General features: G+C 46.1%; 1 protein-coding gene and 1 non-coding gene across 2 annotated transcripts; one reads left to right on the forward strand and one right to left on the reverse strand.

The window, feature by feature from the left end:
* Positions 1–7,547: 7,547 nt before the first annotated feature.
* Positions 7,548–241,021, forward strand: Dnah8 (dynein axonemal heavy chain 8). Its single transcript, XM_028885049.2, has 92 exons — positions 7,548–8,028; positions 8,384–8,518; positions 13,338–13,422; positions 14,613–14,764; positions 18,193–18,382; positions 19,261–19,424; positions 22,702–22,878; positions 26,151–26,264; positions 26,461–26,568; positions 28,902–29,003; positions 33,294–33,440; positions 35,660–35,857; positions 39,448–39,524; positions 42,437–42,536; positions 44,091–44,210; positions 45,621–45,756; positions 47,874–48,061; positions 54,476–54,556; positions 54,998–55,114; positions 55,872–55,991; positions 57,978–58,113; positions 62,036–62,148; positions 62,597–62,703; positions 65,571–65,643; positions 66,785–66,980; positions 68,896–69,092; positions 70,500–70,626; positions 72,511–72,746; positions 74,599–74,703; positions 76,034–76,147; positions 76,969–77,031; positions 79,347–79,447; positions 81,246–81,383; positions 82,412–82,652; positions 84,519–84,718; positions 86,150–86,303; positions 88,703–88,866; positions 90,398–90,500; positions 92,024–92,128; positions 93,434–93,595; positions 96,132–96,356; positions 100,919–101,091; positions 102,141–102,319; positions 104,357–104,544; positions 105,857–105,943; positions 106,035–106,142; positions 106,638–106,772; positions 108,460–108,621; positions 110,320–110,566; positions 110,707–110,948; positions 111,467–111,607; positions 112,162–112,399; positions 114,862–115,004; positions 115,473–115,607; positions 116,394–116,516; positions 118,313–118,526; positions 119,697–119,806; positions 121,469–121,632; positions 122,731–122,923; positions 124,032–124,154; positions 126,534–126,664; positions 128,876–129,029; positions 131,194–131,358; positions 132,867–133,093; positions 134,887–135,005; positions 136,121–136,224; positions 137,419–137,595; positions 140,527–140,694; positions 142,858–143,073; positions 145,868–146,005; positions 147,674–147,801; positions 148,685–148,856; positions 150,676–150,831; positions 153,327–153,482; positions 157,014–157,196; positions 160,796–160,901; positions 163,358–163,610; positions 164,303–164,493; positions 167,493–167,614; positions 170,929–171,047; positions 172,297–172,499; positions 175,656–175,729; positions 177,869–178,021; positions 178,982–179,137; positions 190,948–191,064; positions 193,763–193,864; positions 201,715–201,875; positions 215,242–215,398; positions 217,961–218,113; positions 219,175–219,364; positions 237,386–237,507; positions 240,601–241,021. Exons 1-92 carry the CDS (start codon positions 7,579–7,581, stop codon positions 240,886–240,888), a joined length of 14,187 nt encoding a protein of 4,728 aa, XP_028740882.1. The 5' UTR covers positions 7,548–7,578; the 3' UTR covers positions 240,889–241,021.
* Trnaa-agc lies at positions 9,254–9,327 on the reverse strand. The gene has a single exon. It is a non-coding gene; the product is annotated as a tRNA-Ala (tRNA).
* Positions 241,022–261,716: the final 20,695 nt, after the last annotated feature.

Here is a 261,716-nt window from a genome sequence, read left to right on the forward strand (position 1 = left end):
CCTCTGTGCTCAGTTTCTCTCCTCGGACGGCATGGGTGAGTTATCTGGTAGGCACGCCCGCCCTTGCCTTGCAGCACCCCGACAGCAGCGAGGCACCCCGCGGGGAGCCGCCGCATCTTGCGTGAGCCAGCGCGAGGGGCTTTCACCTAACCTCCCCTGTGGCTCTCAACGGCTGAGCCTGGGCGGCAGCGGAGGCTGAGGGCAGCTCTACCAGAGCAGCCGCGCTGGGGACCTGCTTTGGAGGTCTAAGGTTCGAGATTGCCAAGCCACCCGTTTGCAGGAAGGCGAGTGAGTGGTAGACGCCAAGCTTGGGGCGGGTGTAGCAGCTGCCACCAAGGAGGGGTGGGGCTCCAGCCCACTCCCAGTGGAATCGCTGCTACCTGTCAATCCCTGTCATCGATGGGCATCTGACTCCACGTCCTGGCCTGTTCCTTTTTTAAAAATGGAAGTTAGGGGTCAGAAGTGAAGCACCCGGCAGTAATCGCTTAGAATGCATGGTTGGGCGGAGAAGGCGGAGCAGACAGAGCAAAGAAGCAAGGAGGGATTGGGAAGGAGAAAGAAGAGAAGCAAGAAAAGACGGGAGGGAGGGAGGGAGGGAGGGAGGGAGGGAGGGAGGGACAGACTCCGAGGACAAAAACCAAAGGCTGGCATGATGGCTCAGTAGTTAAAGAATCCCTGAAGCCGGGCGGTGATGGCGCATACCTTTAATCCCAGCACTCGGGAGGAAGAGCCAGGCGGATCTCTGTGAGTTTGAGGCCAGCCTGGTCTACAGGGCGAGATCCAGGACAGGCACCAAAACTACACAGAGAAAGCCTGTCTCAGGAGAAAAAAAAAGTACTTGCTGCTTTTGCTTAGGACCCGAGTTCTGTTCCCAGCATATGGAGATGGTTCAGGACACTCTTCTGGCTTCTACAGGCATTCACACTTAAAAAGCAAAACAACAACAACAACAATGAAAAAGTCTCTCCTTCCAGGCTTGTTTTCTATTCCTGAACTTAATCACCATTCTCCCGCAGCCCTAATTTCTCATTACAGAATTCACCAGGGTTGCTGAGCTAACTTTGGCTTTTCTGGCTTCCCTGCATGTATCCGCCATAGGATTCGCCTTCTGTATAAAATACACCCCTCTTTCATCCTCACCCCCACGCCCAGCCCTACGTCTCATCTTCACTGGAAAATATTTTCACCCAGAAGTTTCTCTGCTTGCCAGCCTCTCTCAGCTTGCCTGCCTTTTTCCCCCCTTCTTTCCTTCCTTCCTTCCTTCCTTCCTTCCTTCCTTCCTTCCTTCCTTCCTTCCTTCCTTCCTCCCTCCCTCCCTCCCCTCCCTCCCTCCCTCCCTCCCTCCTTCCCTCCTTCCCTTCCTTTCTTCCTCTCATTCTTTTTGTGGTTGTTGTTGCTAATTTAATGAGTGTGGGTGTTTTGTCTTCCATGTTTGTCTGTGTCAGGCTAGAAGAGGGCATCAGATCCCCTGATGGTTACAGATGGTTGTCGCCCACCATGTGGGTGCTGGGAATTGATCCACGTCCTCTGGAGGAGGATGGAGTGTGCTTAACTGCTGAGCCATCTCTGCCCACCAGTTGACTGGGAATCTGAGTGGAGACGAGACGTGTGGGTTGTAGAGACAATGAAGAAGACAGAACAGAGTCCAGAGGACTGCCAGTTAGTGCTGGACAGTCCTGAGTTTATTTCACAGCCAGTTTATATGCAGCCTTGAAGGACAGAGGTAGAACAATGCACAGCGCAGGCATTCAACCACTATCTGTCCTGCTTTGCGTTAAGGAGCAGACAGTTTCATTTTCTATCTCTATGTACTTCCACCTGGCATCAGCAGTCGGCATCTAGCTAGATATTGTGCTCCTTCCTGTGGGCTGATCAGGACTTTCTCACAGCCCTGGAGCAAGCAAGCTTGAACTCTATTGACTCAGAATAGACTTCAGACTCAAACTGGGAAACTGAGTCAGTTGTGGGCTCCCACACCCCGCAAACCACTTTCTATTGACATTCACCAACCTTGGCTGTATTTAACAGTCTGTCTTCCCAATTTGTGCATTTTCCTTTAGAGGAGCTTCTTGATTTTGGATGTAGCTGCCAGGTCCAAAAGAAACTGGGAACAAATGGCTAACTGTGGAACCTATTAGCATGCCAAAGTGCGTGCTGGCTCCAGGCTCTCTCAGCATCAAAAATACCTGTTACAGAGTTCATGCTGGCATTCTGGTTCCTCTCACCCCACCCCTACCCTAAACTTCTCCAGCTCACTGGCCGTCCTTCCCTCAGCTTCTCATCCCTATATAACCCTGCCATTTTAGCTTTGTGCCCTCTTAGTACCCTTTGGCCCCCTGTCTGGGTCCTTCTCTCTTACCTTTCTCTCCATCTCCCCCTCCACTTCCACTCCTGGCCCGGTTCAATCCACTGGCCATGCTTACTCTACTACTTTCTTTCCCTGTTCTGGACTCTTCTAGATGCCTCTGACTTTACTCCTCCTCATTGCTACAATACAAACTTTCCTCTCAACCATACCCTGGAGCAGTCATGTCCTCACTTTGCACAGTAGCCGCAGCATCCAAACATGCAGAGGACTCACAAAAATCAGGAAAGAACTAATGCATTCGTAGTTGGGGCTATGGGAATGGGTCCCAGTGAAAATGTTGGGATGCAATGGACTATGCATGCAGCACACAGATGTACAGCTAGCTCCTCCAACTTGTGGGCCCTTTCTACTTCCTATTGCTTAATAAAGCATTTCTTACTTGTTTATTTATTTACTTACCTATTTATGAGACAGCATCTCACTCACAGGATATCGTGGAGTTCACTATGTAGACCAGGCTGGTCTCAAACTTGTGACAATACTCATCCTTCAGCCTCCTGAATGCTGAGATTACAAGTTCGAGCTACTTATGCCTGTGTTGCAGGATATTTGATTACACTGTGAACACTGTAGATTGTGTTATTTACAGGAAAAACTTGTTTCTAGTTGTGGTGTGGCTCAGCCCTAACACACACTTCTAATCCAAGAGCTTTCTGATTGAACATGGTAAAAAGGATTAAATAAAGTCAACCATAGGTCAAGATGTGGCTCAAGCAACCAGTTGGTATGAAGGGAACAAGAAAAAACCATAGAGAGCAAGAGGAAATCAGGACGGATAGAAAGACACACGGGAAGTAGACAGAAATGACATGCAGTTGGAAGCTGTGTTTGAACCAGCATAGGAATAAAAAGGTTTGGGGGATGTCAGCTGAGAAGGGAGGTAAGCTTGGTGCTTTCTCTGAGCTAGCAGGCTTTCACCGCAGCATCTGGCTTCCGAGTCTTTATTGGTAAAGTTGAATGACTGATATTTAGTTAAACACAACATGCCTGGGTCAGTTAACCCTTCTTTGTTTTTTTTTTTTTTTTTTTTTTTTTTGTTTTGAGACAGGGTTTCTTTGTGTAGCTTTGCGCCTTTCCTGGAACTCACTTTGTAGACCAGGCTGGCTTCGAACTCACAGAGATCCGCCTGTCTCTGCCTCCCGAGTGCTGGGATTAAAGGCGTGCAGCACCACCACCGCCCGGCCTGTTAACCCTTCTTAAAGTATGCATCTCAAAATCGATGAAATGTTGTACCCACATGTGCATACTTTTTTTTTATACAGTTGGTATTACACAGTTAAAAATACAGATTTTTATACAGTTGGTATCATTGTGCAATGTGCTATATCTTGACTTTCATCTATTTATTTGTTTGCTTGGGATGGGATTTCCCTGTGTGGCCCAGTCTTCCATTCACAACCCTCCTTTCCATTTATTGGGATTACAGGTGTTCACCAGGTTCTTGTTCCTTTTAAAAATGTAACCATATATCTTTTGCTTTTAAGGTTTACTATACTGATAGCTCTCTCTGTGTGTGTGTGTATGTGTGTGTGTCTTTGTGCACCTGAGTATAGGTGCCTATGGAGTGTTCTTCACCTCTGAGCCATTTCTTCAGCCCATAACAATGAGTCTAAAGGACCTCTCCATAGCTTTGTGCATATCTCTGTTTTGTTCTCCTTGTCATCAATGTCTGTATTAAAATTTTATTGAATTTTGAAGAGAGAGAACATGATTATGTAATGAGTCCTTTATTGCAATTGTTTCCAAGATGTTTTCCTTCTTCCTTGTCTTTGCTATTATATATACATTAACACATACATATGGATAGCAAATTAGTATCTATTTGCTGAGATTGTTTTTTTCCTTTTCAATTATACTACCTACTAAAAGTTTCAGTACAGTTTAGAAAATATTTGTCTATTTAGTGTGTGTGTGTATGTGTGTGTGTGTTGCTCCAGGTGCTTGTGGGGTCCAGAAGGCGGCTTTGGATCCCTGGAACTGGAGTTATAAGTGGCTGTGAGCCACCCTGTGGGTACTGAGAGCTAAGCATCAGTTCTCTAAGCATAGTGTCCAACACCCCCAGAAAAGAATTTGAAGTAGGAAAGTAGAATGATTTGTCTAACTTTAGAAAGATCCCTACATGGCCTGGAGAGATTGTTCAGTGGTTAGGGGCACTGACTCCTCTTGAAGAGGACTGGGATTTGATTCCCAGCACTCACGTGGCTGCTCACAACCACCTGTAACTCCAGTCCTGGGGCTCTGAAGCTCTCTTCTGTTGCTCTCTGTCTGCGGGCAACAGGGACTCACATGGTGAACCAGCATATCAGCAGAGCACAACACTCATACGCATAAAAATAACAAAATAAAGCTGGGTGGTGGTGACTCACGCCTTTAATCCCAGCACGTGGGAGGCAGAGGCAGGCGGATCTCTGTGAGTTCGAAGCCAGCCTGGTCTACAAAGTGAGTTCCAGGACAGCCAAGGCTACACAGAGAAACCCTGTCTTGAAAAACCAGAAAAAAAAATCTAGAATAAAATTTAATTAATTAATTAAAAATGAGAGATCACTACTGTCTACTTAAGTAATTGGAAAGAACTGTAACAGCTCTGAATGTTCATTACCACTAAAATAGGCAGTTGAAACTAGTGTATTTGCAAGTCTCTTCTCACACAGTTCTGAAAGCACACAGATCTCAATTCAATGATCTAAAATCACCAGGGAATAAACTATGTAGGGTAATAATGTTTTCTGAGAATACATTGTGTGCTTCCACTTAAAAATGTAGTATCCATTTTGAGAATGGAAAACTCATTGAGATTTATTGCATACTGATTTCTTAACGTATGATGATTCGATTTTAGCTTTTCTTGGATAGTGTAAATAATAGAGGCTAATTAAAAGAAACCAGATAATTTGAGAATAATAGTCCTTTCCTCCCTCCTCCTCCTCTTCCTCCTCCTTCTTCTTTCTCTCTGACAAAATTTTGCTATATAGCCCTAGGATACACTGTGTGGAGCAAGCTGGCCTCCAACTTGCAGTCTGGGAGCACTGGGATTATGAATGTGAGTCACTGCGCCTGGCCTGGAGAATAACGGTTTTCCTCTTGTCCCCTATTCTTCTTTTGTGGAATTGGCGATTGATCTGAGGGCCGCATGCATGCTAGGCAAATGGCCTACCACCACGCTACACCCACAGCCTGAGAGTTTTGTTTGTTTTTTTTGGAACAGGGTATCTCTATAGCCCTGGTGGTCCTGAAACTCACTCTGTAGACCAGGCTGGCCTCGAACTCACAGAGATCCGCCTGTCTCTGCCTCCCGAGTGCTGGGATTACAGGCATGCACCTTCATTCCTGGCACCTGTGCTTTTTTTGCTTGTGCTTTTTTGTTTTTCTTGCGGGACTTCTGAAATAGAGTCTCTCTGTGAAGCCCAGCCTGGCTTTGAACTTGTGATCTTTCTGCCTTAACTTGTTGAATGCTAGGATTATAAGTGTGTGCCATCATCCTAGACCAAATGCCTAAACAGTCATAGCAACTTTTGTTTGGCTTATTTTAAGATTTTGTTTTATTTTTGTGTGTGAATGTTTTGCATGTATGTCATCACCACTGGATTATAATTTATTTATTTTATTTGTTTTTTTTTTTTTTAAGATTTATTTTATGTATACCAGTGCTCTATCTGCATGCACCCCTTTATGCCAGAAGAGGGCATCAGATCTCACTACAGATGGCTGTGAGCCACCATGTGGTTGCTGGGAATTGAACTGAGGACCTCTGGAAGAACATTCAATGTTCCTAATCTCTGAGCCATCTCTCCAGTCCCTTGGTTATTTTTAAAATCACTATACAAAGCAACCGAATTCATAATGGCTTTTTTTTTTCTTTTGGTTTTTCAAGACAGGGTTTCTCTGTGTAGCTTTGTGCCTTTCCTGGAACTCGCTTTGTAGACCAGGCTGGCCTCGAACTCACAAAGATCTACCTGCCTCTGCCTCCTGAGTGCTGGGATTAAAGGCGTGCGCTACCACCACCCAGCCTATCTGTGAGTTCGAGGCCAGCCTGGTCTACAAAACGAGTTCCAGGAAAGGCACAAAGCTACACAGAGAAACCCTGTCTCGAAGAAAAAAAAAAGACTGTCATAATGGCATTTTTAAAATACTATCCCGAAGATGGCACAGTTTCCTAATCCCATAACAAAATCCAGTGAGCACTTAGCCTTGAAAAAACAACATATGTATTTGTCTGCTGTCACCTTAAAAAAAAAAAAAAAGCGGGCTGGAGAGATGGCTCAGAGATTAAGAGCACTTGTTGCTCTTCCAGAGGTCCTGAATTCAATTCCCAGCAACCACATGGTGGCTCACAACCATCTGTAATGAGATCTGGTGCCCTCTTCTGGCGTGCAGGCATACATGTAGGCAGAACATTGTATACGTAATAAATAAATAATTAAAAAAAAAAAAAGCTGAGCGGTGGGGGCACACACCTTTAATCCCAGCACTCAGGAGGCAGAGGCAGGCAGATCTCTGTGAGTTGGAGGCCAGCCTGGTCTGCAGAGCGAGATCCAGGCTAACCCGGGCTACAGAATGAGTTCCAGGAAAGGCTCTAAAGCTACACAGAGAAACTGTCTCAAAACAAAACAAAAAACAGCAACAAATCCCCTCTCTAAAGCTGTAACCTTAGCTTGTTCAGATAACATGGCAAAGGAGTTTTTTTTTTTTTTTAATTTTTTTTTTAACCTATCTGTCTAGCTTTAAGAGATATGTCCTAGTTTACTGTCTGTTTGATAAACACCATGATCAAAAGGAACTTGGGGAAGAAAGGGTTTTCAGGTCCCCATTTCACCGCTGAGCGAAGTCAGGGTAGGAATTCAAGCAAAACCACAGTACGGACCGTGAAGGAAAGCGGCCCTCTTGCTTGCTCCCAGCCTTCCGGTGAACTATCATTCTTACATTGCCCAGGCCCACCAGCCTAGGGATGGTAGCACCTACAGCAGGCTAGGCCCTCCACTATCCATTCACAGTCTGCAGACAATGCCCACAGGCCAATCCGATGTAGGCAATTCATCAATTGAGGTTCCATCTTCCCACCCAAAGTGTGTCAAATTGACAACCAAGATTAGCTATCACCGGGAGAAATAAAAACACCCAATGGTCAAATTATCTGCACACGTCTCAATGAAAATACTTTGTAATTCTAGGTTTTGACGTCGAGGATCTACAGGAGGACACCGCGTTGAAGGATGGAGTCTGAGGAAGACAGCTCAGCCCCACCTCCTCAGAGCGAAGAGGCTCCTCCTCCGATGGAGGAAGCCCCGCCCCCTCCGGAAGGCTCCGCCCCGCCCCCTCCCGAGGAGCAGGCCCCTCCCCCCGAGGAGGGCGCGGCCCCGCCCCCAGGAGATGACTCTCAGCTCCCTGACGAAGGGGAGCCCGCCCCTGGCACGGAAGCCACGTCCGCCACCTCCCAGGTCACTGGTCCTTCTGTGACTGACTATAGGAGTCTGATTCCCTCAGACGAGGAGATAACGCCGGACGATGAGGAAGGCCAGAGCAGGGTCCGACCGAGGATCGCCCCGAGGCCTGTGCAGTCAGTGCTGTCGGATGGGCTTTCTCAGTCTTCCCGGCGGGCCTCCAAGTACCGCCGAAGTATGAGTGGCATCCCGAACCTCCAGGAGACCCTCAAAGAGAGACAGGTTTGCAGCTGAGAGGGCTTGCTGTGGGAAAGTCCTGAGACTTTGCATTGTTTGAAAGCACCTTTTTCTTTCTTTGGTTTTTCAAGACAGGGTTTCTCTGTGTAAACAGCCCTGGTTGGTTGTAGAGCAGGCTGGCTGCGAACTCATAGAAATCCACCTGCCTCTGCTTCCTGAGGCCCACATTTTCTTCATACTTAACAATTTTTATTTTATTTTTTATTTTCAAGACAGGGTTTCTCTGTGAAACAGTCCTGGCTGTCCTGGAACTCCCTCTGTAGACCAGGCTGGCCTTGTACTCACCGAGATCCACCAGCCTCATACTTAACATTTTCATACATGTTTTCACCTCTTTTAGGCAAGATTCCGAGAAGCAAGGGAAAACCGGAAAATGAGAATTGACCCCTTATACAAATACATATTTGAAATTCTATCAGAAATGCTTGGGCTGGACATAGTTACCGTGGAAGAACTAATTTTGGATTGCCCATCGGTAAGCTGAAGTCTTAACCATCGTTTGTTAGGTTTTTGCCTTTATTTTGGGGTGTGTACTTGTGTGTGGGTGTGTAGGAGCATGCGTGTACACGGACCTCAGGTGTGTTCCTCTATCACTCTCTACCCAGGAGATGTGTGTATTAAACAGGAGGTGTCATAGAGAACAACTGGATGGAACTAGGGTGTGACTTTCTAGGTCACCAAAGTTCTCAACTAGAATGGACCTTATGGTCAAGGCTGGTTTCACGTGTGGACTTGTGAGCTGTGGAATCACACAGGTTCCTGGTCAGGGTTTAATGATCTAATAATACACTATCTTGAAATAATCCCCCTCTCTTCCTCCTCTTCTTCCCCATCTTCTTTCTCCTTTTTTTCCATCTCCCTCTTCTCTCCTTTTTTCCCCCTCCTCTTGCTCTTCCTCTGTCTCTTCTTCTGCTTCCTCTTTCCCCCTTCTTCCTCTTCCTGCTCCTCCTCTTCCTGCTCCTCCTCCTCCTTCTTGTGGTAGGAGGGATCTAAGCCAGGACTTCATATATACACATGCTAGACAGCTACCTTATAACTGAGCCATGCCCCGCCCCACTTCATCTTGAAGTTCTTAATGTCCCTTCCTTTTCATGTTTCCCTGAGCTGTGCACATAGATTTTGCAGGTCGTCGGGACTATCAGCAATATTACCTTAACAGTAAGAGGATTCTCTCTGACCTTTTCTTTTTCTTTTCTTTTTTTTTTTTTTTTTTGGAGCTGAGGATCGAACCCAGGACCTTGTGCTTGCTAGGCAAGCGCTCTACCACTGAGCTAAAATCCCCAACCCCTCTCTGACCTTTTCAAGTTGTGTTTTAATGCCCTGCCTTCCTAATGACTGTTGGGGCTCCTGTGGTAAACCCGGCAACATGTCTTCCTAGAGGCTGTGTAGAAGTCAGTTGTGCAGTGACCGTCAGCTAAAGGGAGGGCCAGTTTCAGAAATAGGACCGCTCTGTCGGTCTCGAGTCCCAGCCACCATTCCTGAGCGTGTTTAGGGAGGAAACCAGATAGGTGATCAACCTTGTGTTTCTCCTGAAAATTGCTAGGCCCCACTGGCTCCCTCCATACTGGAATCCTCTGCAGGAGGTGCAGTCACAGACATTGGGGCCCGGGCATTGCCTTTGTTGTACCCAGAGTCCCCCAAAGACCATCGAGAGACCAAATCCGACGCAAAAGCAAAGAGTCTTTTTATTGTTACGAGTTAACTCGGGCCTCTCCGTCTATCTGGCTAAGCAGCAGAGCCGGAGAGACCCCAAGTAGCAATGGGGCAGGGTTTTTAATGGGGGGAAGTGGGGGGGGGGGTCTTGGAGGTCTACAGACTGCATAGGAACAGACTCAGGATTGGTTTATTCCAGTGGCAATCATGTTAGTAACTTTTAATTGGCTAGGGTTAGTTGGGGGTTACAGTTACCCGTCTTTTGGGCAAGCCTGTACAAGTCCCAGGCTTTGTCCTTGAGCTACCATGGAGGCTGGCTGGCTGGCCTAGCACGTACTGACTGTGGGGGCTGGCTCAGTGGCTCAGGCTTGGTGCATCCTATCTCCCTGTCCCTGCTGACAGGAGCATCAGTGATATTGTCTTTTGTTCCTGGCCCTCCCAGAAACTGCTTGCTCAGTCTCAGGAAACTGAAATTGAGGCCTGATCTCTTGAGAGAAGACTGAACAGCCTGTTATGGCATCTGCTTGGTCCTCTCATTCCCTCTTTGAGTAGTATATCATCTCCAATCTTGGAGACGTTTCTTTTTGGTAAAAGACTTTATCATTGGGGTGGTAGGTTATTTTGAAGACTACTTGGACCAGGATGTAAGAGTTTTGATCTAAAAGTTGAACATTAACATAACATAATCAAGTCAGAAGTATGTGTCCATCAGGTATCCTCCGGTGGGATCAGAAAGTAGGCTCCCATTGGATTCTGAGTGAGATTACAGAGGTGGGGAGAGCCATGTAGAGGTTGTTCCGCACAGAGACCATTTCTGTTACCAACGGCAAAGTGAGCCCCCCTTACTCGGTTGTTGCCATCTGGAAGTGTGCCATGGGTTTGGTCCAGTGGCTGATATTGGGATTCTAGCATCCTCAGTTTAGTGGTACCCAGAGAGGAATCATCATTTAGTTAAGGCATCAATGACATAAGAGCCAACTGCAATTAGCAGAAGCAGAAGGGCCAAAATCCCTGTGATGGCTGACAGAGTTCATTCTCCTGAAGGAACTTGGAGGAAATGAGAATGGGGACCAGTTATTATTTTTATCTCAGGTTCTCTATGACAAGAAATTCCCTTTTGATCTAACATTCTGGGGGTGGGGGTCGGGGAACTAGAGTGACGTTTTCGCTTCTGTAATTACTTCCTGCTGACATTGGGACATTGTTGTTAGGGTCCTGGAAAAGCCACAATGTTAGTCAAAGGCTCGGAGAGAATTTAGAAGCATCTGAAGAGGTGGCATTTATATGGGCTGGATTGTTCCATATTAGCTTTCAGCAAGTTCAGGGCTTGCAGTCATTTGGAGTAGGTTGTCGTCAACAAATTATGCTTGGATATGTCACCAAGTGGAAACCTATTGAGATAGATATAAACTAGAAATAGGAGTTAAAATTTATGAACTTGGGCCGGGCGGTGGTGGCGCACGCCTTTAATCCCAGCACTCGGAAGGCAGAGGCAGGTGGATCTCTGTGAGTTCGAGGCTTGCCTGGGCTATCAAGTGAGTTCCAGGAAAGGCGCAAAGCTACACAGAGAAACCCTGTCTCAAAAAAAGCAAAAAAAAAAAAAAAAAAAAAAAAAAAAAAGAACTTATTTGGAGTCTCAGTAATTGGGGAAGGAGTCTGAAGTCCAGGAGAGAAAAAAATACCATCCTCAGAAATAGACAAGGGGGGAGACTTGGGCTTACCTCTCTTATGACATTCTTTAAGGCTGGGTCAAGTAAGTGGCTATGAAAAGTGATATGTGTAGATCATTAATGTAGGACCAATCCATCTCGGGGGATTATTTAAACCCTGGAGTTAGTGGCCAGCCTGGGCAGTATGGAGAGACTGTCAATCCTTGCCCTCCTTTCTTTCTTTTCTTTCTCTCTCCCTTCCTCATGTCTCTCACCTGACAGCTTTTCCTACATATTCCAGACTGGCCAAGAACTCCATCCAGAGCCTAGTCCAGCTTCAAACTTGATTTCTATCCTCAGCCTCCTGAGGATGATTATAGATGATGATAGGTGTGTGCCACCATGCCCAACTGTGAGGTATTACCTCTTTAGAAAGAGGGCTGGTGGTGGCTGGGGAGACAGTTCAGTTGGTACAGCAAGGCACTTGCTGTGCTAATAAAAATGCCTGAGTTTACTCTTCAGAACTCATGTGAAAAGCCAGGCGTAGTGAAGTGGAAACAGGCAGATCCCTGTGACTAGCTGGGCAGCCACTGGAGCCTTGTGTAGTGAGATCCAAGTCAGCCTGTCTCAAGAAAAAACACAAACAAAAACGAGGTGGACCCAGAGGAATGATACCCCAGGTTTACCTTTGGTCTACCTGCATGCACACATATGCGTGTGCATGCATGCACACACACCCTCCCATGTGCATGTGCATGCACTCCCCAAACCAGCCTCCCAGCCAACCAACCAATCATCCAACAAACCGAGTGTGCTGTTTGGTTCTTGTCAACTTGATACAAACCTAGACATACCTGGGAAGAGAAATCTCAGTTGAGGAGTAGCCTCCATCAGATTGGCCTGTGAGCACACTGGGGATAGGAATTTTCTTTTCTTTTCTATTTTTTTTTTTTTTTTTGGTTTTTCGAGACAGGGTTTCTCTGTGTAGCTTTGCGCCTTTCCTGGAACTCACTTGGTAGCCCAGGCTGGCCTCAAACTCACAGAGATCCGCCTGGCTCTGCCTCCCGAGTGCTGGGACTAAAGGCGTGCGCCACCACCACCCGGCCAGGGGATAGGAATTTTCTTGATGGCCAGCTAGTGCCGGAGGGCCCAGCCCACTGTGGGTTGGTGGGTGCAGACTGAACAAGAGAGGTAGCTGAGCAAAACAGAGTAGGCAGTCAGCAAGCAGAGTTACTTACGGTCTCTGCCTCAGTTCCTTCCTCCATGCTCCTGCCTTGCTCCCCTCAAGGATGGGCTGTAACAGGTAAGGTGAAATAACACTTTTTTCCCCAAATTGCTTTCAGTCATAGTCTCTCTTTCTGTCTGTCTTTCTGCCTTCCTTCCTTCCTTCCTTTCTTCAGACAGGGTTTCACTGTGTAGCCCTGGCTATCCTGGAACTCGCTCTGTAGACCAGGCTGGCCTCGAACTCACAGAGATCTGCCTGCCTCTGTCCTCCCCCCCCCCCAGTACTAAAGGCATTAAAGGCTTGTGCCACCACTGCCCAGCTTGGTCATGGTATTTCTCACAGCAACTAGGACACCGAGACATGAATTTCACCTGTCTTCCCTGTTGTCTGTCTTGGAGTTAAGTCAGGTTAGCTGTTTACCCCTTTCTTGAAGTTCCTGCTTTTTGATCTATTTCCAACCCTGCCCCCACCGGCTCTCTTTAGACTTTTTATATTTGAGAGAGGATCTCTCTAAGTTGCCCGGGCTGGCTGTGGATTCACTTAGTATCCCAGTCAGACCTTGAGCCTATGATCCTCCTGCCTCAGCTTTCTGAGTAGCTGGGATCACAGACCTATGCCACCAGACCCTTCAGGAAGGTCTTTCTTATTTTCTCTCTCTGAAAAAGGACAGTGATTAACCAAGGTTGGTGAAGCATGAGTTCAGGAGTTTTTTCATCGCACCGGAAAGCCAGTATCATTTTATTGATCCTCATTTTTCTCTTTAACAGCTGGACCCATTCAGCAATTTTTTTGAGAAAGGCGGTTGTAAGACGCTGAAATTCTTTTATCAGGAAGGAGAAGCACCAGGGCTTGGTAAGGATGTTTTCTGAGGGCCCTGGGCTCGAAGGGAGCTTTAATTAAAAGATTAATGTTGAAGTGCAGCCTGTTTTTCCTTTTACTCATAGAAGGTTTCCGCTCTTACAGCAAAAACTTGACCAGAAACCCATGTGTAAAAAAATAGTGCTTGAGAGCTTGGAGATGTGGCTCAGCTGTTAAAAGCACTTGCTGCTCTTGCAAGGGGACCCGGGTTCATTTCCAAGCACCATGTGGTGACTCACAACCATCTGTTAACTCCAGTTCCAGGGTCCAGGGCACCTGACACCCTCTGCTGGCTTCCACTGGCATTGCAGGTGATACTTAGGCATGTATGCTGGCAAAGGCACTTGCATACGTGAAGTAAAGTAAATCTTTAAAAAACATTATCTTAAGAACACTCCAGGGTCATCAGGATGGCTCATCAGGTAAAGGCACCGGCCACTAAGCCTGGTGACGGGAGTTCAGTCTGTAGGACTCACGTGGCGGAAGGAGACAACCAACCCCTACAGGTTGTCTTCTGACACAGATGTGGGTAGACACAAAATAAATGTAATAAAAAAGTTTCATTTTCAGAACCAACCATTGGAGACATTGCTGTCATGCCTTAGGAAGAGATATCAAAGACATCCTGGCCTCTACTGGGAAATACACTTTTCCATTAGAATTTAATTGCAGTTCCCTGGAACAGGTGGACCATTTTGTCCATATGTTTTCAGATGGCTGGAGGTCGTCATGATGCCTCTTTGGAGCCCAGCGTCTGCCCCTCGTGGCTCTGGCTCAGTGTCTGTGGCTGCTGCAGCTGTTAGTTGCAACATCTGGCTTTCCTATATTACTCCTAAGATAATTAACATGCAACCAGGTTACTATACCTTTGTTTCAATGACTCGGGGTGTCCTTTTACTCTCAGACCGCTGTAAAAAAAACAAAACAAAACGCAGTGTGTATGTCCGTGTGTGTTGCTGTGCATTCAGGTGCACCTGCCTGTGTGTGTGTATGGGGTATAGGGGCCAGAGGACAGCCTCTGGGGGCATCCTCGGGGATGCCGTCTGCCTGTTTTGAGACAGGTCCTGGCATTGGCCTACAGCTTACCAATGTAGGATAGACTGCTTGCACGGCCATTGAGCAGTCACTTGCCAGGCGGGGTCAGTTCCGTGACCGCATGCTCAGTTCTTAGCATTTGTTTTCAGAATGTGGTCGGACTATCACCGGAGTACCCAAAGGGACAAAAATGATGAGACTGTATGTAGACAACGCAGCTCCAGACAAGCTGAAAGGACTGTGCGTCTTCTTTGTTCGCTGTCGTAATGAGGTGGCCATTAATGCTAAAACCATTTATGAGGTATGGTTTAAAACACTGGTCACTTGTCGTGTTTCCCCGGTCCCTTTATCTCCTTTTCTATATGTAAGACGGAACTGAGTTCCAAGATAATGATGCATTTGTACACTCAAAGAAACTAAGGTATTGGCTATAATAGAGTGGAGTTATTGTCATCCTATAGATATAGCTTTTAAAAAGTTTATGTTTTGGAAAGATTTAAAAGTTGATGTAGCTGGGCGGTGGTGGCACACGCCTTTAATCCCAGCACTCAGGAGGCAGAGGCAGGTGGATCTTTGTGAGTTGGAGGCCAGCCTGGACTACAGAGCGAGATCCAGGAAAGGCGCAAAGCTACACAGAGAAACCCTGTGTCGAAAAACAAAACAAAACAAAAAAACAAAAAAATGAAAACAAAAAAAAGTTTATGTGTTTGAGACAGGGTCTCATGCAGCCCAGGCTGGCTTTGAATGAATATATATATAGTTTATTTATATCTCCAATGTCCTTGAACCCCTGACCCTCCCACTTCCACTTCTCAAGGGCTGGGATTGCAGGCATGCCTCACTGTTTTAATTTGCATAAAATGCTGGCCGGAAACAACCTGGGGAAGAAAGGGTTTATTTCCCTTCCACTTCTGTATCGCAGCATAGCAACCGAGGAGAGTTGAAGCAGGACCTGAAGCGGAGGCCATGGAGGAGAGCTGCTTATTGGCTTGCTCCCCGCTGACTTGCTCAGCCTGCTTCCTTATACAAGGCAGGACCATCTGCCCAGGGTGGCACAGTGGCTTGGGCCCTCCCACATCAATTAACCAGGAAAACGTCTCTCAGACATGCCCACGGGCCAATCTACCTGAGGTAGCTCCTCAGATGAGCTTCCCTCTTCCCAGATGACTCTAGCTTATGTTGACTTGATTAAAAAAAAAAAAAAAGTCTCCAGCCCTAAAGTTTTTGAAAACTCAATGTCTTCTGTATGGTGTGCCCAGAATTACCTTATGCCCATTCTTTAGGGACACATTCGATTCTGCTCCTACAGTCTTAAGTATTAGTTACTACGCCAACTCTTTGCTTAGTATTTTACATTTTTTAGTCATTTTAGGAGAAGAGGGAGCTGACTTACAGTCTTGACATTGCTACCCTAGTCAGGGGCTGGGCTGCAGGTTGGAAAGGGCAAGTAGGATCACACAGACCAGAATTTGCCTCCAAGCTGTTCCTTTGTCAAGTGGCTCATCCTTTGTGAGACGTGGGCGTGCCTGGATGGGGACTAAGGACACCCACTTTGCCGAGTGTTGTGAGACCCCTGAAAGACAAAACTGTTGCTCTGCTGCCTGATTTACTGTAGATTCTCAAAAGGCTTCCGTCCATTCTCTTTCTTGTTCTTAGGGGGTCTTACTGCCTTCAGGTGCCATGTAACAAATCCAATGTGCTTTGACTTCTTTCCTGGTTGTGACGATAGACAGCCCGGAGAGAGGTTGTTGCGGTGGGCAGCGATCTCCCCTGGGCCCTTGTAGGTGCTTCCCCGTGTCTCTTGTGGGTGAGGCACCCGCTGCCACTTGGTGCCCTTCGTGAGGAACCTTCCCTATCCCCTCTGCTTTTCGCTTTCTTCCTGAACTCTGATCGTCTTACCAGGCCATCTTCGTGTGTGGATGAGTGTTCCATCTGTCATCAATTTCAGTCACGCTCTCTAGTTTATCTGCAGTTCAGTCTGTCCTTCCATTCCCTTCCCTCCTCCTTTTCCCTTCCCCCTCCCTCCCTCTCCCTCCCTCCTTTCTTCTCATCCCTCCTCTCCTCCCTCTTCCCTGCCTTTCCTCTTCGCACCTTCTCTCTTCCCACTGCCCTTTCCTCCCATCCCTTCTCTTCCTTTCTTTTCCTTCTGAGGATCAAATCCGGGACTTTGCATCCGCTGGCCAAGTGCTCTCCTCTTCAGTTACATCTCCAGCCTCCTTTGCTTTTGGAGAGAGGGTCTCACTATGTTACCCAGGCTGGCCTTGAACACCCAGGCTCAAGAGAACCTGCCTCAGCCTCTTGAGTACCTGGGACTGCAGTTGTCTGCAGCCATAGCCTACGTATATATTTTTTTTTAAGTTGCAGTTATGTGTGTGCATGTAGTTTAAAGAAGAATAAGTTCTTTGAGCCTTGTGATGCAGGGCTGACCCATACCCCACTCCCACTCCCCAGAAGAAGCCCTTAAGCCTGTTAGATGAGGTTGGAGAGTTGGCTCAGAAGATCCTGCTCTTAGAGAGGACCCGAGTTCAATTCTCAGCACCCACATTGGGTGGCTCAGAACTACCTGTAAGTCTAGATGCCGGGGACCCAACACCTTCTTTTCTGGCCTTTATATTCGATGCACTCATGTACACAAACCTAACGCACATATGCATGTACTTAAAAACATTATACAAATTATAAAAATCTCTTTCAGAATATTCTTTAATTTACCTCCACATCGCTAAATTTAGCTAGCTCTACAGGTCTCTTTTTAACCATTTAGGCATTATATGTGGGCTTTCCTCTATAGATGAGAATTTAGTTGTTTAAAAAAAAAAAGACAGAAACCAGGGTCTCACTGTGTAACTCTGGCACTATGTAGATTGGGCTGGCCTCAAACTCACAGAGATCCACCTGCCTCTGCCTCCTGAATGCTGGGATTAAAGGCGTGCGTCACCATGCCGGGCAAATTGAAATCTAAGAACTCTCTGGCCCTTCCCTTTCCCCCCCAACCCTCCCTTCTTCTGACATGATTACGTTCCATACTGTTTAGATAAGTATTGGTTCATATCATCACTATGTAAATGTAATCACAGCAGAGGCGTATAGTGGACCAGTGATTTTCAAAGTCATGGCAATCAGGAAGAAGAGAAAATGGGCATCTAGGAAGTGGGCAGGATAGGATACAGCCCGAAGATATGTCCTCAGTGGCCCATTTCCTGAATCTTCTAATCTGTACCACTTCTCCATATAACTGTCTTCTTATAAGGAATTTGTCTGTGGATTAGCTCGGAGTCTTCATGAGGTAACCCTCTCTAGAAACACATCACATACATCCCCAGAGGCATGCTTCCCAAACCCGTGGGCACCTTTCAAGCTGACGACAAGGATTACCCATCATGCTTCACAAGACAGTTTTCGTGAACAGGGCACCTTATGCTCCAGGGTGTCTTTATGTGACAGACTCGGTTGCCTTTCCCAGACCTCAGCTAGGCTGCAGAGCACAGCTCCTCCCCCTGGCAGAGATTAAAGGACAGGAAAACATGTCCAGGGAGAGCTGGTGGGAATGGGCAGAATAGGGCCAGATTGTTGGTTTTAGACTTCTAATGTTCATAAGCACTTAACATGTTCCCAGTAGTTTACAAAATATATCAACTGTTCACTGCAGGTGAAAAATGGCTTATGAGTTTTTTTCCCCCCAGTTCCTTAATGGACTTAACATATAACAGTTGAATACCATCCTTTCAGGATGCGCTATTTACCGTCTTGGATGCATCAAGAGGACTCTTAAAAGGGATCAAGAATATGTTGCAATACATATTTCTGCCAGCTATTCTTGCAACGAACAACTGGGGCGCTTTAAACCAGTCCAAGCAGGGTGAATCTGAGAGACATATTTTCACAGAAACCATCAACAGATATCTTTCATTTTTAGATGGTAAGTGTAAGATTTAATGTTTGGTGAACAGCTCAAAATGAGACCGCTAGCTGCAAGGTACGTTACTGAAAACAGGGTTTATAGGAGGAGACCTGGAAGAAAGATGGGAAAACATGAGAACCCCTCCTTACCAGGGGCTCTGCAGGTAAAAGCGTTAGGGGAATCTCTTCCTATTCTTAGTCAAAGATTTGCCCCCCAAAAAATATGTGCTTATGCTGGAGAGATGGCTCAGTAGCTAAGAGCATTTGCTGCTCTTGTAGAAGACCCAGGCTTGGTTTCCAACACCCTCACAGCAGCTCACAACTTCCTATAACTCCAATTCCAGATCCAGTTCCAGAGGATCCAGTGCCCCCTTCTGGCCTCCATGGGTATTGCACACATGTGGTACATGTACCTATACTCAGGGACACACATACATGTACACATAAAATAAATGCTTTTCAACTGTGCTTTATGATTATTTCTTAAAAGTGTTATTTTATCACTTAATATTGCAAAAATATACAATTTGATTCATAAGTCAACTCACAACCTTTTTTTTCCCCTTTACTTTTTGAGACAGGGTCTCATGTAGCCTTTTTTTGAAGTCTCTTTGTAGCCCAGGGTGGCCTTAAACTCCTGATCTTCATGCCTCCACCTTCACAAATACTAGGAGGAAACCTCTGTGTCTGGTGTATGTGGTGCTGGGGATCAAACTGAGGGTTTTGTACATGCTAGGTGAGCACTCTACCAGCTAAGTTACATCCCTACTCATAGAGTTCTGTCTTTATAAAGCACTAGATCTTATTCTTTTCTGTAAATATTGCCGCTCAAAAGCACATCTTGATATTTAGTGTATGGGCCCTTCTTTATAATGTATCATTTTTCTTTCCTTTAAGGTGCTAGGATAAGCATTGAGGGGACGGTGATGTTAAAGAAGGTAGACACTATCGATTTCTCCAAACTGCATACCTTTGAAGAAGTCACAGCTGCAGCGAGCAATTCGGACATGGTGCATCAGCTGGAGGAGGTGCTGATGATGTGGTACAAGCAGATTGAGCAGGTGAGGCCACCCCGCTTCCCCTCAAGTTGTAGGCTTGTGGGTCCTAGGTAGGACATTTGGTCCCTGATAACTTATGTTTTGTTAATACTCCTCATGAAAGACGGAGGGGGCGGGAATGGCCCAGTGAAGAGCCATAGAGACAAACCCTGGGTAAGCAGATCCTGGGTGGTCAATGGAAGTATCACTGCTGTCAGATAGGTTCAGCCTAGGCTTATTCATATCAGCATTTCAATGCCAAGTCCACCGCAGTTAAAAAAACAGTATATGTCAAAATTGTTGGGGCAGTGGGGGCAGTTTATTTGTTAAAGTGCTTCCCTGTAAATGTGAGTACTTGAGTTCAACCTCCAGCACTCACATAAAAAGCTGGTGTGGCCAGGCCATGGTGGCACAGGCCTTTAATCCCAGCACTCGGGAGGCAGAGGCAGGTGGATCTCTGTGAGTTTGAGGCCAAGCCTGGTCTACAGAGTGAGTTCCAGGACAGACAGGGCTACACAGAGAAATCCTGTCTGAAAAACCACCACCACCACCACCACCACCACCACCACCAACAACAACAACAACAACAAAGCCAGATGTGTTGACTTGCACTTGGGAGAACAGAGATGGGTGGGTCCCTGACACTTCCTGGCCAGATGGTCTAGCCTAATTGGTAAGCCCTGGGACCCAGTGAGAGACTTGGTCTCCAAAACAAGGATATGGTGCCACTGGAATGACATCTGAGGTCGATGTCTAGCCTCAATTCAAATATATGTGCACAAGGGCACGCACACCCTCAAACTAATAGAGATGCAGATCTTTATAATAAGGGCAGACCCCTCATGATTTAATAACCTTCCAAAGTCCTTACCTCCAACTACTACCACACTGGATTAGGTCTCAGCATATGAGTTTGGTGGGGGGAACATCAGCATTCAGCCGATTGCCATGCCATGGGTATCATTTTTCAAGCCCTACACCATCATTTAACATTTCCTTTCGTTCATTTCCTGTTGGCTCATGTACATGTAATTCATTCTCTTAGCTGATGTCTGGTAATCCTCTACAAAGAAATCATATTTTGGGACTGGAAAAAAATGACTCAGCAGTTAGGGACACTTGTTGCTCTTGCAGAGGACGTGAGTTTAGTTCTTGGCACGCACAATCACCTGTAACTCCAGTTTCAGGGGATCTGAGGCCCTTCTTTGGCTTCCACAGTCACTGCATGCACATGGTTCACAGACATACACGCAAGCAAACACTCATGTACATGAAATACAATTAATCTTTAAAAAAGGAAGTGACCTCGGATGGCACAAGGAACTACTTAAAAAAGAAATTGTATTTTGTTAGATAGACTTTTCAATATTTAAATGATACCAGACTTCCATTATTTAGGAAAGTAGAGAGGTTTATCCCTCCGTTCCCTCAGTAAGTAATTTCTACTTCTGCTGTTAGAAAGGACAGTAATGCATATGCAATAGCTGTCTTTGCTCAGGCTTCCTTGTGCTCAGGAGTCTCTCAGTGGAATCCCTCAGAGCATTTGAGTACAGGTCTTTATTGGATATTATTATGCCCTCCAAATACTGATTATTGTAGTTTTGCTTTCAGTACCATAATAAAACACCCTGACCAAAAAAGCAGGACTGGGAATATGTCTCATGGTAGATAGAGTGCTTGTCTAACAGATAGAAACCCTAAGTTTAGTTGGGTGGTGGTGACTCACCTTTAATCCCAGCACTCGGGAGGCAGAGGCAGGAGGATCTCTGTGAGTCGAGGCCAGCCTGGTCTATAGAGGGAGATCCAGGACAGGCACCAAAACTACACAGAGAAACCCTGTCTCGAAAAAAACCAAACCAAACCAAACCCTAAGTTTAATTCCCAGCAACACACACACACACACACACACACACACACACACACACACACACACACACACACATCAGGGAGGAAAGGGTTCACTTTAGCTCACAATTCCAGGCAACTGCCCACCCTTGTAGGGAAGTCAAGGTGGGGCATCTGAAACATCTAGTCATGTCGCATCCATAGTTAAGAGCGGAAAGGAAGAAATGCCAGCTTACTTGTGCTCAGTTCCCCCTCCACCCTCATGTAGCCCGGGATCCCTTGCCTGGGGAATGGTGCCACCACGGTGGGCTGGGTGGGTCTTCCCACATCAGTTCAGGAATCAAGACAATCACCCACAGACGCGCCCATAGGCCAACCTGATCTGGGCGATTCCTCCTTGAGTCTCAAGTGACAAAGCTGACGGGCACCGCGGTTACATTGATTTATGTACTTCACAGAAGCACAGGGAAGTTCTCATTTCTTCAAGCCACTGGTTACAGCTGGGATTGTCAGATTGCCCTCACACCAAGTGCGCAACGCTATCTTGGTTGACTTTGTGCTAACCTGAATACTGACCATTGAAGTTGAGCATATTTCATGGTTGCCTAGGCTTCTTCTTTGTTGATGTGTCTGTTCAAATCGTCTAGTTAGTTTTCTTTTGGATTGCTTGGTGGTCTCTCATTGAACTGCTGGACCTTACCTAATGTTTCCCAGATCTTGATTCTTTGTTGCCCCCCCCCCCATGTCAAGTCTTTTTATTTGGTAGAGGGTGTTTAATGATATTGAAGTTTGAAATTTTAATGATTTTTTTTATTTTGTTTTATTTTATGTGCATGAGTGTTTTGCCTGCTTGCATGTATGTGCACCACATGCCTGCAGGACCCACGGCGGCCAGAAGAGGGGGGCTACAGAAGGTGGTGATATTTTATCTGTGCTGAAATGTGGTGATATTGTGTCCCCCAATATATTGTGCACCCTAATAAACTTATCTGGGGTCAAAGAACAGAACAGCCACTAGATACACATAGAGACCAGAAAATGGTGGCACACACCTTTAATCCTATCACTTGGGAGGCAGAGATCCATGTGGATCTCTGTGAGTTCAAAGCCACACTGGAAACAGCCAGGCATGGTGACACACGCCTTTAATCCCAGGAAGTGATGGCAGGAAGCAGAAAAGTATATTAGGTGTGAGCACCAGGAACTAGAGCCTTTTTTAAGTTTTTAGCTTTTAGCAGCAGTTCAGCTGAGACCCATTCGGATGAGGATTCAGAGGCTTTCAGTCTGAGGAAACAGGATCAGCTGAGGAATTGGCAAGGTGAGGTTGGCTGTGGCTTGTTCTGTTTCTCTGATCACTCAGCGTTCACCCCAGTGTCTGGCTCTGGGTTTGTTTTTTATTAAGAAGACCTTTTAAGGTTCATGTTAGAACAGATAGTTGTGTGATGCTCATTTGCAGGTCCTTATTGAGAGTGAGCAGATGAGAAAAGAAGCTGATGATTCGGGTCCCCTCACTGAGCTGGAGCACTGGAAACGTATGTCAGCCAAGTTCAACTACATCATCGAGCAGATCAAAGGGTCCAGCTGTAAGGCTGTCATAAATGTGCTCAACGTCGCACACTCCAAGCTGTTAAAGGTAAGAGGCCTCCCGCCTCAAGACTTGGTGTACTTCAGAACAGCTTACCAGAAAATGACCCTTATCAAACTGCTTCTTAAAAAAGTTCTGAGATGTATTTTGAGTAGACACCACATATATATGCCCCATGGAGGCCAGAATATTGGGTCCCCAGGAGCTGGAGTGACAGGCAGTTGGGAGCCACACAGCCAAACTCAGAGCAGCAAGCACAGTTAACTGCTGAGCCGTCTCTCCAGCCCCCACCTGGCTCACTAAATAAGCTAGCTGGCTGGCTGGCTGGCCAGCGGGCCCCAGGTATTTGCCTGGCTCTGCCTCCCCAGCTCTGGGATGACACTTGATCCACCGCACCCAGCTTTTTTGACATGGGTTCGGGGGTGGGGGTGGTGGGGGTGGTCAAGTTCAGGTCTTCTTGCTTTCACAGAGACACTAAGCTGTTGCCCAAGTCCCACAGAAATGCATCATTTTTACATGTTTGTAATTTCGTACTTTTCCTAGACATTATGAAGTATACCATAGATAGTTTTAATCAGTAGTTATCCTTGCTGTGCTACAGAAAAACCAGAACAAATTCCTCCTGTCTAGCTCTATTGTGAGGCCCTTCCCAGTCTTTAGCGACCACCATTCCATCGTGTTCTGTGGCATTAGATGGTTTCTCTGTGCACAGCAGTCCCGTGTTTAGAAGTGTCAAGCTCTGAATTGGGCTTTCTTGTATACCACCATAATTCCCAGCTGATGAAACAAAGATTTATTTCTCAGCTTTGACAGGTTCATCTATGGAGTGCCATCCAGAGAAATGATCACTTTTATTTTGAAGGTGTTTTGGGGATTGTAAATCAGTGCAGACTTGCTGTGGTAGAGGCCAGCGCCGGGGAGATGGCTCAGCAGTTACGAGCACTCGCGGCTCTTGCGGAGGACCTGGCTGTACACGGGGCCATCCAGCCGTCTCTAGCCCTAGTTCCAGGGTGTCTGACATTCTCTTCTCGCCTCCCTGGGAGCAGCACCCACGTGGTTGCATAGACGTACCTGCAGACAAACACTGCACACATAAAATAAGAACAGGATGAACCTTCTGATGATGATGATGCTGCTGCTGCTGATGATGATAATATAATAACCACACAGAAAGGCAAAAGCAAAGGTTCTGCTCAGCATGCATTGCCCCACACCTCCTTTCCACTTCTTTCCCTAGGGATCATTTTATTGCTTTTTGAAGATTTATTTTTAAGTCATGCAAAGGCATGTTTGGTCTTCACGTATGTGTGTCCACCATGTGAGTGTCTGGTGTCTGCAGAAGTCAGAGGAGGGCACTGGGTTCCTTGGGACCGTAGTTAGAAGCAGTTGTGAGCTGTCATGTGGGTGCTGGGAATCGAACCCAGGTCTTTTACGACAGCAACCAGTGCTCTAACCACTGAGCCGTCTCTCCAGCCTCTCCCCTAGAGGTCATTCTGATTTACAGTTTAGCTTGATGCTTTCCGGGTTCTTTCCTTATTCTTTGTTTTCTTAAAGTTTATATTTCTCTGTATGAAAATGCAATAATGCTTTTTTTTTTTTTTTTGTAATATGTTTAGACAGTAGGTATAAAACAAATGTCTTTTAATCCTATCCTCTCCCTAGCTCTACTTCCCATTCTTGAATCTGAAAGATAACCCCAGTGCTCTGGTCTTCCAAATTCCCACCAGGATGCCCCGCTGCTGAACTCTGCTTACCGTAGTTGAAGGCTTCTCTAGCCCACAGCTCCACGCTCTCCCACATACTTCGTGCACACCAGTGTGTCAGGTCTTAGAACCACATGATCAGGGTCACTGCAGTCATGACTCATGTCTCTGACACTAGCTTCTGTCTCTCATCACTGTGAGGAAACCCTAGAATGACCAACGGAGGAAGGCTTTATCTTGGCTCATGGTTTCCAAAGTATTAGCCCATCATTGCAGGGCAGTCCTTGTGGAGCTCACAGTAGCAGGGGTGTGTGACAGAGGCTTTTTAATATGGTGGAGATCAGGAGGTAGAGAAAATATAATGGCATCTGTGGAGACCTTCCTCTACCAGCCAGGCAGGCCACAATGCCTAAAGCTGCAGTTCTCAACCTGTGGGTTGTGACCCCTGGGCATTGAGTGACCCTTTCACAAGGGTCGCCTAAGACCATCGGAAAACACAGATATCTATATTAGGATTCATAACAGTAGCAAAATTACAGTTATGAAGTAGCAATGGAAATAATTTTGTGGTTGGGGGTCAGCACAGCATGAGGAACTGTATTAAAGGGTTGCAGTAGTAGGAAGGTTGAGAATCACTGTCCTAAAGCCTCTCTGCAGTCTTCAAAACAATGCTACAAGCTGAGAGCCAAGTATGGAAACATGACCCTTTGGGCCACATTTCAGATTCAAAGTATAACAGCCCGAAAGAAAATGTTGATTTCCAACTGAGTCCATTTTGCTGATAAGTATGTTTTCTTTGAGTCATGTTCTAATAGCATGGCTCACTGTTGAAGACTCTGAACTATTATATAATGTCATAAGTACCCATCTTGGAAAGTATCATTTTAGGTAGAAACAGGTCCAATCCAAGCCTATAGACAGGGCATTAATTACAAAGGAATAACTTGATTTTTAGGCAATCATTTAACATGCTTATGACATCAAGCCTTAAGTTCCACAAGAAAAGGCTGTCAGGGGCTGGAGAGGTGGCTCAGTGGTTAAGTGCACTGACCTGCTCTTCCAAAGGACCCTAGTTTGGTTCCTACCATCCCTATCAGATGACTCACAAGCACCTGTAACTCCAGCTCAAGGGAACTCGCCACCCTCTTCTGGGCTCCTCAGGTACCTGCAATCACACACCACTCCATATACATACACATAATTTAAAAATAAAAGTAAATGATTTTCTTTTTTAAAAGAATTATTTATTTATGTTTATTGGCATATTATCTGCAAGTGCATTTGCACATCAGAAGAGGGTTTAGGATCCCACGGGACTACAATTGTAGACTGGAGTGAGCTGCCATGTGGGTGCTGGGAACTGAACTCAGGACCTCTGGAAGAGCAGCCAGTGCTCTTAACGACTGAGCCATCCCTCCAGCCCAAGCAAATCTTCTTCAAAAAGAAAAAATATATATATATATACCCATCACACATCAGTATTTTTTCAGTGTATGTTTGCTCAGGGAAATCAGCTTGACTTTCATGATTAAATTGAAGCCCACCCAGATGTTAGGATTGATAATTGAGTTTTTTTTTTTCCGATAATTGAGTTCTTACACGATTTTGATTCCTTAGAATTGGCGTGATTTGGATGCGAGAATCACTGACACAGCAAACGAATCAAAAGACAATGTTCGCTATTTATACACCCTGGAAAAAGTATGCCAGCCCCTCTATAACTACGACCTGGTGAGTATGCCCCTGAAGGCACAGTTTCTAGGGCCTGGGGGGATGGCTCGGAATCTAAAAAGTTGAAAAGTGTCCTTTCTAAAATTAACTTGTATAATTAAAGCATTTGGTCATGGCGTTTTACCACAAGCAAGAGGGAGCAAACCAGAATAGCAAACCAGTATGCTAGAGTTTACTTCCTGTGTCTCCATCTTAGGTCTCCATGGCACATGGAATACAAAACTTGATTAATGCCATCAGGATGATTCACAGCGTGTCGAGGTATTATAATACATCAGAAAGGATGACCTCTTTATTCATCAAGGTGAGCTGCTTTTACGGTTACGGTGGTTGTGATTGTCGTGTGTGTGTAGACTGTGTGTGTGTGTGTGTGTGTGTGTGTGTGTGTAGCAGGGTGCCACCGTGCTACAGCAGCTTGTGGAGGTCAGAGGACAGCTTTGCAGGGTCTGGTTCTCCCCTTCTGCCTTTACCTGTGTCCCTTGGATAGAACGCAGGTTGCCTGGCTCTCGAGGCAAGGGCCTTGACTTGACGAGCCCTCTCGCCAGCCCATCACGGTGAGTTTCTAATGGAATTCACACACACGGTCCTGTGAAGCAGTTCATAATTCCTTCCCTTCGAGCCACGGGAGGGAGTTGGGAGGTTTGGGTACTCTCAGAGATCACGTGGGGGTAAGGGTGGGGTGGGGTGGGGGTGTCAGTTGGAGTCAGTTGTACTTCATAGTAGTAATGAGTGCCTTTCTCCTGTCAGAGGTCAGCCTCAGGCTTTTTACTTAAAGGTAGCCATCCTCTTCAATTTATCCATTCCAAGTACTTTCGAGTCTACCCAGTAGATGAGACTTTGGTTTGTTTTAAATGCTCATGTTGCATCATGTGGGTAATTATTTTAAAGACTTTTTAAAAAAAAATTATCCGCCGGGCAGTGGTTGCGCACGCCTTTAATCCTAGACTTGGGAGGCAGAGTCAGGCGGGATCTCTGTGAGTTCGAGGCCAGCCTGGTCTACAGAGCGAGATCCAGGACGGGCACCAAAATTACACAGAGAAACCCTGTCTTGAAAAAAACCAAAATAAATAAATAAATAAATAAATAAAAAAAAAAATAAAAACATTATCCAGGAAACATTAGAAGAGAATTGAACTAGATGTGTAAAAGCACATGTCAGTTTTATACAAGGAAATAGGGATCTAGCTACACACTGCACCCCAGGTGATCATGGGAGTCCTCTCTGCCCTTTTGCTTCCTTCTTGCTACCGAAGTTCCAGGTTGAGATCATTCTTGATTCAGGATTATTAACATTTTTTTTTTCAACATTGTGAACCAGAACATTATGGTTGGTTTGTAATGTCAACTTGACACAAGCTAGGGTTGTCTGGACTCTTACTGGAGAAATAGCTCTATAGGATTGGCCTCTGGCAAGACTGTAGGGTATTTTCTTGATTATTGGTTGATGCGGGAGGGCACAGCCCACGGGGGTGGAGGGGGTGCCGTGGTGCTACCCCTGGGCTGGTGGTTCTATAAGGAAGCAGGCTGAGCAAGCCATGAGGAGCAAGCCGGTAAGCAGCACTCCTCCATGACCTCTGCATCAGCTCCTGCCTCCTTCCCTGACTCTCCTCACTGATGGACTGTGACGTGGACATGTAAGCTGAAATAAACCCTTTCCTCCCCAAGTTGCTTTTGACCATAGTGTTTTCTCACAGCAATAGAAACGCTAGCCGAGGAGACTATTCAGACTGACAAATAAGTTTCTTTGATCACTAGTGGTTTGTGATTTGCTCATCAGCAGGTAAAGGCATTTGCCACAGAACCAAGTTCAAGTTGCTCTAAGTTCACCGTGTGTCACCACGACTGAAGCTGAACTCATATTGTTACCCATCTGTAAAATTTCCCAGAATGATCACCCTTTCCAAGTCTGGGTTTGGGTTTCCTTTAGACACTTCCTGCATGCCGGTGTATGTGATCTTGTGTGCATTGTGCAGTTGAAAATTCCTCCTTGTTCACTGTCTATACTGGACACCATTTCTTCCTCCCCTCTCCCTCCCCCTTTCCTCTTTCTCTGCCTTTCTCATTCTCTCTCTCCCTCCCACCTCTCTGCTAAGGTCCCGGTTTTCCCAAGCTGGCCTCAAATTCTCTTATGTAGTAGAGGACATGGATGACCTTTAACCTCTGATCTCCTGCCTTCGCCTCCTGAGTGCTGGGATCACAGGTTTTAAGTGATGTTCACAGTGGAACCCAAGGCCTTGGGCATGCTAGGCAAGCGTTCTACCATTGGTCTACATTCCTTCTCCTAACCATCTTATGAAGGCTACCCTCCCTTACTTTGGACTAGATCAGGACCTAAACATGTGTACTAGACAGATGGAAAATGAGGTTGGCTTTGGGACTCATGGCCCCAGTGACAGAGACCTAATTGCAGTAGGTAAACGTGACTTTGGATTTTCTTTATTTTGATTGGATTTGTGTTTTTTTTTTAATTTTGTGATTTATTTACTCTATAAGCTTATTATTTATCATTATACTTGTCACATTATTGATCATATATATTATTATTTATCATTCTACCTGTCACATTATTTATCATATGTATATTATGTTTTTAAAAGTCATTTACCTCCAGCTACCTTGCACCTTCCTTTATTTTAGGTAACAAATCAGATGGTGACAGCGTGTAAAGCATACATTACCGACGGAGGAACAAACCACGTGTGGGACCAGGAAACACCAGCCGTCCTAAAAAAGATCCAGGTTCGTACAAAATATTTCCTTTTCATAAGGCAAAGTCCTCACCGGCCAGTTCAGTGGCGTTCACTTTGTTCATTCATGAAACATGGTTCGCTTGGAAGCGGTCATGAGCGGAGTAGTGTGAGAATATGAAAAAGGGTTGTGGTTGATACATTGCTCCGATGGGGCTTGACGGCTCGGCCGTGCAGAGTGCTGTAACTCATTTCGGAGGGTCCGAAGCCTTCACCCCTGTGGGAACCCCCTCCCCACAATGAAAAATAAAAAATAAGTCTTTTACGTGTCACTGTGGCAGTGAGAGGGGCAGGTTAAAGCGGAGGGAGAGCTGGGGAGACGGACGGGCTCCAGCAGGGTTGTAGCGCTAGCCTGTCAACGCTCACCTATCCTACAGAGGCAGGGATGGGTGCCCCACCCCAGACCCCTCTCCCATGCCCCCTCCAAACAAAGACAAGTGTCTGTGATCAAATTGCGAAAGAGAAACAGGAAACTGAGCCTTGTAGCCTAGAAGTGTGGAGAAATTGGGCTAAGGATGCAGCTACCTAAGCATGTGTGAATGAATCTCTGGGTCCCATCTCAGGCACAAATCCAAGGAAGCACGAAGGCACATGCCGGTACCCCAAGCACTAGGGTAGTAGAGATGGGAGGATCGGGAATTCAAGGTCAACCTTGGCTACACACGGAGTTTGAGGCCAGCCTGGGCTGCACAAGATCCTGTGTCAAAGTACATCAATAAAAGGTGGAGAAAACGATGGCCAGAGGTGGGAAGTGTTCGGAGGACTCTTCCGCAGTTACCTGGTGAGGTTGCAAGCATCTCTGCTCCCTGCATGTGGTCCAGACGGAGTTATTACCAATCATATGGACACAGATTCTTTTCCTGGTGTCAAGAGCACTAATCGACAAGGAATCGTCAAACACCGAGCCTTCAGAAGAAAGCCAGAAGAAAAACAACTCGCAGTAACTTACAAAAGAGCTCGGCCTAAGGTGCCCAAGGCGACAGGAAGACGCCTTCAAGACGACTTGGAAGTCCACACACAGCTTTCACCTTTTGACAGCAGAACACAAGCTTTTGGAAGAAGCTTTGAAATGTGTTCAGAGAATACACTTAAAAGGTGGTGAAGAGTAAAAAAAAAAAAAAAAATGATAATAAAAGTCGCACCTTCGAGGACAAGACCATTCATCAGAAGGGATGTGCCGAGCCAGTTAAGACACGGAGTGTCAGTGAGCAAGAAAAACAATTCTCAGAAAAATGGAAATGCTCCAGAGCCAGCGCTGAGGGCAAGGACAGCCAAGAAATAGCTGAATGACTGTCTTAGTTAGGGTTTCTTTCTTTCTTTTGGGGGAGGTTTATTAAGGGGAGGGGAGTGAAGGGGCAGAGAGGGGGGCAGAGACAGGTCCCTGGGGATGAGAGCGAGGGAAGAGAGGGATGAGAGGTGGGTAAGGCCCTCCTTTTATAAGGAAACGTAGCGAATGAACACTCGGGGTACTTTTGGTGGCTGCAGCTGAGGATATCTCCTGTCAGGACCCTAAGGGCAGGCCAGTACAGATGTCTAAATGCGAACATTCCTCCCTTTTGTTTATTATAAAAAGATGAGGTGTTAGAAAGGGGTAGCAGGTGAGGCGGGATGAGGGCGCCATGTTCTCAAGACTGCTTCCTGCTGGCCTGGGGGGCATCAGTCATCTTTGGGGGACCTGAGAAAACTAGGGTGCTGGCCATGTCCTGGGGTCGCTGGCTGTTTCACTTTGCTGTCCAGGCTCTGTGGAACTGTCTGGCACCTCTTGGACCTGGCAAGTTGCTGTTCGAGGTAGATCCAAGTGCACTCCCTGGAGCTCACAAGAAATCATGATGAGGTCACCAGCCAAGGTGAAGGAGAGCCATGTGATTGCCGTTGTCCGTGTTGGAGAGTCCCAAGGCTCCATTAGGTGGGAAAGTCGGGCTGTGGCAGGCACCCCTCAGACTGCCGGGAGAGCCTGTCTGAGTCACAGCACCAAATGTTGTATTTTAAAAATGGCAGGAAGGAGTCACCCTGTACAACAGGGCACACGTGGGAGGTTTATTGAGGGCAGAGAAAAGGGCAGAGAACGGTCCTTGGGGATGAGAAGGAAGAGAAAGAGAAAGAGCTAGTTAGGGTTTCTATTGCTGTGAAAAGAAAGATACCATGACCATGGTAACTCTTGTAAAAGAAAACATTTAACTGAGGCTGGCTTATAGGTGTAGAGGTTTAGTCTGTTATTGGCATGGTGGGGAGCATGGTGGCTCACAGGCAGATGTGCTAGAGGTGCCGGGAATTCTACATGTGGACTGGCAGGCAGCAGGAAAAGAACTGGCTAGAGCTTCTGAGACCTCGAAGCCTACCCACCTCCTCCGACCAAGCCACACCTCCTCCGACCAAGCCACACCTCCTCCGACCAAGCCACACCTCCTCCAGCCAAGCCACACCTCCTCCAGCCAAGCCACACCTCCTCCAACCAAGCCACACCTCCTCCGACCAAGCCACACCTCCTCCAGCCAAGCCACGCCTCCTCCAGCCAAGCCACACCTCCTCCAACAAAGCCACACCTCTCCCAACAACGCCACACTTCCTAATGTCACTCCCTAAGCATTCAAATATGAGTCTATGGGGGCTATCTTATTAAAAGCACCACATTGAGAAACTGCTGTGTGTGTATTTGAAAAATAAAAGTAGCCTAGAAATGAGAGTGCATACCGTTAATCCTGGCATTCGGGAGGCAGAGGCAGGTGGAGGCCAGCCTGGTCTACATAGCAAGTTCTAGGTCAACCAGGACTATGCAGTGAGACTCTTGTCTTTTTCTTTGGTTTGTAAGCCATGAATCGCTTTTTTTTTTTTTTTTACTCAATCTGTTTCTATCTTTTTTTTTTTTTTTAACATTCTTTTTTGAGACTCTGTCTTAACAAAACAAAACAAGCTGTCAATGCAAAATCTTTATGTTGTGCATTCATGGACGGAACAAATGCCGGTGCAGACCACGTGGGGATGCACGCCTGTACCACCCAGGAGGCTGAGTCAGGTAGACCATAGGTTTGAACCCAGAACAGGCTATGTAGTAAGAGATTATCACAAACAGCAAAAAATAGCACGCTGGTGCAAATACAGATGCCAGCTGAATACAGAGATCTTCAAAGACAATTTCCTGGCCTCTTGGGGATTTTATGATTTTTTTCTTTTCCTGAGAATTTTATACATGAATACAATGAAATATGATGGCATCTGCTCACCCCACCCCCCATTTCCCCTCCAACCTCCTCCATTTTCCCTCCAACATGTCTTCTCCCAGCTTCTTGTGTTTTGCTTTTGTTTTTCTTCATTTCTGACCCACTAAGTCCGGTTAGTGCTGCCCAGATGTGCGTGGGCGTGAGGCCATCTCCAGCAGCCTGGGAACTCTACTGTGGCCACATCCTTCTAAAACACTGAATCCCCGCCCCCACTACAACAATAGTTCTTCTGAGGGGTGGGGGTTGGAGCCCACCTGCCCCACGGATGCCTGAATTCTAGCTGACTTGATCTTGTGCAGGGAACCGCAGCTGCTGAGAGCCGAGGAATGCCGTGGCCATGCCTTGTCCGGAAAACAGCCCTTCACAGCGTTCCTCCTGTCTTCCTGCTCTTGGGTTCTCTTACCTCCTCTTCCTCCGTGTTCCCTGAGCCTTGGCTGGGGAAGGGGGTGCTGATACAGGTGCCCCCTTTAGGACTGAGCGCCCAGCCTCTTATCTCAGCATCCGACCATTCTGCAGCTCTTCACGGCACAGAGAGGCTCCTCTGGCCCATGTGTCTATGAGTGGAAACACGAATAATTAGAAGGCTACTTGCCAGCATGAGATTGCACTTAATTAGCCGTGAAGGTATAAGACCAAAAGCTAATGTCATACTTTAGTGCGGGGTGAGCTAGGGGGAAATAGTGAGAAAGGAGAGATGAAAATAGAATGTGTATTCAAAAAGCTGTATTTTTTTTTTTTTTTTTTTTTTTGGGGGGAATGGCTACTCTTAATTGGTTAGAAGTTCACTGAGTTGTGTAGTCTCTGAGTTGGGATAATTTTGGTGTGTGATTTTCGTCTTGTTTTGTTTTTAAGTTTGCAACCTTTTTTTTTTTTAAATAACAAAGTTTAAAATAAAAAACATTTAAAATGTAGTGTGGGTGTTCATAGGCTTTAATACACAGGCAGAGAACCAGATCATCTGTTACCAGTCTTGGTTTGAGGGGCTGATGGGGCTGGTATGATCAGCCTATCACCAACCTGTCACCCATCACCCTCCTGCTTTTTTTCTTTCTATTCTCTTGTAGGATTGCATTTTTCTCTTCAAGGAGTATCAGGCATCCTTTCATAAGACAAGGAAGCAGATCTTAGAATCCTCGGGGGAGAAGTCTTTTGAGGTTTCAGAAATGTATATATTCGGAAAATTTGAAGCCTTCTGTAAGAGACTGGAGAAGGTAAGCATTCTGCAGTCACAGGACCCCACCCTAACCCACACAGTGCTGGTGTTTTGGGTGTGGGTGAAGATCACTGTCTCAGGTCTCTGCCTGGGTTGACCCAATTCATCCAATTAGGTTACTCACCTATCACTGCATTTGTTTGAACTGATCTTTTTTCCCTCCAATCCCGGGCTCGTGACTTGTGCCCTCACAAAGGCCGTTGCAAACTTTCACCTCTCCCGAGACCTCAATTCTTCTTACAGGCTAGCTCTTGAACTTGAAGGCCTGTGCTTTCGACCACAATATTAAGCTTGAGAAAAATGTGTGCAGCTGGCGAGCCCCATAAATGTGCAGTATCTGGAGGTGTAGACGCCGGTCTTTCAGGACCAGTATGCGAGATGTATTTCTGAACAGTGTGTATGGGAAACCTTTGCTGGACAGACAGCTGCCGGAGACTCCTCACCTCTGACTTCAGTTGTTAGGACTGACTGAGTAGGAATGATATTCCTCAGAAGGCTATAGGGAACCCACACTAAAGGCTCCCTGGTGTCAGTCTTTGTGGGGATCTACAAAGATACCCTGGGGCTGGAGAGATGGTTTTGGTAAAGCACTTACTGAGCAAGGGTAAGGACCTGGGTGAGGCTAGCTAACCACCCTGTAAATGTTGGGCATGGTGGTGCTTGCGTCTAAGTCCAGGGCTGGTGGGGCAGAAGAGAGGTGATTCCTGGGGCTCCCTGGCCAGCCAGCCTAGCCGGTCAGTGGAGCTCCAGGTTCAAGGAGAGACCCTGCCTCAAAAAGTAAGTTGGAGGGGCTGGAGGGGTAGCTCAGCAGTTAAGAGCACATTCTGCTCTTGCAGAAGCCTTGAGTTCAGTAGCCAGCATCCCTAACTACTTTTCACTCCAGCTCTGGGGGATCTCATGCCCTCTTCTGGCCTCTGGGGGAAATTGCAGTCACATGTACATATCCACACCCACATACATATAATTAAAAAATAAATCTTAAGATTATATAGGGAAATAGATGTAACTGAAGATAACCGTATGAAATGAATTAAGCTAACCACATGAAGACAAATATAGTATGTTTTCTCTTGTGATGGTTCATGGATTTTATGTGGGCACATAAAATCATGTCCTACTTTCTGGCTATAGTAGCTGGGTGGTAGAGTCAGAATCTTAGAGGTTAGAATATCATCAGGCTAGTTGTGTTGACTTCCTTTACACAGTAGGTATGTGGGGTGTCTGTATTAGGAGATGGTCCAGTCAGTTCTTGTGTTTATACAACTCATGTAATATACTGTAAATTTCACATGGCTTGCATTTCTGAGACAATGGTTTCTGGAGATGTCTGGATATTGTACGGTTAGAATAGTAGTCAACCTGACAAGGCTGCTTCTGGGTTGACATGCACATGGACTGTGTGGGGCTTCTGATGGTCATGTCGAAGGACCAGTAGTATTGTCATCGTGGGATGTGGTATTTGGAGGATGTGCTGAGGAGAGGCACATTTCCTTTCCCACTGTTGGACAAAAATAATCTCTCCATGGAGAGTTCTGAGCTGTGTTATTATTGAAAGCAGGACTCAGAGTGGAAATCACCGAAGGTTAAGAACTGCATCACTTGTGGATATGAGGGTTTTGTTGTTTTAGATTTATTTCTATGAATGAGTATTTTGCCTGCACATATGTTTTTGTACCATGTGTGTGTACCATGTGCACACCTGGTGCCCTCAGAGGTCAGAAGAGGCTGTCGGATTCTCCAAGAACTGGAATTATAAATGGTTGTGAACCACTGTGTGGGTTCTACAGACTGAACTCAAGTCCTGTGGATTTCCAGCCCTCCAAGCTTGTGTGTGTGTGTGTGTGCCATAGCCCATGTGTGTGTGGGGAGTTAGAGGACCACTTACAGAAGTCAGGTCTCTCCTTCCACCATACGGATCCTGAGGATTGAACGCAGATTGTCTGGATGTGACCATCACCTTTTCCCGCTAAGCGGTCTCACTGGCCCACTGCTTCATAGTATTGAGGCTGGGCATTAGCTCAGGCTTGCTCAGATTCACTGTTTGCTGAGGATGGGCCTAAATCCCCGTCCTCTTGCCACGTCCTTTCAAGTGCTGGGATTTGGGTACGAGCTAGCCGGCCTTTTTGTTTGTTTGTGCTCATGATTCATTAAAGTGCCTGTTCCAGAGAAAGGGACCTAAAAGCTCATTTCTTAACCATCTACCATTTCTGTTTGAAGATTACAGAAATGATAACCATTGTGCAAACATACTCAGCCTTGAGTAATTCCACAATTGAAGGAATAGATATTATGGCTATAAAATTCAAAAACATCTATCAAGGGATTAAGAAGAACCAGTATGACATCCTGGATCCACGAAGAACAGAATTTGACACGGACTTCTCAGATTTTATGTCAAAAATCAATACTTTGGAGGTAAGTAGTTACACAAACTTGTATTTAGAAAAACAGGTTTTGGATGGCTGTGAGTATGACAGAAAGAACTTCCGGGCGTCAGCTTCAGAGAGACAGCTCATTTTATTGTTACTTAGGGTTACAGGTGGGAAGGGCTGATTGGTCGGAACATAGTACCTAATTATCATATGGACAGAAGAAAGAGTGAGTCATCCTAGCTTAGAGACACTCTCCAATGAAGGTTTAGACAGAGCAGAGGAAGCCCCACTGAGAAAGGAAGTTCTCCATTTTGTGCTGAGCTCAGAGAGCTATCAGACCTAGTGGATTCCCCAATACACGTGGGTGCTGGGAATGGGACCTGGGTCCCCTGATGGAGCAGCCAGTGCTCTTAACCGCTGAGCTCTCTCTCCAGCCACATGCACTTACTGTTTATTTGATTCCTCTTCTAAGTTGCTTTAAAGATGTGCAGGGTGAATAATGTTTTAAAACAACCTGTAAAACATTTTCCACTTTTATGTATATGTAAGCACACAGGCACACGGGTTTGTGTGGTCATGTGTATGTATTTAATGTACAAGGTGTGGAGGCCAGGGCATAACCCCAGGTGTCATTGACCTTTTATTTGAGAGAGGGTCTGTCATTGGCCAGGGTCTAGCTGGCTCACCTGTCTCTGTGATCTTGTGTTATGAGTGGGATCACAGGTACACACTGTCATTCCTTGCTTTTTATGCAGGCTCTGGGGACCTGTCTTACTTAGGGTTTCTATTGCTGTGAAGAGACACCATGACCGTGACTACTCTCATAAAGGAAATATTTAACCAGGGCTGGCTTACAGGTTCAAAAGTTTAGTTCATTATCGTCATGGCAGGAAGCATGATGGTGTTGCAGGCAGACATGGTGCTGGAGAAGAGGCCTAGAGTTCTACATCTGGATTCATAGGCAGCAGGAAGAGAGAGTGACACTGGACCTGGCTTGAGCATCTGAAACCTCAGAGCCCACCCCCAGTGACATCTGTCCTCCAACAAGGCCACATTTACTCCAACAAGGCCTCACCTCCAACAATGCCACTCCCTATGAGTCTATAGGGGGCGTTTTCATGCAAACCACCACAGAATCTGAATTTATGTCTTCCTGCTTGCAACCCATGTGCTTTACTGCTCATATAATTTTTCCAGCCTTTTCAGCTTTTTTTCTTTATGAAATAATGAGTATATCTAGCAAAAGACATACGTGAATAATCAAACATCCAAAGGATATTTTATGCATTGGCGTAAATGCCTTTACCTGGCGAGCTTTCTCACTGGCCTCTTTTTTCCAATTTTTGAAACTCAGTTTCTTGACATAAAGGGGAGAGAAAAAATAAGATTTTTGTCTCATTTTAAAAAAACTTTTGCCGGGCGGTGGTGGCGCACGCCTTTAATCCCAGCACTTGGGAGGCAGAGCCAGGTGGATCTCTGTGAGTTCGAGGCCAGCCTGGGCTACCAAGTGAGTTCCAGGAGAGGCGCAAAGCTATACAGAGAAACCCTGTCTCGAAAAACCAAAAAAAATAAAAAAAAAATAAAAAAAAATAAAAAAAAATAAAAAAACTTTTAAATTTGCATTACATGTAATCTTGGCAATATTAATAAGACAGTTCCTAAATTGTTATCACTCCTACAATTATACCTTCTAGTTTTGGAACAGGTTTCTGTTCAATTTCTTTTTAAATACCTATTTTTCTTTTATGTGTTTGTTTGCTTGCATATATTTATGTGCACCTCATGTCTGCAGTACCAGCAGAAGCCAGAGGGGGCGCTGGATCTCCTGGACTAAGTTAACAGAAGGTTGTGAGCTGCCATGTAGGTGCTGGCAATTGAACCCAGGTCCTTTGTAAGAGCAACCAGTGCTCTTGACTCTTGGGTCATCTCTCAAGTTTCACCCTTTTTTTTTTTAATCGTTGTTGTTGTTGTTGTTGTTGGTGGTGGTGTGTGTGTGTGTGTGTGTGTGTTACTAGGGATGAACCTTAGGTCCCATGTGTGCTAGGCAAGTACTTTTACCACTGAACTATCCCCAATCCTCTTTTTACCTTTCATTTTGACGTAGGATCTTCATTAAGTTGCCTAGACTGGCCTTGAACTCCCCGATAGCCAAGATTGGCCTTGAGCTTGTATCTTTCTCCATTAGCCTACTGAGTAGCTAAGATTATGGGCCCATATCATCAGCCCTGAAAAGTTAACTTATTTTTTTATTTCCCTTCCATTTTTGAAAATTAGATTCTGATATCAAGATATAGTCCCGTTATTATTTTTCATTTTTAGCTAGTTGAGTTGCATGGAATTTACTTACAAAATACATTGGGAGTTAAATATTCATGCCAGCAGGAATTAAAAATTTTGTTCTCTGAGAATTTTATGATTTATTAATGAAGATTATATATTATGAAAGATGTAAATTTTAGCTTTCAATAAAGTTAGTGTCCATACGATTTTTTTTTTTTTTTTTTTTTGAGGACTGGGGATTGGTTTATTTGAGACGGGGTCTCTGTACATAGCACAGGCTGGCATCAGATTTTGCTGTTTTCCTGCTTCTCCTGAGTGCTAGGATTATAGGTGTGTGCCAACAAACCCAGCTCACATAAGCCCTTTGGTAGTTATTAATCGATAATTTGATTGTCGTGTCAGTATTTTAACTTTCCTTTGCCAGCGCCTGACTGACTTGTGGGTGCAATTCCTTTGACTACTGATACCAATGCATTCCATGTGGAAAATGAATCTACAGGGAGCCATTTTTGTTTTTGTTTTTGTTTTTGTTTTTCGAGACAGGATTTCTCTGTGTAGCTTTGCACCTTTCCTGGAACTCACTCTGTAGTCCAGGCCGGCCTTGAACTCACAAAGATCCACCTGCCTCTGCCTCCCGAGTGCTGGGATTAAAGGTGTGCGCCACCACCACCCGGCTACAGGGAGCCATTTTAGTTCCATATTTCGGTCCAAGAGCTTGAAGTTCATTGCTAGGGATGGTGGGAGTCTTGGAGGGACATTTTCTGCCTCCTGTTCCTACTGAGCCACAGCAACAGGGTTTCCCAGGGCACTAGTGCGAAAGCTTACATCTTCTGACCCATGCTTACAAATGACAGACTTTTCAAAGAAAAGTATTTAGCATGGGCCCCTCACACCATTACACATCGCCTCAACCAGAATATCCAACCATTAACTGCAAATGCAAACCACACAAGGGGCTATCATCTTTCCAGCAGCCACACGAATAGACTAAAAGGAAGGTGAGTTTAACTTTAATAATATAATGTGTTTAGTCCAATCTATTCAGAATTTTATAGTTTTACATGCCATTCATTTCTATTTCATGAAGAGGTATTTTGCATAACCTTTGTGTGTGTGTGTAGGGGGGGTACTAAGTCTTTAAGATGCGGTGTGTCTCTTATATTTACCTACATCTCACTTCTGAGGGGTGACATTCAGTAGCCATGTGGCATGTGGCCACCACCGTGCATCCGCCCATCACTAGGAACTTAGGTGGTGGATGTGTTTGAGTCTTTAGGAATGTCGCTAATTATCAAACAAAACTAATTTCCTTCATGTTGTAAACATAACGCGAATGTCAACATTTTATTTTAGATCCAGATACAGGGATTTATGAACAGTATCTTCGGGAAGATCTTGTCTTCCCAGCAGGCTCTGCAGCTGCTTCAGAGGTATTTATTACAGGGACCGAATGAAGGAGGGTGGTTTCTCTGAAGGCACAATTTCAGACAGCTCAGGGGGCAAAGTGCTTGCTTTGCCACGGGGAGGACCCGAGTTCAAACCCCAGAACCCAAGTGGAAAGAGGAGAAAGAGGGGGAAGAAGGAAGCGGGTGTGGTGGGCACGTTTGTAGCCCGCCGTCCCTGGAGAGGGTCTCAGAGGCCATGCACTTCAGCTGAATCTGTAAGTTCAAGGCCAGTAAGAGGCCCTGTCTCAAAGAAAAGAAAAGGGTGGCTGGCACCTGAGGAATTGACCGCTGGGGTTGTACTCTGGGCTCTACACATACACATATGCATTTGCCCCTGCACACACACATGCCCCTGCACACACACATGCCCCTGCACACACATGCCTCTGTACACATGCCCCTGCACACACACATGCCCCTGCACACACATGCCTCTGTACACATGCCCCTGCACACACACATGCCCCTGCACACACATGCCCCTGCACACACACATGCCCCTGCACACACACATGCCCCTGCACACACATGCCCCTGCACACACACATGCCCCTGCACACACACATGCCCTTGTACACACATGCCCCTGCACATACACATGCCCCTGCACACACACATGCCCCTGTACACATGCCTCTGTACACATGCCCCTCCACACACACCTCTGTATACATGCCCCTGCACACACACATCCCCTGCACACACATGCCTCTGTACGCATGCCCCTGTGCACACACACCTCTGTACATATACCCCTGCACACACATGCCTCTGTACACATGCCCCTGCACACACACATGCCCCTGCACACACACATGCCCCTGCACACACACATGCACCTACACACACATGCCTCTGTACACATGCCCCTGCACACACACATGCCCCTGCACACACACATGCCCCTGCACACACACATGCACCTACACACACATGCCTCTGTACACATGCCCCTGCACACACACATGCTCCTGCACACACTCCTCTGTACACATGCCCCTGTGCACACACACCTCTGTACACATGCCCCTGCACACATACACATGCACCCACACATACATGTACCTGCACACACATACATGGACCTGCACACATGAACTCACAGTCACAAAACCCCTGCCCACAATTTCAAATTAGATGTTCTAGAAACCTCTCCTTTATAAACCTTGAAAGTTATAAATAGTAACTTTTCATTTACCACTAAGTAGATTTTTGAAATACAGAACATTATTTTTTTATATACCATTTTAGACTTTTTTTTTTTTTTTTTTTTTTTTTTTTTGAGACAAGCTCATCTATAGCCCAGGCTGGCCTCAAATTTGCTCTGTGGTCAAGGAAGACTTTTAATGTCCCGTTCCCCCTGTCTCCATCTCCCATATGCTGGGATGACAGGTGTGTACTGGATGATCTACTGAATTAAAAAATAATAACAAAGTCTTTCATAAGAAAGTCTCACAAGGCTTCCTATCCCCAGCCACGTAATATACTTCATTTTAATTTCATAGTTATTATTGGAGAGGGAATAACGAATGTTTAATTTTACTTGAGGAAAGAATTTCCAAAGAACATGAGTGCATATTGTCATAGGTAACTTTAGGTGTCAACTTGAAACAAACCCAGAGTCCCCTGGGAAGAGGGAGCCTCAGCTGAGGAACTGTGCCTACCAGACTGACCTGTGGTCATGTGTGTGGACATTTTTCTTGATGGCTAGTTGATGTGGGCAGGCTTAGCCCACTGTGGGTGGCACCGTTCCTAGGCAGCTGGGTCTGGACTATGTAAGAAAGGCAGTGAGCAGCGTTCCCGTACATTTCCCCTTCACTTCCTACCTCTTGGAGTTCCTACCCCTGCTTTCCTCCATGATGGATTGTGACCTGGGGTTGTAAGCCGAAATAAACCCCCTCCTCCCCAAGTTTCTTTTGGTGTTTACCACAGCAAGAGAAGCAAACTAGACCAGTTATATTTGACTTACTGGTATACGCAGAAAAATGGTCAACACGGTCAAGAAAATAATGTCCTTCATCGCAGATAGTTAGCCTCATCCCCAAGGCATTTATGGCAAGGGCACTTAAGATACAATCTCCTTCAGTCTCCTTTCTCCTCTATTCTTATTAGTAGTACCCCCCACAAAGGGCATAAGTCTAGACTAGAGAGGGAAGTTGGACTAGAGGCTGTGTGTGTGTGTGTTTGTGCGTGCATGTGTGTATGTGTATATGAGAGACAGAGACAGAGAGAGGCATACACACACATCACTTACACACAGACAGGCAAATATACACAGAGACAGAAACAGACAGACAGACAGACAGACAGACAGACACACACACACACACACACACACACACACACACACACAGACAAGACCATGTCAGAGGCCCCTTTAGGAATTCTTCCCTGTGGGTCAGAGCATCTGGCTTTCCGGTGACTTTGCCGCAGCTCCACATCTCGGTGATAGTGGTCATCTCTAAGAGACTCCCATGAGGTTCAAAGCAGGCACGAAATGATTTTGGTAAGTGACAGCGCAGGCAGCATTTCAATGGTGACCTCCCCGCCCTGTTTGTCTCCCATTGCCCTCTCTACCTATGATATGCTATTCGTCAGTTGTTCATTTTATTGTCAGAACAGTGTGGTCCTGCACCTCCTAGGCATCATTTAGTCTCTGAGTTGATGTGAGAGATTGGCTGACAGGCCATTCTTACAATACCTGCCTTTTAGTGTGGTAACTGCAGGTCCAGGAAAGCTAAGCGTACATCTGCCTTGTGTGTTGTTACATACGTAGGATAATGCATGAGCCCTGGAGTAAACGTTTATCAAATGCATGAGAGGATATTTAGCACCCCAGCCATTCTGCAATCCGTTTCTCATTTCCCTTTTAATTACCCAGTTTCAATTACTTCTAGGTTTCAGAAGTTGAACATCCCCTGCCTTCAGTTGGAAATCAATCACACAATTGAGCAGATTCTTCAGTGTTATGTGGCTGAACTCGAAGCGACCAAGAAGGTAACTCTCCTGCCTAGGCACATAATGTCTCAGTGTGGAGAGGGAGGGTCTGAAAGTCTTTGCCATTGCTATCTGATGCCTGGGTCTTCTGAGCATTCCTCCCACAGTGAAGGCTCTTGGAGGCTCCCCTCTGGGTGTGAGGGTCTCCGTGGTTAGTCCTCAGACTCCCAGATCCACACCTGTCTGCTGTTGTGAATTGTGCTTTTGTCCAGTCTTCCGATGTTTGTATAGCAGAGCCAGTTAGGTTAGGACTTTTTGCTCTAGAAATGCAGGGTCTGGAGTACACTAGATACAATGTAGCTGCTGGTATTCCCTTTGGAACACCTCCTTGAAATGTCAGGAAAGGAGAGAGGAGAATGCATGCTTGTTAGTGACGTCTGCATCCCTGCCACCGAAACACCAGGAGGAAAGAAATTTCGGGGTGTGGGAGGGGTTTATATCCGATTGTGTTTCAGCCTGTCACAGTGGGGTGGCTCGGTGTGTGGCACCAGGGGTGTAAACCTGAGGCTGTTCACATGGCTGTAGCATGAACCTTAAAGAGTCTTATTAATAAAAAGAAACCTGGAGCCAGGTATTGGGGTGAATGCTGGGAAGATCAGAGAAGCAAACCAAGCCGCAGCTACCTCACCTTTACCAGTTCCTCAGCTGGTCCTGTTTCCTCAGACTGGAAGAAGCCTCTGAGTCCTCATCCAAATGGGTCTCAGCTGAACTGTGCTGCTCAAAGCCTAAAAACTTAACCAGCCAAATGCTTCTAGTTTCTGGTCCTCACGCCTTATATATCTTTCTACTTTCTGCCATCACTCCCTGGGATTAAAGGCTCGCTTTCTGGGATTAAAGGCGTGAGTCACCATGCCTGGCTGTTTCCAATGTGGCCTTGAACTCACAGAGATCCAGAGGGATTTCTGCCTCTGGAGTGCTAGGATTAAAGGCGTGTGCTACCACTGCCTATCCTCTATGTTTAATATTGTGGCTGTTCTGTTCTGTGACCCCAGATAAGTTTATTAGCATGCACAATATTTTGGGGGAACACAGTACCACCACACATGTCTGCCAGCCAGAGCGGATCAGCGGGTATAACTTCCAGAGGTCCACCCCCTTTTCAATTGATTTCCACCTTCTCAAGATTCCATAGCTTTCCCAAACAGCACAACCTGCTTGGGGTGGGCAGGCATTCAAAACAAGAGACCAGGGACTGGGGTGAGGGCCCTGTAAGGACAGAGCTTGCTCTACATGCATGAGGTCCTGGATTCAGATCCTCAGCATGCAGAAAGTTGGGTGCAGCCGCGGCATGCGCCTGCCACCTCCATGCTTCGTCGGTGGGGGCCGGTGGCTCCTGGGGCTTGCTGGCAGCCAGCCTAGGCCAGTCAGTGAGACGTGATTGTGTCTGAGCCTTGAATTACTGGCTCTGAAGCTCATTTACATATTCATTGACTAACTCTCGTGCACTCAACCTGTGAATCATGGCGAAGCCACCTATTCAAATGTAGCTGTAAATTCCTCTGCATTCTCCACTGTGTTGAATTCAAACATTAACATCATATTTTTTAATTACAGCTCTATCATTCTCAGAAAGATGATCCCCCTCTCGCTCGCAACATGCCCCCCATAGCAGGAAAAATTCTCTGGGTGAGGCAGCTCTACCGCCGGATAAATGAGCCCATCACCTATTTCTATGTAAGCCAATCACACAGTTTATACGTGAATCATGGTGGGGTGGAAATGAAATTACATTACAAATGCATCCTGTCCTAAAATATCGATGCCAATGAAGTAGTCAGAACCAATGCTTTTACCGAGAAAAAAAAAAATTAGCTTATAAACATGCCAGAGAGGGACGAAGTCAATCTTTTCACGTTCAGTGGAGCAGCCAGTTCAATTATAGTTGGCAAATCTTACGTCTTTTAATAACAGAAGACACTTTATAAAGGCTCTTAAGAATAATTGTTTTTAAAAGCGCAGAGTGTAAGCTGTGTCCTGACTCTTATTTGCATGTGTGGATGGATAGGTGCTGATGTATATTTAATGAAAGCCAAGATGGGATGCTGAGTGCGTTCCTTCTTGAAGAGCTGAGCCCCGGGGAGGCCAGAGCAGTATGTGCAGTAGAAATAAGATCATTTGATTCTCAAGAGCAGGGACCTTGTCGATCCTGCCAGCATCCTGGGAATGTCATCTTTTCTTTTCTTTGTGTTTTGTTTTTATTTGTTTAAGAGACAGAGTACCCGAGTAGAGTCTGGTTTGTTTGATGTTGTATTTCATGTCTGAACAGAGAACAAAATATCCCTGGGACCACAGCCTTTGAGGATTTTTTGTTACTGGGGCATTACTGAATGAAGTTTCTGCTGTTGCCTGCTTCGTTAGTCTGTGTATTTGCAAATATTTGAACTGGGAGCAGAGAGATGGCTCAGCAGCTAAGAGTACATACTGCTTTGGCAAAAGACCCAAGTTCAGTTCCCAGCACCCATGTCCGGTGACTCATAATCACCCATAGTCCCAGCTCCCAGGGGTCTGACGCCCTCTTCTGGTCTGTGTGTGCACCTACACTCATGTGCACATGCCCCTACACAGACACATAATAAATAGTAAAAAAGAAAAAAAAAATCTTAAAAGACATTTACATTCCAGCTTTAGGCAAGAGGCTAAATTGCTGTAGCAGCAGGGTGCAGAAGGACATTTAGGAATTCTTTCAAGGTTAACAGAAGGGAACACTTCTTGAGTGATCCCCTTTTCCCTGCCGCCCCCCCAACCCCGACAGCTAAGGAATTTGCCCTGATAATTGTTCAAGTAAAATCAGCCAGTTGGACCTTGTCCAGGGGATTGGGGGAGGGAGGAGACCCTGGAGATGGCAGGCTCTGCTGCCTGTGGCTGGCTGTGGGCTAATGGGGTTCTTTTCCTTCCCTTCCCAGTGTTAATATCCCCAGACTTCCATCCCCAGCTTCCATGGCCTTTCCCATCCCTGTTTCACTCGAAGGCAGAATCTAAGAGGCCACTGGGACTATTTGATGTCAGTATAAGTAGTTTGTGGAACAAAGTCTGCGATCTCTTCGAATATAACTTTCTCTCCCACCCTGCCCCCCCCAACCCCAGAAAAACTCAGAAATTCTGTCAAGCTCGGAAGGTAAAGCTGTCATCCGCCAGTATAACAAGATCTCATACGTGCTGGTGGAATTTGAGGTGGTCTACCACACAGCCTGGGTCAAAGAGATTTCACAGCTGCAGTATGGTACGTGTAAGACTCAAGTGGAGCTTTATTGCAGATGGGTTCATGGTTCTGGTGACCTTTGACACTCCCTTTCCAAACAGGGCTTTTAGGGCTGGGAAGATGGCAGTTGGTAGATGCCCAAGCTTAGTCTTCAGAACTCAGGTGAAAGAGCCAGGGGTGGCGGCAGACGTTTGTGATCCCAGCACTAGGGAGGTGAGATCAGGCGGACCCCTGGGGCTCCCTGCAGGGAGTACAGCCTAATGGGTGTACTCTGTAGTAGTGAGAGACCCTGGCTCAGTAGGCGGAGACCAGGCAGTCTTGGTAGATGAAGTTTATATCAAGTTTTCTGGAATGTTCTTTGCTCTCGAGGACACCATTTGACACGAGAAGATACCACAGACTCATTGCAATGGATCAGTGCCCAGGAGAAGTGCTCCCAAGCAAAGCCAACAGTTTAAATTTGGGGAGTTTTTCATGCTAACCCCGGCTATGGGAAATGAACGGCTCGGGGTGGTTGCCCGTTGTATGGATTGGCTGTGCTTGCCTGGGCTTGGGGTGGGTGACTGGGCCTCCTTTTGATGGATGCGGCACAGAGCCTCTCAGGTGGAGAGCTGCCAGGTCTCAGATGGTCGCCCTGGCCTGGAGCGGCCCCTCCTGACTGTCCTTTCGGACCCGTCCTAGTTACACTGTCAGTGCTACTGTTCTGTCATGCAAATTCCGTACAGCCTGAAGGAAGACAGATTTATTAAATGAGTATTTAGAATTATTCTGGGATTTGTCTGAACGGACAGGTGATTTCTAACCAAGTTCTGAGAGGATTCCAAATATGTTGGATAAAATTCTTAGCTGACAGCCTCAGGAAAATTGACTCCATTGAGAACCTTGCTAAGGGCTGGCAAGGTGGCTCAGTTAGTATAAAGGGGCTTGCTACACAACCACAACCCTAGAGACGTTAGTTCAATCCCCGGCTCTCACTTAAAAGTAGAAGGAGAAAACTGACTCCACACATTGTCCTCTGGGTGTGCTATGGCATATCCATCCAATAATAGATTTAAAAATAAATAAATTAAAACCGTCTTTTAGAGGGAACCTCTCTAACACTAATTTTGCCTAGTGAGTAAAAGCCAGCTTCAAAGGGATTTAGGGAACGCTTTATTTTCCTAGAAATTTGATGGTGTGACATTCTATCAGGTCACATGAGACTTGGCAGAGTCTGTGATTATAATGAAATTCTTGTGTTAATAAAGTTTGTTGAAATAAGATTTAATTTGAGTGAATACATATAAGCCTGTAGAAGTAATTATTTTTATTATTATGCCTCTAGAAGTAATTCATGTTGCATTAACGGATAATCTCAGGGGCCGGAGAGATGGCACAATGGTTAGGAGCATTGGCTGCTCTTACAGAGGACCCAAGTTCGGGTCCCGGCACCCATAGCTCACAGCTAACTTCACTTCCAACATCCAACACCCTCTTCTAGTATTCGTGAGCACTGCACACATATATTGCACAGACAAACATGTGGGCAGAATACTCACACACATAAAAACAAATAAGTAATCCAAAAGCCCCAACAAGAATCTTTTTATTTATTTATTTTTTTTGAGACAGGGTTTCTCTGTGTAGCTATGAAATGAGTTCCTGGGTGGGAGCTAATGCTTTGCGGAAAAGCAAATAGGCCTGCCTTGAGGCCTTTGAGTTCCCTCAGTGATGGATTGTGATCTGGAGTTGAAAGGCAAATAAATCCTGTCTTCCTCAAAGCTATTTTTGGTCAGTGTATTTTATCACAGCAACAGAAACGGAACCAGAACAAGGATAAAGTTAAAATCTATAAAAATAAGCCACAGGTAGACGTCTATAGTCCACTCGAGGACGTGTAGCAGTTCATGGCGCAACGCCTGTCACTTACCCAGAGAGGGTTTTCTCTCTCTGGATCGGAGTTGATGGCTTTATAGATAGGGTCTTCATTTCTCTGAGTCTTGATGGCTGACGGTGTGTGAGAGACTGTGCCTTGGCGCTGTAGGATCCAGGACTGTTGCTCCGCCTTTACATAGTGAGCCGTGGGGAAGTGGGGAATGTGGGGAAGCGGAAGGGGAATGAGGACACATCGATCGATGCCAGTACTGGTTCATTTGCAGCTTTGCAAGCCACGCTGTTTGTGCGACATCCGGAAACGGGGAAGTTGCTGGTTAACTTTGATCCTAAGATTTTGGAAGTTGTGCGGGAAACCAAGTGCATGATAAAGATGAAGCTGGATGTCCCGGAACAAGCGAAGAAGCTGCTGAAACTGGAAAGCAAATTGAAGGCAGACAAACTGTATCTGCAGGTAAGACAAAGAGAGTCTTCTGATGACTTCTTTTTCCTTTTTTGTATGTGCACGTTTGTGTGTGTGTGTGTACATGTGCATGTGGGGCCAGATGCAGAGGCCAGAGACTGACACTGAATGTCCTCTATTGCTTTCCACCTTACCTTTGAACTTAACATTCACTAACTGGCTAGACTGGTTGGCCAGTGAGCTCTGGGGATACACCTGTCCCTGCTCCCCCAGCACGGGGTTACAGATGGACATGAACACATCAGCTTTTTTTTTTTTTTTTTTTTTTAATGTGCATGCTGGGGATCCGAACTCAGGTCCTCATGCCTGTGTGGCAGATGTGTTCTGTCCAGCCCACTTCTGATTCCTTTTGAAGGAGTTTTTTGGTGCAATAAAAATGTATCACAGCAGGCTGTTATTTTCATTTCAAGATTTACTGAGCCAAGTGGTGGCAGCGCACGCCTTTAATCCCAGCACTTGGGAGGCAGAGGCAGGCGGATCTCTGTTGAATTCGAGTACAACCCGGTCTACAGAGTGAGTTCCAGAACAGCCAGGGCTACATAGTATGAGACCCTGTCTCAAAATAACCAAAACTAACCAACCAAACAAAAATATTTATTAATTAATTGATTGATTGATTGTGTGTGTGTGTGTGTGTGTGTGTGTGTGTGTGTGTGGTGTGTTTGTGTGTGTGTGTATGTGCATGTCAGTGCTTGTGCACAAAAGTACCCAGAGAGGCCAGAAGGAGGTGTCAGATTCCTTGGAGCTGGAGTTACATTTGTGAGTTGCTTCTGAGGGATAATGGATCAGAATGTGGGTCCTCTGCAGGAGCGGTGAATGCCCTTAACCACGGAGCTAACTCTGCAACCCTACCTCGATAGTATTAAAATACCAACTTGCAAACAACAGAAAGATGGGAGATGGAAAGGAGAAAGATTTCCAGAGATCACTTGGACTTTTGGGTCCTAAGTGATAAAGCATCAGGTTTAACAACGCTTTAATTACAATTTTATGGAGCCAGAACATTAAATTTAATATATTTAATACTGGGTACTAGTAAAATATAAATTATGAGAGAGGGGTGGCTATAAAATAACACAGATGGAGAGGATTCTCCAACATTTTAGGATAAAACGAAGCATTCTAATTTAAGTTCACTTATGAGTAATGTAAAATTTAAAAATATGAGCCAGGTGTGGTGGCGCATGCCTTTAGTCCCAGCATTTGGGAGGTGGAGGCAGGAGAATCTCTGAGTTTGAGGCCAGGTCTACATAATAATGAGTTCAGGACAGCCAGAGCAAATAGTAAGACACTATCTCAACAACAACAACAACAACAACAAAAACAAAATCAAAGTAACATTCAAAAGCAGCATGAAAGAGGGTTAATTAAGTATATTCAAGAGGCTGGCAGTGGTTCTCAACCTGTGGGTCATGACCCCTTTGTGGGTCACATATAGATATTTACATTATGATTCATAACAGTAACAAAACAACAGTCATAAAGCAGTAATGAAATAATTTTGTGGTTTTTTTTGGGGGGGGTTCCACAATATGAGGAGCTGTATTAAAGGGTCAAAGGGTCACAGCATCAGGAAGGTTGAGAACCTTTGGGTAGGGGAAGTGGCCCATGTGTTAAAGTGTACCCTGCTCTTGCAGAAGACCACATTGGGTGACTCAAAACTGCCGGCAACTCCAGTTCCAGGTCATTAGATGCCCTCTGCTGGTGGCTGCAGGCACCTGCACTTGTGTGCACATGCACATACACAGACACATCCATACACATAACTAAAAAGTATTAAAAAGTAGTGCATGGCTTCAAAGACATGTGAAACAGAGTAGATCACATCAGATTTCTTTTAAAAGCCAGTTAAAACAGCAAGCTAGGAAGTCTGTGGGCATATATTTTGGGGAGGCAGGAAGATACATAAATGTAAAGACAATTCTTTCCAGCAGCATTAGTCATAGCAAAGGACCGGAATACAAATCCAAGAATAAAGAACTGATTAAATATGGATTATAAGATGAATACATAGAAATTAATGGAACTGCTGATGATTCAGTGAGAAAAAGGATTCTATTTGCCTGGGCACAGAGAGGATTCACTTCCTTTCATCAATAACACAATAAGTCAATATAGGACCCTTCCTGGATCTTGTTGGGAAGCTGACAGTGAATCTGCCCTTTTCAATATATCATTACATTGAAATCTCTTGGTTTAATTAAAGCCCATGTTTGGGCATAAGGGCAAGCTGGTTGGTTGGCTCTTTCAGGAGGAAATAAAAAGAGTATCGGGGACTATTTCAAACTCTTATTCCACTATAGATGATAACAAATTAGAAGTTGGTTATGATGTGTAGCTTTAAGAGGAACAGCAAATAGGGGCAAGTGTGGGGGAGTAAATATGATCAATATACACTGTATGCATCTATGAAATTCTCAAAGACTTCGTCAACATGTTATGTTTCAAAGGAGTCCTGGAGAGATGGCTCAGAGGCTAGAAGCACTGGCTGTTCTTGCAGAGGACTGGTTCAGTCCCCAGTACCCACATATTCCCCCCCCCCCCCCCCCCCCCCCGTCACCTGGGACTTCAGTTCCCGGGGGTTCAACACCCTCTTCTGGACTCCTGGGTACTTACATGCATGTGGTGCATGTGAAGACAGGAAGGCACACACAGGCATATATAAAATAGTAAACCTGAAAAACAAACAGAGAAACGGCAAAGGGAAAAGTTTTCCCAAACACTTTTATTTTGGTACCATTATTTTCGTCGTCGTTTTGCTGTGAGACAAGAGTCTCACGGCTCAGCTGACCTCAGACTTGCCATGTGGTGGAGAATGACCTTGAGCCCCTGCCCTCCCTGCTTCCGCCTTTCAAGCGATGAGATTAGGGCCTATGCCACCGTGCCTGGCCAAACAGTTTTGTTTTCAAGCCACAACATTATTGAAGTACGGTTCCTGCACTTCAGATAAACAGTCAAATGGTTTTCGTGTCTCCACAGAGCTGTACAGCTATTATCACAATCAGTTCTAGAACGTTTTTGTCATCCCCAAAAGAGAGCCCCTGTGTCCAATAGCATTCACTCCCCACTTTCCCTCCAGACTCCCTCCTACCCTGCAGCTGAAAACTACCACTGACATTGTCTCTGTGGTCCTGCCTGCGCTGGGCATTGCCTACACATGGAATCATAGAACATGTGGCCTTTTCTATGGAGCTTCCTTCACGAAACAGAGCTAATTCACATTGTTGTGTGCATCAGGGCTTCACATTCATTGCATTGTACGATTCTACCACACTTGGTAACGTTATCTGCTTGTCACTTGGTGTTGTGGGACACTGTTCCTGGGGAGATGAGAACAAATGCTTACTCACCAACCAACCACAGACTGAAATAAAGATATCACCAAACTCTAACTTGGTGAACCAAGGAGTTTACCTGGGGATAGTACCGGAATGTGGCTGAGGGGTTACTTAAAAGAAAGGCTCAGCCACAGCTACATCAACAAAGCCCACCCCAGCATGGGGAACAGATCATGAAAGCTGGAAACCTGGAGTGCACTGCACACCCTGCAGGCAGATCAACAGGTTGGAGAGTGTCTTTTCTGAGAAGCTCTGTTGGTCTCAGTGTCTTTCAGGCAGCTTGTCTGGTCTGTATTCAGGCAGTTCAACTACTCTCTGGTTCTTCTAGAGGGTTGGGCTGGTCTGAGAGGCTTCTGGGCAGTTTGACTTGTCTCTGATCTTTCAGGTGATTTGTCTTGTCTGAACGTGCCTCTCAGCAGTCCTTATAGTTTATGTATGCTTGGAGGGTGAGCGACCTAGTGAATCTGGCCAGTTTCAGGGACTTCCTGAAGCCTTTGAGTCATTGACTTCCTGTGCTGAACAACTTTCTCTGCAGGGCAGAATGATTTACCTCTTTTCTAACCACCTGGTCTTAGCAGGCTTCCCTCCAAGATGAAAGGATTTATTCTTGGAAGATTGCCACTCAACAGATGAGCATTTGGTCTGCTTCCGTTTTGTGGCTTTTATGAATAAATGTGGCCGTGAATGTTGGCACGCAAGTTTTTGACAGAGGAATGTGTTTACTCTCTTGGGCTTTTGTCTACATGAGTGAAATCACTAGGTTTCAATAATTTGCTAATCCCACATGAAACCTTATAAAGAACTAGGCTGTTCTCGGAAGTGACGAAGTGACACCATCACTGTATTTCCCTTCCGGTGAGCGGGCCGAGTCTGGGTTTGCTATCCTTCCATTACTTGTTAGTGCCTGTCCTTTGCATTTGTGGTATTCTGGTTAATATTTCCATATGGTTTGGATTCACGTTTCCCTGGTGATTAGTGATGCTGTGCATCTTTTCATGAGCTCATTGGCTGTTTGTAGGTTTTTGGAGGTATAGAGTTTTGTCATAAAGTTATGCTGCCTCATCAGACCCTTTGCTCATTTTAAAATTGGGTTGTTTGTCTTTTTAATTTTTTTTAAATTTTTTTTGATTTTTCGAGACAGGGTTTCTCTGTGTAGCTTTGCGCCTTTCCTGGGACTCACTTGGTAGCCCAGGCTGGCCTCGAACTCACAGAGATCCGCCTGGCTCTGCCTCCCGAGTGCTGGGATTAAAGGTGTGCGCCACCACCGCCCGGCGTCTTTTTAATTTTTGAATGATAATAGGTCTTGTAGATACTATGTCATTAGATATTAGATTTGTTTTTTTTCCCATTCTGTGGGTTGTTTTCTTTTGTTAATGATTTTTTAAAAATCTTTTTTAGCTCGGTCTCACTGTATAGCTCTAGTTTATCTAAAACTCTCTACGTAGACCAGGCTGGTCTTGAACTCACAGAGATCTGCCCGCCTTTGCCGCTAAAGTGCTGGGATTAAAGGTGTGGGTCACTATGCCTGACCAGTGATGCACTTTGAAATAAAAGCATTTTGTATTTTGATGAAGTTCAATACATCTAATGTTTTATTTTGTTTCTTGTGTTTTTGTTGTCCTGTTTGAGAAACCTTTGCCTAATCCAATGCCACAGCCATTTATGTCTCTTCTTCAAAGAGTTTCTGCTCTTAGCAAAACAGGGTGTGATGGTCACAGAACCCTCCACCCCAGAGGTGCATTCACATCACGGTCGCCGTGCACTTGGTATCAAAAGCTCTGGGTTTCTGCGTGGCAAGTCCCGGAGGCTGCCACCGTTTTTTAATCTCATGGGATCTCATTAGCATTGGGTGGCATCATGAAAGTCAAAGTTGCTTGCTGAGTGTCCCGGCTGAAGGAATCCAGAACTCTGAAACTCTTAATCAAAACTGAAGTTGCTTAAAAACCAGTTAAGCAACTTCATGCCACATCTCTCCCACCACACCCTGCAATACGTGACCACGAAGAGGCCCAAACTGGTCGTCGTGGGTCATCTCTGGAAGAAAAATAAAGAAATAAAGGCTCCTCCATGCTGGTTGTGTGGAGCAGTTGATTTTATTTAGATTTAAGAAGCGGGGGGGGGGGGGGGGGGGGGGGAGGAGAGGGGTGGCTGGAGCGATGACTCAGTGGTTAAGAGGGCTTGCTCTTGAAGCAGCAACCGTTTGTATCCAGTCCTTGGGACCCGGCGCCCTCTTCTGGCCTCTCTGGGTACTGCATGCACATGGTTTGCCGTATTAATGCAAGCAAAGCACCAATACACATATAATAAAAATTAAATCTTTAAAAAAGAAAAAAAAATAAGAATCAATTATGACTTCAGTGATGAGTGTTTTTTTAAAGATTGTGTGTGTGTGTGTGTGTGTGTGTGTGTGTGTGTAGTATATGCCGCTTGTGAACATGGGTGCCCAAAGAGGTCAGGAGAGGGCACTGGAGGCCTTGGACCTGGAGTTACAGGTGTTTGTGAGCCAGCCAACTTGGACACTGGAATGTGATCTCTGGTCCTTGGCTTGACTAGCAAGCACCCTTAACTACAAGCCATCTCTCCAGCCCCAGTGGTGAGTATGTTTTAATGGGTAAAAAAATTAGGAGCCCAGCCTGTAATCCAGCACCTGGGAGGTGGAAGCAGTATCATGAGTTCAAGGCCAGCCTAGGCTACTTGAGACCCTCCCTGTCTTAAACAAACAAATTAATGGAAAAAAATAGACCCAAAAGATAAAAATGTGTAATAACAGATACCATGAAACGATAATTATCCAGTTTTACAAAATGAAGAGAGAAAAGCAACGTATGTGAAAAAAACAAGAAATTAAGAAGTGACATGAACATGTTTGAATTGAAAGGGAATGTCCTGGTGATTGAAAGCTCATGAAAGTTCATGGTCAGTCAGTATAAATTAAAATGAGCGGTTCCCCTCCTGGCAGACCTGTGTGGGAAAATCGGGTGCAATGAAGCCTTACTGGTCTGAGCCAAACTGTGGTCATTGCTTCACTGTGAATTAAAGTAAGCTCTGCCGTTTTGACTTTGTACAGGGCCTTCTGCAGTATTACGACGATTTATGCCAGGAAGTGCCTTCTGTGTTTGTCAATCTCATGACCCCTAAAATGAAAAAGGTTGGTGACGCCCGTGGTTCATATTGATTTCTCCGATTTAAAATTAGATTCCTCTTCTATAGATTATGGATCTCAGAACACATCTCCTTGCCGAGACCATCTGTCTTTCTCATTTCAACTTTACAGCTCGCTCCCTCTCTCTCTCCCCTTCCCCCATATCTTTCTCCCTTCTCCCTCCCTCCCTCTCTTACCATGGAATGATTCCTTGTCTAGGTTTTGTTACCTTTGTAAAACAAGTAAACGTGAGTTGTGAGCACTTTGTAAAAATTTATGGCTCCTTTCAGGACACTGGAAGATGATTTAAAACAAAAGGAATCTCTATTAGGTACAATGGTAGGGGAATTGAATTAAGGAAATACATCACACAGTATTTTCAAGTAGCAACAGAGGCTCTTGTGGAAGACTCCTGTGAGCAACGGGAAACCTTTTTGCTCTTCCTAGGTGGAATCTGTGCTGAGGCAAGGGCTCACAATACTGACGTGGTCATCGTTAATGCTGGAGAGCTTCTTCCATGAGGTTGAGAATGTTTTGGATATGTTCAACCAGCTTCTAAAGAAGGTAAAGACAATAATCTTTCAGAGCCACACGCACACCATTACTCAAGCTACGGGCAGCAGTTTACTCACATCCAGACGCCCCTTTAAAGGGTATGTTTGGGCTGGAGAGGTGGCTCAGTGGTTCAGAGCGGGTCCCACTCTGCAGAGGACCTGCGTTCGGTTCCCGGGATACATGTCTGGCTGCTCACGCCTGCCGGTAACTCCAGCTCCACAGAGACCTGCCACCTTTGACCTCTGCGGGCACCTGCATTAGCACCCACTTTCCCGTACTGAAACACATACATTACCATGTGTCTGACATTGGCCAAGTGACACGGTAGCCCAATGGGTGATGGCCTGTTGATTTCTCATGCGTCTGTTGTATAAAACATGCACATCTCTGTGTGGTGTCATGGTGTCACAAACTCAGAGGCTTTGGAGCCAGCCACACGTGGCCAAGGTCCTCCCCTTTTTCCTAGCTGTGTGCCCTTTCCTGCTTTTCTTCCTTCTTCTGAGCCTGGGTGTCTTTCGCTGTAAAGCAGGGACAGGAAAGGCTCACGTGTGCAAGATGAGGATCAAAGAAAGCCCTGCCTGTTAGTGGTGCTCTGGCCCACGCTGCTTTAGACCCGTGTCACGGTTCCTTTGTACACATTTTCCTGAACTGTTGTTCACCAGCTTATGCTTGACCCAGGTTGAAAATTTCTAGATTCAGTTCTATAAATGGATGGATGACTCCAGCGCATTTTGGGTAAAAATGTGTGTCCTTTTCTTGCCGGCAGGTCAATGACCTGTGTGAAATGCATATCGACACAGTTCTGAAGGAGATAGCCAAGACGTTGCTAATTTCCTTGTCGGACAGTGGCGCTACCCGAGTAGAAGACATGCTGACCCTCAACGAGGTACAGGTTCATTATGACAGCAGGAGCCTCGAGTCACCGGCCCGACGTGTGAACTCGCGGTCTAGACGTGGACACCTAAGCCTTTTTTCCTTTTCCTCCTCTTCCTCCTTCCTCTTTTTCCTCTTCCTCCTTCCTCCTCCTAGCTTTTGTGGGAAATAGCCTACGCATCCCAGACTTCTGTGGCTGCAGTGGCTCAGTCCAGGGCCACACCTGGGTATCATTTACTAATGCCCTTAAACTAATTCAGGATTCCTTGGGACCTTGCCAGTGTTTCAGGGCTCCTCTCTCAGTCAGCTATCTACCTTCCTTCTCTTTTTCCTCCTCTCCCCACCCCTCCTCACCCTCCCCTCCCCTCCCCTTCTCTTCTCTTCCTTCCAACTGGTTCTTGCTATGTATCCCTGGCTGGCCTAGAACTCCCTATTTAGACCAGGCTGGCTTTGAACTCACAGAGATTCACCTGCCTCTGCCTCTTGACTGAATGGAACTAAAGGCCTGGGCCCCATGCCCAGCTGCCATTCTTCTTATGGTTTGATTACACATGTTTTCTTGTTGAGTCACTGAAAAACCTGGGACTCATCACCGTACCACGTTCCATTTCCAAAGTCCATTTAGTCTTAAAGCCAAGCCAGGTTTTGCCAAATTTTGCTCAGATCGCCTCTTCTTTCCTATACCCACAACCTGTTTCTTAGGTCAGGCCTTTAAGCTCAGCTTAACACTGTGCCCTGACTCTTTTCCTGCATCTGTATCTGGCCATCGTATCCAGCCATATTGCCACGATATCTGATCACGCAACTTTCCTTCAATAAGTGACATTCAGTCATTACAGCATAAGATCTGACCTCCTTAGCATCCTCCTCCATTGACATTTCAGTCTGTGTTGTTTTCCTATTTTATTGATTTGTATTTATAGACACCTAAAAGGTGCACAAACCTTTCCCTTAACTAAAAATTTTCATGTGTATAGGTGTTTTGCTTACATGCATGTCTGTGTACCACATGCATTCCTGGTGCCTGAGGAAGCCAGAAGAGGATGTTGGATCACCTGGGATTGGGGTTATAGATGGTTATGAGTTGCCATGTCGGTGCTAGGAATTGAACCTGGGTCCTCTGCAAGAGAGGTCATTGCTCTTAATCTTAGAGCCATCTCTCTTGCCCTCTGGTACCCAGATCTGAAGTGTCATTCAGTCACTGTGCATTCCGTTCCTTGTTTTTTGATCCCCACTTTATACCAGTGGTATAGTGCAGAGCGTGGTCTCTGTATTTACGTAGCTGTGACTCACCTTATTCTTTCCATCTCTTGACAGTGTGTTATTCTATTGTACAAGTTTGTTGTAATTTACCCAGGCTTATAACATTCAATTATACACTGAATGTAAATGTGTGTTTTTTGTGGACGTTGGAACTGATTTGGGTGGGTATACATCCGAAAGTGAAATTGTTGGGTCATCTTATATATATTTAGCTGTGTTACTGGAAAATTTGGCATGTCCCTTCTTGGCTGCTGGATGATACTGGGGAGATTGGGATATCCACGCTTGGGATTCTTAGTCACGTAAGTAAAAAATAAAATTGAGAAAGGACTCAAACAGAAGCTCAAGGGCAATTTTACTAGTGTTTAAAAGAAAAAAGCCCAGAGCAGGTACGCTGTAAACTGTAAATCTGCTTAGGGGGCGGAGAGCTGGTTCAGTGGTTAAGAGCACTCAGTGGTGGATTGTGATGGGTGATGTAGGCCAAATACATGCCTCCAAGTTGGTTTTGGTCAGTGTTTTATCACAGCAATAAGACCTTATCTGTCAATCTCTTCTCGACGTACTGGGGATAGAACCTAGGACCATGCTAGGTGAGTGCCCTGCCACCGAGCTACGTATCCAGCCCCTCTAGCGACTTTCAAGTGGAATTGATCATAGCTGTAGAAAGTAAAGTCACAATAATTTCATGGTGTTTTTAAGGTGTCTGAAAATTAATGGTGACTTATCTGTTTAATAGATGTACACAAAGGAATGGGCTGATATTCTAAACCACAAGAGCAGGCACGTGGAAGAAGCTGTGAAAGAGCTTATATCAATATTTGAGCAAATCTACGAAGTTAAATACACCGGGAAACCAGCCAAACCGGTGCCAGGTAATCCACGAGGAAATGTTTGAGTCCCAAGAGCTGTGGCTAGGTCCCCCCATGGGTACCTCCTCCTTCACAGATAGCAAGGTTTCAGCTTCCCAACGGGAAAGCAGGTGTCCAGGGTCATCCACAGTGTAGGCACAAACAGCTTAGACCCTATGAACTTCTGGCGGCAGGCAGTTAGGGAACAGTGGGGTCCTTGAAATCCTAGTTTTCAGATGTCAGCCATCCGTCAACTCTACCAGCCAGCCTTGCTCTAGAGAGCCCTCTTAGTCCTCTCTCTCTCTCTCTCTCTCTCTCTCTCTCTCTCTCTCTCCTCTCTCTCCCCCTCCCTCCCTCCCTCCCTCCCTCTCCCTCTCTCTCTCTCTCTCTCTCTCTCTCTCTCTCTCTCTCTCTCTGTATATTCATGTGTGTATTCTAAGGCCACTTTGGCCTTTTGACTCATTTTTCTTTTCTTTTTTTTTAAATACCTAAGAACAAAATCTATAATTTTTGTGGCTCTGAAATTTCTAATTTGGGCAAGACCACGTTTTACGGTATCTTCACCTACCCCAGCCTTTTCTGCAGAATTAGCTATGTGTTCCCACTTAGGAATGCCTCGGGGGTTCAGGGCAGAGCTGAATGCTCTCATTTCAGAGCAGTGGCAGCAAAGGTCACACCATGGTATGTATCCCGCCCCCACACCCTTGATTAAAGGACGGTGTAAGGAGCTCCATGTCCTTTTTTTTTTTTTTTTTAAAGATTTATTGTGTATACAGTGTTCTGCCTACACGCATCCCTGCAGGCCAGAAGAGGGCACCAGATCTCATTACAGATGGTTGTGAGCCACCATGTGGGTGCTGGGAATTGAACTCAAGACCTTTGGAAGAGCAGCCGGTGCTCTTAACCTCTGAGCCATCTCTCCAGCCCCGTCTTTTTGTTTTTAAAGATTTCTTTATTTTTTATTTACATGCATGTGTCTTTGTGAGTGTGAGCCATGTGTGTGAGGGCGTCCGATCCCCTGGAGCTGGAGTTATAGGCAAGTGTGAGCCTCCTGTCATGGGTGATGGGAACTGAACTCAGGTTCTCTGGAAGAGCAGCGGATTCTCCTGAGGGCCGAGCTGTCTCTCAACCCTGAGATTTCGGTCTTAAACTTCCAACTCTGTCCCAGTGTGTTGAGTACGTCTGACTGGGGATGAGAGAAAATTCCTCATCTTACCAGCTATTTAAAGAGCTTGAAATAATTTTGCATTTTTTTTTGTGTGTGTGTTTCCTGTTCTCCAAATGCTTTAGAATTTCTTGTTTTGCTGGAAGAAGCCAGGGCCCCAATAATTCCAGTAAATACATGCTTATAAGCCCAAGCCATAAACTGCTGAATCTGAACCTGTTTATGAGGGCTGTGTGACTTGAAATTCCCTGCTGGGGAATTGTGCATTTTCTGCTTCTGGGTTGGTGTTTAAGAACATGATGGTTTGAGGTTCCCTGAGATTGCCCTGTCATTGGGTAAATTTGCAACGGAAGGGGGCTGGAGAGATGGCTCAGAGGTTAAGAGCACTAACTGCTCTTCCAGAGGTCCTGAGTTCAATTCCCAGCAACCACATGGTGGCTCACAACCATCCGTAATGAGATCTGGTGCCCTCTTCTGGCCTGCAGGTGTATATGCTCTATATAAAATAAATAAATAAATCTTTAAAAAACAAAACAAAACAAAAATTTGCAACGGAAGATTTGTTTAGTTAAAACCAAATTTTTTTGAGCTCTACGTAAGAACTGACTGGGTAGAAGTTTGTAGTTGGTGGTTTTACTCTTTGGCCTCAGAAGGTTTTGTCCCTGTCCGTCAGAGGCCCAGGGCACCCAAACACATGCACTTCCCGGCATCCTCTGCTCAGGGTTACAGTACAAGGCTCTCTGACCAGACTCAGGGTGTGCTGCCAATGCAATGCCGAAGGGCTCTGCCTAGGAGAGGTCAGAGGTCAGATGTGTTAGCTGAGTACCAAGGCACCTGAAGGGGAGCTGGCTGTTTTCAGTGAGCTGGGGAACATTGCAGTCAAACAGAGATCCCACTGAAGTGATACTATAAGAAAGGAGGGACAGGAGGAAGGACAGACAGACAGAGTCTGAGAGAGACTGATTGGATACACTAGGCCCCTGAGTTTGCCTTTTTAATGAGTTCCCTGGTGATGTTCAACCCGTTACTTAAGAGACCACGGTGATTCTCTGTGAGGGACGAGGCCACCAGAGAGCAGTGCCAGGAGACATCTTTTGGTGGAAGCACAGTGTGGGCGGATGCTACTGGCTTCTGGGTTGGGATGCTGGAAACATCCTCCAGGATGGCCCCAGGAGCAAAGGATTGTGGGGCCCCGAGTGTCACCATGCCAACCTGGAAGCCCTGATCTCCAGAAAGCGTGCACAGCATGGCTGTGTCACCTTAGTTTCCCACACAGCTAGTTCACACTAAAAGTGTCAACATCACAAAAGGGTGAGCTCGTTACGTCAGAATGCTCAGGTGTCAGTCACTGAGTGACCTAGAAAGATGTGATGTGCAGTTATCTCACATTCTTTCCTTACTGTTGATTTTATTTTTTCCTTTTGGTGTGTGTGCTGGTGCCCATGTGTGCGTGTTCATGTGGAGGTCAGAGGTCAGTCTCTGACGACATCCCTGGGGATGCTGTCTACCTGGGTTTACTTTTTTTTTTTTTTTTTTGAGACAGGGTTTCTCTGTGTAGCTTTGCGCCTTTCCTGGGACTCACTTGGTAGTCCAGGCTGGCCTCGAACTCACAGAGATCCGCCTGGCTCTGCCTCCCGAGTGCTGGGATTAAAGGCGTGCGCCACCACCGCCGGGCTCTGGGTTTACATTTTTAAAAATTACATTTATGTGTTATATTACGTTTGTATAAAATATATATATATATATATATATATATATATATATATATAATAATTTTTTTCTGTGTGGGTCAGAGGGTAACATGTGGCAGTCTGTTTTCTCTTACTGCTGTGTGAACACCAGGGTAGAACACAGGTCGTCAGGCTGCCACCGAACACTTGTAACCACTGAGCTGTCTCACCAGCCCACACCTGGGATTTAAAAAAGTTTTTTTCTTAACATTTTTTTAATTTTCATTTTTTTTGGCAGCATCTCTTAGTGGCCCAGAATTCATCAATTTAGCTAGGTCAGCTGGCCAGTAAGTCCCAGGCATACACCTATGTATTCATTCATCCACCAATCCTCCATCCATCCACCAATCCATCCATCCATCCATCCATCCACCCACCAATCCATCCATCCATCCACCAATCCATCCATCCCTCCACCCACCCATCCACCCATCCACCCATCCATCCATCCATACATCCACCCACCTATCCATCCATCCATCCATCCATCCATCCATCCATCCACCCACCAATCCATCTTCAGTGTGGGGATTACAAGCAGTTTTGTTTTGTTTTGTTTTTCTCTGAATTCTCAATACAAAGATGGGGTATATTGATGGGATATATTTTTTGTTGAATGGTGTGTCTTTTGAGATGAATATTTTAAATTGAATTCCTAGTAGAAGGAATGTAAAAGAAACTCTAAATACATTTTTTGTAAGACTCTTTTTTTAAAAAAATTAATTTTAAAAAAGAGTTTCTTAGGCAGTTAAGAGCCCTGGTTGTTCTTACAGAGGTCCCAGGTTTGTTTCCCAGAACCCACATGGGAGCTCACAATGGTCTGTTAATCCAGCTCCAGGGTTTCAGTCCCCCTTCTGGCGTCTCCAGGCACTGCATCCATGTAGTGCATATAGATTCCCACAGACAAAACACTCATACACATAAAATAAAAATGAAAAATTAAACAACAACAACAACAACAACAAAGCTTCCGAGTAAGGCTTGGTCACATAGGGTAAGTGTAACTCTGGAAATTCAGGTGTTACAGTTTTGTTTTATCTTCTATGTGCAGAGCAGAGGAAGCATGTTGTTTTTGGAAGCGAGACAGAAGAAGGTGATAGCCTTGACTATGAGGCTGAGACAAAGGAGGTTGACACCAATGACAAGGAAGACGAATTTAAAAAGGTATTTATTGTGGGGTTTGTGGACTAGTGACTCAGGATTGGAGGTGATGAGGAGAGAGAGGAGAGTGTATCCCCCTCTGCCCATCCCCTACACCAAGCATTGAGAAACCCTATACTCAAGTTTCAGTGTGCCTTATGGAATATTGAGCAAACCTGGATTATTCAAACACTTTTTTTTTTTAACGCAATTCTGCTGTTGGGTCTGCCCTCACGTGGCTTGCTAGGCTGTCTCTGCAAGCACTCTTCATACATTAACAAATATTGTTATGTATTTGTCTAAAGAAACCCAGGCAAGAAATGTAGGGTTGAATTTATTTCTCCAGCGTTATTGAAATTGCCTGGTTTATTCTTTCTTGGTGCTCACGTGTCACTTCCAATATTGAGCCGCTGCTTTGGGGACGTTAGGAGTTCACTTCTGGTATTAACTGTAACATGATTTCTTATTACAGGAATGTAAGGAGGTCTATGCTTTCTTCTCTCATCAATTACTGGACAGTCTACAAAAAGCGACACGCTTGTCTTTGGACACGATGAAACGGAGAATATTTGTGGGAAGGCAAGTTGAAAATGTGCTAAGTATGTTGGCTAAACTGCCTATAATAATGTAATTCAATAATACCTTTTATTTCATTATTTACCTGTTTGTTTATTTTTGAGACAGGGTCTTATGTATCCCAAGCTATGTAGCTATACTAGCATTTTCTAAATGAACAGAACTGATCGTATATTATTATTAACGTTCATATATTATTATTAACACCATGGGCAGACAGACAACAAACAGCATGGAGGGGGCTCTGAAGAAGGGTAGAGGGGTGGGAGAGTGGAGGGGTGTGTGGCCAGGGAGTAGGCAGGGCTTTCTTCTTATAGCTCTCTGAGGATGGGGGAAGTTTCACAGCCCGAGTCTGCAGCCAGCAAGCAGGAGGCAGGGGAGGGAGTGAGAAGAAGGATGAGAAGGATATGTGGCTACCCTCTTGGTCTCTGAAGCAGGTGGAGGTGCTTATCTGATGCCTTTTGGTTGGGCAGCTTGCCCTTTTGGGGAGCTTTCTCTGGCTCTCAGATTGTGTCCTTTGTATCTCGGCCTCCTCCTGTTTTACTGGGTCTCGTAGGGAGACAGAGTTGGTGCTCTTTTGTTTACTGGAAGAATGGGGACTGAGTGTGTGCTTTTGGACTTTATCTTTAAGGCTTTATCTTTCTTTTGGTCCCGTCTCTCCATGGGTGCTCCTACACAGACAGGTCTTTTTGTCCCGATGACAGCATTTCTTGCATTCACAAGGAGAAAGAGACCGGAAAGTCTGCATTTTTCAAATAATCTTGTCTAGGAGAGCAATGGGTGTCGAGGCAGAGGCCGCTCATCAGACTAATTCTCATCTCTGTGTGTGGGCCCCTGTGTCTGTGTCTATACACGAGTGGCATTGTTTAAAAAGCAGTTTCTGGAAAGCTTTGACTGGAATCTCTTGTCTGTGGGAAAAAAAGGTAATAACAAATTCCAGAGGCAAGTGGAAACAAAACAGTTGTTAATAAACCGGTCTGCAGAGCCAGCACAGAGAAAAGGCGAAAATGGGCTGGCCCAAGATAGTAGTTTTTAAAGCCCCGGACTGCCAAATTTTCTGTCTTCTCTCCCTACCGGCCAGGACTCGTCCCTGTCCCACATCCACCACCCTGTTGTTTGAGGACATAGAACTGTAGCTTATGAACAGTGTTTGGCTTGGGGCTGTCCCTTTTCTGATGGTGGGCTCCGTTATAGGATATCTGCAATTGTCCAGCTCTCCGTCTCCAGCTGCCAGCTAGGGCAGGGGCCTAGCACCTCCTGCTTCCCTGCAGCCAGGATGGACTGTCAGTACACCTCATACTGAAAATGGACCACAACAATGTATTTCTCCCATGTCTAGTCATGTAGGAGTGTCTATTAAAAAGTGTATGAGCCTGGGTCTGGCACAAACTCATAATCCCAGGTACTTAGGAGGTTAAGGCAGGAGAATCATAGAGGTTCAGGATCAGCCTGGGCAACTCGGTGAAGCCCTGTCTCAAAGTAAGAAGAAAATGAAGACTGGAGATGTAGCTCAGTAGTAGAATATTTTCCTAGCATACACAAAGGCCTCGTCTTAACCCCAGTAATATAAAAATAAATAAATGACATAAAGTATGGTTTCTGTTGGCGATAGCCTCCATTATTACAAGCCTGAGAACAAATTGATACAGTCTAGGGGGTCTTAATCAGATTCGTTTTCTCTGCTAATTAAAGAATTAAAAGGCACAAAAGCTCTAGTGTGTAACAGGCACTGTAGATAGCCGCAGACGGAATCAGCAGGATAAGGAAGGGTTATCGAGGGTGAGGAGACACACGCACACAGCAGACGAGAAAAAGACCTCAGTAAAGCAGAGGGCACCAGGAAAGCTGGCAGCTCCATTCTCTTCCCGAGGGCTGGGGGATTCTAAAGCCTCTGAAGGGCTTTCCTCCCCAACTTTAGGGCTGGCCAGTTTGAAGGAAGCTGGGACAGTTGATTGACCACACACACTTTTGTGTGACATGTCCTGATCCGACCTTGGCTTTGTTGGGCCAGTCCATCAGCAGGGGGTCTGCTGGTGGGAGACAAAAGCCTACAAGGCCTTTGTTTAGAGCTGGCAGGCTTTTGTCTCCAGTCGGGAGGGTGAGGAAGACTCCAGCCATTTTGGAAAGTCACCACCTTTATTACCTAGCCATGCCCCCTCCCTCTGTCTGTCTGCCTACCTGCGAGTCTGTCTGTCCCAGTCTCTCAAAAGAATGCCATTTAGTGACATTGTATGATTAGTTGTTACCGTCGGAAGCCCAGCGCTCAAATATTAGGACATGTATGTGTGATTACCATTTTCCTTTCTGAGAATATCAAATTGGTGTGTTTTAGTTCTGTGCAGTTTATGGTTCTATGATAAATAACTTCCTCTTGGTGTTATTTAGTATTTTAAAAGTACAGTGCCGTTTATTGATTTTTATCACAATTTCAGACATGTAAACACTGTATATTGATCATATCTTCCCCCAACAACCTAGTCCCACCCTCCCCAGGCTCTTCCAACACCCGCCCCCCTTCCTGCCTTCATGTCCTCTTTTTTTTTTTTTTAATTGGTTACCCTGTGGGTCTTACCAGTGCCGAGTGGGTAATGCTGCCCGATGTTTTCGGCTTGATCTCGTGCAGGTCTGGTGCAGGTAGCCATTGGTGCGGAGAGTTAATTGATGCGCGATTCACCGCGTGTCCAGATCACAGCACTCCGCAGCACATTCTTTCTGCCCCCTCTTCTTAACGCCCCCTGAGCTTCCGGGGACTGGGGGTGCGGGAGGGGGTTTGCTTTTCCAGGATTAAAGATGGTCTTTATTTTTAGGATGGAAATGTACAGTGTTAGAAACTGAAATTCAGGTTAACGTTCATTGTCTGTTCATTCTAGCCATGGGCGAAAACGGTCGGAAGATATCATTTCCTTTATAAAAACCGAAGTGCATCTTGCAATTCCTAATGTGGTAAGTCCTGTTTACGGTGATATTTTGGTAATGTATTTTAAAAACACAGTATCTGGTGAGTGTTTAGAGTGTGAGGCTTTGGGTCTCCAGCATTGCAAAAATAAGTTAAATAAAATTTAAAAAAATTGTATGAGAACTAGACTTTCACTTAGAGTAAGACCTTGGTTCTGGGTGTTTTTATTTTATTTTACTTTAAAAGTTTATCATTTCTTTGTGTGTGTGTGTGTGTGTGTGTGTGTGTATACACGTACATGAGTACAGTACCCATGGAGGCCAGAAGAGGGTGTCAGATCCTCTGAAGCTGGACCTACAGGTGGTTATGAGCCACCCAGCATGGGTCCTGGGAACTGAGCTTGGGACCCATGCAAGAGGTACACTTTCTTCATCCCTGAGCATGTACCTTTACTTCCCCTAGACTTGACTAAGAATAAAAATGTCATCATTTATGTCTTTTATTAAAACCTTTGAGCTGAGGTGTAGCTCAGGGGTAGAACATTTGCTTAGTGTATAGAGGGGCACTGGGTTTGATCCCTAGCAACACTTACACATGCACACATCCACCCTGCTTGTAAACGGCTCATGGTATGTTCTGTCAGTTAGCAAACAGAAAACATCAAAATAAAATCACCTTAGCAACCGTCCCTGTTCCGACTCCAGCATCATGAGGAGCCCCGTTGAATATCCCAGCGTGAAGGGAAGCTGCACACAGTGTTGTGAAGTTCCTGTGTTTTCCAATGGCAGCCCAGCCAGGAACCCCAAACCACACAGGGTCGTCTAGGTGCCACCAGGAACCGCCTGTGACCCTCCTGACACCACACCCACTGTCTGACCTCCTAGAGGAGAGCTTTGTAACAGCTTTGACACGTTTCAAAGAAGCCAAAGGAATCACAGTACTTTGGCTCGTCCTGTGACTTTGGTCTGCTGATGTGGATTCCTGGACCCTTTTGGCCAGCGGCAGTGGGTAGAACTGGGAAATCTCCAGGGTGCTGGCTGTCTGCCGTACCTCCTGGCACAGCCCTCACCTGAAAGCAGCCTGCCACAGGCTCTGACTGCTCGTGGGGAGTTGGATGACTAGAATCAGAGGCGGCGGGGAGGGCTGTTTGTGCCCACAGGATCACGCACAGGCTGCTGCTTCCCGCAGGTAATGGTTCCCAGCCTGGACGACATTCAGCAAGCCATCAACCGCATGATCCAGTTTACCCTGGAGGTCAGCAGAGGCGTGGCCCACTGGGGACAGCAGCAGGTCAGACGGATCAAGTCGATTCCTAACAGTGCCTCTCGCAGCGGGACGGATCAAAACCACCCAAGCACGGGGAAGCTGCTGAAGAGGGAAGACAGTAAGGAAATTGCAACGCCCAGTTAGCCCGTAGACGCACACAGTCAGTTCTTTCTAGTTTTTGGTCCTAGGTGGACAAAGGTTTGTAGTTTTATCACGGTTTTGTAGCCATCTTGAAAGGCAAAGGGTGAAAAGAAACCCCAGCGCCGATTCTCCTTTCCGAGTCCTATGTGCTCTCCTCATAAACCATTGTGCCTTCCACAGCTGCATGATGGGTAATAGCCCCCGATTGCTAACAAATGTCTCAAAATATGAAGGAAGAAGCAGATAGGGTCTTACTGTTTTTAGGTTTATTTTATGCGTGCAAGTGTTTTTCCTGCACGTCTGTTTGCACCCCATGTGTGCCTGGTGCCTACTGAGATCAGAAAAGGGCACCGAGTTCCCTAGAACTGGAGTGTTGAACGGTTGTGAGCCACCACATAGATGGCTGACTAGAACGGAGCCCAGCTCACTCTAAACCGCTACAGCCCCTCTTCAGCCGTAAATGTGGTCTTTTAGACAGCGAACTTCTCAGGAACACAGAACACGGACCTACCAGTGCGTGCCACCACCTCAGTCAGCTAGCTAATCAGATTAGGCCCGCGCCTTGTGCTTTCTTTTGCGTAAATCTAGTTCAGTAACAGAGCAAATGGGATTACAGGCGACTGGGTAAGCACCATCGTTCCAGTCAACCAAGCTGTTGTTCCGATGCAGGAACCTGGGCCCCTAATCCCGTGGTGTGCTGTTTCAAGGGAGAAACGGGGAGTCTGTAATTTCACACGAAGGCTCATGCTTTTTATTGTCAGAAACTGGTTTATGTTTTTTTCCCCCTGTTGGTTTGTTTTTTAATTACTGCATGGGCCAATCAAAAGCCAATAGCCAGTCTTGGTGGCACCCACCCACCCATCGTCCTAGCACTCAAGAGGGAGATAGCTGTAAGAGGAGCAGACAGGGTCAAGGACCTCTTTAGCTACATTGCAAGTTCAAGACCAGCCTGGGCTATTATGAGAGCCTGTCTCCAAAGGAAAGAGGGGAGGGGCAGTGAGATGGCTCAACAAGGGAAGACCCTGGCTGCCCAGCCTGACACTACCGTCCGAGTCCAGTCTCCGGCCGGAGTCTTCCACACGGTGGAGGAGAGAACTGACTCCCACATGCTAATCGCTGACCTCTGCAGTATGGCATACCTGAGAAGACACACACACACACACATACACACACACACACACACACACACACACACATGCACACGCACATACACACATGCACACACACATACACACACATGCACACACACACATACACACACATACACACATGCACACACATACACACATACACACACACATACACACACACGCACACATACACACACACACACGCACACATACACACACATGTACAAACACATACACACACATACACACATACACACACACGCACACATACACACACATACACACATACACACATGTACACACATATACACACACATGTACAAACACACACACACACGCACACATACACACACATACATACACACATACACACACATGTACAAACACATACACACACATGTACAAACACATACACACACATACACACATACACACACATAGACACACACACACACACACACACACACACTAAACAATAGGAGTTTTGGAGCTGGTGAGACGGCTCCATGGGTAAAAGCACAGGCCGCCATGTTTGACAGCCTGGTCTCCATCTTGGGAACGATGTGGTGGGAAGAGAGAGCTGACGCCTCCCTGTTGTCATCTTGGCTTTCAAGTCAGTGAGTTAATATGTAACCAAACCAACCCCCGACCACACACACGTATTATTATTATTTTTTTTTAAAGACCCCTGTCCCTATGACAGTTGATAATCCCTTTGAGTTAAATATAGATGCTGTCTACATTGGAAACGTCTGCTTTCAGGGTCATTCGAAGAAATCATCCCCGCCAGGAAGCTGAAGAATTTCTACCCTGGGGTGGCGGAGCACAAAGATATCTCCAAGCTGGTCCTCCTCCTCTCCTCCTCTGTGAATTCCCTCCGGAAGGCGGCCAACGAGGCCCTGCAGGACTTCCAGAAGTACAAGACCCTGTGGACCGAGGACCGGGATGTGAAAGTGAAGGTGTCTTTCCACTGATGGGGTGGTTTGGGTTTGTCTCTGACCCTTGAGAGGTGTGTGTGTGTGTGTGTGTGTGTGTGTGTGTGTGTGTGTGTGTGTGTGGAGATGGGGTGGGGGTAGGGGCAGAATGAAGCTTCTGTGGATTGTGAGAGAACTCTGAACAGAGGGCAGGAACTCAGAGATGCCAAGCATCAAGCTAGGCTCACAGTGATGCCCTGAGGCAGGTTGACCACAGTGAGACTCTGGCAGGCCAGGCTGCTTATACCTGCTTCCTCATGAAGTCCTAATGGCAAACCGAAGTTCACTTCCCCCGGAGTTCCCCTGGGGAACAAATGAGTTTCTCTACCTACAGAGCATGAATGGCCAGCCCTAAAATAGCTGCCCTGTGAGAGGACTGCGCTAGCATGGATGATACCTTTCCCGTGGGCTGTGTACACGGGCCCCCTTCCTTTAGACCTTTCTGTCACATGCTCTCTAGCCCTTCCAAGAGGCCGTCAGCAGCATGGACCGTTAGGGCAGACATGCATTCAGTTGGGTGGGAAGTGACTGGATGCTTGGTGAGGGTCCCATGACCCTTGCTGCCCTCTCCTTCTGTGAGGGAAGGTCAACAGCCAACAGTTAAGCCCATCGGTGATGATCTTTTGCAAGCTGACCCGGCTTGAACACAGAGGACAGCCATGCATGGTAGAGACACAAGGGTCTCTACCACACCCAGACTAACCCGTGCCGGTGTCCCGTGTAACGCCTTCATGCAGACTTGTTATCCTAGGGCCTACCAGGACATCTTGTTCTTGTCCAAGCCATTGGCTCCTGGCATGGACAAGTGTATAAAAGGGTCTGAGCTGCGGTTAGGGCCTCCCGGAACAAAGGGAAGGCAGTGTGGCACAGTCAGTGTCTACGCGCACAGGTATGACTGGACTACCCTGTAACTTGGACCAGAATGTATGTTGTCGTGTAAGGGAGCAGAGGGCTAGACTATAAAGGGAACTAAGGAAGGGTAGTGTGTGTGTGTGTGTGTGTGTGTGTGTGTGTGTGTGTGTGTGTGTGTGGTGTATGTGTGGAGATGGGGTGGGGGCAGAATGAAGCTACTGGGGATAATGGGAATATATATAATATATATATATATATATATATATATATATATATATATATATATATATATATATATAATACTACTCCCTACTCCCTGCTGTGCTCAGGGCTCAGCCTGTAGATGTGAATCCATGGAACCAGTTTCAGCTGGTTCAAATAAACGCTGCTTCCTAGCAGAGAGCCTTAGGGTCCCATCCCCCTCCCGGTCCGGGTAATCCCGTTATAGAGCAATTGCAGACTTCCAGCTCAGCTGTTAGAAGTGTGTGTGTTAGCCTCCAGAGGGCTGAAGGGAGCATTAACTGTCGCCTTACCTGACAGGAGTTTTTGGCCAACAACCCATCCCTGACTGAGATCAGGTCGGAAATCCTCCACTACGCCACGTTTGAGCAGGAGATCGACGAGCTGAAGCCCATCATTGTTGTGGGAGCCCTTGAATTGCACACGGGTAACGTCACCCATGGTTCTGGCAGGTCACAGATGCGGGGTCAAGGGGGACACTGAGATGGATAGTTGGGGTAAGGAGTTAGTTATTAACGCCATGGACAGACGGACAGACAGACAGACAGACAGCAGCATGGTGGGGCCTCTGGGGAGGAATCAGGGCCCATGGCAGAATTGAGGTCCCTTCTTATAGCCCTCTGAGGATGGGGGAGGTTTCGTAGCACAGGTCGCAGCCAGGCTATCTGATTCCAAGGCAGGGGATGGGGAAAGGGTGGGGAACAGGATGCATGCCCATCGATACCTGCTTTGACACAAACTCACCTCTGTAGCTGAGAAACCTGGGCCCCTGGAAATCTGGCAGCTAGGGACACACAATGGTGGCATCTGTAAGAGGCGGAGGGCTGATGCAGGGATTGTGGCCAGACTACTCTTGTAGTCTGGTCTTGAGTCTAAGAATTACTTAAAGTAGTATCTGTATTTTACAAGGTAACGATATTTTACTTTGGATGGAAGGAATATCAGGATATGATCCATGAAATGGTATTTGACTCAGCAAGCAGCTTTGGTATAATATGGTAAATGCCAAGTAGTTCTAGGCCATTCATATTCTTTTACCCCCCTTTTTTCTTTTATTTTTTCCTAAGGCAGAGTCTCATTTAGTTCAGGCTAGCCCCAAACTGAATATATAGCTGAAGATGACCCTGAACTCGTGATCCTCCTCCTTCTCTTCCTCCTCCTCCTCCTCCTCCTCCTCCTCCTCCTCCTCCTCCAGTTTTTTGTTGAGACAGGGTTTCGTTGTGTAACAACCCTGGCTGTCCTGGAACTCACTTTGTAGACCAGGCTGGCCTCTGAGATCCACCTGCCTCTGCCTCCCAAGTGCTGGGATTAAAGGTGTGCATCACCACTGCCCAGCCTGCCTCTATGGTCTGAGTGTTGGGGTTTAGATATGAGCAACCACACCTGTTTATGCTGTGTTAAAGTATAAAGCTATGGGGTTGAAGTGATGGTTCACAGATTAAGAAGATATACTGCTTTTGCCGAGGACCCAAGTTTGGTTCCCAAGAACCCATGCCAGGTGGCTCACAGGGTCCAATGCTCTCTTCTGGCCTTTGTGGGCATGACTCTGCCCCCATACACACACACACACACACACACACACACACACACACACACACACACACACACACACAACTTAAAAATAAAAGATCTTTAAAAACTAAAATGAAAAGTGTAAACCACGAAATCCATGATGCTGCTGGCTTTTCAGAATGGACTAGGACCAGGGGACAGTAGGAGGCCAAGGATGCCCTTTCTACTCCTCATTTCTTCTTCCCTCTGGTTTTTTTTTTTTCTGCTTTACAGACTACTCTTGACTCCCATCCCAACGAAAGGACTCTTCAGATTGGTTCTTATGGGTCTGAATTGGGCTGGGATGGTCAGTCAGGGTGGAGTCAGGTTGTATAAATATTCTAACCATGGGGTAACACAGGGAGTAGACTAGAAGGCTAGCTAGTGCCGTGGTTTGCTGGGAGAAGCGATGGATTTCATTCCACAGAAAGGGGCTTCCCTAGAGGGAGCTGGAGGGGACAAGTATGGCCTGATGGTAGGGTGTCCAGAGCAGAGCATGGCTCACCCAGCAGCACTACCCATTTAGAAACCCTGCCGCACAGTCTGTCACATCCTTCTCCTGCAGCCAGATTTGAAGGAGCACTCTTTGAAATCTCGTAACTTTCCAGCATTTCTAACAAGCTAGGCATGCTTCAGGTGACCAGTAGCCACTTGTGGTCAGTGAATACTGAATGGGGCAGGACGGCTGAGATGGCGAGATTCACAGGACACACAGCAAACCATTTCAGAGTTCTGTTTTCATCTTTCCTGTCCTCCCCAGAGCCAATGAAGTTAGCCTTATCAATCGAGGCCAAGGCCTGGAAGATGCTGCTCTGCCGATATTTGAATGAAGAATACAAAAAGAAAATGTCAGACATGATAACATTTATCAATGAATACTTGAAAAAGTTGTCCAGACCCATCCGTGACTTAGATGATGTTAGATTCGCCATGGAAGCTCTGTCTTGCATTCGGGAGAATGAAATTCAAATGGACATGACTTTGGGGCCCATTGAAGTAAGAAATGATTGCATCTTGCTTTCCCGAAATGCTGTTTAAAAATGGAAGCAAGCTTTTAAAAAGTGATTCTGTAATACATTTCTTCATCTAGTAGCTGGAATAGTCTTTTCTGGTATTGATATCTTTGGGGGAATTCTAATGACTTCAACACAGATCATATACAGAGGAATATTACCATGCTTTATTGGGCTTGACAATGTTCAGTATTTGATACCAATACCAACAATTTATGGGAGGTATTGACTACACTCTTTAATATTAATTTTACTTTGTTAGGTGTCAGTTCTCCAAATATCTTTGGCTTCCTAGAAACCAGTTGTTGGTCTGTCTTATGAGCATACACATGCCATGGGTAGGAGAATAGTAAGACCTCATGTAGACTCAGTAGTCACCTGCCGGAGTTTAGATGAACAGGAGAGAATGTTAGGAAAAGTACTATAGTCTTTCCCTATTTCAGCAGTGGTAAATCACCAGAGTGCAAATTCTCAGTGGCTTAGGACAGACTTATTGGCTTCCAGGCTTACACATCCATTACCTTGGTCCTAGAGCTCATTGGTGATGTCATTGTTTCATCTGTCACAAGTGTCTTATTAACTAACAGTATTTAGAATATATAATCCTTTTGACTCTTAGTGATAACGGGAATCACTCTCGTTCCCCGCGTCTTATATTCCCCCCAGCAGCATATTCGCATGTAGCTTGCAGTGTATGGGGAATTGGCGCTCTCCCTGCCTCCTCTTGGTACCCGTGTTAGTTACCATTCTGTGGCCGTGGAAATGCACCATGACTGAAAGCGACTGAGGAGGAGTCTATTTTGGTTCACCGTTCCAGAGGGCTAAGAGTCCATCATGGCAGGGGGGTGTGACGTCAAGCAGCGGGCACGGTGGCGGTAACAGGCAGCTGAGTGTTCATATCATCAAACACAAGCATAAAGCAGAGAGAGAGAGAGAGAGAGAGAGAGAGAGAGAGAGAGAGAGAGAGAGAGAGAGAGAGGAGAGAGAGAGAGGAGAGAGAGGAGAGAGAGAGAACTGGAGGGAGGGGAGAGCTTTAAGCTCTCAGATCCCTCCCTAAGTGACATACTTCCTCCAGCAAGACTGTGTGTTCTAAACTTCCCTAAACGGTGTCACCAACTGGGCACCAAGCATTCTCAAATACCTTAGCCTGTGGGGGACATTTCTCACTTCACCACCAGAGAACCCAATGTTTGCCAATACTGTTTGCTTCCTGAGCCCATTTAGAGTTTCCGTCTCTTTGGTAACTAACGGTTCACATCATTTGCTACCTTAAAGATCATAATATGTGGGAGTTTGGGATGCTGACTCTCTACCTCTCACTATTTAATAAATTATCATACACTTAACTTCTTCCGCCGACATTCTTTCAGTAAATCCAACTGATAATCCACCCTTTGACTCATTTTAATTTCTTTTCTCCTGGGTAGGCACACACATCATCATTTCTCTCCATTCCTTACATCGTTAACCCCCGTCTTACTGTAAGGGACACCGTCTCATAGGTAGTGTTCCCAGATCAAGGAGGAGAAAGACAGAAAATAGCTCTAAGGGTATATTGCCTAAGATGGAAGTTCTCCTTGTGATCTGCCTGCATCTCCACCAGGATGACCTAGCTGATAGTGAAGTGAGGGTGTCCGAGTCTGGGATTATTCTGAGTAAGCGTTGTGGAAGCTGGTGAGCATCTAAAGGCTTCTCCACAGCTTTAATTGGGGAAAGCATGCTAGTGGAATTCCCTCTCCTCCTCGGAGATGCCGTGTTTTCAGCATGTCTTCCAAGCTTCCGGTGCGTACATGACTTCTTCTGAGGTGTTCCTGCTCTCTGCCTCTGCTTTGCAGGAAGCCTATGGCATTTTAAACAGATTTGAAGTGGAGGTAACCAAAGAAGAGTCGGAGGGCGTCGACACCTTGAGATACTCCTTCAACAAGCTGCAGAGCAAAGCTGTAAGCACACGCTTAATTCTGTCTTTCCATCATGTCATGGCTTCCAGGAAAACACATGCTGAACTTTTAAAACCATCACTTGTAATAAGTTTATTGATATACAACCTGCACACGGAAGACGAGCCATTTCTTTCTAGTATATCCACAAAATTGTATGAAAACCACCGTGACCTCATTCTAGAACAGATTCATTATCCCCCAAAGAAACCCTGTGCCTGCTAGCAACTGCTCCTCGTTCTCTGCTTCACCTCAGCCCTGGAGCACTTTCTGTGTCCGTGGATTTATCTTTTCTGAATATTTAATGCAGATGGAATTATATGCTACGTGGGCCCGTGTGAAGAATCTTTAACTTAGCATTCATTTTCAAGGTTCATCCACAGTGCCCCAGGCACTTCATTTTTCTTCAGTTGCTAACGACATTAAGCATCCGTCCTGTGACCGCTTTATTGGCCGTTTGTATATCACCAGAGATACATGCATATAAAGCTGCTGCTTGTTTGCTTGTTTTAATTGAGCTTTTCTTTCTTATTGTTAAGTTTTATGAGTTTTTAATATATTCTGGGTTCCTTATCTCATAGATGACTTGTAAATATTTTCTCTCTCGTTCTGAGGATAGACTTTTTACTTTATTGATTGGTGATGCTGGGAATAATCAAACTCAGGCGCCTTCATCCATGCTCAGTGGAGTTCTGTCTCTGAGTTATATCCCCAGCTCCAATTATTTCACCTTCTTGGTGGCATCTTTTGAAGTACACCAGTGGTTTTATTTTATTTTATTTTAATTAAAACCTAATCAATCCAGTTTTTTTCTTTTGTTGTCTGTAATTTCATATCATATGGAGGAAATCATTGACGGATCCAGTTATACAGAATCTATGTTTTCTTAGTTTTAGAATTTTAGTCTTTACATTTAGGTCTCTGATGCTTTTTGGGTTAACTATTTTTAAGATATATTCATTTATTATGTATATGCTGTGCTGCCTGCATGTATTCCTGTAAGCCAGAAGAGGGCACCAGATCTCATTACAGATGGTTGTGAGCCACCATGTAGTTGCTGGGAATTGAACTCAGGACCTCTGGAAGAGCAGCTGGTGCTCTTAACCTCTGAGCCATCTCTCCAGCCCTTGAGTTAATTTTTATCTGTGGTGTAACAGTTCTCTTAAATCACAAAGCAGAGAGACTTCAGTGCCCTCTAAGTGTATCTGGGTCATTCATGTGTATTATAACAAGTGAGCAGTCTATGGCACATAAACTTGCTAGAGAGGAATTATAGTTTTCATCTTTAATACATCACTCAGACCCTCACCCTGAATATTCCTTTTGATTCTAGGTTTCCGTACAAGATGAACTTGTTCAAGTGCAACCCAAGTTTAAAAGCAATCTGCTTGAGTCGGTGGAAGTTTTCCGTGAGGACGTTATAAACTTCACAGAAGCCTATGAGACGGTAATTTAAACGTGGCAGGCTGCGTGTTACAGTGTCTGTGATATGTGACATAAAGAGGGACTCATCTTGAGAAGTAGGTAAATTGGGTGTTAATGACCCAATCTGCATATTTACAACTATCCATAAAGGGACTGACTGTTCCTCTGAGCGAGCGGACGTTATAGAGAAAGAAAGCAGATTTGACTGTTGAAATAAGCAGTGATCTAGAAGGGTGTGGAAGGAATGAAGGGTCAGGTTTTGTCCTGTTTCAGGGATAGGATTCTTACAGAATTTCTGATGGAGGGGAGGAGGGGGGGGCTGAGCAGTCATACCGGCCGCTCTTGCAGAGGATGGGCTTTGATTCCCAGTACCCGTGTCGTAAAGAGTACTTACTGCTCAGTCATGAGGAGTGGAGTTTGGAAATAAGCATCCATGCTGGGCAGCTCACAATGCCTATACTCCAGCTACAGGGCATCTGATGCCCTCTTCTGGCCTCTGAGGGTACCTGTGGTCATGTGTACATTACTGCCCACCCCCAGACACACACACATACACACACACACACACACACACACACACACACACACACACATGCACGCACCCAGATACACACACACACACACACACACACACACACACACACGCACCCAGATACACACACACACACACCCAGATACACACACATACACACACACACACACACACACGCACACACGCACACGCACGCACGCACGCACATGATTTAAATCTTCTTAAAAAATAAAGTGAGTTCTACATAGAACCAGTAAGCTGACACATATATTGATCAGGAGTAAGAATGGAGATAATATTATTTCTTACAGGAAGGACCCATGGTTCCAAATACTCCACCCCAAGAAGCTAGCAACAGGCTGCAGATATTCCAGGTAAAAACAGTTTCTTCTGTCACACTGACAAGGCTGTATTTTAAAATGTGGTTTTAGAGGAAATGTTATGTTTTAGCTTATAATAGAAAAATTAATGTTTAAAATACACATAAATTTTAGTTGCAGTCTAATTGTGTGTGTGTTCATATACACATATGTACCCATGTATGCAGGCACATAGTGGCCAGAGGACAACCTTGGTGTTGTTCCTTGGCATTATTGACTTTTTTTTTCTTTTCTTTCTTTTCTTTTTCTTTTGAGATAGGGTCTCTCAATGGCCTGGAACTTACCAAATAGACTAGGCTTGCCACCAAGCCCCAGAGATCTGCCTCCACCTCCCCAATGCTGGGATTACTAGTTTTGGCTACTATACCCAGCCTTGCAGTCTAATCTTCTAAACAGTGTTATTTGTCCCTCCCTCCTTCCCTCCCTCCCTCCTTCTCTCTCCAGGCTGTACACAGAATCTCAGTATTGTTAGAAAATGGTTCCTTGACTGTGAACTTAATACTTTGTCCTATTTCTTAGCATCTCTGTTGATATATAAAGTGAAGAAAATTGGTAGTACAATATATTTTATCAGCATAAGAGTTTGAATGTTGGGTGGTCACTTTGCTGCTTACCTTTTATTCTCAGCGTCAATCTTCCTTGTTATATGCATACTCTAAAGCTTCCATGGTCCAGACTATGTAATATTCCTTGGGTCAGACCAATCATTCATTATCCTTTTCTGTACCCAGATTACTGAGAACATCCTGAGAAGCATAACACGTCCATTTGGATGACGTTCTTTAAATTCATGGAGTGCTCAATGAATTTGCCCTCCACAAGCCCTAAGGAATTCTGTTCTCTGTTTATGTTCCTCTCTTTTACAAACCCTATTTCCTACAGTGACTATGGAATACTTTTATATTTCCTGTCCCTTCTGTACTCTCAACCACTGAAGGGGGATGATGGTTGGAGAGATGACTCAGTGGTTAAGAGCACTTGCTGCTCCTGCAGGGACCTGTGTTTGGTTCCTAGCACCCATACAGTGACTCAAAACCATCTGTAATTCCAGTTCCAGGGTGTCCAATGGCTTCTTCTGTCTACTTTAGGCACTGCACATACAGTGTCCATATGTGCATACAGACAAACACTTGTACACATAAAATAAAAATAAAGCAGAGATTCGGTTAGGCATGGTTGTTATCTCTAAGCTGCTAAAATCTGACGGGGACACAGGAGCTAGAGAACACGATTCTGAAGCCACACTGTGAGTGCCGTCATCTAGTTATGGAAACTTGGGATTTGGAAGCAGGGCTACGGGATTTCCCAGCCCAGATGGGAACTACTGGGACAGGCAGAGAAGGCTCCCTGGAAGAAGAGGCATCTCAGATGCATTGTGGAGGAACAATCAGAGTTAGACAGGGGAAGGAGAATTTACAGTTTGTGTACAGGCTCAACAGTGAGAAGTAAGTGGGGGCATTTAGGGAGATGTTCACTCGGTGGAGAAGGGAATTCCATGGGACTTGTGTGGAGTGCTTATATTGTAACAGTTAGATCACTACTGTTGTATCCATGCCTTGAATATGGTTCATATTTTACCAGTCAAGTAAGTGTATGCTAATCAATTTTTAATTAAAAATATTTTAAAAATGAGGGTGCTTGAGAGATGGCTCAGGAGTTAAGACCTCTTACTGCTCGTACAGAGGGCCTGAGTTTGGTTCCCAGGACCCACTTCAGGTGGCTCACAACCACCTGTGACTCCAGCTCTGGGGAAATCTGTTGTTCTCTTCTGGCTTCCATGGGCACTACACATACACAGGTATACATGCACACACGTAGTTAAAAATAAGTCTTAAGAAAGGAAAAGATGTGTGTTGCCCTTGGTGTTACTATTGAATCTGTCACTTTATGGGCTCTCTCTTGCCTAAAGAGAAAACAGGCTGGCTCTATTTTGCTAATGCTTTTTTCACTTTTGAGTCCTGGGGGAGAGAGAGATTGCTAGTCTAAAGTAGTGAAAAAGCCTGAATTACAGATTTTTAAGATACCATTTTATTACTTTCAAATGTGCAGACGGGGATTTGAAATATGGCATTTCTGGAGACCACTTAGTTCATTAACGAATGAATTTAATATAAAATAGATGCGTATAGAATGCTTGAAAGTAACTTTCTGAAGCGCTCTGCCTTCCTCTGGTGACTTGGATAAGAATAAATTTGCCCCACAAATCCTTCTTCCCTGTGTATTACCCTTTCTCTCAATTATAATAAATTATACTTTAATGGGATCTGAATTAATTCCATGTCAGTAAAACTTTAAAATCTTTGTTATAGGCCAATTTTGATGATCTATGGAGGAAATTTGTTACATACTCATCTGGGGAACAACTTTTCGGATTACCAGTGACAGACTATGAAGTTTTGCATAAAATCAGGTGAGTTCTGCAAATGTACGAGTGTTCCATGTAAATCAATAAACACTGCCCATATGCAGAAGACATAGCTCAGGATGCACCTGAATATTCCCCTTATACCTAATATGTCTGACTTGTTAGATGCATACATAGTCTCTGTGATGGCTCCTTTCAGCTGTCAACTTGATGGCCTCTAGAATCACTTGGGAGAGGGACCCCCAGGCCATGCCCATGGGGAATTGTCAGGTTGACTGAAGTGGGAAGACCCTCTCACTCCGGGCAGCCTCATTCCCTAGGCTGGGGTCCTAAGACTGAGCTTTGGCACTCATCACTTCCTTCTTTTTGACTGTGGATGCCCTGTGACCAGCTGCCTCACCTTTCTCTCTCTGGAGGACAGTAACCTCAAACTGCGAGCTAAAATCAACAAACAAACAAACACACACAAAAAAACCCCTTCCTTTCTGGAGGTTCTTTTGCCAGAGTACCTTGTCACATCAACAGAAAAGTAATATCCATATATAAAAGAAAGTGTTCTGGAGAGGGTGGAGAGTCCGTTGCTGTAATTCTTCTGGTCTTGCCTAAAGTTAGCTCATGACTTACTTTCTCTTTTTGTCAATTTTGGACAGTATGAGTGAATCACAGGTACTGCAGTTTTGATCCTAATGCTTGATTTCTCTTCTGACTACATTTACATCAAGGGTGCTCTGCCGACATGGATTGTACTGAAATTAGTGGTTAAATAATTTGCTTGATTTTAAGCAATGTATCTGGGATTTAAACAAGATGCAGTTAATAGAATCTTTTCTCAGAAGCAGTGTTAAGACTGGGGCATGGCTCAGGGGTAGAGCTCTGGCCTAGCATGTGTGAGGCCCTGGGTTCGATCCCCGGCACTGGGAGGGGGTGGGGCATTGCAACAGTGCTTTTAGAGTCTTGGCTGTCGACTTTCATCAGGAGATAGGCAAATGATAAGACAGATGAGTGAATCCGCTGTTTAGGGTAGATGCTTTTATTCTCCTAACACACCCATCTCTGAGTATGACCCATTCACCAGGTATGTTAGAATGGCAGGCATCTGGTTCTCATCTATGGCTTATTGAATTAGGCTGTAAGGTAGGGTTCTAGAAAATTCTCTCTTTTACACGAGCATTGAGTAATTCTTACTTACACTCTTGGTCAACATGGTAATCTCCATCCAATATAGCAGGCATATAGCCATCTGACTCAGGGACCTTTTTTTTTTTTTCCCTGAGACAGGTTTTCTTGAAGTCACATAAGTTGTCCTCTGATCTCCACACACATGCTATGGTAAATGTATACACACACACACACACACACACACACACACACACACACACACACTTAAAAATAAATGTGACATAATTTTTAAATAAAATAAAATGTCACTATAAAAATGGTCCATGTGCCAGGCATAGTGGTGCACTCCCTTTAATCCTAGCACTCGGGAGGCAGAGGCAGGGAGATCTCTGTGAGTTCAAGGCCAACCTGTTCTACAGAGTGAGTTCCAGGACAGCTAGAGCTACATAGTGAAACCCTGTCTCCAAAATAAACTCAAACACAGAACAACAACCAAACAAGGTAACTAACATTGTAGAATGTGGCTTAGCATTAGAAAAGAGTCCAGATTCATCCTTCACAAAATAATCAAAGCATTTGTTAATGCTGAGTGACTCTGTGATATTGGATGCTGTGGGCCTTGACCTTATGGAAGGGACTTGAACAAAGACTGTGTATTGGAAGCCACCGTTGCTGTGTGCATCTTGTGTTGAGAGACTTAACACACCATGATTTTGTTCCTCAGGAAAGAACTCAACTTGCTTCAGAAGCTGTATGGACTGTATGATACTGTCATGGGCAGCATCAGTGGTTATTATGAAATACTTTGGGGAGATGTGGACATTGAAAAGATCAATGCGGAGCTTCAAGAGTTCCAGAATAGGTGAGCCTTGGTCACATGAGCTGGCTTTCTTATAGTGTTTATCTTACAAGGCCCCTGTTAGATGATTTACAAGCTGAGGCTGGAGAGACGGCTCAGGGGTTAAGAGTGCTTCTTGCTCTTTCAGAGGACCTGAGTTCAGTTTCTGGCAACCATATTGCGTGGCTCAGAACCACTTGTAATTCCCAACTACATGGCACCCTCTTCTCATCTCCCTGGGCACTGCATGTGTATGGTGCACACATGCCCACATATAGACACCTCCGCATAATTAAAAATAAATCTTAAAAAGAGGTATTTCAGGGGCTGGAGAGTTGACTCAGCAATCAAATGCACTAGCTGTTCTTCCAAAGGACCTGGGTTCTATTCCAAGCACGCACATGATAGCTTACAACCATCTTCCAGTTCCAGGGGATCCGATATCCTCTTCTGGCCTTCCTGGACACGAGGTACACAAGTAGTACAGAGACATACATGCAAGCAAAACACTCATACACATAAAATAAAAATTAGAAGAAAAGATGTAGGCAAACTTTTCTTTCCTGCCTACCGGTTCCCAAATAACTGACACAGAGACTTAGTATTAATTATAAATCCTCGGCCGATAGCTCAGGCTTATTAGTCACTCACTCTTACAATTTAAATTAACCCACTTCTATTAATCCACATTCTGCCACATGGCGTTACCTCTCTCTCATCTTGCACCTCCTGTTTCCTCTCCATGCCAGGCAGGGGACTCCTCCTACTCCGCCCTTCTCCTTCCCAGTGTCTTTAGCCTGGCTGTCCCACCTAACCTTATCCTGTCCAGCTATTGGCCATTTAGCTTCTTTATTTAACCCCTCACAGCGACATATTGCTACACAGAGTAAAGGAATATTCCACAAAGAAAGATGCTTCACACTATTTCATTGCTGTCTGTTCATAACGCTTTTTCCAAAGGAGGGGGGGAACCCCACCTTTCTTCAAAACCAAAACCAACAAAACAACAACCGCGCAGGTGAGAACCTTTCCCCCCTTTTTCTTCCTGAAAGATGTCGGAAACTTCCCAAAGGCTTGAAAGACTGGCAGGCTTTTCTGGACCTCAAGAAGAGAATTGACGATTTCAGTGAGTCGTGTCCTCTCCTGGAAATGATGACCAATAAAGCGATGAAGCAGAGACACTGGGACCGCATCTCCGAGCTCACAGGCACCCCGTTCGACGTGGAATCAGATTCGTTTTGTCTGAGAAATATCATGGAAGCACCGCTCCTGAAGAATAAGGATGACATTGAGGTGGGTAAGAGAATGAGGTATCACTGAGAATGGGCCATTAAGGAATGTTGTCTTTTTCTTTTCTGAGACTTTCTCAAGCGAACATTTGATTTTTTAATTATGTGTTCGCATGTGATGGGCTCTGTGTGGGTATGTGCACTTGGGCGTAAGTGTCTGTAGAAACCAGAAGAGGGCGTCAGATTCCCCTGGAGCTGGAGTGAGAGGTGGTTCTGAGCTGCCTGGTGCGGGTGGAGTGAACCACTGAGCCATCTTTCTGGCTCGGACGTTTATTTTATCTTTACTTTTAACACGTCATTGCAGGTATCTGTGGAACAGAGAGTGAGGATTCAATGCATGTATAGAATGTGGCATGGTCAGGACAGGGCACTTCATGTGTCTATCTCTCTCTGTCATTTCCTTGTGTGTGCGGCCTTCGAGTCCCCCTTTTCTGGTTCTTCATTAGATACACAATGTCATTGTGAAGAATGGTCCCCTCGCTCTGCTGTGTGACAGTCGGGCTCCTGTCTCCCGTCCCCCTTCCTGCCTGCAGCAACCACTCTTTCGTCATCTGCTGCTCTTCGTCGTAGCATCAACCTAAGAGAGAGCCTGCGCCCGGCTTCCCTTCCTGCATGGCTTACACAGATTTTTGAATTGTTGTTTAAGATTTATCTTATACATGTGTATATATGGATGTCTGTATGTGGGTGTGCACACATGATTGCCAGTGCTCACATAGAATAGAAGAGGACATCAGATTCCCTGGAGCTGGAGTCACAGGCAGTTGTGACCCATGTAATGTGGGTTCTGGGGCCTGAACTCGGGTCCTCTGCAAGAGCAGTACCTGCTTTTACCCTCCTCGCCATCTCTCCAGCACCAGCGTTTTTTTTTGTTTTTTTGATTAATGTGTTTGTGTATTTTGAGATTAGGGTCTCACTTATGTAGCTCTGGCTATCCTGGAACTCATTATGTAGACCAGGCTGGCCTCAAACTCACGAAGTTCCACCTGCTTCTCCCTTCCAAGTGTGCCACCATGCCCAGCCTTGATTTCTTGATTCTTAAACGTTGTTTTGCCCTCTATATTTCTTGCAAAAGGAGAGCTTGAACTTTTATTTACTCTTTCAAAAGAGCTTGTCTAGATAGTGTGTTTGTTATGTTTGTTGAGGAATAGTGGAAGGTAAAGTTGGAAAATGTGCCACTCCCATAAGGGATAGACAACATGTTAGAGACACAGAGCTGGTCAGTCAGAATTGTGGGCATATGCTTGGGCCACTAAGAATAAGGCAGTTGTGAGGAATTTGAAAAGCGTTAATCATGTAGACTAAGATGTACAGGGTTTCTGAAGTACACCAGTGAAAAGGTGTACTTCAAGAAAAACAAAGTTTATGGTATTTGTATATGATGTTCTTGGTGAATTCCTCAGGATGCTTTTCCAAATTTTTAAGTCAATGATTTTTTTTTTTTTTACTAAGTCTATTTTGAGTTGAAAATTTAAAATGGCATTGTAGTTTTCCCATACTTTATTGTGTGTTTTGAGGTATATATATTATTGTGTGTGTGTCCATGGTGAGCATGGGGAAGTCACAGAACAACTTCCAGGATTGGTTCTTTCCTTCCACCAGGTAGCTCCAGGAGCTTGGGCTGCCATCGTCAGGCTTGGCTGCAAGCGCCTTTAGCTGCTGAGCCCTCTCACCTGTCTGCCCTCTCTAGAGTTTTCTCCATTGGTCCCAATGGGAACCCGCAGCATGGGAACTTCGGCTTTCTCAGCTACGAGTTAACTCACTGAGCAAAGGCGGCCTCTGGTCCCTTCGCTGCTACAAGTGCTGTGATTTTTTCTGGTGCACGTGAGTTGCAGCTGAGAACGCCATGGCTCTCCCCTCTTCCTTGAAGGATATCTGCATATCTGCCATTAAGGAGAAGGATATCGAAGCCAAGCTGACGCAGGTGATTGAGAACTGGACCAACCAAAACCTGAGTTTTGCAGCGTTTAAGGGGAAAGGGGAGCTCCTGCTCAAAGGGACGGAGTCCGGAGAAATTATCACTCTGATGGAGGACAGCTTGATGGTCTTGGGTTCCTTGCTGAGCAACAGGTAATTTTATCATTCACAGGTAAGATTTAAATTTGGGATCTAGCATCATAAACTACCGGGTAAACACCTAATTTTGTAGCTGGGGCATTTAGATCAGATTCTGCCCTACCTTTCTTGCTTTTTTGTACCTGTCTGCACAAAGTGTCTGTTTTCCTTAGGAGCCATGGCCACGCCATCTCTCTTCGGTCTTTGGAGATACCGACTCTCCTATTTTTCCAGGGTAGCAGGCAATCAAACTTGTTAGCACCAACACTGGCAGCTTAACAAGTATTATGCTCCCCATCAAGATGGCCTCTCCTTATCTCTGTTTAGTCATTCCTTGTTCTAGTGGTCACTCAGTGAGAGCATTTGTAGCCTCGGCCCTTGTAGCTGATCGCAATATTTGTTCTTTTTTTTTTTTTTAAATATTATGTGTACGTGTTTGTTTGTGTGTATGCGACATGTATACAGGTGTCCATGGAGTCCAGAAGAGGGTATTGAACCTTCTGGAACTGGAATAACAGATGGTTGGGAACCATCTAACATGGGTGTTGGTAGCTAAACTTGGGTCTTCTAGAAGAGCAGCCAGTGCTCTTAACCCCTGAGCCAGCTCTCCAGTTCTGGTAGTTCTTGACTGTGCTCTCCCTTACATCCCTACACCACAGCTCTGTCATCAACAGAGGTCAATGTCCAGGGAACATGGGCATTCTAATGCTCTGAGATGGGACCCCTGGCTAATGACTGGTAGCCAGCCTGACCTCTGGCCCCAGCCTGTGTTTGGATATGTATAATCTCTAAAGATCCTGGGTCAGGGAATGGTGGCTTGGATGTGTTGAGGTAAAAGATCCACGGTTTGAATCTGAGTACGCCTAGCAAAGGTGAGGGTATCATAATCATTGGTTCCTAATTTCAGGGCTGGTAATTCCTATAGATCATTGCAGATTTGCCATGCTGACTTTCATGGCTAGCAGCCTCTTGAAAACAGGCTGTGGGCTGACCTGAGGAATGTCAGCTGCCAGGGATTCTGGTCTTTGGTTTGAGCATTTGTAGCCTCAATGCTCCTAGTTAATTGCAGGAATTTTTTTTTTTTTTTTTTTCCAAATATGTGTGTACCTATGTATGTTTGTGTGTATGTCACATGTATGAAGGTGCCCAGGAAGCTAAAGGATTCTTATACTTACTTGCACATAACCTGGTAAAATATACGTATGACACCATAAAATCCAATGTTTTCACCATTCTCTGGGAGGAGAGTTCAACTGATAATCGATTTTCATCAGGGCACAGGGCCCTGCTAGGGGGTACATGGTTATTTGAGAAATTCCTTATTCTGGGAGACCCTCCTCCTAGATATCTGTGAAGCACCAAATGAATCTGCAAATCCTACCCCAGCACCAGCCACAGACCATCCTCACTGCAGTCAGAAACATGCTTCATATTCTTTGTTTTTAGATATAACGCTCCGTTTAAAAAGAATATCCAGAACTGGGTGTTTAAGTTGTCCACTTCCTCGGACATCATTGAAGAGTGGCTGGTGGTACAGAACCTGTGGGTCTATCTTGAAGCTGTCTTTGTAGGTGGGGACATCGCCAAACAGCTGCCTCAGGTAAATAGAGCTTTTGGGCGGGGCAGTGGTGGCGCACGCCTTTGATCCCAGCACTCGGGAGGCAGAGCCAGGCAGATCTCTGTGAGTTCAAGGCCAGCCTGGTCTACAGAGTGAGATCCAGGACAGCCAGGGCTACACAGAGAGACCCTGTCTCCCCCCCCCACAAAAGAACTTTTGCAGTTATTTATGAAATTATTAGGTGAGCTGGGCCTAATGGTGCTGGCCTGTGATCTCAGCTGCTCAGGAGTGTGAGGCAGGGGAATTGTAAGTGTACAGTGCTTGCCTAGCATTCCTGAAACCCTAGGTTCAATCCCTGTTACTATTAAAAAAAATATCTGGTGTCATCTGTGTCTTTGTGAAAATCTTCACGAAGATAAATGGTCAAGTCTTATTTATTTATTTTTTTTACATTTTATTTATTTTGTGTGTGTATGAATGTGTGTGCATGCACACATGACACGATACACCTATCCTGGGTGAGTCAATTCTCTACTTCTACCATGTGGGTCCTGGAGACTGAACCCTCACCATACTGCTTGACGTCAGCCATCTTTACACACTGACCGCCTCTCTGGTTCGCATGGTCAAGTCTTGGTAAATCGTGTCAGGGTTGGCAAACTATGGCCCAGACACTTGTTTAAAAAGAAAGTTCTAGGTTTGAGAGATGGCTCAGCTATTAAGAGCACACACTGCTCTTGCAGAAGACTGGAGTTCATTCCTAACACCCTCATTAGGTGGCTCCCAACGGCCTGTTACTCCAGCTCCAGGGGACTCTATGTCCTCTTCTAGCTTCCGTAGGCTCTCGTGGGCACATAATTAAATTTAAAAATAATTTTAAATAAAGTTTTATTGGGACACAGACACATAGGGTGCTGGTTTCTAATTTACACTAGTAGAAAGAAGAAAAACCGTAGTTTCCGATGGTGAAGTCTTGAGATTGAGTAGGTTAACATACATTCAAACAGAGTACCACCAAACTATTGTTTTCATCTCTTGTACTAATCTTCTGAGAATAAGAGTATTATAATAGTATTAAAATTAGTCTATGTTCAGTTAAGCACAAATTAACAATTAATAAACCCACTACTAGCAGGTCAGGAATATACAGTGGGGGGGGGAGCGGGGACGGGGGACGGGGACGACATGACGACGACGACACAGTATTAGAAATACGTATTGAAACATTTCCATTTGGAGCCTTTTAAATAGGCCGAGGATGTGGCTCTGTTCGTACAGTGTTTGCCAAACACTCATGGAGCTCTGGGTTAGTTCCCAGTAGCACGTAAGCTGTGCGTGGTGGTGCATGCCTGCAACCCCAGCATTTAGGAGATGCAGTCAGGAGGATGAGACATCGTGGTGAGTTTGAAGCCAGCTGTAGGCTTCGTGAGAACATGTCTCAAAAAAAAAAAAAAAAAGAAAAGAAAAAGAAAAAGAAAAAAATGTCAATAACAAATAGTTTACTCTTCAGGTAACTTTCCTGTTATATAATTAAGCCTGCTCATCCTAAATTTGTCTGTTCATAGACAGGCTCTCTGCAGATTATAAATCAAAGATAAAAAGCATGAAAATGGTTCATTTCTCTTTGCAACACATGTTGTTTTGGAACCTAACACTAAAGTCTATTTTTTTTAAATTAGAAAATGGCATTTTAAAAAGAGATAAAATTATGCCAGTTTCCAGAGGCATTTTTTTTTTTTTTTTTTTTTGCAGTTGAACGAAAAACTTAATATCATCCACAGCACCTAGGAAATTTTTATTTGCAAGTATGTAAATGAAGCTTTGTTTTGTGATTTCAGCCTTCCCTCCCCTTTGCCGCCTCCCCCACCCCCAGGCAATGTGGGGCTGTGATTATTCCAAGGACTGTGAGATCAAATTATCTTCCTTGCCTCTTCAGTTTGCTCATCAAACCAAAACACCTGGGGTGCTGAAAGACTAGGTTTGAACTTGAGGTTGATAGCTTGACGAATTAATCATGTGGCACTTCAGAACTATATTAAATGCAAGGAAACAAATAAGTGATAAACCCCATTGTGATCAAGCAGCATTTTAATAAGCGGCTTTACAGGTTTGGGGTCTCCTCGTTCTTCAGAATTAATTCAGATGAAGAATATATATATACATATATATATATATGTATATATATACATATATATATACACACATACACACACATACACACACACACACACCACACACACACACACACACATATACATACACACACACACACACACACACACACACACACACACACACACACATTTGTTGTTGTTCAAATGCTGTCGCCTGAGATGAACACAGGCCGGGTCTGAAGCACTGAAAGGAGTCACCAAGTGAAGCGCTTGCTCTTTTCAATCACTTTGATGCTAATCTTTACCCAACTATGGGTTTGTTTTTAGGAAGCCAAACGCTTCCAGAATATTGACAAGGCGTGGATAAAAATCATGCAGCGAGCTCACGAGAACCCCAATGTGATCAGCTGCTGCGTCGGGGACGAGACCATGGGGCAACTTCTGCCTCACCTACACGAGCAGCTGGAAGTCTGTCAGAAGTCCCTCACAGGGTGAGAGTCGGTCCTTCTGGATGTCCTGCTTCCTTCCAAACCACTCACTCAGTTCTGTCTGCCTTTCAGGTTTTTCTAGGGATGGTTCAACTGGAAATAGGAATCTAATAGTCCCATACATTCGATTTCCCAGTAAGAACGGCATGGGATGGGTGGGCTAAAACGCTGTGTCAGCCTCCTGGGGCTCTGTCCCGAACACCACAGACTGATGGCTCAAAGCACCAGACCTTCATTCTGTCCCAGGTCTGGCAGCAAGAAGTGTGAAATCAAAGTGTCGGCTTCCCTTGGAGCTTGTGACAGAGCTGTGGTGGCTTCTGAGGCTTGTGTCATAACCCTGATGCATGTGTCTTCATGTGGCCTTCATTTCTTCTGTTCTTTTATGAGGGCACTTGCTATTGGGTAGACGGTATTAAGGACGTTGCTTCCTGGGGATCATGGTGCATACACTCAAACACAAACAGTTATCTTTAAAAAAAAAATCTTTAAATTCATTATATTCTCAGAGGACCTTCTTTCCAAATAAAGTTCCATTTACAGATGCCAGGGTATGTAGACTTCTCTTTTAGGGGATTGGATTGAACCCACTTTGGGCTTGGAGTAGACTATGCAGTAAGAAAAGAGCTGGCCCGACAAATGCATGGATAGTTTTTTCCCAAAAGACATTTCTGGAAGCTTTTGAAAACTGATGGTTGTCCTGGCACATGCTGGTAGGATTTGCTGAAGGAGGCAGAGGCAGGAGGATCATGAAAAGGAGGCCAGCATGGGCTACACATTTAAAAAAAAAAAAAAAAAAAAAGCTGGTCATGGTGACCCTTGCCTTTAATCCCAGCACTCAGGAGTCAGAGGCAGGTGGATCTCTGTGAACCTGAGGCCAGCCTGGGCTACAAAGTGAGTTCCAGGATAACCAGGGCTATTAGTTTCTATCTAGAATATGGTGATGACATGTCCTGGTTTGGCCACGTTTGTACCTCTGTTCCAGCTTCATGGGTAGATGGCCTCCATTCATCCTCAGGATGTCCTGGGTTGGAGAGAATATCATCCCAGATTTAAACCATGAAGTGCCCAGTGCTCTGACAAAGGTTCTTAAGAGGGCTCCAGATGAGGACGCAGATGGTGACCGACGATAGGTGACCTCGTTCCCTCCCTTATCACTTCCAAGCCCTCCTGTCTCCCTGACGGACTTTGGTTCTCACTAAATAGCCCAGAGGCCAATGGGAAATGTCTGTTGGTATTTGCTGTTCTTTTATTGGCCAAAACAAACAAACAAAAACAAACACACAAACAAACAAAGGTGGGCTGGAGAGATGGCTCAGCGGTTAAAAGCACTGGCTGCTCTTTCAGAGGACCCGGGTTCAATTCCCAGCACCCACTTGACAGCTCACAACTGTCTGTAACTCTAGTTCCAGGGGATCCGACACCCTCACATACACGCATACAGACAAAACGCCAATGCATATGAAATAAAAGTGAATGAATAAATAAATAAGACCCTGAAGGGATCACTCAGTAAGATGCTTTTAACTGTTTGAAGGTATTTGGAGAAGAAGCGGTTGTTGTTTCCAAGGTTCTTCTTCGTCTCTGATCCGGTTCTGCTGGAAATCCTCGGACAGGCCAGCGACTCCCACACCATACAGGTACGGCCCCAGCATCCTGGGGTGAGTTGCTTTGTCCATGGGCTATGCAATCGGAACAAATATAGAAGCCAGGTGGTGGTGGCACACACCTTTAATCCCAGCACTCGGGAGGCAGAGGCAGGTGGATCTCTGTGAGTTCGAGGCCAGCCTGGTCTACAGAGTGAGATCCAGGACAGGCACCAAAGCAACACGAAGAAACCCTGTCTCGAAAATAAATAAATAGATAGATAGATAGATAGATAGATAATAAAAACAAAACAAAACAGAAATAGAGTCAGCATCCTAACAGTGCAAGAAGGATGAGAATCCAAAATCATTATGCTTTTGCTGGGAGGATGGTAAAGTGGCTTGCCATAGAAACATAAGGACCCAAGTTCAATCCCCAGGACCTACATTAACAACAGCAGCAACAACAACAACAAAAAGCCCATGCATAGTGGTGCATGCTTCTAATACCAGCACCGTGGAGGCAGAAAGGGGCAGACCCCTAGGATTCTCTGGTTAGCTGGCCTAGCAGACTCGGTGAATTCCAGGCCCTGTTCCACTGCACTAGGTAGATAGTGCTTGAGGAATGACATGAAATATTCTGAGAACCTCTTACAGCATACATGTATACGCATTGATGCATATCTGCACACACACATACATGATGATAAAATATCCTATTTTGTATGGCTTTACACAGTCCCATCCTGGTCACTAACCATGTGATTTCACCAAGCTCTTGGTTTTCTCGTGTCTTGGTGTCCTTACCTGTAACATGTGAGAGCTGGGAAAAGAGAAGACGGTTGAGAGAGAAAGTGAGAGGGACCTGTACCTGGCAGAGAAGCGGACTGGGATGGTATGGTTCAGTCTTCATGTGGAGAGCACACAGGGATGGTCACTGGGCTGGTCTGTAGTGTAAGAAATGGCATTTGCTGGACTGGAGACAGTATCATAGGATTTTAAAAAGTGGGCCAGAGTTGGTTGTCATCGTTTACACCTTTAATCCCAGCACTCAGGAGGCTGAGGCAAGAGGAACAGAGTTCAGGATCAGTCTGGACTACGTAGTGAGTTCCATGCTAACGTGAACTGTTTTCAGCAATTTAATCAAGGGTTGTGGTAGTCTCTATTGCTGGTTTTTTTTTTCCATTTTGTTTTTAGTTTTGAATTAAGAAAGGAAATTCTCTTGTGTCTCATGAAGAGAGAAAAATACTAAGGCTTTATGCTTTAAAAATGATCTTGTTTGTATTTTTGTGTGCATATGCACATATGGATGCAGTATCTATGTGGGCCGGAAGAGGGCACCAGAGCCCCTGGAGCTGGAGTTCCAGGTGGTTGTGAGCTGCCCAGTGTGGATGCTGGGAACTGATCTTGGGTGCTGTGGAAGGACAGGAAATTGCTCTTAGCTGTTGAGCTGTCTCTCTGGCCTCTCCTAAGGCATTAAAAAGGCGTCTGGGCAGCTGATGGGTTCGTGGGTCCCGTCCCCGGTCACTCCCCACCCCCGGGTATGACGTTTTGGCTCTGCCTTGTGTCTCTTACAGCCACATCTCCCTGCAGTGTCTGACAACATAAATGAGGTGACGTTTCATGCAAAAGACTATGACCGAATGATGGCTGTTATATCAAGAGAAGGAGAAAAGATTATGGTAATTTGTTTATTTAAATTTGTTATTAGAATTTCCTTGAGGATTTAGGTTGAGGAGAAAGCAATTCACTTATGAACAAGGGATGTGTGTGTGTGTGGGGAGGGGGTAGGGCGAATGGCCTTGGTTTCTAATTCTCGAGCTCCTGTTTTGTTATGAGTTAGTGTAGATAAATCATTTAACCTCCTGAGACCCGTTTTTATCACCAATAGCATTAGAGTTTAGACCACACGGTCTCTATAGTCTCTCCTGGTCATATTTTTAACTTACTTCACCCATGCTTTCAACATTTTGCATAGAGAGCTGGAGAGATAGATGGCCCTGTGGTGATATTTTGTTTGTACCCTAACAAATAAAATTTGCCTGAAGATCATAGGACAGTGCCAGCTGCTAGATTAAACATAGAGGCCGGGCAGTGGTGGCACACACCTTTAATCCTAGCGCTCGGGAGGCAGAGATCCATCTGGATCTCTGTGAGTTCAAAGCCACCCTGGACTACACGAGATGAATCCGGTCTAAAAGAGAATGAGAGCCAGGCAGTGGTGGCACTCACCTTTAATCCCAGTAATGGGCTGTCAGATGCCATTAATCCCAGCACTAGGAAGGTTGAGAGCGGCAGGAAGTGATATGGCTGGGTGGAGAAAGGCGGGAGGAGACAGGAGCTCAAACCCCTTTCTGCTGAGGACTCAGGGGCATTCAGTCTGAGGATCTGTGGAGACAGGATTTTCCCTTTTTGGTCAATCTGAGGATTGAGTAATGGTGAGAAGTTTCTCTAGTGGCTTGTTCCTCTGCTTCTCTGATCTTTCAGCATTTACCTCAATATCTGACTCCGGGTTTTTATTTATAAGATCAATTTGTGCTACATGGCCCAGTGGTTAAGAGTGTTTGCGGCTCTTCCAGAGGATTTGAGTTTGGTACCCAGCACACATATCAGGTGGATCATAACCGCCTATAACTCCAGTTCCAGGAGATCCAACACCCTCTTCTGGTCTCCTTGGGCACCGACATGCATGTAGTGCACGCGCGCGCGCACACACACACACACACACACACACACACACACACACACACACACCATGGGTGGGGGAGAGAAACCAGAAATACAAACTATAAAGCTGCATGGATGGGTGCACTCATTTAAATATACATAGGCACATACATGCATGCAATGCTCCCACAAAATAAACCAACAAATAGTTGATGTAATAGAAGAGCTTATTCTGTGGTACTGTACTAGGATTTATCAAGGGTGACAATTTGTAAAAATACCATACTCATATTTGTTACTTGTTTATAATTCTTTTTTAGCTGGATACTCCGGTGATGGCCAAAGGTCCCGTAGAGATTTGGCTTCTGGACTTGCTAAAAGTACAGATGTCGTCTTTACATAACATAATCCGCTCCGCCTTCTACCAAATCAGCGATTCAGGATTTCTCCTGTTACCATTCCTCCACCACTTCCCAGCCCAGGTGAGGTCCTCACCGTTCTCCAGTGATGGAAAGATGTGGAAATAGAGGGGGGCCGTGCTTAGCCCGATAGTGTGGAAGCTGCTACCCTCAAATTTACCCCATTCTGTGCCATGCTACCCATTTCCTAGTAGGGAGCTGTGTCCCCATCTCATTCTTTCTTCCTTCCTTCCTTCCTTCCTTCCTTCCTTCCTTCCTTCCTTCCTTCCTTCCTTCCTTCCTTCCTTCCTTCCTCTCTCTCTCTTTCTTTCTTTCTCTTTCCTTTCTTTCTTTCCTTCTTTCCTTCCTTCCTTCCTTCCTTCCTTTCTTTAATTTTTTTCTCTCTTTTTTTTCCTTTTATTTTATTTTACAAAACCACTCAGTTCTACATATCAGCCATGGATTCCCTTGTTCTCCCCCCTCCTGCCCCCCTTCCATTCCCCCCAGCCCACCCCCCATTCCCTTTTTTTTTTGTTTTGTTTTTTGAGACAGAGTTTCTCAGCGTAGCCCTGGCTATCTTGGTACTCACTCTGTTGTCAGGCTGGCCTCGAACTCAGAGAAATCTGCCTGTCTCTGCTTCCTGAGTGCTGGAATTAAAGGTGTGTGTGACCTCCCCCAGCCTCTCATTCTTAAGGACATATGCCAAGACTCAGACAGCAAATGGAAATTTTCATCTTATAGATCAGTGGTTCTCAAACTGTGGGTCACGACCCCTTTGGGGGCGTTGCATGTCAGACATTTGCAGTTGTGAATTAGCAACAAAAATAATTTTATGGTTGGTCACCACAATGTGAAGAACTGTATTAAAGGGCCACATGTAATTGGACTTTTTCATCAGGACCATTGACTCCCCAACAATGACATGGAGACATCTTATTAATTATGAGAGCTCGGCTGATAACTTAGGCTTGTTTCTAACTAGGTCTTATAACTTAAATTAACCCATATCTTTTAATCTATGTTCTTTTACATGGCTCAGTTACCTTTACTTTGTAAAGCTCATGCTGTTTGCTCTGCATCCCTGGTATCTCCTTGTGACTCTCCCTTTCTTCTTCCCAGTGCCCTCTCTGCCCCCAAAATCCTGCCTAGCTATTGACCCTTCAGCTTTTTATTAAACCAATCAGAGTGACATGTCTTCACAGTGTACCAAAAGATTATTTCACAATAGTCTCAGCATTAAGGAACGTTGAGGACCACTGTTGTAGATGAACATGTGTACGTATCTCACTATATAGAGATAGGATGTGGATAGGGGTAGAGATATGGACATGCAGAGGGGAAATAACCATACATTTCCCTGACATGAATCCCATCTTGTCAGGGTGGGAATGGGTGTTATGGCAACAGTTCTTCTGTCCCATGTTTCTTTCAAGCTCTCTGCAATGTGCCAAATACTATTAAACCCCAGTATAGGGAATAAGGAACTGGTACTTCCATTAAAATTTCACCCAGGATAAATGAAACGTGGTTTTCAGTCTCTTCATAAGTAGCATGAACTAGAAGAGATTCCCAAGGGGGAAAAAAAAAAGATTTTTCTCCTAACTATGTTTTCTGCCCCAGCCTGAACTCCAGTTAGTTCCCGAATTAATGAGAACACTTTGGAGACAGCTGAAAATGATTGGCCATTAATTATTCAAACTGTATAAGCACAAACAAGCATCAGCCTCCACCATAGAGATGGTTTTAATGCCGCAGTTTTAATGTTTTATAGTTGCCTTTAAAAATTTTAATGTTCTTGTTAAAGATTTAAAAAAAAATTTCCTAGGTAAGCTGAAAAAAAAAATAGGCTTCTTAGGGTTACGGTGACATGTTTTCTCTGTCCTTGGCGAGCAGGAACCACTATATATTCTCAAGTCTCATTCAGACTGGGGAATTAGCATTAGGAGAATTAGGAGCAGGTTCAGAGCAATGGAGGAATTGAACAGGACATAATGAGTGGTTTCCCAGGTTTCTTTTAGTGTGTGTGTATATTAGTCCCTTAAAGCAATTTTTTCAAATAACTGAAATCTGCCTGCTATCAAGTTAATTTAAAAAATTGCCTAACACCTCATCTCCGCTTTCTCTTAGAACATATTTTTAAAGTTTATGAATGCAGTGGCTCATTGCTATAAAAATCTGGGAAAATTTGAAAACTACAAAATAGGAATAAAAATTACTTATATTTATGCTGCTTGGAAATGATGATTATATTTTATTATATACCCTCCTAGAATTTTTTTTGTGTGCATACACACACACAATGTATATACACACACATAAATGAAAGTTTTATTTAAAGCTTAAAAAAAATCAACACCGAGCCGGGCGGTGGTGGCACACGCCTTTAATCCCAACCCTCAGGAGGCAGAGGCAGGCAGATCTCTGTGAGTTCGAGGCCAGCCTGAGCTACAGAGTGAGTTCCAGGGCATCCAGGGCTACACAGAGAAACCCTGTCTCAAAAAACCACAAACAAACAAACAAACAAACAAACAAACGATCAACACTGTTTGCTTCATGTGCATAAATGACAACTGAAATTCAATGTTCACATGCTGTACATATGTGTCTGCTGTGTCTGTAGGTCGGGCTTCTGGGAATTCAGATGTTGTGGACACATGACTCGGAAGAGGCTTTAAACAACGCGAAGGATGACAGGAAAATCATGCAAATAACCAACCAGAAATTTCTGGATATTCTAAATACTCTCATCAGTCAGACGACACACGACTTGAGCAAGTTTGACAGAGTGAAGTTTGAGACTCTGATCACCATCCATGTGCACCAGAGAGATATTTTTGATGACCTGGTAAAGTATTCCCCCCCCACCTTCTCAAAGTAACTTAGTCTAGTAGCTAATGGTGAGTAGTTAAACGTTATCCAGAACGATGAACTCTCGTGAGCTCCTGTTCTTGTGGTTCCTTTTCACAACTGTCTGCACCTGAGGAGGTGCATTGAGTGCTTCAAACAACATGCGTATGTTTTCATTTATTATTCTAAAAAGTTTGGTTTCTGATTTTTTTTGTTCCTTGGCTGTTGTTTGTTTTGAAATCACTTTATTGTAATGAACTCACAAATGTTTTTGAGATAGGGTCTCACTGTGTTTCCTTAGGTATCGTGGAACTTGCTATGTGGACCAGGCTGATTCACAGAGGTCCTCCTGCCTCAGCCCCCTGAATGCTGGGATTAAAGGCATTTGCTACCATGCCTAGCTAAAGTCACAAACAAAAACATCACACAGCAAGGTTAAGGAAGCCACTCAAAGAAATACTGCTCAGGACCAAACTCAGTGCGTCTCCCTGACCTTCTTTTGATATGGGTAGAAAGACCATTCTGAGGCCATGGATCCTCGTTTTGGGTTTTAAACTTTGGCTATCAATTATGTTTTTTATGAACTTATCTAGCACACACACAAAACAAAACACTGTCATAATTGAAACGAGAAAAACAATTATCTTTTAGTACAGTGTAACTCTTAGAAAAGAGTCTAAGGAAACGTATTATTAGATGAGGAAAGACAGAATACAGGCAAAAGGACACACGGGTTGTAAAAAGGGTGTAGAGTTATTTTTTCCAGGGACTATTTTGAAAGTCTGGAACCAGTTGGTTTGTTAAGAATTCATTGCTCTGCTGAACAAATGCCCAGGTGCATGCTGTGGTTGAGTCAGGACAGGGCATGAACGGTGGTGGACCGGTTGAGGAAGGAGAACTTGAAGTTGAGTGGAAACAAGCCTGAGTGATTGTGTGCGGCTGTCGTCTAGTTGTTAGCATCCGACAGAACTTGACTGGGAAAGAGTCTACAGGGCAGGGGTATGTGACGAGTGTCCTCATTCCCCTTGGAAATAGGATTCTAATGATGGCTTTGGGCCTGGTCAGGTTCTCCTAAAGCTGGAACCCCAAGCGTGCCTCAGTTTCTTTTTCTGTTATTATGATTAAAACTCTGACAAAAATCAAGTCTAGAGAGAGTTTGTTTTGGCTCACGGTTCAAGGCACAGTTCACCATGCCAAGGGCATCAAGCAGGAGCAGCTCAAGGTGGCCCAAGGTCACATCATAACCACAGCCAGGAAGTGGAAGATGATGATGAATGCATGCAGCTCTGAATGTATGCACCTCTGAACGTGTGCTGCTCTGAACATGAGCTGTAGCAGGAATTTTAACAGTTCTTATTAATAAAATAGAACCTGAGGCCAGTTATTGGGGTGAACACTGGAAGATCAGAGAGACAGAACAAGCCACAGCTAACCTCACCTGGCCAACTTCTCAGCTGGTCTTGTTTCCTCAGACTGGAAGCCTGAGTCAAAGACTATGAAACTCACGCTCCGCTCTGATGTACTCTTCCAGCAAGGAGTCACCTCCTAAAGGTTCCATAGCCTCCTGAAACAGCACCCCAGCCCGGGTACAGTGAAATATGTGATTCCATGGGGGGACGCCTCTCATTCACGCCGACCACCACCCTTCCCTTTCTCCACCTACAGAGTCCAAGATCCCAGTCAGGGAAAGAGGTTCTGCACAGCAGGTGGGCTGTCCCACCTCAATGTAATCAGGAAACCCTCCCAGGCCTGACCCCCTCCGAGGCCTGACCCCCTCCCAGGCCTGACCCCCTCCCAGGCCTGACCCCCTCCCAGGCCTGACCCCCTCCCAGGCATGGACCCCTCCCAGGCCTGACCCCCTCCCAGGTGACACTAACAACAGGACAGGAGGCCGTGGTGGTTTCCCTGCCCCATCTTTCAGTCTGTACCATTGCTTTCTTCAACGCCATTTGACTCATCTTTAAAGGCCTCGCTGTCCTTCGTGGTGGACACATAATCCATAGGTCTCAGGGACTTCTGTAGAGAAGCTGATATAGACCCACCTCCTTCAAATTTGTCCCCAAAGCCCGGCTTATGTAAGGGACCTGTACTGATGACTCTTGGAAGGACATTTGGCCAGCCCACTGATTCCCTTACAATCCCCACCCTCATTTTTTCTAAACATTATGTGCTGATGACTTTCACTGGCTTCTCCCAGGAGCTTACTAGGAGGCAGAATCTTCAGTTCTGGCCCACCTCTGCCTGCAGAGTCCGAGTCAGATTCCTGAGTGGTTCAAATGTGGAAGTGTAAGGGAAGGGGCTAGAGAGACAGGTTAGTGGTTAAGAGCACTCACTGCTCTTTCAGAGGATATGGATCTGGTTCCCAGCACTCATTAGGAGGCTTACAACCACCTGGCCAGTTCTAGGGGACCTAATTTCCTGTGTTACCTCTGTGGGCACCCACACATGCATGCGCACACACACACACACACACACACACACATATGTTTGAAAAGTATGAAATAAGCTGCAATCAGATTTTCTCCAGATCATACTAATCATGATTTGGCATTTTTTTTTTTTGTTACCTGCACAGTCGTATTGACATTCCACAAAATGCACCCAGGAATGCTGGTGTGGAGTCTGTTTTTGTCCCTGCTGTGAACACACTATTGGGCGTGTTTGTACAGCCCTGGCTGATGTGAGGTCCTGTGGGAGTCAGTACTGAGGAGAGCCGCTTTACTTTCTGTACAGAATGGATTTTTTTTTTTTTTTTTTTTTTTTTTTTTGACAAGAGACATAAACGGCTGGGAATTGAGCTCATTGGGAGGACGTTTGCTTAGCCTGTGTGACACCCCCGGGTCACTCCCCAGCACCACAGGTACAAAAGCCGGCAAGAACAAAGCCAAACTGGGGCACGGTGAAAACTGTGAAGCTGTTTTCCTTGTGTCCCGATCCCACCTGGCCTCGGAGTCAGTTTGCAAACCAGCTAAAACTTTGTGGCATGGTCAGCATATATGCCTCTTATTTGTCTGATTCTTACAGTCTATGACAATATGCCACCAGAATTTGATACCTCTGTTGGCTACCCTCTCCCCCTCCACCTCATTCTTACCATCTCAATAGGTCATCGAAAGTTCCTGGCTGACTGCATCTCCATGGCTGTGGTCCCTGAGTCAGGGGACATAGTCTCTGGGGCTGGATCCAGGCTATGTCATCCAAGAGCAGATCATTTAATGTGGCGAACACAAACAGTTTTGGGTGGGGAATCAGAATCCTAGGCTGGAGGGAAAGGCATGGTCATGCTACAAAAGGGCAAGACGGTGAATAGCAAGACTTAGGGAGATCTGAGGCGGAGGGATACCCAGCCAGGTGAGCATCCAAACACTGTAGATATTTCCAGATGTCTGTTTTTAGTGCCATCTGGAATGGCCTGGAAGTGACCTCGTGGATATGAGGGCAATTTGTGTGTGTGTGTGTGTGTTTGCCTACATGTATGTATTTGCACCATGTGCATGCAGTACCCACAGAGGCCAGAAGAGGGAGTCAGAACTCCTGGAACTTGACTTCCAGGTTGGTTCCTTGAATAGGCAGGACTGAGATTTTTCCAGGCTTACCAGGGGAAAGTCAGAAGGTGCCTCAGAATGTGGCTGTGGTGGGTGGGTTCCTGAAAGTATCAACTTGCTTTCTGTCTCTTCTAATGGACCTTTCTCTGAAGTTACAACCATGGTGGTGATCACCTGGAGCTTCTTGCCTCCCGGTACATGCTGAAGACCTGTCAGATTGGGAGGCAAACACTAGTGCTGGGACAGAGAGACATATGCATATACCTAGCTACATACTCCTTGTTTATCACCTCTAGTGGCTTCCAGCTGCTGTGAAGAGAGTCTCCTAAACTCTTCCCATGACCCTTTGAGGCCCCTACACACATTCTGTCCTCAGCAGTACTGAACATTTTTCAGTTATTGAACATGCTAAGTAGATCTGGGCCTTTGTTTTCCCTGCCATATTTCTATTGTTTAGACAGATTTCAGTTCAGATATGTTTGCCTCCAAGTCTCTACTTCCTAGACCAGATTAGGTCCTATTGCTACACATTTCTGTGGGCCTTGAATTTCTTCTTTGTAAATTGTGTGTGTGTGTGTGTGTGTGTGTGTGTGTGTGTGTGTGTGTGTGTATCTGCACCAAGTGCATGCAGTGCCCATGGAGGCCAGAAGAGGGAGTCAGAACCCCTGGAACTGGAGCCACCGTGTGGGTGCTGGGAACTGAACCTGGGGCCTTGCCAAGAGCAGCAAGTGCTCTTAATTGCTGAGCCATCTCCCTTGACTTACTTTAGTAGTGTGGTTTGTATTTCATTGAAATTTCTTGACTTTGCCCCACGCCCACATTTTTGGTAAGCTCCAGAAAGAGACACCGTGTCCTTCTGTGTTCACCCAGTGTGGGGTCAGCACAAGAAGGCCAGCAATAACTACTGTTAAACGGCGACTAACCAGCTCACTTGTGAGTGACTCGACTCCATCCACTGGCCTGTTTTAGGCTATAGCAGGTCAGTTTGTAACATTTCGTGCTTCCTGTTTTCAAGGTAAAAATGCACATCAAGTCTGTTACTGACTTCGAATGGCTGAAACAGAGCAGATTTTATTTCAAAGAAGATCTGGATCAGACCGTGGTGTCCATCACAGATGTTGATTTCATTTACCAAAATGAGTTCCTGGGGTGCACCGATCGCCTTGTGATCACCCCGTTAACTGACAGGTAGGAAACCCGGAGCTTGTGGTTACACTTGATAATTAAATGACATGCTTAGGAGGCCTAACAAAACCACACTGAAATATTCATGAGCTCATGGTGCTGTGGTCTCGGGTCTGCGCTGGGTCATCAAAGGCAGCCTAACAATGAAATAACCCTCGCTGTTGCTTACACGAACACAGGCGTTAATGTTTTATGAAGTAGAAACAGATGAAAGAATAAAATCAAGATTGAATGTTTGCTTTGGGTAATTTAATAATGATCTTGAGATTGTGAGAGGAAAAAAAGACCCGAAACCATTAAGGAAGTTAATAACATTGCAAGAAAAGGAAAGCACCTCTGATAGCCTTTAATGTAGTCTCTTGTGCTTGGGGTTTTCGGCGGATTTTATTTTTTTATTTATTTTATTGTTTTGAGACAGGGCCTCACTGTGTACCCCTGGCTGACCTGGAGCTCACAGCAATCCCCCTGCCTCTGCTTCCAGGGTGCTGAGATTAAAGGGAGGAAATCACCACACTCTGCTTTTTCTTTTTTCTTTTTTTTGAGATGTAGCCCTGGCTGGAATTATCTGTGTATCCCGGACAGGCGTTAAACTGGCAGCAATGCCCCTGCCTCTGCGTCCTGACTATTAAAGGGGTACACCTCCACAGCCTGCAGTCTCTCAGTTTCTCAGATGTGGAAACTGAATTTAAAAGTTTAGTTTCTTGGCTGATTCTGTCTCCGTCAAGGACAGGTCCTGTCCCCGGGCAAGATGTGACCCTTCTCTATCTCTACTATCCCACCGCATGCAGTTCAGTAGGCTGGACACGGCAAGCACTCAGCAAGTGTCTGTAGCATTGACTGAAAGCAGATGTTGGGTGATTTCCTCCTGCCATGTTGACCGAGTCTGCTTCCAGGTAAAATGACAGCAGGCAGGCCCGTTTCGTGTATTTCAGCTTCCTCTTGCTCTCTCCCATCCCACTCTGTTCAGTTGCCTGTTTCATGCGGGCCGTTCAAGCTCCGTGTCGGACAGGCTCTTCTGAGCCACCCGGGACCTGTTTCTTCCTGTGTTGCAGATGCTACATCACGCTGGCTCAGGCTTTGGGGATGAACATGGGTGGGGCTCCAGCAGGACCCGCCGGCACCGGGAAAACGGAGACCACCAAAGACATGGGCAGGTGTCTGGGGAAGTACGTGGTTGTGTTCAACTGCTCGGATCAGATGGATTTCCGAGGCCTGGGGAGGATTTTCAAAGGCAAGTGTCTGATAGTTTTATTTTTCCATTGCCCCTCGATATTTTCTGATAGAAATGTAAAATGGCACTACCATCATTAGGCTAGGTTGGTTTATATAATATGGCAATCTTTCTGGATTAAAAGTGACCAGGTAGCATAAGTTCAATGTGGCTCAATACTGCTGGTCATGTTATATTGCATGCATTGAATGTGTATTGGAATTTGAAGACAGAATCAATTCGTAACAGTCAAACAGTAGTGGAGGAGAGCTGGTCTTCATAGCAGATGGGTGCATGCAGCTTCCCCTTGCTGTGGTAAAGCCCACTGAAATGAAAGTGGCTTTTTTTTTTTTTTTTTTTTTTTTTTTTTTTTTTTTTTTTTAATAGTACAGTTACACTAGAAAACAAGAAGCAGGTTGGCAATCAGAGACTGAGAATTCTTGAGAAAAATCTTAGAAGATGGGTAGGCAAGAGTTGATTTCAGGTAACACTGAGGGGAAAAAAAAAAAAAACCACATCCAAGGGCACATCAGTGTCAGCACTCAGTCTGGCTTTGTAACACAGCTCTCTGAAATAGGAGTCCTGCCAGAGGCCATCCCCAGGTAGGGCCTCTGCAAGGGTCAGATGGCAGGTCCCAAGCCCAGAAGGAGCTCTCCTGCCAATTCCATCCTTTCCTCCAAAGCACCGGCAGCTGGCATCTCAAGCAGGAATTTGCATTTGTGCTAAGACATAACGTAGTAAAAACCCATGAGCTCACCATAACCAGAAGAGCTTGGGGTGGTACCCAGAATGATAAAGACGCTACAGGGCTGATGGTATATAGCTCAGACCATAGAGTGATTGCCTAGCCAGGGCGGCATCCTCAGTACTGTATAAGCAGTGTCTAGTGGTGCACACCTGTAATCCCAGTACTCGAGTGGGTAGAGACAGGAGGATCAGGAGGTCAAAGCTAGTCTTGGCTACAGAGTGGGTTCAAGGCAAGTGTGGGATACATGAGGCCTTGTCTCAAAGAATTAAACACACACACACACACACACACACACACACACACACACACACACGAGAGAGAGACACAGAGAGAGAGAGAGACAGAGAGAGAGAGACAGAGAGAGAGACAGAGAGAGAGAGCACATAAAGACTGCTAAGTTGAATTAAAGAGGAAACAGAAGGAAACTCAATAAACTCAGTGAAATTAATAGCTTCAGAGAGATTTGAGACTTTATGCTCTTCAGCCAACTGAAGAAACCAGGCTGTTAAGAAAAAATAACAATTGAGACACAAGGAGAATGAAACTACAATTTACGAGGAAAAAATAACCACCCTCTCTTGAGTGACAAAAAGATGAGATGGAAGGTTTGACAGGAAAACGTTAAGGGAATAAACATCCCCACATCCTCAGAATGGTCGTCCCCAAGTGGGAGAGGAGATTGGGCAAATAATGATGAAGGAAATAAAGCATTTCACACAGCTGTAGGTGATGAAGGTTTTTCATCCTTAGAGGATCGGTAAGGAAGAGCGTTCGTGATCTCCAGGTCTGCCTTTGTGCTTGGTTTTGTAAGAAATACATAAAACCCCTCTGGCCATCTCATCCTGCAACCTGACATTCCTATCTCAGTGTAATAAAAAAGTGAAATAAAATAAAAAACCAAAACCAAAACCAAAACCAAAAACAAAAAACAACCAAAGTCAGAGAGATTGAATCTGGCTGAGAGGCATCCCATATTGTGCCATTTTCCCCAGAGACCAGAGAGCTGTTTTTCTCCATCCTCACTGAAGGTGGTCATTACAGACAGGATCGGATTTTATCACTTCTCAGGACACCTGCCTGCAATGTCATATTTACATTTTCCTTTCAACACTGTACTGTTTTCACTGCGTTTGGTGATGATATGCAAATAATTAAACATCTCCCATAACAAGAATGAAATATGTCTCCATAAACAGCCCGATGTGAAACTTCACATAAATTGTATTTAGGCGTAATTGTTGGGGAACACTTGCTATCAAGAAGGTACCTCGAGAAGTGAAACTTTGCAAATTAACCATTTCTCATGCCAGGTCTTGCACAGTCGGGTTCCTGGGGCTGTTTTGATGAGTTTAACAGAATTGAATTGCCTGTGTTATCTGTGGCGGCCCAACAAATTTACATAGTTTTGACAGCGAGGAAAGAGAGGAAAAAACAGTTCATTTTCTCAGACGGAGATTGTGTGGATTTAAACCCAGAATTTGGAATCTTCCTGACAATGGTGAGATCATAGGCCTAAAATGCAAGTTGATGGGTTTAATTGTTACAGATACAAATAGATGAGTCTGTGTATTACAGGACAAGTTAACCAGAAGTCACGGACTCTTCTCTTCATGTGGGTTTTAAAAAAAAGGCTCACTTTAAGTTAATTATGTGTGTCTATGTGTGGGTATGTGCATGTGAGTGTAGGTACCTGTAGAAGCCAGAAGAGGGCATCAAATACCCTGGCACTGACGTTTACAGGTAGTTGTGAGATTGTGAAGTTTATAGGTAGTTGTGGCGTGGACGCATTACTTACAAATGCGAGTTTCTTAAAACCACAAAGATACCTTTCTTTCTCACACCTCATGTCCGCTATGGGTTGTCTAGGGTGGCAACTGAGAGGTCAGGGTGAGCTTTGCACATCCTTACTCTGGTATTAGGCTGATCAGGTGGTCACTGTCTCAATCACTGTTAGATGGTATAGCGAAAAGAAAATCAATAATCACGCTTTGGCTTAGAGTTTCCATCCCGAAGGGACACCCACAGGTCTCATGGGGCAAACTACCTTCAAGGGGGCCTAGAGGGTGGGTGGGATTCTATAGGCAGAAGGAGGAAGGAATGGTGATGACGATCACATGCCTATTGCCTCCTCCTAGAGCTGCAAGAGCCTCTGGGGAAATGTCTTCTAGTTGAGATGTTTCAGGCTCAAATCACAGAGCCAGTAAGGGAAGTGAGCTGTTGTGTGTACTATGTGTGCAGGTGTATGCATGCATACTTGCACATGCGCCCACGTACGGGCATGTGGAGGCCCGAGGTAGCTGTCAGGAGTCTTTCTGTATTGAACACCTTTTGAAACAGCACCTCTTGCTGGAACTGGAGTTACAGATGGTCGGGAGCCACAATGTGGGTGCTGGGAACCGAACCTGGGTTTTCTAAGAGCAGACAGCACTCTTAGCCACTCAACTATCCCTCCAGCCCCTCTCTTTACTACCATATTTCAGCTCATAATTACTCAGGACTATTTATTCAGCTCTGTTTTTCCCCTTTCTATATTTTAAACCAATAGACACACAGATGCTTAATTTTTTTTGCAAAACTATGTGTAGCTTTAATAATGAATTGAAAATGGATATATTAGAAAAGGTGTGATATGAAATGTTATTAAATATGGATGGCTCAGTACACATTTTTAAGAAAGTATGGATGTTTTATATATTTAATATTTTTGTGCAGTGCCTTACAGTCTGAATTAGGGGCCTGAAATGTATTTATGTACAGGAAGTAAAAAACTTGAACCAATAATTAAAAATTAAATATATTTTAACTCTTAGAACCCTGGTTATGCTGGGCGCCAGGAGCTGCCAGAAAACTTAAAAATCCAGTTTCGAACGGTTGCAATGATGGTCCCTGACAGGCAGGTATGTGTCAGGACTTAGAAGGGTGATATGTGGTGTTTACTTTTCCTCCGAGTAACGTTGCTTTAAAATGTCTCACTGTGTTAATCTGCAGATCATTATGCGAGTTAAACTTGCAAGCTGTGGTTTTCTTGAAAATGTTATCTTGGCCCAAAAGTTTTATGTTCTCTATAAACTCTGCGAAGAACAACTTACTAAACAGGTAACAGCATATTTATTATTTTCATAAGTATAGAATTTAAGTTTTGTTTTACTTTTTTTTTTTAAATTATGTGTATGTATGTGTGAGTATGTGCATGTAAGTGCTGGTACCCACAGAGGCCAGAAGGGGGCATCAGATCCATCTGAGCTAGAGTTGCAAGTGTTTGGAAGGGGCCAGATGTGGTGGGTCCTGGGAACTGAACATGGGTCCTCTGCAAGAGGCTAGGCATTTAAAATCTGTTGTTTGTCTCTCAGACTGCACCTGACTGTCTCATTCTGGAAAGCAACATAGGTTCGAATTCTGTCATGTTACCTTGCTTTTTCTGATGGAATGATTCTTTTCTCACCCAAAGGAAAGGGAGAATAATTGTGGTCCCGACACTTTGTAGAATAACCACTCCACAATGCCAGCAGAATATCTGTCTATCTGGACAGGGTGAGCCTGCACCTGGGATTCTTCAATGAAGTGTCTTTGTTCTCTCTTTCCCCATCCTAGGTCCACTATGACTTTGGACTGAGAAATATCCTGTCTGTGCTGAGGACCCTTGGATCTCAGAAAAGAGCCCGGCCGGAAGACAGCGAGCTGAGCACGGTCATGCGAGGGCTCAGAGACATGAACCTTTCCAAACTGGTGAATATCTCTGAACTCTCTCTCCCAGGACCCTGACAATGCTTCTTTCTGTTCACCTGGCCAGTGGGGGGTGTGCTCATGTTGAGTTCTGAACACTAACAGCCACAAAGACAGCAGGTGCGTTTCGCGGGCACACAACGAAAGTGCCTCCCCTTGTCGGTCGTATGTAGTACATCAGGCCGTCAGAGAGAGGGTTGCTGCTGCGCCAGATTTTCATTCCAGTTTCCTTTAAAATCCTTTTTGAATTTTAATTTTTTATTTATACATATGAGGGTTTTTTGTTTTTATTTTTGCCTGCATGTATGTTTGTTTATATGTGTACCATGTATGCGAAGTGTCTTCAGAGGAACTGGAGTTATAGGTGGCTGCGAGCCACCGTGTGGTTCTCTGCAAGAACAAGTGCTGTTAATCACTGAGCCGTCTCTCCCGCCCCCTTAAAAAACTGAGAAATTCCTGGGTGGTGGTGGCAGCATTTGCCTTTAATCCCAGCACTCGGGAGGCAGAGGCAGGCGGATCTCTGTGAGTTTGAGGCCAGCCTGGGCTACCAAGTGAGTTCCAGGACAGTCTCCAAAGCTACACAGAGAAACTGTCTTGAGAAATTACATGAGAAGGAACCTTGTGTAGCAAATTGACATTCTGGTCTCTAAGCTAGCCACGAGCATCTGTCTGCAGAGTTTATTGTATTTGCAAATCCTCTTCAGATGTACTTTTTTGTTAGACCCTCTCAGCATCTCTGGCAGGTTGACCTACTGTCATTTATTTGAGTGGGGCAACTCGGAGAGGTGAGAGGACCCATCCATAATTATAGTCAGCCTACTTTCTGATGCCAGGTCCTCTGTTCCTTATTCTTGGAACTTTGACAATCAAGAAAGTATCTCTCTCTCTCTCTCTCTGTGTGTGTGTGTGTGTGTGTGTGTGTGTGTGTGTGTGTGTGTAGTGCTCAATGATTAAGAACACTTGCTGCTCTTCCTGAGGATCTGAGTTCAGTTTCTAGCGCCCATGTATGCTAGCTCAAAACTGCCTATAGCTCTTGCTCCAGGGAATCCTGTGCCCTCTTGTGCCCACTGTGTGTCACTGCACTCAGGTGCACATACCCACACACAGACACATAAGTAAAAATAAATCTTAAAGCAAAAAGCATCAGGGGGGAGCTTCAGAGGATAGAAGAGATTGAGAAGGACTGGAAGTTGGGAATGGGGCAACTGTGTATTAATGAACACAGCACAGGAAGAGACATGGAGTCATCTTGCTGAAGCCGACTCCTTAAAAATAAAGGCAGGACACCGCTTGGGTGGGGTGCCCAGCCACTGATGGATGGAATCACTGAGGGTGAGGGGTATGTATTTCCTGCTGTAAATGCATACAGTGATTTATTTATGTGGGCTATTGATACTCTGTTTCTATGAGGAGGGGATATACATAAGATGAACATGAAAATGAGCCTGTGAGAGGCAGAAAAACAAATGAGATGGAACACACATCAAGGCTAGATTGTAGAATGCCAAGGGATGCTGAGTGCCGTGGGGGTTCGGTGGTGGTGCTGAGAAAGTGTTAGAGGGTGCCAAGTCTGCTTCAGAGACAGGAAGTGATTCTCTGGGCATAAAGCAGTGAGGACCATGCATATATCCTACTCAGCTAAGACATGATTGTTGACCAAATACGTCTGTGTTCATGTATACCATCTTAGGTTGATGAAGACGAGCCCCTGTTCCTCAGCTTGATCAACGACCTGTTTCCAGGGTTACAGCTGGACAGCAGTACTTACGTGGAACTGCAAGCAGCAGTGACCAACCAGGTCAACCTCGAAGGCCTGATTAACCACCCGCCCTGGAACCTCAAATTAGTGCAGGTAAGGGCCTCGGAACCCCAGAGCGAGCACACAGCGGCGGTCACGATGGTGGATCTTACCCCATCATGCTTACTCCATGTTGAGGGTCGAAACTGAAAATGCTGGGCAGCCATCATTACCAGAGGAATCCTCAGGGGGTGGTGTTTGTTTTTGTAAGAAAGAATTTGTCCCGTCTTGGTGAAATCTAGCCGTCATTTAGTCTAGCTGCTACTTAACCCTCGTGAGAAGGTCGATGGTAACCAGAATTTGGGAACAGTTGGGGTAGGAGGTGACAACCCAGGTGGCTTCTTGCAGTCACGCTGGCAGTATTACTTGCAGCTGACAACTCAGGGTTGCTCGCACGCGTGTGTGTGTGTGTGTGTGTGTGTGTGTGTGTGTGTGTGTGTGTGTGTATGTGTGTGTGTGTGTGTTAGTTGTCTAACCCAGACTGGCTTAGAACTTCCCATGTAGTTGAGGATGGCCCTGAACCCTAGACCTGTAGCTGGAGTTTTCTCCAGTCCCGCTTAGGCCTGCAGCCGCTCAGACCCAAGTAAACACACAGACGCTTATATTAATTAAAACTGTTTGGCCTAATGGCTCAGACTTTTTGCTAGCTAGATCTTACACTTAAATTAACCCGTAATTCTTATTTATGTTTAGCCATGTGGCTTGTTGTCTTTTCCCAGTTCTGCCTTCACATCTTGCTTCTCATGGCAGCATCTGGCAGCGGCTCCCGACTCAGCCTTCTTCTTCCCAGAATCCTCCTCTCTGCTTGTCCCGCCTATACTATACTTCCTGCCTGGCTTACTGGCCCATCAGCATTTTATTTATCAATCAGCCAGAGCAACACATTCACAGCATACAGAAAGACATCCCCAGCATAGACAATCCTCCTGCCTCTGTCTCTGGAGTCTTGGGGTCACAGGTGTGCACCACTACTCCCACTGTAGACTGAGTATTCAAAAGCCAAGGGCTTCATGAGTGCTAGTCATGCCCTCCATGACTGAGCTGTGTCCACAGCCCACTCTGTGCTGTGTCCTTAGGAGGCCTCTGTGAATCCCCTCTCCCATTCCCACGTACCCAGTTTCTGTATGCTTCTACTTCTAGTAGCAAATGGAAGACTGAAGCCTCTTTGTGTGTGGGCACATGAGCAGGCATTGCCTGAGCTCTTACTACGCCAAGTGCCACCGTCATCATCTTAAGGGAGAATGGACGGGTGAGGGGAAAGGAAGGACAGACTCCTCTGATTCGAAGACGGGGAGTCCTTGTTGGGATCATGCTTGTCTGCCCGATGCTGGTGTCCTCCATTGCCATATTCCCATCCCCGGGCTGTTCTCTCCATAACCTTCTCTAAGGGTACTCCCGGAATAAATACCTTACACAGGAAAAATTCACGCTGTGCTTTTGGAGACCCAGAAGGCTTTGCGTTTCTGCTTTCCACCACCGGGGGGCGACATCACCACACCGCAGGCACACTCAGATCCCAAGGCGCATAATAAGAGCTGGTCCTGTATTAATTATTTCCAAAATGTAATTCAACTCCCATGTTGTCATTATTTTATTATCACTTATGCCGTTTTTAACGGGATGCCAGTTTTCTTCCCGCATCCAGTAAAAACAAAGAACACTTGAATGTCATTTAAAGCCTTTGAAATTTCGGCTAACTCACACGAAAGCCAGCCAGAGACGAATAACCTAATGTGTCGTTTGATCGTGTAGTTATATGAGACCTCGCTGGTACGGCACGGCCTGATGACTCTTGGGCCCAGTGGTTCCGGGAAGACGGCGGTCATTACAATTCTGATGAAGTCGTTAACAGAATGTGGGAGGCCTCACAGAGAGATGCGGATGAATCCAAAGGCCATTACCGCACCCCAGATGTTTGGCCGACTGGATACAGCCACCAATGACTGGACAGACGGAATCTTTTCCACTCTGTGGAGGAAGACATTGAAGGCTAAAAAGGGTACGCACGGGCCCTCCCTCTGAGTCTGCTTTTTCTAGGCAAACTTAACAATGACCCAGTATTTGGTTAGTTTTCCGTTTTTTTATTTGCTGATGGAAAAATCGATTGATCTTCCCCTACTCCCCTGTCCTTGTTTGCAGGTGAAAACATCTTCCTCATTTTAGATGGCCCCGTGGATGCCATTTGGATCGAGAATTTAAACTCTGTGTTGGATGACAATAAGACACTCACCCTGGCTAACGGGGACCGTATCCCCATGGCCCCCAGCTGTAAGCTGCTGTTTGAGGTGCACAACATTGAGAATGCTTCTCCTGCGACCGTGTCAAGGATGGGCATGGTGTACATCAGCAGCTCGGCTCTCAGCTGGAGGCCAATATTGCAGGTGGGGACCGGAAACGGGCAGGGGTCTGCATGTCTCCAGCATTCTCCATTTTGCTTGTGTGTATCTGTGTGTGTGTGTGTGTGTGTGTGTGTGTGTGTGTGTGTGTGTGTGTGTGTGTCTGTGTGTGTGTGTGTGTAGGTACTCATGTGTGGGTCCATGTGGAGGCCAGAAGACAACCTTGGGGGTGTTGTCTCTCAATCTATCCTGCCGTTCACACTTCTTTTATTTTTGAGACTGTCTCTCTCACTGGCCTGGAATTTGTCACGTAGGCTTGTGTGGTTAGTCTGTGAGTGTCAAGGATCTGCCTGTTCCCACTTCCCCAACGCTAGGATCATAAACATGTGTCATCATGCCTAGCTTTTCTTTTCTTTCCTTTTTCTTTCTTTTTTTTTAAAATGTGAGTTCTAAGAATTGATCTTCAGTCCTTGAGCTTTCAAGGCAAGCCCTTGATATCAGTTGAGCTGCCTTCCCAGCTCTGTACCTCCTTAGTAAGCACAGGTACTGTTCTCTGACCCCAGGCATGGTTGAAGAGGCGCACCCAGCAGGAAGCCACGATGTTCTTGGGTCTGTACGACAAGGCCTTTGAAGACACGTACACATTCATGAAACTAAACCTCACCCCCAAAATGCAGCTCCTGGAGTGTAACTACATTGTTCAAGTAAGACTCGGTTTGTTCCCTGCCTCCACTGCTTTAACCTTGGTCGCCACTCGCAGGCATCTAGAAGAGCAAGTCCCCTGGGGGCTTGGGGATCTTTTCCAGATGTGGGTGGGAGGGCTCTGAGAAGTTGAATTCCCAGAGGAGGAAGGATGAATTTTAAATCTAGTAGTCTAACTCTGGAACCAGAAGCAACCTTTGGACACATTTAGAGGGGAGCTTCTGCCTTTTCAGGTTGGGAAAGCGAGGTTCAGTGGCAGGAGTGGGGGGGGGGGGGGTATGGGGATGTGTCGGGGGGAGCGAGGTAAACCCCACACCTGCAGGTTCCCGGCTCACATCATTTCTATTGGTTGCACAGCCTGTCTGAAGCCTTAATTGTCCTTCTAGTGCTGGGAACTATCAAGAGGGCATCAGGCAGTGTCTCAAGATATTTCTGTTTTCTTTTCTCTCCTCCTCCTGCTTTTGATTTTCTGCTTTCAAGTATTTTAACCTGAACATTTTAAAATTGAAAAAAATAAAATAAAATAAAAAAAGATTTTATTTGAAATCTCTTGCAGTCTCTCAATCTCCTGGAAGGTTTAATTCCCTCCAAAGAAGAAGGTGGCATCTCATCCATGGAGCATCTCCATAAGCTGTTTGTGTTTGGCCTCATGTGGAGTTTGGGGGCCCTTTTAGAACTGGAGAGCAGAGAAAAACTCGAAGTCTTTTTACGCAGCCACGGAAGCAAGTTAGACCTGCCAGAAATACCCAAGGGCACCAATCAGACCATGTATGAATTCTACGTTTCTGATAATGGTAAATTATGGGTCAAACAAGACGACTCTAAAATATAAATTTCTAAGAGTTGAGAACTAAGCCAACTAGGAATATAACAGTGGATACCATTGTGAAGATACGTCCGAGATGGGGTTTTCTATACCGGCTGTGCTGGAGGCTGGGACTCTCCTGAGTAACATCTGCTTTGAGAAGCAGTTACTGGCACATCACCTGCTTCCCAGTGCTTAGGGAGCAACGTGGGAACACCCACCGTTGATGAGCCCCAGACTGTCTGGTGCCAATGTCAGAACAGAATAGAGAGAAGGGAGTGGGCAGGGCCATGCTCCTGTGTAGCCCAGGCCCAGCTCCCCTTCCCTTTAAACAAATACCCCTCAACCTGACGCTTTTGTCCAGAACCAGGCTCCGGTTCTTCTAAGCCCCTTAGAGAACAACAACAACAAAAAACCCGATAAACCCTTCCCCATTGCTTCCTGTATTTACCTCTGCTTTCTCCCCAAACCTCCAGCGCAGCAAAGGTATTTTTTGTGTTGAATGCATAAACTCGAAAGGATAAATAGAACGGGAGGGAAGCCAGCAATGAAAACATTGTGATAGCAAGGAAGCTGAAGACAGGAAGTGTTTGATTTAGCATGCGGGGGCGCAGCTAACCCCCGGTTGAGAAGCAATTTGTTGTCCATCTCCAGAACCTCCAGAGGGCCCGGGACGAGGAAAACGGGGAAACAGCGGGGAGGTGGAACTAGTAATCAGAGGGCTGCTTCTCAGTCTCTTTAAGAAAAAGGATTTCCTAGGTCTCTTTCCAAAGCGGCTGCAGGGCAGCTGCACCCACCCGACACCGCAGAGGGCTGAAGGAAGAGCTTCTGATTTACCCAGGCACCTTGCAGGGTGAGAGAAGCCTCACCACCAGGAAGGGCTGCGCATCTGTGTTTGGAAGGGGCGCGCATCCTTCTTGAAAGGACTGAGACAAGTACAAGTGTAGAGGTCAGAAGACAACTCGAGTGAGTTGGTTCTCTCCTCCCACTCTGTGGTTCTGGGCATTGAGCTCCAATTGTCAGGCTTAGCGGCAAGCTCCTTTAGCTGCGGAGTCATCCCATGGGCCCTCTCTAGTCTTAACACTCTAAATGCTTAGTGCTGATGAAATTTGTATGCTCCAGCATCTGTGCCCATGAAGTAACTAATGCATTACTTACTTTGTGCTCATAAAGGGCTCAGTTCTATATTAGCTCATCCTTTAGTTTGTGTGTGTGTGTGTTTGAATGTGTGTGTTTGTCTCTGTATATGTGTGTATACATATTTTTATGTGTGTGTATGTATTCATGTGCCTCTGTGTGGGTGTGTATGTGGGTGTGTATAGTGTGTGTATGCATGTGTATATGTGTGTGTGTGTCTATTATCATCATCATCGGACATCAGTTCTTTTGGAGAGACTGTTTTCTTAGGTCTAGAAGTCTCTGCTTCCAGGCCAGGTGGGGTTACAGTCTGGGTTTGGCCTCTAGCATCAGAAAGTTGGGCTTAGTGTGTGAAACAGTCATTTAGACACCGGGCAAAGGCAGAAAGAGAGCCAAGTCATGAGAGAAAGAGGCTTCTAGCAGCTGTGAGGGAACTGCCAGGCTCATCGGAGCAGGAAGGGATTGATCTGGAGGAGGCCGCTAGGTTAGGGGGCGCAAGATGGAGTCTCGCAGCAGAGGGTCATGCACAGAGAGGAAGAGCCAGAAAAGAGTTGAAACGGGCCGGGCGGTGGCGGTGCATGCCTTTAATCCCAGCACTCGGGAGGCAGAGGCAGGCAGATCTCTGTGAGTTGGAGGCTAGCCTGGGCTACAGAGTGAGCTCCAGGAAAGGCGCAAAGCTACACAGTCGAAATGGACAGACAGACAGACCCCCAGGCAGTGGTGACATCGCACTGTCCGAGGCACTGAAGAGCTGCTAGGCGGTGGACAGGCAGGAACGGGCTCCTTGCTTTTGAACCTACCTGACAGTCGTGGGGCAGTGGGGGCAGTCCGCTCTCAAACCAGCCGCGCATGCGTGTGCATCTCCTTTTCAAGAGCAAAGAAACATTTACCGCCATACTGTAGACTGTAACACATTCAGAACAGGGAGACTTTGTAGCATGCTATGTCTATATCTCAACAGAATAAAGGTTTCAATTAACCCCAAAGTGAACAGAAGAGTGAGCAATGATGAGAACAAATCAATGAGATAGAAACTAGAATAGGGAAGGAAAAAAAAAAGACGGAACCAAAAGGTGGTTCTTTGTAAAGATCAGTAAAAGTAATAAAGCTGTTATTAGCGGTACCAGAGGTTAAAAACATAAGAAGATATAAATTACCACTGACGGGCTGGGAGATAACCTCAGCCAGTGACGTGTTTGTTTACTGTGCTGGTGGGGTGTGTGTGCGCACGCATGTGCGCGCGTGTAATCTATAGCTTTACATAACCATCTAAGGACACGTTTTGACTAACATGAAATTCTACCCATCATGTAGGTGATTGGGAACACTGGAACAAGAGACTTCAGCCATACTACTACCCAACAGACAGCATTCCGGAGTATTCATCCATCTTGGTTCCAAACGTGGACAACATCAGGACCAACTTTTTGATAGACACTATTGCAAAGCAACATAAAGTAAGCGTGGTGACCCCTTGGGTGGTGCCGAACCATGTAGGAAACACATTTCCTCTCACGTACCACAGAGAGAAAACATTAAACCCCAACACATGGGCCCAGATGGGGTGTCGCCGGAGGAGGACCCTTCTGACCGTGGTTTCAGGCTCCAGAGTGGTCTTCCTCTCTGTCTCCCCTGAGCCGATGAGGAACGAGGGTGTCGCCTTTCAGACTTGCTTCTGTCCCCAAAGGGCATGTGAACAGGCAACCAGCTTCTCTTCCAACACCTCAGTATCGCTGTGTGTGCTTTTTACTTGAATTTTTAGTTTCCCTGGGAGTGAGCTGGGTCTAGGTGTGATTGTAGGAAATGATTTAAAAAATGCATAGCATCGGCTCACGGAACAGCAAGTCATAGGAGGTAGAGCCATAAGGTGTTTGGCACTAAACACAGTATGGCTCATCTCAGCACAGTTTCTTCCACAATTGCAGGCTGTTCTGCTCACGGGAGAGCAGGGAACTGCAAAAACTGTAATGGTGAAGGCCTACCTGAAGAAATATGACCCCGAAGTACAGCTGTCCAAGAGTCTGAACTTCTCCTCTGCCACAGAGCCAATGATGTTTCAGGTAGAACCCCTCATTTGCTGTGTAATAAGCATGCTAAAACTTTAAAGTGGTGGTTTCCGTACAGTGAGGGTGCTCTCTGTGTTTTCCCAGACTGTTTAGCAGTTGGCATTGGCTAAATTTGTCTTCTTTTTTTTTGGTTTTCGAGACAGGGTTTCTCTGTGTAGCTTTGGAGCCTTTCCTGGAACTCGTTCTGTAGCCCAGGCTGGCCTCGAACTCACAGAGATCCGCCTACCTCTGCCTCCCGAGTGCTGGGATTAAAGGCATGTGCCACCACTGCCCGGCCAAATTTGCCTTTTTTTTTTTTGTTGACTTATTTATTTATTTTTATTTGTAGGTGTGGGTGTGTATGTGTGTGTACGAGTTTATGTACACTGTATGCATGCAGGAGCCTGAAGAGGCAAGAAGCGGGTGCCAGATCTCCTAGAACTGGCATGTGTGAGCTGCCATGTGGGCGTTGTGAACCAAATCCGGTCCCCTGCCAGAGCAGTGAGCACTCTTTAGGTACTCTTTAAGATACCTCTCCAGACCTAAGTTTGCTCTTGTGTGACTGAATTGGAAGCCAAGCAGTGTGTTTCGGCTTACTGTTGAATTGGAGGCTGAACTTGGGAGCGTGCCAGTTTTAGTATATTGATGGTTCACATTCCCGTCTCTTGTTTTGAAACACTCAAGTGATGCATATCTAATAATTATGCTTGAACTAAACCGGTTCTAGTAGTGAATTATATTGTTTTGAAAACATGGTTAGTTTTAAGGATTGAAATCCAGCGCACGTCTCCTTTTCTCTAGAGAACAATCGAAAGCTACGTGGATAAGAGAATGGGAAGCACCTATGGGCCCCCAGGAGGGAGGAAGATGACTGTGTTTATTGATGACATTAATATGCCCGTGATCAATGAATGGGGAGATCAGGTATGCCTAAGGAACTTTATGTAGCTGATACGTAGCTCCCCTGGAGCTGGAGTTGCGGGAGATGGTGCGTCATGCGAGGTGGGTACCGGGAATTGAAATGGGGTCCTCGGAAAGAGGCACAGTCGGCTGCTAAGCCTCCTTCCAGCCCAGTGTTTTCCATGAAATCAACCACCTGCACATTAAGCCTCATCATAGTTCTCAGCCCTTTTGACTTCTCCTCTTTGAGCCCATCTGCGGTTTGGTGGGACTCCTCATGTCTACTTGGCATCTTGACTTCATGCCCTTCCTGGCTCCTCTGCTTTGGCCTTGCTCTAGGTTTTATCCTTGCTCCCCCTCTCCAGTGACCACCTACTGGCTAAACAATTCCAATCAAGACGACAAAGCACCACGTCTCCTCCACGCATCCAACTGTAGACCATAGTCCCAGTTGACATCATCGGTCAACCCAAGTCATCCCCTGTTAGAGCACCTTACTGTCATGGCCAGCATCCAGTGTGTTCCCAATTCACTCCCAGGGACACACTGCCTCAGGAGCTCCATCTAGCTTGAGTCCGCCAGGCCTGTCCCTGTTCCCACTCTTTATGCCCCCTTGCTGTAGTATCCACCAGAAGAAGCTCTGTGCCCACGCTGAGAGCATTCCTCGTGTAGTTCTGCAAAGCTTCTGTTCTGCTTCTGGGCTGAGGGACTTCAGCGGTTCTCAGAGGTGGAGGCATGTCTAGCTCCGGCCTGCCTCTATTGTCTGTAGAGTTCTAAACTCAGCTGTTCATCTAGGGGGTGTCTAGTCAGACTTAGAAAATCCCAGACTTGTGTGGCAATGAGTCTTGTGTAACTCAGGAGTCAGCTGCCCTGTATTCAACCGTCAGGAACCATGCTGTTCTCCATATTGAGGCACTCCTCCCGGGAGCCTCGCATTTCATTCCCCTGCTTTATTTTCTTGGAAACGTTTATAGCACACTATTTTATTCGCACGTAAGCATACACTTGTGCATTTTGTCTCCCACAAGAATGCATGCTTCATGAAGATGGATTTTTGTGTGTATATAAAGAGAGCCTGGCACACGGTAGTTGAATACTGGTTGGATGAAAGACTGTTCTGTTGGGGGTGCTTATGTGCAGTCCCTTTGGAGATACCCCAGAGGAATTTGAGTACCCATAGTCGGAGCACAGAAGGGAAGCTAAAGCTTGGAGATTCATCGGGATGTGGCGTTCCGATGGTGTGGCTGGAATCGTGAGAAGGAAGGGGGAGCCCTGGAAAGCAGTTAAATGTGAGAGTGGGGGTGGGTGGGTAAAGCATAGCTAGGGAGTGATCCGGAGTCATCAGAGGAGTCTGGAAAGAATCATGCCTCGGGAACCAAGGCAAGAGGAGAAGGAGGACACATTAACAGAGTCAGAGCTGCCTCCGAACCAGAATGTTGAACAGTTCATAGTGTCAGAGGCTCGGGGTTGAGACCACTCTCCACTCTGAAAGTCTGAAGTGTCTAAGTGAGTGCAGGAGGTGTCTGTAGTCCAACTTGTAACTCTGGGTGCTGTTGCCAAGTGCACCAAGTATTTCCCAACTTTCTACCCACCTAAACTTACTCGGAAATTTGTTTATCAGTCTAATGAAGGGCACCCTGGACCCACACCAGCTGTTGGTATCATTTCATTCAGGTTGCCCTGAAGGGGATGGCCAGAGTCATAAACACACTTCCACGGAAGGAGTTGAACGTTTTTTGATAATCTCATCTGTCCGATGTTTTTTAGGAGTTGTTGAGAATTAGCGATATGTTTAAAGATGTTGCTGTATGAAATTTCAGATAACTAATGAGATTGTGCGGCAGATGATGGAAATGGAGGGGATGTATAGCTTGGACAAGCCTGGAGACTTCACCACCATCGTCGATGTACAGCTCATAGCGGCCATGATTCATCCAGGAGGGGGGCGGAACGATATCCCTCAGCGCCTAAAAAGACAATTCACCGTGTTTAATTGCACGCTGCCTTCAAATACCTCTATAGACAAGATTTTTGGTACGAGAACTATAGATGCTTAATTTTTTTTATTGCATCACATAATGGATATAAACCATGCAAAAATTTACTTAAGATCTAAAATGTCTGTCTGGAATGGGGATGAAGTATCTGAAATGAACATCTAAATACCAACATTAAGATGACTGGTGTTGATAGCCTGTTCTAGGACTCACAGATACTTAGAAAGAACCTTGTAGATGTTGGCATAAGAAGTGAGGGAGGATGAGGAGGTGGCTTAGTTGGTAAGATGTTGGCCATGCGAGTCAGAGGACCTGAGTTCAGTCCCTCAGAACCCCATTTTAAAAGAAAGCCACATGTGATGACACACACTTATAGTCCCTGTGCCGGGGAGGTAGAGGTAAGGAGTATTCTGGAATTTGCTGGACAGCCAGCCTACCCATTTTGGCAAGCACCAAGCCAAAGAGTCTGTCTTAGAAAAGATGTATGGCTTCTCAGGAACAGCAGCTGAGGTTGTCCTCTGGCCTGGGGACACACACACACACACACACACACACACACACACACACACACACACAAAAGTACCACATATGGGTGCACCTTTGCACATGTACACACACACACACACACACACACACACACATATGCACGCATGCACACACATACACACAAGTGCGCAAGTGGTAACGGAAGCTCTGTGTTTTGTTTTCACATGGGTGATCAGGGAGATCTGGGCTGAGGAGTGGCAATACTTCACACAAGCTCACAAAGTTAACAGAAATAACTAGTACTTGGAAATGTTAATGAAATTGATTGTTGGTCCCAAATTTGGCATCCATAACATGTGCTATGGAAAATTTTGAAATATATACAAGATTGTCATGATTGCTCGATGTGGCAGGCACTGGGGATCAGAAGCGGAAGGGGTGGAGTTTCAACAGAAGCAGGAACAGCCAGTCATTTTTATGGGAAAACCATTAAAATTGGGCCCCATCTCATGCCAAAGCACAAAATAAAACACATGTAGACAAAGGACCCAGCTATGGAAGGCTGTTGGGAGGATTAAGTATGAGTCAGTACATAACCTACTGCCACTAAGGATAGGTGGGACTTCTGACTTAATCTTGTAATGACTTATTCATTAGAATAAACATGTGCCCTGTGATCTTCTTCAAAAACTGTGTGCCTTCGCTCTTACTTTGTCCCCAGGAATTATCGGCTGTGGATACTTCGATCCGTGTAGGAAGTTCAAACCTGAAATATGTGATATGGTTGGTAATTTAGTCTCAGTGGGCCGAGTGCTGTGGCAGTGGACCAAGGTAACTGTGATGCTCTAACAGAGGACCCAGGTTCTGTTCCCAGCACCCACATGGTGGCTCACAACTGTCTGCTGACTCCAGTTATGGAAGGTCTGATGCCCTCTTCTGGCCTCTAGAGGCACTGTACATGCACAGTACACAGATATACATGGAGACAAAACACTTGTACACATAAAATAAAAAAAAAAAAAAAAAAAAAACTAAGTCTTAGCCGGCGGTGGTGGCACATACCTTTAATCCCAGCACTCGGGAGGCAGAGGCAGGCAGATCTCTGTGAGTTCGAGGCCAGCCTGGTCTACAGAGCGAGTTCCAGAAAAGGCACCAAAACTACACAGAGAAACCCTGTCTTCAAAAACAAAACACAAACAAACAAACAAACAAAAAACAAAACTAAGTCTTAAAAAACATCCTGACAAACGCCTAGGGTATATTTTCAATACAGAAAGAGGCTATTCTGTGAACAGGTACTAACATGAGCATTTAGGGAGTTAGTTGTGTGGGATAGTTGGGGACATCTGATTTAATCAGAGCAATCCGCAGAAGATGCTTGGGGGTGTGGAGACAACTTAGTCAGTAAATTGCATGTTGTACAAGCACAGGCACCCAAATTGGGATCCTGAGCATCCATATAAAAAGACAGATGTGGTGACACATGCCTGTAAGCCTAGTCCAGGAGGCAGAGGCAGTGGGACCGGCTGGGCTCGCTGGCCATCTGGTCTTGCGAAATCTTTAACCCCCGAGCACAATGGGAGACACCGTCAAAATATGAGGTGGAGAATGATAGAGGAAAGTGATATCATGCCTGATATCAGCCTCTGGCTTCTACACACGTGCACATGCGTGTATACATGCACCCACCCACACAGCAACAACTACACATGCCTAAACCACACACAAGCAGCTAAATGTGAATAGTCATTCTTCTTACCTGCGTGATCACCAGTTCATGTTCAGTTTTTGTTATGATAGCTTTTCATGTCTGCATAGCTGTGTCTTTCCCTGTGTGCCTGTGGATCTGTCCGTTCACTCATCCACATACACTAGTAAGGTCAGCCATCATTAGGCACGGTCTTCCCCACGGTTGGTTCGTGTGGTTCTTGGGAATTCATGGGGAAGGGGCTTGTCTGAGACTGACCAGTGGCAGAACAGCAGGCATTGGAGGCTGTCTCTTGTGTGTTATTCTAGAATCCATCCTGTTTTAAGGATTCCTGGCTTTAAAACTTTTATGTTGCTGTCAATGCTATGACAAAAATATGAACTTGGTTTTATTTATTTACTCACCAGGTCCATTCTTAAACAGGAAGTGTGATGGGAGCTGGGGAGATGGTTAAGAGCACTGGCTGCCCTTGCAGGGGACCTGGATTTAGTTCAAAGCACCCACATGTTGGCTCACAACCATCTGTAACTCCCAGTCCTGGGGGATCCGATGCCCTCTTCTGGCCTCACTGGGCACTGCACCCCTGTGGTGCACAGACCTACAAGCAACCAAACACATTAAAAAAAAAAATAGAAGTGAAGAAAAAAAATATTAAAATAGGGTGTATGAGATAGAATAGCCAAGAAGACGTTGCTAGTCTTGCGAAATCTACTATTGCTACTCTTAATTTTTTTTTTAAATCTGAGAATTAAATTGAGAGCATTAACCTTGTTTCTCGTCTCCAGGTGAAGATGCTGCCGACGCCTTCCAAATTCCATTACATCTTCAACCTTCGCGATCTTTCCAGAATTTGGCAAGGGATGTTAACCATAAAAGCTGAAGAGTGCGACTCGATTCCCGTTCTCATGTCACTCTTCAAGCATGAGTGTAACAGAGTGATTGCAGACAGGTGTGCACTGCGGCCCTGCCTGACGTCTGCACGCGTGACCCGAGAAGCCAGGCCTAATCAATCTACACTTCTGGGCTGATGCTTGCATTACCTACTCGGAGCCATGGATAAGGACAGTTGTCTCAAATTGTGTGTGTGTGCGTGCATGCATGTGTGTATGTGTGTGTGTGTGTGCGTGCGTGCGTGCGTGCGTGCGTGTGTGTGTGTGTGTGTGTGTGTGTGTGTGTGTGTGTGTTTGCATGTGTACACATGCTCATGGAGGCCTGGTGTCTTCTTTAACTCCTCTCCACTTTGTTTTTGAGGCAAGCTCTCTCACTGAATCCATACCTCACTAAGTCAGCTAGACGGACCTGCCAGAGAGCTGCATGGCTCCTCCCGCCTCTGTCTTCCTAGAGCTGGGGCGAAAAGGGGGATGCTACTGCACCTGGCTTTTACAAAGGTGTTGGCTGTCCAAACTCACGTCTCCATGTTTGTGCCGCAGCCCTTTGTCCACTGAGCCTTCTCCTCGGCCTGTGTGTTGGTCTCCAACGAGACTTGAACAACATCAGTGGCGCTTCTCACTTGCCTGTCACTTTAAGAAAGTTCTCTGCCGGTTCGCCTCCCCGCCCCCACTGCTGCAGCAGCTCCTCTTCAGGGGCCATGACACCACCAGAGGGTTGATACAATTGAGTGGTGAATTTCAGCTATGTCTTTTCTAAAAACGGCGATCATGGCATGGATGAAATCTCGTATCCCCCCATTAACGTTCTGTCATCTCTCTGAGCTACAGTTTCCTCATCTGAGAGATGTATGCGATGTCACCAGGCTCGTGAACTGGTGGCGTCATCCTGACACACGGGTAGAGCTCTACAGATGTTAGCAGCTCTTCTGTCTTCCCTCTGTGGTACTGTGGGTCCAAGGTGGCAAGGGTCACATGCCTGCTCCTCACTTGCCCCACAAATCATAGGGGCCTGTTGGCTTCACCTAAGCAATGGGCTGTGCCCTTCTCTGAATAGAGGGCATGGTGTTTCCTGTCGTGAGGAGAGGAAGGGGCGGGGTTGGGCAGAGAGGGTCCTTCTCTCGTCTGTCTGTCTCCTTTTCAGTGCCCTGTCCTTTCAGGTTTATAACTCCTGAAGATGAGCAGTGGTTCAATGTCCAACTCGTTCGGGCCGTTGAGGAGAACATCAGCCCTGAGATCGCGTCGATGATTGCCACCGAACCATACTTTGTGGATTTTCTCCGGGACATGCCTGAGCCCACTGGTGACGAGCCTGAAGACACGATGTTTGAAGTGCCCAAAATCTACGAATTGGTACTTATTTTCATCTCTCAGAGGTTTTAAAAAAATTTTTTTTTTTCTCAGCATGGTTTGGGGAGGAGCTCATGGAGTCCTGTGTCAGCTAAGGAGCCATTGACAGTTGATGGCTCTTGGAAGAGGGAGGGTCACTTTCCTTCAAGGCCCTGAGAGGCTACCTATGTTCTAGGAGATGGTCCAACACCCATGCACACACAGGCAGCACTAAATATATATATATGGATTGATGGATAGACAGACAGATAAAGAACAAACACCATGTAAGCTATATGGAATTCAAGTTTCAAAGTTCCTAGATAAAGTTTTGTTTTATTGAAACATAGTCATGGACACTTGTTTGTCTTTTGTCTGTGACTGTTTTGCAAGAGCAGAGTAGAGTAATTGCAATAGAAACGGTAAGGATCACGAGACTAAAATATCGATTTTAGCCCTTATGGAAGTTTGGCCAGCCTTGGCCAGCCGTCCCAAGATGGACAAGGTCACTTGGAAAATGTTTGGTCCGACATTTCTCAGTCCCTTGATGAACTATTGAGGAATTGGCGTCATAAAACTTTAGTGAAGTAAACAGAGACGTGCCATTTTCCTGCATTAATAGATGGACCTGGGGCTGGAGAGATGGCTCAGCAGTTGAAAACACGTCCTGCTCTTGCAGAGGAGCGGGGTTCAGTCCCCAGCACCCACATGACAGTTTTTACTGCTCCCTGTAGCTGCTGTCCCAGGGGATCTGACCCCTCTGGCCTCCAAGAGCATCTGCATGCATGTGGTTTATAAAACTCCTTCAGGAAGACACATACACATAAATAAAAAAAAAGAGGTAGATTTAATGAAACGAAAACAAGAGTGCAAGTGAATTTGGGGGAGGGGAGAAGATCACATATCAACATAATTATAAAGTGCTCGTGGGGCAAAAGACCGATGTGTAAAACGCAGTAGGTAGGGCTCTGCTTCACAGCAACCACGTTGTGGACTTGGCCACATCAACGGCGTAATTTTTCTGTGTGTTTTCGAAAAGCTAAACTACTAAATCACAGACTAAAAACAGAGAAAAAATATTTGCTGCATCAAAAAGTTTGGGTCTTCAATATTATTTTTTTCCCTCCTATAGGTGCCAAGCTTCGATTTTCTGTGTGAAAAACTGCAGTTTTACCAGAGGCAGTTCAATGAGATCATCAGAGGGACATCTCTTGACCTGGTGTTTTTTAAAGATGCGATGACTCACCTAATTAAGGTGCTGTTGACTACTTCCTGGTGTCTGTGAATGATGTTCAAACTTAGTTTCTTAGGTAAATGTGCCGTGAGAGCACCCATCCCACCAGGCAGCCCGAGAAGAGTAGCCACGGCTGAGTCAGCTCCCTGTTTCTGAAAACAGTGGATCCTTAAGAACCTCTTGAGCCCACTCACATGTGTTTTCCAAAGGCAGTTGGGTTTTGTGCCCCGAGCTTCTGGCCTTCCGATTCCCAGTGCTCCCCATTCTCGGACGAAGCTCGAACAGCTTGGGAAGAAATGCCCCTTCCTGGAATTATGCTTAATTATTGTGTGTGCAAGCATGTGTGCCCATGCCCACAGGGAGGCCAGAGGAAGATGTCGGGCGCCCTGCTCTGTCACGCTCCACTTTATTTCCTTGACACAGGATCTCTCACTGAACCTGGATCTCTGGCAGCCAACCGTCTCTGTCTCTGCCCTCATAGTGCCCAGCGTGTGTGATCAGTCCTCGCTTTTTACACGGGTTCTGGGATTTGAACTCAGGTCCCCATGATTGCACAGCAAGGACTCTTTTATTTATTTTGAGGCAGGGTTTCTCTGTGTAGCCCTTGGCTGTCTTGGAACTCGCTCTGTAGACCAGGCTGGCCTCAAACCCAGACTGATGGGGTAAGACAGGTGCACAGGACTGACAGGGAAAGGAGCTATTTAGAGGTAGCTTGGTGTGGTCCGTTGATGGGAAGCTGCCAAACAGGTTATTCCCTTACATAATTGGATGATGGCAGAGGAATTCTTCCCAGCAGTGATGACATCATGTAAGGATACAGCCTCAGAGTTGGTGGAATTCTTAACGTCTCAGGATTTCCACACGATGCATCCAATGCATTAGTTACTAAACTCTCACCATGACGACAATATGGGGACCTTGGGAGCCTCATCTAGGTGCAAAAAAATGTAAGTGGTGAATATATTTCAAAATGTGATGTAATCCATGCATAACCAAAGTGTCATTACTGATTTGCCATCTGGATATACCATATGTTTTTTAAAAAAATAGTTACTTTTAGGAGTTGGAGAGATGGCTCAGTGGTTGAGATCACCGGCAGCTCTTCCCAAGGAGCTGGGTCCCGTTCCCAGCACCCACACAGTATCTCACAACCATCAGTAACTCCAGTTTCAGGGGCTCTATGTCGACCTCTTCTGGCCTCCTTGGGCACTGCATACATGTGGTATAGAGACAAAGAGGCAGACAAAACATGTACAAATATAAAATAAAATAAATAAAAACTTTTAAAATAGATACATTTATGGATAACAATGGATTCAGTGATCCATCTACATGCTTCCTCATTGGTGACATTAAAATAAAAGACTAAAGACGGCCTTTTTCTCCTCAGTGTCTGCAGGGCCTCTGTAAGGCCCGAGCCTCCACTTGCCTTACTGCAGAAAGCAGTCACAGAAAGGTCACACCAGGTGGAGGGCTAGCTCCCACAGGCTTTTCCCAAAAGTGCCCCCTTTACTCTTACTAATCCCAGAATTTTGATACTTTGTGAAAAGAGAAGGTAAAGCCAGTGTACCTTGTAGCTAGGTGTCTGTATGATTCACTGTAACAGGCGAAATGGACGATACACAATCAGCTTTAGCCCTTTCTTACACTTTGTGTATCCTCATCAGCCACAAAGTCTCAAAGAAGTTAAATACGGGCTGGAGAGACAGCCCAGAGGCTAAGAGCACTTGCTGTTCTTCCAGAGGACTGGGCTTTGGTTCCTATGACCCACATTAGGTAGCTCACAACTGCCTCTAACTCTAGCTCCAGCAGATCCGACATCCTCTAAGGCCTCCTTGGGTACCTCTACAACATATACACTGTCCTCCCTACACACAAATAAAAATAAATCTTAAAAAAATAAGTGATGGCATGTGCACATAAATACACAGAAAACAGTTATGAAACAGAAGAGAGCAAAGCCAACTTGTTCTCTTTCATGACGCAAATACAGGTGGGCCGAGGAAACTGAAGGCTGGAGACGGCTCAGTAGCTAAGGACACGCACTGCTCTTGCAGAGGACCTGCTTTTAGCCCCAAGCACCCATGTTGGTGGCTCATAACCATCTGTAACTCCAGCTCCAGAGGATCCAGCACCTTCTTCTGACCTCCAGGGGTTCCCCTTACACACACACACACACACACACACACACACACACACACACACACACACACACACCCATAAATAAAAAAAAGAAATTGAGTTAAGTAAAACAACAACAACAAAATCCAGGACACAGCATTGTTAGGAAAGAGTCTAAGGTCGTCTAGAAACACATGGTCGGACTTTGGCCCCGTGAGTGCAAGAAAATATGGACATTTGCACCCATTTTTCTGATGAGCACTCTTCTTTCAAAACTAGATCTCTCGGATCGTCCGAACATCCTGTGGTAACGCATTGCTGGTGGGTGTCGGCGGCTCAGGGAAACAAAGCCTTTCGAGACTGGCCTCTTTTATTGCTGGGTACCAAATATTTCAGATCACATTAACCAGGTAAGATGGGCTAAAACTCAATGGCGTGTCATCCTGTAGTTCATTGTTTATGTTTAAAAACATAGCGCTCTGGTGTATTGATTTGCCTCAGTTTCTTTTTCTTGAATCTTTGTTATTTATTTTGTGTGCATGTGTGTCTATGTGTGGGCATGCCACAATGTTCTCTCACCATGTGGGTCTTGAGGGGTTGAAGTCAGGTCATCAGGCTTGATAGCGGGTACCCTTACCCACTGAGCCATCTCTCTGGCCCCCTCTTTCTAAGTAAAATTTCATATGTAAGAGATTATGGATGAAGTACACCCCCAGCCAAAGACCTGCATGACAGCGACACCAGTCAGCATGCCAGCATGGGTGGAGGACGTTTCATAAGACCCTATCCATAGATGAGGAGCTACAGGCAATCAGTGGCTGCTGGGAGAGGGCGAATCAGTTTTCACCAGGGATGGACCTCCTGATAGGTTATAGTGGTCAGCCCGAAACACGTATGTGAGAGTCACACTAAATGGCAGGTCGTGTGTGTGTGTGTGTGTGTGTGTGTGTGTGTGTGTGTGTGTGTAGAAGGAGTAGAAAGAGGGAGAGGGAGAGAGAGAGAGAGAGAGAGAGAGAGAGAGAGAGAGAGAGAGAGAATAATGGTTATAGCAAAAGAGATAAAACTTGAGACAGCATGAGGGGAGGACATGGGAGGAGATGGGGAGAGAGAGGTGGACACCATGTGAATACAGTTACTCATGTATGAAATTGTCAATAAGGAACTAAAGAGCACAAACTGTGCTAAATAGAAATTAGTAAAAATGTGTTCATAGAAATCAGTTGAAACTCTAAAAACTTAAAAATGGGAAGGTTTAACATCTTAAAAGATACACTGCTGACTTCTCTTGAGATAACTGGAAAAGCTGCCATCATGTAGTCTACCTTCCAGTGGCTGGCTGCGCCGTGGCTCTCTCCTTAAGTAGATCACGGCGTCTGCCTTCCAGTGGCTGGCTGCGCCGTGGCTCTCTCCTTAAGTGGGATCACGGCGTCTACCTTCCAGTGGCTGGCTGCGCCACGGCTCTCTCCTTAAGTGGGATCACGGCGTCTGTCTTCCAGTGGCTGGCTGCGCCGTGGCTCTCTCAAGTGGGATCACGGCGTCTGCCTTCCAGTGGCTGGCTGCGCCGTGGCTCTCTCCTTAAGTGGGCTGTACACTCTTTCCATCTGGTAGAGACTCCAGCCCCAGCACATCTTCCCTTGTTGGTACTGAGCCAGAATCCTGGGTGTATCTGAATCTGTGATCCCAGGAGGTGGCCTTGTCGCTTGCACTCTGGTGCTCTCTTCACGTGACACATCCTCACTGTCCCTGTCATCAGTTTACCCTTTAGATACAACACTTCAGAAAGGCCTGTTGTGTTATTATTTATCGAAACCACTGCCCATGGCACTTGTATCTACCAGGAAACAGGGGCGATAGGAAAGAGCCCAGGATCTTCCATATTCATAATCAGTAACCTCCTCATTACAGTAGTTCAATTACTTAGGCCAAATTGCATAATCTATCTGTAGGCGTTCCCTGCATCGAGCCACTTGGTGAGCTGTGCACATGGCTGTGATATCTAATTTGCCACTAATTTTATTCCTAATTTATTGCCACTTCCCCACCCCTCAAACCAAACTCATCCAGATTTCAGATTAGTTTTGGATATGAGATGCGTATTCACTTGGACAATATCTGTTGATTAGGATGGTTGGGTAGGGTTCATATTCATTTTCCTTTCCCGTTATGATTTCTGAGTCACTTCTGTTAAATTCTCCCCTTCTCTGTTCCTGAGATGTAGAGAACATAACTTGTTTTGAATGGCAACCCTTAGTTCATTATCTCTGCTCCCCGCGTTTTCTGGCAGACACCATTACTCATGTATGTGTTGGAGTTAGTACAGATTTTTTGCTGTAATTATCATGGTTTATTACTGTGTCTTGAGATAAACTGTGACTACATATGTTAACGCGTTACTTTTACGTTTATGTGTTTGTGTGTGCCTACTCCTCTGTATGCTCAAAGACGTGTGTGCGGTGCCCACAGAGGCCTGCAACTGGAGTTACAGGCACCTCTGAGCTACCCAGGGTGGGAGCTGGGAACTAAACGGGTCCTCTGCTGGAGCAGCGAGCACTCCTAACAGCGGAGCCGTTTCTCCAGCTTCGTTAAAGCCTTTGAGAAACCATCTGCTGCTTCTCGTGTAGGTCTTACAACGTGACCAATCTCATAGAAGACCTGAAGAACTTGTACAAAGTCGCCGGAGCTGAAGGCAAAGGCATCACCTTCATCTTTACGGACAACGAGATAAAAGATGAATCGTTCCTGGAGTACCTTAATAACTTGCTGTCCTCGGGGGAGGTGGGGCTCGGAGAGGGGCGGCTCACAGTGAGAAAGTATGTAGCATATGTGTGTGTGCGTGTGTGTGTGTGTGTGTGTGTGCGCGCGCGCACGCGCGCGTGCATGTGCATGTGTGTGTGCATGCGTGTGTGTGTGCATGTATGGGGATATATATGCACATGTGTGAATTTGCATGTGGAAATTCCAAGACATCCCTGGCTGTCATTCCTCTCAGTCACTATCCACCTTTCATTCGTTCGTTTGTTTCAGGCAAGAGACTTCTGGTGTGCCTGGGACTCTGGCTGGCCAGTGAGCCCCGGGGTCTGTCTGTCTCCATCTCCCCAGGGCCGGCATGGCAGACATGTGCCACTACACGTGGCTTTTGACATAGGGACTCAGGCTCGGTACTTGGATTATGTCATACCTGGCTTCTGTTAGTTTTTAAAATGTGGGTTCCTGGAGACTGAGTTTAAGTCTGCATGCTTGCAAGGTAAGCGCTTTCCCACCTGAACTGTCTCCCCAGCCCTTAAATCCAAATTCCATTTGTGTAGGAAGAACAGGAACTTTACAAATGCGAGACTGTTTTGCATACATTCTTGACTTGAGAAATGAGATTTAGGCACACGCCATGTTGTGGGTTATTTCATTTTATTTTTGTATTTGTGTGAAATGCATGCTGCCTACCTCCATATTTTTTTTGTATGTTTTATTCCCTCTTAAATACAGTTCCTGGCCTATCTTTTATCTTCAGCTTGGTCCTATGCCTCATTTTATTATTCCACCTATGTACCAGTTGGGAGTGGAGAATGGTGGAATGAATTCTGTTTGCTGGAAGTGGGTGAGGTGGGCTTTTGCATTACTGTTTCCCATGGCCACCCACCTTTAGTACTTCGTTAGAAGGTCGCCAGCACTCAGCACATAGTTGTACTAATGGCTGAGATTTATAGGAAGTATACCCAACTGGGTCGTAAGTAGGAGCCGTCCTGGACGGTGGAGACGGTTTGGTCTGGAAAATGCTTGCTTGAGGTTGATTTCCCAGAACCAATGCATGGTGGTGAGTTCTTGGAATCCCCCTGCTGGGGAGATGAAGATGGGGGCATCCCTGGGGCCCCCTGGCCAGCCAGCAAAGCCTAGCCTACTTTGTGAGTTCTAAATCAGTGAGAGACCATGTCTCAAAGATCAAGGTGGATGGTGTCTGAAGAATGAACTGAGATTGTTCTCTGGCCTCCATGCCCATGGGCATGCATACCAGCACACATAATGGGCACCCCCACACACATGTGAACACCCCCCACACATGTAAACACACACATACACCCCACGTGTAGCCTCGAGGAACCAATGTCCAGGTGTCCTGTGCTTGCCTGAGGGGCCATATAAAACATGCCTCCCCTTTAGGAAGAGGTGTTGGCGTGTGTACCCCATGCTGTTTACACCACGTTTCCACTCAGGGAAGCCTGTGTGGGATTCTGAGTCTGAAGATCTTGTTAGAGTCGTCCCCACCTGTCTGGATTCCCAGGAGAAAAGCAGGCCTTTACCATATATTGGCAGTGTGTGCATGAATAGTTTAAACTCAGGGGAAACACCTTATCAATTAGTAATGGAAGAGATACATCCCCAAAGCCACGTTCCCAGACACCGGCCAATTGGGAAGCCCCAAAGCACTGCCTTCTCACGGTCAGGCCTGCCACTGTTGACTCCGGCCAGCACGCTGGTGATTGCCGATGCTCCATGGGACCGGGCCTAAGTACAGTGTCTTGAGAGCAGAGTTGAAAAGCCCTGCCAATCACTAGATACTTGAAAGCATTGATTGGTGGAGGGGGGACCGTTCTTAGGGTGACAGCTTCTTAAGTGTGTGTGTGGGGAGCACTATGAACTGCTCTTGATTACTGTGCTCCATAAAAGAGTGGTGCTCTTGATAATGTCTGGCAAACTTGGCATGTGGCTGAGGAGCAGCAGAAAGGGGGTGGTGGTGGTGGTGGTGTGTGTGTGTGTGTGTGTGTGTGTGTCGGAGAGAGAGAGAGAGAGAGAGAGAGAGAGAGAGAGAGGAGAGAGGGAGGGAGGGAGGGATGGATGGAGGGAAGAGGGAGGGAGGGAGGGTGACTAACCACACTTACAGCAGTGGGAAATTATTAACTATTTAAAATACACATCACTTTCTCACTTTCTCGTTTGCTCCTCAAAGATCTCCAATTTGTTTGCCCGAGACGAGATGGATGAAATCACCCAGGGCCTGGTGTCGGTGATGAAGCGGGAGCTGCCTCGCCACCCTCCCACCTTTGACAACCTGTATGAGTACTTCATCAGCAGATCCAGGAGGAATTTACATGTCGTCCTCTGCTTTTCCCCGGTGAGTCTCCAGTCTGCGTGTAGCCGGAATCAGGCATCTAATAGGCGACCTTCTCTGAGGAGCTGCTTGATCAGAAACTAGCCTTTCTGTCACGAAACTAAAATCAATTCCTTCCTAGTACCACACGCTCCCTGGACCCAAATCTCATCCCCAGTGCAGCCATTTAAGAGTATAGGAGTTATTTGACGCTACTGTATAGCTTTACCAGTTCACAGATTAACAAGAGACGTAGATTATTTGAATCGTGAAGAATTTAGTGATACAATCCTGCCCATCTGTATCTCCAATATGGACATAACATCTAGAATATTCTTGATGGATTTCCCACCTTTGAGTATCTCTAGAACACCGTGCTTGCCAATCTAGCAGCCATTTGCCCCATGTGGTTACTTGAATTTTAATTAGTTAAAATTATGTAAAAATAAACATCCAGTTCCTGGGGCCTGGCAGCCCCATTTCCAGTGTTCACTGGCCACGTGGGGCCAGTGGTTACCATGCCGGGAAGTACTGCTGGAAAGCAAGCATGTAGGACATTTTTATCCTCATGGGATGTTTTCACGTATAGCTCTGCTCTGCCTCAGAGGGTCTCATTCCTCTGTAGGGTGGAGGCAGCCTGATGTCTGAACTCTTCTCTGTACAATTGAGTTTTCTCTCTCTGAGCTTTTTCTCTGCTCCTGCCTTGTAAAATGAGCCCAGTTCCTTCCTCTCCTACATACATACAGTCCTTCTCAGACACTTGGAGGAGGTCTCTGTCTCTCTCTCTCTGCGTCCCTAGAGGGACCACCTCTTCCGTAAGCTGCCTGTGTTACTGGACCTGTTAGAGCCTCTGGCCTGGGCAGCTCAAGAGGCCAGCCTTGGCCACTGGTACTCAATGAGTCCATTAAAGAGACAGATTAATAGTGAAAAAAAAGAAAAGGGAAATTGGTTCAGGGTGGTCAACATTGGCAGGAAGAACAATGGGGCCCAGGGACATGCCCCTTCACTGCCCATCCATCTTCCGGGTCCTGTCCTGAGGTTTGAATTTAGATAGAAGGCAAGAGCTGGGTTGGCTAAGCGGTCCTGGCGAGGTGTGGTTCATTATCTGGGCTCCAGTACACAGCATGACATCCTAGGGGTGTTCTAACTTCCTGGAGTCCGTTGTTTGAATAGACAGCCAAAGGGAGGGTTTGGAAAAGCTTCTTTCCCCTCAGGACTGTCACATTTGTGCTCTCTCCAGGGTCCAGCCCCCCTTCCCCCCAACCCCATTGTCAGTTTACCATGTTCCTCTTAGAAGGTAGGTTCCTAGACTTGAACCCCATATGGCAGCCGTTTCCCCAGGACAAAGAAGAGATGAATACCGCACCTTCCCTCAGCTAAACACTGACTTGGTATTCTGCTGCAGCCCAAGCTGGTGGTTTTTTAACCCTCAGCATCACACTGCTGGCCCAGGGTGTGAACATAGCCCTCTCTCCAGCGGGCCTTCAAGCTCCCTCCGTGTTTCTCACGTCTTCTGACCTTGCTCTCCACAGGTTGGTGAGAAGTTCCGGGCCCGCTCCCTGAAGTTCCCGGGCTTGATTTCCGGGTGCACCATGGACTGGTTCAGCCGCTGGCCCAAGGAGGCTCTGATCGCCGTGGCCTCCTACTTCCTTTTGGATTATAACATTGTCTGCTCCGCTGAGATCAAGAGGCAGGTTGTGGAAACCATGGGACTCTTTCACGACATGGTTTCCGAGAGCTGTGAGAATTATTTCCAAAGGTATGTGAGATTAGCTGGAACCCCAGAGTTCTCTCCAAAAGAGGAATTAAATGTAACGACCAGTAAACGACTCTTTGCATAGCCTGATTTTTTTTTTTTTTTTTTTTTTGCACAGGTCTAGCCACACTGCATTTTTTTTTTGCATTGATTTCCTAGTGATTAAATAATGAAAAGATGCCAGATAAATGATATTTAAAAATTAACTAGGGGCCATACTTTTAAATACCTCTTTACCCTCCAGGACTCCAAGTAGCAGATGCTTAATGAATCACAGTTTCATTTGCTTAATTTTGTTTTGAAAATGACCTAAATAATTCCTTATAAACGGTTCAAATGAGCTGCTTATCCCAATGCATTATTTATTCTGATTAAAGAAGGACACTGTTTTTAAGTTTCTTTATTGCCTTATGTTGAGGGAACATTTTAGGTTTGGCATTTGCATAGCCGAGTCTTATCAAAGCTTTTCTGGCAATTAATTATGAAACAAGACTTTAATTGGGTGCAGAAGAACCACCCAGCAAGAACAGCCATGGTTTGCTCGTTCTGAGCAAGCTGCCCACAAAACCGTAGGGTTTCCTTGCCCCACAATGCATGGGAGCCGATGGGTAAGGATGCCAGGTGGGTCTATGAGGGCCTGCAGAATATTGAGCTCCCTGCTTTGGGTGAGTGGGTGGGCTTTTCGAGGAGCAGAACCCGCTTGAAAAGCTTTGCCTGTTTTTCCGTGCAGAGTCTGGGTGGTCCTGGGACCTCTGAGGGATGTCCGTGCCTTGAAGGGTTTGCTTATGCTGACCCCTTCCTTTTGCTAGGACCATGCCCAGACCATCCCTCTTAACTGATTCTAGGTGTTTCTCAGCCTCTCTGGAGTTAGTGGGCACGAATCCTCACAGTTAGGCAGACGTTATGCTCTCATCCGGCAACATCAATTTCTTTTGATTTTTCGCACGACCACAAAATGTACTTCTTGAGGTTTGGAAATTGTGCTGTGGCCTTCAAACTTTTCCCATTTTCTTACGTTGAGGAGTGGTTTCTACAAAACGATTTTACAAAGTGAATGTTTTCACGAAATGCCCTAGCGATAGTTACATACCTGTCCGTTCTTAGCAAACAGAGAAAAGACAGAAACAAAAACAATCAAAAGAAACTTTGAAAATGTTAAAAGCCCTCAGAACTCCAAAGGTGAGCCTTTCAGTGAAAACTGTAAGACTGTAGAGTCTAGACTCGGAGTCTTGACTGGGACCTGAGTTTCTCTGATGTCAATTACCCCTTTTGTTTATCTCTGTGGTTATTATAATGACTGAAGCGTAAAGCTCATAGCAAGTTGAACCCTGAGTCCAGTGCGGCTGTTTGGACTTCGAGAACAATTCACCTAGACAGGGGAGAGACTGGTCTTGGAATGAGCAGCCAACAACAGCCAAGTGAAAAGGAATTACAGCACACACTGGCATCATCCCCACTGTCCCCTAGTCTGTCCCCCCGTCTGTCCAGAAACTTCCTGTTGACAGAGCATGCTCAGGAATGCTAACTTATTTAATCTTCACAACCCTCATGGGGTTGCGCAGCCTCCTTCTCTCAGCTTCCCATGTGCTGAAACACCAGGCCAGAGTAGGGCAGGAAGGAGTCAGGTCAAGGACCCCATGAGGGCAAAGCCACAGACAGATGTGTCCGGTGTTTTCCCATGGCCCTCTGGGATGCCAGGTACTGCCCATAGCTGTCAGAGTGGGTGTCACATCGGGGGCCCTTCACAGAAAGACAGCCGAGTGACTGAGCGGGCTGTTTTTATATTCCATTTTCAGATACCGCCGAAGAGCCCATGTGACTCCCAAATCATACCTCTCATTTATAAATGGTTATAAAAACATCTACACTGAAAAGGTGAAATATATCAATCAACAAGCAGAGCGGATGAATATCGGTAAGAGGAATGGCCAGTTTTGTCTTTTTTAGGGTTTGTTTGATGGTGATCCCAGCCTTCTAATGAATGGATATCACTGTGTTTGAAAATCAAACACTTTTTGTTTTCTTAGATTTTAAAAATTATGTATATGTGTATGTGACTGTGTGTGAGTATGTGACTGTGTGTATGTGGCTGTGTGTGTGTGTATATGACTGTGTGTGTATGTGACTGTGAGTGCAGGTACGTATGGAAAGGGAATTGAATCCCTTGGAGCTGGAGTTACAGTAATTTTTTTTGTTGTTGTTGTTTTTGTTTTTTGTTTTTCAAGATAGGGTTTCTCTGTGTAGCTTTGCGCCTTTCCTGAAACTTGCTTTGTAGACCAGGCTGGCCTCGAACTCAAAGAGATCTGCCTGCCTCTGCCTCCCGAGTGCTGGGAAATTTGTGAGCTGCCCTACATGGGTGCTGGGAATGAAGCTAGGTTCTTTGCAAGAACTGTACAAACTCTTAACTTATGAGCCATCTTTCCAGCCCCTAAGTACTATTTTTTTTTATAGTTGTTTTGGTATTTTGAGACAGTATCTCCTGTAGCCTACACTGGCCTCCAACTTGATATATAGCTCAAGGGTGACCTTGAGCTCCTGAGTGTTTGTTCAATCCAAATATTAATTTGATTATTAAAAGTAGGTCATGTTAGCAAAGGCCTATGACCGGTTAAAAAAAAAAAAACTAGGTAGTTGTGAACAGAGGCCTTTTCTTCCTCTAAAACCATGGCTAATGACTCTTTCAGCCCTGGGTTCACTGTGTTAGGTGTGGGTCACAGACCCCGAGTGCTGCTTGATGACCAGAAAAAGCATAACTGGAACAAGACAAACCCAGGGTCTGGGGAGATGGCTTGGCGGGTAACGTGCTGGCTGCCCCAGCAGGAGGACCTGAGTTCGAATCTTACAACACTGGGCGTGTAAGAAAAGTGATCAGCCTTGTTCTAAAGACAGGCATGTTTCTGTCCATGGTGTTGTGTTTGGTATGCATGTCAGACACTGTGCCTGGCTTATACATAGTCCGTAGTGAATGCATACGGGATGTGAGGCTGTGCCATAACCAGTGAGGGCCGGTCCATGTCTGTGTCTGTAAAGGTCTGGACAAGCTGATGGAGGCCAGTGAATCTGTCGCGAAACTCTCACAGGATCTCGCCGTGAAGGAGAAGGAACTGGCCGTGGCTTCTGTGAAAGCAGATGAGGTAAGTTTGCATGTACCCTGCCCTCACCAACCAGGAATATCTCCCCACATTTAAAAAGTACTTTTACACTGTATATAATTCTCACATAATTGATTAAAATAACTTATAAAAATCTTTACTTGAAAACTTTATTAAAATAAACAGGACATAAACCTACAGATGAGGGGTGGTAAGAAAGCTGCCCAGGGACATCCTCTGCCTGGTCTAGAATGTTCTTTTCTCTCTCTCTCTCTCTAACTAAGCTATTGCTCTCACTTACCTGTCTGTGGACTTCCTCCTTAACTGTGAGTTAGAGTAAATCTCATCTTTAAGGTCCTTTCATATTCTAATTTTCTAGAGGAGCCAAGCAAGGCTCATCAAAAAAAAAAAAATTTTTTTTTTTAACTGAGTAAGGAAAAGGCTAAGGCGAGGGAGGGTTTATGGAGTAAAAAAAGAACAACCCAAAGGCCCTCTCCCATGGTGATAGGACACCTGTGTGGCTCATTTGTGGCCAACTACCTCTTTCAGACTGCTTTCACAATCTGAGAGTCGCTTAGAAAGTGGTGACCTGAGCCTGGCCCCCCAGCCAGTTGCTGAACTGGATGGGACTCTAGGGAAGCCTTGTTAAGCACCCACCAAACATTAGCTACTTTTAGTAGTATTATTATAGGAGACTCAATATGGCTTCCTACTTTACTCCACTGTACTTGAATTGTTTTAATTATCTAGAAGGTCATAGACTGGAAACACCATTTTTATGTACTATTACATTTGTTTATATGTACTCTTAAGATCAAGGATAGCTCAGAAAATGAAGTTTTGCAAGGTACCACTCAGAGGAACTATTTTTAAAGATTTGATTTTTAATCATGTGTGTATATATATGTGTGTATATATATGTTCACATGCATGCAATACCTGTGGGAGCCAGAAGAGGGCATTTGATCTCCTGGAGCTGGAGTTACAGATGATTGTGAGCCACCTGATGTGGGTATGTTGGAACTGAATTCAGGTCCTCTGTCATAGCAGTCAGTGCTCCTAACTGCTGAGCCATCTCTCCAAACCCCTCCAAGTACCTTTCAATACACATTAAAATACAGGTGACTTAGATGGAGAGCTTTGCTCTTATTTTCTTGTTTTACACTCTACTAAGTATCTCACAGACACGCAGCCATACATTTTACTTGAAAGGGTTTGGTGGACTCTCTTTACCAGGTGCTGGCAGAAGTCACCGTGAGTGCCCAGGCTTCAGCCAAAGTGAAGAATGAAGTCCAGGAGGTAAAGGACAAAGCCCAGAAGATCGTGGATGAGATCGACAGTGAAAAGGTGAAGGCAGAGTCCAAGCTGGAGGCAGCCAAACCTGCGCTGGAAGAAGCGGAGGCCGCCCTGAACGTGAGCACCACCCCCTTCTCCCTCCCGGGGCAAATCTTACAGGATGCTGGGCTTCGCTATGTGAAATTGACCCTGGAGCTCTGTAATCGGGCAGCGGAGTGGAGGAGTTCTTAGCTCCATTAATAGCCTCACCTAGAGACACATGTCTCCGTTGGCTCCGTTTCCTCAGCTGCAGGCTTTAGTGTGTGCTCTTGTTCTCCTTTCGGAACCAGCCTTCCCTGGGAACCGGGAAACAGAGCCGGTGGACAGTGGCTTAACCCTGGGGATGGCCAATCCTTTGACATTGAGACATGGCACTGTCATCTACAGATTTGTTGGGCTGCACTCAGAGCTATCCTAGGACACATGGGGCTGGGGACCCTCAGGTTGGACATGTCTCCTAAGAGTGTGGATGGATTCAGATTACAGAGACAGCCTTGTCCTAGACACTCCCCTCTTTAAGACCCTCTGGTGGCTCTCACTTCTCTAAGGATACAGTTACAAGATGGCCTCCAGCCATCCTCCTGCCCCAGCCTACCAAGCAACTTAAACTGTATGTGTGTACCACAGTGCATACAACAGGGGCATGGCTCTGGAGGCAGGAGGTTGGCCTTTCCTTCTCATGACCACCAAGTTTATTCACATAATCTGGAGTCAGTGTACTTAGTTTTATAGATCTCCACAGGCATGATAATCCCTCATGGATTCTTGAAGTTTCATGTAGGCATTAGAAATGATACAACATTGATCGTGTTCAGTCTGTCTTGTAGTTGGGACCTTTCCTGTCCGAACCTCCTGGTCCCAAGTAACCGACTCAGAGGCTGAATATGAATTATAAATGTTCAGCTAATAGCTCAGGCTTATTACTAACTAGCTCTTACTACTTAACCCATTTCTGTTAATCCATGTACTACCCCAAGGCTCGTGGCCTTTACCTCTATCCCATTTTGTGTGTCTGACTCATTCTCTGTCTGTGTGGCAATTCCTCTCACTCTGCCCTTCTTCATCCCATCATTCTCAGTTTGGCTTTCCCACCTAACTTTATCCTGTTCAGCTATTGGCCTCTCAGTTTGTTTATTAAACCAATCATAGCAACAAGTCTTCACAGTGTACAAAAAGTTTTCCACAGCACTCTGTCTATTATTTATCTAGTATCTGTCTATTATTTATACTTATTTATTCATCTAATCTATCTATCTATCTATCTACCTATCTATCTATCATCTACTATCATCTATCTACAGTCTACTAGTCTACCTGCTTCTGTTGTTGCTAACAACCTGATTCCTATGTTTTGAACTTTGCCCTCGCTGTTTTGTCCCAACATACAGTATGACCCATGCATACTGAAGCACCTGTAGGGTTCTAGAAGAATTGTCACCTCTTACCTTTGGATGTACCTACATGTCTTGTACCATCTGCCAGGACTGCTTTTCCTAACCTTCATTGCCCGATCACAGCATTCCTTTGAAACTGGGCCCAGCCTTCACTCCTCCAGAGGTTTCCACTTCTTCTGGACTCTTCTTTGTCTTGCCATCGCTCTGTGCTTCTGTCATGACAGACCCTCCTTTAAAGGAGCTGTATTTTCTCTGCCATCTCTGGGAGATTGTGAAGGCAAGGCTGTTTGTGTTTGCCCGCTTTGCTCTCTGTAGGAGAATGCCTGTAGCTGTTAAACGGATGAATAAATACATAGTAATCTTTTAGTTCCATGTCTAGGTCACACCCTCCACACCCTTTATGGGCCATGTAATGGCATGTGAAAGAGCAGCCCAGAACTGGATGAATCTTAAGATGTTTTATTGATCTTGCTCTCCTTGTCTTCCTTATCTTGGAGGTCAGGTGTATTAGTTACTTTTCTGTTGCTGTGATGAAACACCATGACTGAGGCAACTTATAAAAGAAAGAGTTTAATTGGGTTTGTAGTCCCAGAGGGCTAGAGTCCGTGGTGGTGGAGCAAAGGCTTGTGGCAGGCAGCTGTGGCAGCAGCTGAGATCTCACACACCAGTCCACAACCAGGAAGTAGAGAGCACATCGGGAATGCCCTGAGTCTTTTGAAACTTCAAAGCCTGACCCCAAGAACGTACCTCCTCCAGCGAGACCACACCTCCGAATCCTTCCCAAACTGTTCAGACCAACTGGGGACCAAGTATTCAAGCATGTGAGCGCATGGGGACCATTTTCATTCAAACCCTCACATCAGGCAATGTCTTCATGTAAATACAGCTCACACTAAGTGTATTTTCATAAGCCTTCTACTGTAGTAATTTTCCTTGTTTTCATGGAGTTTCTCCCCCTTCCAGAGACAGGACAGCCCTAAAAATGAAAACTAAAAGGAAGATTTCTGTTATTCAGGGCTTTGTCTGTTTTCTCTTTAAAGATATTTTTTCTTCATCTTCATTGTGTATGTTGTGTGCATATGTACATATTTGTAGTGTGCATACCTATGTGTGCACAGGTGTATGCATAGCTACATGTACATATGTATGGAGAGCAGAATTTGACATCAAGTGTCTTACTCTGTCACTCTCCACCTATTTTTTTTGCGGCAGGGTCTCTCACTGAGCCTGGGGTGAAGTCAGTTAGATTAGCTGGCCAACAAGCCCCTGAGATCCTACCCAGTGCTAGGATGCAGGCTGTCTAAATGCTGCATACCAGTTATGTTAGCGGAGGTCTGGGCAGTGGGCAGTGAGTGATTGATCCTGGAAGTCAGTCAATGTAAGGGGCAGCAGAGCAGGAATTCAGGCCAATAAACAGAAACCTGAACCTAACCATGTAGGAGCCATTATGCAGAAGCCTTAGAATTTGATCCCTTGAGGAGATAATGTTAGGAACTGGAAGATGAAATATGTTTTGATTGTTTTCTGCTTTCATCACTTAGAAGAATTAGGTTTCCATATATAAGTCTGTTAATACCACTCAGGAAAAAAATTTGTTCCTGTTCCCCCGCTACAGACCATCAAACCAAATGACATTGCCACGGTCAGGAAGCTCGCCAAACCACCTCATCTGATTATGAGAATCATGGACTGTGTGCTGTTACTATTCCAAAAGAAAATCGACCCTGTTACCATGGACCCAGAAAAGCCTTGTTGCAAGCCCTCATGGGGAGAGTCACTGAAGGTAAGAAAAACCTTTGGAAGTCTCGTGAGCTGCATCGGATGTCCCAGGACATGGAGAATCAGCCAGCTACCAGCTACCATGTATTCAAGAGTGAATCTTCAACGTCACGTTATTCAGTATTTTCCCCATCACTGTCATACAAAACCCGTGATAATCACTTTATAAAAAGGAAAGGTTTATGGGTGAAGCACATGGCACAGGAAACTACTTCACTGAAGCAGGAAGTAAAGGGAGGAAGAGGAGGGGCTGGGGTTCTGGTAGCCCTCTCTGGTGGTTGGAATGGGAAGGGCTGGAGTGCTCATAGCCTTTCTTTCCTGAATGTGAAATGTGCTCCACAGGCTGATACATTTGAATGCTTGGTGCCAAGCTGGTAGCTCTGTCTTGAAAAGTCATGTAGACTTTAGGAAGTGGAGCCTTGCTAGAGGAGGTAGGGGCACTGGAGGTGGGCCTTGAGTCTGACCCCACTTCCTAGGTGCTCTGTGCTTTCCGTTCTGCCAAGATGCAAGAATCTGAGGTGCCCCGACTGCACACTCCTGACACCATGGCTGCATGCCTTCCTCTTCTATGACAGATCGATCGTACCACACCCGGCAAACTATGAACCATGACAAACCGTTTCTGTCCTTAAGATGCCTTCATCATGCATTTTGTCACAGCAGTAGACCGTAACTAGCACACCTTCCAGAGCCGTAACTCCGCGATCTAACGTCCTCTCACTAGCTCCGCCCACCACAGGTTCTACCACCTCCTCATAGCACCATCATTATGGGACAAAGCCTTTGGGATATGGGTCTGTGGTGGTGTGAGTAAGAATGACACCCATAGGCCCGTCTGTTTGAATACTTCATCGCCAGGGAGTGGAACTGTTTAGAAGGACTAGGAGGTGTGGCCTTGTTGGAGGAGGTGTGTCACTGGGGATTGGTTGGGGTTTCAAATGTCCGTGCCAGGCCCAGACTCTTTCCCTGGCGGCCTGTGGATCAGGACGTTGCTCTCAACCACGCCTGCCTGCTGTGCTGATAGCCCTCTGAAACTGTAAGCAAGCCCCCAATTAAATGTTTTCTTTCATGAGTTGCCTTGGTCATGGTGTCTCTTCACAGCAATAGGACAGTGACCAAGACAGGGTCTTTTTTTTTTTTTTTTTTTTTTAAATATTTTTTTTTATTTCTATGTGTTTTGCCTGCATGTATGTCTGTGCATCATGTGCATGCGTGGTGCCCACATAGGTCAGACACTTTGGAGTTATGGAGGTTGTAAGCCACCATGTGGGCGCTGGAAACAGAACCCAGGTTCTCTGCAAGAATAACAGGTGTTCTTGCCCCCGGAGCCATCTCTCCAGCCTCCTAACATATGGGCCTTTGAGGAGTGTTCAAGATTCCAACTTACAACGCTATATCACTCAAAATGTGCACAGAGATATTTTGAGGTTCAAAACCCTTTAAAAAAATGAAATATGCCGAGAACCAGTGGCATATTAACCAGCTTGGTGTCAGTCCAGCCCCATATCCAGAAGGTGGTCTTTAAAGTTGGTGGTATTTAGACACATTTACTGCACAGGAATGTGGATTTTCATCTCCCTCCCTCTCTCTCTCTCTCTCTCTCTCTCTCTCTCTCTCTCTCTCTCTCTTACTATGAAATTAGAAAAAAAATGGTCAGTCTACCGGTTTAGGCTGGCTATTGCCAGTAGGATCAGCTGGTTGGTTGGTATGTTTGGAGTCTGTTGATGCTTCCCTCTTTGAAAAAAAATCAGATGATGACTTAGTTACTCTTCTGTTGCTGTGATAAGACACCATGACCACATCATCTTATAGAAGAAAGGGTTTATGTGGAGCTTACAGTTTCAGGTCCTCATGGTGGGGAACATGGCGGCAGGCAGGCAGGCATGGCACTGGAGCAGTAGCTGAGAGCTCACATCTTGAGGTACAGCCACCAGGCAGAGACTGATTGAGAATGAGGTGGGCTTTTAAAACCTCAAGGCCTGCCCCCAGTGACACACCTCTTCTGATAAGGCCACACCTCCCAATCCTTTCCAAACAGTTCCATCGACCAAGGACCCAGTACACTAATATATGAGCCATTCATCCCAACGTTGAGACGTTCATCCCAACGCAGGAAGGCGGGATTTCTTTTCCCCGCCGCCTGAGAGATTGCCACGCTCTCTTCCAGCTGATGAGTGCCACGGGATTCCTGTGGAGCCTGCAGCAGTTTCCCAAGGACACCATCAATGAAGAGACTGTTGAATTGCTGCAGCCCTATTTTAACATGGATGATTACACTTTTGAAAGTGCCAAAAAAGTCTGTGGGAATGTGGCTGGCTTGCTGTCTTGGACACTTGCCATGGCAATATTTTATGGCATCAACAGGGAGGTGTTGCCTCTGAAGGTAAATTTCCCTCCACCCTGTAAATCAGTGCTTGGTAAGATCAATTGTTAAGAATTACTGTTAGCAGACAGACTGTGATTTAGACCAATAGAGGCAAATGCTTCTGTAGACATGTTTTAATTTTATTATTTATTTAGTTGTTTAGTTTTGCAATTTTGTATTTTTTTTTTTGTTATCTGGCTGGCCTGGTACCAGCTATTCCCTGATGCACACAGAGCTCTGCCCGCCTGTGCTTCCCCCTTGGATTAATCTCACTGGGAGTAAAGTCGTACACCACTGTGCCTGTTTTATTTTTTTTCTTTTATGACCTTCCAAAGTTTCTCTTCTTTTTCTTTTTTTCTTTCCTTTTTTTTTTTTTTTTTTTTAAATATCTGGTGCATGCTTCTTGGCAATGCAGGCAACAAAAAACTAACTTGTTTGCTTCAACAGGAAATTAATTTGTTCGGAATAATAATAATCAAACTGCCATAAAGGCCAACTTGGCAGGTCTTTGAACGTTCAGAGATTAGGGACTGAGTTTGCTCACGGCATTCCAAACTAAGCGTACGGAAGTTCAGATCAGCACCTGGAAATGTACCCTGATCTCCGACACTGAACGAAGACCTGTTGTGAAGTGTAACATAAATAACCAGAGTTGCTTGTGGGAGGAGAAAAGTCAGGCGTCGGGAGAAGGCTCCACCAGAAAGGACTTGCTTTGCAAGTATAAAGACTGAAATTTGATCCCTAGAACACATGTGAGGAAAAGTGGGGTAACTGTAATTCCTGGGGTTCTGTGGCCAGTCAGTGTAGCTGAATGGGTAAGTTCTGAGTAAGGAGAGAGAAACCCTGTTTCAAAAACAAGATGGATGACCCCCGAAGAATTAACACCTGAGGTGATCTCTCGCCTCACCTACACATATTCACACACACACACACACACACACACACACACACACACACACACACACGGGGTTAAGAGGGAAGTTGCTGTGGTTCAAACTCTCTTCACTAGGAGGAAACGGACATTCTCAGCGATGCAGTCAGAGTGTTGGGCAGGAGCCACCCCCAACATATATACATGCATGCACACACATGCTGTTTGCACCCAGTCAGGGCATCTTCCATGTCTGAGGGGACAAAAATCACCCTCGGGGATTCAATGATGCATAAAATATCCCACCATACCCCCAGGGCTCAAACCCAGCCCCCGCACCCCCAATAAGCTGAAAGAGTTGTAATTGCTTGTTCTGTGGCTAGAAAATGAGTGGGCAAGCATGGCGTTGCCTTTCTTCATGAGAAGACTTTTAAGACATGACTACCTCTTTAAGCTTGACATACATAATTCTGAACGAAATAGAAAGTAAAGTTTTAATAGAGGGAAATGATGAGAAAACAGCAAATATGCCCCAAACGAAGATACCAAATGAAAACTTAGTAGAAATTTAGAATTCAGAGTAAAGGCTCATAAGAACAAAGGTTTTTTTTTTTTAATTAATAAAAAATATGATCCATAGTGGAGATCCAATTATAATGCTTCATGAAAGAAATAAGTAAGTGTTGAATTAAATAAAACATAAAAAGGCATGAAAATCCATTTGTATCTTAAGTGGGAACCAACAAAAACACCTTGGTGGCTTGAGACTGTGGCACATGCCATTGGGTCTTGACAGATCTAGGGGTCAGAACCAGCTTCATGTGGGCCAGGTACAGTGGCACATACCTTTAGTTCCAGCTCTTCGGAGGCAGGGGCAGGTGGATTTCTGGGAGTTTGAGAATAGCCTGGTTTACATAATAAGAACCTGCCTAAATAAATAAGCAACAAGTAAACAAGACAGAAAATGAGATGTTTATCAAAGAACTTTACCCCAGAGAGCTCTGGCTATGTACTAGTGATTAATTATTTTAAAGCTACAGAAACAGATAATTACCATTTTGTAGGATTTGGGGGAAAAAAAACCCAAAACTACTGCAGTAATATTTATCCTTGTATCATTTTTAAGAATTAAAAGCCAGAGAGAGGAAGAATATGTATAAATGTAGGGAAATATTAATAAATTAAGATGCGTTCAAATGGTATAACATCATGAAATTGTATCATCAGTTGAAAAAACTTTTTTTTTTTTTTTTCTGAGACAGGGTTTCTCTGTGTAGTTTTGGTGCCTGTCCTGGATCTCACTCTGTAGACCAGGCTGGCCTCGAACTCACAAAGATCTGCCTGGCTCTGCCTCCCGAGTGCTGGGATTAAAGGCATGTGCCACCACTGCCTAACTGAAAAAGCATTTTAAGGGGAGATGGTTCAGCCATTAAGAGTGCTGGATACTATTTCAGAAGACCTGGGTTCGATTCTCAGCACCTGCGTGATGGCTCACAGCCTCAGTTCCAAGGGCTCTAATGCCCTCTTCTCAGACATACCTGTAGGCAAAACACCCAAACACATAAAATGATTTCTTTATTTAAAGATATTTTAGGGATGTGATTAGAGTCTACTAAGGGAGAAGAATAAAAATGTCCTTTAGTACTTTTTTAGTACAATACTTATATCTAAGAAAAATCAAAGCTTTTTTTAAATTCTTCCTTTGCATTGTTGCATTTTCGGTGTTTTCCATAGTGAACATTAATAATTAAAAGGGAAGAAATTAATAAAATATCCCCAAGACAGCCTGCCTCCCCAGTTGCAAACACTGAAACAGACGGCCTCAGAAGTAGCATCCACTGCAGAAATTCTGTGATTTATGTGATAATTTACAAACTAAAGTCATGAATGTTTCATGGAGCTTGTGTGACTCTGTGTGAACCACTTGCCCTTCTTCCTAAGGCAAACCTGGCCAAGCAGGAAGGCCGCCTGGCGGTGGCCAATGCAGAACTGGGGAAGGCCCAGGCCCTGCTGGATGAGAAGCAGGCTGAGCTGGATAAGGTGCAGGCCAAATTCGATGCTGCGATGAACGAGAAGATGGTGAGTGATGAGAGGGGTGAGCGGATGCTCCACAGAAGGGGCATCGTTCGCATTTCAACTAAGTGCAGTTTTTCAGCTTATTGATAACAACACGGACATGCTTGATGGGTACCATGTGATGTTTCAGTATGTGTGTGCATGGGATAACGTTTCAATCAGGGCACACGCTTATCTCAGGTATTTTCATTTCTCAAATAGCATCTTTCCTTTCATATGTGGAACTTACTGTGTATCAATTGCCACCTAGTCTTACATCTATCGTCTATCTCTGTCTATTCACTCATATCTAGTATATCTATCTATCTATCTATCTATCTATCTATCTATCTATCTATCTATCATCTATCCATCTACCTGCTACCTATCTATGTATCTTTCTGTGTATCTATTATATCTATCTATCATCTATCTATCTATCTACCTATCTATCCATTCATTCATCCATCCATCCATCCATCCATCCATCCATCCATCCATCTACCTGTCTATCATCTATTATCTTTTTATAAATGACATAAATGCAGAAGGGAAACTTGGGATTAAGGGGGGAACAGAACCATCAAAAGGGGAGGGATAACCACAGGGGAATGGATATGAGCAAAGTACAATAATACACATGTGTGGAAATGTCATAATGGTAGCATGAATCCTAATTGCTCTTAACAATAAAAACTTGGAGCCAGGTATCGGTAAATGCTGAAAAATCAGTAAAGGAACCAGCCACTAGAAAGACTTCTTACATCTACCGAATCCTCAGCCTGAAAAGGAGCTGAGCTCCTGTCTCCTCCTGCCTTATATTCTTCTCTCTGCCCAGCCATATCACTTCCTGTCTCCACCTCCCTAGTGCTGGGATTAAAGGCATGAGATCCCAAGATCAAAGATGTGTGCCGCCACGGCCTGGCTCTGTTTCTCTTTTAGACTGGATCAGTTTTGTGTAGCCCAGGGTGGTCTTGAATTCACAGAGATCCATCTGCCTCTGCCTCCTGAATGCTGGGATTAAAGGTGTGTGAAACCACTGCCTGGCCTCTAAGGCTAACTAGTGGCTTAGCTCCGCACTCTGATCTTCAAGCAAGCTTTGTTAGATCACAAACAAAATATCACCACGCATAATGAGACCCATTATTTTTCATACTGACCAAAAAATTAATTAAGTAATAGCATCATTTTTACCTTTATTGTTTTCTGGAAAATATTTAATAGAAATACTACTTTAATTTGTGCAATTTCAGAGTTTGTTTTTTTTTTTTTATAAAATTTCCTTGTTTAATTTTTATGTAATTAATTGTTCATTTTAAAGACAGAGTTTTATGCACTCCACTTTTCTCTGCTCAGCCTGACCGAAGACGGTCTTCAACTTCTGATCCTTCTGAACCCCGACCTGTGGGGTGCTGGGATCATAGGCAAGCATTCTAATAACTGACCTTCATCCCCTGCCCTTTTTACATATGTCTTTGAAATTTTACAAGGTTTAAAAAAAAAAACAAAAAACTGCTGTCTCATGAATGAATGATCAGATTGTAATTAATATGTCACTGTATTACTTCCTAACTACATTTATTTTGCAAACTGAGAAGTTCCTCCATGTAGTTTTATGTGTGAACACGTAAACACACCCCTGCTCAAGTGTTTTGAAGTGTTGTCTGAGCCCTTTCTCATTTCCAAGTGCAGGATCTACTCAACGATGCGGACATGTGTAGGAAGAAGATGCAGGCGGCCTCCACACTCATTGATGGGCTGAGTGGAGAAAAAGTCCGGTGGACCCAGCAGAGCAAAGAGTTCCGAGCGCAGATTAACAGGTAGGAGTTTTAGTCTTTGTAGGCTCCCTTCTTAACCATCACTCCCCTGCCACCTCTCTGTGATACTGAGACCTAAAACCTACACCATCCACACTTCTCTGAATCCCCCACCAGGGGCTGCAAACACCTTTGAAGTAGAAAGCAAAGGCCCTTCCACACAGCTCTGCAGTGTGAGTTCCTAGCAGGAGGGTGTCTGAGCTCACCAGGACCGCCCGACACTCCTCTGGTTTCCTGGGCTTAGCCTCAGTGATTTTGAAAGTGTGCAGTGGGCAGGGGAGAAGACTCATCCAGTGAAGGGCTTGCCTTGCAAAGGTGTGGAAAGGCCAGTGGTGCGCATCTGGAACCCTAGAACTAGGAGGGTGGAGAGACAAGTGGATCCCTGGGACTCACTGGTCACCTAGACAGCCCCAAGCCAAAGAGAAACCCTGTCTCAAAAAACAAGGTGTGTGTGTGTGTGTGTGTGTGTGTGTGTGTCGGGGGGGGGGCCGGTTTGGCACCTAAGCAATGACATCTGACGTCGACCTCTGGTCTATGTACATGTGTGCTTGCTTGCGTGTGCATGCACATACACATGCATGTACACACATACACACAGGTTCCTGCACACATGAATGTACACACGTATACACAAAGGCACATAAAGTGTCTAAGACAGGCTGTGAACAGGCCGTGCAATAGGAAGAAGGCATGGTCCACGCTGCAGGAAAGAGCCTGCTTGCGTCTCCCTGACCCACCCAAGTGTGACCCCTCCTACAGTCCTTCCATGTCAGGGGCAAAGAAAGTCTGTGCCACATACCCCGTGGCAAAGCCAGTCTGCGCCGTGGCTCCTCCGGGGACTTACTCTGAGGAGCTGGCTTCTGCAGCTGCACTCTCTCCTTCACAGGCTCGTAGGTGACGTTCTGCTCTGCACGGGCTTTCTCTCCTACCTGGGCCCCTTCAATCAGATCTTCAGGAACTATTTGCTGAAAGACCAGTGGGAGTTAGAGATGAAAGCGCGGAAAATCCCTTTCACCGAAAACCTGAATCTCATTGCCATGCTGGTGGACCCTCCCACTGTAAGTTTGGCTTTTCTTCGTAATATCAGAATGTCAGCCTGGTTTTAGTTCTCGCCGTCAATAGAAAGTCAAAGAAGGTCTGTTTGAGTTTCCTGTAATTGAAGAACTTTATTTCCACTATTTAAGATGGCTTAAATGGCTTTCCATTATTTAAAATGTTAATTCTGTTAGGTTCTCTTTCAGAGGTTTGAGGCAAAGGCAGTCACTGCCTAGGTATTAAATCATGTTATGTATGTGAATATAATATATATATAAGGTATATATATAATATATGAATATATATTATACACACATATATTATATTCACCATATATAAGGTGAATATAATATATATATAATGTGTATATAATATATATTACATATTGTAGTGTATTAGTTCCTCATTGCTGTGAAAAAATAACCTAAGAAAAACAAGGAAGGAAGGAAGGGTTTATTTCGGCTTACAGTTTGAGGGTACAGTCTGTCATGACAGGGAAAGCCATGGTGGCGGGAGTGGGAGGCGGCTGGTCACATGGTCAGGAAACAGAGAGAGGAGGGGGATGCTAGTGCAAAGCTTGCTTTCTCCTTTTTGTTCAGTGGTGGTGGTGGTGGTGGGGGAACCCAATGCATTGGATGGATGGTGCCACTCACGTTCCCACTGGGTCTTCCCTCCTCAGTGGAACCTCTCAGAGGCCTTCACAGGGAGCCCAGCAGTGTGTCTCCTAGGTGACCACAAACCCGGTAGACTGACACTCGAGATTAGCCATGGTGGATACTGACACCCTAACATGCTCTGGTACCCATGGCTGAGGGCATGCCCAACTTGCTGGGATTTTGATGCCACTATCAGTCAGTTTTCTAACTCAACCTGCCAAGCTCCTGTGGTCCTAAGTACTTTCCAGGCAATTTGTATTCAAATCGACTTGCATTTTGGCTTTGCAAATAGGCACCAGTGGCTGCTTCCTGCGGGGACACAATGCTTTGAGTTTCCCATGTTCTGTATTTAAAGGCTGAAGAGTAGATTTTAGTTCAAACACTGTTAGACTCACCCTTACAGGGAGTAGATTATGTACAGGAGATACACTGGGCACTCTGAGGCAAGGCGGGGCCAGGTAGTCCTCATTAATCTGGGTCTTGGGGGAGGTCCTAGGGGGTCATTTAGCAAAGGTGGACATTGCTTGGTTCACCGGGATCTCTAAAGATTTTATTGACTATGATGTAATCCCGTCTAAATTTGGGGAAGGAAGCAGTCATACTTACATTGCTGAACTACCAACTGTGCAGTTACCTCCCATAGCCTTGTGGGCAGAACCAAAGGCCCAGGAGAGAAGAAGCGCTGGGGGCTGGGGGCTGGGGGCTGCCTTCTTCTCTGACATTGGCTTACTTTCATAATCTCCTCTGTAAATATAAAAAACAGTGGACAGCCGAAGAGGATAAACCTAGCTTTATCCATTAGACTGGGGACCCAAGATTGGGTCTCAGCACCCATGTTGGGGGACTCACAGTCTTGGTAACTCCAGGTCCAGGGGAAATAAACTCTCTCTTCTGACCTCTGCAGGCTGTGCACTCACATGTACAAAACTATCCCCCACATGTACAAATACGCAAATAAAAACAGAAGGTACACATTTCAGTTTGCTTTCTAAACAACCTGGCATCACTTGGTCCACATTTGCAGGTTGGTTTGGGCCCCTCCCCTCCCGGCTCCCCGTTACCGTTTGCATAGCCCCGAGGAGGAAACACGGTCAAATTATTTCCGTTTTCCCTTAGAAGCGCTCAACTTACTAATGAGCACATTCCTGCTCTTTGAATGGACACATCCCCATTTCCTCTTCTGCAGATTGGCGAGTGGGGCCTGCAGGGATTACCCGGAGACGACTTGTCAATTCAGAATGGCATCATTGTGACAAAGGCCACCAGATACCCTCTCCTCATCGATCCGCAGACTCAGGGGAAAACGTGGATTAAATCAAAGGAAAAAGAAAACGACTTGCAGGTGCGACTGATCCAGCGTGCGTCTGAACCGTCACGTTCTCTCCACGTCTCGGCAGACTCTGCCACTCGTGAGCTTGTCATGGCTTGCCGTCGCTGTAGTGGATACTTGAGATAAGCTGGTTTATAATGAGAAAGGGTTCGTGGGAACTCGCAGTTTGGACGTGTTGGGTCCGTTACTGGTCAGTTCAGTCGCTTCGGGGGTGAGGCAGCAGCACATCATGGCGGCGGTGTGTGACCGTCCTGGTCACCATGGCCAGAATGCAGAAGAGAAGAGAGAGACAAGGGCTGTGGTGTTTCTGTGGCCTGTAAAGGCATGGCCTGGAGACATAAGCTAATCGCTCTTCACTCTGCCTCCTACTGTTTCTTTCCTACATCTTCCGGCAGCTCCAAGATGGGAACCAAGTCTTTAAGAGCATTTTGAGACCATTCCAGATGTAAACTCGAATGTCACTTTGCTGGCCAGTGTTTGCCCGTTTGTCCTCTTGTGCGTCAGCATTTGGGGCAACGGCTCTGACGATGCCTTTTCTCTTGTATCCTTTTTGTTTATTTGCTCACTTGTTTTTAGGGTCAGGGTCTCTCGGATCCCGTGCTGGCCTCAGTCTTACTATGTGATCAAGGATGACTTTGAACTTCTGATCCCCCTGCCTCTACCTCTCCCCTCTCTTTCCATTCGTGATCTCACTCTCCCTGTTTCTTTTCGCTTCCTGGCATCATTACTGTGGCCATTGGAGAATGTGGCTTTTGTTCTGGACTTTGCGTTTGGGCTAAGAGGAAGGCCGCAGAAATAGTGTCCCCTCAGCTGATTTCTGCAGGGGTCACGCAGGTACTGGCACCGTACAGTGCACCCATGCCCAGCATTGCCTGTAGAGCCTAATATGGTGTTAATTTTAAACAGGGGTTAGACAAGGCCAGGATTACAACATTCCTGGCTCCTTTGGGATCATGTGACTATTGGTCAGCTAGCGATATGGACTGTTCAGTGTTTCCTAGATCCTGTTCCCAGAATTCCTCATGCACCATGCATTTTTAAAATGCATTACTTGTGTGTGTGTGTGTGTGTGTGTGTGTGTGTGTGTGTGTGCCACAGTGTACATATGAAGGGTAGAAGACAACATGCAAGACTCAGTTCTCTCCCTCTACCGTGTGGGTTCCAGAATAGAACTCAGGTCATCAGGCTTGGCAGTAGCCTGAGCCATCTCCTTGGCATGCATATATATATACTGAGTTGTATGTATATTGAGATGTGGTCTGACTTTTCGTAATTTTGCTTATATTATTTTTACTGATCAGAGTATCTTTTCTGTACTGCTGGCCTCTCCACCTCCGTCTCAGTCTTCATCAGTATTCCTTCAAAGCCTATATCTGATGCTTGCTTCCTCAAGACTTCTCTGTGTCCCCAGCTGAACGAAGCCTGCCCCGAGGCCTGTGTGTGTTTTGTTTGCAGTTCTGTTCTGGACTCTGAGTCTGACTTGAATTACTGCTCTTTGCACATTTCTCTCTTTTATTTCTGCTGAACCATAAACTTCTGGCTGGTCATGTTTATGTTTTCGGCAGAGCTCTTACACAGTGTAGCAATTCCAATATTTGTTGAATGTAAATGAATTCATCAAAGTGTGCTATCACTACTGGGGAGATCATGTGACCATCTTGATAAATGTCGGGAGAGTGCTCGGCAACATCCAATCCCCATTCACGATAAAGCTGCCAGTAAACTAAGAAGGGTGGGGCATCACCTCTGACCCCATAAAGAGTTTTTATAAGAAGCCTACAACCAAGAAGATAGTCAACCCTGAAATAGAGACAGATTGTCAGAATTCTGAGTTCTGGGATAGACCCTTGGCTTCTCTGTATATCACTTCTGACATTATCTTTTAAAGACTTATTTTCGTTTTGTTAGGTGTCCGCCTGTGTGTCTACACATGGATATGTGCATGTGGGTGGAGTACCTGCAGGGGCCAAAAAGAGCCTCAGATCCCCGGAGCTGGAGTTATATAAGCAGTTGTGAACTGTGCAATGTGTGCTGGGAACTGAACTCGGGTCCTCTAGAAGAGCAGCAAGCTCTCTTAACCCCTGAGGCACCTCTCCACCCCCTGACATTCTTAGATTTATTTATTATTTGTTACTTATCTGTTTCAGGGAAACCCAGAGAAGATAAATAAATACCATACATACTCATGACACATTGCTGTTTGTGAGTGATTCTAGTGATTCGAGTTTTAATAAGATGAGTGCCTGGCAGCCTCCATCTGCCGGGAGCTGCGGCAGTCCATCTGAGAGTGCCCCCTTTTCTTCTGGATCAGAGACCCTGCATCCTTGCCTCATCAGTCGGGACTCTCCACGTTTGGAGAATTAACGTTTGCTTGTTGTTTTTACTTCGCTCACTGACATCGCCCTTTCTGTTCCCAGTCGGTCACCCGACAGAGGGCTTGCTTCCCACTTAGCAACTGGGACGCTGTGGGCAATGTTTCAGAAGACTAAGGAGCTTTTTCTCTGCAGGTGACATCTCTGAACCATAAGTATTTCCGCACACACTTGGAGGACTCCCTCTCCTTGGGTCGCCCGCTTCTCATCGAGGACATTCGAGAGGAGCTGGACCCCGCTCTGGATAATGTACTCGAAAAGAACTTCATTAAATCGGGCACCGCTTTCAAGGTGAGTGTTCTGTAAAAGAGAAAGAACAGCAGAGGCAACTTGGCCTCAGCATAGCAGGGGAGCTGTCTCCTTGGGGTGGTGATGTCTTGTACACTGGAAACCAGCATTTCCGGACGAGCTGTTTTCTCTAGGTGATGGCTTCTAGACACCAAACACTTATTTCATGTCTGTTCTTTTCCAAAGTGGTAGCTATTACTTTCCTTTTTAAAACCTGTTTTAATTTTGTGCATGTTTGTATGTGGGTCTGTGCACGTGAGTGCAGATGCCCTCAAAGGCCAGAAGAGAGGGCGTCAGATCCCTTGGAATTGGAGTTAACGGTGGTTGTGAGCAGCCAACATGTGAGTGCGGGAACTGAACTTGGGTCCTCTGTAAGAACAGTATTGCTCTTTAACCACTGAGCCATCACCCCAGCTCCAGCTTTGTTTTGCTTTGAGTTGATTTAATTCTTAATTGAAAAATAATTGCACATGTTTATGGGGTACAGTGTATTGTGTTTGACAAAACTGCTGAAAGTTATTGAAATTTTACCTTTTCATGAATACATACAAATGAAACGTGTATATTGGTGGTTGCCATGCAATTCTGATTTCATTTTTTTGTAATATATTTAAAAAAACCAAACAAACCCAGAAGAGCAGTATCCTTGTCAAAATATTCAGTTGATTGAAATGAAGTGTAACACATTAAGGAAACAGTTTCTTATCTTAATAACAATGTAGTAGTGTTACATGGAAATTACATATATATATATATTATATTAGCTGATATTAGAAAAGTGATTTTGCAAACCAAATACATACACAAACTCAAGAAAACCTGCATCTCCTCAGTGAAGGGAGCGGCACTTTAATAAAGCCTGTAGACATTGATTTATTCACTTCTGTGTTTACTAGCTTTCAATCTAAACTCATTGACTTTGCTAGAAGCCACGGGACTCTGTTCCCAACTGTTGATGATAACACAAATTGTTCTCGATATATGTGTCTCTTTTTTTAATTGGTCTCATTCTCTACTTTGAAGGTTCATTGGTTTTATTTCTTGATAAATGACAGCGTTTTAGATTCGATTATTTCACTTCCAGTTTGTTAAATTTCCTGACTACTAGGGAATAAGTGAAGAATGAGGATTTTCTTCTTAAACACAGATTTACCTAGTTTTCTTTACAGTGTGAATTCTTTTTCCCCCGTTTTCGTGTGTGTGTGTGTGTGTGTGTGTGTGTGTGTGTGTGTGTGTAGAATGAATTGTTCTCCATCAGTCTTCCACCGTGTTCACTGAGGCAAGCTCTCAGAGTTCCCTAATGTGACTTAGCCTCCCTAGCCAGCTTGCCCCAGGGAGTCTTTGCTTTCAGAGACTGGAATTACAATTACAAGCAGGTTGCCAGGCTCACCCAGCATTTTTCATGGGATCCAGGAATCCAAACTTCAGCCACCATGCTTTTGTGACAAGCAATTAACTGTTGAACCGTCTTCCCAACCTCTGCAATGTGAATTCTTTTATTTACCATTTTTAAAATTCTTTTGACAAACGTATATGGGGCATTGATGATCTACTTAAGCCTGGAAGAGTGAATTTATTTTAATGGGGGAAAATGAATAAAATTGAGTCAATGTCCTCAAGAATTCTTTTTGTTTTCCCATTACATTACATAGAGTGGAAATTTTCTTTGCAAAAAAAGGGAGCTAAGGATAAAATCTTGGTGACTCCCTTGGCTATTGTGGGTTTACCCACAGTTTTGAGTCATTCTTCAAAGTGTTCAGTTGATGGGAGCCGGAGAGATGGCTCAGCAGCTAAGAGTCCATGCTGCTCTTCCAGGAGACCTGGGTTCAGTTCCCAGGACCCACATAGCAGCTCACAACCGTCTGTAACTCCAATTTCAGAGGATCTCATATCCTCTTCTGACCTCTGTGGTGACCAGGCATGCATGTGGCACACACACACACACACACACACACACACACACACACACACACACACACGCGCGCGCAAAACACTCATATACAAAACATTTTTTAAAAACACTCAGTTGACAAATAGAGGTTATATATATTCAAAGGGTACCATGTGGTGTCTTGCTATTCATGTATATTGTATAATGTCGACCACAGTCGAATGAATGGATAACCCCCTTCAATGTCCACCTGTACAATAGACATCTGAATATGTTCATACTAGGAATGAAGGTTTGCGCTCTTTGGCCAGCCTTCCCCCCTCGCATCCAGCCCACCCTGTACCACCCTCCCCTTTCCCTTCACCAAATAACCTGTGTTGGAGTCTCAGCTTCCAGGAGTTGCGCAATTTTCGATTCCACATCTAAGGATAAAATCACACGTAGCGTGTGTCCTGCTGAGCCTGGCTGGTTTTGTCAACCTCATTTAATATGCCAAGGGAGGTGACAGAGCCTCCATCACTGAGGCCACTCACAGGCCTTGGATTCTGGTCCTCAGTTTGAGGATGTGGTGGAGGTTGTAGTTAAGGCACCCAGCCCATGTCCGATCAGGACACGTTAGAAATTTAAGTCATTTTAAAATGTTATGGTTTCCACCTGTTTTTTTAAGAAGTAAAAATGTTGTTTTTCAGTATACTACAAATAGTAGTGTTTAAGCTTAATATTTTTCTAGTTTTTTTTTTTTTGAAAATTGTATTGACTCTGTTGTCAAATATGTTGGAGATATGACTGTGGAATGCAGACAAGAAGTGATAATTTCTACAAAGTTTTGCAGTCGGATATAATGTTAACATCTAGGGGAAAATAAGAAAATTGGTGGGAGTGATAAATGCTGGAATTTTAAAGTCAGGTCTGAGACGTGTCCAGGTTTTCCTTGATTCCCTGTTGGTTTTGGATCAGTTTTTCATTTGATTTGCTTTGGATGGTAGCTAAGAACCTCTCCAGGCAGAACAAACCGGAATTACTCTACGTCGGACAGGCTTTGTTATTTGAGATCTGAGATTAAACTTTCCCAACTCTCCTTCCCAGTTCACTCACATGTCAACAGCCTTGACCCCTGGGGAACCCATTCCTATCTCAAATCCCCAGTGTTCTCCCTGTCTTTCTAGCTGTTTTCTTTCTTTCGGGTTACACATTGTTACCCTTTTAAAAATTTAGATTACAATTTTGTTTTAGAATTTTGTACTTGAGTATTGACATCATTTCCCACCCTTCCCTCTCCCTGTTCTAGCACCCCCGTGTCCTCCTACATACTCTAGAATCCATGACCTCTTCTTCAGTTATCCTAGTCACATGTGAACACACACACACACACATGCACACGCACACGCACACATATACAACCTACTGAGGCTATTTAATGTCACTCATATGTAACGTGCTTAGGGCCGATCACTTGGGATTGGATGAGTTATCAACGGCCTTGTCTCTCCCTGTCTCAGCAGCCATTCCTTGCCTGTAGCTTTTCCTCCAGAAGTGGGCCCCGTGAGATTTCTCCCATCCATGTTGGTATTTCAACAGGTATCATCATGCAGGTCTTGTTTGGACAACTTTAATGTTTTCAATTTTGCATTTGAATTGTGTAGGTGAAAGTCGGTGATAAGGAATGTGACATCATGGACACATTTAAACTTTACATCACCACAAAGTTACCAAATCCTGCCTTTACCCCTGAGATCAACGCCAAGACGTCCGTTATTGATTTCACTGTCACCATGAAGGGACTTGAGAACCAGTTACTCAGGAGGGTCATTCTAACAGAGAAACAGGTAACCGCTCTCAGCGTAAAAGCTCTAACTACAATAAGTGTTTGGCATTGATTAGGAGGGTCAGGGAGATGGCTCAGCAGGTAAAGGTGCTTGCTACCAAGCCTGAAGACCTGAGTTCAATTCCTGGGACCCACATGGTGGAAGAAGGGGATCAACTCTTAGGTTGTTGCATGCCCCCTCCAATAAACAAACAAACAAATAAATAAATGTAAAAAATAAAATAGATTAGAATGTTGTTATAGCAAATATGTGGAAAATAAAGGCCAATCATATTTCCTCTTGTTAGCATAAGGAAATATTTCTTTCTCAGTGGTAATTTCTGTTAGAAAATGATATGATTCAGTTGTCCTCCATCCCCAGATATCTCTCTCTCTCTCTCTCTCTCTCTCTCTCTCTCTCTCTCTCTCTCTCTCTCTCTCTCACACACACACACACACACACACACACACACACCTCACTTCATGCTTCTCTTCTTATATCTTCAGGTATATTGATTCTGCACATTTTAATCCATAGTGCTGTGTATTGTCTGGAGACACCTGAAAAATTTAATAAAAACAATGATCCCAGAGAAAAGAAAATTCCCCCGGATGGCCATTACCCAACTGTTGGGATTTCAGATATTACAGTGTAATAATGTAATGATATAGGGAACAACATTTCAAATGAAATTTGCATTGGAGGGGGGCGGAAATCAATTAGGTATAACTAAGAGTATTGGTGAAGCAAAGAACACCTTAGGCCCATAATATTTTAAGAGCTAGATATGAGACCAGTGTATCTTTTAAGATGTTCAGAAAACTCAATTCTATGCACAAAATATATTTGCATATATTAGATGTATTTGCATAAAGCACAAGATAGTTTACACTTACTTTGATATAATTCATTTTAGTTTTCAAGGGAAAGGCAAGGTGAGAGATAATACGAGCAAAGAGGCATAAAATGGGGGAGGAGACGTGAGGAAGAGAATGGCCAGGGAAGGGGGGAAGGGGAAGTATGGGTGGAGGGCTGTGGATGAGGAGGGAGACTCCAGGAGGTAAAGAGACATGGTACCAACTCTCCTTCATGAACGAAATAGCAACGACATCCTCCTTGCTTCCCTGGACCCCCCCAAGGGGCAGACCGTCCCAACCCCAGCCTTCCTTACAGCTCCATCACCTCCCAGGCTCACATGGTGTCAGTGTGTTGAAAACAAGTCTCCTGCGGTCGGTGGACCAGGTGCTGGTCTCTTTTGAATGTTTCTGGTTGGTGTAGCGCTCCCATGAGGCGGTGTCACCTGACGGTCTCCACGGTGCCCCGCGTCCCTCTTCTTAACTTGGATTCCTCTTTAAAACGCCCACTGGCATGCTTGGGCCAGCCTGGCCGGTGAGCGCTGAAGACACGCTTCCTAAGCAGTGTGTCCCCTCCTAACAGCCCTGCTCCGGAACCTCCAGAGGGCAGAGAGGGTGAGGGTCCCCCTCCGTGACAACAGGTGCATTTTCCAAGGCCTCCTGGACACTCCTCAGGAACGTAACATAGGCCCACTGTGCCGGGACACCTGACTGTGACTTCATTGTTTGGGTTTTCCTACACGTGTTTGTGTTCATATGTGTGCACACAAATGTACATGTGAAGGTGTGTGCGTGTATGTGTTCATATATGTGCACACATGTGCTCATGAAGGTGTGTTCATATATGTGCACACATGTGCACATGAAGGTGTGTGTTCATATATGTGCACACATGTGCATGTGAAGGTCAGAGACCAATGTCAGGTGTCTTCCTTGGTTATTCTGCTTCTTATTTTTTGAGACAGATTCCATCACTGAATCTGGAACTCACCAGTTAAGCCAGGCCAACTGTCCAGCAAGCCCCTGGGACCCCTACCCTCACCCCCAGTCTCCGACCCTCCAGCACCGCAGTTACAGGCACGCTCCACCGAGCCCAGCTTTCCACACAGGTGCTGGGGAACCCGGCTCCAAGTCCTCATGCCTGTGTAGCAGGTACTTGGCCAGCTCAGCCACCTGCCATTCCCAGGGATAAGCATCTCAGTGCAAACAGCTCTTTAACTGGTCTCCCGCAAGCGTAGCCACACTCCTCAGCACCCCAGCAAACCCCACAGTCTGTCTGCAGGACGGCAGGGACACTAGTCAGGGTTCGAGGGCAGGCTGCGAGGTCCATCTCGGCAGTGAGTAGCTGTGTGTGGTACTGGGACACTCACTACACAGGGTTTCGCCTTGCCCAGATGCGCAATAAGGGATGTGAGTGAAAGCTAGCACGTTGTTGGGTGAGGCCTCTGCTCTCAAGCATTTAAGTGCTCCTGCCTGGATGAAGATAACCTATCGGCAGACTGATTGAAGCTGTGGCAGACGTTTGACTCAGAGCTGGGCTGTAGCTTTTGATGGTCTATTTGCTTTCAGAAGATTTCTAGAGTTAGTGGGGTTTCCGGAGCAGTTTTGCAAGGAACGTTCTCAAGTTAGTGCTTTGATTTACCGTGAAATATAAGTCTAAATGCAAAATGAGATTTTTGCATATAGATGAGGGCAAACTGCGATAAGAGTGTCACAGAGGGCTGGGATGTGGCTCAGTCGGTGGAGCACTTGCTCAGCCTGCACAAAACGCTCAAGCGCAATGCGTAAACAGTGTGTGTGTGTGTGTGTGTGAGCACAGGCCCGTGATTCCAGCACAAAGGAGGTGGGAACAGGAGAATCAAAAGTTCAAGGTTATCCTCAGCTCCATGGTGAGTTCAAGGCCAGCCTGGGCCACAGGAGACCCTGCCTGAAGAACAACACACACACACACACACACACACACACACACACACACACACACACACACACACGAATATTGTTAACGTTATTTTCATTTAGACTCTATTAATGTCAGATTTCTGGGATGTGGGGCCAGGGAGGTGGCTCCGGGGTTAAAGTACTTAGAGAGTTCAGATGCCCAGAAGTGCAGTGCTTGCATGGTTGCCCACCCGCTGGGTAGCAAAACTTGCCATATCCGTGTTCTCTGGATTGAATGAGAAACTTGGCTTTGGTGAAACTTTACGGTAGAAGAGCAATTCAGGATGACCCCCAACATCAACCTTGCATGCACACCCACACACATGTACCAGCCCCAGTGCATGCAAAAACAAACATATGCACCCATGCACGCCCCTCCACGTATGTGAAGAAATGATAAGAAAAAGGATGAATATTTTTAAGGTCACTTTCATTTAGACTTTGCAAGAATGTCACTGTTAAACGTCCTGGGCTTGAGAGGGGACTTTGACGCTGCAGGAGGACAGTGTCCTGGTTCTCAGTTTAGGAGTCAAGTCTCCAGGGATCTGAGCTCAGGTTCTCATGATTGTCCACGAGGCATTTTACTGACCGGGCCATCTCTCAGCCCCAGCACCATGACATGCTAGTGTCACTGGGCATCGTGCTCTCAATTATCCAGAGAAACAGAAATGTTAATTGGTTTGACTAATGATAATCATTTTGTCCGGCATTCAAAACGCAGTTTTGTTCAGCCCTTTGCCGTTGCTACTAGAACGCCGGCGAGCCTGGTTTTCTGTAAGCCCCGGTGACGAGGAGTCCCAGGTTTGTCTGTTTGTGTCTTAATAACAGGAGCTGGAGTCGGAGAGGGTTAAGCTTCTGGAGGACGTCACCTTCAATAAGCGGAAGATGAAGGAGCTGGAGGATAATCTGCTGTATAAACTGAGCGCCACGAAAGGTACTGCATCATTAAGAGGAGATCAAGCCCTGGCTCCCCAGGAAGGAGTGTGTTTACTTGCGCTCCCATCAAGGCCACCACAGATGTCAGGAAATAGCCAACTTCCCGATGCAGAAACAGGCGGGGTGGTTTCCGTGTAGACATTAAAGAAGACATCTTTATTAATGTAGACATTAAATGTAGACATCCCAGAGAATCTGATGTCTGAATTAGCAGCTGGAGTCGGCGGATGAGACTAGCACCATCTTGTCGATACAATCACCCTCTCTTGAGAAAAACAAGGGCTCCTAAGCGGGACCCAGGAGCTCATGATGGCCTCATTTGCTTGCCCAAAGGACACTCGTGTGTTCCATCTTTTTTATTTTTATGTTATTTTTTATCAATCAATCAGCTCTTTCATTTAGCGTTGAAATGAAGCGACTGTGACGGGTCACGTACAGCACATGCCATTTGTATCAGGAAGACATGACTGCCCAAGGGCCTGGCTCATCTCCGATGGCTCCCACTTAGAAGTCAAGGGTAGTGCCTCCTCTGGGTAGCCAGAATCATTATACCGCACCCCAGTTGGAGGAGATGCCCTCTCTGTAATACACGGCAGAAAAAAGGTTTTTCTGTGTAGACCTGTCATCCCAGCCCTTGGGAGGAGTACCCGAGGCAGGAGGATGGCTGAGGGCAGCCAGGGCTACAGAGAAAGCACCAGGTCAGTCGGGGCTACCTGGCAAGACATTGACTCCAAACAAACAAACCAACCCCCAAATTTTATGCAAAGAAGAGAGACTCAATAACACAGTAGCATTCTTACAGGCAAACCACAGCGGCCCAGTTCAATTCTCCACGTATTGGTAGCTGACTTAGGAGTCCATTCCCTTGTCACTTTAATCCCTGGATCGGAAGAAAACAAAACCTCAATATCCTAGAATGATGATAACATTAGGAAGCCCTCAAGGCCAGTGTGGTGGCACATGCCTGTAATCCCAGCTACTTAGGAGGCTGGGGCACAGGGATTGAGAATGTGAGACCAGCTTGGGCTATATTAATGAGAGCTTGTCTCAAAATAAAACCTTAAAAAAGGAGCTATGATTCTGGCTATGGTATAACATGGCCTAAACACACGTTACACACACACACACCTACCCACACGCATGCCTACCATGAACTCAGTGGAAAGTAGGTCTTTGTTTCTCTGTTTTTGCTGGTGAAGTTGGACATCTGTTGATGCTCTGACTTTTCCTGCCCGTTCTGAATGCTGGCAAGCGGAGCCAAGGGCAAGTTCCCTTGTCTAGCTTAGAACGTTCTGGATCAGGGCCTTCCTGCTGTAAGGCTAATGACGTTGGCCTCTCACATTAGACATGGCATATTGGCCAATGTCACTCAGCCTTTCTAGACACCTGTCAACCTCCCAGAACTTCCTGCCGCTGTTTGCAGATGTGGGGCCCATGAGCTTAGCATGCCACCGATGCTTTCCTGTATCCTAATGGAACATGTTGTGATAAATGGGTTATTTCCATTAAGAACAATAGTGAAGGAAAACTGAAAATTACATTGTTTTTTTCTTGGTGAGACACTTCCACAATATCCCAGTTTATTCTTGTTAGAGGCGTAGAGTTGGTTATCCCTAACAAGGACTCTTTCACTCAAGAAGTGGGGAGAGAATGTCCCACTCATCCGTCAGCTCATCAGCCTGGGTACAGTGCATGCATCAGCTCGCACCCTCAGACACAGAACATATGACCTGGAGGCACCTTAGGGAGAGTTGCCAAGGTGATGATGGGGTGAAAGTCGATCTCACAGGTGACGCTGTTACCACTGGAGACACGGTTGTTGTCTTAAAACATTTGAACCTATTGGGCAGGGGAGTCGGTTCAGCCACTGATGTGCTTGCCTTGCCAAGCAAGAGGATGGACCTGAATTAAGTCCACCAGAATCCACATTGAAAAGGCCAGACGTGGTAGTACACGCACATAACCCGAGTGTGGGGAGGTCGAGACAAGCAGATTTCTGAGCCTCACTGACCAGCCAGCCTGGCCTACTTGGTAAGTCTCAGGCCAAGTGAGAGACCCTGTCTCAAAATACAAGGTGGTTGGGGGGGGCAGACTCAGAGGGACTACACCTGAGGTTGTCATGTACCTGCACACAAATGAACGAGAACACACATACACACGCACGCGCACATGCACACGCTCGCACACACACGTGTGCACATGTACACAACAAAATCAAAACAGAGATTGTCCTATTGTCTTTTGCTTCTGGTTTTTGGGTAGAAGAGGATGAAGAGCCCTCAGGGAATGTAGGAAGATTCAGGCTCTGAGTGGTGGTTGGGCCAGGGACCCTTTGGTGTGTTGAGTTCCTTCCTGTGGTCTCTGGGTGAGCCAGGTTAGACAGTGGCGTTATGTCTGAAACAGCCCTCTTGTTCTTTGGTGAGTCCCTTCATTGCCTGCTTCTTTGACGCTCAGGTTCCTTGGTGGACGACGAGTCTCTCATTGGTGTCCTGCGCATCACCAAGCAGACGGCAGCCGAAGTGAGCGAAAAGCTCCACGTGGCCGCAGAAACGGAGATCAAGATCAACACAGCTCAGGAGGAGTTCCGGCCTGCGGCCACCCGTGGCAGCATCCTTTATTTCCTCATCACAGAGATGAGCATGGTCAACATCATGTACCAGACCTCGCTGGCTCAGTTCCTGAAGTTATTCGACCAGTCCATGGCCAGGCAAGTCCTTCCCACCTTCCCCTTGGTTGTTTCCAAAGTGGTAAGTTAAAGTTTTGTGTTGGAGGCCTGTGTGTGTGTGTGTGTGTGTGTGTGTGTGTGTGTGTGTGTGTGTGTGGTGTGGCTCAGTCTATGAAGTCTCTGCCACAGAAGCATGAAGACTTGAGTTCAGGCTATCAGCACCCACATAAATGACCTGGGCGTGGCAGTGGTCATCTGTAAACCCGTGCTTGGAAATAGAACTGGATTTGGATCGCTGGAGCTCCCTGGCTAGCCAATGTAGCCAATCAGTGAGCTCCAAGTCCAGTGAGAGACCTGTCTCAAAAAATAAGGTGGGGACTAGAGAGATGACCCAGTAGTTAAGAACATTCTGTTCTTACGAAGGACTGGAGTTTGGTTCCCAGCACCACATCTGGTGCTCACAACTCACTCCTATAACTCTAGTTTTAGGTGATATGATGCCCTCTCCTGGCCTCCATGGGCAACTGCATACATACACTTAAAAATAAAAAATAGTTCTTAAAAAAATAAGGTGGTGATCGATTGAGGCAGATACCAGACACCAGATGTCAACTTCTGGTGGCATAGACATGCCTACACACACACACACACACACACACACACACACACACACGTTTTATTATTTCTAGTCTTTAAGAAATTGTTTTTTTTTTTATTTTAAAAATGGATTGCAGATCTGAAAAGTCTCCACTACCTCAAAAAAGAATTACAAATATCATCGAGTACCTGACGTACGAAGTCTTTACATACTCAGTGAGAGGCCTGTATGAAAACCACAAATTCCTCTTTGTACTCCTCATGACGTTAAAGATTGATCTTCAGAGAGGGACAGTTAAGCACAAAGAGTTTCAGGCTCTGATTAAAGGTAACATGCTTGGAGTGTGGCGGGGTCGGCTTGGAGCGTGGGGGGGGTTGGCTTGGAGTGTGGCAGGGTCGGTGTGGAGCGTGGCAGGGTCGGTTTGGAGTGTGGGGGGACTCTGGCTCTGATGGGCTCTTTGATGTACTTCGATGCCATTCCAGGGATGTCGGAGGGAAACAGTGTGGTACCCGGATGAAAGCAGGATTGTTCCCATAATCTCCCTCTCACCCTCCTCTGCCCTCTTCCGGTTTCCATTAATATAGTTCTGTTTACTAAAAATTTGGGCGTGTCCTAACTCTGCATTTTTAGTTACATCACTGTATTTGGTTTCATCTTTGTTGCCTATGTTGTCAAAGTGAGGAAAAGCTGGTGAGGAGCTTCATTCCTCCCCCCCCTCCTTCTCTTTTTTCTTCTCTCTTTTCTATAGAACATCTCACTGCATAGCTGAGGCTGTCTTGGAATTTGATACCCCCCACCCCACCCCCACAAATAATGTTTAACAACAGCAAACCACCAAAATTCAGATAGGCACTGCTGCCGTACCCACCACAGAGGCGGCATTGCTCAGTGATAGAGTCTCATTGATGGGATCTCAATGCATAGTCCCAAGGTTGTGTAAGGAGTGTGGTAGTGTGGAAATACGGGGCAGGCTGGCACGCCGCAGAGACCCGTGCTTGAACAGGATGCTGTGGAGCAGGAGAATGTTGTGCTGGAGACGAGGTGATTAGGATGCTGACCACAGCCTACCGTCCTACTAGTCGACTAGTCACTGTTGATGAAACTAAGAGGGCCCAGGGCGAAGCCAGTGACTGAGACACAAGCAGCTTTGAGATGCTCTCCCATTCAGACAAAACCTCACGCCGTCTCTTCATTCCTCCTTAAAGACACCCGGTCAGACCAGGGAGATTTGCCGAAAGAAGCAGACCTCTTTGAAAGAGGGTTTGTGAGTGAGAGGCGGCCAAGACACGTAGAGACACACGGGGTGGGGGGGGTGGGGGGTGTTTCCTTGGAACGGGGGGTACCTTACCACAGGATAAAGACGGGCGCTCCCCTGGGCTGTGGTGGGGGCATATCTGTGAGCCCGTCTCATCACAGTGGAGAGTGAGATTGCACAGGACCAGCCCGGCCAGCAAGGGGACTTTGAGTCCAATTCAGCTGGCGGTGGGGAGCCTTCGAGTGTTTTATGGGCAGGGATCTGGCAGGAGCAAAGCGGTGCTTTAGGAAGATTAATTTGGAATTGGACGGTGGGTTGATTGACAGAACTACAATAAGTTCAGCAGAAAAGGAGGGTATTTTCTGGACAAAGCTGGTTTATTGTACAGTCTGCTTTAGTTTTGAACTGGCTTACGTTTTGATGGAATTATTTTTTAAAGGATAGTATGGCTTATTTTTTTTAATGCTTTTTCATAGAGTTAACAAATAGACTCTTACATCGTGGACTTTTTTTTTTTTATCATTGTGAACTCCACACTCAAGGGAGAACTAGTGATATTTATGGCCACGGCAATGTTTGATTTCCCAGGAGTGACAGTTCGTAGGTATCAATTATTTCTTGTTTTCTGTGGTATTTGTAAGGTGCCTTTGACTTTCTTCTCCAGCTGAGGATGTCAGGGCACTTTGGAAAATGGATACCGGGGGCAAACCTGTGCTATAGATCAACGGGCAGCCCTGTTTCCTTGCCGGTTTATTCTAGAAAGATAGTATCTTTGTTTTTGCCATAGAACCCCGGGGGTTCTTATAAGCTGCTCATAGGACCCGAGCCTTACAAAATATGAGGAGGATACAAATTAAATGTCAAAATAATCACTAATGATGTTATAGTTTTTTTGTAACCTCACAGCAGCCTCATGGTAGAGTCCTGCTGTTCCATTATTCTGTTACTCTTATCTGACAGATGAGAAAACGAGATAGATAGATAGATAGATAGATAGATAGATAGATAGATAGATAGATAGAGTATGATACTCAAGGTTGTTGGGTAGCTCATGACTGCCTGTAGCTCCAGCTCCAGGGGGTCTGATGCCTCCCTTTGGCCTGTTTGGCCTGAGTGAGCAGTTGTGCATATGTGTGCCCCATTCACACACACTCACCAAGCTAGTGTAAGAATCACTGTTTTGCATGCATCTGACTTAATAATAGTGGAGCTTCAATTACAAGACAATGCCACTAAGGACATCCAGCCAAAAACTTTCAAAACTACAAAGACAATCCTCTATTTTGCTTAAGAATGCCCATCTTGCGTATGCTCACTTTGACTGGTGATTTGTTTTTGTTGTTGTTGTTTTTGTTTTTCGAGACAGGGTTTCTCCGTGTTGTTTTGGTGCCTGTCCTGGATCTTGCTCTGTAGACCAGGCTGGCCTCGAACTCACAGAGATACGCCTGGCTCTGCCTCCCGAGTGCTGGGATTAAAGGAGTGCACCACCACTGCCCAGCATGGTGATTCGGTTTTAAACACGACCTGCTGTGGCGCACTCACATTCTTTGGCAGCCTACAGGCTCCATGACAGCACTGTTGAACCCTCTTCATATTCTTTTAAGTCTTTGCTTATCTGTAAGCTGTCCTTGCTTCCCCTTCTCTTCAGTGCCCAGATCATGAATGAATGAGTGAATGAATGAATGATTTGAGCACATTGCCACTAGAAAGAAACCTAACTATGATCTTCCTCCCTCTTCCACTCCCTTTAATTTCCTCCCTCTGTCTGTCTGTTTAGCTAACCATCTATTTAGCCTGGTGGGAAATATTATTGAGTGTGGAACTAGAGGAGTGATGGGGACTAAAAGACAATTATAAAAGTCACACAAAGAAAGGTCATCCTATCCATTGGCATAAATTTTACAACTCTCAGGTGGCTAAATAAAAATGTAAACCACCACACCCATTCAAGAAGAGCTCATTGGTACCTATCTCACTTTTGTTGCTGGGAAAATAAATTTCTAAAAGTGAATAGCAGGCTGGCGTGATTGACATGTCTGGTGTGATTGACATGTCTTGCATGTCTCCCCAGGTGGTGCCGCTCTGGACCTGAAGGCGTGTCCTCCCAAACCCTTCCGCTGGATCCTGGACATGACGTGGCTGAACCTTGTGGAGCTCAGCAAGCTCCCCCAGTTTGCAGAAATTATGAACCAGGTAAAGGAAGGGGGGATGAATAAAAACAGGTCTGCAGATCAAAACACAGTAGCTTGCTCAACCAGGGCCTCCTAGTGACAGTTTCTACCCCCAGAGGAACAGCAAATCAAGTGTGGATTTAGATGGGTGTGGTGGGACCCACCTACAATCCCAGTTCACCGGAGACTGAGGCAGGGGAACCAGGTGTTCAGGCCATTCTGACTGACATAGTGAGACCCTGTCTTGAAAGCAAAACAAAGATTAAGTCAGTGGTTCTCAACTTTCCTAACGCTGCGACCCTTTAACACGGTTCCTCATGTCATGGTGTCCCCCAACCTTAAAGTTATTTTCATTGTTACTTCATTTGCTGTTATGAATCATAATGTAAATATCTGTGTTTTCTGATGGTCTTAGTGATCCTTGTGAAAGGGATTCAATCCCTAAAGGGGTCTTGACTCACAGGCTGAGAACCACAGAATGAAAGACAAGACTGTGGCCTCCTGGGCTGCGGAGGTGGGGTGTGGATGGACGGACTTCAAAGGGAGCTTTTCACAGGCATTGGGAACAAACCATCCTCCTACATGGTGGACAGAGGGTTTGTGTGTGTGCGCTCAACTATGCATGCACATGTGGGCACATGCATGTAGGAGCCAAAGGTTAACCTTGGGTGTCGTTCCTCTGGCTCCGTCCATCTTACTCACCATGTAGTCCCAGGGATCTACTGTCTCTGCTTCCCTGGTGTTGACATTATAAGCACATGCTACCACGGTCCTCATGGATAGCTGGGCAGGTGCTTTACCAGCCCCATCCCTTCCGGCCTATTCCCTTGCCCCAGCCCCCAAGGTTCTTTCTCTATTCCTGCTTGAGTTACACCCAGATATACAAGGACTGGGTGAGTGGACCCTTCCATTGTATCAATGCTTTTGTTTCAATGAAGTCATTGGTGCAAATTCGAGTTGGAGTCAAATCAAGAGGATGGTGTACTTTTACAAAATATCAAACTAGCTTATTGGTGCAGACCTGAAGTGACCTGGGGTGATGGCTCAGTGGTTAAAGCGCTTGCCACGCAAGCAGGAAAACCAGAGTTCGGAAACCCAGGCAGATGCCTGGTGGGCCTGGCAGCCTCAGGGCATATACAGAGCCCCCAGAGTAAACTGGATAGAGATACTAGCCATATCTAGGACCTCTGGGTTTGATCTACCCCTGGGAATAAGGTGGAAGTGCAACAAGCCACTGCAGTCTTCAGGGGGCCCTTTAGATGCACTTCAGAACCCCTCCCTTATCTCATGCCGCCCCAGGGGCAAGGCTGAAGCGATTGAATTGCAGAGTTAATCCAGTCTGGTTGGCAATCCACTCTCTGCCGCGTCCTCTACTGTGAGTCTCACCGAATGCACAGCTTTGAGTGGTTTTCCACCTCTCTGGGCCCCAAATAAGAAGGGTAGAAACCAGAGGCTGGGCAGATAGCGTAGTCAGTGACGTGCTCACCACGCACACAAGGGGACCTGCCATCAGACTCTCGGGACCTATGTTTAAAAAACAACACCCCCCCCCCCTGCCAAACAAACAAACAAACAAAAAGCCCCAGAGACTTGGTGCTGTGTCCACAATCCCGGCGCTTAGGAAGCAGGGACAACAGGATCACTACGGCCAGCAGGCCAGCCAGGCCCGCTGAAAGGGTGAGTTCTGGGTTCAGTGAGGGACCCTGCCTCAAAAAGAGAGATGGAGGGTGATGGAGGAAGTCACCTGATAAGGACTTGTGCCTGCTGAGGGGCTCAGATTCACAAACCACATACATGTATACCATGGGGGGGGGTGAAGGAGAGGGAGAGGGAGAGGGAGAGGGAGAGGGAGAGGGAGAGGGAGAGAGAGAGAGAGAGAGAGAGAGAGAGAGAGAGAGAGAGAGAGAGAGAGAGAGAATATCTAAGAAAAAGTTCAGTCCGTAGGCCTGGCACATAGGATCTGAGATGTGAACTTCTGCCGTCTGCTTTAATGCTCACCATAGGTTTCTCAAAAGTGCTGACAAACCATCTTCTGAGGACCCCAGCCTGGCCGTTGCTGAGGATTATGGGACAGGCTCAGCAGTGCAGGGTTTATAATTAGACTCAATGGCTCTTGGGCAGCAGGGGCACCTTTTAATGCTTCTGAACCCCCTAGGTCCGCTGCATGCATCCCGATGAGCAGATACTTGAGACCCACTCCGAGAGACTTCACCCGCTCTCAGCTTTAAGGTCTCTCTAGGAAAATAAAAATTTGGATTTTTGGCTTCTCTTGCTATTTTTAAATAGAGATCAGCATTTGGGGGAATTGGTCCACATCCGTGGTTCTCAGTGGAGGGTCATTTTGTGCCACCCCCAGCAGGGTATGTGGTGGTGTCTGGAGACATTTTTGATTATTCCAACTCAAAGGCAAGGATGCTACTGGCATCTAGTGGGTAGAGGCCGGAGATGCTCCGAAGCATGCTTACTGTTTCCAAATCGATTAGGGTTAGAGCCTGTGCTCACAGGCTCAACCGCCTGCCCCAGTAAGCCAATTAAAGAGACCAATTAATACTGAAAAGCAGAAAAATGAGATTCACTGTAGCCACATTGGGAAGAGGGACAAAGAGATCTGATGACTCCCTGCTCCCAGTCTGTCTTTAGGGGTGTGATATAGGGTTCAGGTTTAAACTGTTGACAACAAAAGGTGTGCTTGAGTGAGCAGGCTAGCTCACAGTGTAAGCAGGCTAGCTCACAGTGTAAGCAGGCTAGCTCACAGTGTCATCCTGCCCGTCACTGACTCCACCACTGTGTCAGTTCCGGTCTCAGCTGCAAGGTGGCCTAACAAGTTGTCAGTCATTCTCCGTGAGGCACATTCATTCCTCTGGCTGCTTCTGGGACCTCAGCCCTCCCATCTCCGAGCATGAGGTTCCAGAGTGAAATTCTAATTTCTAGGGTCCTATGATTTGAATATGTTAACCATAAGGAGGGACACAAGTGTCTATCTGCCAGTGTGGTTACACTACCATGCCCAGGACAGCCCTGCACTTTATAAAAATGTCCATCCCCAAGTGTCACTAAGTGTCATGATTGAGAAGCCTTGGTCTGTTGTCATCCTTGCTAACCATTGTGCCATTGATACATTGTTCTAACCGTAGGGAACAGCTCAGGAAGGCAATTAACAAAACTGAAAGCCATAGTTACACTGTATCTGTTCTTCAGGCCATTGTAAACAGTAGTGGGTTGTTGTGCTTTGTAAGGGAAGAGCCAGGAAGAGGGGCTCTCTGGGGTCCTTTGGGAGGTCTGGCATATTCCGGTCTCACGCAGTCTTGTGGCTGGCTTATTGGCTTTTACTTGTAGATATCTCGGAATGAGAAGGGGTGGAAGAGCTGGTTCGACAAAGACGCCCCGGAGGAGGAGATCATCCCTGATGGATATAACGATTCCCTGGATACCTGCCGCAAGCTCCTGCTCATCAGGTGAGCACAGAGCCAGCAAGACCTGGAAGCATCACTCACTGTCCCTCATCCCAGGTCTGACCTCCGCAGTCAGCATCATGGCGTCCCCACTGTTCTGTGTATTGCGTGGGGAAGCAGCCCCGCAGCTCCTTGACAGTGAATGACGGCAGGGAAGAGCTCTATTTCAACAATATATTAACAGTCGTGCTTTTTAGTGAACACAGGCAAGAAACTGTTTTTATGTCTCCTTTGTCCATTTGATCTTGGGTGAATCATTCATTATTGAATTTACCTCTGTGGGGGAAAAAAAAAGATGGAACTTGGGCTGGTGAGAGGGCTCAGTGGGTAGGAAGGCTTGCTGCCAAGCCTGACCAGCTGAGTTTGATCTCCTGGACCCACACTGCGGAAGCAGAGAATCGACTCCAGCGAGTTATCCTCCGATCTCCACACTCTTGCTGTGGTTTGTGCACAAGCACACGCACACACACATACAAATACACACACACACAAACACACCTACATACATGCACACACACACACAGAATATGAATTACAGAGGTGGATTACTTAGGGACGTTTTATGTTTCCCAGAGCTTGCCATTGGAAATGCTGTTTGCTGGCTGTTGTCACCCATGAGGGTGGTCAGAGTGGCCGCAGTGGTGACTTCCTGCTCAGCGGAGTATGAAAGGGTTACTTGTTTTCATTGAAATAAGCACATTTGTCTTTTGCCCGTCGTTTTAAAACTGGACCCCTGTCACACGAGCAGTGTTATTAACTGATAAGTGAGAATCTGTTTGAGAGACAGCACCTCGAATCTAAATGATCAGCTGTCTGGCATTTATTTATTCGCTGTGTCTGTGTGTGCTGAGTCTGTCAGGGTGTGTGACACACAGATGGCTGGAACACAGATGCTTGCTGAGAGCTTACTTCTGGCCTCTCGGGCACCTCCATCCCCGCTGAAGACAGCAGAGCTTCAGAGTCCGTGGCAGGTCAGCCTCCACCACAGACTGAGGCTGGCAGAGGACACTCTGTTGTTTCTGACTCTACCCTGCTCCCTGCCAGTGCCTGGCACCAAAACCTCACACAATTAAATCTGTGCTCATCCAGGGATGGCAAAGCTTGCCGCCCCTCTCACACAGCCCGGTGGAAGGGAGGATTCGCTTGCTATCCCTTTGTTAATTAAATGTGGGACATTCGCACCTTCAGAATTAGAGACAGAGGGGGAGCATGTTGAACTTATTCTTCTAATTTTTTTTTAATTCATTTCAAGATCATGGTGCCCAGACCGCACCGTTTTCCAAGCAAGAAAATACATCGCCGACTCTCTTGAGGAGAAGTACACAGAACCAGTTATCCTGAATCTGGAGAAGACGTGGGAAGAGAGTGATACACACACGCCTCTGATTTGTTTCCTGTCCATGGGCTCTGACCCCACCATCCAGATTGATGCACTGGCCAAAAAACTGAAACTGGGTATGAAATTTAACAGCACACCTGTGTTTGCTCTGAATATCACCGTTCATAGGTGATTCTTAGAGAAGTATCTGTGGCCAGGCTTGGTGGTGTACATCTTTAACCTGGCACTCAGAAGGCAGAGGCAGGCAGATCTCTGTGAGCTCAAGGCCAGCCTGGTCTACAGAGTGAGTTGTAGACAAATTTCTAAGTGGTCTTATTAAATAAAAAACACGGAGCCAAATATAGGGGTGAAAACCTCAGAGATCAGGGAAGCAGGAATAGCTACCAGCCAACCTTACCTCACTATGCCGCAGCTTCCAAAGTGCTACTTCCTGTCTACCCGCACCTTTATTGCCTTGCTGTTCTGCCCTCTCATTGGCTCTTAGTTCAGCTACCTCACTTCCTTGTCACTGCCTGTCTGTACAGACCTCCAGGTCTCTATGGTTGGTACTGGGATTAAAGGCGTGTGTCTCCATGCTTGGCTGTGTTCCTTAGTGTGGCCTTGAACACACAGAGACCCTCCCTGCCAAGTGATCAGATTAAGGACGTGTGCTACCACTGCCTGACTTTTGAGTTTACTTAAAACGGCTTGCTATTTCTTCTGATCTCCAGGCAAACTTTATTTATTAACACACAAATAAAATATCACCACAGTGAGTCTCAGGCCAGCCAGGGTTACATACTGTGACCCTGTCTAAAAAAGAAAGAAAGAGAAAAAGGAAATTGTGTATGAAACAAAGCTATACTTAAAAATTGAGCTTTTCCCCTTCTTTTTATTCATCTGTACCGGAGACACAGGTGTCTTTGAGCAGCCAAGGAATAAAGCTATATCTATCACAGATTGTTTTATCAGCAGATGGCCATACTGTCGGCCAGCAGGTAGCAAGAGCAACGAGGAGCAATTGTCTGCTGCTGCCATGTTTATATAAAATGACACCGAAGCGTATTTTGTCACCAACTGAAAAACTGGAACCATTACTGTAATGTCTGATGACCAGGGATTCATTTGTTCACGATTTCGTTCAATAACAAGTCAGTAATGAGTCACTCAGAGGTTTGGGGATAAACAGAACACAGCTGGAGAAGACAGATGTGAACAGAACTGAACAGGATGCGCAACAACTGTAGCCACATTCTGTAGGAATAAATGATGGCTCAGAGGTTCATAGCTGCACAGACTCTGGAGAAAGCACCGTGTTCTTTAAGATCTTATTTTTAATTGTGTGTCCATGTGTGTCTGTGTGTAGATGTGTGTGTGTGTGTGTGTGTGTGTGTGTGTGTGTGTGTGTGTGAATGTGGGTACCCACAGAGGCTGGAAGAAGGTGTTGAATTCCCTGGAGCTGGACTTACAGGCAGTTGTGAACTGCCTGTTGTGGGGGCTGGGGACTGAACTTGGGTCCTCTCTGAGAGTAGCAAGTTAGCAAGTTGGCCTCTTAGCCTCTGAGCCATCTCTCCAGCCCTGACCCCCTATAAAGGAGCACCATATTCCTGATATTAGATATATCTTTTTCATTACCAATAGGAGACAGAAAGAATATTATCCCAGGGAGGGGAGTCAGGACAAAGAATTGTAGCGCCTAAACATGGCAGCAGTGATGAAGTCCGTGGGACTCAAGGATGGGGACGTGGTAACAGGCTTGCACTGTCCTATATCCACACACTCAGGGAACCTGGGTGTTGTTGGCATTGGTATATAAAGTCACTATAGCAGTACTTACAGAGTTGATTCCCTTTCTTTATAAAGATTAGAAAGCATTTCATGGTCAGGGAGAGGGCTCAGCTGGAAAAGGTGTCTGCTGCCAAGACTGATGATCTGAATTCAATTCCCGGAACTCATAGAAAGGTGGAAGGTGACAACCAACTCTAGCAAGTTGTCCTCTGACCTCCACACTTAGGCCAAGGCATACATATGCACGTGCGCGAGTACACACACACACACACACACACACACACACACACACACACACACACACACACAGAGTCAGCCAGGCGGATGGACAGACACACTAAAGATAGTAAGATCATTTTTTTAAAAGTTCAACATCCGTATTTGACTTTGCAAAGTCAGGAGCAGACTGCCCTATGAAGTGATAGTTGTGACGCAGACATCAGCCCCAGACTCGCTGGTGAACAACTGAGATGTACCCATTAAAGTCAGACTCGAGACAAAGATGTCTGCCCACTGCCACGGTGATTAAACGTCCTTGCAGAAGATATAGCTAACGTATTGTGAGGATCATAAATAAAAGATGTAACTACTGAAAAGGAGGGACCAAAAATGCCGCCATTACTCTCAGACAATGTAATCGTCTAGTTTAAAACCGCAAATGAATCAACTGAAAATTATCCTACTTAATAGAACAGTTCAGTAAGGTGACTACTCACAACATAAATATTTTTTTAAAAAATCAATTGTGCTTTCTTGTAAAAATAAAATGTAAAAAATTCCATTAACTTAGCAATAAAGATGAAATGGGTCATTTTTAAAAATACCCATTTAAGGAAAAATATAAAACTTTCTCAGTGACATAGAAAGTTAATTCAAATAGAGTTAAAACTGATTCCCAGCATAAGAATTCGATATTGTAAAGGTGTCAATATTTTATAGATTAGTCTATAAATTGAGTGTAAGTCTAATTGAAATTCAAACATCATTTTCCCATAATTGGATCCCAGGAAGATATTAGATCATCAGAAGCATAGATGGACAAGAATAGCCACAAAAGCTCGAAAAGAAAAAACAGTAATTGGAAATGAACACTCCTAAATTTTTAAAGCTTTATCAAACGGCAATAATTTAATCAGTATGCAGCTGGCTAAAAGCAAGTAAACAAATCAAGAGAGCAAAATGAAAGACCCCAAATTAGACACAGACACACACACACACACACACACACACACACACACACACACACACACAGAGACACACACAGGAGCGTGCGCTTACATATGCACACATAAACACATGCATACATGCATGTACACTCTTTTGGAGTCCAACCTGTGTCTTTTGCTGTCATATCCCGCCCTCCCTCTGGTTTTGGTGTCTTCATTACTTTGTGCAGCACATTTTCTGGTCAGCACCATGGAAAGCCAGGTCCTTCTGAGAGGAGAGGAGGGAGGGAGACCATGGTAAAATTGACATCTTGTCATTGTGAGCTTCTTGTGTTGCAGAATGTAGAACTATCTCAATGGGACAAGGACAAGAAGTGCATGCTCGAAAGCTGATTCAGATGTCCATGCAACAGGTATGCAACCAGGAGCCATCACCATTTTGAGCTAAGTGCTCCAATTCCTTCGTCCATCTGGTCTACCTTGGAAAGCCATGGTGACTGGAAGCTTCCTTCCTCTGATGTTCTTTTCCCATTCTTGTTGATGCATAGTCAGACCTTTGGTTGTCTGTGAACCTTACATCTCAAGGCAGTTTCCTCCTTAGAGCTCTATGGAAAGGACTGTTTTCTATGTCCTTTTCAAGCTTGCTGTTTTCTATGGTCCACATTCACCTTTGTTTTTTGTTTCATTCCATCCATCTACCCATCCATCCATCCATCCATCCATCCATCCATCCATCCATCTATTTACAATCTGGAAGGCACAACATCTGTTTCCTAAGGTTACAACTCCAGCCATTTTGGAATTTCATGATCACTATTAATAAAGGGACAAATCAGGACAGTTAAATTTCAATTTTCAGTTAAAGGCGGGCTTTCATTTGTCATTAATGGATCGTTGCGGGCAAATAAGAAATAGTTGAGGACTTTCTGTTTAAATATTGATGATGATTTTTATTGAAGTGGAATGTTGAGAAGTGGTTGGCATTGTGCCTAATAAATACACAGATCGTTAACTTTCTGGAAATGCTTTGTGGATAGCCATCTCAGCTATAATAAGAAAGGGCATAATTTATAAAAGTAAGACAAAAATCTCGGTTTGTTTTTAAGTGTTTGGTCTCATCATGTCTGTGGCGACTTTGTCATGGCTTTCCCCTGGGAATTAATGACCAGTGAGGGTTAATGGTCCAAAGCTCTACTTAGCTCATCAAAATTTCAAGCTGGTCATTAATTCTCAAGTGCCCTAAGCCTTAATCTTTATCACCTAATTAAATTCAATAATAAATTATATTTAATTTATATATCAAGGCAATGATGTGCAATTATTTCTACTTGAGTCAAGTCTTCCACCCCTTTGGGTGATTTGTCTGTTCTACTTTGGGCAAGAGTGATCCATTTTGTAGTTTCAGTGAATGGGAAAACTTTTAATTTAAATATTAAATTTACTTTCAACTTCTTTGGGGTGATAGTTTTTGTCACTTCCATATCTGTTTCTCACAATGGCATTATCAGAAAGAAAAAAAATAACAAATACAAGTGTGGCCGTACTATGACCTTGAGAAACCCCAGATTTCAAACACATCTGATGTTGTTGAATACCGAGTAAAGGACCAGGAAGTAGTGGGTCCATGGTGCTGAGTTCCATCTTCTCCTAGAGAACTTACTATGAGCCCAGTGCATCCATGCATGAGCCAGCCCGACTCAGATTTTTTCCTCTCAGTTGAAGGCACGTTTTAAATACATTATCACGCATTACTGCATTTGACAGTATATAGATGCAGTTATCTAGTCTACCATAGTAGTTACATCTAAATATTAAAATGTGGACGTACTGGGCACGGTGAAGCGTACCTGTAATTTCAGTGCTTGGAGGTCAGGAGAAAGAGAGTTCAAGGCTAGCCTACGCTACATGATGCGTTCAAGGCCAGCCTGAACAGTAGAGCCAGGCACTGACCCAGCAAGTGAGTGGCTGGTCTTGTTTTTATAGGGGGAGCGATTGTTTCTGACTGACTGACTGACTGTTAAAAACTGCTTTATTTAACCGTTTAGGTGGAGTTTAATAAATCATGTTCTCAGGAGTCCTGGGAAAAGTGACGACGATTTAGAGCTTGGTTAGCAAATGGCCACCACATACATCACCTCTGACTTTCAGAAGGTGACAAGCTCTTTTATGGATGACTGTGAAGCTGTCTTCGTGGTTTGAGGCTGCATGGATTCTGACATACATTAGGCAAGGCTGTGCAAGTTACCAGCCTCACCATTAGATGGCGCACACACTCAAGTTTTCATTTCTAATCTCTGAGGAGCCAGGGGTGCCAAAATGCAACATCGTCACTCGTTAGCCACTTGACTTCAAGTCACCAAATTGGGCCAGGGACAGATGACGGTATTAACATGCGGCTTTTTTTAAATTAGTAAATATAGGCTCAAAATAAAACAATCATGCCGTAAGCAAACTTATTTTTGAAATGGTGCATTTTGTTTTGGTAAAATAATCACAAGATATAAAAAATAAATATGAGCTCTTTTTTTGTTTTGCTTTGTTTTTGGATACAGGGTGGTTGGGTATTACTGCAAAATTGTCACCTTGGTCTCGAATTCATGGAAGAATTGCTAGAGACGTTGTTGACCACAGAATCCATGGAGGACTCTTTCCGAGTATGGATAACCACTGAGCCCCACGACCGATTTCCAATTACATTACTCCAGGTTTGTGACTGAGAGTTAACCAAGTCCACAGCATGATTCATGATTGACGGCACTGAAGGGTGGGTGGGAAGGGCAAGAGGACTCCTTAGATAAAGGTGCTGGCCACCAGGCTCGACAGCCTGAGTTTGCTCTTCAGAACCATGCGGGAGAAGGAAAGAACAGGTTCCTACAAGTTGTCCTCTGACCTTCATGTGTGCACTGTGGCATCTGCTGGGCCACCCGAAGAATAAATAAATGTCATAAAACTTTTAAATGAGGGAACACAACAGGGTGTATTAATCCTGACCAGAGTCATTAGGCTGATCTAGTACTTCCACAAAAGAATTCTAAGGCCATATTAATTTGTTCACCGATCAAATGTAATTGGCTTTTAATCTGATGAGTTCTAGCCCACATACTCTATGCTACGAGCATGTTGTTGCTGTTACCTAACATATTATGATTTCTCTTTTATTAATTAATTGATTCATTATATTGTATATTATATTCATTATATTGTATATTATAATTGATAATGTGTATGGTTGTTTTGGTTGTATTTATGTATGTGTACCACATGCATGCAGTGCCCTTGGGGACCAGAAGAGGGCACTAGATCCCTCGGGATTGGGGTTATAGAGACAGTTGGAAGCTGCCTTATGGGTGCTGGGAACTGAACCCGGGTCCTCTGCAAGAGCAGCCAGTGTTCTTTTTTTTTTTTTTGGTTTTTTCGAGACAGGGTTTCTCTGTGTAGCTTTGCGCCTTTCCTGGAGCTCACTTGGTAGCCCAGGCTGGCCTCGAACTCACAGAGATCCGCCTGGCTCTGCCTCCCGAGTGCTGGGATTAAAGGCGTGCGCCACCAACGCCCGGCTGCAGCCAGTGTTCTTAACCGCTGAGCCACCTCTCCAGCCCCCGTACCATGATTTCAGTTGCATTCTTTACAGTACTTTGTAGCAGTAACACAACTGCTTCTCCCAACAGACTTCTCTCAAGTTCACAAATGAGCCGCCCCAAGGTGTTCGGGCAGGCCTGAAAAGGACATTCGCTGGGATCAACCAAGACCTTCTGGACATCAGTAACTTACCCATGTGGAAACCCATGCTCTACACAGTGGCGTTTCTGCACTCCACCGTGCAGGTAACCCGGAGAGCGGTGTTCCCCAGGGGGCACTAATGAGTTGGTGTGGCCACCCTGGGAGAAGTTTCTGGGAGGATGGCATCAGCCTCCCAGCCCTCACTTCCACCCTGGCAGTTCACCCCATCTGGCTTAGGTATGCGTTTGTCACGGATTCCGCCTGCACCCCCACTGTGCAGCGGCCAGCTTCTTGGGTGCAGAGGTCTCGCCTTTGATCCTGCCGACTCACCCTCCTGAGGTCACAGCATGCGGAGGGCATAGTCACAGTGCCTTGACCATTTTTTCCTTGCTCTGAGACCTCCCCAAGGGACGCAGTTTAAGGGGGAGGGGTTTGCTCTGGGTTCACAGCTGCAGATGGTTAAATCAGGTGGCTCGGGGCACTCGACATCGAGACAAGGAAGACACATTCGTGTCAAGAGCATGTGGCAGAGGTTGGTCACCCTGCGGTGGCCAGGAGACAGAATGCTGCCACAGACCAGATACCCCTCAAATTCTAAACCCTCAGGGACCGACTTTCTGCAACCCAACCCCGAGGTTTCCACCCCCTCCAAAAATGGCACTGCCAACTGGTCACTCGGCCTTCAACACATGAGCCTGTGGGGGGGCGTTTCCTACTCACACCATAACACGGAGCACAGCAAATATTTGTACAAGGAACCAACAGATTATTAAGAGCCAAACTTGGTCTTGAAAGTGCCCGGGTTGGCCAAGAATTTGATCCACACCCTCTCGGATAGTAACAACCACTGCTTTTCAAGATAGGGTTGCCACCACGTTCAAAAGGAGGCGATTGCCCTGGGGAGATGGCTCAGTCAGCCCAGTGCTTGCCTTGCAACGTAAGGACCTGAGTTCAACCCCCAGAACCTGGGCATGGTGGCACACGCTTGTAGTCTTGGTGCTGGGGAGGCAGAGGCAAACATCCTTGACATTCACCAGCTAGCCAACCTAGACTGCTTGGTGAGTTCCAGGCCAGTGAGAGAGTTTAAGTGTCAGTCCTCAAGGGTTGTCTCCTGGCTTTCATGTACACACACACACACACACACACACACACACACACACACACACACAAATACAAAAAAAAAATAAGGCAATTGAGTCTTAGAGAGCCTATATCATCCATGGTAGTTCTGGGGTGTCTTGGTTGTAATTCTTAATAGTTGACCTGGGGGAGGAAGGGGTAACCACAGTCCCCAACCTGTCAGGCTGTGCTGATGGCTTTCACATACTAATTACTTCTGTTAATTATTACTAATTGCTTATTTTAATTATTAATTGCTTATGTTGTAATTTAATTATTTTATAGTAACTAAGAAACCTACTTACAGGATGTTTTATTTCTTTTTTTCCATATATATATATATACATATATATATATATATTATTAAGAGATTTTCTATTCATTTTACATACCAACCAAGATTCCCCTGTCCTCCCTCCTCCTGTCCCCCCAGACTTTCCCCCCAACACTCCCCCCACTTCCCACCTCCTTCAAGGCAAGGTCTCCCTTGGGGAGTCAGCAGAGCCTGGTACATTCAGTTGAGGCAGGTCCAATCCCCTCCTCCCTGCACCAAGGCTGTGCAAAGTGTCTCACCATAGGCACTAGGCTCCAAAAAGCTGGCTCATGCACTAGGGACAGGTCCTGATCCCACTGCCTGGGGGCCCTCTAAACAGTTCAAGCTAAACAACTGTCTTGCTTATCCAGAGAGAATAGTCCAGTATCATGGGGGTTCCTCAGCCATTGGTCCACAGTTCATGGGGTTCCACTAGTTTGGCTAATTGTCTCTGTACTTTTTGTAGTCATGGTCTCGATATCCCTTGCTCATAGAATCCCTCCTCTCTCTCATCAATTGGGCTCCTGGAGCTCTGCCTGGGACCCGGACATGGATCTCTGCATCTGCTTCCATCATCAGTCACTGGATGAGGGTTCTACGATGACAGTTAGGGTATTCAGCCATCCGATCACCAGGGTAGGCCAGCTCTGGCACCCTCTCGACCATTGCCAGTAGTCTCTGGTGGAGTCATCCTTGTGGATTCCTGGGAACTCCCTAGCACTCTGCTTCTCCCTATTCCCATGGTGTCTTCATTTATCATGGTATCTCTTTCCTTGCTCTCCTAATCGGTTCCTGTTCCAGCTCGTGCCTCCCTGCTCCTGTAAGCTCTCATCCCCCATCTCTTGCCCTCCATGACTCCCCTCACCCCCAGTTTGCTCATGTAGATCTCATCCATTTCTCCATCACTGGGCAATCCATGCATCCTCCCTAGGGTCCTCCTTATTAGTTAGCCTCCATGGAGTTGTGGGTTGCAGTCTGATTATCCTTTGCTTTATATCTAGTATCCACTTATGAGTGAGTACATACCATGTTTGTCCTTCTGAGTCTGGGTTACCTCACTCAGGATGATATTTTCTAGTTCCATCCATTTGCCTGCAATCCTCATGCTTTCATTGTTTTTCTCTGCTGAGTAGTACTCCATTGTGTATATGTACCACATTTTCTTTATCAATTCTTATGTTGTAATTTAATTATTTTATAGTAACTAAGAAACCTACTTATAGGGTTTTTTGTTTTTAACTCTTGTTATTTTATGTGTGGCTCAGTGTTGGAAAATGTCATGCCTTTAATTCACACAGGGTATTCCTTGGTTTCACAGGGGCTTCAGGGGGCTTCTTCTGTGTCTCTTTCCTGGAGGCTTGGGAGAAAGACAAAATGAGCCCTTGGCCATGTCCTAGCAGCTGTAGTCTCAGCCGTACCCATATGGAGTACAGAAATCCCTTCATCTCCCCCAAGGAAGTAGGGAATCTACAGTCTCCCCACCCCTAGGAATGGCTGCTTTCCCCTGGCTCATGGCCTCGACCACACTGGGTCCTGTGCAGCCACTAGAGAGGGTGGTGGGTATCCTCTATCCCCCCAGTCTGGGAGAGTGCCCATCACTCGCATGCTCAGTGGGTAGTGGTTTTTACTAAGTTCCCCCGTGGCTTTTGACTTGTAAATTACAGCTTTCCGGAGACCCATTTCACTTGGTCTCATCTGAGGACTGTTCCCCTTATCACGCTCTGGCTCACATACTGCCCTGACCCTGTTATTTGATCCCCCGTTCACAGATAACGATGTTTTCTGACTGTTCCCAGTCACAGTGACTCAACTCTGCCGCCACCGAGCTCACCCTGGAGAGCGGCTGTGGGGAGAGGTTTTTCCACACCGTCAGTGTGCCAACCCCCGGTTTTAGTGGACATTGTCTGAGTGCCGAACAGAAGAGTCCAAGCCCATGATCCAGTCAGGGGCCAAACTGTGCTTGCAGGGAACAAGGTGCAGGTTTAGGTTAAAACAGAGAAAAAGCGGTGTTTTTACTCCAGGGCTGGGAAGCTGATCATGGAATGTCAGTATAAAAAAAGATGGAGGGTCTGGCTGGCAGGGAGGATGGCTCCAGTAGGTAAAGGCACTCGCTGCTATCCCTGACCGCCCGCCAGAATTCCGTCCTTCGAGCACATGATGGAAAGAAAGAACTGACTCCTGAAAGTTGTCCTCTGCCCTCTACCCTCAAAAGTTATGCTATGCCATGATGTGTATACACACACACACACACACACACACACACACACACACACACACACACACGAGAGTGAGAGTGAGAGAGAGAGAGAGAGAGAGAGAGAGAGAGAGAGAGAGAGAGAAACAGAACATAAAACAAAATATAATTTTTTAAATTGAGAGCTCAGTCTAATACGTGCTTGCCACCCAGGCATAAGCCCAGAGTTTGATCCTGGAGACTCATGTGAAAAATCAGAGCAAGGCCACATGTGTCTGGCACCCCAACACAGTGAGGGGGGAGGGGGGAGAGTAGGGGAAAGGGAGGTGCAGAGAGACGGATCTCTGCATCCCTTGACCATCCGGTCTGGTCAGATTGGTGGATTTGAGGTTTAATTAGCGAATCTGTCTTTAAAAAAACGCCTAAGTGTGCTTTTAGGCTTTTGTTTGTTTGTTTGTTTTTTGTTTTGTGTGTGTGTGTGTGTGTGTGTGCACATGCGCGTGCATGCGGGTGTACAGATGCCTGAGGAGGCCAGAAGAGGACATCAGATGTCTTGAAGCTGGAGTTACTGATGGCTGTGAGCTAACTAAGTGGGTACTGGGAACTGAACTGGGGTTCCCTGGGAGAGCAGTGTGAGCTCTTAACTACTGAGCTCTCTCTCTCTCTCTCTCTCTCTCTCTCTCTCTCTCTCTCTCTCTCTCCATGAGTGGACACTTGCGTGCGCGCACGCGCGCGCGCGCACGCACAGACACACACACACAAACATACACATGTATGTATATATATGTATATATAAATATACATATACATATATATATATATATATATATATATATATATATATATATATATGAATCTTAAGTGTAAAAGATATCTGGGTTCTGATGCACACAGGGCAGCTTGAGATGCAAATTCTCAAAGGAATGCTTGTGGCTAAGATGTTGATGTTGATGGTGATGATGATGATGGTGGTGGTGGTGGTGATGATGGAGCCAGTGGTGGAGGATGGGAAGACTCGATTGTCATTTAAGAATTTCCAATATGATTCTGATATACAACAAAAATTGAGAACGATGCTAGCCAAACAGCCACTGCATTTCTGATGCCATTTGGACAACATTCTCATGTTTGGGAATTCCTCTCCTCATCCTTGGGTTTTGCCCACAGAGTTTCTAACACTTGAGACCTTTCTAGTGGTTCACCCATGGAGGTTTTACTGTTTCTTTGTCATTCTGCTCTTGGTCCAGCATAACAAGCCCCTGAAGGATTCTGGGATCTCCAGAGTCCTGCAGTGGTAGTTGTAAAGGTGAACTTTTTTTTTTTTTTTTTAAATCTCATCCTTTAAAGTAATTTAAACATTCAGTAAACATAGTCGTATCACCAGGGCCCAGGAAATGCCACCACCAACGTGTTTTCATTCAGGAAAATGTTTGCGTCTTCTGTGCTTTGTTCTGTCTGGGTGAAGTCTTGACCAAACACCCTTTTTCAGGTTAACAGTGCCCGTAAAAGTTCTTGCTTTGGCAAGCATGCTTTTTTAGAAGATCCTTATTTCAATGTTTCTGAAGAATTAAAGCAACATGGTGCAAGCTTCTCTTTCCCATTCCCCCGCCATCGTGACTCCTGCTGGCTTTGACCATCTTTGTGATTTTTCAGCCTCTCATCATTACATTCATATCGCCTAGTGTGGACTGTATCTTTCATTTTATTGGGTACTTCATTTCCCTACTTTACTAGGTTTGATAGTTAACTACAGCCAATGAAGTGCATTGAGCCACACATAAAATCAGGGGAGCTTCAGCACCGTTAGCATAGCCGTTGAGCATTCTCTCACCAGTGATCTCGGGACGTTTCCATATTTCATAGGTAGTTCCGTTTTGTGTATTCCTCAGGGGGAAAAACGAACTCTGCAAAGTGCTTGCCATGAGGACTTGAGTTTAGATTCCCAGAACTCCTGTCAAATGCTGCCTGTGGCAGCCCATATCTGTCATCCCAGAGCTGGGGGAAAGCAGAGTCAGGGGGATGGGTCCCTGGGGTGTGTTGTCCAGCCCATCTAGCTTAATCAGGTTCGGTGAGAGACCCTGTGTCAAAAAATAATATTGAGAGTGATACAGGAAGACATCCAGCTTTGACTTCTACACACACACACACACACACACACACACACACATACACCAATACAAGCACACGCACACACAGGGTTAGAGGGGAAGAACTAGATGGTTCAAACTGTGTACGGAGTACTCCAGGCCTCTTAAAATCATTGCATTCCTGCTTACCAATGTCTTTGAGTTCGGGGAGCTTTGTGTTCGAATCTGTCTATATCCCACCCTGAAAGAAGTGAGCCTGGGGTCCCTGCTGCTCCCAGAACTCACCCTGGACTGCAGTACGACCTTCTGCCTGCCGTCCTCTCCACAGACTTTGTGCTTCTGTGTTTTCTCCATGCCTTCACCAACCCTGCAAGCCTCTCGTCCGCTTTCACAGAGCAGCCTCATTTTTGCTGTGAACCGGAAGCCTTGGGTCGAGTGTCTGTCCCGCCCCCCCCCCCAGGCTTATCGTCCTGGTTAATTTCAGCAGCTAATTGCATTTGCTGTCACACTGTCCTTTTCTTGTTTCTGGGTCCTATTTCCTGGACTAGATGAAAACTTCTTGAGAACACATGTATTCTAATGATTTTCTATTGTACTAATAAGACTTTGGCTCAGGGCTTCCAAAAATACTAATTGGACTGAAGAGATTCAACATTCTAATTAAACCTCAAAAATCTCCCTCATCCAAGATTCCAAATGAGCTTCCAGCCCCCATTGCTTTCTTTGCTAAGTTGAGTGTATTTTTTTCTCTTTTCTTTATTTTGATGCTTTTTCATTACATTTTTGTTTATTTGAGAGGGGGGCATGTGATCTAGCGTACATATGGGCCGAGAACAGCTTCAGGGAACCGGTTCTGTCCGCCCACCATGTGGTTCTCAGGGATCGGCTTAGGTCGTCAAGGCTTTCGAGAACATGTTTATCTGCTGAACCATTTTTCTGGGCCTCTTTCTTTTTTCCTTTATTGTTATTTAGAGAGATCAGTGGGTGGGCAGATACATGTACAGATGGACACAAGACCTTGAAATTATTTTTGTGAAGGACAAAAAAAAAAGCATCCACTAACATCTTGTCTTTTTTAAGAGAATATTTTCCCCAAGATGAACTCACCTGTCTTTGACTTCAGTGAACTTACCTAAAATGAGAATGCTTTCAATGAAAATGGGTGAGAAGTGACATGATAGGAACAAGCTTTGGTACGGGGCAATTTCTGAAGATTGCATTTTAAGGAACAGCAGAGTTGCCATTGCTCTGTGCATATAAATGGAAGTGTTTCCATGGAGCCAGTTCGAGCATCCCCGGTAATTGTAAAGAAAGAATTACGTCTCATTCAGCCCTCTGTCTAATTGAACCTTAAATTTCAAAAATTAAGTCAAATGCTTAGGTAAAATTCACTGTAGATTTTTATTTTTTTACAAAAATGGATCGTGTTCCCATTTTACTAAGTGACTTAGGCTCTGCTGTGTGACGCTTACACAATGGAGGAAACCACAGAAACGGTTTTCTTGTGGCTATCTGGAAAGCCCCATGCCACCCTGGCTTCCGGAAGAATCTAGAAGAGTCTCTCCTCAATGTTTCTGACATCTACTCAAGAACTTCAAAACTCTGAGTCAGCCTTGGAATTGACCTCACTGGGGGCTGGGGGTATTTCCTTTGTTAGGATAGTGACTGACCCCAGCATGGCTCAGGTAACTGTGAGTCTTTTCACCAAAGGAAGACAAAGACAGAAGACTTGTCCTTCACAGCCAAGCTTCCAAATCTGGTTAAAAGACCAAATATTTCAGCATGAGGCAACAAGATAAGCCAACTCTCTTGGTTAGTTTTGCTGTCAACTTGACACACTTGGCAAGAGATAGACCTCAACTGAGGAACTGTCTCTATCATATTGGCCTGTGGTATGTCCAGGGGGGCATTCTCTGACTGCTGTTGATGTAGGTTCCACTATGGGTGATACCATCCCTAGGCAGGTGAGCCTGAGCTGTGTAAGAAAGTTAGCTGAGAGTGAGCCTGGAAGCAAAGCGGTAAGAAGTGTTCCTCCATGGTCTCTGGTACAGTTCCTGCCTCTAGGCTCCTGCCTCCAGGTTCCTGCTGTGGCTGTCCTTGATGATGGGCTGTAACCTGTAAGGCAGATAAACCCTGTCTTCCCTCAGGTTGCTTTTGGTCATGGTGTTTATCACAGCAACGGAAACCAAACTCTGTGGACATGAAGGGGACGTGAATGCTGAGTCTGGAAGCCATGGAAAGAAGCACACAGTCTTAGGACCGCGGTCTGCCCTCTGCCAACAGCACGCCCCCCCCCCCATTCCTGGTCACCTTCTCTGTGGACACGGTGGGAGGGCATGCTTTAGAACTCTCAAGTGTGCGTGTCTTCCTAGCGTACATTGCAGACTTTTTTTTGTTGTTGTTTTTTTTTTAAAAAGATTTATTTATTTATTATGTATACAGCATATATGACTGCAGGCCAGAAGAGGGCACCAGATCTCGTTACAGGTGGTTGTGAACCACCATGTGGTTGCTGGGAATTGAACTCAGGACCTCTGGAAGAGCAGTCAGTGCTCTTAACCTCTGAGCCATCTCTCCAGCCCCCATTGCAGATGTTTTTAACTCAGTCCAAATTCTGGGGATTGTCTGGTCAGCTTTTAAAAAATTATCTTTCTAATGAACAAAGTATCGTACGTCTTTGTGGCATTTTCAAACAAATTGTGTTTTCACTGACTCTCCCCACTTCTTCCCCATCTCCCCGCCCCTCCTTGTAACCGTCTATCCCCAGTAGCCCCGCCTTTGCTTTCCTGTCACGTGACCCCTGTCCTCCCACAACTCCCTTTTCAACACCTCTCTATCCCCTCTTGTATCTCCTTTAGTTTCATAGCCTGTATGCACACTCACACCCACTTAAACATGTATGTATGTATGTATGTATGTTTATATATGTGTGTGTGAAACAAAAGCCAGGGTCTGTACATACATGAGAGAGGATGTGTCATATTTGTCTCCCTGGAGCTAAGGTACCTAACTTAATAGTAAACTTTCCAGGTACACTTGTTTTCCTGAAGACTTCATGATTTTCTTTTCTCCTTGAAGGCTGAATAAAATCCCGTTAGGTAGATGCCACATTTTCCAGTATCCATCCCTCTGCTGATGGACATCCATGCTGCCTCCACTTACTAGCTATTGTGAGGAGAGCAAGAATGAACGTGGATGTGCAGGTATCTCTGTGGCAGGAAACAGAGTCCTTCAGGTGATGCCCAGGAGTGGTGTGGCCTGGTTTCCATAGTGGCTTCACTGGTATGAGCTCCTCTTTCCTTACACCCTCACCAGCGTTTGTTGTCTGTTTTCTTGACAATCACCGCTCCGACAGGGGGTGGGGAATGGAATCTCAAAATAGTTTTAATTTGTGTTGCCCTGATGGCTAGGGATGTTGAACATTTTGTGTTTCTTCTTTTGAGATCTGTCTGTTTATTTTAATAGTCCATTTATTAACTGGCAGAAATTTCTTTTGGTGTTAAATTTTTGTAGTTCTTTGTATATTCTCTATACTAACCCCCCCCCCCCCGTCTGAAGTATAGCAGGCAAAAGCTCTCCCCCATTCTGTAGGCTGGCTGTTTGCTCTGCTCATGTCTTTTTTTCTGTGTAGAAACTCTTTTTCTTGGGCTGGTTGTCCTTCTTTAATCAATTAGTTAAGTGATGGGGACCAGAGTCACATTAACGTGACAACCAAAGCCAAGGAGTGCAGGTCAAGAAGTAATGGGCACACCTTCCCGTTTTTTGAGAGGGCTCTGAATTTCTTTGTTTTCTGGCCTTTCTTCTTCTCCCTGAGGGTCAGAACAACTGGATCTATGTAATGCTAATGATTTCGTTAATAGTTTAAAAGCATACCTTCAAATTCAGCGATTAAAACCTCCTGGCTTGCAGAATTTCTTCTATAACTTGTTCATGATTTTATCCTAGCTAATAGATTCCCTCAAAAGGTGGGCTTGCGCAGTAAGTGAGGCTTGAAACAGCAGCAGTAAGAAGAAATGGCTTAGGAAGACTTCAATATGTGTGTGTGTGTGTGTGTGTGTGTGTGTGTGTGTGTGTGTGTATGCCAGGGTGCATGTGTGTACCCTCAAATGTGTTGGAGAAGGCAGAGGAGAGAAAGAAGAGTTAGTATGTATTCAGAGAAGCCAAATTGCTGCCCATGTAGATTCTTAATCTAGACACTAGTATTGAGGCTCCAGAGGATGTACAAGACTCTCCTTAAAGATTCCCATGTGCCAGGCAGGGGTAGCTGATAGCATAGAAACTGTACTTATCTGTATGACTTTATGGATTTACAGGACTGGGAGTTATTTGGGCTACAATTTATATGCCTTCAAAAGGGCCTCCGGGGCTCTGGGGTGGAGATGGCTCAGTCAGCAAAGCACTTACTTTGCAAGTTTGAAGATCTAAGTTTAATCCCTAGGACCCATGTTCAAGTCCTAGGCATGGGGACATGTGCTTGTAATCTCCACTCTGGAGAGGTGGAGGCAGGAGGATTCCTAGGGCTTGCTGGTCAACCTGTCTAGCCTAGTTGGTGATCTCTGGGTCAAGGAAAGACCCATCTCTAAGGAGGTAGACAGCCTTCCTGAGGTTGTCCTCTGGCCTCCACACATTCACATGGACACAGAGTGACACACAGTAGTCTCCAGAATATCGGAGGAGCTCCATCTTTTGAACTGAGTCCGGTCTGATGGTGCATGGGTGATTTGGCAACTTTGAACAGCCGTGGTTCCGTAGGTGTCTTCCAGCTCTCACTTAGTTAGGCAGTGACAGTGGTGTGGGAGTTTGAAGACAGCTGTGTACAATAGAAAGTCTTAGTTTTCAGAACCCGAGATGGACAAATTACAGAGCGAAACTGGCAGGGAGTCATGTTCATGAATGCTTGAGTTCTTCATCTTGAAAGATCTCAGCCCCTACATTTGACTTCCCAGACTCTCAGGAGGCAGACTTAGAATAGCAACAAATCCAACAGGCATTCATTAAGAATCTCCTGCAGTTCCCTGAGGAGTTGTCAATGGAGACCCTGACAAGTTTTTCTTTGTTCCAGACAGATCTCCTGTAGCCCAGGCTGCCCTTGAACTTACTGTGTAGCCAAGGATCACCTTGAACTTCTGATTCTTCCTGCCTCCATCTTCCAACTAAGATTACAGGCTTGTGCTACCATGACAACCTACTAGACTTAAACAAAACAAAAAATAAAACAACAACATTCCCCCCAAACCCGATAACTACAACTTGACAAATATTTGGAAATTGTTTGTAAATCATTAGCTATAGCCATAAATAATATTTAATGGTTACTATATCTCAAATTACACATATTGCTTATTTTTGTTTTTTGTTTTGAGACAAGGTCTTGCTGTGTAGGCTGAACTTGAAGTCACAACCCTTCTGTTTTAGCCTCCCAAGTGCTGGGACCACCTCGCCCAACCAGGTGCTGCCCTTTAATACTTTTTAATTTGTAGTTTTAAAAGCATTTTTATTCTTTGAGTGTGTGAGTGTGTGTGTATATATACACATTCGCACACTCGAGTGAGTGCCAGTGCCGCGGTAGAATGGAACTCAGGCCATCAGGCTTGTAGACAAGCCCCTTTCCCCATGGGGCCATCATCTCACTGACCCCCTACTGTTCTTTTCACACAGTGTCAACTTGCCTTAGTAATGACGCTTTCGGTTTTTCTTAAACTTTATTACGCTAGCAGTAATAGAGGGGTTGGCAGGGGCTGTAGTCCAGTGGTACAGTGCTTGCCTCCCATGCCCAAGGGTCCCAGGTTTGAGTCCCCAGCTCCACAAACAAGGGTCCAGGTATATACAGTGTTTGGCTCAGTGGTTGGGAACACATTTGGCAGCTCATGGCTGTCTGTAGCTCCAATTCCAGGGGATCCGACACCTTCACACAGACATATATGCAGGCAAAACACCAATGCACATGAAATAAAAATAAACCATGAAGGAAAAAAATCCCAGCTGAAGCCAGGCGGTGGCGCACGCCTTTAATCCCAGCACTCGGGAGGCAGAGGCAGGTGGATATCTGTGAGTTTGAGGCCAGCCTGGTCTACATAGTGAGTTCCAGGACAGGCTCCAAAGCCACACAGAGAAACCCTGTCTCAAAAAACCAAAAACTAAAACAAAAAAAAAGGGGGGGGGGGATCCCAGTTGACACTGACTTTCTTTACTCTTTTTAAGGAGCGACGAAAATTTGGTCCCTTGGGGTGGAATATTCCCTATGAATTCAATTCTGCTGACTTCTCAGCCAGTGTCCAGTTCATTCAAAACCACCTCGATGAGTGTGATATTAAAAAGGTGAGTGCAATTGTTGGGCTTTTGTTTGTCTGTTTTCTAGTTTATTGTTACAGCCTATGACATGGAATGAACTAGCTGAGGTCTCTAGTTCTGGGAACTTCTTCCAGAGGGACGAGTACAGTACTCTAATCAGCTGGTCCACTCACTCTCTCCTCCCCTAACCAACATACTCACATCTTGTTTCCCTCCCCTGAAGGTGCCTGTCAGTATAATGATGAAACTGTGCTGCAAAAATACAGACATGTCCCTATTGCCACTCCTGGGCCCCACAAGAAGTGGGATGACCTCAGTCAGGCCTGCCTTCTTTGATCTTCCTCCTGCTAGCCGATGAGGCAGTTCCTTTTTTTTAAATCTTAAGTCCCCTTTCACCATTAAAAAAAAAAAGGTTTATTTATGTATTTACTTATGTGTGTGTGTACTCAAGTATGAGTAGTGCACCATGTGTGTGCAGTACCCTTGGAAGCCAGAAGAGGGCATCAGATCCCCTGGACTCGGAGTTACAGCTGGTTGAGTCACCATGTGGGTGCTGGGAATCAAATCTGCGTCCTCTGCAAGAGCATCCAGTGCTTGTAACAGTTGAGCCATCTCTCCATCCTCCGACCCCTCTGCTATATTTTGTGGTGGTACTAGAGATTGAACCCAGGGCTTCATACATGCTCAACAATGCTGTCACCAGACTACGTTCCCAACCATGAAGTCACTTCTTTTCTTGACTTGTTACATTTATTTGTTTGTTTGTGGATTGTGTATTTGTGATGTACGTGTATGAGTACAGGCATTCATGCACCATGGCACACACACGTAGGCCAGAGGACTTTTTAACTTGTGGGTCCAGGAATAGGCACTTGTGTCTTCAGGCTGGATACCAAGTGCTTTTACATGCTGAGCCCCAAGAACTTAGCTCATGTCTTAATTTTTAAGTTCAAGCATATAAATATATAAATAGCAACTAAAAAACTTTTTGGCAGTACTGGGGATTGAACTTATAGCCTTGCACATGCTAGACAGTTTCTCTACCACTGAGCCATACCTCATCCCCTGTGGTCACTTCTAGTTGCTAATCATCATGGTGTAGACTTCCCAGTCTCCATGGTGCTTAGGTATGCATTTTTGCCCATACCATCATGAAGTTGACATAGAAGGTGTCACCAGTATTCCCACTTAACTGATGGGTGGCTTCCTCGAGGTCACGTAGCTGGGAGCGAAAGCCTGGTCTCTACTCACAGGCTGCGAAGGGTTGGAAATCTACTTTTTCAGGCTCATAGTTAAGTCAGTGAGCCTTTCGACCCATTTCCTCCTCCATAAAGTAATGGTAGCATCTTTGAGGAAGAGAAGAATTAGTGCAGAATAGAGGCTCATAGAGACCACTGTCTCTCTGTCTCTCTGTCTCCCTGCCCATAGTAGGACTCTTCCAGATTACTATAGACACCGTGGTAGCATTAGGATTCTGGTGAGCCATGATGAATGTTCACCTGGGGTGGGCAGAAGTTACAACCAAACTGTCACTTTCTCCTGAAATGGCAAAAGGACAGTAAATTAAGACTGTGGCAGTGTGGTGAAAAATTATATTGTATAGGATCATATTCTGCAGTTATTTATCATGTCAGCCTATACAAATAATAGCTGCCTTGAAATGGTTGCTCTGAAAGGCAACCACGCTGAAAAATACAAGTTTAACCAATAAGTAAATAAAAATAAGAATCCTAAATCTGGACGCATCCTCACTTTTCCTTGACTCCAAATACACTGAGTTGCTTTGTTTCGTTTTTTTTAATATCTATGAATAGCAGAATTATATTGCTAGTATAAGATTGCTAAGAAATTAATGACTACATTGGTACGGTTTTCACTTACAGAATGAGACAGCCCAGGATTGCATTGTGGAAAAGTCTTGGGAATAAATATTTTCCTATTTGTTCTCCTGCTGGTTCTGGAAAAATCTATTGCTAGGAAAGAACATTAAAGCTCCCCATCCTTGGTCCTGCTCCTCTCTTCATTAGGCACCACCCCTGCCCCTCTGTCACAGAGTGGCGTTTACTGTAATGAGACTTACTGGTGATCACAATCAAGGAGAGGACAGCACTGTCTTATATTTCTGTTTGACATAATCTACAGTCACCTTCTCTTCCGATGCTTACTATTGTCGATTTTTTTTTTTGGGTGAATGAACTGGAGCGGGTCTAGCCACATGGTAGTGAGTTATTCGTATGAGATAAAGAATAATTTTCGATGCAGCCGTTTGAGTTTCATTCAGCGGCTGTGATAAAACGCTCTTACTGGAAGCGACTTGCAGAGGGAAGGAGGCTTCCTTGGTTTACACTTGCAGGTCACCGTTCATCGTTGGCGGATGTCCCGGCAGGAACCTGGAGGCAGGAACTGTGTTGGAACACTGCTTGCTGGCTCACTCACTCAGCTCATGTCTCGCTGACTTTCTCACACAGCCTAGGGATCCCTGTGTAGGAAACATCACCACCTATGGTGGTCCCCCATAGAAATGCCCACAGACCAACTCGGGAAAGACGATTACTCAATTGAGACTTTTTCCCCCTCCAGGTACTTGTAGCCTGTGTCAAGTTGATAATGTTAACTGGGACAATAGCCTAGCCGGCATTCATTCTCTTTTCCAGAACTTTCCTAAAGTTCTAGGCCCCGAGTGTTCTCTCTGGCAGTGGATAATTCTACCTTGTTTATAATACAGGGTGTATCGTGGAGTACGGTCCGGTATATGATTGGAGAAGTACAGTATGGAGGCAGAGTGACAGATGATTTTGACAAACGGCTGCTTAACTGCTTTGCCAGAGTAAGTCAGTTCTGGGGGGGAAAACGTGTGGAGATAAATTCTGCGGTGTTTTCCTTTAAAAAAAAAAGTATGCATTTTATTTTAAATTATGAATATGTGCATGTGACTATGCGCATGTGAGTGCCAGTACCCATGAGGACCAGAAGAGGGTGTCATATGCCCTAGACCTGGAGTTGCAGGCTGTGTGTGTGTGTGTGTGTGTGTGTGTGTGTGTGTGTGTGTGTGTTGGGAACCAAGCTCCAGTCTTCTTCAAGAGCAAGACTTGCTCTTTACCACTGAACCATCCCTCCATCTGAGGAATACTTTTTGTTTGCAATGGGCATGACAAATCTGAGGTGGGGTATAAAGGAGGGGTGCTTATAGGTAGAATTAGCCAAGCATCCCTTCTTTTTACTATACTGCCCTCACACATAGCAGTAAACTAACCATCACCCATTCCATGGAGCTCCCAAAGGTTCTCATACCCCATCTTCCCACGGCCCCTGCTTCATGGTCTCAGTTCTCCAGAACCTGCCAAGAAAACACTGCCCATATCTCTGTGCCTCTTCCTCTCGAGTGCAAGACACGGTGTGACTCCAAGGCTGAAAATAAGAGCTTGGGGGAAGGCACTATACCGTCCATGTTGTCATCTTTTCTGTTAGAATAAACTATTGAAAGTGGATGGGGTGGTAGGGGTTTTCCCAAAAAACTCCACATAAATTCTGTGAATAAGTATTTTCTAGAGGATATTGTTCATTGGCAGCAATGACTTTACCACGAAGGATAAATAACATAAATCACCACCCACTGGACACAGACTCTTCTTAAATATTTCTGTGTATTAAAGAAACAATATGCATTTACCTATGGGAAAAATCAGATTATGTGACGATTTAACAGTTGTTGAATTCTTTATATTAGGAATTCTGTTAGTAATTCTGCTTCAGCAAATTTTCTCCCTCTACTCTTCCTCCTTCCTCTCCTCTTCCTGCCCCCTCCCTCTCTTTCTGTTTGGCATAACATAATTGAGATCACAACAAATCTATCTCTTAGAAGCTGTTCTTTTCTAATGAGAGGCAGAAAGGGAGTGGGTCTGGAAGGTAGGGTAAGTGGGGAAAAAGTAGGGGAGTGTGTGTGTGTGTGTGTGTACTATAATTAGGATATAATGTGTGAGAAAAGAATCTATGTTCAACAAAAGGAAAGAAGAAAACATAAAAAGATAGAAAAAAGTTTACAACAAAGCCTACAAAGTATTGGGATAATTTGGTAAAGTGGAGGTAGACCAGATATCCAATTTTTTTTTGTTTTAACCCTTTAATTAAGTTGCACGTGGCAAATAGTAAGTGTTGGCAAGGATGTATAAGGTAGGAACATGAGTGCTGAGAAGTTAAATATGACAGACCTCTCAGAGTGCAGTCTGGTGATACTGGCGGAAAACTAGTACCTGAGCATAATCCATGTCAGAATATTTCAAAGAAAGGCCCGCAAATGTGTAAGTACCAAAATGTCCATGGTGACATCATGTGTGGTAGGTGCAGGCAGTCATCACAGGCTGTTTTTTCTGGAGAGAGACTCTGACATGATCCTCTCTGTTCAGGTTCCCCATTCCTTCCCTATTCTCCCACGGATGACCTTATCTGAGGCCGCTCCCATCTGCCAGAGCAGTTCCTAGGAAGAGTCTGTACTGTAGCACAGTAGCCAGTGCTTTAGCCAGCTGGAGAAGTGAGTGCCTGAGGCCTGAAGGATAAGATGGTGCCTCCCAGCATCCCAAGACCCTGAGATGTAATGACTCAGCACAGTAGCTTCTGTTGCTCACCCTTTGGGGGCACAAGCTAGCAGCTCTTGTTTTTCTCAGCTCCAGGATGTGACTGCTGTCCAGACCGGAATACTGCTCCTGAGTACAAGTTCCAGATGTGTTCTCAGAACACATATCATCTGTAGCATAGTTTGAGGTGTTGAGAGGCAGCTTCTGTATTCATCATGGGGAAAGAGATGAGTCACTGATGTATACCACACTGTGGTATATACCACAGAAGACATGGTCTATGTGATATCCTGCAGAGATTGCAAAAACATTTGTCCAGTGAAGCTGGACAAAAATATAAAATGAGATCTATAAAGTAAGCTGTGTATATTTCACAGGGAGAAATACATACATTAAATACATTTAAATACTCACAGAAAGAAGACTGTAGGTGTGTATCAGAGCTGAATGGGGAAAAACTGAAATAAAAAGGGACTAATGTGTGAACATAATAAATATGGTATGTGAAAAACTTAACTGTGACTGAAATTCAAAGGAAAAATATGTCTTAGTCAATGACTGTAGAAGTACCTAAAATTGGAGGATTTTCGGACATACTTTTATTTTTTAAATTATGGGTATATAAGGGGATGGAGAGATGACTCAGTGGTTATGAGCACATGTTGCTTTTGCAGAAGCCCAGGTTCTTTCCCAACACCCACATGGTGGCTCACAACTGTCCCTAACTTCAGTTCCAAGGGATCTGGTGCCCTCTTCTCACCTCATGGGCACGCATGTGGTGCAGGAGCCCTTGGAGTTGAGGAGTTGGATCCCCAGGAACTGGCATTGAAGGCAGTTGTGAGCCATGCTGTGGGTGCTAGGAACAAAATCAGGGTCCTCTGCAGGAGTATCAAGTGATTTTTGCAGCGGACCTATCTCTCCAGCCCCTTGATTTTCCTTTTAAGTGTGTGTGTGTGTGTGTGTGTGTGTGTGTGTGTGTGTGTGTGTGTGTTTTGAGTTTGTGCATGTGTGTGTGTGTGTTTTGAGTTTGTGCATGTGAATGCAGTGATCAAGGAGGCTGGAAGAGGGCATGAGATCCCCTGGAACTGGGGTTAGGGGCAGTTGTACACTTGATCCCATGGAGCTAGAGTTACAAGCAGTTTTGAGCCTCGTAATTGTGGGTGCTAGGAAGTGATTTGAGGTCCTCTGGAAGAGTAGCAAGTGCTCTTAACCACTGAGCCACATCCCCCAGTTCCTCTGTACAATATTTTTAAGTGTATAAAACATGAACATACTAATGCAGAAAATATGCAGAAAGCTGATAAGGAACTATTTATTAAAGGATTATATTGGGGGGAAAACTCACTAATACAGGGTAAGGCAGATTCAGTCTCAGAGTCCTGGAAGACTGAGAACCGATCCCACACTACTTCACGCTTCCACACTAGGTCTCCACCATCCAAGAGTGCATGAGAGAGAAGTGACCCGCGACTGTGCCCCAGGTCTTAAGCTAGCCAAGAGGCTGTGCCCTAGAGGCTGGTACCCCAAAGTCATAGGTGGAATGAATACCTACTATAACATACCACATGATATATTTACTCGCAGGTTCCCTACTTCAGGCTTGGAGTTGAACCCTGGGCTATGCTCCCAGCCCCTCCTCATAGGAATTCACTGTAGGCCTTCTGACAGAAATTGTCCATATTTGTGTGAGGTATGTGGGCTCGCTGTGTTTACCCCACACCTACATTACTCACTGTAATAGATTTTGCAATCAATACCTATATTGATCCACACATACATGTGTGCTGTACAATATTATTTTAAGGTGTGTTACTTTTGTTTATGTTGCATTTGTCTAACTCTGTGAAGCTGTGTTACTGTGCCTGTCTAAAACACCTGATAGTCTAATGAAAAGTTGAACATCCAGTAGTGAGGCAGGAGAAAGGATAGGCGGGGCTGGCAGGAGAGAGAATATGTAGAAGGAGAACTCTGGGAGAAAGAAAAAGAAAGAAGTAGCCAGAGAAGGAGGAGGACTCCAGGGCCCAGCCACCCAGCTACACAGCGGGCCACAGAGTAAGGAACAAAGGCAGGTATACAGGAATAGAAAAGGAAAAGCCAAGAGACAAAAGGTAGATGGGGTCATTTCAAGTTAAGTAAAGCAGACTAACAACAAGCCAAGTTAAGGCCGGGCATTTATAAGTAAGAATAAGCCTCCATGTATGATTTATTTGAGAGCTAGGTGGTGGGTCCCCCAAAAGAGTTAAAAAAAAAAATACATGTGCCTGTTGGTTTGCATGTTGTCCTCATGTTCCCCTGCCCCACTCCTGATAGAAGGAAGGAATTCCATTTCTTGGGGCAGGGGTGAGTGCAGATGGAAGGGACTGCTGGGTATAATGGGGGATATGAGGGTATTTTCCTCTGACTTCATCTGTATTCCGAGTGAATAAGAAGTGAGGGTCTCAGCTACAGGGTGGCAACAGGAAGTCTTGGGATGTTTGAAGAGGGAGGAGAAGGTGTTTGTAGTTGTCTAGAAGAACGAGGGAAGAGAAATGAGACCCCTGTAGATTTCCTCCAGCACCCACACTGGACTGCAAGCCCCTTGGAAAGAGCCACGTGTTCCTACTCCAGGGGGCACCTGCAGTGTTCTGAACACACTCGTGTGCCTTGGTTGATGGCGGGTGGTGTGTCGTCTCAGCTCTAAGGTCTAAGATGGAGTCCACTGGACTGAGGTGTTGACGTCAGAACACACCCTGAAAATTAGGCCTGTTAAAAAGTTCAGCACGTACATATCAGCTTTTCTCAAAATCCCGCGTTGGCCGTCTTAAACTTCAAGATCAAGAAGAGTCCCTTTGTGGCCACCCCCCTGCCTTCCTTTGTCTTCGTATCCGTGGGGACTGCCTTGCCCACGGGTGACTAGGACATTTGGTCGGCTGGCAAATGGAAGATTGTTGAAGAGCAACCCTCCATGCTTTCTAGAGCCTAGCTCCAGACGTAGCTGAGAGCCACCATGACCCCTGAACAGGTGGATGGCTGATCCAGGAGCTCAAGTAGAGGACAGTTGCTAGTAGCTCAGCCCCCTTCTCCTCCAGCCACCTGTCCGTACCCTGACATAGGACACTCAGGGCCACAGAGGACTACTAACTTAGATGTCAGCTCTCTCCCCAAGATTCCGCCTCCCTGCGTGTGGGCTGGCCTGCAGAAATACAGTGGAGCTGTGTCTCAGTCACGTAAGACTTGCCGGTCTGGGCACGAGGCTCCCTTTCCCACCCCCAGTGGGGTGGTTACTCCCGATGACCATAGCTTCTGCCCCACCTGGTCCTAGCTCCTCTGAGCTCTCCTCTGCATTTACTGTCCTGTTGTCCCACGCTTGTAGCTCTGATCGGCAGCCCTCTGCACTTGAGGACTCGGAATCTGTGGCTTTCTGACCTCTGCCAGTCTCTCCCCCTTCGTCACTCACAGCTGCTCTCTGTCTTCCCCCCTCTGCAACCTCCATCCTCCTCCTGCCTCTCTGTCCCTTGTCCCCCCGCCCTTTCATCTTTTCTTAAATCCCTCTCACTTACTCCTCTGTTAAGCTCAGACTTATTCCGGCTGTCCCCTCGGGAGCACAGGCCACGTAGCTCTCCTGCTCAGCCACGTCTTTTAAAGGCCCCCACCACTTCCCAGCGGTGCCATGGGCTGTGGTCCTTCTAGACCCAGATGACAGCGGCTGCTTTCCTTTGCGCCTGCCCAAGTCTGTGATGGGTTGGAGGAGAAATGTCCCCACGGGCTTGGAGATTTGTATACGTGGTTCCCCAGGAAATGATTTTTATTTAGTTACAAAACCTTTAGAAGACACAACTTTGCTAGAGGAAATGTATCACTGGGGTGGGCTGGGAGGGTATATCGCCCGGCCCCACTTCCTGTTCTCTGTCTGTGCCTCCCCGTCCCTCTCTTTCCGCTTCCTGTGTGTGGATGGAGTGTGATCTCTCTGCTTCCTGGCAACCATGCCAACCTCATGCCTCCTGCTACTGTGGCTTCTCCAGCCATCATGGACTCCGTCCCTCTTTGGAACGTTAAGCCAAAACAAACCCTTCTTCCCCCACGTTGCTTTTGGTCAGGGTGTTTCATCACGACAGCAGAAAAAGAGAGTAAGGACAATTCCATGTGGATCTCCTATTCCGTTCTTTATTAGTAACCTCGGCGTCACCTCCGCATGTTTGGGTAGGTATAGGGAAAGTTGCAGGGCTTCTGTAGCTACATGTCACTTGGCCACTTGGTGCGGTCATTTGTTAGATAACAAATGTGCCAGGGACCCAAAGCCTTCCTCCGGGGATGTGTTCCCGCGACCTAAGCCACCCACGACATCGCTAAACTGCTCGTTTGTCTTCATGACGACTGTACGTGCAGCGCCACTTTCTTTAATAACTTGAGATAGCTCCCTAACTCTTGGATTAAACGCTGCTCACCAACCCCACGTCCAGTCATCCATCACAGAACTCCCCTGGCTTTCCCTTCCTTCTCCCTCCCGGCAATAATTTATTTACTCCCGGCTTCATGACTTCTGATGACTTCTGTCAGCCCACCTCACACTTTGGCGTCTGACATTCTGTGTCTTCACTAGTGGTGTCCGTCCCCCCCCCCCGTCCCCCCCCAAGTCCTAAGTGCTCTTGAGAAAAAAAAAATCCTCTCCTTGGAAACTCTTAAAGAAAAAAAAATCTCATCCTTGCTCAGTCCTTCCCTGATACCCACCGGGCCATCCTGCCTCCAGCCCTCTGTGCCCTTTGCTGGTTTTCATGCCCTTCTGGCTCTTTCCTCCGTGTGCCTCATATTAGGGAGGCTGTTTCATAACTGGCTTGCCCCTCTCCCGGGTCATGAGCTCCTTGAGAGAAAGGACTGTGTGTCTCTCTCCTTTGCGTTCTGTTCTGGATCCGAGCTCTGTACCCTGCGCTGAATAAAGTGGAACTGAAGCAAATAGAGCCACGAAGAAAAACCAGGGCACAGTATTTCAGGATAATCACTGCGTCTAAAAGGACCTGCAAACGGGAGGGACCCTGCCAGAAACAGCGGGGCAGAACGGGCAAGGCACAGTCCCGTCTCCCCCACCCTAGCCTGGCTGTCATTCCTGTCCCCTCCCCTCCCCTCCCTCCCTGCTAGGAAAATCACCCTGTTAGGTAGACGTTGTCGCCTCAAACCAGCTCAGGCATTCAACATCTCTTTTTCCCACCTTTTCAAAAGAAGCCTGTTCACACCCGAGTGTATGTTTGTTCTCTCCCTGTTTTTGTTACAGATGATCAATCAGTTCATAGGGGGTGAGAAAGGGTGCCTTCAGGCTAGCAACCACTTGGAGGCTGGGCCGCAGATGCACTTGCTTCTGGTGGCTAGGGACAGAACTTAATTAACCAAGGGAGCTCAGCGTGGGAGGGCGGGCGGGTGCTGAGCAGTTTTTGTGGCTGCATTGTTAGGGCTTGGTGTCTGTGAGTGAAACTCTGTAATTCCGGCCCTGAGGAAGAGCCTTGCCCGGGGAGATGTGAGGCCAAGAAGATGCTCAGGGGCCTTCATGGCTGCAGGCGGACCCAAGGTAACCAAATTACTCCAATGTAATATGACGTGAATTCACCACGGAGTTCAGCATGACCTTGAACCTCTGACCTTCCTGACTCTACCTCCCAAGAACTGTGATTATGGGAGTGCAGTGCCACACATAAGCTGGTATAAGCCACGCAGGAGATGGAACCCAGGCCTTTGTGCATGCTACACAGGAACTGAGCTACATCCCATCCAGTTCCCTCTGCCATTTTTTTTTTTTTTTTTCAATACTGAGGATCGAACTCAGGGCTTCCTTCATGCTAAGCACTGAGCCTACTTCCAACCATGTTCCACCCTCCGTACTTTGGCCGGATCTCCTCTTGGGTGCCAACCAGAGTCCTGCCCAATTGTCTCTGTGCAGCCTCTCTTTGGTGGATTATCTTTTTCCTTCCTATAGGTGATAATTATTCTGTTGATAGTTTTGTTAAGATGCTTTCAAAACCAACAGTAAAAAAGAAAGAGAGAGAGGAAAAAGAAAGAAACACTATTAAAATGGAAATAAGCCCCCTTCTTCCAATCTTGGGCCTTTTCATCAGTTTTATTTTTTCTCGCTCCCACACAGGTCTGGTTCAGTGAGAAGATGTTTGAGCCCTCATTCTGTTTTTACACCGGGTATAAAATCCCCGTGTGTAAAACCTTGGACCAGTATTTTGAGTACATCCAGTCTCTGCCATCCCTAGATAATCCGGAAGTCTTTGGGCTCCACCCTAATGCTGACATCACGTAAGTTCTTGGCATTATTTTTTCTTTATTTTAATTTGCAGGTGTCATTTGTAACTCAGCCTGGCAAAGACTATGCATTTCATTTTCTCCCCTAATCTCTCTCCTTTCCCTTCTTTTTATTTTACTGTGAAAAATAGTGTTGCTTCCTGTCTTCCAATTACAACTCTGTCACAGCTCAGCCTGCCCTCCCCTCACTAAATCCCGATGGCCTGGCGTTTATGACAACCCGAAAGCTGTAATTTATGCGATGATTACTTCTCTGTCCTGTCATAAAACCAGTTATGTTTTTATTTTAATTGATGCGCTCCACTGATAGTCATCTCCCGGCTCCTTATCTCTTTCTCCAACTATCCATTAGAAACATACCACTTGGGGCTAGGTGACTCCGTGGTTCAAAGTGCTTGCCGCTCTTATAGAGGACCCAAGTTCAGTTCCCAGCACCCATGTCCAGTGGCTCACAACCACTGTAACTTCAGCTCCAGGATGTCTGGCTCCCACTTCTGGCCCTCTCGGGCAGCTGCACTCATGTGCACATACCCGCACATAGACACATATGAAAGGACAAGGCACATACAGTTAGAGTCCTGTCTGACCCTTTCTATGGTGGTCACCTATCTCTTCTTATGCTTGTTCACCTACAACCTTATGGTCATGAGCCCCTCATGGGCACATACCCCAGAGCTCAGTGTGAGGTCCCTGATCCCTCAAAGCCGTAGAAATGCCCACCCTGCTCCACCCGCTGACTCAATTGGCCCAGGTGAGTCATTCCTTTGTAAGATGTGGCCTCTGTGGTACACTGGAGCTAGCTAGGAAGAGGGGCATGCTTACCCGGCTCCCAGTCCCTCAGCCATGGCTGTAATTTTAAGAACTCTTTGGTCAGGCCCAGGCACTCCCCCTTTTCAGTACTTTGTTCTTACAAGTGCATTGTCTTCCCACCCAGACACAGCCTAACTCCCTGGCATGAGATTCTGTACCCACACTGGGCTCACCTCCTCTGTACCCTCCCATCTGGCCTGGGACGCTTTCCACCTTCTGAGAAGCTGTCCCAGCCCATGGATGGGTAATGCTCACTTGAGGCCCTGTGATGGAGCATGATAGTGCTTGGGTGTTGCCTCTGGACTGCTGCCCTGGCAGGCTCTGTTCAGTGAGCTGAAATGCAAGCAGAGCGAAGCCGTAGAAAGGGCTTCTTGGGGGGTCAGTTTGAGAGCAAACAGTGAGAGAGGGAGCCCAAGGAAGTGGTTTTGCTTGGTCCGAGGCTTTAAAAATGTGAGTCACACTACACAGATCTTCTGCTCAGAGCCCTCCTGAGCTCCTGCCTCGTCTTGGGTCAAGGTCAAAGGTGCCCTTCATACTTATAACCCAGACCTCTGTTCAGTCTCCATCCCTCCCTCCTTCTATCCCTCCTTCTAGCTCAACTCTAGCTCTCTATAACTTCCTGTTGCTTAGACCACAAGCCTCACACTTGCACTTCCTGGAACACACTCCCCCCGCCCCCCCAACACACACACCCTGAAATGTCACTGTGGCTCTCTTTTACCTCTTCCGGTCCTTACTTACATGTCATGTTTTCAATGATGCCTCCCCATAGTCACCCTAAGTACAAATGGCAACCCGTTTTGAAGCCCCACTCCAGACCCTACCCCCTGACCAACTTTTTCTTGTATCAGCCACAGACATAGTCTATTCTCATTATGTATTTGCTTTTATTTATCAGCCACTAGTTAAAATATAAATTGGATGCAAAACCTGTGTCCATTTTCACTCCTGTACCTTCATGGCTATAGTCGTGCCTGGTGCTCAGAAGACTTTGGATGGTTGAGTCAGTAATGCTGAGTCCTTCTAGATTCTAAGGAGTCTGGTCAGTAGGGCTAATCCATAGAATGGGATGGTTTTCCATGGGTAGGAAGAAAAATAGTGGATAGAACTCCATGCAATTATAATTGTGTAATAAGAGATACTGCTATGTAGGCTGGGGATACAGTTCTGATAAATACCTTCCTAGCATGCACCAAGTTCTGGGTTCAGTTCCCAGTATTGGATTTTTTTTTTTTTTTTTTTTGAGCAGGGTCTTGTGTAGCTCAGGCTGACCTTGAACTTGCTCTATTGCTGAGGATGGCCTTGAATATCTGATCTTTCTACTTCCATCTCCCAAGTGTTGGGATTGCAGCCATATACCACCATGTGCCAACCAGTGATGGGCTGCGTTCTGGAACTGCAAGGCCTTTCCTCCCCTAAGTTGCCTTTGGTCAGAGCGTTTTGTCATGGAGATGAAACTTGAACAGACTTTCTTATTTTGAGTGAACTTTCTTATACCGAAGCATTGTTGGTGTATAACTTGTCCACTCTTCTCCAGTAGCCATTTTAGTGCTTTTTTTTTGTTTTTAAGACTTAATTATATATATATACATATATATAAATAAATAATTATATATACATATATAATACATATAAATTGTACATGCATGTATATATATACACACACACACAATTTTATCTGGGATATATGTTGACAATGCTATCTCCTGTTCTTTCATTTGTGTTTGCCCTACTTTTGAAGGCAGAAGTGTTGCTTGTCATTTGGTTTTACTGTTGTTTCATGTGCTCGAATGATGACTTGCGCTGCTGTCTCATCTGGGTCTACAGTAATCGCAACAAGGCCTGTTCTCATATGAGGTCACACGTGAGCAATCCCTCTTCTAGTGTACGCCTGGTTTTACAGTTCACACTTAACTCTTTAGGCCATCTAGAATTTTTGTGGCATCCAAGTATGGGTGAAGCCTCCCCTTTTTCCAAATGGCAATCTGGTAATCCTTTATCAGTGATGGAGATGCTTCCCTCAATGTGGGCAGAACTTTGACGGGTGTGTGGGCCCGTGTCCGGACTTCTTTTGCTGTAATAGTCTGTTTAAAGACTCTCATGTTTTATTATCTGGTCAGGTACCCTCATTGCATCCCTCCCCGTGGTATTTCTCCCAGATATCATTGCATGTTTATTAATATTGGATCCTGAATTTTATTCAATACCTTTCAGTATCTATGGAACATATCACATGGTTATCCTTCCTTCAAATTGCTAAATAATATATAATGGATCTTCTAATCCAAGTTATCCATTCAGTCTTGAAATTGACTACCACTTTTTCCTTGTCTTTTCTTGTTCTTTTCACGTGGGTAGACTGTCAACAGTTCACTGGGAAGATATTTGCACTGAGGCTCATAAATAATGTTGCTCCAGAGCTTGTGTGTGTGTGTGTGTGTGTGTGTGTGTGTGTGTGTGTGTGTGTGTGAGAGAGAGAGATCTTTATCCAGTTTCATTGTTAATCAGTGGTTACGTTTGCTTTATAAAATACTGGGTATTCCTAATCCTTCAAACAATTTCTGTGCTTAAAAATTGAGTTGCGTTCTCCTGTGAAACCATTAGCACCCAGTGCTTTTTAGTGTTGCTATTTCTTTGGCATGTTTAGTTACATCTATTTCCATTTGCAGTTGAGTTTTATAAATTGTATTATCAAAGAAAATCATCTGTTGAATCTGTATTTTTGTGTTTGCTTACATGGAGTTTTGCAAGGTAGTCTGTGCTTGAATGTGTGCATACAGTGCCGAGTACGTACAGTAAATTAATTGTGGAAGTGTGTGCATACCTCTAGCTCTGTGAGCCTTTGGTCCGAAATCCAATAGCTTGCAGCCACTCTAGTCTCTCTCCAAAAGGAATATTCTAGCTCCCTTAAAATAATTTGTCAGGCAACTATGGCCAGCCACTTTGTTACAGTTAGTCAGCGTATCCCCAGAGAAACCATGGGGGCCAACTTGACATTAACGCAGGTGTAGACCACACCACAAACCAGGGCTCTTCTTGCACAGGACTCAGCTCAACAGGTCCTCAGTCACTGATGGGAAAAGCACACTGTGGCAAAGAACCAGGCTAATTTGCAAAATGCATGAGTATTATGGTCATTCTTTAATGTAGTGTTCTGGTAACGGTATGACCTCATATCTTCTTTCTTTCTTTATTCTTTCAGAATTTCATACATGAACACAATGTATTTTGCTCATGTCAACCATCTGTTCTCCTGTCCAGTCCCTCCCACGCCCTCCTACTGTGTCTCCCTCCCATGTCCCTTTCTTGATAGAACCTACTAAGTCTAGTTAGCGCTTTAGTATGTGCATGAGCGTGGGGCCACCCGCTGAAGTGTGGACAGCTTACCACCACCCCTCCCTCCAGAATGATCTTTCCCTCCCCCAGCAGCCATCAGCTGGGAGCTCTTTAGCTGTGGGTGGGTGGGGCCTCATGATCCCCTCCATCCATGCTGCAGTGTTGACTGGCTTGATCCTGGGCAGATCTTGTGTAGGGACCCACAGCTGCCATGAGTTCTTGAGTGCGGTGTCCCCATAGTGTCCAGAAGACGTTGTTTTTACAGCAGGCATCCCTGGCTGGCTCTTTCAGACTGCCCACTCCTGTGGTGGTATTGTGTTCCCCAAAATATTGTGTACTCTAATAAATTTATCTGGGGTCAGAGAACAGACAGCCACTAGATACAAAGGCTAGAAAATGGTGGCATTCACACCTTTAATCCTAGCATTCCAGAGATAGAAATCCCTCTGGATCTCTGTGAGTTCAAGGCCACATTGGAAATAGCCAAGCATGGTGACACATGCCTTTAATCCCAGAAAGCCAGCCTTTAATCCCAGAGAGTGGTGGTAGAAAGCAGAAAGATATATAAGGCGTGAGGACCAGAAACTAGAAGCGTTTAGCTGGTTCAGCATTTGGCTGGTTAAGCTTCAGGCTTTCGAGCAGCACAGTTCAGCTGAGATTCATTCGGGATGAGGACACAGAAGCTTCCAGTCTGAGGAAACAGGACCAGCTGAGGAATTGGCAAGGTGAGATAGCTGTGGCTTGTTCTGTCTCTCTGATCTACCAGCATTGACCCCAATAACTGGCCTCAGGTTTGATTTTATTAATAAGAACTTTTAAGATTCCTGCTACACGCTCCCCTCTGCCCAGATGTTTCCTGAGTCTCAGGGAGACGGTGTGATACAGATGTGTGCTTTAGGGCTTGTTGACTGTGTCCACTGCCGCTTCTCTGCGTCACTGAGCCTCTGGGTTAACCGCCACCCACTGCACAGAGAGGCTCCTCTGGTGAGGACTGAGGACTTCACTAACCTGTCTGTGATGGGAGTTGGGGAGGGACAGGGGGAGCTTCAAAAGTGTTAACCGGGGACCCCCTACCTATCTGCACCAGGAGCTGAAAGGGGGTAACAAAGTCGCACCACAGGCTTTTGTATGATTTCTGTCAGGTAACTCAAGCCCCAAACTGAACCCATGACCACCAACCCCCAGCCTCCCCCTTCCCCCACTCCAGCACACCCCTCCCCCTCTTTGTCAGTAGTGTCCAGGGCACGCAGAACACAATGCAATCTCTCTCACCTCCCCAACCTTATCTAGAGCACCTCTGAAGCCTCAAACAGCATCTTAGAGATCCAGACCCGGTGCATAAATCCAGGGATGTGTGGATGCAGGCCTGGATCAGGGATGGTGGTGGGATGGGCCGAAGTGACAGGGCAAGTTATAAAACAGATCTGACAGGATTCCCTGAGTCTAGAACTTTCTTCTATGGCTTATGTTCATTCATTGCTCCTGATGGGTGGTAGAGAGGGGGTGGGAAGCCCTCTGGCCAGCTCACTCCGGGAAGCCTAAGCTAGCTTCTCCCCAAATGGTGCCAAGATCTTTTTAATCTTTTCTCACACTCTGAGGGAACTGGTAGAGAGCCCTGGGTCTCTCCCACTGATGGACAACTCTTCCAACTGGAGAAGCCTTTTGGCCCGTGACACTAATGCACTTAGCTCCTCTGGTCTGGCTGGATTCCTGTCCTCCCATTTTGTTCTCCTTGGGGTTCTCCCATCCTTAGTTCCCCCCTGTCTGCGCTTCATGCCCTGTTTCTATTTCCTGCTGTGTCCTACAGCTCTGTGTTTGGAAGGTTTCCTGGTCACTGTTTTGTGCCTAATTCTTTCTTTCTCTAAACCCTGAATGTCTGGTGACTAGAATCCTATCCCAGAGTATCCTGCTTTTAAAGGATAATGTTTTATTTTTTTCCGTTAGCTTCTGCCTCCTGCTCCCTGGTTGTCCCCCAGCGGCCACCAGGAGGCAGTAAGTGGTAAGGGACACAGTTTCCCAAGGACAGCCTCTCGTTTCCCACCCCAGCAAGTGCCAGCTCTTCAAGGTCTGTGTAAAATGGTGTGAGCTTAGGTGCTGCTGCCATCTCCAGCCGGGGAGGGTGGAGATAACATAGGCTTGGAGAAGGAGACAGCTTGTGAGGGGAAGTTAGAGTCCCATGTGGGGTGTGCTGAGGCAATGGTTGAAGCCATGAGACAATGAAGGACTCTACAAAGCAGTGGCTTAGTCAGCCTGTGTGGATGTTCCCAGCCAGAGGGATCACCACTTTATCTGCCTGGCCATGCCGTTCAACAGTAATCTTGCTTCTCCATAGTCCCATGGGTGTCATGGACCGTGGTGAAGAATTGCCCCCTGTTTATGAGGATCTGCCTTCTGAAGTTCACATCCATAAATCTCTAAGGAGAGAAATTTGTAGAAGGGCACCACAGGTCTTCCTCTTTGGTCTTTGTTTCTGAATCTCGGAAGGTGGTGGTGGGGGAATCACACTGAATTAAATGCTTTAAAATAAGTAAAATCTCTCCCAAGAGGGTAGATATCTTGGTGACAGAAGCTATAAAAATGCACAGTGTATTCACATTTTATTATCTAGATTTATAGGGTACCAAAGACTCCGCAAATTCCTCTATCTCGATGTCAGAAGCAGTTATTTATTTTGGCTCTTTTTCTCATTAGTGGGCTATGCATATTTTTCTACCTTCCGAAATTTATCAGGTGCCTCATTACAACTTTTCCATTCATTTCTATGTAGGGCAAATGTAAACATGCTCCTTTTGTAATTAACTGGCAATTTTTGAGTTTTAGATTTTTTTAAAAATTATGCTCATTGATATTTCATGTGATGATCTGGAAATAACTGTGCGCTGATACCTCATTAGGTGTTTGATTGTTTATTTTATAGGCTGTGCTGTCTTTGAATGGTTTTGCATTTTTGTTATTTGTGACTTCCAACTCCCCGAACCACTAAGCTACAATGGCCGAATAGCTTCTTTTCTTACCTTTACTCCAAAGGGAAATCTCCAAGAAGTAACTCAGGATCATGACAGTCGTCATGCTTCATCTCAGAGCATCTGTGGAGACTGTTTTCCCTAAAGCCCTTGGGCTTTTGAGGCACGGAGAGGCAAGTTATTTGCAATTCTCCCTCCGAGCCAGCTGACTAGGTGCTTTGCCTTTTGTATCTTTGCGAACATAAAATCACATTGTGGAAAAGGAGCTGTACATCGTACAACCCTGGAATGCTAGGGAACGCTGTTCTCTATCTAATAAAATGGGTGATGAAGGGACCTGGGTGCTTGCTTGTCTTGCTGTCATTCAAAGTGGGTCAACTCTTGAGGGTTCCTTAGTAATACCTGTGTTTGGAGGACTCTTCTTAGCCTCATAAAAGAATGAAATTATCCACCATGAAAGTGGTTTTGTAGGGAGGTGTAGCAGAGGCAGCTGCAGCCTTTCCATCAGGATCTTCATCTGGGGGCTCCTGTGGACTTTCCAGAGCCCTCAGAAAACAAGATGGCCTGCCCATGGTGGCGTACACAGCTGTCACTGGTGTGCAGAGCAAGCTTAAGACAGCTGAGAGAGCTCCCACAGGCCCTCAGACACAGGTCATTCCATATTTTATTTGTAGGTAGACCAGGCAGGACAGAATGACCTTCTTAGCAAGAATGGAAATTTACTGTGGGTTTCTTTCTTTAGCATTAGAAGATCTGTGTTGATGATATAATTACAAAATAGCTTCCTTCATTTTGAAATTCGACTCTCTGATTCCCCTGTGGTTTGGAGGGATAACATGTAAAGATGTTTGCAATCCATTCCTTGAATTTTGAAGTGTGGCACAATATACGGGTTTTTGAAAGCCATGTAAAATATGAGAAAAGTCCAGATAACTCAGAGGGAGGAGAAAAAGCCTATGAAAAGAGGCCATGAAAATACAAATTTAAACTACTAGCAGTTAAGGAACCAATGATATATATTTACCTTTTTATGTGTGTGTGTATATATGTGTGTGCATGTTTTTCATCTCTCGTTGTAGGTGGAGAAATGTCAGGAAGTGGAAAAACTTGTAGTAATAATGCTCTAAATGTTTACCATGAGACGGGGCAGGTAATTAAATTTTCATGCCCTTTAAATATTGGAGAATTGCTCTCCTTTGTATTTGAAGTTTAATAAGATTCCACCCAACTGGCTTCAGTTCAACAAACAAATATTTATTGAGAACTTACTGTCTGGGCAGCTTGGGAACATGAAGAAGAGGAAGACGCAGTTCTCATCCTCCGAGTTCATTGTCTATTAGGGAAACGGATGGATGGTAAAGACTCAAGACAATCTGATAAACTCTAAAATCAGGTTACATATACATTGCCATGGTGTATATGCCCCATACAGGCAAAAAAAAAAAAAAAAAAAAAAAAAAGAAACCAAAACTCCAATAAATCCCAATTTAAGATCAAAGACAGCCAGCAGCAGAGGCCATATTCCAGTTGTGCCGTTGTGGGGAGGCAGCTTCATCACGGGAGAGAAGGAGGGGACACGGGGAAGAATACAGCGGGCAGTAAGGACTGAGACGCTGTGGACGGAGCAATCAAGGAGGGGGGTGAAGAAGTAAAAAACGTCAGGACATCCAGAATGTCCGCCTCATTCGGAGTGTGGGGAGCAGTGCCGACAGAAAGGAGGTGTGACCCAGGCAGGGTGCAGTTTCTGAAGGTTGGTGTGTTAGGGAAAGAGTCTGGGCTGGTTCTGTCGGTGGTAGGGAGGCCGGAGGGATGGACCCGCAGTTAAGAGGACTCGCTGCTCTTTGCAGAGGACCAAGGTTGCTTTCTAGCACCCACGCTGGGCGGTTTACAACTACCTGTAATCGGGGCTCCCGGGGATCTGATGCCCTCCACAGGCCCCCCGCAGGCAGGTGTGCACGCGCGCCCAGACACACCTAAATAAAAATAAAAGGAATCTTTTGAAAACAGTAGGGAAGAGGATGGGAGTGGATGCTGGAAGTGATGAGGCAGCAGAGCTTGGGAGCCAAGAGCACCTGGAAGCTCCGCCAGAGGAAGCCGCGAAGACGTTAGGGACCGTTCAGGTGGGGGGCAGAGGCAAATGAAGATCTGCTTTTGGAAGTGTTTAGTGTAAGACATAGAGGGCTCTAGGGGTGTGGGGAAGTGTGCATGCGGGGTGTTCAGGAGAGAGTGTGGGGTTGTGATGCTGCTATCCAGTGTGGCCTGATATTTAGCTGTGCTCTGTAGTGTATCAGCCATGGTGGCCTCTCCATTTCTCTGAGATTGATTCATCACGTCTTTTGTCTTCACTGTATCTAACCCCAGAGGGAGGTGATGGGCTCATGTGAATCACACATAGATCGAAATGTCTGAAACCCCGGGGGTAATAACTCGTAGATATCAGGCTGTGACGCATTTCCCTCTGTTGTCCCCACAGCCGTCTGCATAGACTTTTTGCCTGAGTTATTCGTATTTTTCTTAGACTTTATATGAATTGTGACCTATATTGTTGTTATATGTCAAGAGAAGTAAACACACACACACACAAACACACACACACATACACAAACACACACACACACACACACACCACACAGATTGCACTCAAAATTCATGAACAGCTTGCAGATGCTTTCTGAGCCACTTTATTAGAGTGTTTCTTTCCTGCCTCCTGTGTTCGGTTACATGTGTGTTCCCTAGGTTCCTTTTTCTACTGTTAAAATAAATGTATTTTGATGCATTCTAAAACCTCCAATATCTAAGTAGGGTTTTCTCACACACACAAAAATAGGTTGAAGTAATAAATTTTCATTTATTAACAATCAACTTTGGGGACTGGAGAGATGGCTAGGTGGTTAGAGGTGCTTACTTTGCTTCCAGAAGGCCTGAGTTTGCCTCCCAGCACCCATGTCAGGCAGGTCACAACTCCCTATTACTCCAGCTCCAGGGAACCTGATGCCCTCTTCTGGCCTCCATCGGCATTACACACACACAGGCAGACATACACACACATGCATGCAAATAACAAGTATTTATTTTTTTACTTTTGTTAACTCTTATTTTGAAATTCACATATGTAAAGGGTAAAATGGAGACAATTCCCAAACTTTGGGTGGAATTACAAACGTTCACTCTATCATGAGCACTCTTACAATGACCACACGGACCGAAAGCCCCGTGTATAAAATGTGATGCCATGTGCATTTACCGTGGCTACAACTCCCTGCGAAGTTGCATACATGTCTGGATCCACATGTGGTATTGTACCTGTTCATCATGCCAGATAGGAATGCTGGAGACAGGGGCATGTCCTTCTCTTCAACTCCCTTCACAAAGGAGGTCAAACCCTGGCTCTGCAGGATCCTTTGGCTCCCAGAGAACACAGTTCCTCCATAAGTGGAAAGCAGGATGCTGCTATCAGGAGCTCCTTGGGTGTCTGACAGTTGCTGCATTGAGTTACACAGAAGGATGTTTAATTCACACTTAGGCATGCTGAGAGAAAACGGTGTCATTCACTCCCTTATGCTGAAGAAAAACATCCGCCGTCAGCTGAGGGCCTTTCTGGCTGCTGTGGTTTGTGAGGTGTGCTTTAATGTCCCCCAAACATTTGCCACTGATTCATCTCTGACAAGTTCTTTGCACTTGAGATGGGCTTTGCCCATGGAGGTAGGAGGGTGTCTATTTCTAAAAAAGGAAATGGTTTTGCAATTTTGTTATAAAATCATATTTTCCTAATACACTATCTTGAAAGTCATACCTTCTGAGACTAAACAATACAGAGGAATATGAAAGAAAAAGTAATGATTATAGAAAAAGCTTATCATGCAGAAATACCACTGTCAAAATACCCTTCTAGACACTTCTATATTCTAAAATACACCTTTTTAGTACCTGTACACAAAATACTAAATAAAGATAGGAGCCTAGTTATTTGTTTTGTTTGCTTTCTTGTTTGTTTGGTTTTGTGGGTTTGTTGTCATCAGAGATAGGGTCTCTGTAGACTAGAGTATGCTGGAACCCACTATGAACACCAGGTTGGACTTAGGCTCCTGACTGTCTTCCTGCCTCAGCCTCCCAGGTGCTGGGATCATAGACGTGAACCAGTCTGGGTTCATAACTGGTTTTTGTAGCATCCTATTTTATTCTGAATTTTAGATGACATCTCACTTTAACAATGAAGCTAGAACTACTTCCTCATTTTTATCAACTATATAGCTTTTTATAGGCCTTTAGTTGGATTTATTGTTAGAAATACAGTTACACGATTATGTATTTAAAAACTTCTTTATTGCATTTGGAGTATATATGGAGTAAATATAAAATAATATTTAAACTGTTTAAAATAAGAAGAGTCAACATAAGATGTTGCCATTCTTTTGCTTTTAAAAATAGTGTGTGTGTGTGTGTGTGTGTGTGTGTGTGTGTGTGTGTGTGTGTATGTGTGTGGTATGAGCATGTGTGCACAAGTGGGTATGGTGTGTGCATGTGTGCCTTGTGGGTTCATTTGCCCATGTATGGAGGTCAGGGGTCAACATCAGGATGTCTTCCTCAATCACTATCTACCTTATTTTTGAGACAGAGCTCTCTAAACCTGGAGCTTGCCATTTTGGCTAGACTGGCTAGCCAATGAGCCCCGGAGATCTGCCTATCTCCACCCCCAACACCAGGACTACAGACACACAGAACCATGCCGGGTTTTCAGTGTGAGTGCTGAGGAGCAAAGTCAGGACCTCTGCTTCCATAGCAAACGTGTCGTCCGCCCAGCCGTCTTCCGAGTCCCAGATGTTGCTATTTTATACCGCTTTTTTTCCTGTTTCCCTTTCCCCTCCTCTTCGGCCCTTTGCCGATTCTACTTCTCCTCTCTTCCAATCTGAAAGTCATACATTTATTTTAAATGTTCGTAACTGCTTCTGAGTCCAGCTCCGGGGGACCCAACACTCTTTCTGGCCTCTGAACACTGCACTCACATATGTATAAACACACAGACACACTGACATATACACATAGATATAAATGAGCAAATAAATTCTTAAGGAAAAGTAACCCAAAGCACTCCCCTCTTGACATTTCAGGATTTTAATTTTATCTTGTTTTTTAACCCCACAACTGGATTTACAGTGTTGTTTTACCCTATAATACTTGTTTAGGGTCACCCAAGCATTGGCCCATTCTTTTCTACATTTCAAAACTTGCAGGGAATTGCCTTTCTCCTCTCTGAACTGTGCTGTGTAGAATCTTCTCAAGCGTCAGCCTGATGATGGCCCACTCTTGCGTGCTTCTCCAAAGATATGTTATTGTTGTCCTCCTTGGTTTTTGAAAAAAATAATTTTAACAAAGTCTAATCTGCCCCTTAAAATTCCTAAATTTAGATGGAGAATAAAAATAGAGTAAGTTTACAGAATTGTGTGACCATCGCCGCAGTGAAATTCTAGACCATCTCTATGCCCCAGAAAAGAAACCGTGTACCCGTTTGTGGTTAATCTCCACTGCTACATCCAGCTCCCATGCAACTGGTGATCTATTTTCTTGTCCCCTCCCCTTGACATTTCCTATGCTGCCGTACCCAGCATTTTACGTGGGTGCTGGGGATTTGAACTCGGCTCCTCATGCTTGTATCATAAGCGCTTTACCAACTGAGTCATCTTTTCAGGCCCCAAGGAGTGAACCTTCAAGACGGGCAGCTGCATTTGAGTAGGTGGGAGGGAGGGACAGCAGTAGATCACCACGGCAACCAGAAACCCAAGCAGACCAGACCAGAGAGATTTGAGTAGCACATAATCCAAGGAGGGAGAAAAGATGGTTCTGTTCCATGTCGTGGACTGTCATATTCTGGTAGATGGCTTGTGCCCAGTTCTTGAGCTGGGGAGGATAGACGGTGTGCTCACGTCCAGCCCAAGCTGCTGCGTAAGCAAGAGACAGTCAAGGTAATTTGGGTCACCAAAGACACTTAAGGAATCTCTTTATCTGGAGGTGAAGGACTACCACTGTGATGCTCTTGACGCCATATTAGAAGCCAACAGAAACCCCGGGTGTTCCCGTTCCTGTAGGCTGACGGTGAAGTTTCTTTTCTTTCCTCCTTTCCCCTCGCCTCCCCTTTCTTTTTCTCGTCCGTCGCTGGCTTTGTTTGAAGAGATCCCACGCTTTAGCTTGGGTGGTTATCTCCAAGGCTGTGTTTGCCTTCCTCACCCTGAGCGCTCGGTCACTCTTTCTGTCAGGTACCAGAGTAATACAGCTTCGGATGTCCTCGAAACCATCACCAACATTCAACCCAAAGAGAGTGGCGGTGGCGTGGGCGAGACACGGGAGGCCATCGTCTACAGGCTGTCTGAGGACATGCTGAGCAAGCTGCCGCCTGACTATGTGCCTCATGAGGTAAGACATACCCTTCCTGCTGGACGAGATCCTGGGAGGTGAGGGGCGCCCCCCCCTTCCATGTATCACATACCATTCATGTGGAGGTCAGAGTACACCCTACAAAAGTTGGCTGTCTCCTCCCATCATGTGGGTCCTAGGGATCAAACTCAGGTGGTTTGGGCTGGAAGCATCTTTGCCCCTGGAGCCATCTCACCAGCCCTTCTTTTATTTTATAGAAGCATGTTATTGAAAAATGAAATCTGTAAATTGAGACCTAATTATGCCATTAGCTTCCACAGTACAAATGGAGTCCCATTACTGTAGACAGCTGCTCCCAGAAGCATTGTGAGAAGCTTGCAAGAGACCACAGCAAGTCTTTGATTTTATTAATAAACAGTTTATGCTAAACTATAATCATGCATGAAATATAGTCAGCATTAAAATTATACTCTTTTCTAGGGTGTTCCCCTTCTGTTACAATTATTATTATATTTTAATTATGAAGAAATAGGTCATGTTATATTGCCTGGGCCAGCCTAGAATTCTTGGGCTCAAGTGATCCCTCTGCCTTGGCCTCCTGAGTAGCCGGGACTATAGGTCCAAGTTATGCTCAACAAGGTTCTCTATTAAAACCTGCAGCTGGGAACTAGAGAGAGAGCTCAGCAGTTAAAAGGACTTGCTGTTCTATCAGAGGTCCTGGGTTCAGTTCTCAGCACTCACATCAGGTGGCTCACAACTCCAGTTCCAGGGGACCTGATTTCCTTCTTCTGACCTGGACAGGCAGCTATGTGTGCATGGTACACATACATACATGCAGATGCCAGGATGTTCCTCATGTCCTATTTGTGGGACTAAAGTGGTCTTTTTATAATGTCTTGTTCCCCAAAGAGTGAATTGCCACAGGGTCGTTGTAAACAAAGGATGCTGTGTGTGCCGTCCTAGGCTGACGAGTTCAGGATGGAGACAGAGCAGAGCACTGGAGACTGAAAACACAATAGGGATGTGGCTCAGTTGGCAGTGTGTGCCCAGCATGCATCAGGCCCTGGGTTGGATTCCCAGCCCTGCATGGACTGGGTGTGGTGATGCACACCTGTAATCCTAGCACTCAGGAGGGCAAGGCAGGAGCATCAGAAGTTCAAAGTCATCCTTAGCTCTATAGCAAGGTTAATGCCAGCCTGAGATCCTATTTCTTAATAAAATAAAATGAAGGTTTTTAGATGCTAAAATTTAGAGACTGGAGAGATGGCTCATTGGTTTAGAACACTTGGCAGCTCTGACAGAGGACCTGGGTTCCGCTCCCAGGACCCATGGAGGGCAACTCAAAACCACTTATAACTTCAGTCCTGGGGAATCTTCTGACTGCTGAAGATGCCCACCCATACATGCACATACAATGCGTGTGTGCATGCGCACATGCACACACACAATTTTTTTAAAAATTGTAAATGATGGAGTTAGAGACACCCAAAAGTTAGTAAGTGGGACTGAGAGCCCTGGTCCTCCCCTGGCTGGCTGGACTGTGCTGTTGGTGTTATCTGCTCTGCCCTGCTCAGGTGGCCCCACTCAGGCCAGTGGCTTTTATGTAGTAGTTTTCTCCGTTCATCTGTGACTCCCGGGGGATGTCACAGCTGCTGTACAGTGGAGACGCTTGCAGCTGGAAGAACTTGCTTAACATCCCACGGCACAGGAAGGGCTGTAGGCAAGAGGGCCCCTCAGCTGCTGGCCTCCTCGTGGTTCTTTGGAGTCCTCCTTGGGTCACATCTTCTACTTTGTGTCTCCATCACCCTTCCACTCCCAGAACCTCTTGGACTGTGGCCATCAGAAAGTTCAAGACCTCTCCTGGGTTCCTGCTGGTTTCCGTAGTCAATCTCTTCTTGCCATGTGTCACTAAACCGAAATGTGAATGTATATTGGCTTATTAATTAATTAATCATTATATTTTATAGTTCCCACCATGGGAGGCTTTGGTATTGATCTCTTTCATGTGGTCAATAAATGATTTGCCAACAGGAACAAGTGATAGGTCACTTAGTGGCTCTCCCACGAAGCCAAATATTTTCACTGATTAGATTAGGGAAAGCCATTTTTAGCCTCCATAGCTGAGGCAACCATGATCTGCAGTTAATTGTATTCACCGGTAACTGTTCTGTAAAGATTTGGGCTGTATTAACTTTTTGTGACATTTCTAATAACAACTCTGTAAGGGTAATGGGAACAAAAAGTCCTGCTGTACTCTTGTGAAGGTTAGATTGCAAAAGAATATTGAGCTGACACTTAATACATTTGAAAGAGGAAATGGGTACGATTTTATTTCAGCTTTTTAAAGAACATTTCCAATTATCAACTAAGTGCAATCAGTAGGATATAAAAATCATTTAAGTTGAACAGAAGTTTTTGAAGCTCAGAAAATGGGGGATTTAACAGCCAGTCTGGTTCTGCAAGAGATAGTTTCTAGTTCATTGGGTCTTGTGGAGACACAGCCAGAGAAAGAGAAAGAATAGAGAACGGGAGAGGTCATTTGGAAGGGAAATGATGAATGACTCTTTAAAAAAAATTATTGTGTGCTCTCCTTTGTTTTAGGTGAAAGCTCGGCTGATAAAGATGGGACACCTTAATTCAATGAACATATTTCTTAGACAAGAGATTGACAGAATGCAGAAAGTCATTTCCATACTCCGAAGTAGCCTGAGTGATCTCAAATTGGCTATTGAAGGGACAATCATCATGAGTGAGGTAGGCACCTCCCTCTTCTGGTTTCCTTCTTTCTTTTTTTCTTTCTTTACATCTCTCTTTCTCTCCCTGCATGTGTGTATCTGTGTGTGCACATGTTCATTTTTGTGTGGTTATACACGTGTCTATGTGTGTATGTGTGTGTGTGTGTGTGTGTGTGTATACACATGCGAGAGATCCTGCATGTTGAGGACAACCTCAAATGTCATTCCTCAGTCACTATTTATTTATTTGTTTGTTTGTTTTTTGAAACAGGGTCTCAGCCCTAGATGTCCTAGAACTAGCTCTGTAGACCAGGCTGGCCTTGAACTCACAGAGACAGACACTTTTCCTTGTGAGGCAGAGTCTCTCACTGGGACCTGTGTCTCACCCATTAGGCTAGGGTAACTGGCCAGTGATCACTAGAGATCCTCTGATCTCTGCCTCCTCAGTCCTGGGATTGTAATGCACACTCCCACACTCAGATATTTTTATGTGGCTTTTGAGAGTCTCAGGTCCTCATGCCTGCAAGGTAATCAATTTACTAACAACTGTCTTCCCAGCTCCCCAATAATGTTTTCTATTCATGAATTTCTAAAGCCATTATTTTTAATATTTATTCATTTTTATATGTATGAGTGTTTTGCCTACATATATGTACATGCACTATATATGTGCAGTACCCACTGATACGAGAAGAGGGTACCATATCCCCTGGAACTGGAGTTACAGACAATTGTGAGCCACCATGTGGGTGCTGGGAACCGAACCCAAGTTCTCCACAAGAGCAGCAGGTACTCTTAACTGCTGAGCCATCTCCAGCCCACAAAGCCACTATTTTTTAAAAGTTATGATTTTCCATTTTAATCATGTATATGTCTGTGTGTTTGTGTGTCACATGTATGTGCACAAGAGTCAGAAGAGGGCGTTGATCCCCTGAAGTTGAAATTGCAGGTAGTCATGAACCACTTGACATGGATGCTGGGAACCAAACTCAGGTTCTCTGCAAGAGCAACATGTGATCTTTGGTGCCGAGCCATGTCTCCCACTTCCTTAGTCACACATCTTACCCTTGTCTTCTTCAGAACTTGAGAGATGCGCTGGACAACATGTACGATGCTCGCATACCTCAGCTCTGGAAGAGGGTGTCCTGGGATTCCTCCACCCTCGGCTTCTGGTTCACTGAGCTTCTGGAGAGGAACTCTCAGTTTTCCACGTGGATATTTGAAGGGAGGCCTAACGTGTTCTGGATGACTGGTTTCTTTAACCCCCAAGGTAGGTGCTCCCAGGGGAGTGGGCTGACTTCGAAGTTCATGAGCAGCTGGATGGCAGGCAGCATTGCATGCTGACGGTATACTCCATAAGGCCGTGTGGTCCTACAGCTGGCGGGTGCTGGGGACAGCCCTCCAGAGGTCCAAGAGTACACAGAAGCCTTTGAAATCCTTTCTGTCACTTTCGTCCCACTGTGCAGTGGCCAACCCCCCCCCCTTTTTTCCTGTTCACCTACGTGAGTAAGCTATGGCCTGTGGTGAAAGGGTTAAAAAAAAATCTCCTCTCAAACTCCAGTTTTTAACTGTTGATGGGAAAGTCAAAACAGGGCGAAGGAGATGGGTCATTTGGGAAGGTGCTTGCCATACGGCATGAGGGCCTGAGTTTGATTCTCAATAGATCCAGTCCTGGTGGTGCTGGGAGGCTTCAGACTGGAGGAGCCTGGGGGATTGGTGGCCAGCCAGGCTAGTCAAATGGACACGCTCCAGGTTCCATGAGAGACTTCATCTAAGAGGATGGGGGGGAGGGCGATGACCCCACTGTTCGCACTGGCTGCTCTTGCGAAGGACCTAGGATTTGTTCTCAGCATCCACACAGTGGTTCACAGCCATCTGTAGCTTCAGCTCTAGGGGACCCACATGTGACGTACATATATCCAGCAAAACACTCATATACATAAAATAAAAAGAGATCCCTAAAAAGTTGAAAAATAAGGTGGAGATAGAGGAAGATGCCTGACATTGACCGTTGACCTCCATTCATATGTGCACACACGGTAACATGTGCCCCCCCCCACACAAATAATGGATAATAATAAAATAAAGCCGAAGTATGAGACTCTGGAGATGTGCCCAAAATTGCTGATTTAGGTTAGAAAATTAAACTTGAAAAAAACTGAGTGAGCTTTGGCCAGGAGGTAGGGGTAGAGGGTAGAGGGGTCTTTCTCCCCTCTCCCTGAAAGCACACTGCTGTTCTGCATCATCCATCCCTGCATTTTAGAAACATTCTCTGAGAAAGTTGCTGACTTGATGCCATGGAGTTTGTAGGGTCTAGAGAGCTAGCAACATTGTGTCATCACAGTGTAGGTAGTCTTACTTCAAATAATTCTCAGCTAGAGGAAGGGATTTGGATGTCTATATGCTCAGAACCCCGATAGCTTCACCTGTCGGTGAGTTAAGAAGCATTCATTCAAGCTGGGGGGGTGGGGGGGTGGCACACACCTTTAATCCCAGCACTCGCACTCGGGAGGCAGAAACAAGTGGATCTCTCTGCGAGTTTGAGGCCAGCCTGGTCTACAGAGTGAGTTCCAGGATAGCCAGGGCTGTTACACAGAGAAACCCTGTCTCAGAAAGAAAAAAAAAGAAGTGTCCATTCTTACTAATTTGGGAGGAATCACTGCTACATGCAGCAATAAGGGTAAACTCATTAATAATGCTGAGTGAAGGCAGCCCAGTGAACACTGCAGTGCCCTGTAGGAGTCCATCCTACGAAGGCCAAGGATGGGCACAGTGAATGCAGGGTGATGGAAGACAGGATCATGGTCTCCCCTTTTATGAAGGCACAGCAGGACTTCCTGGGGTCTGGGACGTACTGTTTCTTGGCCCTGCATGTGGGTGACACAGCTCTTTCTTTGGTGACAATCTACTGAGCCGTACACTCTATACACTCAGTTACTTCTTAGAAGTAGAATTTAAGCAACTATCATGCCTTTAAAGCATGCATTCCCTTGTCCTCTGTGCATACATGTTCATTTGTTGGATGCACATTCTTTTTTAGATGAATTAGTATGTGTGTGTGTGTGTGTGTGTGTGTGTGAGAGAGAGAGAGAGAGAGAGAGAGAGAGAGAGAGAGAGAGAGAGAGAGAGAGAGGAGAAGATGGGAGCATATATGCCATTGTGTGTAGGGAGAGTCAGGACAACTTTGTGGAATTGGTTCTCTCCTATCTTGATGTGGCTTGTGAGGATTGAACTCAGGTCATGAGACTTGCTCAGCAAGTGCTATACCCACTGAGCAATCTTGCCAGCTTCTGTGCCGTGCATTTCCAAGTGCCTTAACATTTTCTCAATTTATAGCATGGACCATGGCAATTTCTACCTCCACAACAAGTTACACAGAGTAATAGATCCAGGGTATCTGATGCCCTCTTCTGGCCTCCACAGGCACTGCACTCACGTGCGCAGATACACACATAATTAAAACTAAAAAATAAATATTTTAAAGATTTATTCTTATTTTACATGTATACGTGTGGGTCCGAGTGCATGTAACATGTAACAGAGAGTGTTGGCTCACCAAAGCTGGAGTTACAGGGAGTTGGAAGCCACTCAGTGTAGTTGTTAGGCACTAAGCCTGGATCTTCTATAAGAACAGCCAGTGCTCTGAACCCCTGAGTAATCTCAGTAGGCCCTAAATTCTTTTTGAAAAATTTTAATATAGATGGGCATGTTGGTGCCACCCACCAACAAGACAAACCCCTTTTTCATCCTTTACTTCTGCGTCCATGGGAGACTCTTGATGTTTTCTCTCAAGGCTGCATCTTAGAAAGTCCACGCTGAATTCAAGCCAGCACCCTACCCTTTGTAGACACGCACAGTCTCACACACCCACACCCTTATCCATGATCGCTTTCTTCTGGCTGCTTAGCAGCCTGGAGGTCACCTCTTCCTGCACAGAAATCACATCCTTGCTTCCTTTTCCCCCTCCTGGCAGAAGGGACAAATTACTTTCCCGTTCCACATCAGTTGGCCACATCTGACAAACAGAGAGCTTCTCGGCCCCTCCCCTCCCGACGTGTGTCTGCAGGCAGTGTCCGAACAGATAAGGGTTCTCCAACATTAACAACGGATCTCATCCGGTAGGAACTCACCTCCCGAGTCTTGTGTCTTCTTCCCAAGTCACTGCGATAAAAATCATCTCATTCTTTTAGTTCAAAACATTTAAGGGGATGGCTTTAAAAATAGCACCCCACACATTTAAGTAAAAAAGCACACATTTGTGCTGTCCACAAAGAGGCTGAAGTTTACCACAACTACAAGGAGTTTGGGGCCTGGCAGGCGAGCTCAGAGGGTCAAGGCCCTTGCCACCAAGGCTGACGACCTGAATTCGAACTGCAGGACCCACACTGTGGAAAGAGAAGAAGCTGCAGTAAGTTGTCCTTTGACCTCCCACCCCCCACATGTGTGCTGTGTCGTGCACCCCCCACGATAAATGAACGGAATGAATTTAAACTAAATTTATTCACATGTGAACATTTTTATCACCTCATAATACTTTAGTCTCTGGTATCTTACACCGTGTGTGGTGTATTTCCCATCAGGCCCGTTCTTCTCAGACTTAGGTGACTTGAGGTCCGTGCTACCATAACGACAGGTGACATCCTTCATTTGCCCCCACCCCACCCCCAACCCCCACCCCGCCCCACCCCACCCGTCAACATCCCAGCCATCACTCACTTTGCAGCATCCCTCACTTGTGACTGGCTTGATTTTTATTTTATTTTATTTTATTTTTGGTCTGGCATATTTGAAGAGGCTGAGTCATACACCGAAGAGCCTCACCTGGTATTTTCAGGCCCCTTCACAATTATGTCTGTGGCCATTGATGAGCTCAGCCACGTGGACAATTAGACCGGATGATTAAAATGGTCAAGCGCGCCGCATCGGTGACCCTGTTCTGTTTGTCTGGATGGCGCTGCGTCTTCGCTGGGTGGGTGGGGGTACTCGCCACCAGATTCTGCAGACCTGGAGAGCCCGTCTCTTTCGTTAGCTTGCCCGGGCAGGTTTGAGCACGTGGAATTCTCAACCTCTTTAAGGCTGTGATTCTCAGAGCCCTCAAAGGAATTTTTTTTTTTTGGCCTTCCCCCTGCGCCCTGTACCATTCTCAGGGCGTTATGTACACATGATTTGTATTCTGGTGTGTGTGTGTGTGTGTGTGTGTGTGTGTGTGTGTGTGTGTGTCCCCTGTATATGGGGATGTGGCTAAACCAGTAGGGATGAAATATAGGGAGGCGGACTTCAAGCTCGGACACCGACTCCTTTGTGATGCCCTCATATTAATAGCCACATTTTGTCATTTAATGCCGCGAATGACTCACAGGTGTGCTAACAACGTGACGGTGGAGGCTGGCGTGCTCCCTGGGCCTCGCACCTCGGTATTAGATTGACGCCCACAGCCACAATCATTTTCCAAATGCTTAAGTCAGTCTGGAGCTTGGTGCCGTTTAGATACCTTCGTTTTGGTTCCCATGTCTCCCCAAGCCAGACCAGTCACTTGCGGCAGATATCAATGCCAACTTATTCGTTCACAGGAATCAAGATTTTTCACTTAGAAGGGCTGTCGCCGAAGCAAAGAGATGGGTCATTTTTTGTCCTGTTTTCTTGCTCCCCCCCCCCACCGTGTGTGTGTGTGTGTGTGTGTGTGTGTGTGTGTGTGTGTGTGTGTGTGTGTGTGTTCGAGGGAGAGTGTTTTCAGAGCAATGCAATTCCGAATGCTCTTTTTGAGAACAGCTCCAAGAGCTGCTGTTTTGTCAAGGTGGAGCGTGGGCCAAGGGTTAATAGACTTTCAGGATTGGAAAGGAACCAGGAAAAACTTCTCGTCTCGTGTCAGTTCTTTGGCTGTTTCCTCGTGCCCCTACAGAGGGACCCCCCGCCGCTGCACTCAGTGAAAAGCCTCTGCGGGGTGACAGGTGCTTCTGCCTGCCTTTGGATGAGAGGAGGCTTTAGGCACTGGCCTTGGTCATAGTCACGGCCACGTCTCCTAAAATCCTAGTCTTGCCCATGGCTACCAACGATTTAGTTCCTTGTAATTTGGCCAGCCATCAGAAACTACCAAAGCCACTCTCTCCAAGGCCACCTCCACCTAATGACATTTCTGCTGACTTCATTCCCTTGACTGTTGCTAGGATGTCAAGTCTGGATCCATTCTCTCTCTCTCTCTCTCTCTCTCTCTCTCTCTCTCTCTCTCTCTCTCACACACACACACACACACACACACACACACACACACAGTGCCACATGCATGCTGGTGTCCACACAGGCCAGAAGGGGGCATCTGATACCCCTCCTCAAAGTGGAATTATAGGTTGTAGGTTCTGGGAACCGAACTCAGGTCCTCTGTACCCCCGTAAGAGCAGTAAGTGCTGGTAAACTCTTTTAGACCTTGGCTTCCCTCTGTGCACTTCCTTGGTTCTCTTCCTGCCCCTTGGCCATCTTTGTGACTTTTCCCAGGCAGGCTCTGCCTTTGGGCTTAGCTGCCTCTTCTCACAGGTGTGGCTGTTCATCTCTCTGTGTGACTGACTCAATGCCAACAGCCCACGTAGGAAGTTCTGTTCTCCAGTGACCCCCTCTGCACAGTCTGGCCATCTATCCCCTAAGACATCCTCACGAGGATTCTGCTGCCCCCTTGGGCATCATCCTCCAGAACACACAAACTTGGACCCTCCACCAAATAGCTTGGAAAAGGGGGAGCAGGAACACACGGGTCCCAGAAGAGACAGAGAAGGGAAGGTCGTAAGTAATAACAGAGGTTGCCAGAGGTCAAGCCAGATGGGCTCCAATCGGCTGGATGGATTTTGCAATAAGATCACAGTTGGCATAGAAGTCCCTGGGGTGCAGGTGGGAACTTGAGGGGTCAGATTTTAAGATGAGTGGGTGAATCGAGGAAGTGGAGGGGGCCAGGGAGAGAGAGAAAGAGAATTTATATGGATGATTTGCTGGGTACTCTGAAGAAATCAGACTTTGAAGAAAAGAAATACATCGGAGGATATTGGCAAGAAGGAAGGGTTTTTTTTCTCTCTTAATGATATGAGTAGACCACTCAAATGCTGCTGGAGGGAAGGAGGAGGGGGCACAGAGGGAGAGAGAGAGGGAATGTAAGGATACCAGCCAGGGGTTAGAAAAGGTGGGAGGGATGTGTCTGTCAGTGGATTGACTCTGTGGGGCCCGTGGATGGATGGGTTCCTGGACACCTCTCCAGTTATAACAAAACCAGCAGGGAAGGACTGGCCATAGATGCTGTGCTGGATGGGTGGTTGTGTGTCAACTTGACACAAGCTAGAGTCATCCCAGAGGAGGGAGCCTCAATGGAGAAAATGCCTCCATAAGATCGGGCTGTAAAGGCATTTTCTTAATTAGTGATTGATGGAGGAGGGCTCAGCTCATTGTGGGTGGTGCCATCCCTGGGCTGGTGGTCCTGGGTTCTATAGAAAAGCAGGCTGAGCAAGCCATGAGGAGCAAACCAGTAAGCAGCACTCTTCCGTGGCCTCTGCATCAGTTCCTGATCCCAGGTTCCTGTCCTGGTTGAGCTCCTGGCCTGACTTCCTTGAATGATGAATAATGATGTGGAAATGTAAGCCCAAACCCCTTTCTTGCCCAAGCTGCTTTTTGGTCATGGTGTTTCGTCACAGCAATAGAAACCCTGACCGAGACAGTTGCTCACAGTGGATAACAGTCCGGGCTTGGTACTAAGAGGTGAAGGGAATTTTCTATCCTCCACTTAAAGGCAGAGGCAAGATTATCTTGGGAGCAAGAAAGTGTTGGGGGCAAGAATTTCAGGAAAGTGACAGAAGCTGGGGGAAGAGGGCTGGTGGGGACAAGGAAGGGCACGGGGGGCTTTGAAACCCACCGAAGTTCTGCACAGCAGCTGTGTGGTACTTGCTGGTGTCCCCCAGCAGTGAGGTACTGCTGTAAGAGGGGGGTCTCCTCTCCGAGTTTGTCTGTGTTTGGGGCTTTGTCTGACATGCAGTGAGAAGGGAGGATCTAATAAAGCAGGGAAGAAAGGAGGTGGAGTTAATTAGTTGCAAATGTGGTCCAGGCAAGCAAGATGGCTCCACTTGCCACCAAGCCTGATGACCTGAGTTTGTCCCTTGGAACCTACACAGTAGAAGGAGACAGCTGACATCCATACATTGTCCTCTGACCTTCACATGTGCACCACAGCACATACATGTGGGTGCCTGCCTCCCTCCCCGCCCCCCACACATACAAAATAAAATAAATAAATACGGAAGTGACGAGGTCAGGAGCGGAGAGGCCAGACTGCTGGAGGGACCCTGAAGATGAACAGAGGGGTCGAGGAAATTACCCAGTGAAGTGCTTGAAATGCAAGCATGAGGACCTGGGTTCAATCCCCAGCACCCACAAAGAAGGCTGAGGACCTCGGCCCAGACCTAGCATCCCTTCATCCAGGATGCAGAGACAAGGAAGATGCATGGGGCTTGCTGGCCAGCTAGTCCAGCTCTATCAGTGAACTCCCGGTTCAAGGGAGAGCTCCTGTCTCAAAACGTAAAGGAGAGAGCAATTGAGGGAAACACATGACATTGGCTTCTGGCCTTCGCATACACCACACACACACACACACACACACACACACACACAGAGACACACACACACACACACACACACGGAGCAGATGTTGGTGGGTTAACTGAAATGATTAGGGACAAATAGCAAGGATGATGAAGGGAAGGAGGGCTGGTCGCCCCAGCCTGTGGTTGTCAGGGCAGCAGAGAGGTTCTCATGATGGGTGGAGGAATGACTGGGAAGTGCTTATGTGTCCAGGGTGGATTCCTGTAAAAGCAATAGGTAGAGAGACTATTTTGTGTGGAAATGGAGCCATGCCGGAGGGCATAATGGGAAGGTTTGGAGGGAGAGAAGAATTGATACTGGCGGGGTCCAAGGAAAACCAGTTACTCCGAGAGAGGGCGGGCTGTGTCAGGAGTTAAACTTCCGAACACCAGCCATTTGGGGTGGAGGGCCCCAGCCTTACTGTGTTCATGGATTCCGACAGAGCCTGTCATTTAGAGGAGTGACACAGAGTACCTGTGTTCTCCAGAGTCCCCGCAGAGAGCCAGCTCATCCCCTGACAGCCTTCCAGATACTGCACTTGTGCTCAGAAGTGTTGCCCTTCCCCTTTGTCCACCCGGTTCTTAAAATAAATGTGGGTCGGGGACCGGCAAGTGGCCTGTCCTGCGAGAGCGTTTGACAGAGTGGCAGTCCTCAGGCCTGCCTTCCACGGCAGAATCATCTGGGACATTTTTAATACATACTAATGGCTGGGGCCCAAAACCAATCGTGTCCTTATCTCAGGGGTTAAGACCTCAAGACTCTAGAGCTGAGAGCCTCGATGATCAGTTTTCTCAAGAGTTCCCTTAGTCATTCTAATGTGACAAGAACCTTGACTTTAGACCCCGGATAACTGATGTGTGGTCCTCCTGCAGCGGCTGCATCACGGAAATACAGAACCCCAGGTCCCAGTCTTGACCCACCCGCCAGATGAGAACCTAGGTGTTTACAGGAGTTCCTTCCCCGGATGATTTCTGGGATCATTAACAATTGAGAGAAAGGGCTGGGAGACAGGCCAGGCAGGAAAGTGCTTGTCCTGCAAACAGGGGGCCCTGAGCTCAGATCCTCAGGACCCACATAAAAAAACTGGCTGTGGCTGCATATGCCTGTAATCCCAGCACTGGGGTAGAACAGAGGATGGGACCCTGAAACTCGATGGCCAGATAGTCTAACCAAATTGGTGAACTCCAGATTCAGCAATTCCTGTCTTGGAGAGTAAGATAAGAGGGTGACTGAGGAAGACACGTGGCTTCAATCTTTAGTTTACACACACACACACACACACACACACATACACACACATGCACGCACGCACGCATGCACGCGCACACACACGTACACACATGTACACACATGTACACACACACACACATAAGAGGGTGACTGAGGAAGACACATGACTTCAATCTTTAGTTTACACACACACACACACGCACGCACGCGCACACACACACACGCACGCACGCACGCACGCGCACACACACACACGCGTACACACACGTACACACATGTACACACACACGCATAAGAGGGTGACTGGGGAAGACACATGACTTCAATCTTTAGTTTACACACACGCGTGCACGCACACACACGCACACATGCACACACACATGCGCACACACGCTTGCGCTCGCACACACATGTACACACACACACACGCACACACACACACCCTAGTTGGAGAAGAAACTCTACTATAACACCATGGATCCGACTTTTTATTTTTTATTTAACTTACCAATGAACTGCATTTGCTTCTCATTTGGGGGACAAACTGCCTGTCATAAACTCGCGGCAGGGACATCATTCCTCTTCATCTTTGAAGATGCTGCTGGGAGGTGTGGTAACTGTTTAGACAGGAAGTCACTGTGCAAACCCAGGCCCATTACAGAAGGACCGGTTCATTGATTGAAGGAAAAAAAAATGTGACCTGGGAGCCTGGGGAGACTTAGTGGGGCACGAGGGCCTGATTCAGGCATGGTGGCACACATCTGTAACCCCAGCTCACCGGCCAGCCATTCTAACTGACTTGAGCAGCTCTGTGTTCAGTGAGAGACCCTACCTCACAAACAAACAAACAAACAAACACACAAACGAGGTGGAAAGCAATTGAGGAAGATACCTGATGTTGAACTCTGGCCTCCAGGCACACAGACGTATGGTCTCTCTCTCTCTCTTTCTCTCTTTCTCTCTCTCTCTCTCTCTCTCTCTCTCTCTCTCTCTCTCTCTCTCTCTCTCACACACACACACACACACACACACACACACAGACTCCTGCTACCTGCCATTAACACAGGCCCATCATTACAGAGCACCAACCAGCTCTTGGTAAAGCTGAGGTGCACACCTTTCCTGATCATCTGTTCCTTTCACGTTTTTCTAAGACCTGGTAGGGAAGACCACTTAAAACACACCGCGGCTCTCTTGAAGCCAGCTGATTGCACAGGCCAGGCAGCGGACATCAGTTTGCTTTAGTGTTAGCTGGTTCCCGTTGCAGGAATTAGTACAGAGCAGGTGTGGCTTCAGACCTGCCTTTCCACAGTATGATCCTAGATTAATAGTGAGTTTTTAAAAATTACGAACTTGACAAGTATTTCAAGAGTTTATTATGCTTTATGAATTTGAAGGGAAGAATTGTTTAAACACCTCATCTAGGGCACATGGAACTCCAGTGTTCAGTCACGTCCCCCATCTTTCATGTGGGTGGTTAAATTGCAAGAAGAATAGAAGGTTATTGCTGCCGAGGTCTCACTCTGACTGACTTTTCGTTTCTTCTTTCAAGAGTGGGAACATTTGAATCACTTTCAGAATGATTATAAGTAAATTTATGCCAAAACAAAAGTGTTTGATTTGCAAGCTATTGTGAAGAAAACTATACCAAGCGTCCTTTAAAAAACTTATGTAAACTGCAGAAAGAGCAGATTGTAGTTTCATTAGGTTTGACATCGGTCTCCAAGAAAGACAGCCATTCACTTCTTAAAACCCGGCGATTAATGTTTGAGAAGGTTCAATATGTTTTGAATGTGACAAGACCATGTCCTTCATAGGAAGCCAGTGTCAAATGCTATAGCCTGGAAAAGTGGCCGGGGACACAGCTCAGTTGGTGGACTGTTTGCTTAACATGCGGAGTCCTGGGTTGGATTCCCGATACTATGTAAAGTGAGTGGTGTTTGAGGAGGCAGAGGGATTAGAAGGTCAAGGAAGGTCATTCTTGGCTACAGATGGTGTTTGAAGATAGCTAGATAATGAGGCTCCATCTCAATAAACGGGTAGATACATCATAGATAGATTTGGAAATACATGCATCTTTTCTCTTCCATGTTCTCTTTGTAGCGGATACATCATAGATAGATTTGGAAATACATGCATCTTTTCTCTTCCATGTTCTCTTTGTAGCGGATACATCATAGATAGATTTGGAAATACATGCATCTCTTCTCTTCCATGTTCTCTTTGTAGCAGATATATCATAGATAGATTTGGAAATACATGCATCTCTTCTCTTCCATGTTCTCTGAGTAGGGATGGCTCACAAACCATGCCCTACCCTTGTGCTAGGTCTCAAAAGTGTTTACTCAACACTGCCATTCTTAGTTTCTGAACAGATGTGTGTACTGGATCCCACCTGCTGGCGTGCTAAGAATGCCTCTTAAGCATGAGGCTGCTTACTGTCGGAGTCTGGACAATGTAATGCATGCTCCCCAGACAGGAAATAGTGTCTCCTTAACTGTACTGGAGTTTCGCAGAACTCTCTGATAATGACTAAAATCTTAAAAGCAGAAAGAAGATATTAAAGGAAAATAAAACAAAACAAAACAAAAACCAGCCAGCTTCCCTTCTCTTCAGATACTCTGGCATGGCCCCGAAAGCCATATGGGGTGAGGTCAATTTACAGTTTAGTCATGACTTAAGATGTATAGAAAGAAAAATATCAATTACTCAACTAGTACTGAGGGAAGGTTAAGCCTGGGATTAGTGACTCTTAGCTTCATAATATCAGAGGAGAATTTTAAAATATTGTAAGCTAAGGTCAATTTAATTCTAGACACTCAAGTTGGATATGTAGTGTCTACTAGACACATGGATGAACACTGTGTGTGTTGAATTATGAAAATGACATTTTCTGCAGGAGAGATGGCTCAGCAGTTAAAAGTACTGGCTGATCTTGCAAAGAACTTGTATTTGATTTCCAACACACACATACAGATCACAACCATCTGTGACCACAGTTCCAGGGGATCTGATGCATTATTCTGGCTTCTGTGGGTACCAGGGCACAGGAATGGTACACATACATCCGTGCAGGCAAAACAATCATACAAATAAATAAATCCAAAAGTGACATTTTCATAGACTGATTAGAAGGGTGAATTGAGTTTTCTTATTTTATTCATATATATACCACTGAACTACAAACTCATGAAATGTGTTTCCCTAGTGTTTAAAATGAAAGTGAGGAGCTGGGGAGGTGGTTGGCTCAGTGGTTAAGTAAGTATACTTACTGCTCTTCCAGAGGACCAGGGTTCGATTCCAAGCTCCCACGTGGTGGCTTACAACTATCTGTAACATTAGTTCCAGAGGACTTGATGCCCTCTTCTGGTTCTTGTGGGCACTGCTTACACACCTGGTGCACAGACTTACGTGCAGGTGAACACTCATACATATAAAATAAAAATAAATAAATCTCAAAAAAAAAAAAAAAAGAGCCGGAGGTGAAGATGATTCACGTAAACTTCCATTATATTTCCTGATGACTGTAGCTCACACTGTGAGTGCGTTCACTGTGTCTCCTGATGACTGCAGCTCACACTGTGAGTGTGTTCACTGTGTCTCCTGATGACTGCAGCTCACACTGAGTGTGTTCACTGTGTCTCCTGATGACTGTAGCTCACACTGTGAGTGTGTTCACTGTGTCCTGATGACTGTAGCTCACACTGTGAGTGTGTTCACTGTGTCTCCTGATGACTGCAGCTCACACTGTGAGTGTGTTCACTGTGTCTCCTGATGACTGCAGCTCACACTGTGTGTTCACTGTGTCTCCTGATGACTGCAGCTCACACTGTGAGTGTGTTCACTGTGTCTCCTGATGACTGTAGCTCACACTGTGAGTGTGTTCACTGTGTCTCCTGATGACTGTAGCTCACACTGTGAGTGTGTTCACTGTCTCCTGATGACTGCAGCTCACACTGTGTGTTCACTATGTCTCCTGATGACTGCAGCTCACACTGTGAGTGTGTTCACTGTGTCTCCTGATGACTGCAGCTCACACTGTGAGTGTGTTCACTGTGTCTCCTGATGACTGCAGCTCACACTGTGAGTGTGTTCACTGTGTCTCCTGATGACTGTAGCTCACACTGTGAGTGTGTTCACTGTGTCTCCTGATGACTGCAGCTCACACTGTGAGTGTGTTCACTGTCTCCTGATGACTGCAGCTCACACTGTGAGTGTGTTCACTGTGTCCTGATGATTGTAGCTCACACTGTGAGTGTGTTCACTGTGTCTCCTGATGACTGCAGCTCACACTGTGAGTGTGTTCACTGTATCTCCTGATGACTGCAGCTCGCACTGTGAGTGTGTTCACTGTGTCCTGTCGACTGTAGCTCACACTGTGAGTGTGTTCACTGTCTCCTGATGACTGCAGCTCACACTGTGAGTGTGTTCACTGTGTCTCCTGATGACTGCAGCTCACACTGTGAGTGTGTTCACTGTGTCCTGATGATTGTAGCTCACACTGTGAGTGTGTTCACTGTGTCCTGATGACTGCAGCTCACACTGTGAGTGTGTTCACTGTGTCTCCTGATGACTGTAGCTCACACTGTGAGTGTGTTCACTGTGTCTCCTGATGACTGCAGCTCACACTGTGAGTGTGTTCACTGTCTCCTGATGACTGCAGCTCACACTGTGAGTGTGTTCACTGTGTCTCCTGATGACTGTAGCTCACACTGTGAGTGTGTTCACTGTGTCTCCTGATGACTGCAGCTCGCACTGTGAGTGTGTTCACTGTGTCTCCTGATGACTGCAGCTCACACTGTGAGTGTGTTCACTGTGTCCTGATGACTGCAGCTCACACTGTGAGTGTGTTCACTGTGTCTCCTGATGACTGCAGCTCACACTGTGTGTTCACTGTGTCTCCTGATGACTGTAGCTCACACTGTGAGTGTGTTCACTGTATCTCCTGATGACTGCAGCTCACACTGTGAGTATGTTCACTGTCTCCTGATGACTGCAGCTCACACTGTGAGTGTGTTCACTGTGTCTCCTGATGACTGCAGCTCACACTGTGAGTGTGTTCACTGTGTCTCCTGATGACTGCAGCTCACACTGTGAGTGTGTTCACTGTGTCCTGATGACTGCAGCTCACACTGTGAGTGTGTTCACTGTATCTCCTGATGACTGTAGCTCACACTGGGAGTGTGTTCACTGTGTCTCCTGTCGACTGTAGCTCACACTGTGAGTGTGTTCACTGTGTCCTGATGACTGTAGCTCACACTGTGAGTGTGTTCACTGTGTCTCCTGATGACTGTAGCTCACACTGTGAGTGTGTTCACTGTGTCTCCTGATGACTGTAGCTCACACTGTGAGTGTGTTCACTGTGTCTCCTGATGACTGCAGCTCACACTGTGAGTGTGTTCACTGTGTCCTGATGACTGCAGCTCACACTGTGAGTGTGTTCACTGTGTCCTGATGACTGCAGCTCACACTGTGAGTGTGTTCACTGTCTCCTGATGACTGCAGCTCACACTGTGAGTGTGTTCACTGTGTCTCCTGATGACTGTAGCTCACACTGTGAGTGTGTTCACTGTCTCCTGATGACTGCAGCTCACACTGTGTGTTCACTATGTCTCCTGATGACTGCAGCTCACACTGTGAGTGTGTTCACTGTGTCTCCTGATGACTGCAGCTCACACTGTGAGTGTGTTCACTGTGTCTCCTGATGACTGCAGCTCACACTGTGAGTGTGTTCACTGTGTCTCCTGATGACTGTAGCTCACACTGTGAGTGTGTTCACTGTGTCTCCTGATGACTGCAGCTCACACTGTGAGTGTGTTCACTGTCTCCTGATGACTGCAGCTCACACTGTGAGTGTGTTCACTGTGTCCTGATGATTGTAGCTCACACTGTGAGTGTGTTCACTGTGTCTCCTGATGACTGCAGCTCACACTGTGAGTGTGTTCACTGTATCTCCTGATGACTGCAGCTCGCACTGTGAGTGTGTTCACTGTGTCCTGTCGACTGTAGCTCACACTGTGAGTGTGTTCACTGTCTCCTGATGACTGCAGCTCACACTGTGAGTGTGTTCACTGTATCTCCTGATGACTGCAGCTCACACTGTGAGTGTGTTCACTGTGTCTCCTGATGACTGCAGCTCACACTGTGAGTGTGTTCACTGTGTCCTGATGATTGTAGCTCACACTGTGAGTGTGTTCACTGTGTCTCCTGATGACTGCAGCTCACACTGTGAGTGTGTTCACTGTGTCTCCTGATGACTGCAGCTCACACTGTGAGTGTGTTCACTGTATCTCCTGATGACTGCAGCTCACACTGTGAGTGTGTTCACTGTGTCTCCTGATGACTGCAGCTCACACTGTGAGTGTGTTCACTGTCTCCTGATGACTGCAGCTCACACTGTGAGTGTGTTCACTGTGTCTCCTGATGACTGTAGCTCACACTGTGAGTGTGTTCACTGTGTCTCCTGATGACTGCAGCTCGCACTGTGAGTGTGTTCACTGTGTCTCCTGATGACTGCAGCTCACACTGTGAGTGTGTTCACTGTGTCCTGATGACTGCAGCTCACACTGTGAGTGTGTTCACTGTGTCTCCTGATGACTGTAGCTCACACTGTGAGTGTGTTCACTGTGTCCTGATGACTGTAGCTCACACTGTGAGTGTGTTCACTGTGTCTCCTGATGACTGCAGCTCGCACTGTGAGTGTGTTCACTGTGTCCTGTCGACTGTAGCTCACACTGTGAGTGTGTTCACTGTCTCCTGATGACTGCAGCTCACACTGTGAGTGTGTTCACTGTATCTCCTGATGACTGCAGCTCGCACTGTGAGTGTGTTCACTGTGTCCTGTCGACTGTAGCTCACACTGTGAGTGTGTTCACTGTCTCCTGATGACTGCAGCTCACACTGTGAGTGTGTTCACTGTATCTCCTGATGACTGCAGCTCACACTGTGAGTGTGTTCACTGTGTCTCCTGATGACTGTAGCTCACACTGGGAGTGTGTTCACTGTCTCCTGATGACTGCAGCTCACACTGTGTGTTCACTATGTCTCCTGATGACTGCAGCTCACACTGTGAGTGTGTTCACTGTCTCCTGATGACTGCAGCTCACACTGTGAGTGTGTTCACTGTATCTCCTGATGACTGCAGCTCACACTGTGAGTGTGTTCACTGTGTCTCCTGATGACTGTAGCTCACACTGGGAGTGTGTTCACTGTGTCTCCTGATGTTCACTGTGTCTCCTGATGACTGTAGCTCACACTGGGAGTGCGTTCTCTTCTGCTCTGGTTGATGGAGTGGCTTGACTTTTGGAAGGACATGGATGGCTCTCTAGCGCCCCAGCTCCTGTTTTCATGGGCGCTTTGAATGAGCTTTCTTAGATGCAAGTACAGACAAGTCATTGGCTTCCTCTAAATGGCTCATGGGTGAAGTGTCTTGCCGCCAAGCTTGACAACCTGAATTAGATTCTGGTCCCCGCATGGTGGAAAGAGAGAAGTGCTTCCTGCTGTCTGACTGACTTCCACATGGGTGCCATGGCCTGCCTGTGCACACACACATGCACACATGCACGTAAATAAATACAATTAAAAAAGCACTCTAAAAAGAAGCAGTAGGAACTCTGACCTGAGAAGTCATGCTGCTACCTTTGTACTGTCTTTATCTGGACTCATCGACTCCTCCCTTAACCCAGACTCGGCCTCTGTGTCTTCACACACGCTGTTGCTCGCGCTGGCCTTGTCCTGTCTTGCTAGTTCTCATGCAGCTTTCAGGGTTTGCAGCCAGAGGCTGGAGAGACGACGATGGCACAGCAGTTGAGAGTGTGGACTGGGCCTGCCGAAGAGCCGGGTTTGGTCTCCGGCACCCACGCTGGGCAGCTCACAGCCGCCTGTCGTCTGGCTCCAGAGTAATCTGATGTCTCTTGCCTTCCCTCCCCACCCCTACAATGCGCATACCTGTAACTAAAAACAGCAACAAAATAAATATTGAAAAGAGAGTTGCAGTTAACTTCCACTTTGCAGTTAGGACTTCCTAAATCTTTCTCATACCTTTGCCTGTGTCCTGCTAATGCTCTGCCTCCCTCTAGGGCAGTGGTTCTCAACCCATGGGTTGTGACCCCTTTGGGGGTCAAACGACACTTTCACGGGGACCTCCTAAGACTGTTGGAAACCACAGATATTTGCATAACTGTAGTTTAGCTGCAGTTATAAAGTAGCAGTGAAAATACTCTTATGGTTGGGGGTCACCACAGCACGAGGAACTGTATTAAAGGGGTCGCAGTGTTAGGGAGGCTGAGGACCACTTGTCTAAAGACAGACACTCTTAGACTTGAATGCAGCTAATGGGTGGCCTCTTCCACTTTGTGAGACCTCGAACTGTGCCTGGCACACTGTGGCCACTCTTAGGAGAGCTGACAAACGAAAGAATGGGTCCCTCTGCATGAACTGGGGTTCCTCAGTACAGCCAGGCTGGGTGCTGCTCTTCCTTTCCATTCCCAGGGAGCTTAACCCCTTGCAACATCCTCTCCATGGTTCTCAGAGGCCACTCAAGAGTGCCAGGGATGGGAGATGGGGCTGGAAATGATCTAAACACATTGCATTCATGCATGAGATTACAAAAAAAAAATAAGTAATTAAAAAAGAGTACTGGGGATGTATACATTCCATATTTTTAACAGAGTCCTACGATTCTCCCACCATGTGTATGAGACCCGAAAGATAGCAGTAGATCACAGGCAGCTGGTTTTCCAGCCAGCTTTAAAATTTGGGTTTTTTTTTCTAACATCAAATGCCACTCTCCAGAAAAGACTTCTCTTATTGAATTGAATGGCATGATTCCCAAATATTAAGTTTAGAGAAAGGCCACAAGATACGGAGCCACCCATTATCTTAAAAATAACTGTATTATGCACATTAAAAGATGTAGCTTTTCCCTTTCCGGTGTGATTGCTTTGTTTGATCAAATTGAAAGTCAGGTTCCTATTATGGTGTTTATGCCTTATTTCCTTAGACTAAATGAAATTGTCCCATTATGGCAAATAGAAGCTTCATAATGGTTTGATTCGGGTTTAATTGGAAGGCTGTTTCTCAGAATACTTTACCATTCCGGTCACACGTTGGGTTTTGTGTTTTCCAGTAGAGACTGGTGAGCTGGGACTAGGTTGAAACCCTTAAAAAGACTTGCAGTCCCAGGAGACTTCCAAACCAAGGTCCCTCTCCCTTCCCTGTCCTCATGGAAACAAATCCCTAGAAGAAATGCCCCTTGCTCTAGGGTTCTGCTCTCAGCTCCTCCCAGGATGGACAGGCTGTTTAGAGACTGCCAAGCCACCCTCAGTGTTACTTCCTCTGTGTTTCTGAAGTGGACTTTACCAAGAACCTCCTCTCTCTTTCTCTCTCTCTCTCTCTCTCTCTCTCTCTCTCTCTCTCTCTCTCTCTCTCTCTCTCTCTCTCTCTCTTTCTCAAGGCTTCCTCACAGCAATGAGGCAAGAGGTGACCCGAGCTCACAAAGGCTGGGCGCTGGACACTGTGACCATCCACAATGAAGTCCTTCGGCAGACCAAGGAGGAGATCACCTCACCCCCTGCGGTAGGTGCTGTGGGGAGCTGAGGGTGGAAATCCAAGGTTCAGCTCCAGATTGTCGTTGAGGGCTGGGGGTGTGGTGCATCGAATGGCCAAACAGTTGCCGTTTGCGCAAGGCCCTGGGTTCAATCCCCAATACCACACAGGCAGACAGGAAATTAAAAGCTGACCTTGGCTGCTTCAGTGAAAAGCCTGTCTGCTTTTCAGGGAGGTTTTTCTCTGTTGTAACCAGACAACCTCAAGGCCAGTGCCTCCCCCGTCTGCTGAGTGGGAGGTTAATGACAAGGGCTAGTGAGCCCGGCCACTCCCTGGTGACCTTTCTTTATAAAGGAAAGTTATGGTCATGTTTGCTTAGAGGGGTTTCCATGTGTCTTCGGCTTGCGCGCTGGGCTCACAGGGTCCCCTGTCGCGGCTGAGGGCCATGCATGTCCACTGGACTAATGGTTGGGAGCTCAGTTCCACCGTGTTGTCCCTCGGTGTGGGTTGGGACTCCTGGGTGTGGAGAACCTGCCATGCTGTGGAGAGAGCAGGCCCCTCTGAGTTGACATGGATGCCCGGCAACTTCTTTTATGATTTCGCTCTTCTGTCTGAAAAATGTGTGACAGTCCAGCCGCTCTGCAGGAAGTCTCGGGGCTGTAAAGGCCATCGTGTGAGCTTGGTGGCGGATCTGACATGGCAGCTCAATAAATCTTCGTCCTTCTCTTCTCCTCTGATGGCCATTCTCCCAGTACCAAGGGAATTAGGGCAGATGATTTTCTCAGCCCTGGGCCAAGTTTTCTGCCGCTTTGTAACGGGAGGTCCTCCTTCCAGTTTCAAGAAGGTTCCTTATGCCTCTCCAAGCCCTCGTCCCACACACCTCTACTCTGTGTATTTCTCCCAGCTGCTCTGTAAGGTAATTTAGGGCCTCACTATTACATATTCTGAGGTTCTTGCATCTTCTGTCTATGATGGCACCCCCCCCCTCTGTGTCACCTCCATGTTGTAAGTGTCTGTGGTACCACCTAGCTTCCTGGTACCTCAAGCCATATTTGTTGCCTAAAATACTACAGACGGGGTTGCTAAAATCTTAGAATGTCTTTCCTTCACAATTAAGGAGTCAGGAAGTCCAAGAGCCACTGAAGCTCGGTTGAGAGAGTGTTGGTTTAGCAAGCATGGAGTCCTGGTGGGATCCCCAGCAGCACACAAGCTGGGTGTTGTGGCATGCACCTGTAATCCCAACACTCAGGAGACGGAAGCAGGGGGGTCAGGAGTTTAAGGCCAGCCTGGGCTACATGAGACCCTATCTCCAAACAAAACAAAATGAGTCAGTGATTGGCAGTGTTGGTTTCTTCCAGAAGGAAGATGTGAGAGGCAGTCTTACTCCATGACTCTCTGCTGGCTGTTGATGCCTGCTGGCAACCCTTGGCAAGCCTGGTTGGTTTTGGCTGTCTCATTCCCAACACTGTCAAAAGCCTTGTTCCCTCTGTGCCTCTCTGTGTGACCTACCCCTGCACACACACACACACACGCTCACATACAAGCTCATACACACACACGCTCACATACAAGCTCATACACACACACACACACACACACACATACACACACACACACACACACATACACACACACACACACACACACACACCCCATATTGGATCTAGGGCCTTTCTAGACCCAGTGTGTTCATATCTAAACACATTATTTCTACAAAGCCAAACCATGCTTCTGAGGTACTGGCTTGGCATAAATGTGGGGTGACACTATTCTACCTGTCACATCTTCTCACTGTGACTCTTAAGGTCCCTAGGTTGCGAGGGCTATAGAAAAGAACACAGTTGGCTGTAGGATGGTTCCTAGTAATCACCTTGTTCCTGTAAATAATTGTCAACTACGCTAAGTTAACGATGGGAACTCCTGTCTCCTGATCTTCCTGGACTGCCCAGGATCTCACTGTCAATCCATGTGCTTCCGTTTGCGGTTCAAAACATACGGTCCTCATGCAGTTAGCCCACATGAGCGAGCCCTAGAAACTCTGCAGCTAATCTCTCTGTCCTTTACCATGATCTACATTTACTTCCCCAGGCCCTATCTTCATTAGAAATAGAAAAACGGTCACCCTCTTCTACATAAATATACTTTATGAGCTTGCATGATTCTCTCTGGCCCTTTCTTGTTTTAATGAATACATGTTCTGTGGCTCCCCCGTGCCTGCAAGATAGAGTTCAGACACTTCAGCTCGGCAGATTCGTCTTCCATGGTCAAGTGATAACTCATTTTATTACCATTGCACCCTTCGCCAAGAAGTAAAATATCTTCTCTGCCCATCCTGTCTGTCTTTGTGGAGTTGCTCCGGCCCCTTTTCCCCATTTCCGTCTGCTGCTGCTGCACCCCTTCAGGGATCTCTTGGAGACTCTTCCCCTCCCCAGTCTGCCCTGACGGCAAAAGCCCATGTGACCTTCAATCCAAAGTCACTGCTCTTATCCTTAGAAGGCATCACCAGGCAATTCCGCGAACAAACTTCAAACTGTCCCCTGTACTCAGGGGTCTTGGCTTCCTGGATTTAAAGGTGAGGCCCACGAAGGCAAGTCCATTTGTAGGAAAGAACGCAGGGAGGATGGTTTGGTCATACACTGTGGAGCACCAACTCCTCCTCTCCATTTTCATGTCCACTTTGCTGTACCTCTCCAGGCCTCTGGGGGCGCTCTCATGTTATTTCATCTTGTGAAGGAGATGGGCTGGAGCCCAGAGTGGTTTTGGTCAACTCAGCCTAAAATTCCATTGACCACAGCCCTAAGTCACAGCATATGCTCTCAGCTTGCACCAGCTCCACCTGGACTTTACAGCTACCTGCAGAGGTGACTTGGCCCTCCTGTTACCCAGGTTGGCCACCCTACATCCCAATAACTCATAGCAGGGCATTTCCACCATGCAGCCAGACTCACTGTGTGACCCAGGGGAAAACATGCCCTGGTAATTTTGAATGCAATTTCTCCAGTGGTGGTGCCTTATCTATTAGTGCTTTAAGACTGGCATGTGTTTTCTTTCTGAGCCGGCAGCCCTGATTATATAATGGATATCTAGCTTTCAGCACTTCGTCTCTGTCCCTTGACCTTTCAGGAAGGGGTGTATATTTATGGACTGTATATGGACGGAGCATCCTGGGACAGGCGGAACGGGAAGCTCACAGAATCCACCCCGAAGGTTCTCTTCATGCAGATTCCCGTCCTGCACATCTTTGCCATTAACTCCACGGCACCCAAGGACCCAAAACTGTACGTGTGTCCTATCTACAAGAAACCCCGGCGAACTGATCTCACCTTCATCACCGTGGTGTACCTGCGCACAGTGCTGTCCCCGGATCACTGGATCCTGAGGGGAGTGGCCCTCTTGTGTGACATCAAGTAAGCTCATGTCTACCTGCCATGGGCACCGGAAGAGCCACCTTGAAGCCCTGCCATTGAGAGACTCAGACCCAGGTGTCTTTCTTTCCTGGTAGGTCTGTCATTTCTCTCCCTCAATTAAACAGTTTATACTTCTCCCATGGCTTATCTGTTTCTTCCTCTCATATCACTATTCAAAGAACCGGTCCGAATTCACGCTTCTGATGCCAAGAACTCACATTAGGTTATAATTGCTTTTTGAAAGATAAACCCCTGTCTTCATGTCCGAATACATTTTAGAAGGCTTGCATTTGAAAAGTCGAAAACGGGGTGCTGATAGGATCCATCCTAAAAGGACCCCAGCAGATGGAACTTTCCCCTTGGATGGAAACCACTCCTGGGCTGGCAAGATGGCTCAGTGGGAAAAGCTTGGCAGCATGAGTTGGATACTCTGGGATCCGCTGGTGGGAGGAAAAAATGCACACACATAGGCACTGTGGGGCATGCATGTGCTCTCAGGCGTGCATGCTCATGCACACGTGCACACATGCACACACACAAATAAATAATTAAAATATACAAATAAATATATCAAATAAAATTTAAAAAATCCCTCCCAATAAATAATCTTCCCATATCTAGATTTGTTCAAATATTACCCTTTTGAGTTTTCGTGTGTGTGTGTGTGTGTGTGTGTGTGTGTGTGTGTGTGTGCGCGCGCGCGCGCGCACTGTTGAGGAATGTCAGAAAACCCACTGGGACAGTTGATCTTGTAATTGATTTTAATTTTATTTAGTATTATTTCCTCTTCTTTTTGTAGTACTTTTGAGGTTCAGGGAACTCTGGCTCCCTGGCTCTCCCTCCCAAGCCCAATTCTGCAGGAAATAATGAAACACATGTCTAGGTAGCAAATGGAGAAAGCAAAACAAACTCCATCAAACGAAATTAGGTTACACGCTGAACATCTTAAAAAGCAGGCTTTAGAAAGTGAAGCTATTTCTTACTCAGTAGTTAGTCTGAAACTCAGTATGAACCTTGATTTCCTGCTGTAGGAAGTTGTCAATTTAACGAAACAGATGGGGCCTTCGACTGAACCGCTCGCCTAGCTCCGGGACAGTGAAGAAGTGTCTGTCTGTCGTCTTCTCATCTGGAATCTTCTTGCCTGCCCCAGCTACTTGCACTGACTTCATCCTCTCGGTTCTGGAGGAGGAGTCATTCCAGATTGCCCCCTTCCCCTGCCGTCCCATCACCCTGACTGGAGATGGTGGTGGTAAACCCAGTGAGATGGTCCAGTGATACCCTGGATAAGGTATCCAGGGATGACCTCAGAGGAGACTCTGATGGACCTCCTGTCTGGGGTAGCTCCTGGAAGTAGACTACAGTAGCAGCCTCTGATGGGTCCCTGAGGCTTGTTCAATGTCAAAGTCATGGAACTTAATAACTAAGTACCTGTCATGGTTTCCTTTCTATTGTGATAAAAAACACCCTGACCAAAAGCAACGTAGGGGAAGAAAGTTTTCATTTGGGTTACATTTCCAGGTCACGATCCATCGTTGAGGGAAGTCATGGCAGGAGCTTAAAGTGCAAGCCCTGGAAGGTCCTTGCTTGCTGGCTCACTCTGGCTTCTTTGCAGGCTCATGTTTACTTAGCTAGTTTTCTTATATAACTCAGGGTTGCCTGCCTAGGGATGGCACCGCCCATGGTGGGCTGGACCCACCTGCATCCATCAAGACAGACCTCACAGAAATGTCCACAGACTGACCTGATAAAGACAGGTTATTCAATGACATTTTAAAAAATGATTTCAGGTGATCCAATGTTGTGTCAAATTGATGGTTAATGCTAACTAGAACAGTAGCCAAGCCCCTGGTCTAAGTGTCCTTGTACTTCTCATGACCAGGGCACACACTAAAGCAAAGTTGGCATGCCCTGGGTGAGGGATCCTCCTGAAATGAAGCTAGACTTTGGAAGCACCTGCCTGTCAGTCTAGATGGGCCCAGGAAAGCAATATAATCTCAGTATAGCAAGCCAGTCAATGGGCTCTGCCACAGCACACATGTTGGTTGATCAAACAATGAAAGGTAAATGCATAATCTAAACCCCTGACATCCAAGAGGATACTTAGAGAATAATAATTAGGCCTGATGTTGTCTAATAATTTGAATGGCTTTGAGAAAACGGAGGTGGAGAAGAAGATACAGAAAGCTGTAACTCTAGCAAAGGTCACCGATAAGACTGGTTAATGGCACACGAGAACTATTTTCTGGGAACTCTGCTGTGGCTGATTATTTTGCTCTGAGTCAACAGTGAGGAGAAAGAGAGATGTGCACGGAGGCCCGGCCAATATGGGCACCTGGCCCCTGGGCAGTGCCTCCAAATGGTTCTGTTGACGGTTGGCACTTCTGAACTGCCTGGGTTCTGCTGAGAGCTGGCTGGGGACCCAGTTCCGCTGTCTCTCTCTAGCTTAGCAAATGGCTTTCCTTAGACATTTTGCACCATTGAACTTCCATAAACACATAACCATTTTCTCAGCAAAATTGTTGCTCTTTCACTAATTACATAATTTGCCACACTTGAGTGAGGGAGACCTGGTGAGCATAAAGAGCAGAGGGAGGGGAAGAGATGGTTAAGCCAGCAGAAGCTGGGGCAGACGCAGTGGGTTTTTTGTTTGCCCTCCTTGGAATCAGTCCACGTTTTCTCATTTTGGTCTCAGCGGCGTGAGCCATGAGATTTATATCTTCTTTGATTTAAAATGTTATTTTACTTTGGTCTTTACATAAAAATAAGGGCAAAGAAAAGCACCCAGAGATAGAGCCTAAAAAAGAGATCTGTCTTGCGGGTGGTGAGGTGTGGATGAGCCGCACTCTGCTGTCAGAGATGAATAGGGACCTCAGCAGGGGAGGCGGTGTGACTCGGGCCATGGCTGAAGGTCATGGATGTGGTTGGGGATACTGAAGGGTGAAGGATGGAGCGAACACAAGGTAACCCTGGGGCTGGGTCCTGAGCTTTTCATAGATATCATCAAGGCTGCAGACGGGTGGGTTCCACGGAAGGGCCCCTCATGAGGGAGATACATTAATTACCTCATTGCTGTGACCAAATCCCGACAAGAAGCCGTTCTCAGGTGAGGAAGGGCTTGTGTTAGCCCACAGTTTGGGGGTGGGCACAGTTCATCGCGGTGGTGGGAGTGAGTGGCTCATGGCCGCAGTCTGGAACAGGAGGCTGCTGCCTCACAGAGACCAGACAGGAAGCAGGGCCAGGCTATAGACCTCAAGGACTGCCTCCAGGGACGTCCTTCAGCGAGGCTCTACCTCCTGAAGGATCTCCAGCCTTCCAAAGCAGCAGCACCAGCTGAGGGTCAAGTGTTCAAACATAAGAGCCGTGGGTCACACCACAGGAGAGAGGGGAAGAGAGAGATGAAATAGCCAGGGACAGAGGCCAGAGAACCTTCAAGAAACTTCCACCATGAGGACTACACACTCTGGATACCAAAGGCCTCATGAGCTCGCCATCCTGCCACTCAAGCGGCTCTTTACAAGTTTCGGCAAAGTACAGCTTATTAGCCATCCCAATAAGTATTGACACAGTGAAAGGATTAGCAAACAGCAGGTTTGCTGATTAGCACCCCTGAGTACAGGCAATGACAAGGATGGAGGGACCATCTATGAGGGACAGGTCTGAAGGGCTAGAATGGGAGAGGCCAGTGGGGTGCTGATGGGCTGGGGGTGGGAGGGTTGGTTAGGAGGCCATTGTTCTAGACAGGAACCAAGGGGCTGACAATTAGAAAAGAGGAAAGAGGTTCTTCTGGAAGATGCCGAGGGAGAGAATTTGGAGACTCCAAAACTGAGTTAAGAAGGGTCAGCAGAAAGGGTCTGAAGAGGGCTGGAGGCGTGCCTCAGTGGTAGAGTGCTTGCCTAGCATGCTCAACACACCATACACACACACACACACACACACACACACCACACACACACACACACACACACACACACATACACACACACACACACACACACACACATACACACACCTCACACACCTCCCACATAAAACCACTCCACAACACATAAATACAACATACATACTACACACTCTCTCTCTCCAGATAAGCCTTGAAGATACAGCTGTTTATAGACCGGAGAGTCTAGTTGAATGTTTGTTTCTTTTGTTCTTAAATTTGGGGAAAGAGAGGGCTGGGGAAGGGGCTCAGTACATAAAGCACTTGCCTCATAAGCGTTAAGACCTAAGTTGGGATCCCAGGACCCACATGGAGATCTGGGCACTGTGGTGTGCATCTGTAACCCTAGTAACTGTGAGATGGAGACACAGAAACCAGCAGACCGTCAAAACACTTCTCAAAGTGGGATGTGAGGACCAGTACCCGAGTTTGTTCTCTGACCTCCACATTGGTGGCGCGGCACACATGTGCCTGTACTCACAGACACAAATGTACACACACACACACACACACACACACACACACACACACACACACACCCTGAATGTGTATACATTCATCGAGAGAAAAAAAGAATGCTTTAGCAAAAGATGAAAGAGTGGAAACTTAAAAAGAAAAATTTACTAAGTGAAAAAAATTAGAAACTGTGGAGATCTTTTCATTTTTTTCTATTTTACTTTATATCATGTTTTGCCTGGAGATATTTTCATTTTTTCTATTTTATTTTATTTATATGATGTTTTGCCTGCATGTGTGTGTATGTGCCACATGTGTGCAGTGCCCAAAGAGGCCAGAAGAGGGCTGAGATTCCCAGAAACTGCAGTGAGAGAGGATTGTGATCCACCATGAGGGTTCTGGGACTGAACTCTGGGTCCTCTGCAAGAGCAGTCGGTCCTCTTAACCTCCGAGCCAGCTCTTCAGTCTACTTTCAATTTTAAAAAGCCAAAAGCAACTCAGAGTTCAAGTAACTTAATGACTTGAACCTAGGTAGCTAATAAAATCTCTAATGTTGGCACTTTTGGAAATTAAAACACACACACACACACACACACACACACACACACACACACACACACAACTTTAATAATTAGCCTAATCAGAAAGACTTGAAAGATACAGCAGTTGAAAAGATGCCACCAGGTAACACTAGCCACTGTCAACCCCGCTGACACACAGGACCGGTACAAATACTGAGTGATCACGTGTCTTCGGGAGCTATCTGGGAATATAGAGCCATTGATGTACACGGCTTTCTAGATTTGACCAAAACATTCAGGCCATTAAAAACTCAAAAACTTCCGTTTTCCTCCTCCCTGACTTAGCTCAGGTTCTCTAGAAGCCAGCTGGGTGAGGTAGCGATTTGGGAGTGGGAGGGTTCCTAGAAAAAGCTCTGCGCACAGCTCCTGTGGTGGGGTTGGAGGAGACAGACTGGGACCAAGTTGGGCTGCCAGGCAAAAGACGGCCTTTCAGGCTGTCCCACGTGTGGGCAGGGAGCAGGCAGAGGAAGCCGGCCATAGCAATAAGCCCTGTCGTCAAGAAGACAGTTTGGGCCTGAGTGGGATTCGCCAGCCCAGGACGGCTGTCTCTCCCCGCCCACCCCCAGTCTTTCCCACCTGCTTTGCCTTGAAATCCAGTCATGAGGCCGTTTGGCATCGTCTCCTCTTTTTACCTTCCTCAGAAATCTGAACAACTTAATAAAAAGTACTTGAGGGGGACCTGCTCAGCCCCTGTAACTTGTGAAGGGTCAGGTGAAGAGAGGTCCCTTCCTGACGGAGGACGCTGAGCAATGAATGGACAGCTTTTGAAAAGATGCCCCGTCAACTCAAAAACAACTAAAATTTAAAAGCCTCCATTTTTAATTGCTGTTTTTTTTTTTATTTCATGGCCATAAATTCCCTGAGAATTTTTGAAGGATCGAGCTATATTTTTACCTTTGAAAAATTACTTTTGTACCTTGAGCACATGGGGAGAAGTTAGTCGCCTCCATTGCGTCTGGCGTGGACTGCAAAAAGGAACCACAGTCTTTGAACACTCGAGTCTTGATTTACATACAAGCCTCTGAGATGAATATAAATAGTTGAGGGGTGATACTCAAGACATAAATATCATCTTTGCCTACCCTGAAGCAATACTAATGCCTTCTAGGAGCTGTTGGGGCAAACATCACCTTGACTCCTTCTATTCGCCCCAGGCTGAGTAGAGATCGAAGACCTCATAGGTATCCCTGTCCCCTCAACCCGCTAAGGCTTATAAGATCACCTCTCTTGGGATTATGGGGTGCGGGTTCTGGAAAGTGACAGTGTTACAGGTGTTTCATTATAAACAGTTTTAATTGAACAGGTGTCCTTGGGCGGCAGGTACCCGCCTCGACTCTGCACCCAAGTATGGTGCCAGCAGCTCCCGCCTGCCATCCTCACTTAGGGTGGGACTGACTAATTAAATCACCTCCTCTCTGTTTCCAGACAGAAATCTTCATTGACCCAGTCCAGACACTTCACGCTTGCGGCTCCAATTCCCTGACACCTTCGCGGCTCCTCCAAGGTGGTGTTTATGAGTGTGTTGGGGGCCTCTTTTCCCTTCCTCGTGCTGATCAATCCATGGGTAATTCTGTCACCGGGAAGGAACCCCAGACTCCTCAGAAATTTGACTGGGGACTTCACTGTGTGTCGGGGCGGGGGGTGGAGGGGGGAAGAGTGTGTTAAGGACACTAAGCTGTGGTTTCTGGCTTCTCTGCCTGCCTTCCTGATTATGCGAAGCCTTTCTTCTCTATTGTCCCTCTTCCTTTGTGAGCCCTAAAGGACATCCGTGTCCTGTCATGATAACACCCAAAGAGAGGTTGCCAGAAAGAAGACAGTCTCCTCACCCCCCCCCCTCCTTTATCTCTCGGCTCTCTTTCTTTCTCTCCAGAGCCGGACTGGCTGTTTGGCATTTAGCTAGACTGTATCAAAAGCGTCTTCGATGTGTCATCCCTCTCTTGGGAAAAGCAGTCACTTTTGGTTTTTTTCCACATTTATGGAATTTTTTTTTCTAGAGAACTGATTTGTGCTTTCTGCCTCATCTGCTTTCACCGAAAGCTGGTCCCCCGACTGCCAGCAGGCGCTGTGACATTCCCTGGTGGCTCTCAGATCCCACGTTCCTCTTGGGTCCTTCCTGTGCACAGGGTATCCTTGCCGGTGGAGCAGCAGACCCAGGGGTGATCAGGCCCATTTTCTCTGTGACCTCGACTCTTGCCTCTCACGCCCACCTCCCTGCTCTTCCCTGAAGCTGTGAGAGGTAAGGACTGACCCCAGAGATCCCGGCCAGGCTCATGTCTGTTAGCTCACATGACTCACTCCTGGAGCCCGGCCAGCAGAGTCTCACAGGCCGCCTGTGTCACTCGGTCATCATGGTCCTCCCCTCTGCCCCATCCTTCCCCGAGCAGAAGGGGAAGACACAAGTGGCGAGCAAACAGGCTGCTGCCAACCTTCCATGGGTCACGCTTGAACTTGAGCTACACCCAGTGTTAGATGGTGATACCACCCGCCAGCCTGCCACTTGTCCCACTGGAAACCTGTGAGCCTTTCCCGTCTCCATCAGCACATGATTCAAGCTCTCTTCCCGACAGTCTTCCTTGGAAACGTTTGATTGACAGGTAACATGCGAGCATCCATACTGCCCGGCTCTGCTGTGCTCAAGCCACTCTCTCTGTTCTGATCATCCATCCAGTATGTAGATGTCTCCGGGTCAATTTATGTATTAATTTGTCACTTGCTGCATAATATTTAGTACTGAGATAAAAAACAAATAAGCCAATCCTACCAGGAATTGATTTTCCCTTCCACATCTGTTCACAAAGACATAAATCTAAAGTTTTGCTACTTTAAAAGCCTCCAATGCAAATATAATCTAAAATTGCTAGGCTTTGAAGTTAGCCTGTTCTGTCAAAAGATGTTTATGGACCCGATCTCTGGAGCCTGGCCACTCATCTTCCGCCTGCGGGCTCCGAAGACATTGATCACCTCTCGAGGTCCGCTCCAGTTCTCCGCAACCAAGCCCGAGGGTGTTGTGTGCCTATTGCATACTCTAAACTCTGTGACAACCCCTAGGAGAAATGCAGGCGTGACCAAGTTGTGGAACAGATCTCAGACACTTACCAGATTGGAGAACACCGGCTCTGCCTACAAGCCAGCATGTAAGCCGGGAAAGGGTCGTTGTTCCAAAGGTGAAGAAGGGCTGTAATAACAAAGAGGAACGGAAACCTGACTTTTCTTTGGGAAGATTGGAGGGACGTCTTTATAGAAAGGAGAATTTAGGCTGAGCTGTATTGGATGTGGGGACTCGACCAAAGGAAATGAGATCAGAGCATTCTTGGGGTGGGGTGGGGGTGGGGGCTGAAAGGAGCAGAGTTTAAACCTCAACGGGAGGGGGGGTTATAGCTCAGTGGGAGAGGACTTGCTTCCAGGTCCAATCCCCAGCACGGCAAGAAATAAGTGAACAAGCTAAAGAAACAATCACAAACAAATACACTGTGACAGAGTTCAGTTTGGCTGCAGCCCAGGACTTTCAAGAGGCACAGCTGGAAAGTAGGGCTCCGAATGTATGACCGTGGAACCTCAAGGACACTGTGGATATGGCGGTGACGGTTTCCTTCACATGGGGTGGTCTCCCAAACTCTCTCATGTGCAATATCTGCACAACAACCCTGCCAACAGGGGGCAGCTTTGAGAATGGCGAGACCCAGAAGGGAAGGGCATGGGCTGGGGAGATGGTTTAGCGAGCAGAATGTTTTTCATACAAGCGCAAGGACCTGGGTTTGATCTCTAGCATCCACAGCCAAAGCCAAGTGCGGTGGTGGCACTCACCTGTGCTCCCAGCACTGGGAAGGGAGGCAGACACAGGAGGATCCCTGGGGATTGTCGCCCAGCCAGCTTCCTTGAATCTTTGAGTTCCAGGACAATGAGAGAGACACCCTGTTTCAAAAAGTAGGGTAGATGGCTCCTGAGGTTAGGCCATCCAAGGTTGGGACTGGAGAGATGGCTCAGTGGTTAAGAGCATGTGTTGTTCTTACAGAGAATCTGAGTTTGCTTCCCAGCATCCACCATCAAGCAATTCACAACTGCCTGTAACTCTAGATCCAATGGCTCTGATATAGATTTGATCTTGGTCCTCCTCTGGCACTCCCACATAGACATACATAAATAATTTTTAAAGTGCTTCATAAAGACATCCGAGGTTGACCTCTGACCTACACATGCTCTCTACATACAAGTGCCTGTGCACACACACAGGCCCCAGGACAAAGAATAGCAAAGGCATGGACATGAAGACTCAGTTCTTCCAACATAAAAACATTTTAATTCTATGGGAATTTCATACCATGTATTTTGAATATATTACCCCCCTCAGCTTTTCCCCTTTCCACCCCTACCCCTTCCATCCAACGTTGAAAGTTCTTTACTTTTCTTCTTTTCCCATCAAGGCCAACATCCATCACCTAGCTAGTCTTGAGATCTGGGCCTGCTTTCAAGTGTGGTCAGACTACCAGGAGGCACACCATTTCAAAACAAAACAAAACAAAACAAACAAACAAACAAAAATAACACCCAAACCCATCTGACCCTCCCTCTCCCAGCAACCATTAAATGGCTAATAACAGCAGGTAAAATTACATGTTCACACCCCCACCTCGCTGCTGGGGCTCCCCACATTTTACGTAGGCCTTTGCCCCTAAGTAACGGTGTGAGCAGGGAGCCTGTAAGAGACCTCATTCCGAAGTAATGGCGGTTTTGAGCGTCTTTGATTGGATGGGTTAGTTGGGTTTAATTCGATGCTTCTCCCTGGGTAAGGCTCAGTGGATACTCAGGTATGAGTCAGAGTATTCCTGATAGGCAGACACAGAGAATGGTCTTTCCCTAGCGGTCAGAGCTGTGGGTCATGGGTGTGTCATCAGATGAGACCATGGCCAAAGGGGTAGATGTTGTAACCATCGTTAAGACTGCCAGTGGTTGGGCCAATAAACCAGGTACAGTGGTGCACACCAATAATACCAGCACTTGGGACATACAGCAAAGAGAGGATCAGCAGGTGAAGGCACCTACCACCAAGCTTGACGACCTGAGTTCAAGCCCCAGGACCCACATGGTTTGTCCCACAAGATCTGGGGCCTGGGATTGACCCCAGCCAAAATCCAGCCACACCGGTCTGGAGGTCTCCCCTCCAGCACTCAATGCTCCCTTAGTGCTGACACTGTCAACTTTAGGTCTTTTCCCATCAGGAAACTGCCGTTTGGAATTAATTCTGTGATTCTGGGGAGCCACCCACCACCTTCCCCGAGAGCAGCGGGATGGGGAGGGGTGGGCATCTGAGCCATTAGGTGCTGCGGAGGTTCCATCAGCTTTGTTTGCCATCCGTTTGGCAAATGAGCCAGAAACCAAGGCATTATGGAGTGCACGGGGTGGGGGTGGGGGTGGGGCGGGTACTTTTTAAAACAGCGAAGAAAGTGACTCTGGGTCTGGCCTTGTGAGGGGAAGGGAGGAGGCAGGTGAGGGTTCTTGGAAATGACAGGTCCGCTTGAGCTAGGTCTCATGGTCAGACCCAAGTAACGGCTGGCAGGAGACCTAGAGCTTTTGCAGTCACAGGCCAACATGAACTTCTGACTCATTGCCACAGCGCCAGCCAGAGTGGCCCAGGAGAGACGACCAGGGGCCGGGATGGGAACTTCCAGGCTGTGTTTCTGCATGAAGCATGGGAGTCAGTCTCGGGTAGTGGGGGCGCTTGCTTCACTTCCTGTTGAATTGTGGGCACGACAAGACGGAATCTACACTAAAAACCAAGGCCGAGGTCCGGGGGTTCCAGCCACTGAGAGGAGCCGGCCCAGAAACTCCTCCGGGGAGTCGCTGTCTTCTGTTTGCTTTCTTTGATCAAGGGGAAGAGAGTAAATCAGCAAATGTCTTTCATGCAGAAGCCAGGGAGGCCATTTAATCCAGTCTGTGTGTGCTTAGTCAAGGCAAAGAGACCAGGACTGGAGAGATGGCTCGGTTGGGTAGGTACTTGCTACCAAAGCAAAAAGACCTGAGTTTGATTCCCTCCCCCCACCCCCCCCCCCCGGGGGGGGGGTAAGCTTGGTGACACATGATCCCAGTGCTGGGGAGGCAGAGGTAGATGAAGATCTGGGACTTACTGTCCAGCTAACCTCAGGCCGTTGCGAGACCCTGTTTTCCACAAACAAGGTGGACTGGAGAGCTGGCTCAGTGGTCAAGAGCTTGCTTCTCTTACAGACGACCCGGGTTCAGTTCCCAGCACCCACATCTAGTGACTCACAACAGCCTGTAACTCCAGCTCCAGCTCCAACTCTTCTCAAATCCATACACACACACACACACACACACACTAAAAATATTTTATTAAAAAAAAATCGATCCAGACATGGTAGCACATGCTTTTAATCCCAGCACTCGGGAGACAGGCAGGTGAGTCTCTGTGAATTCAAGATGAGCTCGGTGTACATAAGCAACTTCCAGGCCAGCCGGGGTTACACAGAGAGACCCCATCTCAAAAGGCAAAACAAAAGGCAGGCGACTCCAGAAGAATAACCCCACTCAGGTTATCCTGACTTCCACAAATATGCACACACATGTACCTGCACCCACACATCCACTTCCCCTGGTGTGAACACACACAGATGCAAGAGTGAGGTGACTCAGAAGGCTCCGGGATGAGTGTCTAAAGGGGCTCTGGCCAGCTTGAGCGTGGCAAGCATGGCTCTCGCCCTTCTCCCCCATTCCCTCGGCCTTGGTGAAAACCATTAGATCACATCCCTAAAGCTAGTCACCAAGGTCTGTTTCCTTATTTGGCCACTTCCTCCTCCTGAGGCCGACTACCAAGGTCCAGCTGTCAAAGTATTGAAGTCCAACAGCAAAAGCCCCTAACTTAATTTGGCTCCCCTAATTAACATGCCCAATTAAAATGAAGCACCCGCTGGGCGGTGGTGGCGCATGCCTTTAATCCCAGCACTCAGGAGCCAGAGGCAGGCGGATCTTTGTGAGTTCGAGGCCAGCCTGGGCTACAGAGCGAGATCCAGGAAAGGCGCAAAGCTACACAGAGAAACCCTATCTCGGAAAAAAAAAAAAACAAAAAAAAAAACAAAAAAAAACAAAACAAAAACAAAAAACCAAAACAAAACAAAAATGAAGCACTCATCCTAACATGGGGTTTCCCCTTGTACCTTCATAAACCGCCACTTGCCTATGGGCCATGTCTGTCTCCTCTCTATCTAGAGGCCGTCCTCTGTCCTCCGGGACAAATACCCTGCCCCCTTTCCTCGCTCCCTTCCCTTCTCCCTCGTCCTCTATCTCCTGTCTTTGTCCCTTATCCCTGCCCTCTTTCCCTCTGGGAAAATAAATCTCCTTTGTGCTGAGAACTTGGTCTTGGGGTCCTGGGACAATACTCGTCCTTTCAGTGTCTACTGGTGCCGGGATCCTGCCTGCCCCAAGAGTTCCTCCTTCCCGAACTTGGGGGACACAGGCAAATCTATATGATGACCCTTTTCAACCTTCTAGTAGCTTCCTGAAGCCCAGCCCTAGATCCCCACATCAGGGCCAGAGCTGTTCTTCTGAGAGAAAGCTCTGATGTCCCACCAGCATTCCCTCTCCACCTGGTGTGAGGGACACTCTGAAGAGGGCTCACTTCAGGGTCTCCGAGAAGGGCTTCTACAACCGTGGACCAGAGTGGTGGTCTGAGGAAACCCCTTAGTTCTTAATTTGTCATTGGGTGGGTTTCTCAGCCATGAGGAGGTTGCAAGGCTCCGAGAAGAAGGCTCCTTGTGACATAACTTTCCCTTTGGCTTCTGAATGTGTGAAGTGTGGTATGTTTTCTCTTCTCCCCATCAGAGCTTTAATTCAGGGAAGAGGAAGCCATGTGCTCTGTTACACCAGCCCGGCCTGGATCCTCTCACTCCACAGAAAAAGGTGGACGTGTGAAGAACACTGGAGACGAGCTACACAGGAAGGCCAGGTAGGTGAGAACAACTCAGTGTACTTGTAGACCCAGGAGTCACACCGGCACAGACCCAGAATCCCCTCTCTGGTCATGAGATCCCGGGACAGCCGTGAGAGGAGATGAGCCTGGGCCAAGGAGCCCTCTCCACTTAATGGCGGCTGCTGTGAGGGGATCTTCAGAAGGGTCCCCTGCCCAGATTAACTGTGGCCCTGTATCTAAGGGTACGTCTCAGGCTGTCTAGTCTCTGAGTCCCCGTGGATGGCCGGGATCCCATCCAGGGTGAGGTTGGTGGGAGACTCTGCTCCATGAAGGCTTTCAGGGGCCTAGGCTCCTGCTTGGTGGTTCTGCTATCCTCTAGGGCCTTGACACCCTTTGAAGAACATGTTTACTTCACAAGCCAAGGAAGACTGGAGGCTTGAGAGCAGTCTTGTGGGCTAGGCCTGGAGGTTCCTATATGACTTTCTTCCCCATTCCATGGCCCACAGGAGACATCGAGGGAGATGGGGAAATGGTGTCTAGGTGTCTGTGGATCTAAGGTCTCTCTCCAAGAAGATCTCTTGAAGTCCCAACTCCGATGCCCTAAAGTGTGGCCTGATTTGGAAACAAAGTCTTTACAGAGATAATCAAGTTTGAGTCAGATCCTCATGGTGGCCTGGAATCTAACAGGGCTGCTTCCTCCTCCTCCTCCTCCTCCTCCTCCTCCTCCTCCTCCTCCTCCTCCTCTTCCTCCACCCTCCCCGTTTCTCTAGAGCTAGGGTCTCACACAGCCTAGGCTGCTGAGCTCAGATTTGTTCGATAGCTGAGGATGACTTTGAACTTCTGATCCTCCTGCCTCTACCTCCCAAGTGCTGGGTTTACAGGCATGTGCCATTATGCCTGGGTCTTCTTTTCTTCCTTCCTCCCTTCCTTTTTTTTCGCAGCACTAGAGATGGAACCCAGGCCCCTGCATGTGCCAGGCTGGTGCTCTACCACCAAGACGTGCTTACAGCTCAGCATTAAGGATATCAGGACACAGAGAGACACACACCTAGGAAAAACCACATGGCATGCAGAAAGACACGGGAGGCCATCCACAATCATCCACAACCCACCAGAAGCTTCGAGAAACCCATGAGACCTGGAGTGGACTCTCCCTTCCCAGTTCTCAGAAGGGCCCACACATGGAAGACTTGGAACTTGGGCTCCCAGCCTCTCGAATTCTGAGATGAAATGTCTGTTGTTGCACCACACCTTGTGGGCTGCCTTGTTATGGCGATCTCAGGAAGGTAGAGCACACCGTGCTGTGTCCAGATCTGGGGAGCAGCCAGCCAGTTCTGCCGGACTTTCCTTTTGTCCAAAGGAAGTACAGGTCCTACTTAGGGCACTTTACCATCTCCCCAGGGGATGCTTTCTGGCTCATCAACCAGGCCCCATTTGTCTCCGGGGCTTTCTGTCACCTTCTCTGCACTCTGGGAGCAGATGAAGGCCTGAGGCATTTCTGGCTCATGCATCCATGTGGAAAAGGGACAGGAGCTAGTCTGCTCTTGCCTTCTAATTCCTCTCTTAGTCCAGAGTTACAACAACTCTGCCTCCATTTTCCTAAGTGACCTCAGGCAAATCCCCACGCTTTGGGAACTCTAGTCCCACCCCCTGTAAAGGGGTTGTGATCTCGCTGACTTCTCTCAACAGAGGAGTGCCTTCGCCAACGATGCCCTGACACTTGGAAAATACAGCCTGCCGCAGCCCCTCAAGAGAGCAATAATCACTGTAGCTCAAGAGGCGGTAAATCTTCCCTGCTGACTGCCCGGAGCTGGACAGGGCCCAGTACCTGGGAAGCTTGGCTGACTCAGTGAAGTGGGGAGCAGTAAGGGTGGCCATGCCCTGGGGTCGCAGGGGGAAGGGACCCATAAGTAAGGCGAGTCTCCTTGTCTGCTAGACCTGGGGTCCTGGCAGCAGCTCCCTGGCCGATAGAGCGATGTGCTAAGGCCCTGGGGCCTCAGCAGCCTCGCCTGCTGCCCTGCTTCTCCCTGGCACAGCTTGGGACACGGAGAGCAGAGGCGATGGAGGGTGTGGGTGTAACGGCAGAGTTAAGCCGCTGTTGACTGAGGACTTCATTGGTGCCAGGTGTTGGGCAGGGGCCGCTTCTGTCTGTAAACCCTTTCCTGTAGCATGGTCAGTGTGGCTTGTGGGGTCCTGTGAGGGTGCAGGCTAGGTAGGTTTGCATCCATGGCTATCTCAAGCCATGCCACGTTCCTTCCTTAACTGTTCTGCGTCCTCATTTATAAAACGGTAGAAGAAGTCACTCTGATGATCAGCCAGCGTGGCTTTGCGCCGGGGATGGGCTGGAGTGGTCGTGCCCAGGGCAGGGGTTTCTCTTGAAGGAGATGGAAGAGTAAATAAAGCCCTTGCCTGCAGGGCCGTCCTCTGTGACAAGATCTTGTGCCCCAGAGCTGACGCAGGCAGGCTTTCCAGGCAGAGGGTGGATTTGGGACTCTGCAGTCTTTGTGTCCTCTAGGGGGCAGATCTTCAGGTTCCTGGTGACAAGCAGGGTGGTTAGCCTGAGGCCAGAAAATGCTCCTAAGGGCTGGCTTTCTTTGTCATACCCACACTTCACAGACAACGGGCCGGAATTAGAGATTGCAGATGCACAGGAAGTGGCTGGTCTGCATTTGAACCCGTGACTGTCAGCCTCTAAGATCTGTAAGCATGCTTGTGTGCTGATAGAAGGCTCAAAGACAACAGCTCCATCCTGTCACTGGGGAGCAGACGTGATCTTCACCTTGGGGGAAGCCAGTGAGTTTCTTTGGGAAGTGGCTCATGGATGGGACATCCTAGCATCCTAGCATGACATCCCTAGCTTCTCTCTCCTCTCGTGTCTTTCTACTCTTTTCTTTCGGGCCTTCTCCTAAGTAGAAAGATCTGCCCCAACTCCTGCTGAGTTCTTCCTGCCGAGGGCGGGGCTTTCCAGGGTAGGGACAAGGAGGGTGGGTGGAGAGCACCCAACAGTCAGTAGCTGCTTTCATTTATGGTTATTGTCTGTCTCTCTCTGTCTCTGTGTCTCCCTGTGTCTCTGTCTGTCTGTCTCATTCTCTCTCTCTCTCTCTCTCTCTCTCTCTCTCTCTCTGTGTGTGTGTGTGTGTGTGTGTGTGTGTGTGTGTGTGTGTGTAGACCAGAAGACTTGGAGTGCTGTTCCTCAAGAGCCATTTATCTGTTTTATGATTTATTTTTAATTGTGTGTGTGTGTGTGTGTGTGTGTGTGTGCATGTGAGTGCAGTTGCCCATGGAGGCCAGAAGAGGGCATCATATCCCCTGGACCTGTTGTTATAGGCAGTTGTATACCATCTGATATGGGTGCTGGGACAAGAACTCAGGTCCTCTGCAAGAGTATCAAGTACTCTTCACCATAGAGCCATATCTGCAATCTTTAAAGAAAAACAAGAAAAAGAAAAGTCTCTTACTGGCCTGGAATTCACCAAGTCAGCTAGGCTGACTAGCTGGTGAATCCCAGAAATCCGTCTGCCTCCTCAGCACTGAGATGACAAGGGCTCACCACTGCTCCTGGCTTTTTCCATGGGTTCTAGGGATTGAACTAAGATCCTCATTCTTGCAAGGCAAGTACTTTACCAATTGATCCATTGCCATGGCCCCTCATAATTCTTGCTAATTAGCAGGCAGTATTTCATCCGATTGGATCCCTATCCTTAGAGAGTCATCCTTTCTCCTGCTCTAGGATGGCTTTGCTGGCATTATGGGGAAAGGATAGTGTGTTCTCAGGGCATACTCTGCCCTCTCTCCCAGCCCAGCCATCTCTAATGAGGGTTTCAGAACCTTCTAACCTGCTGCATACCAGGCAGCTACAGAATGCTTGGATCCCCACATGCTGTTTGCAACAAGTACCTACTGAGCCCCGACCTACCAGGGGCCAGAGCCAGCGCTGATGTAAGACATTGGGGATAAGTGAGGTCTGTATTCACTCCAGGAGCTTGCAGTGTTATGGGAAAGCCACACAGATAGGAACAGAACTCCCAGGCTGGATGTGTGGGTGTAGACCAGTGGTTCTCAACATGTGGATCATGACTCCTTTGGGGTCCAATGACCCTTTCACAGGTGCACCCCTAGGTGACCATCAGAAAACACAGGTATTTAGATTATGATTCATAACAGTAGTAGAATTACCGTTAGTTATGAAGTAGCAATGAAAATAACCTTATGGTTGGGGGTCACCACAACATGAGAAACTGTACGAAAGGGTCACAGCATTAGGAAGATTGAGAACCACTGGTATAGACGAAGTCCTGTCACCAAGATGCACCATATCCATGGGGAACAAACTAACCATGTCACTATACAGTGACATGACACTTCCGTCACTTTATAATTCCACAGTGCCCTGACAGGGGTAGTAACATACAGGACCAAGAGCCCCGGGAAATGAGGCCTGAGGAATCCTGAAAGAAATGACTTCTCCACCGAGGCTCCGAGTCTGGGCAGGATCAGAGATCCTAGAAGAGATGTGTGCTTAGGGCAGCCCTCCAGAGCTGGGGCTGCCATATGGAGTAAGCATCGATGTCGACTGGAAGGACACTCAGGGACAGGGGTAAAGAATGGACTCCTGGGGAAGGGGCTGGCTGAGCTAGGGTTTGAGGCATGATCAGGAGCCTGGGTAGGAGACAGTAAGAATAATGGAACTTCAGAGGGGGTTGTGTTTGCCGGAGAGGGGCCTGAGGAGGCATGAGAGGTTACAGGGGAGAGGGAGGCAGGTACAGGTTCCAGCTGCCTCCTTGGAGCTAATGAGTTTGGAGGGTGTGCTCCCAAGCGGTGGGGGACGCAAGAGAACATGAATGAATGGCCTTAGGAACGAATCAGATAAGGACTTGAGAGAGTTAATCCTCCAGGACCCCGGCTGAGGAGGGAAGATGCTTTTCTCACGGATGTGACAAAATCACTGATGAAAAGCAGCTTAAGGATGGAAGGGCTGGTTTTGGCTCATCTATGTGGAGAGAGTACTCTGGCGGTGGTGGTGGTGGCGGCAGGGGCCAGGGACTGAAACGCCCTCAGTCAGGAAGCTGAGAGAGATGAATGCCGGCACTCAGCTCACTTTGCCCTCTTCATGTAACCCAGGGCCTTTGCTCATGGAATGGTGCCGCTCACATCCACAGGGAGTCTCCTCATCTCGGTCGAGATCCTCTGGGAGGGGCCAGGGTGATGGCTCAGTGGCTTAGAGCACTTGCTGCTCTTCCAGAGGACAGGGATTCCATTCCCAGCACCCATGACAGTCAGCCCACACCTACCTGTAACTCCCGCTCCACCATGTGCTTGAACACACACGCACACATACAAATGTTTAAAACACACCCTCTCTGGAAACATCCTCACAGACATGTGAAATTATTTCTAGGTGATTCTAAAACTAGTTGCATTAACAAGATTAACCACAAAAAGCCAATTGCTATGAACAAGGGATTTGACTTTTGTCCTTTTCAGAAGTCTGCTTCCCTTAGGAGCTAGGGAGATGAGTCCTTCCAAATGTCCCATGTACTGTGATGAGAAACAGCCATGGCTGCAAAAGAGCAAGGGATCCAGTCTCACCCATCATCCTGAGACAGAAACTGGAAGGAGCCAGGTCAGGGATGGAAGTATGCTCTGCCGAAATCCTGTATCTGGACCCCAGCTTCCCATGGTCCAGGGAGAAGCTGATGTCCCTAAGACCCAGGATGATGCCTGCTGAGATGAGAGGCAGTATCACAGCAAACTCAGAAACTTTTGGATCCTCAGATTTTAAAAAGAGAAATCAGGAACCCTTCCTGTAGCTGGAAGTTTTCCTGTGTCCCGCAGCTGCTTGGTCCCAAATAAACACACAGCTTATATCAATTACAAACTGTTTGGCCTATGGCTCAGGCTCCTTGCTAGCTAGCTCTTTCATCTTTAATTAACCCATTTCTATTAATCTATGTATTGCCACGTGACCGTGGTGTTACTGGTCTGTTGGCATGCTGCTCCTTGGGCAGAGGGCTGGCATCTCCCTGACTCTGCTCTCTTTTCCCTGTATCTCTCTTGGATTTCCTGCCTGGCTCTTATCCTCCCTTACCATAGGTCAAAACAGCTTCTTTATTAACCAATAATAGAAACACATATTCACAGCATACAGAAAGACCATCCCATAGCACCTGCCTCTCTGTGCACAGACAGACTGGCACCCCATGTGCAAATGCTGGTGTTAGGATCCAAACACAAATGTTTTATTTTAATTTGGGAAATGAGGCCCAAGAATCTCTCGCCTGCTGTGGAATGTTCTGTATGGCAAATGTGTTGCTCTGATTCGTCAATAAATAAAACACTGATTGGCCAGTGGCTAGGCAGGAAATATAGGCGGGACTAACAGAGAGGAGAAAAGAAAGAACAGGAAGGCAGAAGGAGTCACTGTCAGCCGCCGCCATGACAAGAAGCATGTGAAGATGGCGGTAAGCCTCGAGCCACGTGGCAAGATATAGATTTATGGAAATGGATTAATTTAAGCTATAAGAACAGTTAGCAAGAAGCCTGCCACAGCCATACAGTTTGTAAGCAAAATAAGTCTCTGTGTTTACTTGGTTGGGTCTGAGCGGCTGTGGGACTGGCAGGTGACAAAGATTTGTCCTGACTGTGGGCAAGGCAGGAAAGCTCTAGCTACACATTTACTCCTTGGCCTGAGCCAGTCTGCCTTACCATCTACAGAAACTCTGCCTTGTTCTCTTCTCTCCGGCCACACTGCTCTACTGGACCAGGAAATCTGCTCCAGTCTTTACTGCACCTGGTTATGCAAAAACTCTTTTGCCTTGAGTCAGTCACTCTGGCATGCCACTAGGCCCCTGAAGGAAACAGATGGTCTGTGAGTTTCGTTTGCACAAGAAACAAAGTTGTGCATCTACAGTCTGCCTGTCTCCCAGGCTCTGTAGGGGTGTTACCTAGTAGATCAGCAGTAGATCTGAGAAGCTTAGCTGCTTACCATAAGGCCTATTGGTATACCAGCACACAAGAATTTCATAGCAGAAGACAGCTGATATATTAAAAACTGAATAACACCAAATACTCCTTAATAAATAGCTTCCCTCTAGAAAAATACCTTGACTTTTCTAAGTATAGGTTTTATTATATACAGCTGAATCTCTATAATATATTCTTGTAGCCTGCAGCAGGTATCTACTGTGGGAATCTGGGGATTCCTGAGGGAGGGCAGCACCCCTCTAAAGCTGTTCCATTCAAAGGGCTGTGAACCATGGCAACTCTTATCAAAGAAAGCATTTAATTGAGGCTTGCTTACAGCTTTAGAGGTTTAGTCCATTATGACATGATGCTGGAGAAGCAGCTGAGAGTTCTACATCCAGGTCTTCAGAAAGTTGGCAGAGAAAGCCAGTGGGCCTGGCTTGGGCTTTTGAAATCTCAGTGATGATACACTTCCTCTAACAAGGCCACGCCTCCTAATTCTTCTCAAGTAGTGCCACTCCCTGATAACTAAACATTCAAATATATGAGCCTATGGGGGCCATGCTTATTCAAACCACCACGATCTCTTTCTATGGACTGGGACACAATATGACCAACCGCCTGCTGCTCCTGTAGTCATGCCCTTCCCTCTGGCTCCCAGGAGTGCCTTGCATCGCCTCAATCTAGGAGCCAAATAAACCCTTCCTTCCTTTAGTCACTTATTGTCAGGAACCTGGTCATAACCCCGAGGGAACTAACTAACTCACAGGGTTAAGGATGATGGGTGAGTGGGTTGTTTCAGAAGCAGGTTTGCTCTCTGTGTTCATGTTCTTTCGAGGAATAGAACTTATAGGGTGAATATATATTGAACAGTGACATGGGGGCTGGCGAGATGACTCAGTGGTTACCAGTACTGGCTGCTCAGCAGAGGACCTGGTTTCGGTTCCCAGCACCCACGTGTTGGCTCACAACTGTCT

Source organism: Peromyscus leucopus, chromosome 16_21 (genome assembly GCF_004664715.2).
Source record: "Peromyscus leucopus breed LL Stock chromosome 16_21, UCI_PerLeu_2.1, whole genome shotgun sequence".
In the NCBI taxonomy this organism is placed as follows: Eukaryota; Metazoa; Chordata; class Mammalia; order Rodentia; family Cricetidae; genus Peromyscus; species Peromyscus leucopus.

Bases quoted from the DNA above. Each gene is read 5' to 3' on its own strand.
- Dnah8 (XM_028885049.2), top strand. From the start codon at position 7,579: ATGGAGTCTGAGGAAGACAGCTCAGCCCCACCTCCTCAGAGCGAAGAG. The intron at 55,992-57,977 runs GTACAGGTTCAT...TCTGTTTAATAG, and splicing joins ACATGCTGACCCTCAACGAG to ATGTACACAAAGGAATGGGC. The intron at 84,719-86,149 runs GTAATTTTATCA...CTTTGTTTTTAG, and splicing joins GGTTCCTTGCTGAGCAACAG to ATATAACGCTCCGTTTAAAA.